The 288,358-nt window shown below is 49.0% G+C and overlaps 1 protein-coding gene and 1 long non-coding RNA gene across 2 annotated transcripts; both read left to right on the top strand.

The window, feature by feature from the left end:
- Positions 1 to 140,299: 140,299 nt before the first annotated feature.
- On the top strand, positions 140,300 to 279,138 carry zc2hc1a (zinc finger, C2HC-type containing 1A). The gene is made up of 9 exons (XM_072467505.1): positions 140,300 to 140,352; positions 145,144 to 145,211; positions 152,141 to 152,257; positions 196,728 to 196,869; positions 217,414 to 217,553; positions 225,867 to 225,966; positions 227,507 to 227,630; positions 276,603 to 276,716; positions 277,696 to 279,138. Exons 1-9 carry the CDS (start codon positions 140,328 to 140,330, stop codon positions 277,853 to 277,855), a joined length of 990 nt encoding a protein of 329 aa, XP_072323606.1. The 5' UTR covers positions 140,300 to 140,327; the 3' UTR covers positions 277,856 to 279,138.
- On the top strand, positions 238,313 to 241,779 carry LOC140385396 (uncharacterized). The gene is made up of 2 exons (XR_011933357.1): positions 238,313 to 238,362; positions 239,780 to 241,779. It is a non-coding gene; the product is annotated as an uncharacterized lncRNA (long non-coding RNA).
- Positions 279,139 to 288,358: the final 9,220 nt, after the last annotated feature.

The raw sequence follows: 288,358 nt of genomic DNA, 5'->3' as shown, positions 1-288,358 counted from the left end.
TATGAATGCACGCCATCGGTTGCGCGTGCATTGCAGAGGTTAAGGTTAGGGCTGGATTCACTTGGGGATATGGGGGATATGGGGGAGGGGGGATATGGGGGATATGGGGGAGGGAGGATATGGGGGAGGGGGATATGGGGGATATGGGGAGGGGGGGATATGGGGGAGGGGGGATATGGGGGATATGGGGGAGGGGGGATATGGGGAGGGGGGGATATGGGGGAGGGGGGATATGGGGGAGGGGGGGATATGGGGGAGGGGGGATATGGGGGAGGGGGGATATGGGGGAGGGGGGGATATGTGGGAGGGGGGATATGGGGGAGGGGGGATATGGGGGAGGGGGGATATGGGGGAGAGGGGGATATGGGGAGGGGGATATGGGGGGGGATATGGGGGATATGGGGGAGGGGGGATATGGGGGATATGGGGAGGGGACATATGGGGAGGGGGATATGGGGGAGGGGGGATATGGGGAGGGGGGATATGGGGAGGGGGGATATGGGGGAGGGGGGATATGGGGAGGGGGGATATGGGGGAGGGGGGATATGGGGGAGGGGGGATATGGGGGAGGGGGGATATGGGGGAGGGGGATATGGGGGAGGGGGGATATGGGGGAGGGGGGATATGGGGGAGGGGGGATATGGGGGAGGGGGGGATATGGGGGGGGGGGATATGGGGGAGGGGGATATGGGGAGGGGGATATGGGGGAGGGGGGATATGGGGAGGGGGGGATATGGGGGAGGGGGGATATGGGGAGGGGGGGATATGGGGGAGGCTCACCCTGCCTGCTCTGACGAGGTCGTTCGCCTTCTTGTGGCACTGGGTGCCTGTCCGTGGTGTCAGGGCCACAGCGGTGACGGCCTCTGCCACTTCCCTCCACAGACGCCGGCTGTGGCGTGGGGCAACTCTGCGGCCGTGCCCGGGATACAGGGCGTCCCTCCTCTGCTCCACCGCCTCCAGGAGCGCCTCCACATCGCGTGACTCGAACCTCGGGGCTGAGCGACGGCCAGCCATCCAGTCGGGTGTTGCGGTCGGGTGTTGCGGTCGGGTGGGGGGGGAGCAGCGCGGTCTTATGAGCCGTCACGCCGTGCAGCGCGTATGACGCAGCACGGCGTGAACCACTGCGCAAGCGCGGATCCCGTTACGTCGCTGCTAGCCCATTTCGGGCCGGAGACTATCGACCCATTTTTCCGACGTGACGCAAGTCGGATTTGCGCCGTTTTTTGCGCCGATCGGCGGACTTTCCGCCGATAACGGAGAATTTCGCCCAATATTTGTAACCTTTGTACTCCAGCACCTATTGGGATAAAGCCAACATGCTATTCGCCTTGTTGATTACTTTTTATATCTGTGTGCTAACCTTTAGTGATTCGTGTATGTGGACAACTAAATCTCTTTGCTCCTCCATGGCTTCTAGTTTCCCACCCGTATGAATATTGTAAGACAATTTGGAGCCTGGGGTATGCAGGCCAAAGAGGAGTTAGCTCAAGGAGTCAACTTATATACACAACTTTAAGCAACAAAAGCAGAACTGGTACAATGGGCTGGAAAACAGGAAGGTCCAGGAGTGGAACTGAAGGCATAATGTTTTAATTTCAGCCATAGGCCTATGAAAGCAGACTGAATATTTTAATCATGGCTAGGGAGATGTGACTTGCAGGGGAGCAGATCTGGGTGTCAAGGAAACAGTAGAACAGGAAAGAGAATAACGTACATGCAGCAAAGCCACAGGCCACATGTTTATCTTGCTGAAATGGAAAATAGGCAGGGCCCAACCAGCAACAGGGAGCATTTAATGCAAAAAACAAAGCAGCTTGAAAAGTTTTAAAATGCAAGTATTTTTCATTTGCTTTTTTACATGCCCCTGTTGAAGTTTTAAAATATCTGGGGATCTTGCAGAACATACAGCCTCATCTAATTGGAAGAAATCCTGCACCTAAAGTATGACAAATGTTCATATGTTGTCTCAATTATAAAATGTTGGCAAATTCAATGGGGTTTTTCCCAACCTTAATGTTGACATTAGTAGCACACTCTCATCTCTGAGTAACAGGACTTTGAAATCAAGTCAAACTCCAGGGATTGATCATAAGAAGGCGTACGGTGTGTTAGCTCTTATTGGTAGAGGGATTGAGTTTCGGGGCCATGAGGCCATGTTGCAGCTGTACAAAACTCTGGTGCAGCCGCATTTGGTGTATTGCGTGCAATTCTGGTCGCCGCATTATAGGGAGGATGTGGAAGCATTGGAAAGGGTGCAGAGGAGATTTACCAGAATGTTGCCTGGAATGGAGGGAAGATCTTATGAGGAAAGGCTGAGGGACTTGAGGCTGTTTTCGTTAGAGAGAAGAAGGTTAAGAGGTGACTTAATTGAGGCATACAAGATGATCAGAGGATTGGATAGGGTGGACAGTGAGAGCCTTTTCCTCGGATGGTGATGTCTAGCACGAGGGGACATAGCTTTAAATTGAGGGGAGATAGATATAAGACATATGTCAGAGGTAGGTTCTTTACTCAGAGAGTAGTAAGGGTGTGGAATGCCCTGCCTGCCACACTAGTGGACTTGACAACACTAAGGGCATTCAAATGGTCATTGGATAGACATATGGAAGATAAGGGGAATAGTGTGGATGGGCTTTAAAGTGGTTTCACAGGTCGGCGCAACATCGAGGGCCGAAGGGCCTGTACTGCGCTGTAATGTTCTATGTTCTATGTTCTAAAACTCTAGGTTGAAACTCCATTGCATACTGAGGGAGCATTGTTCTGTCAGAGGTGCCAGCTTTTAGGTGAGACATTAAACCCTGGCTCACATCTACCTGCACGGGGACGTAAAAGTTTTCATCACACTAATTCAAAGAAGAGCAGGGGATTATGCCTGGTGACCTGTGTTTTGTTATGCTCTTGACGTAGCATAAGCTGCTTCCTTGATGTGCACTCTGACAAAGGAAGGCTCAGACTTGGAGATAGCTTTAACATGTTTATTAAACTATCAACAATTCTCCTACTTGGATTCGACTCTTCTGTTAATCCTTCTATAGCTACTCAGACTGATGAACCAGTCTGCTACAATCCACATGGTGGGTGTGATGTTTCAAATCAACCCTGTGTACCCACTGAGAGTCTCCACTGGAAAGAGACTGAGCATGTGTGATGTGTCCTTTTATATGGGTTGGTGTAATGCCCTCCTGTGGCAGTGTCACCTCTATGTGTATCGTGAATGCCCATTGGTCGTGTCCTATCTTACTGACCTATTGGTTGAATGTCTGTGTGTCATGTCTCTGGTGCTCCGTCTAGTGTCTATCTAGTCTACGTGTATTTACATTATCCCCTTGTGTATTTACAGTGATGCATATCACCACAACCTGGTCAATATTTATCCCTCAATCAATATCGCAAAAGAAAAGATTAGCTGGTCATTATCACATGTTTGTGGGAGGTTGCTGCGTGGAAATTGGGTGCCAGGTTTCCAAGGTTACTGTAGGACCTATACTTACACATCAAAAGTACTTTGTTGAGTGTAAAGTACTTTGAGATATCCAGTTGTGTGAGAAGCATGAGATCCATGCAAGCCTTTTTCTCTTTTCTTATTAATGTTGACGCTAATTTGTGCTTACAGGAAGTGCACTTATTTGGCCCATAAACCTATTTCCATTTTAGCGTGTGAAATGGTTCCAGCGCAATTCAGTTTCTGGGTTAGGGAACCAAGTGTAATCTCTGCAGGCAGGAGGATATTTAGACTAAAGCACAGTCTCCATTTTAAAATCATACATTTTGTCCTTACTCTTAGGTTTCTGTTATAAATTCCAATGTCCTAATTTTTCATGGAAACTGCTTGTCTAAACTTGTCATTTTGCTTCCACTGCTAGAAGAGTATAAAAAGAGCGCATTGATTTACATAGCTAACTTCCATCAACATTATCGACATGAGAATTTATTGGAGCTGAACGGAATTTTGTGCGGATATAGGGGGCGGGGTTCTCCGTCGGCCGACGCCAAAATCAGGAAAGGCGATTCGCCGGAGGATCGGTCTTGACGCCAAAATCATGGCGAGCGCTAGGTTCACGCCAAATCGCAATTCTCCGGTGCCTTGACAGCAACGTCAATGCGTTTCACACTGCACGTTCAGTAAACACCGTTTGCATATCATTAACGGGCCTGACCTGGCATTCTCCAGTGTCTCCGCAATGCCCCGCCCATGAGGGGGGAAATTCATTTGTTCTTATAATAAATCGGGAATCAGGCGCCGAGGCTGATGAGGGAGAGAGAGGAGACAGGACATACAGAAGCGTGGCCGTGGGGGACCAGTCCTGACACTGGCCAGGCTGGCTGGGGGGCAGGGGTGTCCCGGCACGGGCCACCATTGCTGTGGCCTGCTAGGCAGCCATCTTACTGTGCACCCCACTGACCACCCTCCGTGGCGCGTGATTCTGCAGAATGACACCGGCTGTATGGGTGCCACCACCTCCTCAGCCGTGCCAACCCCCCCCCCCACATACACAAGGCTGCCACCCTCCAGCGGGCAGCATGCGGCCCATCCAAGGACAACACCCACAGTAACCCCCACAAGGGGGTGCTGGACAGGGGCTGCGGTGCGTACCATTCACATGGGCAACGGCAGATGACAGGTACCCCAGGCAGCAGTGATGTGTGCTAGGGCCAGAGGCCCCATGGTGCCAGGCATTGATGGGGCCAGTGATACGGAGATGGGGGGGGGGGTGGGGGGACATGCGGGGGCCAGGTCCACAGTGCCAACTGGAGTCACCATGTAGCCCTTCAGATCTGGTTGGGCACGGAGGTGCTAACATATCGGCCTTTCACCCCGGGCACGTACGGGAGGCCACATAACGTGTGCTAGGGCCGACGTGCACAGGACGCTCTGATTGCCTCCAGGTTCATCGTCTAAGGGGACTGGCCAGTGGCACAGGCAGCCCATCCCCCTAACCCCCCACCCAGCCCCCCCCCCCCCCGGTGCCACCACTCCACCCCCCCCCCTTTGCAAATCCCTCCGTGATTCTTACCTGCCCCTCTATGCGGTGCAGGCCCTGGGTTGGCAGCAACAGTGCATCTGGCCCATTGGATGGATGATGACAACCTGCTCGGGGACTCTCAGATGAGCCCTGGCTCGCCGCATCGTTCGACAACATCTGACTCCTGCCCACAGTGGCACTTTTCACTGTCCACCTGGGTGATTGCTGCATGCAAGCTGACCATTCCATCACACAGTCCCATTGAATCCCTGGGGTGGGTGGGGTGGGGATAGTGGGAGAGTGGGGAGCCCACATATCCCCCCCCCCTGTGACCAGACCAGACCAGACCTAACGATCCCTCACACCCTTCTAACAAAACACTGTGCCATGTTGTTTAATGTGAACAAATATGTGCAGGTTTGTGCAGTAGCCCCCAATGTTATACTGTACTATAACTGGTGTCTACTTTTCTGGACTTACGAGCCCTAACACTACGCCTAGGTGGATCTCCAGGCAGTACATCAGGAGTGGAGGCGGCCTGCTGTGATTCCCGCTCTGTGACCTGGGTCCCCTTTGGCGGCCGTCTTCTGGGCCAACTGGGCCTGGATGGGCCCGGCTGCTCCTCGGGTGTCCCGTGTGGCGAGGTGCTGCCCTGTTCTGCCCGCTGCCCATGTGATGTGCCAAGAACAGGGGGGGCACCCGCGGGGGAGTTTGAGGCGCTGTGGTGTAATGGTACCCCCCACTGCGGGAGTCACCAGCATGGGCCCCATCACCTCCTCCTCCCTTACAGTGCCCAATGGCTCCCAGGCTACTCCATGAGATGGGGATGCGAGCGGGGCTAACCCGTGAGGCTGCCCCACCACATGGCGCTGCCAGTCCTGGAAGCCCGCTCGTGGCCATGGAGCACAGGGAGTGGATCACCTCCATCTGGGATTGTGCCACGTCGCTGCCACTGTGCCACCACCTTCTAGGTCTGTGAGACACCAGCCAGTGCCATCCTCCGACCATCCGCCCCTTTGGGGTTCCTACCTCTATCTCATGTACTGCAGCATGTGGGTTGTTGCACCAGATAGTGTTCCACGAGCCTTTACACTAAAGTGCCCAACCCAGTTGTGCATCTCTAAGATGGTCGAAGCTGTGGGGACAGCTGTGACGGGAATATCGGTGTCATTCCCGTACTCAAGTTCTGGGGTGTCACAGGATGCGGGTCGAGGGCTCCCATCCATGTCCGTCTTCACTGCTCGGCACCTGGGGTTGTCGTTGGGGTCAGGGGCAGGGGACACCATCCCACCTCATCGCCAACAGCTCCTGCGAGATACATGATAAGTCGCATACTTGAATCGTAGCCCGGAGGGAATGAAGGTGGCTGGTGGTGGAGAGGAGGTGTGGGGTGGTGGTGGTGGGGCGGAGGTTTGGGGGTGATGATGGATGTGGGGGGGGGGTGTGGCTGGTGGTGGGGGGGGGGGTGACACGCATGCCATGTGGAACCGCAACTCAGCGGGGTCTCACTTCCTTGCCCGATGCAGAACTCCGCCCTGGTGACTGCCCTTTCTTCGGGCCAGCCGACCACATCCAGTTTCCTCTGTTCTGCTGCGGTAAGGGACCACAGGTACGGCGGTTCCCCTCCATTCTTCTCCCACTCTCGCCGATTGTGTGCGGTCCTGGGGGCGGGGGGAACAGAAAATGTACAGTGTTAGACAGTCCAACGCATGCAGTCCAGAGGGTGGGTTGCTGGTGGCTTCAGTGGTCAAAGTGCCCGGCCATGGCGGGCGGTATGAGTGCCGGCATGTGTTGAAGGATGGGGTTTCGGCCACCCTCCTGTTGGGGGAGGGGAGGTGGGGATACGTGTGTAAGTGTCAGGGGTTGGTGCCAGGGGCACAATGCTGACTGCTCACCCTGGCTGCCCTGAGGAGGTTGTGCTGTTTTATTCGACACTGCTGGGCGATCCTCATGGTATTGCCCATGTCGTTGACGACTTCTGCCACCTGCATCCAGGCCCGGTGAACGGCGGTAGCTGGCAGCCTCCTTCACACCTCAGGGATACCGGGTGGCCCGCATCTAGCAGGGTCGTCTGTGAATCATGGTGCCACTCGTCTTGTTGGTTGGGATGGTGTGTGTGGGGAGTGGAGCCTTATATGCGGCTGCAGCTTGTCAGCCTCCTGAGTGCCAATCCCGAATCCGGCAAATCAGACAGCATTTTTCATTGGAATCGGTCGTGTTCCACGTGGAGCCGGTGCTAGCCCCTTAGCGGTCGGTGACTTGGTCCAGGTGCCAGTTTTGTTGTCCTAGATGTCCACTAATTCTGCCTCGGCGTCAACCCGTCTCATTAACGGAGAATCCGGCCCAGGATTTTTTTATTTAACAATTTACTCGTTGAGTAAATATTTTGGGGCAGCACGGTAGCCTTGTGGATAGCACAATTGCTTCACAGCTCCAGGGTCCCAGGTTTGATTCTGGCTTGGGTCACTGTCTGTGCGGAGTCTGCACATCCTCCCCGTGTGTGCGTGGGTTTCCTCCGGGTGCTCCGGTTTCCTCCCACAGTCCAAAGATGTGCAGGTTAGGTGGATTGGCCATGATAAATTGCCCTTACTGTCCGAAATTGCCCTTAGTGTTGGGTGGGGTTACTGGGTTATGGGGATAGGGTGGCGGTGTTGACCTTGGGTAGGGTGCTCTTTCCAAGAGCCGGTGCAGACTCGATGGGCCGAATGGCCTCCTTCTGCTCTGTAAATTCTATGAAAAGTCTATGAACTCTTGTGGTGTTCCACACAGGAAATAAGATAACATGGCATTTGAGAAGGACAGGGTGATCAAATGGTATAAAGGAGATTGTGTCCTAACAGAGGAAGATGGAAATTATATAATAAAAGCAAACAATTGAAAATTGGTGAAACTGCACATTTGCAGGTTTTCGTATTGGTGTAACGTTTTCCAAAAAAGTGAAGGACATTAATCTGAAATGCATGACTTGTGAAGTAAAATGTCCAGTGCATACATTACAGTGCATACATTACAGTGCATACATTACAGTGCATACATTACAACTAAATGGGTGCAAAAATATGTGGATTTTTGTGTATAAGTGATTCAATATGTAAATACTATTTTGCATTCAAGTGATAGTTAAGTATTAATATTTATATTTGTATAAATATATTGAGTATTTCCCTTCTTGTTTCAATGGAAGTACAGGTTGCAGAGATACTGGGCGGGATTCCCCGATGGCGAGTCAGAGTGTCCGCGCCGTCGTGAACACCATCGTGTTTCACAACGGCGCAAACAGGCCGCCGGCAACAACGATTAAGGCCCCGAAAAGGGGCCAGCAGTGGGACCGCGAGAAACACGGTGGGCGTGGCGCCAGAGCAGCGCCGTCATCGCGCGACGCCCGGATGACGCCGCGCCGCGTCATTTAATGTGCGCGATCCGCGCACAGACCCCGACAGAGAGAGATGGCTGAGCCCTGCCGTGCAGCTCCCAGGTTCCGGCACAATGACCTGGGGGCATTGCTGGACACAGTTGAAGAGCGCAGGGCGATCCTGTGCCCAAGCCGTGGCCACCGGTACCTGGCCAGCACAGTCAAGCGCGGCTGGCGTGAAGTGGGCATCGCCGTCAGCGCTGTGGGGCACACTCCCCGCTCTGGAGACCAGTGCCGCATGAAGCTCCATGACCTCACGAGGACTGCCAGGGTAAGTACCCCGAGACTTCCCCTGGGCCACGCCCCACCACGTGTCGCATGTCCCCCCCCTGCCCATGCAGGAGTAGGGGCACCACGTTTCACCCGATCCACATGGGCACCACCCCCCCCCTTGCGAACTGCCATGGCATGGTTCCCAGTGCCCCCCCCCAGTCATAATGTTGCCAACATCTGCGTGTCTTGCTGCTAACCGCCTAACTCTGATGCCCCCCCCCTCCCCCCGCAGGACAAGACAGCCCACAACCATCGTGAGCATGCAAGAACTGGAGGGGGATCACTGTGCTGCACTCCCTCACCATCCATGAGCAGAACGCTCTGGACCTTGCTGGGGGAGCCGCCACCCGGGAGGTAGCGCCATGCCAGATCGGAGGCGCAGTACCAAGTGAGACTCCCCTGCCTGACTACACGCCCTTAGCCCCTCACCTCCCCCACCCCTCACACTGCCCCCTCCACCCCCTAACTCCCCCCTCACTTTCCCAACCCCCTCCACTCCCTCACGTCTAACGATGCATGCTTTATTGTGTATTCCAGGGGCCTGCAGCCGATCATCCCGGACTCCCCCCATTCCTTCGAAGTTCGGTACAACGGTGAGGCCGGGTGTGTGTTCGCCCCCCCCCCCAAAAGTGGCCAAAGCACCCCTCCACAACACCCCTGGTTGCTCCATGGGCCTTATTGTAGCGGGTCTCCGCTGTGGTGTTGGGTGTTCTGACACACAGATGAGCCAACACGGTTGTATATGGTACAACGCTATTTTATTCAAACTTACTATGTACAGTTTTGTCTTTGCACTCTGCACGTGGGGGTTCCCTGCTTGTGATGTTGTAACAGCTCTTCCCTGTTTCTTTGTCCCCAGACCTACTGACCACCAGGTGTCGTGCTCGTGCTTTTTATGTGGTTGGTGTTCTTGCCTGTGATTGGTTGTGGTGTTGTGTGCTCTGATTTGCCTGTTGGTGTGTCCATCATGATGTGTGTGTTTGAATATCATGACATCCCCCCTTTTTACAAAGATATGTGCCTACGTGGTAATAAATATGATCGTGTCGTGAGTGCATCTAAGAGTGTGTGTGTGTCGTGTGCAGCATGTGCATATGACGGAACTATGTACATGGGGCGATGTCGGGTGCGTCACATGAACCAAGTTGTACCATAACTTAACATAAATGCGAAAGAGAGAAGAAGGAAAAAAAAAACTTGAACAGTTGTCCAGTCAGACGACATCTGGAACGATAAACAACAACAGGTTATCATGTAAAATTGTGCAACTTGTTAAACATATGAACGGTATTATAAGTCCAGTCTAATGGGCTTGCGACGAGTTCGGGTTGATCGCCTCAAGGGTGGATCAAGAACCACCGGCTGCTGTGCAGGCATGGCCATGGGTGGCGATGGAAAGGGCGTGATGTGCGGCAGCTCCACAAAGTCATCCTCGGAAGCCTGTTGAGGATCTGGCGTGTGCGTACTGTGTGGCTGTGAGCGTGGAAGTCGGCGAAGGGCGCGCCGATTGCGGCGACGCACTGAACCATCCGGTATGCGAACCAGGAACGAGCGGGGAGCCACTTGTCGGAGGACTTCGGCCGGTGCTGACCAGCCACCATACGGTTGATGGACGCGTACTTTGTCTCCGGAGGACAGGGGGGGCAGGTCCGTCGCTCGTGTGTCGTACCGACTTTTCTGGCGATCACGCTGCATTTGCATGTTCCGAAGAACCGCCTCATGGTCTGTTGTTGGTGCCAGGATGGAAGGTACCGTCGTCCTGAGGGAGCGACCCATTAGTAGCTGCGCTGGCGAGAGACCCGTGGATAGCGGGGCCGATCGATAGGCCAGCAAGGCAAGGTTAAAGTCCGATCCGGCAGCAGCCGCCTTGCACAGGAGCCGCTTGGCGATGTGGACACCCTTTTCAGCCTTCCCGTTCGATTGTGGATGTAGAGGGCTGGATGTCACATGAGTGAAACCATATGCTGCGGCAAAGGACGACCATTCACGGCTGGCGAAGCAGGGTCCATTGTCTGACATGACAGTCCTTGGAATGCCATAGCGAGCAAATGTTTCCTTGCAGGCCCCAATGACTGCGGACGACGTCAGATCATGGAGAGGCATGACTTCCGGGTAGTTTGAGAAGTAGTCTATAATAACGATGTAATCTCTGCCGAGCGCGTGAAATAGGTCAACACCCACCTTCGCCCAGGGGGACGTCACCATCTCGTGTGGTAGAAGTGTTTCCGGAGGTTGCGCCGGCTGAAACCTCTGACAGGTTGTGCAGTTGAGCACCATGTTGGCTATGTCTTCATTAATACCCGGCCAATATACCGCCTCCCGGGCCCTTCGTCTGCATTTTTCGACGCCCAAGTGGCCTTCGTGTAGTTGATGAAGAATCATCTGGCGCACGCTGTGCGGAATAACGATCCTGTCTGATTTCATAAGGACCCCGTCTATGTTGGTAAGATCATCTCGCACATTATAAAACTGGGGGCACTGCCCTTTGAGCCACCCTTCCGTCATGTGGCGCATCACTCGCTGCAGAAGGGGGTCAGTCGCCGTCTCTGCGCGTATGTGGGCCAGACTAGGATCATCAGCTGGCAGATTTGCTGCTGTCAGAGTTACGTGTGCCTCAATTTGACGCACGAACCCCTCCGCATCTGGTGGTGTGCTCACTGCTCGGGAAAGAGTGTCCGCCACGATGAGATCCTTCCCCGGAGTGTAGATCAGTTCGAAATCGTACCTCCTGAGTTTAAGTAAGATGCGCTGGAGGCGAGGAGTCATGTCGTTCAGGTCTTTGTTAATGATGTTGACCAGGGGGCAGTGGTCAGTTTCGACCGTAAATCGTGGCAGGCCATACACATAGTCGTGGAACTTGTCCAGTCCAGTTAACAAGCCCAGGCATTCTTTTTCGATTTGCGCGTAGCGCTGTTCAGTAGGGGTCATGGCTCGTGAGGCATATGCAACCGGGGCCCATGACGACGTGCTGTCTTTTTGCAGGAGTACCGCTCCAATACCAGATTGGCTGGCGTCTGTTGAGATCTTTGTAGGGCGAGTCGTGTCAAAGAAGGCCAGCACTGGTGCCGTGACCAGTTTGTGCTTGAGCTCCTCCCATTCCCGCTGATGCGATTGGTGCCAGTTGAATTCTGTCCATTTTTTTACGAGATGGCGCATATTTGTTGTATGAGAAGCCAGGTTGGGAATGAACTTCCCAAGGAAGTTGACCATGCCCAGGAATCTTAGGACAGCCTTCTTGTCAGCCGGTCGTGGCATGGCTGTGATGGCGCTAACCTTGTCTGCATCGGGACGGACCCCTGACCTTGAGATGTGGTCCCCGAGGAATTTCAGCTCCGTCTGGCCGAAGGCACACTTCGCACGGTTGAGACGCAGGCCATTTAGTCGTATGCGGGTGAAGACACGTCGTAGACGATGCATGTGTTCCTGCGGAGTGGTGGACCAAATGATGATATCGTCCACATATACACGTACCCCTTCGATGCCTTCCATCATCTGCTCCATAATGCGGTGGAAAACTTCAGATGCTGAAATGATGCCGAATGGCATCCGGTTGTAGCAGAATCTGCCAAAAGGGGTGTTGAATGTGCATAGTCTTCGGCTGGCCGGGTCCAGTTGGATCTGCCAAAATCCTTTGGACGCATCCAATTTGGTGAATATTTTGGCTCGCGCCATCTCGCTGGTGAGGTCCTCTCGTTTCGGGATGGGATAGTGTTCCCGCATGATGTTGTTATTCAGATCTTTAGGATCTATACATATACGGAGCTCGCCAGAGGGCTTCTTTACACAGACCATGGAGCTGACCCATGGCGTGGGCTCCGTGACCCTGGATAGGACCCCTTGGTCCTGAAGAACCTGCAGTTGTACCTTGAGGCGGTCTTTGAGTGGCGCAGGAACCCTGCGAGGTGCGTGAACGACAGGGATGGCGTCCGGTCTGAGTCGAATCTTGTACGTGTATGGCAATGTCCCCATGCCTTCAAAAACCTCCTGGTTGTGAGCAAGGAGGGAATGGAGATTTGCGTGGAACTCAGCATCCGGGAAGTCGGATATCTCATCTGGAGAGAGAGACATAATGCGCTGTACCAGGTGAAGGACCTTACACGCCTGTGCGCCCAGTATCGAGTCCTTTGATGAGCATACAACTTCGAAGGGGAGTGTGGCCGTGTGCATCTTGTGAGTTACCTGTAGCTGGCAAGATCCTATGGACGGGATGACGTTCCCGTTATAGTCAACCATCTTGAGCCGGGATGGCGTGATGGGTGGTTTGACCTTCATGGCCTGGACTGCAGAATATGCAATCAGGTTGGCGGATGCGCCGGTGTCCAGACGGAAGGCGACGCGCGATCGGTTGACCGTCAGGGTGGCACACCACTCATCGGCTGGATTGATGGCATTGACCTTGTTGACATCGATGACGGAAACGCGGAAGGCATCCTGGTCATCTGCATCACTTAACTGGAAGTCTTGATGCGTGGGCTGGACGGTCCTGACTTGTCTGCGAGATTGTCGAGGATGCGCCGGATCCATGGGTTGAGCCGAACGACAGTGGGCTGCGTAGTGGCCCATCTTGCCACATCTGAGGCACTGTCGGTTTTTTGCAGGACATTGCCCTTTTAAATGTAGAGCTCCACAATTGCCGCACGTCATGACGTCACGGCGTTCGTTGCGCCACTGCGCATGCGCAGTGCGATCTTGCGGTGGGCGCGCCTGCGCAGTGCGTCCCTCGTTGTGGCCGTTATTTTTGGCGCGCACCTGCGCGGGAGACCGCGAAAAGCGCGGGAAGCGGCCGCTGTCGTCCGGGCCGTGGGTCGGGAAGTAATCGACAGCCTGGATGCGTTCGACGTCGTGGGCGGCCTGGCTTGCCGATTCGACGGCTGGGGACCCCCTCCGTGCCAACTCGGACGCCTGAAATCGGGCAAAACGGCAGGTAGCATTTTCGTGGAGGACACAGGCTTCCACAGCAGATGCTAAGGTGAGGCTTTTTATTTTAAGAAGCTGCTGGCGTAGGCCACTAGAGGCAACGCCAAAAACAATCTGGTCCCTGATCATGGACTCTGTGATGGTGCCGTAACCGCAGGACTGCGCTAGAATCCGGAGGTGCGTCAAGAAGGGTTGAAAAAGCTCCTCCTTACCTTGCAGGCGTTGCTGAAAGAGGTATCTTTCAAAACTTTCATTTACTTCAACTTGAAAGTGCTGGTCCAGCTTGAGGATGACCGTGTCATATTTGGACTGGTTTTCGCCCTCTTCGAACACCAGTGAGTTGAAGACGTGGGTGGCGTGCTGACCTGCGTAGAAGAGGAGCATTGAATTCTTCGTTTCATCCGAGGCACTCTGTTTTTCGGTGGCACGGATGTACAGGTCAAATCGCTGCCTGAAGAGCTTCCAATTGGTACCTAGGTTCCCCGCGACCTGCAACGGCTGCGGTCCGTCGGTGTGGTCCATGTCCAGAATGACAGCTTAGTAGGCAGGTATCGATCCACTCCTGTACCATGTGGTGTTGGGTGTTCTGACACACAGATGAGCCAACACGGTTGTATATGGTACAACGCTATTTTATTCAAACTTACTATGTACAGTTTTGTCTTTGCACTCTGCACGTGGGGGTTCCCTGCTTGTGATGTTGTAACAGCTCTTCTCTGTTTCTTTGTCCCCAGACCTACTGACCACCAGGTGTCGTGCTCGTGCTTTTTATGTGGTTGGTGTTCTTGCCTGTGATTGGTTGTGGTGTTGTGTGCTCTGATTTGCCTGTTGGTGTGTCCATCATGATGTGTGTGTTTGAATATCATGACATCCGCGTTGGTCTGTGACCTCCGTACAGGTGTCATCAGCCACGACCGCAACGGGTAACCCCTGTCACCCAGCAACCAGCCCCTCAGCCGGGGGGGGGGGGGTCCCTCGAACATTGCGGGGATGTACGATTGCGCCAGTATAAAGGCATCATGCACACTGCCGGGGTACTGGGCGTACACGTGCATCATCTGCATGCAGTGGTCGCAAACCACCTGAATGTTCATAGAGTAGGTCCCCTTTCTGTTCATAAACACGTCCCTGTTCTCCGATGGTGGACGCATGGCGACGTGCACCCCATCAAGCAGGGCCTGTAGCCTGAGCGGGTGGCACGGGGCCCTCTGCAGCCAGTCCGTCTGCTGCAGCCGCCGCAGCTGCTCTGAACCGCCTGCGTCGACGCTGCCGAAGGGCCACCTGCAGGGCAGCGCCTCCCGCCACGGCGACAAACATAGCTGGCTGGTGCGCAAGCATGACGATCTGCAGGGGGGGGGAAGAGGAAATTCAACATGTTTAACGATGGCGCTTTGACCCCTCGACGGCCAGGTGCCAAGGGATACGTGTGTTCCCCGGTTGCCTGGTCTCGCTACATACATGCAGGCACCCTGACCCCTGCCCACAGTCTCTGTCCACCGCCCAGTTCACCCTGTCCCTCCACATTGCGCCACCATGGGCTGGCCATGCCCTCACGGGGGCTGGGTGTTGCGGCTCCTGTGTGGGGGGGGGGTGCTGGGTGCACTCAAGATCAAGGCGTATGGCGCGCAGGATGGCGGCGCCAGTGGCCTTTGACCATCAGCAGGACCTCAACTTGCAAGCGTGTCTTCGCGGCGGGCATGTCGCTCCCGCGGAAACCCCCCCCCCGCCCTCCCTGGAACATAGAGGCCCCCCCCCATGACTGCACCCTTCCCCCTCCTCCTCCTCCCCCTCCTTCCTCCTCCCCCTCCTTCCTCCTCCCTCCTCCTCCCCCTCCTCCTTCCTCCTTCCCCTCCCTCCCTCCTCCTCCTCCTCCTCCTCCCCCTCCCCGTCCCCCTCCTTCCTCCTACCCCTCCCCCTCATCCTCCCCCTCCCCCCTCCCTCCTCCTCCCCCCTCCCTCCTCCTCTCCCCTCCTCCTCCTCCACCTCCTCCCCCTCCCCCGAGCATGGTGGTACCCTTCCCCCAAAACCCCTCCCCCCCCCAGCACCGGCCGTGGGTGCCACAACATGCTGCCTCCAAGAATGCCGGCCACTCCGCTCCTCACTCTGCATTTATCAGAGGTCACGCCGTCGGGACATCGGCCCATCCGGGCCGCTGAATAGAGGGGGGCCCGGAGAATCGCCATACTTAGCACCTCGGGCGATTCTCCGGCATGCGCGGCGTGACCTCGATGACGCCGTTCTCACCGGTTGGGAGAATGGCGGGACGGCGTCGCGTGAAAAATCGGCGCGAACGGCCATTCTCCCAAACGGCGCGGCATGGGAGAATCCCGCCCAGTAATGTTTAAGTGATAGGGAGACACAAAATATTGCAGGGAAATTAAGAGGAAATGCTTGGGCTCTGGAAGTGAAAAATGTCAAGTGGGCGATAAAAAAATAGTGACTCTTTCAGAAAGAAATGATATGAAGCTGCAGAGAGCATTGTACTGATTCGGCATTTGTGGCATAATACCTCCACACATTTTCATTTTGTATCACCGGCCATGAACTTCGAGAATGTCCATAAACAGGATGTGCAATTAACCAATATCTATTGGTTCTGATTCAGGTCAACTTGATGCAGCCCTCCGGTGGACTTTGGGGGCACCAACATTATATATGTACCCCCTTAGCCCACCATAACGTCCACTGCATCAGGGCCATTCTTTAAAACGCTATCACCAATCCACTACTGCATACCCTATTGCTCCCTTCCACTGGCACAGGGCCTGTAACTCGCTGCAGCTGCTGACGAGGGACCAGGCCATCGGAAGGGGGCGCCGACCCCGTGTTTAGCCTGAAACGCGGTTCTCCACTGCATTGAGAACTCTGCTACTGGCGTCGGGCGGCGGAGAATCCATCCCCTATCTCTCTCACCAGTGATTCCAGACTTCACCTTTGAAGATGTCACCTTGGAATTCTCCCCAGAATGTCACTCCAACTCTTATAGACTCAGTGATTGCACACCTCACAGGGTTTCAATCTCTTCACCCGCGGCTCCTTTCCTTGGATTCCTGAGTCTGCACACCAGCACCAATTTACAAGCACAACTTCAGCTCTTCAACTGCACTGAGCAGAACATTACTGCTGCAAAAGGGTCTTCCCCAATAGCCTGCAGCACAGATTCACCATACTTCTGCTTTCTTCAATCACCCGGGCTTCCTATCAGCCACTCCGAGTGTTTTTTTGTTCTTTTTGATTAATTCGTGGGTGTGGCATTATTGGCTAGGCCAGCATTTATTGTCCATCCCTAATTGCCCTTGAGAAGTGGTGGTGAACAGCCTTCTTGAACTGCTGTAGTCTGTGTGATGTAGATACACCCACTGTGCTGTTCGAGAGGGAGTTCCAGGAATTTGATCTGAATCTCTGTCCTTAATAGCACTTTGGCTGTACCTACACCACATGGACTGCTATAGTTCAAGAAGTCACCTTTTCTCCTTGGAACCTCTTTCTCTGTTCCTCTTTTCTTATCTGCGACTTCTTTCCTTGTCCCCTTACCCTTTTTCCTTCCTGGGACTCTCGACTATGGCACATTGCTCCGGGCTAGCTGATCAGTGCTTTTGTGTTTTATTTCTTCACCCAAAGAACAAAGAACAAAGAAAAGTACAGCACAGGAACAGGCCCTTCGGCCCTCCAAGCCCGTGATGACCATGCTGCCCTTCTAAACTAATATATTCTACACTTCCTGGGTCCGTATCCTTCTATTCCCATCCTATTCATGTATTTGTCAAGATGCCCCTTAAATGTCACTATCGTCCCTGCTTCCACCACCTCCTCCGGTAGCGAGTTCCAGGCACCCACTACCCTCTGCGTAAAAACCTTGCCTTGTACATCTTCTCTAAACCTTGCCCCTCGCACCTTAAACCTATGCCCCCTAGTAATTGACCCCTCTACCCTGGGGAAAAGCCTCTGACTATCCACTCTGTCTATGCCCCTCATAATTTTGTAGACCTCTATCAGGTCGCCCCTCAACCTCCGTCGTTCTCGTGAGAACAAACCGAGTTTATTCAACCGCTCCTCATAGCTAATGCCCTCCATACCAGGCAACATCCTGGTAAATCTCTTCTGCACCCTCTCTAAAGCCTCCACATCCTTCTGGTAGTGTGGCGACCAGAATTGAACACTATACTCCAAGTGTGGCCTAACTAAGGTTCTATACAGCTGCAACATGACTTGCCAATTCTTATACTCAATGCCCCGGCCAATGAAGGCAAGCATGCCGTATGCCTTCTTGACTACCTTCTCCACCAGTGTTGCCCCACTCAGTGACCTGTGGACCTGTACACCTAGACCTCTCTGACTTTCAATACTCTTGAGGGTTCTACCATTCACTGCATATTCTCTACCTGCATTAGACCTTCCAAAATGCATTACCTCACATTTGTCCGGATTAAACTCCATCTGTCATCTCTCCGCCCAAGTCTCCAAACGATCTAAATCCTGCTGTATCCTCTGACAGTCCTCATCGCTATCCGCAATTCCACCAACCTTTGTGTCGTCTGCAAATTTACTAATCAGACCAGTTACATTTTCCTCCAAATTTATATATACTACGAACAGCAAAGGTCCCAGCACTGATCCCTGCGGAACACCACTAGTCACAGCCGTCCAATTAGAATAGCATCCTCCCATTGCTACTCTCTGCCTTCTATGACCTAGCCAATTCTATATCCACCTTGCCAGCTCCCCCTGATCCCGTGTGACTTCACCTTTTGTACCAGTCTACCATGCGGGACCTTTTCAAAGGCCTTACTGAAGTCCATATAGACAACATCCACTACCCTTTCTGCATCAATCATCTTTCTGACCTCTTCAAAAAACTCTATCAAGTTAGTGAGACACAACCTCCCCTTCACAAAACCATACGTCCATTTGCTTCCGAATGGGAGTAGATCCTGTCTCGAAGAATTCTCTCCAGTAATTTCCCTACCACTGACGTAAGGGACTGTAGTTCCCTGGATTAGCCTTGCTACCCTTCTTAAACAAAGGAACAACATTGGCTATTCTGCAGTCCTCCGGGACATCGCCTGAAGGCAGTGAGGATCCAAAGATTTCTGTCAAGGCCTCAGCAATTTCCTCTCTAGCTCCTTCAGTATTCTGGGGTAGATCCCATCCAGCCCTGGGGACTTATCTACCTTAATATTTTTCAAGACGCCCAACACCTTGACTTTTTGGATCTCAATGTGACCCAGGCTATCTACACACCCCTCTCCAGACTCAACATCCACCAATTCCTTCTCTTTGGTGAATACTGATGCAAAGTATTCATTTAGTACCTCGCCCATTTCCTCTGGCTCCACACATAGATTCCCTTGCCTATCCTTCAGTGGGCCAACCCTTTCCATGGCTACCCTCTTGCTTTTCATGTATGTGTAAAAAGCCTTGGGATTTTCCTTAACCCTATTTGCCAATGCTTTTTTGTGACCTCTTCTAGCCCTCCTGACTCCTTGCTTAAGTTCCTTCCTACTTTCCTTATATTCCACACAGGCTTTGTCTGTTCCCAGCCTGCTAGCCCTGACAAATGCCTCCTTTTTATTTTTTGGCGAGGCCTACAATATCTCTCGTTATCCAAGGTTCCTGAAATTTGCCATATTTATCCTTCTTCCTCACAGAGGTGCAGGATGTAGTAGGGAGTCACTTACTGGACACAGGTGCCTCCAGCACCATAGTCCACACGGACAATCTCCAAGCATCCCCTCTCAAGGCAGCCCAAGGGTTAGATGAGAATTTTAAAGGGACAGTAGTGCAGGCTGCAAGCCTGAGTGAAGGGTTTAAGGAGACAGTGTTGAGGGCGGTAAGCCTGTGTAAGGACACTGACTCCAGCCTTCCACAGGTAGGTAAAGTAAACTGCCTCAGGGAGACAGGAATGGCAGGAGGAGAGGAAATGGAGGTGTCATCTCTGGTGTGGGAACCCCCAGTCAGGCGAAAGAGTAGCAGGGTCTCAAAACCCACAGTAAGGTGGTCCCCATCACTAATGACACCCGGGATCAGGGCCAGAAATAAGAGGGCCAGCAACAAAGGGGGATCAGCTTGGGCAGGGAGCCCAGGGGGACCCCGAGACCCAATAGCAGAGGAAGAAAGGGGCAGGCAGACCCCCCAGAGAGAAGAGTTCTGGCTAGTGCAGCCCGGCCAGCCAGATGAGTGGCCTCACCTAAGTGAAGGCAGGTTTTAAGCTGGCCACCTAGCTGTATTTTCTATGTTCTATGTTCTATGTACATAGTATTTGTTTTTGTTTTGTTTTTTTCCCCCCAGAGGGAGGTTTTGTAGTGTAAAATATGTTTATAATGTGTGGAAATTAGTTTAAACGGGATTTTATTCTTCACAGCGGTAGCTGCTGCTGCCGCCCGAATAGAATTCATGCACTTTAAGTCAGGGTGTGTTTTAGGAAGGGTAGGTAGTACTGTAGAGACAAGGATGTGTTTTGTCTGTTTTACAGATGTGGCACCCGACGATGTGGATCTTGATGGCGATGGGCATACAGGTGTTTGCCGGGCAACAAGGGGACACAGAGGAGTCCCTGGTCTACGGGTGCTCTGGGGGCAGGGCGCCCCTTGTAACAACCAGACACGCGAACCCGGTAGCGGACAGCCAGGCCAACTATTCCCATGAGGGAAGATGACCTCGATGGCTGGGGTCAAACTCGACCAGATTCTCCAGCCACAGGAGCTTTGAATATGGAGAAGTATCAGTCCCTTGTGCAGAAATTAAAGTGGTGACTGACCGGGTCGGGGTGACTGAGGGCAGGCGGGTGTGCTTAACCTGTGAGGGGAATGTTCCTTTTGGGAGATGGTGGTGGCTCAGGAAGCTGGGCTCTGACATGAGGGATCGATCCTCGGACTGGGAAAGACTGGACAATGACACCGACCGGACCATCACGGGTTCACCAGGAGGGGTCACTGTATGTTGGGAGAAATGGTGGGGATATGACCAGGGGTTATATTTGTGTTTATGGGGGTCTGCCAAGGTGTGTCCAGAAGGGGCAGCAATGCCTTTGTGAGGTGGTGGCAGGACCTCGGGAACGGGATAAATTGGGACCGCGGTGGGGAAGCATGTGTAGGTCCCAGGGCCGGGATGGCAGTGAAAGCCACCGAACTGCTGGTTCAGGTGAAGAAGCCCCTACCCACAGCCCAACCGATCAACCCTCACAACTGTCCAACCACCACCCAGGGGCCCAGGAATGGGTTAGTACTCATTCCCACAGCAAAGCTGCTGTATCGGGGGGTACATTACGCTGTGGCTTCAGTGTTTTTAAACCTGACAGAGGTACGGTGACCTGCATGGTGTCCTCGGGAAACAGAACTACTGTACCAAGCCCTTCTGAAAGACATGTTTCTAAAGTTTTATAATCTGGAAGCAACCAGCACCTAGCAGCGCTTCGCCCTTATAACAGCACATTGAGTCCCTGCCAACTTTGTGTAGCCTCAGAAGCCTACCCAGTACCTGTGGATTGTGGGAAGTCCAACCACACAATCATGGGGGTAGTTGTGAGAATCCCAGGGAACGTCTGCACAACCAGCCCCTCTATACCGAGTGGAAAATGTGGGAGTCATTCATGGGGGTGTACATGTTCGTTACAGGGAGGTCCCGCCCTATGTCATTGTGTGGGAGCACACTGTGACAGGCACTGACCTTTCGGGTTGTCGGAGCAGGTGAGCACAAGTGATCTTGAACAGCTCATGAACGCCTATGCTAGACCTCAGTGCGGGTTCAGTACTGCTGGGACAGAGCCTATAAACTACACCATGGAAGCAATAGCGGCTAGCCATGTCCCTCCACAGGCAGCATACATAGGGTGTGGGACATACTGCGATGCCACCAATGCCCAGCGGTATCAGCACGGACCACAGCAATGGTGCCCGATATCGCACAGCAGTTTCTGTTTTAAACCCAGGGCGGAAGTTCATGTGGCACACCAGTGAATCGTACCCATCCTAGAACCGTCCTCCATTCACATTACGGTACAGGAGAATTTTACTAACTTGCAGGACGATGTTGCCCATTTTGGGTATGATATTCCCCCTGTAAAGGAGGAGCTACAGCAACTGCTGGCGGCAGTTGAGCTGTCTCACACACATTTCTACATTTTAGAACAGCAAACAGTAGATATCGCGAAGGACATAGCAAATATTAAAACCCCAGACTGGTGGGATTTGGAGGTGTGGGTGGTAGTCCCAGCCTGGATCCGTATAACCTTGCATATCTTGATAACTTGCCAATTGTTAATTGTGGTGTATCTATTGGTGACAAACTGCAGACTTAAGCGACGGAGGAAGACAGCCAAACTCCAAAAGGTGATCAACCGGACAGCACAGAACAGGATCACTACTGGAGTGAATAAAATTGTAAATGTCTTGCAGGCGAACCATGTCAATATTAAAGCATCCACCTGCCAATGTGACTCGCGGGCATCACCCTGTAGTAAAAACTGTCCTGCATAAATGTATATACCATTATCTGGGGAATGTTGTTGAAGTGTTGGCTGCTCTGAGGTACAGACGAACCAACACGGTTGCGATTGGTACAACACAGTTTTATTCCATTTAACTATTTATACATCAGACTTGGTACTCAGCACGTTGTGACGGTGTGAGTGTCTTGCTATGAGGTCCTGGCCCTGTGTTGTCTCCAGGTGGACTGCCCAGGAAGTGTCCTATTTCTTGTCTTATACTGTGTCTGCTCTTGTCTGTGATTGGCTGTCGTGTTATGTGTGCTAATTGGTCCATTGGTCTGTCTATCATTATGTATGTGTTATGATGTATGTTTGAATATCATGACAGTTGTTTGATGCATTTGTTTGTTTTTTCGTTCCATTTTAATTTAGAAGTAAGGGGATATTGGGACTATGGTGTTCTGAGGCTGATGGAGTTTGCATACCGTCTCTGGGTGATACAGTCTGATCGGGATCTGATTGTATCAAAGGGACATCTGGAAGTTGTAGCAACTCATCAAAGGACCAAAATGAACTGGATATGTTGGAACAGGACATTCCATTTTAAATGGGCAGATCAGGCAGACAACTGAATCCAGACAAACAGGCCATGAGTCATGAAGCAGCCCAATCTCATTCAGAGACCAGGGGCAGTTGAAATGCAAATCACTTATTGTCCTGGCCAGACGGAAGCAAAATACCTTAATGAGATAATGATTAAAGTTGTCTCCAGCGACCATTGTCAAGAGACCAGCAACTTTTTGTAAGGACACTGATTAAAATCAAATAACATTATGACACCTTTTGATTGGGGAACTTGATCACTTCCATTCTGTCAAGAATCAGAACGGCTTCCTTTGTCCTGCAACTCACCTGTGGGGGGGTCAGTGTTTGACCCATTCAGGGTTTTGCCCTTAAAAAGTCAAGTCTGAGGAACTGTGGAGAAACTCTACTCTCTTGCCTGACACACGCTTCGCCTTGCTGAAAACAGACCACAGGAACTGGAGGAACAACAGCCGCAAGGACCGGCCAGCTTGGAAGAAGATCTAAAGAAATCTATGTCAACGTTTTTTTTTTAACTATCCTGTCCCTGGAGTGGTGAGTATATTCCTCCAACTCACAGAAAAGTCCCAATTAGTATAGCTTGTTGAGGTTTGGGGTGGGTGAGTGAATGTATCTGTGTTTGCGTCGCTAAAGTAATTCTGTGTAAGGTGTAAAAATTTTCGATGCGCCGTTTAGTCTCTTGTTTTACATATAGTATTGCATAATCGGTGTTTCTGTGTGTGGGTTAATCTGAGTTGCAGAAGACTTAATTTCTCTTGAATAAATCAATTATTTTAAAACTACCATTATTGTGGTCTCACCTTCCTTTCACTGTCCGCTCTGGTCAAGTCACAATAATTGCCAGGACATAATCCCGTAGTCAAGGCCCGGAAAAGGGAATCTGAGTGCTTCGAACATGCTCACTCAAGAGAGGCTACTGGTCAGGAATAAACAGTGGTCCCTCTTTTCCTCTCTCTTGTGAAGTTGCACTAGTGGGGCGCTTCCGAGTGACATTTCACCATCACAGGAGAGAGACTCACACAGGCGTAGGTGTCAGTCAAGGAAACTGGTGTGGCATAAGGACAACCTCACTGGTCAGGAATAAACAGTGAGACTTGTCCCCTCTCTCTTGCGAAGCTGTCCCAGTGCGACACTTCCGGGTTGTGGTTTTAATACCTGCAGGAGAGAGACACCCACAGTTATTTGTGACACCCAATATCAGCCTGCTGTAGAGTAAAGGAAACCCTTTTTGTTGCACTGCTCGTCGGGCACCTCATCGGGCCACCCATTGCCCGCAACCGCCGCCGACCAGCCCGGGGCCCACCAACACCAGCCGCAGCTCGCCTACATCACGCTCGACCAGTCCCGGCCACACAACCTCGCAACCGCGACAACGATGGTGAAAGTCGATGGCCACAAGACACCTTGCCTTCTCGACTCTGGGAGCACGGAGAGCTTCATCCATCCCGATATAGTAAGGCACTGCTCCCTCGCAGTACACCCTATTACCCAACAAATCTCTCTGACCTCCGGATCCCACTTTGTGGAAATCCGGGGGTACTGCACCGCCACCCTCACCGTCCAGGGCGTAGTGTTCAGCAACTTCCGGCTCTTCATCCTCCCCAACCTCTGCACGGCCTTACTACTTGGCCTGGACTTCCAGTGCAACATCCAAAGTCTAACTCTGAAATTCGGCGGGCCCCTATCACCCCTTACTGTGTGCGGCCTCACGACCCTTAAGGTCGACCCACCTTCCCTGTTTGTGACCCTCACCCCGGATTGCAAACCCGTCGCCACCAGGAGCAGACCGTACAGTGCCCAGGACAGGACCTTCATCAGGTCGGAGGTCCAGCGGCTACTGCGGGAAGGCATCATCGAGGCCAGCAACAGGCCCCTGGAGATCCAAGTGGTTGTTGTAAATACTGGGTACAAACACAGGATGGTCATTGACTACCGTCAGACCATCAATCGGGACACGCAGCTCGATGCGTACCCCCTCCCACGCATATCTGATATGGTCAATCAGATTGCACAATACCGGGTCTTCACTACAGTGGACCTGAAATCTGCCTACCACCAGCTCCCCATCCGCAAGGCGGACCACCAATATACACCGTTCAAAGCAGACTGCCGCCTTTACCACTTCCTTAGGGTTCCCTTCGGCATTACTAATGGGGTCTCGGTCTTCCAACGGACGATGGACCGAATGGTTGACCGGTACGGACTGCGGGCCATCTTCCCATACCTGGTAACATCACCATCTGCAGCCATGACCAGCAGGACCATGACGCTAACCTTTCCAAATTTCTCCACACCGCCAAACTCTTGAATTTATCGTATAACAAGGAGAAGTGTGTGCTCAGCACCAACCGCTTAGCCATCCTTGGCTATGTGGTGCAAAATGGAGTTCTATCGGATGCGCTCCCTCATGAAACTCCCCCTCCCCCACTGCCCCAAGGCCCTCAAACGATGCCTGGGATTCTTCTCATACTACGCCCAGTGGGTCCCTAACTATGCGGACAAGGCCCGCCCACTAATTCACTCCACAGTTTTCCCCCTGATGGCTGAGGCTCACCAGGCCTTCAACCGTATCAAGGCCGACATCGACAAGGCCGCGATGCACGCGGTCGACGAGACCCTCACCTTTCAGGTTCAGAGCGATGCATCAGACGTCGCTCTAGCCGCCATCCTCAACCAGGCAGGTAGAACTGTGGCATTCTTTTCCCGCACCCTCCACGCCTCCAAAATTCGGCACTCCTCCATCGAAAAGGAGGCCGAAGCCATCGTTGAAGCTGTGCGGCATTGGAGGCATTACCTGGCTGGCAGGAGATTCACTCTCCTCACTGACCAACGGTCGGTTGCCTTCATGTTCAATAACACACAGCGGGGCAAGATCAAAAATGATAAAATCTTGAGGTGGAGGATCGAGTTCTCCACCTACAATTACGAGATTTTGCATCACCCTGGTAAGCTCAACAAGCCCCCCTGATGCCCTATCCCGAGGTACATGTGCCAGCGCACAAGTGGACCGACTCCAGGCCCTACATGATGGTCTCTGTTACCCAGGGTCACCCGGTTCTTTCACTTCATAAAGGCCCGCAACCTACCCTACTCCATTGCGGAAGTCAGGGCGGTCACCAAAGACTGCCAGGTCTGCGCCAAGTGCAAACCGCACTTCTACCGGCCAGACCGGGCACATCTCCCGTCCCTTTGAACGCCTCTGCATGGACTTCAAAGGGCCCCTCCCCTCCTCCGACCGAAACACGTACTTCCTTAACGTGGTCGACGAATACTCCAGATTTCCCTTCGCCATTCCATGCCCCGACATTACGTTTGCCACAGTCATCAAAGCCCTCAATAGCATCTTCACTTTGTTCGGTTTCCCCGCTTACGTCCACAGCGACCGGGGATCCTCCTTTATGAGTGATGAGCTGCGTCAATTCCTGCTCAGCAAGGGCATTGCCTCGAGCAGGATGACCAGCTACAACCCCCAGGGAAACGGGCAGGTGGAGAGGGAGAACGGGACGATCTGGAAGGCCGTCCTGTTGGCCCTACGATCTAAAAATCGCCCGGTCTCCCACTGGCAGGAGGTCCTCCCCGACGCCCTCCACACCATCCGATCGCTACTTTGCACTGCGACTACTGCAACTGCCCTTGAACGTCTCCTTGCCTTCCCTCGGAAGTCCACCTCTGGGGTTTCACTCCCAACGCGGTTGGCAGCTCCAGACCAGTTATCCTCCGCAAACACATGTGGCTCCACAAGGCGGACCCGTTGGTCGAGAGGGTACAGCTACTCCATGCAAACCTGCAGTATGCCTACGTGGTGTACCCCGACGGCCGCCAGGACACAGTCTTCCTTAGGGACCTAGCACCTGCTGGGTCCCCCCCCATCTGCCCCGGCGCCACCCACCCTCCCGCCAGCGCACCTCACCACAACCCCCACTCCAGGTCGATCCGTCTTCCCAGTTGTTCCACCTGCAGATGAAGATGAGAACTACACGCTCCTGGAGTCACCGGCGACCAAGCCGGTGCCTGCACCGCCACCGGGCCTGCGGCGCTCACAACGGAGAATCAAGGCACCCGACCGGCTGCATTTGTGAACTTTTCCAGAACTGTCCACTTTAAAAATGCTCACTTACATGTCCCCGATGTGTGGCCTCCTTTTTAACAGGGGGTGAATGTGGTAGTCACCACTGTTTATATATAGTACACATATGAGATGTAATACGGTAAGGCTCCTGTCCTACAGGTACAGGGGTAAATTCCTGCCTGCTGGCTCCGCCCAGTAGGCAGAGTATAAATGTGTATGCTCTCCGAACTGCAGCCATTTCAGCAGCAGCTGTAGGAGGCCACACATCTCTGTGTAATAAAGCCTCGATTACTCTCTACTCTCGTCTCGTCGTAATTGATAGCGCATTACGCACTACAGATGTTATCTCACCAATGCCCTATACAGTTGCAACAGCACTTCTCTCTTTTTATACTCTGTTTCATTACCAATGAATGCTAAATTTCCATTTGCCTTCGTTATTACCTGCTGCACTTGCATACTAACTTTCTGCAATTCATGGACGAGCTCACCCAGGTTCCTCTGAACCAAAGCATTTTGAAATTTCTCTCTATTTAGATAATAAATTGTCTTTTTATTCCTCCAACCAAAATGGATAATATCACACTCCATGTTAAATTCCATCAGCCAAATTGGTACTTCGCGTTCTCAACCGTCGAACTACTGCCAGAGAGGAAAAAATTACAAATGGACTTCGATCTGCTCTCCTTGAGGAAAACAGTACACTAACTCTGCCGGACACGGAGACCGTCTGTGAACAAGGAGACAAAGCCAGCCCCTGCTGGTTCACCAGCTGAGGAACCAGGCAGCCACCGGGGAAATAGCGCAGGTCAGCGACAACAACGGCAGACTAGTAGCTGAGCCGGAATAAAGAAATCAACGGAGCCTTTGAGGCCTTCTACTGGGGGCTGCACACACCTTAGCCCCCTGAGTGGGACTCAGGGATGAAACAGTTCCTCAACAGACTGGACATATAGGTCATGGGAGAAGATAGGATATGTGTCCTGGAAACACCATTAGAACTGGGAGAGGTCATGGCGAGTATCATCTCCATACAAGCGGGGAAGACACCAGGGCCAGATGGTTTCCCGGTGGACCTTTACAAAATATTTGCGACAGGGCGGCATGGTAGCATAGTGGTTAGCACAGTTGCTTCACAGCTCCCAGGTTTGATTCCCAGTTTGGACCGTCGTCTGTGCGGGGTCTGCACGTTCTCCCCGTGTCTGCGTGGGTTTTCTTCGGGTGCTCCTGTTTCCTCCCACAGTCCAAGGATGTGCAGGTTAGGTGGATTGGCCATGCTAAAATGCCCTTAGGTTAGGTGGGGTTACTAGGTTACAGGGATAGAATGGAAGTGTGGGCTTAGGTGGGGTGCCCTTCAAAGAGCCGAAGCAGACTCGATGGGCCAAATGGCCTCCTTCTGCTCTGTAAATTCTATGATAGCATAAGCTCCGCACATGCGAGAGATGTTCACAGACTTGCTGGTTAGGGGCTCCCTGCCACCAACACTGGCACAAGCATCCATATTGCTGATACCCAAAATAGACAAAGGCCCAACTGAGTCCTGGGTCATACAGACCCATCTCACTGCTCAAATGTAGATGTGAAGACCCTCGTAAAAAACCCTGGCTAAGCGGCTGAAGAGCTGCATACCAGAGGTGGTCGCGGAGCACCAGACAGGCTTTGTCAAGGGCAGGCAGCTAACATCGAACATCAGACACCTGCTGAACATGATAATGACCCCATCCGAGAAGAGAACACCAGAAGCCATCATCTCCCTGGGCGCAGAAAAGGCCTTCGACAAAGTCAAATGGAAATACCTCAGAGGTACTGGAGCAGTTTGGGCTCAGGGCAGGGATCAGCCTCTGAGTAGAACTACTGTACAACACTCCAATGGCGAGCGTATGGACTAACACCACCAGCTCAAAATACTTCCAACTGCACAGAGGCACGAGACAGGGATGCCCATTTTCCCCACTGGTGTTCACCCTGACAATCGAGCCACTGGCGATCGTCCTCAGATCGGCGAAAGGCTGGAGAGATATCTGATGTGTTGGGTAAGCTGGGTCTGCGAGGACTGCGTTTACTGTAGCAGAGAGAGAGACAGGCTTCCAACACTTGAGGAAATGCAACTCTATTTTATTAAACTCTTAACTACTAAACATGCTTGAACTGCGGGTGGACACTATGCTGAGTTGACTGGAGACCTGAGGCTAACCTGACCAGACTATCTTACTATCACATGGTGGATGTTCTAGTTGTTGCTCACAGGCTCTGACTGTCTCAGAGGCTGCATCCCAAGAGAGCGGGAAAACTAGTGCCCTCTGGTTTTATAGTGGCCGTGTCCTGTCTGGTGATTGGCTGCAGTGTTCTGTATGTTCATTGGTCATCCTTTGTGTCACTCACTGTCTGTCTGTGCACCATCATATACTTGTGTGTGTATATTATGACAATATCCAGAGGGGGGACAGAAAGAATAGGGTCTCACTCTGTGCAGATGACCTGCTCCTCTACTTCTCAACCCACAAGCCAGCATGGAAGGAATCATGAAGCTCCTAAAGGAGTTTGGAGCTTTCTCGGGCTACAAACTCAACCTGAGCAAAAGCAAAATCTTCCTGGTAAAACCACAAGGAGGAGGGACAGAGCTGGTGGGGCTACCGTTCAGACGAGCCCAGAACAAATTCTGCTACCTGGGGATCCAACTAGCCCATGACTGGAAACGGGTCCACAAGTGGAACCTGACAAACCTGGTCAAGGACGTTTAAAAAGGACCTGCAGAGGTGGGGCACAGTCCCACTCTTGCTGGCAGGAAGCGTGCAGACGATCAAATTGAATGTGCTGCCCAGGTTCCTCTTCCTGTTCAGATCCATACCGATCTACATCCCCAAGTCCTTCTTTGATATGGTGGACAAACTAATCATGGCGTTTGTGTGGAGAGATAAGCATCTGAGGATCCAAAAAAGGACCCTGCAAAAGAAAAGAAGTGTGGGAGGCCTGGCCCTCCCACACCGACAGTTCATTTTGAAAAATAAATTTAGAGAGCCCAATTCATTTTATCCAATTAAGGGGCAACTTAGCCTGGCCAATCCACCTACCCAGCACATCTTTGGGTTGTGGGGGCGGAACCCACGCAAACACGGCGAGAATGTGCAACCTCCACACGGACAGTGACCCAGAGCCGGGATTGAACCTTGGACCTCAGTGCCGTGAGGGGCAGCAGTGCTAACCACTGTGTCACCATGCTGCCCTTAAACCGACAGGTCTACCGCTGAGCGGCCATAGCAGAAATAGTGAGGGGATGGATGAAAGAGCCAGAGACGGAATGGGAAAGGATGGAGGAGAGTTCCTGCATAGGAAGGTCCCTCCATGTATTAATCACTACTGCACTCCCACCCCCTCCAACCAAATACTCAAGAAGACCAGTAGTGGTGGCCACACTCCGAACGTGGTATCAAATAAGACACCACTTCGGCCTAACCGAAATGTCTGCTAAAAGCCCCATCGATAATAACCACAGATTCAAGCCCGAAACAATGGATGTCACCTTCAAAAGGCTGAGACAGGATGAGGGGACACTGACAGTTAGCGACATGTACACAGATGACAGGATAGCGACCCTGGAGGAGCTCACAGAAAAGTTCCAGCTACCCACAGGGAACAAGATGAGGCACATACAGGTCCGGAACTTCCTCCATAGGGAAACAACGACGTTCCTCCTGATACCGAGACACTCACTGGTTGAGGAACTGTTGGACACGGGTTACCTATGGAAGGGGAACTGTGAGGGCCTGTACGGGTGACTGTTGGAGGAGGTACGATCCCGCCTGGATGAGATGAGGGAGAAATGGGAGGTGGAATTGGGCATAGAAGTGGTAGGGACTCTGGATCGAAGCACTACATAGGGCGAAAACCCCACCTCCACAAGTGCAGGGCTGAGCCTGATGCAGCTAAAGGGTGGTACACAGAGTACACCTAGCCAAATCCCAAATGAACAGGATCTTCCGAGAGGTGGAGGACAAATGTGAACAGTGCCAATGAGACGCGGCCGATAATAACCGCATGTTCTGGGCTTGCCCCAGGCCTGTCGGGTTCTGGACAACCTTTTTCGATCCAGTGTTCAAAGTTGTGGGGTGAGGGTGGAGCCAAGCCCAAAAGGCAGTCTTCGGGGTATCTGACCAGCCAGAACTCTTGATGGGGACGGGAGTCGGTGCCCTAACATTTGCCTCCCTAATCACCCGTCGAAGAATCCCGCTCGTCTGGCAATCGGCACCACCCAAAGCCGGAGACTGGCTGGCCAACCTGTCGGAATTCCTCCAGCTGGAGACGGTAAAATTTGGCATCCATAGGTTGGAAGGGCTTCCACAAGGCGTAGTAACCGTTCACCAACTTGTTCCGGTCATAATATACACCAGTATATCATGGTGTAGACACATACTGGTGGACACACAGTGGGACCAATCAACACACACAACACCGCAGCCAATCACCAGTGAGAGCACACGCACTATAAAGAGTTCCCGCTGATTCGAGTAGCAGCTAGCTAGGAGGACAGAGCTCACAGCCTGCAACACAGACATTCACCATGTGCTGAGAGCATCGACTGGTTAGGACAAGGCAAAGGTCTTTATTTAAAGCTAGTATCGTATTAACCCACAGCCTAAGTAAGTTTAAACAGTTAATGATTCAATAAAATAGTGTTGCACTATTTCAACTGTTGGTGACCTGTATGTGATCCAGAACACTGAACACATCAGTTCCAAGACCTGTTCGTAGCTAGCAACTAATAAAGCAGAGAGGAAAGATCGACAAGGCAGAACAACCGTACGGGGCCCACTGCCACGGTAAGGGGAGAAATAAGTAGTTGTAAACATGTATAATGTTCTGTGTTTGTTTGTATGTTTTCTCATTGTACTTAAATCTTTATTTGTCATGTAATATTAGTCTTTTCTTGTTATTATCCCTTAGTTGCCTTCCCAAACACTATGGGCGGGATTCTCCAATAATGGGGCTATGTCCCCACGCTGGCATGAAAACCGGCGCCAACCGCTCCGGCATCAATGGCCCCCGAAAGTGAGGAATTCTCCACTTTCTAGGGGGCTAGGTTTACGCCGGAGTGGTTCTCGCAGCTCCTGCTGGTGCCGAAGGGCCGGCGCGAGTTCGCGCATGCGCGGAACGGGCGGCGTATTTCCGCGCAAGCATGTAACAGGTGCCATATTTCCGCGCATGCGCGGGGATTCCCTTCTCCGCGTTGGCCCCCGGGCAATATGCAGAGTCCTACTGGGGCCCGGCACAGAGGAAAGGAGGCCCCCACGGAACCAGCCCGCCCGCCGATCGGTAGGCTCCAATCGCAGGCCAGGCCACCGTGGGGGCCCCTCCCGGGGTCGAATCCCCTCTCCCCCTCACCCCCCCAGCCCCACACCCCCCCCCCCCACAGGATGGCCCCCGCACACTTATCTGCCAGGTCCCACCGTGTGTGAGGTGAATACTTCACGCCAGCGGGATTGGGCAAAACTTGTCGGCCACTTGGCCCATCGCGGCCAGGAGAATCGCCAGGGGAGCCGTTGTCAACGGCCCCTGACCGGTATGGCGGGAATCCCGCCGGCGCCCGAAAAACGCCGCCGGACAATAGGGAAGCCAATGGGGCGGGATTCGCGCCTCCCACCGGGGATTCTCCGACCCGGCGCAGGGTCGGAGAATCCCGGCCTGTGTGTGGCTGGGAAGCCAGTAAACTAATTGTACAGACTGAAATATGTAACATAAAAGTTGGTGAAAACCAATAAAATCATTTTTTTTTAACAACTGGTAATAACATGTTCCTTTAAAATAGTAAGTGTCGAGAAAGTGAGTAATGCAGAATCTTGGGCGACATTCTCCGACCCCCCGCCGGGTCGGAGAATCGCCGGGGGCTGGCGTGAATCCCACCCCCGCCGGTTGCCGAAGTCTCCGGCACCGGATATTCGGCGGGGGCGGGAATCGCGCCGCGCCGGTTGGCGGGCCCCCCCGCTCGATTCTCCGGCCCGGATTGGCCGAAGTCCCGCCGATAAATTGCCTGTCCCGCCGGCGTAAATTAAATCACCTACCTTACCGGTGGGACAAGGCGGTGCGGGCGGGCTCCGGGGTCCTGGGGGGGGGGGCGCGGGGTGATCTGACCCCGGGGGGTGCCCCCACGGTGGCCTGGCCCGCGATCGGGGCCCACCGATCCGCGGGCGGGCCTGTGCCGTGGGGGCACTCTTTCTCTTCCGCCTCCGCCACGGTCTCCACCATGGCGGAGGTGGAAGAGACTCCCTCCACTGCGCATGCATGGGAAACTGTCAGTGGCCGCTGACGCTCCCGCGCATGCGCCGCCCGGAGATGTCATTTCCGCGCCAGCTGGCGGGGCAACAAAGGCCATTTCCGCCAGCTGGCGGGGCGGAAATTCCTCCGGCGTCGGCCTAGCCCCTCAATGTTGGGGCTCGGCCCACAAAGATGCGGAGCATTCCGCACCTTTGGGGCGGCGCGATGCCCGTCTGATTGGCGCTGTTTTGGGCGCCAGTCGGCGGACATCCCGCCGTTTCTGGAGAAATCCGCCCCTTATTTACATTTTTAGTTTGTATGAGTCAGTTTATTTCTCATTAACTATTTGATGACAGATTAGAAATCTAGCCGGCACAGTGGTTAGCACTGCTGCCTCACAGATTCAGAGACCAGGGTTCAATTCCAACCTCGGCCAAATGCCTGTGTGGAGCTTGCACGTTTTCCCTGTGTCTGTGTGGGTTTCCTCTGTGTGCTCCGGTTTCCTCCCACAGTCGAAAGATGTGCAGGTTAGGTGGATTAGATATGTTAAGTTGCCCCCAGGTGGCATTACAAGGCTGGGGTGGGGGGATCGGGCCTAGGTAGGGTGTTCGTTCAGAGGGTCGGTGCAGAGGCCATGGGCCAAATAGCCTCCTTCAGCACTGTACAGATTCTAAGATTCTAAATCATGAATGTAAGCACAATTTCATCCTGGGGAAAATAATGAAAAGAATACCTTGCTTTTGTTGAAATAGAAACCAGAGCCTACAAAAGTCAGGTATGAACCCAGCAGCAGTTGTAAATGCTGATACTATCGATCAACAGCATCGCGAGAAAGTAAAGATGCAATTGGGATCTCCAGCATTTCAATTGCAGCCTAGGAGGCCATGCATTGATCATAGGGCAGCACGGTAGCACAGTGGTTAGCACTGTTGCTTCACAGTTCCAGGGACCCAGGTTTGATTCCCGGCTTGGGTCACTGTATGTGCGGAGTCTGCACGTTCTCCCCGTATCTGCGTGGATTTCCTCCGGGTGCTCCGGTTTCCTCCCTCAATTCCCAAAAGACGTGCTGTTAGGTAATTTGGATATTCTAAATTCTCCCTCAGTGTACCCGAACAGGTGTCAGAATGTGGCGACTATGGGCTTTTCACCGTTAATTCATTGGAAGTTATTGATTTAATTAAAAGAAGGGTAAATCCAGGAAGAACGGGTGTGAGAAGGAGATTAGAAGGGCTGGGTCATGCTGAGGGAGGATGTGGCATTGGTGGCAGGCTGCAAGTAATGGCTGACAGCAGCCCACAGATATCATATGGAACTAGAAGAGTCACTTCTCCTTCTAGTTCCAGATTCAGGAAGTTGAAGCTTGTCACTTGATGGTGGGCTCCAGCAGTGCTGATAAAGATCAGTTTCTGTGCATCCTGATAAATTCAATCACAGCATGCACACCATATGCTGCAGTGAGGTTTGAACCAATTTCTCGAGTGAGCCTGAAGTAGGCACTAGGCCACAAATCTACATGGCAACTGGCTTGATGCCTGCTTTAGACAGATGCTGTGGATCACGACAGCATTCTGCAACCAATCTAAAGTGTGCATGGGTGCACAGCCAGTGTGGAATGAGCATGCATATATGGTAATAAGGGGCAGCACGGTAGCATTGTGGATAGCACAATTGCTTCACAGCTCCAGGGTCCCAGGTTCGATTCCGGCTTGGGTCACTGTCTGTGCGGAGTCTGCACATCCTCCCCGTGTGTGCGTGGGTTTCCTCCGGGTGCTCCGGTTTCCTCCCACAGTCCAAAGATGTGCAGGTTAGGTGGTTTGGCCATGATAAATTGCCCTTAGTGTCCAAAATTGCCCTTAGTGGTGGGTGGGGTTACTGGGTTATGGGGATAGGGTGGAGGTGTTGACCTTGGGTAGGGTGCTCTTTCCAAGAGCCGGTGCAGACTCGATGGGCCGAATGGCCTCCTTCTGCACTGTAAATTCTATGATAATACCATATTAGACCCCTCAACACTCCGTTTTACCTAAAAAATGTTTTTTGCGTGATCCAATTTCAAGGCTCAGGATTTCTTTTAAAGGCATGAAATTTAATATCCTGCATTAGCTCACCTCAGACTGCATGCCATGAAACTGGATATGTACTACATACATTTTTATACTACTTCTGCTGGAACCAAATGATTTTGTCAGCTGCAATTGGAATTGTGTTTTAAATGAATATTCATAAATTTCTGTTACTTCTATATAAAGAAATTCAGTTATACATCAATCATAGGTATTGTTTAATCACAAATGCAAGTTTCTATGTTAAATATTTAGAAAAGAAAATCAGGTATTTATTGCCATCTTCAAGGAAACGTCATAACAGAGATTTCAGGTTGTACCTCCAGCTGAATGCAGGAGGAGGTCATTTGTAACAATATGGTTTTACAGGGGCACACACACAGCTCTTATACTACAGTGGTTAGCACTGTTGCTTCACAACACCAGTGACCCGGGTTCAATTCTAGCCTTGGGTGACTGTCTGTGTGGAGTTTGCACATTCTCCCCCCTTGTCTACGTGGGTTTCCTCTGGGTGCTCCAGTTTCCTCCCAAGTCCAAAGATGTTCAGGAGATGTTCAGATTGGCCAGGCTAAATTGCCCTTAGTGTCTAAAATGTGCAAGTTAACTGGGGTTACAGGGATAGGGTGGGGAGGTGCTCTTTTGGAGGGTTGGTGCAGATTTGATGGGCCGAATGGCCTCCTTATCACTGTAGGGGTTCTATTAATTCCATGGAAGTGCAGCGCCTGCGATATACAGATGGCTGGGCCAGTGCTGTTGCAGTGGGCCCTGTTCACCAGTATCCTGATCTTCTTGAGATCTCCCCGCTTCTTGCTGCTCAGGCTGTTGTTCCTTCTGGATCTATGCTAACCTGTGACAGGCTCTCCTTCTCATCTGGATGAGAGCCAGTCCCAAGGCAGGCCTTCATCTCAAATGTAGCAAGCTAGTGTAAGCCATTTGTCATCCAGACATGACATCCCCATACCAACCCCTTCAGGTGAAGGACATCCTTTCTAAAAATTATTTTCAGGGAATGTTGGCACCCCTGGGTGGGCATCCCAAATTGCCCTGAACTGACTGGTTTGCTCAGACATTTCAGAGGGCATTAAGAGTCAGTCGCATTGGTCTGGTGTGGAGTCACATATAGGCCATGGACATAATGGGCAGGATTCTCCGACTCCGGGTCGGAGAATCCCCAGGGGGCAGCGCGAATCTCGCCCCGACGCCGGCTACCGTATACTCCGGCGGTGTTTTTCGGGCATGGGCGGGCATTTTTGGCCAGTCCTGCCTGTGTGAAACATTCACCTCTGACACCGGCGGGACCTGGCAGGTAAGTCGGCTGAAATGAAATGAAATGAAAATCGCTTACTGTCACGAGTAGACTTCAATGAAGTTACTGTGAAAAGCCCCTAGTCGCCACATTCCGGCGCCTGTTCGGGGAGGCTGTTACGGGAATCGAACCGTGCTGCTGGCCTGCCTTGGTCTGCTTTAAAAGCCAGCGATTTAGCCCAGTGTGCTAAACCAGTGAGGTCCTCGGGCACCCATCTGCGGGCGGGCCAATTCCGTGGGGGCACCTCTTCCTTCCGCTCCGGCCATGGCGAACCCCCTATGCATGCGCCAAAATGCACCGGACAGCCTGCATGCGTGGGACCATGCCGCTGGTGCCGCGCATGCACAAAATCAAGCCGCCCCTTTGGAGCTGCGCCAACTACTCCGCCGTCCGCCTAGCCCCCGAGACAGGTGAGAATTCCTCACCTTGGGGACCCGTTGACGCCGGAGTCATTGGCGCCGGTTTTCCCACTGGCGTGGGGACTTGGTCCCCAGAAGGGAGAATCCCGGCCAATGTTCTTAGACCCAGGCTAATGAGAGCCATGTATGAGAATCCTCCCTCTGACACTATTAAGCTTCATAGAATCATAGAATTTACAGTGCAGAGGGAGGCCATTCGGCCCATCGAGTCTGCACTGGCCCTGGGAAAGAGCACCCCACCCAAGCCCACACCTCCACCCTATCTCTGTAACCCCTCCTAACCCTTTTGGACACGAAGGGCAATTTAGCATAGCCAATCCACCTAACCTGCACATTTTTGGACTGTGGGAGGAAACCGGAGCACCCGGAGGAAACCCATGCAGACACGGGGAGAACGTGCAGACTCCACACAGACAGTGACCCAAGCTAGGAATCGAACCTGGGACCCGGGGTAAATCCATGGCAGATGGTGAATTTTGAATTTGATAAAAATATGGAATGAAAAGTCTAATGATGACCATGAAACCATTGTCGATAGTCGTAAAAACCCATCTGAATCACCGATGTACATTAGGGATGGAAATCTGCCATCCTTACCTGGTCTGTCCTACATGTGACTCCAGACCCACAGCAATGTGGTTGACTCTTAAATGCAATCAGGGATGGGCAATAAATGTGGGTCCTGCCATCAACGCCCACATCCCGTGAATGAATTTTAAAAAACTTTAGTCATTCTGGTCAGAATAAAATGACGCAGATGGAAACCAGTGGAATCTGGCAATCCTGTGGGGACGTGTGGGCAATGGTCAACGATATATCTCGTGGGCCACACTCAGAACCCAGATGGGCCACATGTGGCCGCTGAGCCACTGGTTGCCCACTACTCGTGCCTGAGGCAGTGAAGGTGATAATTGCCAAAAACCTTTACGCATCTGGTTCTATCCAGGTTAGAGCTGCCATTATGTGCAACACTTCCCAGTTCACCATCCATTGTTACTCTCTTCTCAAGAGAGCTGATTGGAAGCAAGAACAGGGCAGCACGGTAGCACAGTGGTTAGCGCAATTGCTTCACAGCTCCAGGATCCCAGGTTCGATTCCCGGCTGGGTCACTGTCTGTGCGGAGTCTGCACGTTCTCCCCGTGTGTGCGTGGGTTTCCTCCGGGTGCTCCGGTTTCCTCCCACAGTCCAAAGATGTGCAGGTTAGGTGGATTGGCCATGCTAAATTGCCCTTAGTGTCCAAAATTGCCCTTAGTGTTGGTTGAGTGGGGTTACTGGGTTATGGGGATAGCGTGGTGTGGGCTTGGGTAGGGTGCTCTTTCCAAGAGCCGGTACAGACTCGATGGGCCAAATGGCCTCCTTCTGCACTGTAAATTCTGTGAAATTCTATGAAACAGTGAACGTGTAGGTTCAGAACGATTGTAAGTTTCCCCATGGTGCAGGGTGCCATTGACTACACACATGCTGTTTTGTGATTGTCGCATGTCGACCCGAGATGGAAATATTGTCACTTTCTCTCTCTTCCAGTTGTTATGCGAGCATACAGAATGTAGCATGCAGGTCAATGACCTGTATCCTGGCAGCAACAATAGCCTTCATTCTGCAGGGCCCACTGTACAATCTACATTTGAGCCTGCATGGCAAACCTGCAGCTGGCTTCTGGAAAATAAGGGCTAGCAGCTGTTCACATTGAGCTTGACTCCATTGCACAACCCCAACACACATGGGGTGGAATTTAAAGGGTTTGGCAGTGGCCCCGTCCACTAGCTGGACAGCTAGTAGCATCTCCAATATGGGCATTTCCAGGAGCCCCAATTTAATCCCAGTCAAGACGGTGCCTCCATCAGGCAGTAGACATGCCTGCCAGGGTTTACTTTGTAGCTTACCTACATGGGGTGGTCACTGCCCACCATTGGTTGAATACCAGCAGTGGCAGACTGAGGCCCTTAAGTGTCCACTTAACTATACAGCTGGTGGCTGGGGCTGTGCCCACATAATGGTGAGTTGCAGCATACAACAGACTACTTATTGAGGACTGTGGCCCAGGTGGCAGAAGTATTTCTTAAAGACTCCAATTGGCTGCTCTGTCACATTCTGTGTAGCAGCATGGCTCTGGTTTTATGTATATGCCCACCAAAGGAGGAATTTAATGCTAACTCTAGGAGCATTCTGGGAGGTAGGGGGTGCCATATAATGGGGCTGGAAGGCTCAGACGCAAAGCCCATTGTCTTTTTGATTCCCCCGATTAAATCTGGGTATGAATGCCTGTGACGGAGTTGCTACAGACCCTCCAGCCAGAGGACGGGTCCACAACCATAACCATTAAATTCCGCCCCATGTGTGTTTGGGTTGTGCAGTGGAGTCCAGATCAATGTGATCAGCTGACAGCTCTTAGTTACCAGTATTCATGGTCCTTAGCGAAGAGGTCTTGGAGACATGAAGGTTCCTTCTGCATCTGGTAGGATACCATCATCTGCCGAATAGAACACTTTTGCAACATTGCTGGTAAACATGGTATAGTTTACAACATGACTGAACTGCAAGGAGGTCTTTTCAGTGAAAGACTGAGCCAGGAGAGAAATGCATTCACCATTGGACCCTCTGAGGGGAACTCAAGACACGGGCAGCATGGTAGCACAGTGGTTTGCATGGTTGCTTCACAGCGCCAGGGTCCCAGATTCGATTCCCAGCTTGGGTTACTGTCTGCACTTTCTCCCTGTGTCTGCGTGGGTTTCCTCCGGATGCTCCGGTTTCCTCCCACAGTCCAAAGATGTGCAGGTTAGGTGGATTGGCCATGCTAAATTGCCCATGGTGTCCAAAAAGGTTAGGTGGGGTTACTGGGTTACGGGGATAGGGTGGAGGTGTGGGGGTTAAGTAAGGTCCTCTTTCCAAGGTCCGATGCAGGCCCGATAGGCCGAATGGCCTCCTTCTGCACTGTAAATTCTATGAACTATTCTATGAACACTCGGAGGAACTTGTTACTCCTTTGAAGGATTTGAGGTGTCTGCTGTACATTGTTCATGTTTCTGATGCATACAGGAGGGTGGAGACCACGACTACTCTGTGGACCATGAGCTTAGTGCTGGTTTTGAGGTCTCAGTCTTCAAATACTTTGTTCCTCAGGCGTCCAAAGACTGCACTGGTGCAATGGAGTCGATGTTGGACTTGTTAATGTCTGCTTGCACCAAGAAGAGGTTCCCAAGGTATGGGAAATGATCCACATTGTCCAAGGACTCACCACGGATCTTGATGGTTGGGGGCCTGTTTTGTGTGGCAGGAGCGGCTGGTAGAGAAATTTTGTTTTCCGGATGTTTAGTCTGAGGTGAATTCTCTCAGATGCCTCGGTGAATGCGTCAATGATGCTTTGTAGCTCGGCCTCTAAATGTGCGCACACACAAGAGGTTGGGGTGATCTTGGTTCTGGCCTGGAGGCGTCGGAGGTTGAACAGTTTCCCGCTTGTCCGGTTGGTTAGCTCCACTCCAACAGGGAGCTTCAGGGTGACGGGGTGGATGTTTCTGTAAGGAAGATGGAGAAGAGAGTTGGTGGGATGACACAACCCTGTTTGACTCCAGTTTGCACATGTATTGGGTCTGTGGTGGTCCTGTCGGTGAGGATCACAGCTTGCATGTCATCGTGGAGCAGGTGGAGAATGGTGACGAATTTCTGTGGGCAGCCGAATTTAAGGTTCCACAGTCCCTCACGGTTGACAGAATCAAAGGCCTTTCTGAGATTGAAGAAGGCCATGTACAGAGATGATGCTGTTCCTGGATTTATCACATGATGAAGGTCATGTTATTATTATTATTATGCCCATTAAGCCTCTTGATGGGCAGAAGCCGCACTGAGACTTGGGGAGGAGCTCTTCAGCCACTGGGAGGAGGCAGTTGAGGAGTATTCTTATGATGATCTTTCCTGTGACGAAGAGTAGGGAAATCTCTCTGTAATTTCTGCAGTCAGACCTGTCTCCTTTCCTGAAGGTGGTCACAATTAAAGCATCTCTGAGATCATCCGACATGCTCTCTTCCTTCCATACAAGGGTGATGAGGTTGTGGATTCTTGCCAAGAGTGCATCCCAGGTGCATTTTAGTACTACTGCGGGGATTCCACCTGCGCCTGAGGCCTTGGTGTTCTTCAGCTGTCAGGTGCCTTTTTCGACTTCACGGCGCTCCTGCGCTTTTTCCACCCACCATCTGTTCTTTAGGTTGTGGGTTCTTTGTTGAACCTCGGCCTTCTATCATTATGAAGTGCTTCGAGAGGTTGGTCATGAGACACATCAACTCCATGCTCCCAGAATGCCTTGATCCACTGCAATCGCATACCACCGCAACATGTCCTCAGCAGACGCCATCTCCCTGGTACTACACTCATCCCTGGAGCATCTTGACAACAAGGACTCCTACGTCAGACTCCTATTCATTGACGACAGCTCCGCCTTCAACACATAACTGCAGCCAAGATCATATCAAAACCCAGGACTTGGTTCCTCACTCTGCGACTGGATCCTCAACTTCCTGACCCATAGACCACAATCAGTAAGGATAAACAACAACACCTCCTCCATGATAGTCCTCAATACCCAGCCCCGTGAGGCTGCATACTTAGCCCCCTACTATACTCCCTATATACACACGATTGTGTGGTAAAATTTGACTCCAACTCCAGCTACATATTTTCTGATGACACTACCGTAGTGGGTTGGATCTCGAACAACGATGAGTCAGAGTACAGGAGGGAGATAGAGAACCCAGTGGAGTGGTGTAACAACAACAATCTTTCCCTTAACTTCAGCAAAACTAAGGTGCTGGTCATTGACTTCAGGAAGCAAAGTATCGTACACACCCGTCTGCTCAAAAGGTGCCAAGGTGAAGTTGAAAGCTTCAAATACCTTTTTATAAATAAATTTAGAGTGCCCAATTATTTGTTTCCTTTTTTTAAATAAATTTAGAGTTCTCAATTATTTTTTTTCCAATTAAGGGATAAGTTAGCTAGTGTGGCCAATTCACCTACCTGTCACATTATGGATTGTGGGAGTGAGACCCACGCAGACACGGGGAACATGTGCAAACTCCACAGGGTCAGTGACCCGCGTCCGGGATCGAACCTGGGTCCTCAGCGGCGTGAGGCAGCTGTGCTAACCACTGCACCACCGTGCCGCCCTTACGGCTTCAAATTCCTATGTGTGCACATCACCAACAATCTGCCCTGGTCCACCCACGTCAACATTACGATCAAGAAAGCACAACAGCGCCTATACTTCCTCAGGAAACTAAGGAAATTCGGCATGTCCACACTGACTCTTACCAATTTTTACAGATGCACCATAGAAAGCATTCTATCTGGCTGCGTCACAGCCTGGTATGGCAACTGCTTGGCTCAGATCATAAGACACTACAGAGAGCCGTGAGCACCGCCCAGTCCATCACACGAACCCGCCTCCCATCCATTGACTCTGTCTATATCTCCCGCTGCCTTGGGAAAATGGGCAGCATGATCAAAGACCCCTCACACCTGGGTTATTTTCTCTTCCAACTTCTTCCATTGGGCAGGAGATACAAAAGTCTGATATCATGCACTGACAGGTTCAAAAACAGCTTATTCCCTGCTGTTATCAGACTCCTGAATTATTCTCTTATGGACTGAACTGATCTCTTCACACATCTTCTCTACTGAGTTGCACTCAGTATGCTCCCTTGATGCCAATACCTCTGTATTTACATTGTGTATTTATGCATGTCCTATGTTTTGTCATGTATGTAATGATCTGTTTGGACTGTACGCAGAACAATACTTTTCACCGTACCTCAGTACTTGTGGCAATAAATTAAAGTCAATTCAATTCAATGGAATTCCACCCAGAGAAGTATGAGGTAATATACAATAAATTGGAGGATACTGAGAAGTGAGATGTGAGAGACCTAAGAGTTAATGTCTACAAATCCCTGATGGGAGGAGGACATGTTGATAAGACAGTTAATAAGGCATATGGAATCCTTATTTTCAATGCATTGCTTAACAAATGTCAGGGCAGGGATCTTAATAAAGCATTAGTTTGGCCACAACCTGAGGATTGTGTGCATTTCTCGTCGCCTCACCACAGAAAGGATGTATTTGCACGAGAAAGGTTACAGAGGAGGTTTACGAAGATGTTGCCAGGATGGGAAAATTGCAGATATGAAGACAGGTTGTATAGGCTGTGGTTGTTCTCCTTAGAACAGAGGTGGCTGAGGGGAGATTTGATTGAAATGTACAAAATTGTGAGGGGCCTGGATAGAGTGGATAGGACGGGCCTAGTTATTTTAGCAGAGTGATCAGTGACTAGGAGGCATAGATTTAAAGTGATTGGTAGAAATATTAGAAGGGAGATTAGGTCAAATGTTTTCACCCAAAGGGGTTTGAAGGTCTGGAACTCAGGGCCTAATAGGGTCATGGAGGTAGGAAATCTCAACTTGTGTAAAAGGTGTCCATGATATGCATCTCAAGTGCTGAATGCAACCTGCAGGGAGACAGATCAAATGCTGGAAAGTGGGGTTAGGCTGGGTGGCTCGTTTTCCAGCTGGCACAGACACAATAGGTCAAGTGACCTCTTTCTGTGCTATTAACTTTTTATGATTCCAGATAATTCCATCCTGAAATGTCATCCTGGATAGATTGATAATGTCAGAGGTTTGAGTTCTGAGTAAAGGCTGCAGTTTTTCAGCCGAAGTAGGTCACCTGAGAAATAATCTTATTTAGGTTCATAAGATGTTTAAGATATGAAAGAAGTAATTATTACTTTAAGATGTCATGGTGATACAGGGTCAAAGTAGTTAAAGGGGAGTTGGGGTTAGGGGGCTAATTTAAATGCTGGGCACTTGTAAAGTGTAATTGATGTGTATATATTTGCCTATGTTTATTTTCATTTTCGTTTTGTATAAAAAGAAAAAACTCTAATTTTAAAAAAATCCAAAAAAAGGGTAAAGTTAGGACTCATGTCAAAAAGAATACTCTTCAAGGAATGATTAATGCTTGAACTGGAGTATAAAATCTTGTCTGACACTCCTGTGCAGGAGTAAGAGAGTGCTGGACTATTGGAAGTGCCATATTTTATGTGAGACATTAACTGAGGCTTATTCTTCCCTTTCAGGTGGGTAGAACTGATATTGTGGCATTATTTTGAAGAGAAGGAGCATTCTCTGTGGTGTCTTGGCCTATTTATCCTCACCAACATGACTAAAGCTGATTATTTGTTCACAATTTTATAGCTGTTTGCAGGATTTTGCTGTGTACAAATAGCCTGTCATATTTCCTTTATTACAGCAATAACTGCACTTAAGAATTTTACAAGCTTTAAAGTGCTTTGGGATGTCTTGAGGCTGGGAAAAGCACTATATTTCTTTTATCTTTTGAGATTAATAGACAAGAGGAGTAGATGGCAACCTGGAACTAATTGAATGCTGCACAGAGGGGGCAGAGGGGACAGTAAGATCTTTCCAGGTAGCTGAATATAGAAAGGCCATATGGATTTCCTCACCAGTAACTTTCCAATGATCATGTTGATTATTGATCACCCTGGAGTAGCTGATTCCTTGACGGATATTTGAATTTCCCAGGAGAATCACAGCAGCATCATAATTGACAACAACTCTCCTGAAGTAATATATAGAATTTTCTGTCATTGCTGTCTCACTCATGCTGAATGCTATATTATTTTGTTTTGTTAAATGAATTTTGGTTCCCATTTTGGTTTGTAACACCCCAAACCATGCCATACTGTGGGCATCCCGGTAGCACAGTGGGTAGCATTGTTGCTTCACATCTGCAGGGTCCCAGGTTCGATTTCCAGCTTGGATCGCTGTCTGTGTGGAGTCTGCACGTTCTCCCCTGTGTCTGCGCGGGTTTCCTCCGGGCGCTCCGGTTTCCTCCCACATGTCCCGAAAGACATGCTTGTTGGGTAATTTGGACATTCTGAATTCTCCCTCAGTGTACCTGAACAGGTGCCGGAATGTGGTGACTAGAGGCTTTTCACAGTAACTTCATTGCAGTGTTAATGTAAGCCTACTTGTGACAATAAAGATTACAATTTGATATCTCAGATCTATGCAGAGATGACACTCTCTATGGTGTTGTTTACTTTCCTCTGAGACCGCACCCAGGCTTAACCAATCAAGCAGAGTGAGCATCAATAGTAAACAGACTCACATAATCAAAGACAGAACTATTGAATACTACATTCAACATCCTATCCATATAAAACAGAAAGATCTGCATTGCAAAGCACTAATATAAAATCAGGAATCAATTTAGAGTCCAGCAGCTTTTGCGAGGATTCATAAAACGATTATTTCTCTGTGGATGTTAATAACTTAATTTTTGTTTTATGCCAGTCACTATAATGTTGTTATTTCATTCCCTTTCCATCCATAACTAATCCCTGCCACTTGACAATTCTAAAGAGGTCACGGTGAATTCCTATTAGAAAATACACTTGCATTCTGCTTGTGTGGAAGAAGAAAATAAATAAAAACAGAAGAGGAATTTTGGTTGGTTCGCAAGTACAGAAGGTACATTTCAGGTACCCACTGGTACACAGACTCAAGATTATACAAACAAAAGTGTTCTGATCCTGATCCAAGAGCAATGGATGCAAGGGCCAAGCTTCACAAGGGAAGTCACTGATGACCTGCAAGCTGATGTTGTGCTACTATCCCAGTCTTTGATTCTATCGATTGTTCCAGCCTACCACTGGAGACATTAGTAACTTCAGCCTATCTGGCATATAACAGGCGAAGAAAGCAAACTTTAGGTGTACTTTGCTACAGCAAGACAGTCGCCAACCATGTCATGTGTAATCTTGGTACACTACCGCGACTATTTACCTTTCAGACACGTATTATTTTGAGTTTAAACGACCGGCACCCGATTGAATAACTCAGTCTGAAAAAAGGTCCTTTCTAAGGGGTTGGAGCACTACTTGATGCGGCTTTAAGACTTTTAATGGGTGAAAAAGATGATTCTTACCCCAGTCTAGCCGTTTTTCTTTGGGTCTTCCTTCCTTCTGGGCTTCTGTACTCACTTCGAAAAAGAATTCCAGAAGAGATATGAAATTCCTTTCTCGTGTTGAAGACGGCCATTTTGCGAGTTTCCGATTTCATGATTACAAACTGGACTCCTACGATGAAGGCCTGCCTCCTGGCTACAGGGATACGCCCCAAGTCATGTATCGCTAAAATGTTGCCAAGAACTGTTAGTTTTGTCATTATTTTGAATGTTGCTTTATTAATTTTAAGAAATTAACAAATCTTGTTAGCTGTGCTTCCTTTAACAGAGTTGACAAATTCATCTACAGAAAACCAAGTTCATTCAGCGCAAGATTGGTTCAGTCATATATTCAATAAGTTATTGTGTTTGATATTTTAAAATAAATGTTTAAAATTAGCTTGGAAATTAAAACTTCAGACAATGTGGAAGCTGTTTTTTTTAAAAACACAACTCTGATTGAAAGCAAATCTATGTTTCAAGAGCATGCCATTCTCAGACAATTGATAACGGGAATTTGGCAGCAATCCAACTTTTACTCCCAGAGCATTTGAGTGACATATATAAAAATAAACGTTGAGAAAGGTGCAAATGGCATCATTCCAAGCTATACGCCCCTTTTTCTTTCTGCAGGAAAATTAACCCTTTCAACAGGCTTTTGTGTATAATCCAGAAGATGTCAAAGACTTGGCAATTCAAATCCAATACAAAGTTAAAAAAAAAACTTGACCAACCCTTTGATTACACTCCACATTTTGGGGGTTGGCTTTCCAATTGGTTGGGTGGCACAGGAATTAACATCATTCAGGGACCTTTTGCTATTTTGCATGTTTGGACTTATCATTTACGTACTAATGTTGCTGATCAGATACTTTGGCTAATGCATGCCTACCCATATTGCCCCACCAATCCACATGGTTCATATTAATTCATCTGCACCACCAGCCAATATCATCAAAATGGAAAGTTTCTGTTAAACTATTATTTACTGCATAATTATTCATTTATTAGTGAATTATTATTAATAATATTACTAAATTACATAATCAATTTTGATAATCATTTTACCATTGATTACTAAATCATGTACTCAACTTCGGTTATTTTACTGTAAAATCATTTTATTTGTATACATGAAATTATTATTAATTGTTTGTTACTGAATTATGTAATCATATCAATTTTTAATCAGTGTATCAATGTTTTAAGCAATACTAAGGAAAGAAAAGTTGGATCCACACATCATGTGAAGCGCGCGTATAAGTATTAAGATTTGTAAAAATGTTTACCATAATATTCATTTTCAGTTATTTGATTGGCTTTTGGCTTTGTAAATGTTGTACCAGAATTGAATGAGAACACATTCCTTTCCACATCTAAGATATATGCTGAAAATTTCAACATTTCCAATTGTTGAGTATGCATTGCAACCCCTACTAACTCAGGAGAAAGTATTCCCTTCTTAACAATCCCCTTTAATGCTTCAGAAACAGCAGAATGGTACATCTATCAGAGTGTCCCTCGCTCTGTTCTGGTCCGTTCTGGAGCATATTCATGTGAAAAAGGAAGGTACAAGATTTATCTAAAGAAATTTATTAACTTATGGAAATCTGCAGGCTATCCACTAAACACCTTTTCAGGATGGCACTGACTTAAATATAACCCTAACAAAAATCCTAAATATATTAGCCTTCCAACTAATATTAAAGAAAAAGGATCAATATGCCTCACTAGTAATCACTCTAAAGGGATGAAAATGGGCAATAGTGTTTTACTAATTATTTGGATGTTAACACAGCTTATGAATGTCCGCAAAATCCATTACAAAGAACTGAACGGTCCTCAACAATAACAGGCACACACAACATATACATAATACCTGCCATCCGTCATCTTCCTCATCTCCCTTATGTTTCAGAACCAACCCACATATCACACATCCAAAAGGAAATCAAGAAACTTGATTCACCCCCAGATGCCTCTATCTGGGAGAAACTTTGCGGATGGTTGGGACACACTTGAATGTCCACAGCAAGAATAATCTTTTTCTCCTGTGTAACAGGATTCATCATTTACATAACATATCAGTGTATCGAGTGCATTAAACAACTATTCACTAAACGCAAGGGCCCAACAGTCAGAATGATTCACACTAACCCCACTGCATCACCATCAGATGAAAGAGAAATGCAATATTATTGTTGAAATGTTACTGATCAATTATTTGACTGTATTATTAACATATTGCTAATCGATTAATACTGAATCAGTAGAATCAAATTTGTTTCATTGATTACTTGTTATTTTATAATAATGATCCTTTAACAATTATAATAACTTTTGCCGTAATGCTTGTAATGCAATGCTTGCCCACTCTATTGTTTAAAACTGCAATGACTATATGAATGAGTTCTTCTTTGCGCTTTTACCTATCTTATCGCATTTATCTTATTGTGGTATTTCTCACTTGATCTTTCAATTTATCAAAGGGCAGATTGATAGAAGCAACTATTTCCTGATAGGTCTGATAGGTAAAAAGGCTATTTTAATGTAAATATTAAGACCCAGTTTTAATACCCATTTTAAAATAAGGATTTCAGCACTCATAACCTCAGGTCATGACAAAACACATAGCTTCAACAGAAGCACAAAAGCCTGACACATACATAAACTAATTGGAGATAAAAACAACATTTTCACTAAGTAAGATGAAAAAGCTATTGTTCTAATAAACATATTTTCAAAGACAGTTTGACATTAATAAATGAGCTGCACCAGTGATCAGATCAAGGACGAAGCAGGCACCATAGCAACATGAAGGCACCATTGTTCATAATGTGGATAAAGCAAAGTCAGCAGAAAACCAGTCTTGATAAAAGCACAGAATCGCATTCCATAACATACACAAATATTCAAACATGAAACATTCAGAACTTATGTTGCACATTAAGGATTGACACATTAAGGATTGGCAGTTAACCATCAAATCAAATGTATTTGATTGTAACCCAAACCAATTAGGACGACATAGAGGTGTAGATAGATGCCTAAAGTCTGATAAGATTCTCCTTAAACATGATGGTCCGTACGGCCATCTTTATCCAGGATTATCCTATACTTTGATCTAACTACTCACTATCTTTATTTTCATATTTTCACTTTTCCACTCTAATTCTTGAAGTAAATGCAAGCTGTTTTGCCATAAGCAAGAAACCATTTCTGTAATATTTTGAAAGTTAAATTGTTTATAAGTTACTTCTCTTCAAGTCCTTTTGCTAGCCGGACTTTATTGAGAATAGATTTAAGTTTCTCACAATTGTTATCAAATAGAGGCAATAAAGATTCTTGTTTACATCCGAGAAGTTTAACTCCAATTTCTACTGAGTTTTAGTCTCGCAAGACTTCACTAAATCTGCATGGTAGATCTCACCAGTGCCCCTGCGTCCGCGCTCGATAAGAAACGGGTTCTGTCTGGGAGAACACAACGCCCGGGATCCATGTAGCACCTTCACCAAAGTTGAGGATGTACACCAGTTTCCCACAGCAAAGGTGCACAAAGGCAAACACCAGCCTTCAGTCTCAGCTCTATCCTGGCTGCGTACTCAAACTGGAGGAGGTCGTATAACTTTTTCCGGCACTGCTGGCCGGTCCTGGCAGTGCGGCTCATGGCGCTCACAGCCTCTGTGATCTGTGTCCAGGCGCAGTGTACGGCAGCAAGTGGCAGCCTCCTTCAGCTTGGGAACAGGAGACCCCTCCCCAGAGTCAATCAGGGTCTTGAATTCACCATCGGTGAACTGGGGTGCCACCTTTTTGCCTGAAATGAGTGTGTGTGGGGAGTGGCGTGCTTATATGCGGTTGCAGCTTGTCAGCCACTCAAGTGGCAATCCCGACCCTGGCAAATCGGCTCCAGTTCCACTTAGCACTGGTGCTAGCCCATTAACGGATCCTGAATTACTCCTGAACTGGCGCCGCATCCATGGCCGTAGAACACCACCAATTCGGTCCTGGCGTCAGCACTTCGTCTCTGAAACAGAGAATCCAGCCCAAAATGTTTATTAATAAGTAAAAATTTACTATGTTACACTAGAGATTGGAACGATTTCAATGCAAACATCAGTAAACGAGTCAAATCACACTACTGCATCACCAAAAATATACCTTTGCCGATATATAGAAATACATAAAGGTAACACAATTTAGAATATCTATCTTGTACTCTAATATCCATGGTAAGTAAGCAGTGAACTGTGGTGAGACACACCACACTCCAAACTGTGACAGGTGCCACTAAAGCAGATTTCAAGGATTTATTGTCAACCTCCCCAATGCTTGCTGCACTGTGAGCAAAGAAGTCTCACTCAAACTCTGTCTTTCTCATGAGGGTTTCGCGGAGAGCAGCACGGTAGCATTGTGGATAGCACAATTGCTTCACAGCTCCAGGGTTCCAGGTTCGATTCCGGCTTGGGTCACTGTCTGTGCGGAGTCTGCACATCCTCCCCGTGTGTGCGTGGGTTTCCTCCAGGTGCTCCGGTTTCCTCCCACAGTCCGAAGATGTGCAGGTTAGGTGGATTGGCCATGATAAATTGCCCTTAGTGTCCAAAATTGCCCTTAGTGTTGGGTAGGGTTACTGGGTTATGGGGATAGGGTGGAGGTGTTGACCTTGGGTAGGGTGCTCTTTCCAAGAGCCGGTGCAGACTCGATGGGCCGAATGGCCTCCTTCTGCACTGTAAATTCTATGATTCCAAAATCAACACTCAAAGAACTAATCTTGGAATCTTCTCCCAAACATTTCCAGTTGGACAACTTCAACAAGGAACCACCTCCAGGGTTCTAAAGGTCCACAGTAAGAAATTTTTAAAAAATCATTATTAATTCTTGGAAAATGGCCATTGCTGGCTAGGCTAGCATTAAGTTCTCATTGCTGATTGTCCTTGGAAAGGTAATGGTGAGCTGCTTTCTTGAACTGCTGCATATCCATGAGGTGCCGGTACACCCACAGTGCTATTAGGGTGGGAATCCCAGGATTTTGACGCAATGACAGTGAAGGAACGGCAATATATTTCCAAGTCAGGATTATGTTGGAGGGGAAGTACCAGGTGGTTCCCATGCACCTGCTGGTCTTGTCCTTCTAGATGGTCGAGGTTGTGAGTTTAGAAGGTTCTATCTGAAGAGTCTTGGTTTGTCCCTGCAGTGCACCTTGTAGATGATACACACAGCTGCCACTATGTGTCAGTGGTGGAAGGAGTGACTTCCACTGAATACGAGCTTCCCCACTAATGGGGGCGGGGCTTCCCCTTAACAGGGGATTAGATCACAAGTATAAAAACTCCAACCTGGGTGCAGGTCGAGAGGAAGAGCCTTCAGGCAGTGGAGATTCTTATATACCATAAATAAACCTAACCTTTGTTTTCTACCTGCTTGGTCACTGCATGCTACTTTAGCAGATTCGACACTGGCAACGAGGATAGGATTGGTCAGATAGTCCTTGGATCCGCCTCCACATAGATTTTGCTGGATCATTCCAGGGAGCAATGTTCCTCATCGTCGTAGACGCCCACTCAAAGTGGATGGAGGTCGATAAAATGCAAGTTCCGACAGCTCGAGCCACCATCGACTGGCGCGGCAATCTTTTCGCACACATGGGATACTAGACATGCTGGCTTCGGAAAATGGGACAGCTTTCACGAGTGAGGAATTTGGGGCATTCATGACTGCAAACGGCATAGGACACATGCATGCCACCCTGTACCATGTGGCGTTGAATGGATTAGCGGACCGAGAAGTCCAGACGTTGAAAAGCAGAATGAGAAAGCAGACTTTGGGGTCCTGGGAGACTCATCTCGCATGATTCCTTTTTTGCTATAGGACAACGCCGCACGCCACGACAGTGGTCACCTGGCTGAATTGCTGATGGACCACCGCTTTCGTATGCATTTGAGATTGGTTCTCCCAGGCAACCGCCACACCACCCCCATCACATTCACACCACCCCTCCACCACCCCAACCTGAGATCCAACTGTGGGTCATGTCTTGCAGGATCACCTGGTGATGAGGTGAGCCGTCTTGGCCACAACCCCAGGACACATTGAGCGGCAAAGCAGCACCGGACTGCGCCACAAGCCCCAAAACGCTAGCCCGCGACATCCTGGAGCATCAGTCCGGGGACAACACGGACATTCCGGCGCAGCGGTCTCCAACACCCTCCACCATCCCAGGGACACTTACCTCGGTTGCGCATTATAGTGAAGAAGCTCCTGGGGCACTATCTGGTGCGCATCACACACATTCAGCGGTACATCAGGTGGAGGTAGGAACCCCCGAGGGGACGGACTGTCGGAGGGTGGTCCAACCCCAGGTTCTAGCTGCTGTCCAGGTGGGTCTCGGGTTTCTGGAAAGGGCAGTCCCATTGATGCTGAAGATGCAGACACCGAGCCAGGGACTATATGAGGGGTTGTCAGCAACCATCTAATGCCTGCAGGTGTAGTTGGAAGAGTTCAACCAGCTGCAGCGGCAGGAGTCGGTGATGACCACAGGTGGCATCCGCAGTGGAAGCCTTGGGGGCAAAGGTATCGGCTATGGGTCAGGATGTCCAAGGCCCTGTCACAGGCAGCTATATACCACAACCACCTGGACATTGCAGCAGCACTCCAAAGCTTGGTCCAATCACAACTGGTCATGGCTGTAGGCGTTGATGGCATTGCCCGGGCACTGGCTGACCTGAGTCAGTCAAGAGCCACGTGGCACAGTCCCAGAGGTAGGTGGCCCAGTCCCTGTGCTCCATGGTGTGAGCACGAGACTATGGTCAAGGTGGGAGCGGGCCTCCAGGACTGGCAGCGCCAGGTGGTGGGGGAGCCACCGGAGCTCGCTTCGGATGCACCCCCGTCCCAAGGAGTATCCCCGAGGCCATTGGGCACCCCAAGGGAGGAGATGATGGGGCCTGTGCCAGTGACCTCTGCAGGGGAGGTTCTGGAGCACAGCAGCACCTCAGATTCCCCCATCCTGTCTCTGGCACCTCCGATGGGCACCTGGCAGAACAGGGTGACACCACACCACCTGGCCCACCCAAGAGACCGCCGGGCCTATTCAGGCCCGGTCGCACCAGAGGATGTCCGCCAAAGAGGACCCAGTTCACAGGGTGGGAATTCGCAGAAGGCCGCCTCCACTCCTGATGTACCGCCTTGGAATGCACCTAGATGTAGCGCTACGGTCCGTAAGCTCAGAAAGTCAGACACCAGTTAAGTTGGCATGGATGCAGCTCACAAGATAATGTTAGGGGCTAGGGCACAAACCTTTAGAAACATGTTTACCGATTCACAATAAACACCTGTTCACAAATGTTCCAACGTACCTCGGTGCTCTGTCAGAAGGATTGGCTGTGCTCGGCTGGCTGCAGAGGGGATGTTGGGGATGGGCGGCCGTTGGAGGTGGTAACAGGCCAAGGCTCCCACGTCAGCCACCACTCACTGCCCCAGTACCCGGCCCCCTCTCATCCCTCTCCACCCCAACCCCCCACACTCGGAACCTCGCTTCCACCGCTGCCACCCCAAAGCTTTGGTGGGACAGTATGATGGAATGGCCAGCTTGCATGCAGGAATCACCCAGGTGGACACTGGGAAGTACTACTGTGCACAGGAGTCAGACATTGTCAAATGATGCATAGCACCAGAGCTCATCACAGAATGGGCCATCATCATCCTCAATCCCATGGACCAGACCCGCTGTTATTGCCAACCAGGGCCCCCACCCCATAGTGAGGCAGGTAGGAATCATGGGAGGAGGTTGCAGGTGCGGGCCATGGGGTGTAGGTGCAGGGAGGGCAGACATGGGAGGGGGTGGTCGGCTGGTGGGGGTGGGGGGGTAGGACGGGATGTTTGTGTCGCCATCAGCAAATCCCCTTAGTCGGCAAACCTGGAGGCGAGTAGCGCGTCCCGTGCGCACCAGCGCTGGCGCACACGTTGCGTGGCCTCCTGCACCTGCCCGGGCCCAATGCCCTTCCCAACTTGGGCCTACCCCACACCCTCCTCATCGGACAAGGCCTGGCATTCATCCCCTTCTCCAGCAAATCTCCCCTCTGCAACGCATGTTGTGGAGGGTGCAGCAGGCCACCACAATTTGGGGGACTCTTTTTGCGCTATTCTGGAAGACCCCTCCAGAGCGGTCCAGGCACCTTAACCGTACCTAGAGCACGCCGATGCACCACCCGTTTAAGGCCCTGGTCGTGGCAGGGGCATTGCTGCAGCTGGTCTCTGCATTGGGCTGTGGCCTCTGGAAAAGCGTCATCAGCCATGACCAATGCAGATAACCCCTGCTCCCAGGAGCCAACCCCTCAGCCGGGGGCGTACCTCGAAGGTGTCGGGAACCATCAAGTGTGCCAGGATGAGGGGTTGTGCACACTGGGTATCGGGCGCAGACATGCATCTTGTGGTCACACATCGGCTGCACATTCATCGAGTCAACCCCCTTTCGTTTTGTGAAGAGAACCCCCTCAGCGCCGGTGCTCATAGGGGACATGTGTCCCGCCGATCACCTCCTGGACCTGGCACATCTCGGCGATAGCGGCGAACCCTGCTGCCCGGGCATCCTGGTGGGGTCGGTCCACATTGAAATTGATATATTGTGCCGACCGGGCATATTGGGCCTCCGTTACTGTGTGAATGCACCTGTGCACCAAGGCCTGTCAGGTCCCTTACAGGTTCCCAATGGGCACCTGGATGGTCCCCATGGCAAAAAGGTTCAGAGCCTTGATGGGCACAAGCAGCTGGTGGCCTCCCCCATACCGCTGAGATTCCAGGTACAGCATGACGCGGTAGAAATGCCGTACGACGGCGCCGAGGTCCCAGGTTCGATCCCGGCTCTGGGTCACTGTCCGTGTGGAGTTTGCACATTCTCCCCGTGTTTGCATGGGTTTCGCCCCCAAAGATGTGCTGGATAGGTGGATTGGCCATGCTAAATTGCCCCTTAATTGGAAAAAATTAATTGGGCACTCTAAATTTATGGGGAAAAAAAGAAATGCAGTACGGTCCCCCTACTAGCCAGAGGTTTTGACAGCATGCCCGGTCCGGCAGGTCCCAGGTCCAGCAGGTCATCGAATGACAGGCGCTGTTGGTACCCGCGAGGTCTGATAAGGCACCTTCTTCTCAACACCTCCTCGGTCTGTTGGGCGGCTGTCTGTCCATCTTCACCGGCTGGCTCCTGTTCCTCTGGGACAGGCTCCGCTGCTGCAGGGTCCTCCTCGAGCAGCTCTTGCTCGTACAGCCTTGGTGTATCCACCAGGATTTTGGCGGCAAAGCAGATAGCAACCATTCCTGGTTGGATGTTGAAATCCATTGTCAGCAGGGGATGAGAGGCAGGCTTGTTAGCGGGCTCCACGTTGGTCCTGGCCTGCACTGCAGTCCCTACTGCTGCATCGCGCCCCTTCCTCAAACCCCATCTCCACACCTACCCCCGGCCGTTACCCCCGGCACTCTGGCGTCTTCACCACATCCCTGGCCCCATTGGTGCCCGGCACCACAGAGGCCTCTGGTACTGGCACCCATCTCTGCTGGCAGGCGTGGCTGGCTGGTGGAGAATCCCACGCTTTATTCTTTGTGTTAAAAGTACACCAGCAGATTCCTGAAAATGTTTTCAATGACTGTTGGAGTTTACTCAGTGTGTATTAGCTGCAATATTTCCTACATTACAAGTGATCACACTTCAAAAAGTACCTAATTTGCTGTAAAGCACTTTGAAATGTCTGGTGATCATTAAAAACACAATAAAAATGCAAATCTTTCTTTCTCACAAGGATGCATAATCCCTTGAAGGAGAAAAAATACCTAACTGGCCACTTTATAACTAACCACTTTACTTCTAGCCCTATTACACCGGAGATCCATATCCTAAGCATTTCCAGATGAAGGCAATGGTTCGTCTTGTCTTCCAGCTCAAATGCTCCTTCATAATCACTCTGTGCATTTCCCACAAGCAAATTCTAATATTGTAGAGGTGAGTGCTTCTGCACTGTTGTTCAGCAGGAAAATCCAGAAGAAGAGGTGTCAATTACACCTTCTGTTTCTTCTTGCTATTTCAGGAGGAGGACAGGTTAGCATGGGTTACTGAGGAGCAGAATTCAAATTTCAATACAATATTCGAAGATTTGTAAAGAAAAGCTGGGGAGGACCCTTTTGGTTCCAATGCAAATTTTACATTTCCCAACTCTGAATGACAATATCCTGAGTGAGGCAAATAAGGCTGTGATCAATTTAGGAATTGGAAACTTTCCTTCTAATTCCATGAATCTATTAAGCAAGGCTGTGTCCTTTGTGACTGTGACTCATTATCATTACCAGAAACCACAGAAGGTTACAACATGGCTTCCTGGAAACATCCTATTCATTCAGCAAGTGGTAAAGTCCCTTTTTTAAAAATACTACTGGGAGTTCATGCCAACTGCAGGTTTTAATTATGTGCTCTAGAGAACGAAGGAGAAACGGAAACAGTGCCCTATGTTTTTCTGGGCATACACTGCAACCCCAACATTCCTAACTTTCCTATTAATATTTCAAATAACCTGGATATAATTCACCCCTTCCTCAGTTTAAAAATTCCATCATTTCAAAACTACATTCCTCTAAAAAGTCTACTTTTATCCTGTCCTGAAAACTGAGAGCTAAGTTTTGTTATGACCCCCTGGACTAGTGCACGGTCAATTCCAGCCCCACTTGACCCGCAACACACTTGAAGTCAACAAATAATTCTAAGAAAAACACCTGAAATCTTTGGCCCTTGGCTTCCCAAAAACTATAGTCACCAGGTTTATAAATTTAAACACAATTAATTGTTATGAATAACAATAACTATAATTAAATATGCAACAAATGCAACTGGTTAACTATTATATAATTACTAACCCCCCTTCTTTAACGTGTCCGTCCCCACCCTCTATACATACACACACAAGACATACAAACAAACACAGAGGGAAAAAGAGGGGTGTAAAAACATGATGAAAGTATAGAATCATAGAAAAAAAAGGATAAGAGTCATTGATTCAGATGGTTGTCTTCTAGCACACCTTCCTTCAGTTTAAGCTTTCAGCTCGAGGTTTCTGCTTTCAGTTTGTAATGGTGTTTACTGTAGATTCTTCCAGGTTCTCTGTCGGATCAGAAATACAGCAGATATACAGCTCTTCGGGAGAGAAAGTCTCACAGCTTCTTCTCTGAGAATCCCACACCCGACTGTCCTTAGTTCTCTAAAAACCATCCCACTTGGGTAGGACCCAATCACTGCCTGTTGCCAGGCAGAATACGGCTTTTTGGCCAAATCATTGGCCACCAGCCAACCAATCGAACAGAGTCCCTCTGATCTCTCGGGTGCCAAAAAGTCTGAATTCTGCTGTTTGAAAGCTAGCACAGTATACTATTTTGTAACTTTTGAGTTCATCGCTTCCTCTGCTCGACTTAAAGGTATATGTCCATTAAACATCCATGGATCAAAAATGATAAGAGCAAAATAAAAGAAATGGGAAATAAGGAATCAACATGAATGGCCCTTAAAGTTTATGTATCAATGTAAATACTTCCTGTCTTTCTCCAAAGTCCTGACGCCCTCCACTATATGCTCAACAAAATTCTTCAACTACCGACGTATCAAAGTCTTGTATGGGTTAGCTGTCATGTTCTTTGTCTCATAGCGTAACAATAGATCCCAAACAATACTTGCTTGCTAAAATCCATTTCACACACATTGTGCACTTTTAGTATTTTGTCAGCTTTAGATTCCGGTATTTCTCTTCATCTTCATAATGGTATAAACCTGAACCTGTCTACCCCACCCTAAATATGTAACTTTGACCTTGTCCAAATTGAAAGGCATCAGTCACACATGGGATCAATCTGCAATTTGTTTAATCAACCTGCAGCCTATTAACTTGATTGACCGTGTTCTACTCCTCATAACCTTCACAAAAAAACAGAAATGAGCATTTAAGTTCAAGGTGCCTCATTCACTTCTATCAGCTGCTGACAGTCCAAGATGTAATTAATTCTGCTTAATCATGAAGATTGATTGCCATGTTTAATATGTGCTGTCTTACTCTCACAAGTTATTCTCATACCAGTGCATTCACAATGACCCTTCCCTTTTATAGTAAACTAAATTTCCTTAATCGATGTCTGTCTTAGTTTTCTATATGCTTCAGTGCTCTCTGAATTTTCTCTGAGAACATAAGAACTAGCAGCAAAAGTAGGCCAGCTGGCCCCACGAGTCTTCTCCGCCATTTAAAAAGATCATGGGTGATCTTTTTGTGGACAAAGCTCTACTTACCCACACGCTCACTGTAACCTTTTATTCCTTTACTGTTCAAAACTCTATCTGCCTTTGCCTTAAAAACATTTAACGAGGTAGCCTCAACTGCTTCACTGGGCAGGGAATTCCACAGACTCATGACCCTTTGGGTGAAGAAGTTCCTCCTCAACTCAGTCCTAAATCGGCTACTCCTTATATTGAGGCTATGCTCCCTGTTCTATTTCACCCGCCAGTGGAAACAACCTCCCTGCTTCTATCCTATCTATTCCCTTCATAATTTTATATGTTTCTATAAGATCCCCCTCATTCTTCTAAATTCCAATGTGTATAGTCCCAGTCTACTTAGTCTCACCTCATAAGCTAATCTTCTTAACTCAGGAATCAACCTAGTGAATCTCCTCTGCACCCCCTCCAGTGCCAGCACATCCTTTCTCATATAAGGAGACCAAAACTGTACACAGTACTCCAGGTGTGGTCCTGTGTAATGAGACGGGATTGATTAATGATCTCATAGCTAGGGATCCTCTCGGAAGGAGCGATCATAATATGGTGGAACTTAAAATACAGATGGAGGGTGAGAAGGTAAAATCAAACACTAGTGTTTTGTGCTTAAACAAAGGAGATTACAATGGGATGAGAGAAGAGCTAGCTAAGGTAGACTGGGAGCAAAGACTTTATGGTGAAACAGTTGATGAACAGTGGAGAACCTTCCAAGCGATTTTTCACAGTGCTCAGCAAAGGTTTATACCAACAAAAAGGAAGGACGGTAGAAAGAGGGAAAATCGACCGTGGATATCTAAGGAAATAAGGAAGAGTATCAAATTGAAGGAAAAAGCATACAAAATGGCAAAGACTAGTGGGAGATTAGAGGACTGGGAAATCTTTAGGGGGCAACAGAAAGCTACTAAAAAAGCTATAAAGAAGAGTAAGATAGATTATGAGAGTAAACTTGCTCAGAATATAAAAACAGACAGTAAAAGTTTCTACAAATATATAAAACAAAAAAGAGTGGCTAAGGTAAATATTGGTCCTTTAGAGGATGAGAAGGGAGATTTAATAATGGGAGATGAGGAAATGGCTGAGGAACTGAACAGGTTTTATGGGTCGGTCTTCACAGTGGAAGACATAAATAACATGCCAGTGACTGATGGGAATGAGGCTATGTCAGGTGAGGGCCTTGAGATGATTGTTATTACTAAGGAAATAGTGATGGGCAAGCTAATGGGGCTAAAGGTAGACAAGTCTCCTGGCCCTGATGGAATGCATCCCAGAGTGCTAAAAGAGATGGCTAGGGAAATCGCAAATGCACTAGTGATAATTTACCAAAATTCACTAGACTCTGGGGTGGTCCCGGCGGATTGGAAATTAGCAAACGTGACACCACTGTTTAAAAAAGGAGGTAGGCAGAAAGCGGGTAATTATAGGCCAGTTAGCTTAACTTCGGTTGTAGGGAAGATGCTGGAATCTATCATCAAAGAAGAAATAGCGAGGCATCTGGATGGAAATTGTCCCATTGGGCAGACACAGCATGGGTTCATAAAGGGCAGGTCTTGCCTAACTAATTTAGTGGAATTTTTTGAGGACGTTACCAGTGCGGTAGATAACGGGGAGCCAATGGATGTAGTATATCTGGATTTCCAGAAATCTTTTGACAAGGTGCCACACAAAAGGTTGATGCACAAGATAAAGATGCATGGCATTAAGGGTAAAGTAGTAGCATGGATAGAGGATTGGTTAATTAATAGAAAGCAAAGAGTGGGGATTAATGGGTGTTTCTCTGGTTGGCAATCAGTGGCGAATGGAACTTTGTCCTTCATTGCTAGAGGGATGGAGTTTAAGACTAGGGAGGTTATGCTGCAATTATATAAGGTGTTAGTGAGGCCACATCTGGAGTATTGTGTTCAGTTTTGGTCTCCTTACCTGAGAAAGGACGCACTTGCACTGGAGGGTGTGCAGAGGGGATTCACTAGGTTAATCCCAGAGCTGAAGGGGTTGGAATACGAGGAGAGGTTGAGTGGACTGGGACTGTACTCGTTGGAATTTAGAAGGATGCGGGGGATCTTATAGAAATGTATAAAATTATGAAGGGAATAGATAGGATAGGTGTTTCCACTGGCAGGTGAAAGCAGAACTAGGGGCCATAACCTCAAAATAACGGGAAGTACATTTAGGACTGAGTTTAGGAGGAACGTCTTCACCCAAAAGGTTCTAAATCTATGAAATTCCTTGCCCAGTGAAGCAGTTGAGGCTCCTTCATTAAATGTTTTTAAGATAAAGATAGATAGTTTTTTGATGAATAAAGGGATTAATGGTTATGGTGTTCATGCCGGAAAGTGGAGCTGAGTCCAAAAAAGATCAGCCATGATCTTTTTGAATGGCGGAGCAGGCTCGAGGGGCCAGATGGCCTACTCCTGCTCCTAGTTCTTATGTTCTTATGTGTGGCCTCACCAGTGCCCTTTACAGCTGCAACATAACCGCCCTGCTTTTAAACTCCATCCCTGGAGCAATGAAGGACAGAATTCCATTTGCCTTCTTAATTACCTGCTGCACCTGCAAACCAACATTTTGTGATTCATGCACAAGAACACCCAGGCCCTTTTGCACAGCGGAATGCTGTAATTTTTTACCATTCAAATAATAGTCCATTTTGCTGTTATTCATACCAAAATGGATGACCTCACATTTATCAACATTGCACTCCATCTGCCAAACCCTTACCCACTCACTTAAACAATCTATATCCCCCTGCAGACTTTCAGTATCCTCTGCACACTTGGCTCTCCCAATCATTCTTAGCGTCATCTGTAAACTTTGACACATTACACTTGATCCTCAACTCCAGATCATTTATGTAAATTGTGAACAATTGTGGACCCAACACTGATCACTGAGGCACGCCACTAGCCACTGATCGCCAACCAGAAAAACATCCATTTATCCCAAAACTTTGCTTTCTGTTAGTTAACCAATCCTCTAACCATGCTAATACATTACCTGTAATGCCATGTACCTTTATCTTATTGTTATAACCTGCCTACTGACGATTGGCTGGGGACTAATGATTATCCCACAATCCTATGGGAGTATGAACTTCCCCAATGAGGGGGGCGGAGAAACTCCTACTATAAATAAGCTGGCCAGTCCAGGAACCAGGAGGAAGGAGAAGGTAGCAAGGGAAGTTACTGCTGCTGCTATGTATATGTTGTTATAGTAAATAAACTTTATTATTTTGTATCCTTAAAACTCGTGCTGGATTCTTCGGGGCCCTTACAAAACTGGCGACGAAGGTAAAAGTGAATAGCTGTCTACACTGCTGAAGCCACCTCCCTGGATTTTTGTTGGATACAGGTTGGAAGTTGTTTTCTATTATACCATGCCTCTGTACGGACGTTTGGATGTTTTTGATGCTGCGCTGGAAAGCTGGAACCAGTACACGCAACGGATGCGTTACTATTTCCGGGCAAACAATATCACTGAAAACGAGCGCCAGGTGGTCATATTGCTCACCGCCTGCGGACCGCATACGTTTGGGGTGATTAGGAGCCTTACGTACCCAGCTGCGCCGGACACCAAAACGTTTGACGAACTTGTGAATATAGTGGGGCAACACTTTAACCCAACCCCGTCCACGATAGTCCAGCGTTACCGGTTTAATACCGCTGAGAGGACCCCTGGAGAATCCCTTGCCGATTTTTTATCCAGGCTACGCGGGATTGCGGAATACTGTGACTATGGTGAGACCTTGTCAGAAATGTTACGTGACCGTTTGGTTTGCGGTATTAACAATGCGGCCACCCAGAGAAAGTTGTTAGCGGAGCCAACATTGACTTTTCAACAGGCAATACAAATAGTCTTGTCCCGAGAGAGCGCAGAGCGAGGAGTACAGGAGCTACAGGGAATGTAAGTGCATGCCTTGGGGCGAAACCCTTTCCGCCCAAAAACGTCCCCCCGCACTCCTGTGGTACCTTGGGCGAGGCAACGACCAGACCGACGCCAGTGGCCATCGGACATTCCTCCCCGAAGGGAGCCTTCTCCAGAGCCAATGGATGAGAAGCCATGTCCGTGTCAGACTTGTAGGCGCCGACCCCGTCGCGGACGGCGGTCCTGGGGACACCAGAGGCGCCGTCGTTCCGACCGAAACTGGGACCAGCCCAGGGGCCGTAACTGGGACCAGCCCAGAGGCCGAACCTTCCATGTGGATGAACCTGCGGCGACCACTCCTGAGGACGTGGAGACGGAGGACGACTGCCTGCAGCTGCATTGTGTGGCAGCTCCCCGTGTGGCCCCCATTAAGGTGACAGTACGGGTCAATGGCCACCCGCTGGAGATGGAGTTGGATACTGGCGCAGCGGTCTCAGTGATCGCCCAGAGGACATTCGACCACATCAAGCAGGGTATACAGACCCTTACACTAACTGACTCACAGGCCAGGTTGGCCACCTACACGGGGGAACCACTGGACATTGCAGGAACTACAATGACCCCTGTTGTCTATGGACGCCAGGAGGGGCGTTTCCCACTTATCGTAGTGCGTGGCCATGGGCCCAGCCTGTTGGGTCGGGACTGGTTGCGCCATTTGCGGTTGCAATGGCAGCACATCCTCCAAACAGTTTCTGGACGGTTGACTGAGGTGCTAGGACGATACCCAGAGGTATTCCAGCCTGGTCTGGGGAAAATAAAAGGGGCCGTAGCCCGTATCCAAGTTGAACCAGGAGCCACACCGCGCTATTTCCGGGCGCGCCCAGTGCCTTACGCTTTGCTCGAGAAGGTAGAAGGGGAGCTCACTCGTTTGGAGAGTTTAGGTATTATCAGGCCTGTCCGTTTTGCTGACTGGGCAGCACCAATTGTGCCAGTAATGAAGCCAGATGCCACAGTTCGCTTGTGTGGCGACTATAAACTTACAGTGAATACAGTTTCCCGACTCGACCGATACCCAATGCCTCGCATAGAGGATCTCTACGCGAAACTTGCAGGCGGACTCTCATTCACAAAATTAGATATGAGTCACGCCTACCTGCAGTTGGAGCTGGACCCTGCCTCCCGACCATATGTAACAATTAACACACACCGGGGCCTGTATGAATATACACGGTTGCCCTTTGGAGTATCCTCTGCCTGCGCAATTTTTCAACGTGTTATGGAGGGCATTTTGAGAGGTTTATCACGTGTGGCTGTCTACCTAGATGACGTGTTGATTACAGGGACGTCGGAGCAAGAGCATTTGGAAAATCTGGAGGCTGTCCTTAAACGCCTTTCGGAGGCTGGAGTCCGTTTACGTCACACAAAGTGCGTATTTCAGGCAAAAGAAGTAGTCTACCTAGGTTATCTTCAGAGAGGATAAGCCGATACCGCCCATTGCTTCTGCACGGATCCAGCGCTGGGCTTTGTTGCTTGCTGCATATGAGTATTCTCTGGAGCACAAACCAGGTACGCAGATAGCAAATGCCGACGCACTGAGCCGATTGCCTTTATCGACCGGCCCCATGTCGACCCCCACGACCGGTGAGGTGGTCGCAACCCTAAATTTTATGGACACCTTGCCTGTCACGGCATCACAGATCCGTGAGTGGACCCAGACGGAGCCAGTCCTGTCAAAGGTTCGGCACATAGTCCTGTATGGTGGGCAGCATAGACAGCTCCCAGGCGAGTTACGGGCATTTTCCTCCAAGCTGTCAGAGTTCAGCGTGGAAGACGGCATCCTCTTGTGGGGGACGCGTGTGGTTGTCCCGGAAAAAGGCCAGGAGCTGATATTATCAGACTTGCACAATGGGCATCCGGGCGTGACCAAGATGAAAATGTTGGCCCGGAGTTATGTCTGGTGGCCAGGCCTCGACACCGACATTGAGAAGGTGGCCCAAAACTGCTCCATTTGCCAGGAGCATCAGAAGCTTCTGCCGGCCGCGCCCCTACATCACTGGGAATGGCCAGGGCGGCCTTGGGCACGCTTACATGCAGATTTCGCAGGCCCTTTTCAGGGATCCATGTTCCTTCTACTAATTGACGCCCAGTCCAAATGGCTGGAGGTGCATAAGATGCAGGGGACAACGTCCTGCGCAACAATTGAAAAAATGCGTTTATCATTTAGCACGCATGGCCTCCCCGAGGTGCTGGTCATGGATAATGGCACTCCATTCACGAGTGAGGAGTTTGCTAGGTTTACAAAGATGAACGGCATCCGCCATATCCGCACTGCCCCTTACCACCCGGCTTCAAATGGGTTGGCAGAGCGTGCAGTGCAAACATTCAAAAGAGGCCTAAAGAAGCAGTCTTCCGGATCAATGGACACGAGACTGGCTCGGTTTTTGTTTACGTACAGGACCACCCCCCATACAGTGACTGGGGTAGCTCCCGCAGAAATCCTAATGGGCCGGAGACTTCGCACCCGCCTTAGTATGGTCTTCCCGGACATTGGCACAAAAGTACGCCGCACACAAGAACGGCAGGGACCGGGATTGTCTCGGCATCGTCCGATTCGGCAGTTTGCGCCCGGTGACCCAGTATTCGTGTGGAATTTTGCTGGTGGTGCCCAATGGGTTCCTGGGGTAATCTTTCGCCAAACGGGCCCTATATCGTACCAAGTGCAAGCCCAGGGTCGTCTCCAGCGAAAACATGTAGACCACGTCCGGTCCAGAAGATCATCCCCGCAAAAGATTCCCCGCCCCCGGAGCTCAGTTCAACAGCGGCAAAGACCAGAAACAAGGGAAGGTAGTCCTCCAAATCTCCCACTGGTGCCTCACTCAAAACCTGCGCAGGTCATGACCGGACCGAATGGGGACAGAGACGCTGACATGACGGAGGCAGCAGACTCTGACTCCGAGATGGAGACACAGGATGAATCAGAGGGGGAATCCTCAGGTCCACAGGCCGTGGATGTACAACCGCGCCGTTCATCACGGAAACGCCGGTCTCCGTCTCGTTATACGCCGCCTGATCCAGCGCCGCGTGCAAATGGCGTCCGGCCTGCGGCCAAACGAGTTTGACGCCTCCCTTCGCCAGGGCCTACGGTGGATTCCTTGGACATTGGGGGGGTGGGATGTTATAACCTGCCTACTGACGATTGGCTGGGGACTAATGATTATCCCACAATCCTATGGGATTATGAACTTCCCCAATGAGGGGGGCGGAGAAACTCCTACTATAAATAACCTGGCCAGTCCAGGAACCAGGAGGAAGGAGAAGGTAGCAAGGGATGTTACTGCTACTGCTATGTATATGTTGTTATAGTAAATAAACTTTATTATTTTGTATCCTTAAAACTCGTGCTGGATTCTTCGGGGCCCTTACAAAACTTATGCAGCAGCCTTTTGTGCGGCACTTGTCAAATGCCTTCTGGAAATCCAGATATACCACATCCACCGGTTCCCCGTTGTCCACTGAACTCGTAATGTCCTCAAAGAATTCCACTAAATTAGTCAAACATGACCTGCCTTTCATGAACCCATGCTGCACCTGCCCAATGGGATAATTTCTATCCAAATGTCTCGCTATTTCTTCCTTCTTGACAGATTCAAGCATTTCCCCCACTACAGAAGTTAAGGTTATCGGCCTATAGTTACCCGCCTTTTTTCTACCTCCTTTTTTAAACAGTGGCATCACATTTGCTGTTTTTCCAATCTGCCGGACCTGCCCCAGAGTGCAGCGAATTTTGGTGAATTACCACAAGCACATTTGTTATTTCTCCTGGAGTGAATTATTTTAATGGATCATCCATGCCAGGACAGTTGTCAACAGATAGTCTGGTTGATCAATTAAAATCTTGTGCAACGTTTTATCATATGCTATAACTCCTTTCTCAAAGTCCATTGCTGAGAAGATTTTCACTGCAGTATTCATGAATGTGATCAGCATATTTTCACACATGTTTCTGAATTTATCATTGGCAAATTCCCCTCCATTATAAGTTCAGTGTCCCAAGCCTGGTCTGTAGCCATTTTCTCTATGAATTTGCTTATAATAGCACTTTTGACCTTACTATGTAAATGTTGCCACAGCCCAGATGACCAGAGGCTGCTCTCCCCTTTGAGAGATGACTGGTGGTGATTTAACCTGAGGGTCACTACACCTCTGGCGAGTGTCAAGTTTGAAAAGGCAGGGCCTTCATGAATAACCTCACCCGGGACAGGAATTAAACCCGCGCTGTTGGCATCGCTCCTCATCCCGAACCAACTGTCCAACCCTGCAATTACCACCTGCCATATCATAACACTATATATATTAGAATTCTTTTGAGGGAACAGAGATCTGTTCCAACATCTGATCCCTCTTTGAGAACTGAGCATTCAATAGAACCTGTAACCTGTCCATATGATATATCTTTTCACAATCCAGCATTTTGAACACTAGTACTGATCCTGAGATCCCCAGATTGAATTTTGTCAATCTTTTATACAATTTGTTAAAGTTCATGATGTATTCTTCCAAGGAACTGCCATCTGTTTTCTGATACTTATCAAGTTCTGACAATGCCTCAAAAGCCCTGAACAGCTCATCATTCTTGTGGATTTCATTCAAGAACTCCAACAGAAGTTTCAAACTTTCTTCCCAATCTAACTGATGGGCATTCATTTAAGAAAATATTTTGTGTCAAGATCTTTGAAGAAAATGAAGATTTACGAATTGAGTAAAATAAAGGTTAAAATAAAGTTTTAAGAATGGGATGAAAGAGGAATTGATAAGAGTGCACCTGTTTGAAAGGGCTTTTGATACACAGATTAGTTTAACAGCAGGAAAACAAGTATTTACCCAAGTGACTAGGGGTGAACAAGTGTAGAAGTAGGTGTTGGAAATGTAGAGATCAGGGGCGTCATTCTCCGACCCCCCAGCGGGTCGGAGAATGGCCGTTGGCCGCCGTGAATCCCACCCCCCGCCGGTTGCCGAAGTCTCCGAAGGGAGAAAAGTCGGCGGGGCGTTAATGGCGCCGCTGACGTCAGAGAATGGCACGGGTCTGCGCAAGGCAACCGATTTTCGGCCTGCCGATATTCTCCCTTCCGGATGGGCCGAAGTCCCGTCGACATGATGACCGTTCACTTCGACGTAAATCAAACCTCCTTTTCATCGGCGTGAACCTGTGCTCCAGGTTCACGCCGACCAGCGTGGAGGTGAGTGACGGCCTGGGGGGCTGGCCGCTGGGCAGGCGATGGCGTGGCCGCAAACTGAATGTGTGGGGAGAGGTGTGTCTCGGGTTGCGTGTGTGTGTGTGTGCGGCGGGGGGGGGGGGTGGTTAGAGTGGGCTGGGCTCCGGGGGAGTGCCGGGAGGGGGGTCCGTGCCGGGGAGGAGGATGGGGGCTCCGTGCCGGGGAGGAGGATGGGGGGGTCCGTGAGGGGGGAGGAGGATGGGAGGTCCGTGCCGGGGAGGGGGATGGGGGGTCCGTGCTGGGGAGGAGGATGGGGGGGTGGGCCCGTGCCGGGGAGGGGTATGGGGGGGGTCCATGCCGGGGAGGGGGATGGGGGGTCCGTGCCGGGGAGGAGGTTGGGGGGGTCCGTGCCGGGGAGGGGGATGAGGGGGGTCCGTGCCGGGGAGGGGGATGGGGGGTCCGTGCTGGGGAGGAGGATGGGGCGGGGGCCCGTGCCGGGGAGGGGGATGGGGGGTCCGTGCCGGGGAGGGGGATGGGGTGGGGGCCCGTGCCGGGGAGGGGGATGGGGCGTCCGTGCCGAGGAGAAGGATGGGGGGGCCCATGCCGGGGAGGGGGATGGGGGGGGTCTTTGCCGGGGAGGTGGATGGGGGGTCCGTGCCGGGGGGGAGTTTGGGGGGGTCCGTGCCGGAGAGGGGGATGGGGGGGGGTCCGTGCCGGGGAGGGGGATGGGGGGTCCATGCCGGGGAGGAGGAAGGGGGGGGCCCGTGCCGGGGAGGGGGATGGGGCGTCCGTGCCGGGGAGGGGGATGGGGGGTCCATGCCGGGGAGGAGGAAGGGGGGGGCCCGTGCCGGGGAGGGGGATGGGGCGTCCGTGCCGGGGAGGGGGATGGGGGGGGGGAGGGCCCGTGCCGGGGAGGGGGATGGGGGGTCCGTGCTGGTGAGGGGGATGGGGGGGGGCCCGTGCCGGGGAGGGGGATAGGGGGTCCGTGCCAAGGAGGAGGATGGGGGGGGGCCCGTGCCGGGGAGGGGGATGGGGGGGGGCCCGTGCCGGGGAGGGGAATGGGGGGTCCGTGCCGGGGAGGGGGATGGGGGGGGTCCGTGCCGGGGAGGGGGATGGGGGGGGGGGGTCCCTGCCGGGGAAGGGGATGGGGGGGGGGTCCCTGCCGGGGAGGGGGATGGGGGGTCCGTGCCGGGGAGGAGGATGGGGGGGTGCCCGTGCCGGGGAGGGGGATGGGGGGTCCATGCCGGGGAGGGGGATGGGGGGGGCCCGTGCCGGGGAGGGGGTTGGGGGGTCCGTGCCGGGGTGGAGGATGGGGGGGGGCCCGTGCCGGGGAGGGGGATGGGGGGGTGGGTCCGTGCCGGGGAGGGGGATGGTGGGTTCGTGCCGGGGAGGAGGTTGGGGGGGGTCCGTGCTGGGGAGGGGGATGGGGGGGGGGTCCGTGCCGGGGAGGGGGATGGGCGGTCCGTGCCGGCGAGGGGGATGGGGGGGTCCATGCCGGGGATGGGGATGGGGGGTCCGTGCCGGGGTGGAGGATGGGGGGGGGGCCCGTGCCGGGGAGGGGGATGGGGGGGTGGGTCCGTGCCGGGGAGGGGGATGGTGGGTTCGTGCCGGGGAGGAGGTTGGGGGGGGTTCGTGCTGGGGAGGGGGATGGGGGGGGGTCCGTGCCGGGGAGGGGGATGGGCGGTCCGTGCCGGCGAGGGGGATGGGGGGGTCCATGCCGGGGATGGGGATGGGGGGTCCGTGCCGGGGAGGAGGTTGGGGGGGGTCCGTGCCGGGGAGGGGGATGGAGGGGGGTCCCTGCCGGGGAGGGGGATGGGGGGACCGTGCCGGGGAGGAGGATGGGGGGGTGCCCGTGCCGGGGAGGAGGATGGGGGCTCCGTGCTGGGGAGGAGGATGGGGGGTCCGTGCCGGGGAGGGGGATGGGGGTGGGCCCGTGCCGGGGAGGGGGATGGGGGGTCCGTGCCGGGGAGGAGGATGGGGGGGTCCGTGCCGGGGAGGGGGATGGGGGGTCCGTGCTGGGGAGGAGGATGGGGCGGGGGCCCGTGCCGGGGAGGGGGATGGGGCGTCCGTGCCGAGGAGAAGGATGGGGGGGCCCGTGCCGGGGAGGGGGATGGGGGGTGTCTTTGCCGGGGAGGGGGATGGGGCGTCCGTGCCGGGGAGGGGGATGGGGGGGGGGGCCCGTGCCGCGGAGGGGGATGGGGGGTCCGTGCCGGGGAGGGGGATGGGGGGGCCGTGCCGGGGAGGGGGATAGGGGGTCCGTGCCAAGGAGGAGGATGGGGGGGGCCCGTGCCGGGGAGGGGGATGGGGGGGGGCCCGTGCCGGGGAGGGGCATGGGGGGGGGGCCCGTGCCGGGGAGGGGGATGGGGGGTCTGTGCCGGGGAGGAGGTTGGGGGGGTGTCCGTGCCGGGGAGGGGGATGGGGGGTGGTCCCTGCCGGGGAGGGGGATGGGGGGTCCGTGCCGGGGAGGAGGATGGGGGGGTGCCCGTGCCGGGGAGGGGGTGGGGGGTCCATGCCGGGGAGGGAGATGGGGGGGGGGGCCCGTGCCAGGGAGGGGGTTGGGGGGTCCGTGCCGGGGTGGAGGATGGGGGGGGGGCCCGTGCCGGGGAGGGGGATGGGGGGGTGGGTCCGTGCCGGGGAGGGGGATGGGGGGTCCGTGCCGGGGAGGAGGTTGGGGGGTTCCGTGCTGGGGAGGGGGATGGTGGGGGGTCCGTGCCGGGGAGGGGGATGGAGGGTCCGTGCCGGGGAGGAGGTTGGGGGGGGTCCGTGCTGGGGAGGGGGATGGGGGGTCCATGCCGGCGAGGGGGGTGGGGGGGTCCATGCCGGGGATGGGGATGGGGAGTCCGTGCTGGGGAGGATGTTGGGGGGGGGTCCGTGCTGGGGAGGGAGATGGGGGGGGGTCCGTGCCGGGGAGGGGGATGGGGGGTCCGTGCCGGGGAGGAGGTTGGGGGGGGTCCGTGCTGGGGAGGGGGATGGGGGGGGTCCGTGCCGGGGAGGGGGATGGGGGGTCCGTGCCGGCGAGGGAGGTGGGGGGGTCCATGCCGGGGATGGGGATGGGGGGTCCGTGCCGGGGAGGGGGTTGGGGGGGGGCCCATGCCGGGGAGGGGGTTGGTGGGTCCGTGCCGGGGTGGAGGATGGGGGGGGGCCCGTGCCGGGGAGGGGGATGGGGGGGTGGTCCGTGCAGGGGAGGGGGATGGGGGGTCCGTGCCGGGGAGGAGGTTGCGGGGGTCCGTGCTGGGGTGGGGGATGGGAGGGGGGGTCTGTGCCGGGGAGGGGGATGGTGGGTCCGTGCCGGGGAGGGGGATGGGGGGTGCCCGTGCTGGGGAGGGGGATGGGGGTCCGTGCCGGGGAGGGGGGTGGGGGGTGTCCGTGCCGGGGAGGGGGATCGGGGGGGCTCCGTGCCGGGGAGGGGGACGGGGGGGTCGTGCCGGGGAGGGGGATAGGGGGTCCGTGCCAAGGAGGAGGATGGGGGGGGCCCGTGCCGGGGAGGGGGATGGGGGGGGCCCGTGCCGGGGAGGGGGATGGGGGGTCCGTGCCGGGGAGGAGGTTGGGGGGGTGTCCGTGCCGGGGAGGGGGATGGGGGGTGGTCCCTGCCGGGGAGGGGGTTGGGGGGTCCGTGCTGGGGTGGAGGATGGGGGGGGGCCCGTGCCGGGGAGGGGGATGGGGGGGTGGGTCCGTGCCGGGGAGGGGGATGGGGGGTCCGTGCCGGGGAGGAGGTTGGGGGGGGGTCCGTGCTGGGGAGGGGGATGGGGGGGGTCCGTGCCGGGGAGGGGGATGGGGGGTCCGTGCCGGCGAGGGGGGTGGGGGGGTCCATGCCGGGAATGGGGATGGGGAGTCCGTGCCGGGGAGGAGGTTGGGGGGGGGGTCCGTGCCAGGGAGGGAGATGGGGGGGGGTCCGTGCCGGGGAGGGGGATGGGGGGTCCGTGCCGGGGAGGAGGTTGGGGGGGGTCCGTGCTGGGGAGGGGGATGGGGGGGGTCCGTGCCGGGGAGGGGGATGGGGGGTCCGTGCCAGCGAGGGAGGTGGGGGGGTCCATGCCGGGGATTGGGATGGGGAGTCCGTGCCGGGGAGGAGGTTGGGGGGGGGTCCGTGCCGGGGAGGGGGATGGGGGGGGGTCCCTGCCGGGGAGGGGGATGGGGGGTCCGTGCCGGGGAGGAGGATGGTTGGGTGCCCGTGCCGGGGAGGGGGATGGGGGGTCCGTGCCGGGGAGGGGGATGGGGGGGGGCCCGTGCCGGGGAGGGGGTTGGTGGGTCCGTGCCGGGGTGGAGGATGGGGGGGGGCCTGTGCCGGGGAGGGAGATGGGGGGGTGGGTCCGTGCCGGGGAGGGGGATGGGGGGTCCGTGCCGGGGAGGAGGTTGCGGGGGTCCGTGCTGGGGAGGTGGATGGGGGGGGGGGGGGTCTGTGCCGGGGAGGGGGATGGTGGGTCCGTGCCGGGGAGGGGGATGGGGGGTGCCCGTGCTGGGGAGGGGGATGGGGGGTCCGTGCCGGGGAGGGGGGTGGGGGGGGTCCGTGCCAGGGAGGGGGATGGGGGGGGCTCCGTGCCGGGGAGGGGGACGGGGGGGTCGTGCCGGGGAGGGGGATGGGGGGTCCGTGCCGGGGAGGGGGATGGGAGGGGGGTCTGTGCCGGGGAGGGGGAGGGGGATGGGGGGTCCGTGCCGGGGAGGGGGATGGGGCGGGGTCCGTGCCGGGGAGGGGGATGGGGGTCCGTGCCGGGGAGCGGGATGGGGGGGCCCGTGCCGGGGAGGGGGATGGGGGGGGGTCCGTACCGGGGAGGGGGATGGGGGGTCCGTGCCGGGGAGGGGGATGGGGGGGGGGGGTCCGTGCCGGGGAGGGGGATGGGGGGTCCGTGCCCGGGAGGGGGATGGGGGGGGTCCGTGCCGGGGAGGGGGATGGGGGGTCCGTGCCGGGGAGGAGGATGGGGGGGCCAATGAGTTGGTCCACCTGGCCAGGTGCCAGCCTCCAACAGTTGGACCCATGCGTTCCATGCCACCTGGCTGGGGGGTAGGAGGGGAAATGGGCAATGATGACATGTCGTCGTTCCCCCCCCCCACCAGGCCGTCATTTTTTCCGATCATCCAGCGATGTTGGCCGCCGTGGCGGCAGCCGCTAATGTCCATGTTGCCCTGGATGAGGAGGAGGAGGAGCGTGCCAGAGAGGCGGCGCAGTCTGCCGCAGAGGGGCAGGCGGCAGCCGCCCAGGCTGGAGGGACACCTGACCGACAGGACGAGGAGGGGGAGGAGGACGTCGCGGCCCCACGGCAACGGAGGCACCCGAGGGCGCCCCGTGTGACCGGCCCCGGCAGTCATACCAGGACCTCACGGACCGGGAATGCAGGAGGAGACTCCGGATGAGGCGGGAAACCGTGGCACACATCTGCCACCTGCTGGCACACTCTCACCGCGTGGCATTGGCGGGGGACACCCTCTCCCCGTGTCCGTCAAGGTTACGGTTGCCCTGAACTTTTATGCAATGGGGTCATTCCAGGCACCGAGTGGGGATCTGTCCGGCATATCGCAGACATCGGTGCATCGGTGCATCCGGGCAGTGACAGATGCCCTATATGCCATGGCGCACCGCTACATCCGCTTCCCTGTGGACCGGGCCAGCCAAGATGCCCGGGCCGTGGGCTTCTCTGCCGTGGCCGGGTTCCCCATGGTCCAGGGCGCGATCGATGGGATGCACGTCGCCGTGCGGCCACCTGCAGATAACAGGGCCGTGTTCACCAATAGGAAGGGGACCTATTCGGTGAACATACAGGTGGTCTGCGACCACCGCATGATGATCCTGCAAGTCTGTGCCCGTTACCCAGGCATTGTACACGACTCATACGTCTTGTCGCGGTCATCCATCCCCGGCATGTACGAGGGACGCCATCCCCGGCTGAGGGGCTGGTTGCTGGGCGACAGGGGCTACCCATTGCGATCGTGGCTGATGACGCCTATACGAAGGCCACGCAATGAGGCGGAGAACCGCTACAATGATGCCCATGTAGCGACAAGGGGAGTGATAGAGAGGTGCTTTGGCGTGCTGAAGATGTGTTTCAGGTGCCTGGACCTCTCTGGCGGCGCCCACCAGTATCGGTCAGATAGCGTCGGCCGCATCATTGTGGTGTGCTGCGTCCTGCACAGCATAGCCCAACAGAGGGGCGATGTGCTGCAGGCAGAGGAGGGCGGAGTGGACGAGCAGCAGGAAGAGGCGCAGTCCTCCCCAGATGAGGGGGATGGGGGCAATGGTCAGGGCAGACGGGCTAGACACAGGCGGGTGGCTGTCCACCGTTACCGGCTGGCCCAGCGGGCACGGGACAGACTGATAGCCGCCCGCTTCACTGACTAGATGGGCGTGGGAATCGGGTAGTATGGCCACAGGCCGCACACCATGGCAACAGCCGACTACCCACCCCCCCCCCCACCCATCCACCCACCCAGCACCCTCACACCCCTCCCCAACCCCACCCACCCCACCCGCATGCACACCACCCCCCCCACATTGCCGATCCACCTGCGGCACAACGGCCGGGCTCACACAGTTGCGGGTGGACGCGTGTCTATTGCAGGCCATGGAGGATGATGACAACCTGTCCTGCGGTGAGCTCCTGGCTCCACATCGTTGGACTATGTCTGACCCATGGCCACAGTACCACCATCCACCCGGACCATCCCTGCATGCGGCTGTGACACTGCAGCGCACGGTCCCGTCCTCTGCCCAGGGGGATGTTGATGGCGGCCCAGGGGGAAGGGGGCAGACTCACCTGGGGCTGAGGTAAGACCACCCCTCACACACACACTTGCGCTCAACGTACATGACACCCCCGCACGCTTTGGACAGAGCACAAAGGCAGCTTCTGTAGGTGTAACATTGACTTTAATAACCAAACGAGTTCATGCACGTGCCCTAGCCCCTAAAACTCATCTGTGCCCTGCACCCGTGCCAACTTACTCAGTGTCTAATTGTTTGGCCTTACGGGCCCTTTGACTACGTCTACGTGGTTCCCCAGACGGTACAGCAGAACTGGAGGTGGACTGCCCTCTGACACTGGATCCCTTTGGCGGCCGTTTCCTGGGGCGTCCTGGCCTAGATGGGCCAGGCTGCGACCCGGGCGACTGGGATGGCAAGCTGCCAGCCTGTCCTGCCCGTTGCCCTCCCGATGCACCTGGGACGGAAGGGGGGGGAGTCCGAGGTGTCGCGGTGTTCCGGGACCTCCCCTACAGGGGGAGCCGGGACGGACCACACCACCTCCTCCTCCCTCGGGGTGCCCGATGGCCCCCAGGCCTCTACATGTGTGGGGGATGCGAACGGACTGGCCATCTGACGCCCCCCCCCGACATCTGGCGCTGCCAGTCCTGGAGGCCCGTGCTGGTATCGACAGGGGTCTGCAGGTTTGCAGCCATGGAGCCCAGGGGGTTGGCAAACCCTGTCTGTGACAGGGCAACGCCGGCTCGCACATGGCCACTGGCGCCGATGCCCTCAGCGATGGCCTGCAGAGACTGGGCCATGGCCTGCAGAGACTAGGCCATGGCCTGCTGAGACTGGGCTATGGCCTGCTGAGACTGGGCTATGGTGTTGAGCGCCTCTGCCATCTGGCGCTGGCACTGGCTCATGGCCTCCTGTGAGAGGGCAGCCATGTCCTGGGCCACAGACGCCGCCTGCACGGAAAGCCCCAGGCCTCGCAAACCGTTCCCCATGTCTGACACCGTCGCACCCATTGCCTCCACCGCGGACGCCACACGTGCGGTGTCGGCCTGGGTGGCACGCATGACCGGCACCACTTCCAGCTCCTAGACGCGGGTGGACTCCTCCACCTACGACTGCAGCCGCCGCAAGCCGGCCGTCACCCTCTTCGCTCGTCTCCGGGTCGGTGATGGCATCGGATCTATGTGTGGGTGTGGAAACTCCAGGAACCCGGGATCGATCTGGGCGGCAGATGTTCGCTTGGCCTGGGCTGCCCTCCGATCGCCCGGTCCCTCTGCTGCTCCTACCTCCACCTGCTGTACCGGGACGGCTGTGTTGTGCGCACCAGTGAGTGTACCAGACGCCTCATCACTAAAGTGCCCAACCGAGGTGAGTGTTTCTGCGATGGTGGAGGGTGTTGGTGACAGCAGTGGCGTTGTGTCGTGCTCTTCGTCCCACTCTGAGTCCATGGCACTTTGGGGTGGGGGTTCGTCTCCACCCATCCACTCTGAGTCACTGTCCGGTATTTCGTCTTCCTGGGTAGTGCTGTCCCGGGTAGGGGTGTCCTGGGTAGTGCTGTCCCGGTTAGGGGTGTCCTGGGTAGTGGTGTCCTGGGTAGTGGTGTCCTGGGTAGTGGTGTCCTGGGTAGTGGTGTCCTGGCTCGGATGTGACGGGGCCTGTGGCTGCCCCCCTCGTCGCTGGGTAGCACACGCCTGCCTCGTCGCTCCCGCACGTGACGGGGGTGTCGTCTCCCTGTTGCTCCAGGTCTCTCTGTCTCCCGTGGTGTGCGAGGGGCATCCTGCGGGCATCGCATGCCGGAGGGTCCGGGTCTCTCTGTCTCCCGTGGTGTGCGAGGGGCATCCTGCGGGCGTCGCATGCCGGAGGGTCCGGGTCTCTCCGTCTCCCGTGGTGTGCGAGGGGCATCCTGCGGGCGTCGCATGCCGGAGGGTCCGGGTCTCTCCGTCTCCCGTGGCCTCCGAGGGGCATCCTGCGGGCGGTCTGCATCTGCGGGGATGGGTGCCTCGACGTTTGCTCCTGCGATACACAATGAAGCATGCATGGTTAGACACGCAGGCAGTGATCAGGTGATATGGGGGAGGGGGGATATGGGGGAGGGGGGATATGGGGACGGGCTGTCGGTGGCTCACTTGCTAGTACGCCCCCGACCTCTGCATCAGCAACCTCCCGGTCGTCAGGTCCGCCAGCCAGTTCCAGGCCCTTTCCTCGTATTCGGTCAGTGGCCTCTCATCAGCGGGGCCTCCTCCAGTCCTCACATGCTCCCTATTGTTGTGTGCGTGCTTCTCCTGTGGCGGGGGGGTGGGTGGGGGTGGTGGCAGGGGTAAAAGGCAACAGTGTTAGGCAGGTATATGAATGCACGCCATCGGTTGCGCGTGCATTGCAGAGGTTAAGGTTAGGGCTGGATTGACTTGGGGATATGGGGCATATGGGGGAGGGGGGATATGGGGGAGGGGGGATATGGGGAGGGGGATATGGGGGAGGGGGATATGGGGGAGGGGGGATATGGGGAGGGAGGATATGGGGGAGGGGGGATATGGGGGAGGGGGGATATGGGGGAGGGGGGATATGGGGGAGGGGGATATGGGGGAGGGGGGATATGGGGGAAGGGGGGATATGGGGGAGGGGGGATGTGGGGGAGGGGGGATATGGGGGAGGGGGGATATGGGGGAGGGGGGGATATGGGGAGGCTCACCCTGCCTGCTCTGACGAGGTTGTTCACCTTCTTGTGGCACTGGGTGTCTGTCCGTGGTGTCAGGGCCGCAGCGGTGACGGCCTCTGCCACCTCCCTCCACAGACGCCGGCTGTGGCGTGGGGCAACTCTGCGGCCGTGCCCGGGATACAGGGCGTCCCTCCTCTGCTCCACTGCGTCCAGGAGCGCCTCCACATCCCGTGACTGGAACCTCGGGGCTGAGCGGCGGCCAGCCATCAAGTCGGGTGTTCCGGTCGGGTGTTCCGGTCAGGTGGGGGGGAGCAGCGCGGCCTTATGAGCCGTCACGCCGTGCGGCCTGCATGACGCTGCACGGCGTGAACCACGTGCGCAAGCGCGGATCCCATCACGTCGCTGCTAGCCCATTTCGGGCCGGAGACTTTTGACCCATTTTTACGACGTGACGCAAGTCGGATTTGCGCCGTTTTTTGAGCCGATCGGCGGACTTTGAGCCGATAACGGAGAATTTCGCCCAAGATTTCAGTTGGCTTCCTCTCTGTTAAAAGAGGAACAGAGGTCCATGGGACTATTTAGAAATAATAACATCAAAGGAAAAATAGTACATCTTAACAGCGTTAACTGGGTACAGCAGGAGAGGTGGAAGAGAGGATAACATGCCCAGCTAGAAGTGGAATTCCCCAAAGGCACAGAATTCCAGTCTCAAAGCTACTGGTTTTGAATACCTCAGAGTAAAACTACGATGAATGGACAAATGATTCTCCAAACCTAAGGATAACTCGTGGGTGCTAACTATTTGCTGGTTTTAACTCACAGATTTATACTGCGGGGGATGTTGTTGGATGGGAACTGGGTTAACTTCATTTGATACTGTGTGTGTGTATAGCCATTATTGTAGTTAAGTGTACTGTTTGTTGCCTTTTATTGTAGTCCTTCTTGTCTGTTTCTTTAAAGTTAATACATAAAGTTAATAAATATTCTTTTATGATTGATAACAACAAGATTGGATCTTTTCTCAGTTGTTTGCATATCTTTCCTTACATTATAAATTGAAAATATACACCACTAAGAAACAGTGTTCCGAGTTACCTTTCTGGGTCTTGGGATACCCTCATATTTAACATCAGCAGGTTTCTTGACATATGCTTCTGATTTTAATTCTTGTAGGAAGCGAAAATGCCCCGGTCATATCTTGTTTTCTGTTTGTAGGGGTGTGACCTTTGACCCATTATCCACTTCATTGTTCCACAGGCGATATAATTCAGACTCCTAGATTATAGAGTAATCAAGACCCAACAATTCACAATTGCTTTCTGTCATTTCCCACAATGACAACCAGGATTTTACTGCTACCGCTTTGTATTCTAGTCCTCTAGATATAAAGGTCAGCGTGCTATTTGCCTTTCTAAATATTTTCTGTATCTGTTGGTGATATTTTAATGATCTTTATACCAATGTGTCTAGCTTTTCACGAAGCACCTGTTTTATTCTTTTTTCTTCTCGAATGAATGAACTCATATTTACCTACACTGAAATCCATTTACCACAGTCTTGCCTATTCGTTTAATATATCAATATTTGTTTGTAATTTTATGCTTTCATCTAAAGTGCTCACAATACTGCCTATCTTTGTGTCTTCAGCAAATTTGAATATGTGGCCTTCTATCCAATCATCATGCGTAAATTGTAAACATGGTAAATGGTTGAGGCTACAACACTGAATATTGCAGGACACCACTAGTCACATATTGCGAATTACAGTATCCAAAGAAAAATGCTGGAACATCTCAGCAGGTCTGGCAGCATCTGTAGGGAGAGAAAAGAGCTAACGTTTCGAGTCCAGATGACCCTTTGTCAAAGCTGGGAATTACAGTACCTGCCCACTATCTCCATCATCTGTCTCCCACCATCCTAACCCCATCAATAATTTTCCTTCAACTGCATGGGTTTCAACTTTAGCTAATAACTTCTTTTGAGACACTTTGTCAAATGTCTTCTGGAAGTTCATATATATAAAGCCTATAGACATTGCCTTAGCTTTCCTACTTTAATCACCTTTTCAAATAATGCAATCAGGTTCATTGTGCATCTACTATGATGAATCCATGTTATCTCTCTCTGGTCAGCTGCAAATCTCGAGGCAATTCAGACACCAGGGGCAGGATTCTCCGCAATCGGCGCGATGTCCGCCGATCGGCACCAAAAACGGCACGAGTCAGTCCGGCATCGCGCCGCCCCAAAGGTGCGGAATTCTTCGCATCTTGAGCGGCCCAGCCCTCACCTTGAGGGGCTAGGCCCACGCCGGACTGATTTCCGACCCGCGAGCTGGCAGGAAAGGCCTTTGGTGTCCCGCCAGCTGGCGCGGAAATGACATTGCCGTGTGGCGCATGCGCGGGAGCGCAGCGGCCGCTCACGGCATCCCCGCGCATGCGCAGTGGAGGGGGTCTCTTCCGCCTCCGCCATGGTAGAGACCGTGGCGAAGGCGGAAGGAAAAGAGTGCCCCCACGGCACAGGCTCGCCCGCGGATCGGTGGGCCCCGATCGCGGGCCAGGCCACCGTGGGGCACCCCCCAGGGCCAGATCGCCCCGCGCCCCCCGTAGGACCCCGGAGCCCGCCCGCGCCGCCTTGTCCTGCCGGTAAGAAAGGTGGTTTAATCCACGCCGGCGGGACAGGCATTCTAGCAGCGGGACCTCGACCCATCCGGGCCAGAGAATCGCCGGGGGGGGGGCCCGTCAACCGGCACGGCGCGATTCCCGCCCTCGCCGAATCTCCGGTGCCGGAGAGTTCGGCAACCGGCGGGGGCGGGATTCACGCCAGCCCCCGGCGATTCTCCGACCCGGCGGGGGGTCGGAGAATCTCGCCCCAGATTCTAGTAGTTTCCTGATGATAAATGTGAGGTTAACTGGTCTGGAATTCCAAAGTTTCCTCTCTTACCTTTACTGAATATTGAAGAGGCAGGCACAATTTTCCAATGGAAGAAACAGATCCTGAGTCAAGGGAACTTCAGAAAATTACCAGCTTTGGCAAAGAGTCATCCGGACTTGAAAGATGCTGTCGGACCTGCTGGGATTCTCCAGTATTTTCTGTTTTTGTTTCAGATTCCAGCATCCGCAGTAATTTGCTTTTACCTTCAGAAGATTATCGTCGACCTTCTCACCTATTTTCTTTAAACTCTGCGAACAAAGCCACCTGGTCATGTCGATTATTTTGCCTGCATTAATTTAGGTGAGTCCCTGTCACTGATTCAATGGGCGGGATTTTCCGATCGTCGACTCCGAAATCGCGTTCAGAGAGTGGCCGGAGAATCTCCCTTTACTCCGGAATGCTAAGCCCCCTCAAAAACGGGTACTCGGGGACGGCCTCAGAACATCACCTGAGGCCCTCTCCCAATGCTCTGCCTCCGACGGGCCGAGTCCCCAACGGCGTGGGGTGCGTGTGCTCACACCGTTCGGGAACCTCGCGTGGCAGCTGCGGACTGAGTCCAGCACCACCACAGTCGGGAAGAGGGGGGGGAGAGCCGTTCCGCGGGCACGGGGGGAGTTTTGGCAGGGCTAGGGCACTGGTGGGGAGTGATCCGGGGGTGTGGAGGCTGGCTACAGGAAGGCAGATTTTGGCAGGCCGGGTCCATGCAGCCGGTGCCATGTTGCACGGCGCGCCCACCACAGGCCACCACCGTGCGCAAGCACGGCCGCGGACCCAGCCATTCTCCGGCCGTATCCACAGGTAAAGCCAGGGCTTTACGCTGTGCGGTTGCTAGCCTCCACCAGACGGAGGATCGGTGCGGGGGCAGCGGTCGTAAGATCAGACCGATCCTGTGGACATAGCCGCGGGATCAGAGAATCCAGCCCAATATTCTTACCCCGTGCATAATTTTCTAACATCTATGTATTTATAAATGGTCCATTAATATGAACATACAGACATTAAAAAATGAAGGACAAAAACAGACCAGCTGTCTATCCAACATGTTCAATGCAGTTATGATGCCTCATGTGTCATGCCAGGAGACTCACCCTTGTTCCATTACCATATTCTCTCCTGAGAAGGGCAAAATAAAGTTCTAAAACCCTTGGTCAATTAGAGTATCAGGAATCTGGAAAATGTCTGTCTGATCTGTTAATAAGTGTGCTTGGTATTAGATGCAGGCCTTCTGAGGATAGAGACTATCAGAATCTGAATAAAACACCTACCCGTTTCAAGACAAGCTGACATTTTGAGCGGCAGCAGTTTAATTATAATGATCCTCTAAAATAAAAATAAGGACCTGGATTCTCCCTTCTGGTGGACTAAGTCCCCTCGCCGGCGGGAGAACCAGCAGCAGCCACTTCAGCGTCAACAGTCCCCGAAAGTGCATAATTCTCTGCACTTCCAAGGGTGAGGTGGACGCTGGAGGGGTTGGCGCCGCTCTGGCCAGCGCCAAAGGGACTGCGTGAGTTCGCGCATGTGCCAAAGGGCCGGCGTGATCTCGCGCATGCGCAGAACCGTGGGCGTGTCCCTGCGCATGCGCGGGGGGGGTTTTCTTCTCCATGCCAGCCATGGTGGAGCCCTACAGGGGCCGGCGCAGAAGGAAGGAGAGCCCACACGGCATAGGCCTGCCCGCAGATCGATGGGCCCCGATCGCGGGCCAGGCCACTGTGGGGACCCCGCCCCGGGGTCGGATCCCCCCGCACCCCACCGAGGACCGCCCCAGCCGACTTACCTGCCAAGTCCTGCTGGTACGTGAGCTGAGTGATTCACGCCGGCGGGACTGGCCAAAAACGGACGGCTGCTCGGCCCATCAGGGCCCAGAGAATTGCCGGAGAGACCGCTGTCAACGGCCACCGACCGGCATGGCGTAAACCCCGCCCTCGCCCAAAAGACGGCGCCGGAGAATAAGGTAGCCGGCGGCGGGGCGGTGAGGCGGGATTTGCGCCGCCCCCCGGGATTATCTGACCCGGCGGGGGGGTCGGAGAATCCCACCTACGGAATTTGGAAACATCTAGGTCCGAAAAGTTGTGAGACTGTGTGGCTGCTTCCAATCATGCCGTATGTCCCAGCTTCACAGGGATACATAGTTGTCTACATTGAGGGCTGGTTTAGCTCAGTTGGCTGGACAGCTGGCTCGTGATGCAGAGCGAGGCCAACAGCTATGGGTTCAATTCTCAACCTTTCCCCCTGCCTGAAGTGTGGTGATCCTCAGGTTAAACCACCACCAGTCAGCTCTCCTCCTCAACAATAGAAAGCAGCCTATGGCCATCTGGGACTATGGTGACTTTACATTGAGAGCACCCTCATGTCAAGGTGCAGTGACAGATTGGTACTCCTTTCACAGGCAGAATGCCTTGTGTAAACCATGTGGTTTAATTGTTAGGTTTAGGAGTTTATAAGTTCCTGAATTCCCAGCATTTATTTGTCAGAAGAGGAGAGAATTGTTAGCTGCAAAAAACAAATCTATTAGGTCACATCTGCGACAGGATTGCATTTATTGATAAGAGGGCCACACTCCTTCAGACACATGAAATATATTTATCATCCATTAACTTTAGCCTGTGAGCTTGTGCAATGTTCTGTTACAACGATTTGACTGGCAGGTGTGGCAAGTGTCACGTAGGCTGCAATTTCAAGCCTTCAATAGGGGGACAGTTCACAGTCTAGTTCAGTGTGAGCCACCAAGATAAGGAAGCTAACAGTTACAGACAGGGCGGAACAACTTCTAGTCTCTCCCAACTTTGGCAACAATTGATCTGTTCAGTTTCTTAGATGAAGAATTTTATTCTGCGTGTTGTTTCATATGAATTACATGCCAAGTGATTAATTTTTTTGTAGAACTCTTACATAGTAAATCAGTTGTATTAATTCCAGTACAGAAATTCTATTACTGTAGAATGTACATTTTGAAAATAAAAACTGATCTCAAGAGGACTAATGAGTGTGAGGTGGTTCCATTGCTCACTTCTAATTTCTGGTTTAATACATTCAGACGGTGCTCCAGATCCCTCTGTGCTGTGGAAATGAGCCCAGGAGAACAAATGATCATGACTTGTACTATTTAGTGCAAACGTCTTGCATGGTAGGATCCTGCCCCAGCCAGGAACTGGTCCAAGTCTCTTGAGGGTATACAGTGAATTGACACTCACACAATAAGACTGCAACTTATCCTGTGGATCCGCTACTATTGGGAAAAGGACTTCCTAGTATCTAATCTAGTTATAAAATTGTGCAAACGATATATAAGCAACCTCCCCCATGGTCGATCCTCACCATCCTATTCTAGTTGTCACAGAGGAGTCTGGAAAGGAGAGTCAAATGAATGATTTGTTACCAAAAGTAAAGTATTTATAAGTTCCAATCCCAGCTGGGACTGCTTTGCAGCTCGGTTCCTACCTGGGCTGACTTTCAAGGTCCTGAGTTAACTATCCTGCTGATGGGCCTTCGCCTCTCAACGGGGAAGCTTGTACTCCACGAAGCTCCCGGAGAGATTAATCGGGTCATCCCAGTGATTCCCATGAGCTATAATATCCCATCTCCCCCGAGGTCCGTAAGTCCCTTTGAAAAATATGGAACTGGAGGATGTCTTCTCCTCTTTGCCAGCGGCTGTGGCGCTGGGTCAGGGGCGTATAGCTGGTGTTCCCCGTGTCCTTGATGACCGTCTGTGGGGTACCACCATGGGCAGCTGATCCCTGGCCAGGTTGCCATTGGAAACCTCGGATTCCTGGGTCTCCATTTCCGAGTCGGAGTTGACCTCCTCTTGCTTCTTGGTGTCGGGCTCCCAGGGGGTGGTGTGCAGGCCTCCATGTATCAGGGCTATGTGGCTGGAAGATGGTTCTTCTGCTGGGGTGCAGCCTAATGCTAGGCCCCTGTTCCTGAGGTGGTCAAGGTGTTTCCGCACTGTCCGTCCTGCATCTTTACCTGGTATGAAACCAGTCCAATCTGCTGTACCACTGTCCCTGGGATCCATTGAGCACCGTCCCCAAAGTTTCAGACCTATGCTGTGTCCCCTGGTTAGAAACTCCAGATCCTTTCTGTCTGTCTTGGCTTCACCTCTGCAGGTTCTGGCCATGTCATTCTTTCGCACCAATATCGAGGTACGTGAGGTTGAGGCAGGTCCTGAGCCTCTTGACCATCAACAATTCTGCTGGCACAATGCCAGTTGAGGTATGTGGCGTGGTCCGATAGCTGAACAGAAATCTTGCCAGCCATGTCTCAACGCACCCTGTGGTCTGCTTCTTCATTCCTCTCTTAAAGGCCCGCACCGCTCGCTCGACCAGCCCACTCGTGGAAGGGTAATACGGGGCCGTGCGGATGTCAGGAACAGCAGAAGCTCCCGTCAGCTGCACCCTGTTTGTTTTCATAAGGCGCTCAACCTCGTCGCTGGTGAAGGAGGTGCCATTGTCACTGGCCAACAACTCCAGAATGCCATGGGTGCAGAAGCAGAGTCAGAGCTCCTCAAACATAGCCTTCAACATGGTGGACGACATCCGAAGGACCTCCAGCCACTTGGAATGGGCATCAACCATGAGTAGAAACATTGACCTTTGGAAAAGCCCGGCGAAATTGGCGTGTCGGCGCACCCAAGGATGGCCTGGAAATTCCCATGGATGCATTGGGCAGCTAGCAGGAGCTTCTGCTGTTCCTGGCATGTGGCGCATTGTTGAGCCAGTCGCTCAATCACGCCACCCAGGCCTGGCCATCACATATAATTGCGGGCAGCATCTTCATTTTCAACACCCCTGGGTGGCTGTTGTACAGATCCAGGAGGATGATGTCTCTACCCTGGTGTGGGGCCACGATGCGAGCTGCCCACAGAAGGATGGCATCTTCCATGCTGAGCTCCTGCATTTTGGCAGTTCTTTGGGCAGCTTCCCTTGTTGTCCTCTGTGCAACACTGTGGTGAACCACTGTAATAGGAGATGTAAGGTGGGACCTGCACTACAGGTTCGCCGGTCGCTCCTGCCGGCTGGCTCCGCCCACGGAGAACTGTATAAATATGCATGACCTCCAGTGCCCTGCCATTTCGCCAGCTGCAACAGGAGGCCACGCATCTGACTGTAATAAAGCCACAGTTGTACCCAACTTTAGTCTTTGTGCAATTGATCGTGCATCAATTTATTACAGTCAGATTTTCTACAGAATGGATATCAGAATTAAGCCCGATCACCTGCAGCTGGATCCGCACTCGCCCAACGCCAGGAAAGACTTTGCTCACTGTTTTGAGGCCTGCATCAACGCGGCGGACCCCGCGCCAACGGAGGCTCAGAAGATAAACGTCCTGTACTCCAGACTGAGCTCCAGCGTGTTCTCGTTGATCCAAGATGCCACGAACTATACAAAAGCGATGGAACTCCTGAAGGAACACTACGCCCAGAAGGCGAACACGCTCTTCGCCAGGCATATACTCGCCACCCATTCACAACTACCTGGTGAGTCCATCGAAGACTTCTGGCGGGCCCTATTTCCACTCGTCCGGGACTGTGACTGTCAGGCCGCCACGGCCACCAAACACTCGAATCTCCTCATGCGCGATGCCTTCGTGATGGGGTTTGCGTCGGTCCGCATCCGAGAACGATTAGTGGAAGGGGCCACGCTCGAACTGGCGGAGACGTAAACCTTGACGCTCTCCATGACGGTCGCATCCTGTAACTTACAATCGTACCCCTCCCGCCGCGCTGCCCACCCTCCTATTCCTTCCTACCCCTCCTGGACCCCGCCGACGACCTCCTCAGCCGGGGCCCTGCCTTCGCAATACGCCTGTGCCGCACGCCGATTTGCGCACCCCGGGGGTCCCCGCTGCTACTTCTGCGGTCAGCAGAAGCACCCCCGCCAAAACTGACCGGCCCGCACTGCAGTTTGTAAAGCCTGCAGTAAAAAGGGCCACTTTGCGGCTGTGTGCCAGGCCCGCGCAGTCACTGCGATCGCTCCCGCTATCGCCCCCTCCCCCACGCCATCTTCTCCTCCCAGGTCCATGTGCGACCAATGGGCGCCGCCATCTTGTCCCCCTTCGGCCACGTGCGCCCCATGGGCACCGCCATCTTGTCCTGACCCCGCAATGTGCGCACCATGGGCGCCGCCATCTTGTCCCCCCACAGGGTCTCCGGACAGCCCGACATCGGAACCGCACACGCTCACCACCCAAAGCATCCGATGGCTACCCGCAGCTCGCTTCGATGACGCTGGACCAATCTCGCCCGCACAACCTGGCCACCACGTCGACGACGGTTAAAACCAATGGCCATTCGACCGCGTGCCTGCTAGACTCCGGGAGCCCATTCCGTCCCGATCCGAGGCTTTTGTATAGTCACCCTCACGATCCAGGGCGTAGAATTTAGTAACTTCCACCTCTATGTCCTTCCCAATCTCTGCGCTTCACTCCTGTTGGGCCTGGACTTCCAGTGCAATCTCCAAAGCCTCAGCCATAAATTCGGCAGGCCCTTACCCTCCCTTACCGTTTGCGGCCTCACGACCCTCAAGGTCGATCTCCCCTCCCTTTTCGCCAATCTGACTGCGGATTGCAAGCCCGTTGCCACTAGGAGCAGACGGTACAGTACCCAGGACAAGACCTTCATCAGGTCCGAAGTCCAGCGGCTGCTTAAGGAGGGTATTATCGAGGCCAGCAACAGCCCCTGGAGAGCCCAGGTGGTAGTGGTTAAAACTGGGGAGAAACACAGGATGGTCATGGACTACAGCCAGACCATTAATCGGTACACGCAGCTCGACGCGTACCCCCTCCCACGCATATCTGATATGGTCAATTAAATTTCGCAGTACCGGGTCTTCTCAACAATTGACCTGAAATCCGCCTACCACCAGCTCCCTATCTGGAAGTCGGACCAGCCATACATAGCCTTCGAGGCGGACGGTCGCCTCTACCACTTCCTTCGGGTCCCTTTCGGTGTCACAAATGGGGTCTCGGTCTTCCAAAGAGAGATGGACCGAATGGTCGACCAGTACGGTTTGCGGGCCACCTTTCCGTACTTAGATAATGTCACCATCTGCGGCCATGACCAGCAGGACCACGATGCCAACCTGACCTACAACAAAGAGAAGTGTGTGTTCAGCACGACCCGGTTAGCCATTCTCGGCTATAGAGTCCAAAACGGACTTCTCGGGCCCGGCCCCGACCGCATGCGCCCCCTCATGGAACTTCCCCTCCCCCACTGCCCCAAGGCCCTCAAACGCTGCCTGGGGTTCTTTTCCTACTACGCTCAGTGGGTCCCAAACTATGCGGACAAGGCCCGCCCACTCATTCAGTCCACCCAATTCCTCCTCGCGGCCGGGGCACAACACGCTTTCACCCACATCAGAGCAGACATTGCCAAGGCCGGGATGCGCGCAGTGGACAAGTTACTGCCTTTCCAAGTAGAAAGCGACGCTTCAGACGTCGCCCTTGCCGCCACTCTAAACCAGGCAGGCAGACCCGTGGCATTCTTTTCCCGCACCCTTCATGCCTCTGAAATACGACACTCATCCGTCGAAAAGGAGGCCCAGGCTATTGTTGAAGCTGTGCGGCTTTGGAGGCATTACCTGGCCGATAAGAGATTCACTCTCCTTACGGACCAACAGTCGGTTGCCTCCATGTTCAATAACACACAGCGGGGCAAGATCAAAAATGATAAAATCTTGCGGTGGAGAATCGAGCTCTCCACCTATAATTACGAGATTTTGTATCGCCCCGGTAAACCCAACGAGACCCCAGACGCCCCCTCATGGGGTACATGTGCCAGCGCACAAGTGGACCAACTCTGGGCCCTACACGACAGCCTTTGTCACCCGGGGGTCACTCGATTGTTCCATTTGGTCAAAGCTCGCAATCTGCCCTACTCCCAAGGTTTTCATTATATCCCTTGCCATACATTCAGTTCTGTCCATGATTAAACCATGAGGAATATATACTCTCTGCAGATCTTTTGAATAATGCTTAGGGATGCAGGTCATAGCCTTGTTCAACATCGGTGATCACCACGCAGTCAGCCACCAGCATGCCGCCATCGCACTTTGACCCCGGCTTCAGGGCGCAACACCCCCGGGCCGCATGCGCACTGATGAGCGGGCAGCATGCGCAGTGCGCCCGCATTTCTTTCGCTGGTCGCGGTCGCCACTTGTAAAGCCAGCTCGTAGCTGGCATTGTTAAAAGCCGACTGCTGCAGCTGTTGCGTGTGAATTCCAGCGGTCGGGAACGCCATGTTGTATGGCTCCACGACCCTCCCAACACCCGCCCATGATCTACCCGCGGGTCACGACCCCCACTTTGAAAATGCCTACTCTATGCGGATGACCTGCTTCTTTACATCTCGGACCCCCAAGCCAGCATGGAAGGGATCATGAAGATCTTAAAGTAGTTGGAGTCTTTTGGGGATACAAACTCAACCTGAGCAAGAATGAAGTCTTCCCAGTGAACCCGCAAGGGAAAGGGACAGAGATGGAGGGACTACCGTTCTAACAAGCCCAAAACAAATTCTGCTACCTGGGGATCCAAATAGCCATGACTGGAAACGGATCTATAAATGAAACCTGATGAGTCAAAAGGGTGGAGGAAGTCAAATGCGACCTGCAGAGGTGGAGCATACTCCCACTCTCACTGGCGGGGAGAGTGCAGACGATCAAAATGAACGTGCTGCCCAGGTTCCTCTTCCTGTTCAGATCTCTCCTGATCTACATTCCCAAGGCCTTTTCCAACACAGTAGAAAAATCAATCATACCATTTGTGTGTGTGAGGTTGTGAAGAACCAAAAGATCCAAAAAAGGGTCCTACAAAGGAAAGTAGTATGGTAGACTTGGCTCTCCCAATCCCACATTCCTACCACTGGGCAGCCACAGCAGAAAGAGTGAGGGGATGGGTGAAGGAACTGGGAGTAGAATGGGTGACGATGGAGGAGAGTTCCTGCATAGGGACATCCCTCCGAGCCCTAGTCACGATCACACTCCCATCCCCCCAACCAAGCAGTCAAGAAGTCCGGTGGTGGTAGCCACGTTCCAATAGTGGTGTCAAATAAGACAGCATTTTGGCCTAACCAAAATGTCCAATATGGCTCCCATGTGTAACAGCCACAGGTCTACGCTTACAACAATGGCGGCCACCTTCAAAAGGTGGAGACAGGGCAAGAGGACACTGGCAGTTAGCGGCATGTACACAGATGACAGATTAGCGACCCTGGAAAAACTCATGGAGAGGTTCCAACTACCTAAAGGGAATGAAATGAGGTATATACAGGTCAAAAACTTCCTCCCTACAGAAACAACAACATACCTCCAGACACCAGGGCACTCACCAGGTGAGGAACTGTTGGACGTGGGTGACCTAGGGAAGGGGAACTGTGGGAACCTGTACAGGCGACTGGAAGAGGTACGCTCCCGCCTGGATGAGACAAGGGAAAAATGGGAGTAAGAACTGTACACAGAACTAGGAGGGGACTCTGGATCAAGGCACTACACAGGGTGAACTCCACCTCCACATGCGCAGAGCTGAGCAGCTAAAGGTACTGCTACATTATCATACTGATGGTCGCTGGTATCAATGCTGTCTGGGCTTTGCAGAGTTAAATACACAGTAAACCTGCACCTGCTGGTTTCTGCCTGTGTTGGCTGAATTTCCCTTCAGCCTTTGCCGTTCGCCATTTTAAATCGGGAGTTAGCCAATTTAGGTGACTACACCCCCTCCTTGTGATCCTAATGCGAAGCGTGAAGGATCACATAACTGCGTTGTTTTCATTCCCTGACCCAGTGAGCACTTCTTTCATGGCCTCTACACTGACCATAGCTATGCAAACAAATTTTAGCTGACAATTCTAAGGGGCGCTATGTGAAACAGGGACATGCATTACAAAACAAAAAAAAATGGGAACCTCTAACAATCCTTAATACACTACACTCACTTAAACATTTCATCACTCTAACTTCCTCAACCATATAAACAAAATCATAGCAGTGTATACACATTTTTCCTGGCTTGGCAGTCAAGGTCAGGATCGTACAATTGCTCATGAACATTTCTTTATTTACAACAAAAACGCAAACGAATGCTCTTTATTATAGACCGCGGGGGTTGGGGGTCTGGTCGTATACGGGCCTTAACTGTTCGTGCCGTTCCTGGAAGAGCACGGCCGAAAGGTTGCTGTCTGTGGTTGCTACCTCTATGGCGTAAGGGGAAAGCAGGTCTGGTACTTGTAGTGTGGGGGCTGCTATGAGTGCCTGTTTTAAAGAGTCCACAGCATCCGTATGCTGCGGAAGCCATTCCCAGGGGGCTCCTTTCTTTATGAGGTCTGAGAGGGGTGCTGCCTTGCTGGCGAAACCGTCAATGTGGTTTCGGCAGTAGCCAACCAGTCCTAAAAATGACCGGAGGGCTGAAACGTTCTGGGGAAGGGGCAATTTATCAATCGAGTCAATCCTTTTATGCTCGATCTCGCGTTTACCGTGCGTGATGATTGTACCCAAATATATCACCTTATCTTCCAAAATCTGGGCCTTTTTGGGGTTAACTTTACAACCAATTGAGTGTAAGAGTTCCAGGAGTTCGGACAGGAGCACAATGTGCTCTATCTTGGTGTCTGTCTGCAGTAGTAGGTCGTCTACGTACTGGACGAGGCATTCGGGGCAAGAGAATTGGGCTAAACCATTTGCCAGCTGTCGGTGGAAAATAGAGGGGGAGTTGTGGAATCCTTGTGGAAGGCATGTCCACGTGTACTGCTGATTTTTAAAAGTGAAAGCAAATTTGTACTGGCACGCCTTTGCCAATGGAATGGACCAGAATCCATTACTGATGTCCAAAACCGTAAAGAATCGGGAATTGAGTCCCTGCTTGAGCATGGTCTCAGGACTTGTGGCTACTGTGGGGGCTGCTGCAAAGGTGATTTTGTTGAGTTCCCGGTAATCGATGGTCAGTCGCCATGATCCATCTTGCTTTCTCACTGGCCAAATCGAGGCATTATTAGTGGAGGCTACTGATCTAAGTACGCCCTGCTTTAATAAGCTTTCAATTACTTTTGCAATTTCTCCCTCTGGGTCAGGTCCTGTGATTTGTACGGAACCAATCATCCGTCCACAGTCATGGTTGTGGGTCGTGAATGCTGTCCTGTTCTTTTGCAGAACTGCCTTAACCTGCTTGTCCGTGCTAAGCGTGGTCGGGTTGAACCAAAATTTGCCTACTGCGCTAATTTTGTTCACGTATTCTCCTATGTTGAGCGTTGCGGGGGCTCTTGCAGACTTTGCCATTTTCCAGACACACTGGTTGACTGGATCAAATGATAGATTGTGGGAATTCATGAAGTCTATTCCTAGAATGTGTTCTGCTGTGTGGGGCAGGTCAACTAAAACCACAGGGTGCTTGGTGGTGATGTTGCCGATTTGAATGGGTACAGGGGCTGAGATGTGTCCCTGCTGTGAGTGGCCTGTAAAGCCGTTGAGGGTGATGGTGGCTGTAGTGGGCCGCATGTCCTTTTGGAACAGGGTGGAGGAATTTATTGTGGTGCGGGACCCTCATGTGTCCCATAGAAATTCGATGGGTTGTCCCCGAATTTTCGCTGCAACTACCGGTCGTCCGGACCTATCCCAAAGGGTGTCGCAGACCTAACTGGGGGAGCCCATACACCGTCAGTCCGTTCCGGTAAGGTCCGTCTGATCTGAACGGGCGCTAACACTATGAATCGGCTCTGTCTTCTTCTTACTCAGAGTGCCCGTCTGCTGGGCTCTCTGTGGCTTTTTAGGGGCATTGCACTCTCTTGCAAAGTGTCCCAACTGTCCACAGTTGTAACACTCCTGTGGCTTGGGTGGGGGGCTGTTCTTTCCTTCATTCACCCATGCGGGGTTCTGGTGTGTTGTAACTGCCTGTATATTTGCGGCAGCCTGCTTTTCTTCGGGATTTTTAACTGCGGGTTTGCTTTGTACAGACTGCTCCCAGGCGCGGGACAATCTTTTTCCTACCCACTTCTCGTTATGAGCCTCCTCTGTGGGATCATAATTGGCGCAAGCTTTTGATCCTGTTTCTGTGGCATGGGAGATAAGGGTGCGGGTCCATTTGGCCATGTTGTCTGGGGACAAATGGGCGCGGTCTAAGTCTCCAAAGACTGCTGCAAAGTGGATCCACAGGTGTCCAGCGAACGCTGTGGGGTGCTCGGTTTTTTTTTGCCTGCATTTGTTGTGGCCATCTACGGGGTCACCCCGGTTATACCCGATCGCATCCAGGATCGCGGTATGCATTTCTGCAAGGGTGCCTCCTCCTACATTCTGTGGGTCGGGAAGGGCTGCTATGACTGAAGGGTCTAAACTTAAAACTGTGAGCTTTACATGCTCTCGCTCATCCAGGCCGTACATGGTTGCCTGCTGCTTTACTCTGGCAAAGAAATGGTGAGGGTCTGAGGTGGGGAGGAACGGTGTGATTTTCTCGCACACGTCCCGTAAATGGGTCACTGTTAAGGGGGTGGTGCATAGAAATTCAGCTTCGTCCGATATGGCTGTGTGGTGGGTGGTTACTGGGTTCATTGGAGCCTGAACTATCTGCTCTGTGGGGGGGTTGGGGCGCTTTTCTCATCTGTGGCTTTCCCTGCGCACATGTTCCCTGAACATATCTCTGCGCTGTTTCATTTAATTCTTCCCAATCAGGGCCGGCTTCCATCTCTAATTTTGCTCCAAAGTTTTCCTGAATCCTTTTTGGACTGAAAGCAGCGATTGCAGCTCTGCAATCTGCTTCCGGCACTTTGCGTGGTCTAGTGAGCTTTGTCTTTGCTCCGTGGTGGCAGCATGGAGTGCTCTTAACGCTGCCTTCAGGTCACTACACTGCCTCTGCAATGCTTCTACCTGCTTCTCTATTTCTTCACGTACCAGGACTGCACGTTGCGTGTCCTGATACGCCTTTTCATATTGGGACTGGAAGCTGCTTAAGTGCACCAGACAAGACTGGTGTGCTCTCTTGGCATCCTCCACCTCTCCGTCTTTTGCTGCCAACTTCCTCCTTAACTCTAAGTTCTCTCTTTCTGCCTCGCTTACATCGACCTTACTCATTCGATGTATGCCTTCTACCTCTTTCCGGAGCGTCCTAACGACCTCCTCTGTGCCTCGCAACTGTGCCAAGCAGGACACGATTGCCATCGGCTTACAAGCTTTTCCTAAGATCTTCTTGTGGATCTCGCTCAGGGTCTCCCACCAAGTATGTCCAATACTCACGGGGCCTGATTCCTCGTTGTCACAGAATTCACTCTAAAGGGGCCATCCCTTCCCTTTGAGATATTTCCTGATCTCCTCTTCCCAAATGGGACATTGTCCCACTCTACTGCTGCTGGTCGCTGCGACCGCAAATTCCTCGGGGTTCATGAGACGTTGCATTGCCTGCATTGCCATCTTTCCTATCTGAATGCTGCTCTTCAAATTTGGGACAGGGGTATTAAGGCGGTGCTGTAAATACAGGTACGGCTTTCGCTACTTTCCGAAATACAAACTCCCGACAGTTTTGTCGCAACAAAAAATCTATCAGTTTTACCTTATCGCCCTGTTAGTTATGCATGCATACACACACTTCCAAATTATGAGGATTGATCAGAACTGCTTGAACGCTTGTGGTTTTCTGTTCCCAATTGGATCACTAATTCAAATTCTGGGTTCTGCCGGAGTGGTTATGCCACTTCTCGATCGGGTCCCGGCGGAGTCGCCAAATAATGTTGCTAATTATCCGGTTGGTTCAATTGCTCTGTTTTATTACCTTTGCTCTCGAGTCGCCAGGTATCTTTATGATACCGCCATGAGGTTCAAGTCCAAGTAATGATCAATAACTCAATACACCGATTCGTAAGATTCAAATCAAAGCACATTTATTATACACAGTAATCGCTACTCATGCACAAATTCTACGTCTAAGCTACTTCTGTAACTAACAGGCCTGTACTTAACTTTGGACTGGCCCACCAGGTCACGGGACCAAATGGCCTTTCGTTCGGGTTCTGAGTCTGCGGGATTCGAAGTTGGTACGGATTGGTAGCTAGGAGCGCCTAGCTCGTAGCGAGCATTGAATTAAGACTTACTTCTTTTGGTGGACACTGCACCGGCCACGGTCAAGGTTAGTTTGCGTTGCTGGGTGACCCGGGCAGGACAAAGAGAGCGAGTTGAACTTGGGGGCTTAACTTTATAGTCCCCAGGGGCTTCCCGCCTTTCGGGGCGGACCCTGTACCTGGTTCTAGGTGATTGGATTTTGTTCCAATCGCTTGGTTCGATTTCTCCAATACTGGAGCGGTTCCCTGATCGATGGGTGCTCTTGAGGTGTTCGTTAACCTCTTTTGTGTTGGCTCCTGCTGGCGCTGGGGAGTTTGGCTTAGTTTTGTGTGTCCCAAATGTTGCTATTGTTCCCGGGGATTGCTCATTAGTATGTAGATGGCTGCTACATTATCATGCTGATGGTCGCTGGTATCGATGCTGTCTGGGCTTTGCAGAGTTAAATACACAGTAAACCTGCACCTGTTGGTTTCTGCCTGTGATGGCTGAATTTCCCTTCAGCCTTTGCCGTTCGCCATTTTAAATCGGAAGTTGGCCAATTTAGGTGGCGACAATGCCAAGGCCTAACAGAACAAAGAACAATACAGCACAGGAACAGGCCCTTCGACCCTCCAAGCCTGTACCGGTCATGATACCACCCTTTGGGGCGGCACGTGGCGCAGCGGTTAGTACTGAGGCTATGAAACTATGGCGCTGAGGACTCAGGTTCAAATCCCAGCCCTAGGTCACTGTCCATGTGGAGTTTACACATTCACCCTATGTCTGCGTGGGTTTCACCTCCACAACCCAAAGATGTGCTGGTTAGGTGGATTGGCCACGCTAAATTGCCCCTTAATTGGGGAAAAATAATAATTTGGTACTCTAAATATATATTTTTTAAATGATACCACCCTTTGCCAAAACCCTCAACACTTCCTAAAAGAAAAGATGTCCTGCAAAAACGTTTGATGGAGTCAGCACTGTGACTGCAATGTGAGTGCAGATCTTGTCCAGCCACACAATCCAGGCGCTAATACTATGAGGCAAAGGAGCACAAAGAGCCTCTCTTTAAATGTTATTTCTTACTGCTGTCTAACATAAGAAATAGTACTCCCAAAGCGTCAGTTAGGACAGTTTGTATGTCACAATCATTTGTTGCTTTATAAAGCACTATTGATGTGAAGGTCCTTGACAGGTTGTGGAGGTGATTTACCAGATGGTTCCAGGGAAGAGAGATTTTAGCCAAGAGGTTAAGCTGGAGAAGCTGGGGATGTTCTCCTTCGAGCAGAAGAGATTGAAAGGAGATTTAATAGAGGTGTACAAGGTTGTGATAGGTTTTGACATAGAAAAATCCGTTCCCATTAGCTAATAGAAGAGGGACCACTGATTTAAGAGGGGGTGGTGTGTGGGAGAATTTGTTTATGCAATGAATGGTAATTATCTAGAACTTGCTGCTTATATTGGTGGCAGAGTGGAAAAGATCAATGATTTTCAAAGGAAATTGGATGGACATTCAAGGGAAATAAAATGACATGGATACAGGACAGAGAAGTGACTGGGCTGACTGGATTGCTCTACACAGATCAAGCATAGATCTGGTGGGCCGAATGGCCTCCTTTCATGCCCCGTAATGACTCTGACCATTAAAAATGAGTGCTCATGCAATATTCAAGTGTTGTTAACCTGTATACAGAATTCAGGCAATTTCATTACTGGCAATTTTTATTTTTAATATGAGGGATTACAATTTATATGGTTTCTATTCTTGTGCCCAATTGTTCCAATTTCACAGTAGAGTGTTTAACTAATCTTGAAATAAACAAGAGTGCCTGGCAGGATCCAGGAAAAGGCAGATAAGGAATTATGGCAGCACAAATTTCACATCAAAAAATAACCTAGATAGTTCATGAGCAACGATGGGACAATGGGCAGGATTCTCTAGTGACCCAGCCATGTGCTTCTTGGCAGCGTGCTGTTCACTGGTGGCAGGACTATTTCCAAAAATGCCCAATATCCAAAGAAGTCCAAAGGTTAGGTGGATTGCCCATTCCAAATTGACCCTAAGTATCCAAATGTGAGGTGGAATTATGGGGTTACGGAAATAGGGCGGAGGATTGGGCCTAGGTAGGATGCTATTTCAGAGGGCCGGTGCAGACCCAATGGGCCGAATGGCCTCCTTTTGCACTGTAGGGATTCTATCTTCTGACCTCTTGACAATGGGATTTCCCATTGTAACCACCCCACGTTGCCTGGCTGCAGGTTGTGCTCCAGCGGGAAAAGTGAATCGCAATGACCGAAGAATTCAGGCCAATATCACAATTCTAAATGTGGGTAGTCTAAATGCGTGTGACTTGAACAAAACAATTGCAGGTGAGGGCCATAGTCATTTACTGGGCCTCAACAGCTCCAGGCAGATCCTTTGAAGAATGACAAATTCTCTTGGCTTATTAAGTTCTGCTTTTGGGACGTTTATTTAACTTGTTAAAATAATTTTATATTTTATTGCGTGGATTAATTTTTTGCACTTTCAGCATTTATTTTGTCAACCACTAACATCACAAAATAGCACCCATGACCTTGGCAATACAGGTTCTATTTTGGTGCCAAAATGGCATCATACTGAGCATGCTCATTGTCATGAGAATGTCGCTTTAAGAAATGTTTGGCTGCTCATGTTACTGCAGTGATGTCAGGGTGTGGGTGGAGCTGAGCTCTGGTTCTGCTTTTTAGTTTCACTTTGACAAAAGCTTGGGTGTGTCTCTGTCTTTTTGGTTTCGTTTTTCAGTGTGTTGTAGCTGAAGTCAGCCAAAGCAGCTGTATTGTTGAGCTCTCTGCCATGAAGGACTATCTCGTGATCATTTGGTGAATTCAGAAATTTAAATGTTTTCAGTATTGAATGTAAACCCTGATGTGCTTCTGTTTAAAGGTTGTTAAGTCTTTTGGATGTTAAAAGGACAGCTTAAAGGTTTACTTAGTGTTGTATTGTTTGGGGGTTATCTTTGATTAATGGTTGCTAAGATATTCACTGTTTGTTTTAAAAAGGTTAACTTGAGTTCATAGAATAAACATTGTTTTGTTTTAAAAAATACTTTTCCATTTCTGCTGTACCACACCTCTAGAGTGAGCCGTGTGCTCCCCATACCACAATCTATTAAAAGTTGTGCGTCAGGTGAACTCCATGATACACTTTGGGGTTCTCTAAACCCTGACTCATTTCCAGCAGCTGTCTTAGTGGGGGTTTAGTAGAGGTATTAGGATTGTCCACTGAAAAGCATGCAGAATAGGCAGATTGTAATGTTAGCCTGCATGCAGCATTGATTTGCTACCAATGCTGCCATTTTCATCCTAACCACTCGATCTGATGCGTATAGCTGAACGTGAATTTAGCAGCATGACGGACTTTTTAACTACAGTATTTAAAGTGACCCTCAACTGCTTTCAGGTTATTTGACTAATTTGTAATGGCTCCACCTGCATTTGTAGCGGTGCTGTGAGGTTAAAGTGGGTAAAGCTGGCAAGGAATGGTGTCACACCTGGTGAAGGCCTTGATTCAAACTTCAAGGGTTCGGACCAGACCACTTACTCCCAGTTCTGGGTGCTGTAGTTACAAGCACCCATGGTCTGAGCATGAAAGGCGAAAAATAGAAGGTGCAATAGAAAAGAGGACAAGCTACTCCCAGAGGTAGAAGGGGGGCTCTCACCAGGAAATCTAACCCACCTTAGGTCTTTGTTTCTCCTACTTCAACCTAAGCTGGGAATATTGTGTGTTTTGACTCAGTTTTTATGAAGGAGGTATATAAGGAAAGTAGGAAGGAACTTAAGCAGGGAGTCAGGAGGGCTAGAAGGGGTCATGAAAAGTCATTGGCAAATAGGGTTAAGGAAAATCCCAAGGCTTTTTACACTTACATAAAAAGCAAGAGGGTAGCCAGGGAAAGGGTTGGCCCACTGAAGGATAGGCAAGGGAATCTATGTGTGGAGCCAGAGGAAATGGGCGAGGTACTAAATGAATACTTTGCATCAGTATTCACCAAAGAGAAGGAATTGGTAGATGTTGAGTCTGGAGAAGGGGGTGTAGATAGCCTGGGTCACATTGTGATCCAAAAAGACGAGGTGTTGGGTGTCTTAAAAAATATTAAGGTAGATAAGTCCCCAGGGCCGGATGGGATCTACCCCAGAATACTGAAGGAGGCTGGAGAGGAAATTGCTGAGGCCTTGACAGAAATCTTTGGATCCTCGCTGTCTTCAGGGGATGTCCCGGAGGACTGGAGAATAGCCAATGTTGTTCCTCTGTTTAAGAAGGGTGGCAGGGATAATCCCGGGAACTACAGGCCGGTGAGCCTTACTTCAGTGGTAGGGAAATTACTGGAGAGAATTCTTCGAGACAGGATCTACTCCCATTTGGAAGCAAATGGACGTATTAGTGAGAGGCAGCACGGTTTTGTGAAGGGGAGGTCGTGTCTCACTAACTTGATAGAGTTTTTCGAGGAGGTCACTAAGATGATTGATGCAGGTAGGGCAGTAGATGTTGTCTATATGGACTTCAGTAAGGCCTTTGACAAGGTCCCTCATGGTAGACTAGTACAAAAGGTGAAGTCACACGGGATCAGGGGTGAACTGGCAAGGTGGATACAGAACTGGCTAGGCCATAGAAGGCAGAGAGTAGCAATGGAGGGATGCTTTTCTAATTGGAGGGCTGTGACCAGTGGTGTTCCACAGGGATCAGTGCTGGGACCTTTGCTCTTTGTAGTATATATAAATGATTTGGAGGAAAATGTAACTGGTCTGATTAGTAAGTTTGCAGACGACACAAAGGTTGGTGGAATTGCGGATAGCGATGAGGACTGTCTGAGGATACAGCAGGATTTAGATTGTCTGGAGACTTGGGCGGAGAGATGGCAGATGGAGTTTAACCTGGACAAATGTGAGGTAATGCATTTTGGAAGGGCTAATGCAGGTAGGGAATATACAGTGAATGGTAGAACCCTCAAGAGTATTGAAAGTCAAAGAGATCTAGGAGTACAGGTCCACAGATCACTGAAAGGGGCTACACAGGTGGAGAAGGTAGTCAAGAAGGCATACGGCATGCTTGCCTTCATTGGCCGGGGCATTGAGTATAAGAATTGGCAAGTCATGTTGCAGCTGTATAGAACCTTAGTTAGGCCACACTTGGAGTATAGTGTTCAATTCTGGTCGCCACACTACCAGAAGGATGTGGAGGCTTTAGAGAGGGTGCAGAAGAGATTTACCAGAATGTTGCCTGGTATGGAGGGCATAAGCTATGAGGAGCGATTGAATAAACTCGGTTTGTTCTCACTGGAACGAAGGAGGTTGAGGGGCGACCTGATAGAGGTATACAAAATTATGAGGGGCATAGACAGAGTGGATAGTCAGAGGCTTTTCCCCAGGGTAGAGGGGTCAATTACTAGGGGGCATAGGTTTAAGGTGAGAGGGGCAAAGTTTAGAGTAGATGTACGAGGCAAGTTTTTTACGCAGAGGGTAGTGGGTGCCTGGAACTCACTACCGGAGGAGGTAGTGGAGGCAGGGACGATAGGGACATTTAAGGGGCATCTTGACAAATATATGAATAGGATGGGAATAGAAGGATACGGACCCAGGAAGTGTAGAAGATTGTAGTTTAGTCGGGCAGTATGGTCGGCACGGGCTTGGAGGGCCGAAGGGCCTGTTCCTGTGCTGTACATTTCTTTGTTCTTTGTTCTTTGTTTGAGGTGTTCCTGAAATCTGCCACTTCTTGGAAGAGAACTGCAACTTCAGAGCCAGGCAAGGATGGTACTGTCATAGGGTGGTGAATCTGTGGAACACTTTGCCGCAGAAGACTGTGGAGGCCAAATCACGGAGTGTCTTTAAGACAGGGATAGATAGGTTTCTGATTAATAAGGCGATCAGGGAGGTTATGGGGAGAAGGCAGGAGAATGGGGATGAGAAAAATATCAGCCATGATTGAATGGCGAAGCAAACTCGATGGGCCGAGTGGCCTAATTCTGCTCCTATGTCTTTTGGTCTTATGGTCAGTAGATGGAAGCTAACCATTACCATGAATGACTTCATATTGGCCCTTTCCAGGCTGGAGCAGTTGAGATCTCGAACATTTCCCAATTCACTGTCAAAATGTTCAATATAGGAGGTGACTGACACATTTTATGATAGGGGAAGGGAGAAGATGATGTTCTTTCTGTCCATTGAAATATAGGCAGAACACACACATGACTTTACCAAAATAGCAGGCATGAATGCCATCATAACTTGACTTTGCACTCTTCGGGCGTCATTCTCCCGAATCGCCGGGGGCTGGCGTGAATCCCTGCCCCGCTGGTTGCCGAAGCCTCCAGCACCGGAGATTCAGCGGGGGTGGGAATCGCGCCGCGCCAGTTGGCGGGCCACCCCCCGCGATTCTCCAGCCCGGATGGGCTGAAGTCCCGCCGATAAATTGCCTGTCCCGCCGGCGTGGATTAAACCACCTTTTGAACGGCGGGACAAGGCGGCGTGGGCGGGCTCCGGGGTCCTGGGGGGGGCGCGGGACGATCTGGCCCCGGGGGGGGCCCCCATGGTGGCCTGGCCCGCGATCGGGGCCCACCAATCCGCGGGCGGGCCTGTGCCGTGGGGGCACTCTTTCCCTTCCGCCTCCGCCACGGTCTCCACCATGGCGGAGGCGGAAGAGATTCCCTCCACTGCGCATGCATGGGAAACTGTCAGCGGCCGCTGACGCTCCCGCGCATGCGCCGCCCGGGGATGTCATTTCCGCGCCAGCTGGCGGGGCAACAAAGGCCATTTCCGCCAGCTGGCGGGGCGGAAATTCCTCCGGCATCGGCCTAGCCCCTCAATGTTGGGGCTTGGCCCCCAAAGATGCGGAGCATTCCGCACCTTTGGGGCGGCGCGATACCCGTCTGATTGGCACCGTTTTGGGCGCCAGTCGGCGGACATCGCGCCGTTTCGGGAGAATTTCGCCCTTCATATCCAATTTTAAAAGATGTACCTCTACTACAAAGGGTTTCAGTCCCTGAATTCCGACTGGGTGTGCACTCATGCTCAGCACATCATGCAGGGGAATGTTCAGTATGGCAGCTGTCTTGATGCCTTTATCATATTCAGTCCATTGTCCCATGAGCCTTTGTTAAACCAGAGAATGTTGGCTCTTGTCCAACTACATGTGGACAGCTTGCATACAGTGAGAGTAATGTTGCCACATGAAACATCATCAGTGATGCTTCTGCTGCGTGGACTGCCCTGTTTAAGCCCTGAAGCACTCGGCAAAGCATATGTCATGATTCATTGTAGAATGCATCCTGCACAATCTCACCATCATGAGGAGGCAACATTTGTCACCTGGTATAAACAGACAGCTGAGGAGGAGGAAGAACAGGAGACAAAAAGCTCATCCCCTCTCTAGCCAGGCTGCCCATGATTGGTTTATCTCATGATGGTGCCAGTGACTAGAACCCCAAATCTCCAATCTACAACAGTGAGATTACCTATAATAATAATTATCTTTATTATTGTCACAAGTTACTGTGAAAAGCCCCGAGTGGAGCCGCACGTGTTTGCGGAGGAGAACGGGTCCTGGAGCTGCCAGCCACGTTGGGAGCAAAACCCCGGAGGTGGACTTCCTAGGGAAGGCAAGGAGACGTTCATGGGGGGTTGCATTAGTCGTAGTGCAAAATAGCGATCGTGGAGGGCGCCGGGGAGGACCTCCTGCCAGCGGGAGACCGGGAGATCTTTAGACCGTATGGTCAACAGGACGGCCTTCCAGACCGTCCCATTCTCCCTCTCCACCTGCCCGTTTCCCTGGGGGTTGTAGCTGGTCGTCCTGCTCGAGGCAATGCCCTTGCTGAGCAGGAATTGACACAGCTCATCACTCATGAAGGAGGATCCCCGGTCGCTGTGGACGTAAGCGGGGAAACCGAATAGAGTGAAGATGCTATTGAGGTCTTTGATGACTGTGGCAGACGTCATATCGGGGCATGGAATGGCGAAGGGGAATCTGGAGTATTCGTCGACCACGTTAAGGAAGCAGGTGTTTCGGTTGGAGAAGGGGAGCGGCCCTTTGAAGTCCACCCTGAGGCGTTCAAAGAGCCGGGAGGCCTTCACCAGGTGCGCTCAGTCTGGCCGGTAGAAGTGCGGTTTGTACTCCGCGCAGACCTGGCAATCTTTGGTGAATGTCCTGACTTCCGCAATGGAGTAGGGTAGGTTGCAGGCCTTTATGAAGTGAAAGAACCGGGTGTCCCCTGGGTAACAGAGACCATCATATAGGGCCCGGAGGCGGTCCACTTGTGCGCTGGCACATGTACCTCGGGATAGGGCATCGGAGGACACGTTGAGCTTAGCGGGGCGATACAAAATCTCGTAATTGTAGGTGGAGAGCTTGATCCTCCACCTCAAGATTTTAGTGTTTTTGATCTTGCCCCGCTGTGTTTTATTGAACATGAAGGCAACCAACTGCTGGTCAGTGAGGAGAGTGAATCTCCTGCCAGCCAGGCTGTAGCGCACAAAGACTCCATGAGACGAAAAGAGTGAAGTCGATGAGGCTTTATTAAGCGTGTCTGTTCCCCAGCAGCCCGATAGTAAACTGGCATGCGGGGGAAGGCACCGGCTTCTTATACTTCGCCTTCAGGGCGGAGTATGAGGTCAACGGCCAACCAGGACCCGGGATCTGTCAGCCAATGACATTAGGGCTTCCAGTCCCACATGACCCCCAATACATACTACCACATTCACCCCTTGTCAAAAATGAACCCGGCGGGGTGATGCTTCGTATGGTGGTAAGGGTTTACAGGGCTGGTCCTGGGAGGATAGAACAGTTACATGGTAGTACAGTATTGGACAGTATCGTCCTGTTACAACTATTTACAGAGGGTATAGGAAAAACAAAATGTTCATTGAACAGTCCATCTTTGTTTTACATCGACGCCACGAGTCGGTCGGGCGGTCTGGTCGTCCATGTCGATCGCCTCGGCCCCGGCGGTGGTGGTGGTGCTTGTACCAGCGTTGTCGCCTCCGGGAGCCGCACGGTTTCAGCTGTCGGTGCAAAGGGGAGGGGGACTGATCCTCCTGGGAAGGGGGCGGTCGCGGGGTGCGGCGGCAGCAGGAAGGGGGGCGGTTGGGTTGATGGCGTCGGGGGGGTGTGCGTGGTGCCGGCGGGCGCCAGATCCCGCAGGGAGACCGTGTCCTGTCGGCCGTCGGGGTACTCCACGTAGGCGTACTGGGGGTTTGCGTGGAGGAGGTGAACCCTTTCGACCAACGGGTCCGCCTTATGTGCCCGCACATGCTTTCGGAGCAGGATGGGTCCTGGGGCCGCCAGCCAGGTTGGCAGCGACGTTCCAGAGGAGGACCTCCTAGGGAAGACAAAGAGACGCTCGTGCGGCGTTTGATTAGTGCTTGTACATAATAACGACCGGATGGAATGGAGAGCGTCCGGGAGGACCTCCTGCCACCGTGAAACTGGGAGATCCCTGGACCGTAGGGCCAGTAGGACGGCCTTCCAGACCGTGCCGTTCTCCCTTTCTACTTGCCCGTTCCCCCGGGGGTTGTAGCTGGTCGTCCTGCTTGAGGCTATGCCCTTGCTGAGCAGGAACTGGCGCAGCTCGTCACTCATGAAAGAGGACCCCCTGTCGCTGTGGACGTATGCGGGGTAACCGAACAGCGTGAAGATGCTGTTCAGGGCTTTAATGACTGTGGCCGCGGTCATGTCGGAGCAGGGAATGGCAAAAGGGAAGCGGGAGTATTCGTCCACTACATTAAGGAAATATGTGTTGCGGTCGGTGGAGGGGAGGGGCCCTTTGAAATCGAGACTGAGGCGTTCAAAGGGGCGGGAAGCCTTAATCAGGTGCGCTCCATCTGGCCTGAAAAAATGCGGCTTGCATTCCGCGCAGATGTGGCAGTCCCTTGTGACTGTACGGACCTCTTATAAAGAGTACGGGAGATTGCGGGACTTGATGAAGTGGTAAAACCGAGTGACCCCCGGGTGGCAGAGGTCCTCGTGGAGGGTTTGGAGGCGGTTAATTTGTGCGTTGGCACATGTGCCGCGGGATAGGGCATCGGACGGCTCGTTCAGCTTTCCGGGCCGGTACAAGATCTCATAGTTAAAGGTGGAGAGCTCGATCCTCCACCTTAAGATCTTGTCATTTTTAATCTTGCCCCGCTGTGCATTATCGAACATGAAGGCTACCGACCGTTGGTCAGTGAGGAGAGTGAATCTCCTGCCGGCCAGGTAATGCCTCCAATGTCGCACAGCTTCCACTATGGCTTGGGCTTCCTTTTCCACTGAGGAGTGGCGGATTTCTGAGGCGTGGAGGGTTCGGGAGAAAAAGGCCACGGGTCTGCCCGCTTGGTTGAGGGTGGCCGCTAGAGCTACGTCGGAGGCGTCGCTCTCGACCTGGAAGGGGAGGGACTCGTCGATGGTGCGCATCGTGGCCTTTGCGATGTCCGCTTTGATGCGGCTGAAGGCCTGGCAAGCCTCTGTCGACAGAGGGAAGGTCGTGGTCTGTATTAGGGGGCGGGCCTTATCTGCGTACTGGGGGACCCACTGGGCGTAGTACGAAAAGAACCCCAGGCAGCGTTTCAGGGCTTTTGGGCAGTGCGGGAGGGGAAATTCCATGAGTGCGCGCATACGTTCGGGGTCGGGGCCTATTATCCCATTGCGCACTATGTAGCCCAGAATGGCTAGCCGATCGGTGCTAAAAACGCACTTGTCCTCGTTGTACGTGAGGTTCAAGGCTTTGGCGGTCTGGAGGAATTTTTGGAGGTTGGCGTCATGGTCCTGCTGATCGTGGCCGCAGATGGTTACATTGTCGAGGTAAGGGAACGTGGCCCGTAACCCATGTTGATCAACCATTCAATCCATCTCCCGTTGGAAGACCGAGACCCCGTTTGTGACGCCAAAAGGGACCCGTAGGAAATGGTATAATCGCCCGTCTGCCTCGAAGGCTGTGTACTTGCGGTCACTTGGGCGGATGGGGAGCTGATGGTAGGCGGACTTGAGGTCCACGGTGGAGAAGACTTTATACTGGGCAATCCGATTGACCATGTCGGATATGCGGGGGAGAGGGTACGCGTCTAGTTGTGTGTACCTGTTGATGGTCTGGCTATAGTCAATGACCATCCTTTGTTTGTCCCCTGTCTTCACTACTACCACCTGCGCTCTCCAGGGACTATTGCTGGCCTGGATTATGCCCTCCTTTAGTAACCGCTGGACTTTGGACCGAATGAAGGTCCGGTCCTGGGCGCTGTACCGTCTGCTCCTAGTGGCGACGGGTTTGCAATCCGGGGTGAGGTTCGCAAACAAGGACGGGGGTTGCACCTTGAGGGTAGCGAGGCCGCAGATAGTGAGTGGGGGTATGGGGCCGCCGAATTTAAACGTAAGGCTCTGTAGGTTACATTGGAAGTCTAAGCCCAGCAAGGTGGGGGCACAGAGTTGGGGAAGGACGTTAAGTTTGTAGTTTTTGAATTCCCTCCCCTGTACCGTTAGGGTGACTATGCAGAATCCCTGGATCTGTACGGAGTGGGATCCTGCAGCTAGGCAAATCTTTTGTGCGCTGGGGTAGGTAGTTAAGGAACAGCGTCTTACCGTGTCGGGGTGTATAAAACTTTCCGAGCTCCCGGAGTCGACTAGGCATGGCGTCTCGTGGCCGTTAATTAGTACCGTTGTCGTCGTCGTCTGGAGAGTCCGGGGCTGAGCCTGATCGAGCGTAACCGAAGCGAGCCGTGGTTGTAGTAGTGGGGTGTGGTCCGTTGTTGCCGTCCAAGATGGCGTCGGGGATGGACAAAATGGCTGCCCTCATACATCGCACGTGGCTGGGGGGTCACAAGATGGCGTCGGGGGTGGACAAAATGGCCGCCCCCATGCATCGTACAGGTCGGGGGCGGTCCAAGATGGCGGCGCCCCTCCTCCCCTCGTGGTGGTCGGGACCCAAAATGGCGGCGTCTGCGGGTGGCACATGGTGTGCTGGGGGGTCTGGGGAGCGCTAGGACCGCGCGGAGTTCCTTCACTGCTAGCGCCAGGGCCGCAGGCGCTAGGACCGCGCGGAGCTCCCTCTCTGCGAGCGCCAGGGCCGCGGGCGCTAGGACCGCGCGGAGCTCCCTCTCTGCGAGCGCCAGGGCCGCGGGCGCTAGGACCGCGCGGAGCTCCCTCTCTGCGAGCGCCAGGGCCGCGGGCGCTAGGACCGCGCGGAGCTCCCTCGCCGGGGACAGCGGTGGTCGGGGCCCAGGTAAGTTGCGCCGGCGGGTCAGGCGTGGGGCGCGGGACGGGGGTGAAGGCCCAGGTCGGCGACGCCGGCGGGTCAGTCGTGGGGCCGCGAGCGCAAGGAGCGCGAGGAGCTCCCTCACCGGGGACACCGGCGGTCGGGGCCCAGGTAAGTTGCGCCGGCGGGTCAGGCGTGGGGCGCGGGACGGGGGTGAGGGCCCAGGTCGGCGGCGCCGGCGGGACAGGCGTGGGGCGCGGGGTGAGGGCCCAGGTCGGCGGCGCCGGCGGGACAGGCGTGGGGCGCGGGACGGGGTTGAGGGCCCAGGTCGGCGGGTCAGGCGTGGGGCGCGGGACGGGGGTGAGGGCCCAGGTCGGCGGCACCGGCAGGACAGGCGTGGGGCGGCGAGCGCTAGGACCGCGCGGAGCTCCCTCACCGGGGACAGCGGTGGTCGGGCCCAAGTCGGCGGAGCCGGCGGGTCAGGCGTGGGGCGCGGGAGGGGGGTGAGGGTGGCGTTCGGGACGCGAAAGACCCATTCCTCTCCGTGGAGAGTGTTGGCCGGCACCCAAATCGGGAGCGCCGGCGGCGGGTCGTACATGGACTGCGGGGAGGGGGGTTGGGGAGCGTGGGCGGCGTGCAGGGCTCCCAGTTCTCCCGGGGCCGCAGTGGTCGGGACCCAGAGCGGCTGCACCTGCGGGTCGTACAAGGCGTGCTGGGGGGGTTGGGAGGCATAGACTGCCTGTAGGGCTCCCTGTGGCCCCGGGACGGCGGCGACCTCGCGGGATCGACACACCACCGCATAGTGGCCCTTTTTCCCGCAGCTTTTGCAGATGGCTGCGCGGGCCGGACAGCGTTGTCGGGGGTGGTTCGCCTGGCCGCAGAAATAACAGCGGGCGCCCCCGGTGCGACTCGGCGTTTGGGCCGCGCAAGCCTGTGGGGTGTCGGGGGGGGGGGGGGGTTGCCGCGACGGGTACGTACGGGGCCCAATGGCCTGCCGCGCGGTCGGGGCCGTAGGCGCGGGTAGCGCGGCGTAGAACTCGTCCATCGATTCTTCGGGAGCTTGCCGTCTCGTCGCGAGCTGGTAGCGAGCGTAGATTTGGTTAACTGGGCGGACATAGAGACTTTTCAGTGCTGCGAACGCCGTCTGGAAATCGTCAGTGTCTTCAATGAGGGTGAAAATCTCCGTGCTCACCCTCGAGTGCAGGGCCTGCAGTTTTTGTTCGTCTGAGACCCGGCCAGTGGTCGGTCTGAGGTAGGCCTCGAAGCAAGTCTGCCAGTGTTTGAAGGCTGCTGCCGCATTCACTGCGTGGGGGCTGATCCTCAGGCATTCTGGAATGATCCTGAGCTCCATAGTCCTTTTTAGGCACGCTTAATAAATTGTAGCACACAAAGACTCCATGAGACGAAAAGAGTGAAGTCGATGAGGCTTTATTAAGCGTGTCTGTTCCCCAGCAGCCCGATAGTAAACTGGCCTGCGGGGGAAGGCACCGGCTTCTTATACTTCGCCTTCAGGGCGGAGTATGAGGTCAACGGCCAACCAGGACACGGGATCTGTCAGCCAATGACATTAGGGCTTCCAGTCCCACATGACCCCCAATACATACTACCACACAGGCAATGCCTCCAATGGCACACAGCTTCAACGATGGCTTGGGCCTTCCTTTCGACGGAGGAGTGCCGAATTTCGGAGGCATGGAGGGTGCGGGAAAAGAATGGCACGGGTCTGCCTGCCTGGTTGAGGGTGGCAGCTAGAGCGATGTCTGATGCATCGCTCCCAACTTGAAAGGGGAGGGTCTTGTTGACCGCGTGCATTGCGGCCTTGGCGATGTCGGCCTTGATACGGTTGAAGGCCTGGTGAGCCTCGGCCATCAGGGGGAAAACTGTGGAGTGAATGAGTGGGCGGGCCTTGTCCGCATAGTTAGGGACCCACTGGGCATAGTGTGAGAAGAAATCCAGGCATCGTTTGAGGGCCTTGGGGCAGTAGGGGAGGGGGAGTTCCATGAGGGGGCGCATGCGATCGGGTCGGGCCCTAGAACTCCATTTTGCACCACATAGCCAAGGATGGCTAAGCGGTTGGTGCTGAACACGCGCTTCTCCTTGTTACATGTTGTGTTCAGGAGTTTGGCGGTGTGGAGAAATTTGGAAAGGTTAGCGTCGTGGTCCTGCTGGACATGGCCACAGATGGTAATGTTACCAGGTATGGGAAGATGGCCCGCAGTCCGTACCGGTCAATCATTCGGTCCATCGTCCGTTGGAAGACCGAGACCCCATTTGTGACGCCGAAGGGAACCCTAAGGAAGTGGTAAAGGCGGCCGTCTGCTTCGAACGCAGTGTATTGGCTGTCCGTCTTTCGGATGGGGAGCTGGTGGTAGGCAGATTTCAGGTTCACTGTAGAGAAGACCCGGTACTGTGCAATCTGATTGACCATATCAGATATGCGTGGGAGGGGGTACGCGTCGAGCTGCGTGTACCGATTGATGGTCTGATTGTAGTCAATGACCATCCTGTGTTTCTCCCCAGTCTTTACAACTGCCACTTGGGCTCTCCAGGGCCTGTTGCTGGCCTCAATGATGCCTTCCCGCAGTAGCCGCTGGACCTCCGACCTGATGAAGGCCCTGTCCTGCGCACTGTACCGTCTGCTCCTGGTGGCGACAGGTTTGCAATCCGCGGTGAGGTTCGCAAACATGGAAGGTGGGTCGACTTTAAGGGTCATGAAGCCGCATACAGTAAGGGGTGGTAGGGGCCCGCCGAATTTCAGAGTTAGACTTTGGAGGTGCACTGGAAGTCCAGGCCAAGTAGCAAGGCTGCGCAGAGGTTGGGGAGGACGTAGAGCAGGAAGTTGCTGAACTCGATGCCCTGGACATTGAGGGTGGCGGTGCAGTACCCCCAGATCTCCACGGACTGGGATCTGGAGGCCAGGGAGATTCGTTGGCTAATGGGGTGTACCGCGAGGGAGCAGCGCCTTACCGTATCAGGCTGGATGAAGCTCTCCGTGCTCCCGGAGTCGAGAAGGCAAGATGTCTTGTGGCCATCGACATTCACCGTCGTTGTCGCGGTTGCGAGGTTATGTGGCCGGGACTGGTCGAGCGTGATGGAACCGAGCAGCCTGAAACCAAGAGACAGAGAGCGGTACAAGCCCACAGAGAGCGGCTTGCTGCCACACAGAGCGTGGTCCACACACCGCTCAGGGTTCCTGACTCTACGAAAGAAGACACGCTCGACTCCACACCCCAGTCCTTGCATGAACAAGACGTGACTCCAGTGTCACAAGCCTCCGCAGTGAGCTCGTGGACAACCTCCACGATAGAAGCAACGCAAGACTCCGGCGCGCAGTCCTTGCAGGCACAAGACCATGAGGGGCTAGCAACCTCCTCTGACCAACTAGCGGCAGACGATGCAAATCTGCCATGCTCAAGTAAACAGCAAGAAGACTATGACAGTCTACCACGCTCCAGTGCACAGCAGGACGACCATGACGGTCTATCATGCTACAGTGAAGAACAAAGCGACGATGACAGTCCAAGCCCAAATGAAGGACAACAGCAAGACAATGACAGTCCATCCACATTGTTTGCACCACCCGATGAAGACTCTGACAATTTACCCAACCCAAATGAACAACAAGCAGCTACTGAGGCTCTACCCACTGTAAGTGAGATGAGTGACGACAGCATCCCACTTCCCAGGCAAGATGTGCAAAGTGACAGACCTCAGCTAGTGTGTACAGAGGCACTCGACGATCACTGTGAGACCACTGGTGACTCCGGTGACCCCATGATACTTCCACCCTCATTCGCTCGAACCTCTCCACAAGTCAATGCATTCCTGCATGTTCCGACTCCAGATGTGCAGCTTCACGAAATCTCAGCTGACTCCAGTGAACCTGCTAACACTCCGGAGGGGGAGCATCAACAAACCAACGCTGACTCAGTTAAAACAGACCAGACTCCAGATGGGGAGCAACCAAACGCCGACTCTGATTCACGTAAGCCGGACTTTACTGCAGACAGTGAGTGGGGGCGAAGGGAAAGTCAGGGAACCAAGAGGTGAAGTAATTAGTGGGAAGCGTAGCTGCTTAGGAATACACAAAAGCACAAAAAGACAGAACTCAGGAGAGGTTACGATAGTCCCCATCTCACAAAATACGACACAGTGTATGGAAGGCTCGGTAAACCAAGTAAACCAAGGTCCACCACACTTAGACAACAAAAAGGGACGGTCAATAGAGAATTAAAGGTGCTATATTTAAATGTGCGCAGTGTACGGAACAAGGTAGATGAGCTTGTGGCCCAGATTGTGACTGGCAGGTATGATGTGGTAGGCATCACAGAGACGTGGTTGCAGGGGGTTCAGGACTGGCATTTAAACATCCAGGGATTCACAACCTATCGAAAAGACAGAGAGGTGGGCAGAGGGGGCGGGGTTGCCTCATTAATTAGGAATGAAATTAAATCAATAGCACTAAACAACATAGGGTCAGATGATGTGGAGTCTGTGTGGGTAGAGTTGAGGAACCACAAAGACAAAAAAACCCTAATGGGAGTTATGTACAGGCCTCCTAACAGTGGTCAGGACCAGGGGCACAAAATGCACCACGAAATAGAAAGGGCATGTCAGAAAGGCAAGGTCACAGTGATCATGGGGGACTTCAATATGCAGGTGGACTGGGTAAATAATGTTGCCAGTGGACCCAAAGAAAGGGAATTCATTGAATGTTTACAGGAGGGCTTTTTGGAACAGCTTGTGATGGAGTCCACGAGGGAACAGGCCATTCTGGACCTTATGTAATGTGTTATGTAATGAGCCAGACTTGATTAAAGATCTTAAAGTAAGGGAACACTTAGGAGGCAGTGATCATAATATGGTAGAATTTAGTCTGCAATTTGAAAGAAAGAAGGTAGAATCAGATGTAAAGGTGTTACAATTAAATAACGGTAACTAGAGGGGCATGAGGGAGGAACTGACGAAAATCGACTGGGAGCAGAGCCTAGTGAGAAAGACAGTAGAACAGCAATGGCAGGAGTTTCTGGGAGTAATTGAGGACACAGTACAGAGGTTCAATCCAAAGAAAAGAAAGGTTATCAGAGGGGGGATTAGGCAGCCATGGCTGACAAAGGAAGTTAGGGAATGCATCAAAGCAAAAGAGAAAGCCTATAATGTGGCAAAGAGTAGTGGGAAGTCAGAAGATTGGGAAGGCTACAAAAACAAACAGAGGATAACAAAGAGAGAAATAAGGAAGGAGAGGATCAAATATGAAGGTAGGCCACCCAGTAACATTAGGAATGATAGTAAAAGTTTCTTTAAATACATTAAAAACAAACGGAAGGCAAAAGTTGACATTGGGCAGCTCCAAAATGACGCTGGTAATCTAGTGATGGGAGACAAGGAAATAGCTGAGGAACTAAATAAGTACTTTGCGTCAGTCTTCACAGTAGAAGACATGAGTAATATCCCAACAATTCAGGAGAGTCAGGGGGCAGAGTTGAATATGGTAGCCATCACAAAGGAGAAAGTGCTAGAGAAACTAAGAGGTCTAAAAATTGATAAATCTCCGGGCCCAGATGGGCTACATCCTGGAGTTCTAAAGGAGATAGCTGAAGAAATAGTGGAGGCGTTAGTTATGATCTTTCAAAAGTCACTGGAGTCAGGGAAGGTCCCAGAGGATTGGAAAATCGCTGTTGTAACCCCCCCCTGTTCAAGAAGGGAACAAGAAAAAAGATGGAAAATTATAGGCCAATTAGCCTAACCTCGGTTGTTGGCAAGATTCTAGAATCCATCGTTAAGGATGAGATTTCTAAATTCCTGGAAGTGCAGGGTCGGATTAGGACAAGTCAGCATGGATTTAGTAAGGGGAGGTCATGCCTGACAAACCTGTTACAGTTCTTTGAAGAGATAACAATTAGGTTAGACCAAGGAGAGCCAATGGATGTTATCTATCTTGACTTCCAAAAGGCCTTTGATAAGGTGCCTCACGGGAGACTGCTGAGTAAAATAAGAGCCCATGGTATTCGAGGCAAGGTACTAACATGGATTGACGATTGGCTGTCAGGCAGAAGGCAGAGAGTTGGGATAAAAGGTTCTTTTTCGGAATGGCAACCGGTGACGAGTGGTGTCCCGCAGGGTTCAGTGTTGGGGCCACAGCTGTTCTCTTTATATATTAACGATCTAGATGACAGGACTGGGGGCATTCTGGCTAAGTTTGCCGATGATACAAAGATAGGTGGAGGGGCAGGTAGAATGGAGGAGGTGGGGAGGCTGCAGAAAGATTTAGACAGTTTAGGAGAGTGGTCCAAGAAATGACTGATGAAATTCAACGTGGGCAAGTGCGAGGTCTTGCACTTTGGAAAAAAGAATAGAGGTATGGACTACTTTCTAAACGGTGACAAAATTCATAACGCTGATGTGCAAAGAGACTTGGGAGTCCTAGTCCAGGATTCTCTAAGCAAATGCAATGTTGTCATTTATCTCAAGAGGCTTGGAATATAAAAGCAGGGATGTACTTCTGAAGCTTTATAAAGCACTAGTTAGGTCCCATTTAGAATACTGTGAGAAATTCTGGGCCCCACACCTCAGGAAGGACATACTGGCACTGGAGCGGGTCCAGCGGAGATTCACACAGATGATCCCAGGAATGGTAGGCCTAACATACGATGAACGTCTGAGGATCCTGGGATTATATTCATTGGAATTTAGGAGGTTGAGGGGAGATCGAATAGAAACTTACAAGATAATGAATGGCTTAGATAGGGTGGATGTAGGGAAGTTGTTTCCATTAGCAGGGGAGACTAGGACCCGGGGGCACAACCTTAGAATAAAAGGGAGTCACTTTAGAACAGAGATGAGGAGACATTTCTTCAGCCAGAGAGTGGTGGGTCTGTAGAATTCATTGCCACAGAGGGCGGTGGAGGCTGGGACGTTGAATGTCTTTAAGACAGAAGTTGATAAATTCTTGATTTCTCGAGGAATTAAGGGCTATGGAGAGAGAGCGGGTAAATGAAGTTGAAATCAGCCATGATTGAATGGTGGAGTGGACTCGATGGGCCGAATGGCCTTACTTCCACTCCAATGTCTTATGGTCTTCTGGTGCCGCAACCTCAGCGATGGCACGCTCAGGGTGACAGCAGATGCCACAACGACAGGAGATGGATCACTTAACAATTACACTGGGTCAGTAATAACAAGCAGCGGCTACAGCCCAAGAGGAATTCACCAATATTCACCACAGCTATATCCACACATTTTTGCCACACCAGCAGTGCAGCCAATGACAGCTCATGCTGGACAAACCCAGTATTCAGGCATGCAGCAGCCTATGCAGCAGTCTATGCAGCATATTCTCAAACAGGCCAGCACTACGGATTGTTCACTAATGGAATCAAGACCGAAGGAGGACTACCGCAAGCGCAATCTGCACTACAGACTGGATGCCTTAGTTACAGCCCAGGATTTGCTGCACCCCAGCCTGGCCAGACGGTATATTCCTATCAATTGCAAGGTTCTAGTTTCACGCCATCACCAGGTATTTATGCGAACAGCAATTCTGTTTCCAATTCGACAAGCTTCAACGGTTCTCAGCAGGGTCACCCTTCAAGCACAGCATGTGGCCAGAACCAATATGTACAGTCTTATCCAACTTCAACATATGGCACATCCATGACCTCGAATGATACTGTTGATGGTACCTCTTCAACATCAACATCTTATCAGCTACAAGATGCCATCCGACAGCACCATCACAAACATCGAAAAAGAAAGGGACTCCAAATCAGACAGCAAAGTGATTTGACCACTTTTTAGTTCCTGTGACACAGGGACTTTGATGGCGTTCATAACCAAGAGAGACATTTGACCATGATGATTGATGGTTTTTGGACTCACACGAATGATTGGGACTTTTGTTTAATCACTGTTCCCATGACTTGTATATACCTTCACGTATCTACTTGTTTTTTGTTCAATTTTCTTAAAGTGTACAGAAAATATGTAACATATAAAAAAGGGGAGGATGTGGTGATGTGCATCAATGTAAATACATGCAGGCTAGCTAGACACTAGAGGGAGCACCAGAGACATCACACACACACACACTCAACCAATAGATCAGTTAGATAGGACATGCCCAATGGACATTCACGATACACAGAGGTGACACGACCACAAGAGGGCATTACACCAACCCATAAATAAAGGACACCACACACATGATCTGCCCCTTTCCAGTGGAGACAGTCAGTGAGCACAGACACAGGGTTGATTCAATATCACTCCCACCACGTGGATTGCAGCAGACTGGTTAGTCAGTCTGAGTAGCTATAGTAGGATTAGCAGTAGTGTGAAAAATGAGTAATAAAAGTGTAAATAGTTTAATAAATGTGTTGAAGTTATCTCCACGTCTGAACATTCCTTTGTCAAGTGCACCACAAGGAAGCCGCTTAGGCTACACCTAGAGCATAACAAATCAGGGACTTGTCCACCTTAATGTCTTTTAGAATACCCAAAACTTCCCCCTTCCTTTTGCCGACTTGACCTAGAGTATTTAAACATCCATGCCTAACCTCAACATCCGTCATGTCCCTCTCCTTGGTGAATACCGATGCAAAGTACCCATTAAGAATCTCACCCATTTCCTCTGACTCCACGCATAAATTCCCTCCTTTGTCTTTGAGTGGGCCAATCCTTTCTCTAGTTACCCTCTTGCTCCTTATATACGAATAAAAGGCTTTGGGATTTTCCTTAACCATGTTAGCCAAAGATATTTCATGATCCCTTTTAGCCCTCTTTATTGCGCGTTTGAGATTTGTCCTACTTTCCCGATATTCCTCCAAAGCTTCATCAGTTTTAAGTCGCCTAGATCTGATGTATGCTTCCTTTTTCACCTTAGCTAGTCTCACAATTCCACCCGTCATCCATGGTTCCCTAATCTTGCCATTTCCATCCCTCATTTTCACAGGGACATGTCTGTCCTGCACTCTAATCAACCTTCCCTTAAAAGACTCCTCCATTTCATATGTGGATTACCCTTAAACAGCTGCTCCCAATCCACATTCCCTAGGTCCTGCCGAATTTTGTTATACTTGGCCTTTCCCCAATTTAGCACTCTTCCTTTAGGACCACTCTCGTCTTTGTCCATGAGTAGACTAAAACTTACGGAATTGTGGTCGCTTTTCCCAAAGTAATCACCGACTGAAACTTCAACCACCTGGCCGGGATCATTCCCCAATACCAGGTCCATTATGGCCCCTTCCCGAGTTGGAATATTTGCTTTTGGCATGGTCCACCGAACTCTGCCTTTGTTCCGTCGTGGAACTGTGGAGTGCTTGTGGCTGCTTTTAAATCCTGGCATTGTTTCTTTAATTGCTCAACTTGAAGTTCTGTCTCTTCTCGTACCAACACCGCGCATTGCGTGTCTTGGTAGGCCTTATCATATTGTGACTGAAAGCTGCTTAGGTGAGCGAGACAAGATTGGTGTGCCCGTTTGACATCAGCCATCTCCTTGTCCTTCGCCGCTAACTGCTCTCTAAGTTGCCTGTTAACTTCTTCGCACTCGCTAACGTCTCCCTCACTATTCCTCTCTCTGTCTCAAATCTCTCTGCGGAGCGTCTTCACGACCTCCTCTGTGCCTCGCAATTGTGCCAAGCAGGACACGATTGCCATCAGCTTACGAGCTTTTCCTAAGCTTTTCTGATGAATCTCGGTCATGTTCTCCCACCAAGTATGTCCTATACTTCCGGGACCTGTTTCGTCATTTGCACAAAAATCGCTCCAAAGGGGCCATCCTTTTCCTTTTAGATATTTCCGAATTTCCTCTTCCCATATGGGACACTGCTCGGCTCTATTGGTTACTGCGACCTCGAATTCCTGGGGGTTCATAAGGCGTTCCATTGCCATCATTGCCATTTCAACTGCTATCTATGGGTTTCTACCGTAAATTTGGAACAAAGGGGAATAAAGCGGTGGTGCAAACATGGGTACGGCTTAAGCTAATTTCCGGTCTACAAAACTCCCGACAGTTTTACGCAATAAAATCTATCAAGTTTACCTTATATGCTTTGTTAGTACGCATACAAATAACACACTTCCGAATCTTGGAGGCTTGATCGATATTGGTCTTACGCTTGTGGTTTTTTACTTTTTCCAATTGGACTTCTAATTCAAAGGTTGTGGGTTCGAATCCCATCAGAGTCGCCATAATATTGCTATATTTACTTGCTATAAATATGGCAGTTAATAAGGTCGCCTTTCTTAATCCTAATTATGAGTATGCCTTCAGAGTCGCCAGGTATCTCTCGATACTGCCACAAGGTTTTAACCGAATACCGATCAAAGAGACAATATGCCAGTTAGTTAGTTCAAAGTCAACACTACTTTATTTACTCATGCACAATAATACTACAGGCTAAACTATGTCTATCATTAACACCTATAATTAACTTCGGGTGCCCACTTAGGTCAGAGGAACAATGGCCGTTGTTCGGATCTGAGGCTGTTGGGTTCGAAGAGGTAACAGGAGTACAGCTAAGGTCGTACGTCTGGTAGCGAGCGTTGAACTTACTTGCTTCTGGTGGTGCTGGTGGAAGGGTCTCTCCGCTTGAGAGCCAAATCCAAGAGACTGAACCTTTTACGGGGGTTCCTTCTTATACTTGGAGGGGCTTTGCGCACTTTTAGGCGGGCCTTAAACTTGGTCCCAATTAATTGGGCCGCTTAGAACATAAGAACATAAGAACTAGGAACAGGAGTAGGCCATCTGGCCCCTCGAGCCTGCTCCGCCATTCAATGAGATCATGGCTGATCTTTGTGGACTCAGCTCCACTCTCCGCCCGTACACCATATCCCCGAATCCCTTTATTCTTTAGAAAGGTATCTTCTTTAAAGAAGGAGCCTCAACTGCTTCACTAGGCAAGGAATTCCAGAGATTCACAACCCTTTGGGTGAAGAAGTTCCTCCTAAACTCGGTCCTAAATCTACTTCCCCTTATTTTGAGGCTATGCCCCCTAGTTCTGCTTTCCCCGACCAGTGGAAACAACCTGCCCGCATCTATCCTATCTATTCCCTTCATAATTTTATATGTTTCAATAAGATCCCCCCGCATCCTTCTAAACTCCAATGAGTACAGTCCCAGTCTACTCAATCTCTCGTCATAATCTAATCCCCTCAACTCTGGGATCAACCTAGCGAATCTCCTCTGCACTCCCTCCAGTGCCAATATGTCCTTTCTCAGGTAAGGAGACCAAAACTGAACACAATACTCCAGATGTGGCCTCACCAACACCTTATACAATTGCAGCATAACCTCCCTAGTCTTGAACTCCATCCCTCTAGCAATGAAAGACAAAACTCGATTAGCCTTCTTAATCACCTGTTGCACCTGCACACCAACTTTTGCGACTCGTGCACCAGCACACCCAGGTCCCTCTGCACAGCAGCAGGTTTTAACATCTTACTGTTTAAATAATAATCCATTCTGCTGTTATTCCTCCCAAAATGGATAGCCTCACACTTGGCAACATTGAATTCCATCTGCCAGACCCTAGCCCATTCACCTAACCTATCCAAATCCTTCTGCAGACTTCCGGTATCCTCTGCACTTTCTGCTTTACCACTCAACTTAGTGTCGTCTGCAAACTTTGCCACATTGCACTTGGTCCCCAACTCCAAATCATCTATGTAAATTGTGAACAACTGCGGGCCCAACACTGACCCTTGAGGGACCCCACTAGTTACAGGTTGCCAACCAGAGAAACACCCATTTATCCCCACTCTCTGCTTTCTGTTAGTTAACCAATCCTCTACCCATGCTACCACTTTACCCTCAATGCCATGCATCTTTAGTTTATGCAGCAACCTTTTGTGTGGCACCTTGTCAAAAGCTTTCTGGAAATCCAGGTATATCACATCCATTGGCTCCCCGTTATCTACTGCACTGGTAACGTCCTCAGAAAATTCTACCAAATTAGTCAGACACGACTTACCCTTTATGAACCCATGCTGCGTCTGCCCAATGGGACAATTTCCCTCCAGGTGCCCCGCTATTTCCTCCTTAATGATAGATTCCAGCATTTTCCCTACAACCAAAGTTAAGCTTACCGGCCTATAATTACCCGCTTTCTGCCGACCTCCTTTTTTAAACAGTGGTGTCACGTTTGCTACTTTCCAATCCTCTGGGACCACCCCAGAGTCTAGTGAATTTTGATAAATTATCACTTGTGCGTTTACAATTTCCCTAGCCATCTCTTTTAACACTCTGGGATGCATCCCATCAGGGCCAGGAGACTTGTCTACCTTTAGCCCCATTAGCTTGCCCAATACTGCCTCCTTAGTGATTACAATCATCTCAAGGTCCTCACCTATCATATCTTTATTTCCATCAGTCACTGGCATGTTATTTGTGTCTTCCACTGTGAAGACTGACCCAAAAAAACCTGCTCAGCTCCTCAGCCATTTCCCCGTCTCCTATTATTAAATCTCCCTTCTCATCTTCCAAAGGACCAATATTTACCTTAGCCACTCTTTTTTGTCTTATATATTTGTAGAAGCTTTTACTATCTGCTTTTATGTTCTGATCATTGTCATCTATCTAAGCCAATAAAGGGGCGGGTGCCTTGATGGCTGGGCGTGTCCTAGGTGGCCGTTGGCCTTGCTTTGTTTGTGTCTTCTGATTGGGGTGGTGGCGCCGGATTGTATCGGCTACCTGAGCACTCGTTCTTTGTTCCTCGGTGATGGGCCATCAATATGTAAATCGTCCCAGAGTTTCTGTTCCGTCTGCAGACTGCCTGCCAAATATACATTCAGGCTCTGTGCCTGCTTGTTGCTTTGTATTGTCCATTTTTCCCTGTAGACTCTGCGACTGTCCATTTTGTATACTGAAAGTGGCCATCCCAGATGGCTACACACCACACCACCTGGGACATCAGGACTTCCAGGCCCAGTCACCCCAGAAGATTCCTGCCAACGGTGACCCAGGTCACAGGGTGGGAATCACAGCAACTGCTTCTACTCCTGCTGTACCATCTGGGAAACCACCTAGGCATAGTGTTAGGATCCATAAGTCCAGGAAGTTAGATACCTGTTAAGTTGGCATGGGTGCAGGGCTAGGACACAAATCTGTAAATATTTGTTCAAGTTAAACACCTGTTACCACTGTTACAACCTGCCTCGCAGTTCATTCGGATGGATGTGAGGGGTCGGCTAGTCTGGGCTGGCCAGGGGGGAGTGGGGGGAATGGGCAGACATTGTGGGTGGCCTGGGCTCCCCACCCTCCACCCAGACCCCTCCCACCTGGCTTATTCACTCTTCCAACTTCTTCCATTGGGCAGGATATACAAAAGCCTGAGAGCACGCACGAACAAATTTTAAAAAACAGCTTCTTCCCCGCTGTTACCAGACTCCGAAACGACCCTGTTATGGACTGATCTGATCTCTTCACACATCCTCTCTACTCAGTAGTACTACACTCCTGTATGCTTCACCCAATGCCTGTGTCTATGTATTTACATTGTGTAGTTTATGTTTGCCCTATGTATTTTCTTTTCATGTATGGAGTGACCTGTCTGAACTGTACGCAGAACAATACTTTTTACTGTACCTCGGCACACGTGACAATAAAAAAATCCAACAATCCTGACCGTCCCCACCACTGTCACCCCAGTGATCGATTGAACCGTGTGAAGGAATGGCCAGTTTGCATGCAGGGATCGATGGGTATTGGGCGCAGACGTGTATGATGCGCAGCTGATGGTCACATGTCAGCTGCATGTTCATCGAATGGAATCCCTTTTGGTTTGTGTAGAACAGATTGTCATCTGCAGGTGCTCGTCGGGGCACATGCATCCCGTTGATCACCCCTTGGACCTGGGGCATGTCGGCGATGGCAGCGAACCATGCCCCCTGGTCAGCCTGGTGGGCTTGGTCCACATTGAAATGGATGTATTTAGCCGACTGGGCATGTAGGGCCTCCCTGACGGCACGGATGCACTTGTGCACCGAGGTCTGTGAGATAGCTGAAACTCCCAACTCGGTAGCTGAAAGGAGCCCATCACGTAGAGGTTCAGGGAGACAATCACCTCGATGGGCACTGGGAGCAGGGGCCCTCTCCCATACCCTCGCGGTTCCAGGTGTGCCATCATCCGTCGCACTGTCTTCCTGCTCAGCCAGAGTCTCCGGCATGTCCAGTCCGGCAGGTCCTCGAATGACAGGCGGTGCCGGTACACATGAGGTCTCTTGCGGCGCCTCCTTGGCACCACTTCCTCCTCAGCCTGTTGGGCGGCTCGCTGTCCATCCTGAGCAGCTGCCACCTGTCCAGTTGCGGCACGCTCCGCTGCTGCATCCTCCGCTGATGCACGCTCTTCTGCTGCAGCTTTGTCCTCCTCCTCAAGCATCTCCCTCTCGTACAACCGCAGGGCATCCCCCAGGGCTGTGGCGACGAGCAGGAAGTCCATTATTGCTGGTTGAATTCCAATATCCATTGCCTTCAGGGGGTGAGAGGCCAACATGTCTAGCATGGTGTGTACCCCTCGGTCCAACCAAGCCCAACGGGTTACATGGTGGCCCCAGTTGGCACTGCGGACTAGCCTCAAATGTTCCCCCTCCCCCATTCCTGCACCCCTGGTCCTTTCGGTGGCTGGCACCATGGGGGTTTCTGACCCTGGCGCCTGTCCCTGATACCAGGGGTACTGCCAGCTGGCAATGCCCTCACAATGGGTATGCACCCCGTAGGGCTACTGTGGGTGTTACCGTGGGTGGGCTGCCGGCATATGGGTGGGTGGGGGAGGGGGTGTGGCAGAGGTGTTGGGATGGGTGTGGCCGGCCGGTGTCACTCTACAGAACCAGAGGCCAAGGTGCGTGGTCAGTGAGGTGCGCAGCAAGATGGCCGTGGCAATGGCGGTCTGTGCCTGGGCCCCGCCCCAGTCCTGTGGCGGGTCACCCCGACCACGCAACCTGTTCCCCTGTCAACCTCCATCCTCCCCTCTTTCTTCTTTCCCCCCCCCGCCCAAGCCAGCCTCCCAGTGTCCAGCCGGCAGCCCACAGTCACTCCTCTGTGTCCTACCTCCTCGTTCTCCTTCATCAGCCAATTTTGAGATTTTTTAAAGCACAGGTGAACCCCACCGACAGTAACTTGGTCCACTGGGGAGGAGAATAGCGGAGCCCCGGAGAACACTGGATCGGGCCCGCCTATGATATGCAAACCATACGTGCGTTCTTGTACATATTGACACCACTTTAGAGGTGACGGAGAATGGCGATCTGGTGTCAAATTGGCGCCCACCACATTTTGGTGTCGGAACCAATTTTCCACCCAATTGCATTTTGCAATTTCGGCGTCGGCCAACAGAGAATCCAGCCCACCAGCTTTAATACTATACTAGTCGATCTTCCTTGCAATATGTGGTAACCAAGAAACCTGAGGTTGGATGGTAGGGAATAATACAACCAGGGCATTCTAACATAAATTCAATGATTATTTTTATGTCATATATTTGGTCCAGTTTTTATATTCCTTTATAAATTGTCGATGGAGTTGTGTGATGTGAGCATTGGAGTGGTTGTGTTTTCATGGGTTCCGGCTCTGCTCGTAATTCAATCCTTCATTTCATCCTCATGCCCATTTCATACTTGTTTTGTCTTGAGCTGCACAGCTTTCCCAATGTCCTTTGAAATTCCTGATTGTTTTTTTTGTGAGGAAGAGCCTAGATAAAAAGCTAAAATCATTGTTTGTTCTTGGCTGTAAGAATGGGATGGGGTGGGGCCTAGCTGGGAGTAGTGCAGTTGCTGTTGAACGAGCTTGTGCTTCGGTGATGCTGCTGTGTGGATCGGATGATGACCACTATTGAAGATGTTGAGTTGACTAAGAATTGTGGCTCTGCAGTGCAGGTCATCAGAGCTCATTTCTAAGGATTGCAGGCTACCTTTAGAAGAGTGGTGGAAGTGCATGAGTGTTCTTGCACTCAAAAGAGCACTGTCCCTGGTTAGGGCTGTCTTTTATGTCATCAAAATCCTGCTGCATGGTGTGACATCTATCCTGACAGTGGGGAGGTTCCTAACGAGAGATGGGAGATGAGTTCTTGATTGAATTTGAGGATTGGCTGCTGGGATTTGGCTGTCATCTTGATTTGGAGGCTGGGTGCATCAGATTCGATGGAGCATAATATATCCTGTCTGCGAGGCCAGGGTCGGTAGTGCCCACCGATCACTGGTCCTATTTCATCCTATTCTCGATGCTTTTCAAGAGGAACTGAAGGTGGCTGAGTGGGTCGGGTCACTCCACCCCAGCTGGGTCCTAGGCTGTAGACAGTCTGGGCAGCGGAGACATGGCATAATAGAAGTGATGACGTCTCATGCATCGATCGTTGGAATCCATGAACGATCCTGAAGTGGGCTTGTTGACCCTGCTTTATCCTTTGCCTTCTCGTGCGATATGGAAGATGTCTTTATCCTGCCATTTACTCTGCAGTACTTCTATAATCCTGAATCCTTGCTGATTGTGTTGTTGAATTTTGTTGCTGTCCTTTATTCCCTGCAGGGAGTGTGAAATGTTAGTCTGATGGCCTGTGTTGGTGATCATTCTGTTGCAGCAAAATCATTTTGAACCAATTATGGGAAGTGCAATTTATGCAGTTTTACTCTTTGGGGCTATTGTGGGAGGAGAACAGGTGGAGCTGAGCACCCCCCGCCGCCGCCCGCCGCCCACCCCCCCCCCTCCCCCCGCCCCCGCCACACACACACACACACAGTTAGAGTTAATACGTTTTGGATTTTTCTTCAGGATTTATATGTTTTTAAACATTCTTTGAACTAAGAATTTGTGTCTTTATCCTTCTTTGGCCTGCACAGAGTTTGTATCTTGGGGAGGACTGGGCTCCTTCCGACTCCTCGTTGAGGTTGAGTTTTTCCTTTCCTCTGCCTGGGGTTTTCTTCTTGCTCCCCTCCTGAGCTATTATATGGTTGGGTTTGTTTGAGGAGAGAAGCTGTCTAGCCTGGGTATCCCATTCTGGGGGATTTTTAGGTTTTTTCTGCCCTTTTCTTCTCTTCATCCAGGTAAGCATTATGTTGATTTTTATCCTGATCTGGTCCGATGGTTTTGAGGGGGTAGTTTCCTTTGTCATGCTGGAAAGGAGGGAATTTATCCTCCCTCCCAGAGTGCCCGATTGTTGGGTGTCTTGACAGTTCTTCTTCTTCTCAGACTGGGGCCCCACCCCTGTCTGGGGCTGGAGTAATAATCCTCTTACAGTGCGTTACCCTGGATGGGTTTGGAAAGATTCAGGCTCAGCAGGGGTGCAGGTTTCTGCAATATGCTGGAGGCTCTGAGGTATAGTTACTTGTATATCGGTTAGTGCTGGGCCAAGCCAGGCCTGGTGCTGTGGCCATTATCCTGTTTCCCCCTCGGGGCTCAGGATGTCCCTCTTCAAGGGTGGGGGGAGGGGGGGAGGCTCCCTGAGAGGCTGGGTTTTGCCTCCTTGTCTCTCTGGTTCACGGGGGCCTGGTGATGGATCGCGTTCTGTATCTAGTTGATATCTTGTTGGCCACCTGAGGGGTGGACCACTTTCTTGTTGATTGTTTGGCCTGTTCCCCTCTTCACTGGTGGGTGTTGTCATCTGGTGCGATAGTTTTGGGAGTTTTTTTCTCTCTCCTTTTGTTTCTTTGCTACCTTGGGAAGCCCTGAAGGCTTGACCATGGTCTGAACATGATGTTGTTGTTGTTGCTGTTGGTCCTCTCGTCACAATTGTATGGAATGGTTTTGGTGCTGCCCTGGACCTATTTTGGGGGTTTAGATACATTGTGTAGAATGTATGGAACTGCCCTTAGATCTGGGGTCTACACGTATTTTCTTTTGTTTTTGTAGTGGGTATGATAAATCCGCTCTTGGCTGCAGATGACCCCGGAAAGCGGAGGCGGTGATGGGTTGTTGATGCCATTGACGCTGTTGGAGCTGAGGGGGAAGAACGCTGGTGCACACCCGATCATGATGCAGGAAATCTATCCTGATTTCTCCTGTTGATTGCCGGTTTATGTGGCATGGGAGTGATGCACTATCAATTACGAAGAGACGAGAGTAGAGAGTAATCGAGGCTTTATTACACAGAGATGTGTGGCCTCCTACAGCTGCTGCCGAAATGGCTGCAGTTCGGAGAGAACACACATTTATACTCTGCCTACTGGGCGGAGCCAGCAGGCAGGGATCTACCCCCGTACCTGTAGTACAGTGACCTTACCGTAATACCCTCGTATGCAGTGCAGTATATACAACATAATACAACAGTGGTGACTACCACATTCACCCCCTGTTAAAAATGAGTCCAGCGGGGGTGGTGGAAAACTATTTACATACAGGTTGTCATTAAGATTTCAGAGAAGGTTACAAATTTAGACGGTCGGGCGCCTTGATCCGTCGTTGAGAGCGCCGCAGTGCTGGTGGCAAGTCAGGCTTCGGCTCGGTCGTCGGTGACTCTGGGAGCGTGTCGACATCCTCTTCATCCCCGGGTGGGACCAAGGGGAGGACGGATTGTCCTGGAGCGGGGGCTCGGTGGGGTGCGCTGGGGGAAGGGAGGGTGGTGCCGGGGCAGGGGGGGGGGGGGACCCAGCTGATGCCAGGTCCCTAAGGGAGACTGTGTCTTGGCGGCCATCGGGGTACGCTACGTAGGCGTACTGCGGGTTTTCGTGGAGTAGCTGTACCCTCTCAACCAACGGGTCCGCCTTGTGGATGTGCATGTGCTTGCGGAGGAGAACGGGTCCTGGAGCTGCCAACCACATTGGGAGCGAAACCCCAGAGGTGGACTTCTGTATCGGGGTGGATGAAGCTCTCAGTGCTCCAGGAGTCGAGAAGGCAGGATCTCGCATGCCCGTCGACCTTCACCTTTGTCGACGCTGTCGCGAGGTTGTGTGGTCGGGACTGGTCGATCGTGACGGAGGCGAGGTCCACGATGCCCAGGAGGCGTGGGCCGTGTGGTCAGGGGCATATGCCTGTACGTTGCGTGAGGCGACTGTGAGCGAGAGCACTCGTTTCTTGGTCGCCACGAGGTCAAGCGTAGCCCCTTCTAAGAGGTGCTGGCGGATGTAGGCTGACCCTCTGCCTGTAATGAACGTGTCTCTCATTAGCAGGTTAGAATGTTCAGCGGCCGAAATGGCCTGGTAGTCACAGTCTCTCACCAGGGCAAGCAGGGCACGCCAGAAATCTTCCACAGACTCACCGGGAAGTTGGTGCCATGTGGACAGGAGGTGCTTGGCGTAGATCTTGTTGGTCTGCTGAGCGTAGGTTGGTAGCACCGTGGCCTCTGCATAGGTCGGCGCGTCCTGGATGAGGGGAAAGTCATCGGAGCTCAGCCGCATGTACAGAATCTGGAGCTTCTGTGCTTCTGGGATTGGGTCTGTCGCAGATCCGATGTATGCTTCAAAGCAAGCTAGCCAATGTGCAAAGTCCTTTTTGGCATTGTCTGCTTGAGGATGCAGCTGCAGGTGATCAGGCTTGATGCGGAGATCCATCTTTGTAAAATCTCTGTGTAATAAATTGATGCACTATCAATTACGACGAGACGAGACGAGAGTAATCGAGGCTTTATTACACAGAGATGTGTGGCCTCCTACAGCTGCCGCCGAAATGGCTGCAGCTCAGTGAGCACACACATTTATACTCCGCCTACTGAGCAGAGCCAGCAGGCAGGGATCCATCCCCGTACCTGTAGTACAGGAGCCTTACCGTAATACCCTCGTATGCAGTGCAGGTATATACAATATAATACAACAGTGGTGACTACCACAGGGAGGGTGTACACCATTTCGCTATTTTGTCATGTTTTCATGATCCGACCTTGTTTCTCTCTCGGTCTCTGGTGGGGCTGTATAAGTATCCAATTTTTAATGATTGTATTGAGTCAGTTATGATGTTATTCTCCTATTCCATTCTGTACCCATGCAGGTTAAGCCATTTGTTTTCTCTCCTTGCTTATGTGATGTATTCTTTTGTAACTTTGTGGCATTATTCCATAAAATGTAAAACCTTAATAAATATTCTTTAAAAACAAATCCTATGTCGACAGTTAAAATGGAAATGGGGTAAACACTTGTCTGTCACATTGCAGTTACAACAGCAGTGATGCTGTGGTGACAAGTTTACAAGGGTAGTTTCCATACAGCATGAAGTGAGCACCGGCAGAATGGCAGGAATTTTCTGGTCCTGCCTGTCAGCAGAAATTTCCAAACTCATCAAAGTCAATGGACTTTTGGCTGGCTTGCCACATCCACCACGGGAACCTGCAACTAGGGGCGGGGGGTGGTGGAAACTTCCGCCCAGTCTTTTAGCTGGGATATGCCTGAAACAGGATTTGTGCTGGATGCAAAAACATTTGCGATGTTCCTGGGCCCTCACAGCAGACGTAATCAGGTTCAGCCCAATGCTGAATCTTCCGGGAACATGTTATGTTCCCTCCCGCCGTGGCGCCGGCAGGAATCACTACTGGTGTCCACAAACGGAGACCAGAGATGATGAACATGCTTGCAGCCCCCCGGGTGGTTGCGGACATGGAAGGGCAAAGCCAGGTTGGCACTGTTAGGGTTGGCCCTGAAGGGGAAGAACGCATATAGGGTGACGCATTGGGAGGGCCTTGATGCAATCTATGTTTGGGGGAGGGGGGTTTAATCTTGACTATCTATGTATGAGGGGGGTCGCATTCATGCTGGCAATCGATGTTTGGGCGGAGGGTTTGATGCTGACGATCTATGTTTGGGGGGTGGCGGGACATGTCGTCAATGGAGGGGGTCCCGATGTCCGTGTGGGGGGGGGGGGGGAGGGAAGGCGGTTTAATTTCACTTTAAAATGGGGACCCTGATCTCTGTTAAGCCAGGTTCGCCGATGTCTTTAAGCCCCACCTAAACTGACTGAACCTGACACTTTGCCATTTTGGGGGGAAATTCCACTTGGTAAACCAGGGCATATGGCTACACTTACCTGTATCTGTTGTCTTTTTGTTGCTCTTTCATTCTGTCTTACCACTTCAGCTTCTGTCTCTTTTCGCTTCTACTTTTCCTCCCTGAGCTCTTATTTTTGTCTTTCCTTTCAGATGGAGGGATGTCTATGCTAAGAAATGTAGCAGGGAAAGGAGGTTCAAATAACTGTAGACCACTTTTGGAATGTGATTGTTGGAAAAATATGATTCTTAGTGCTTTCAATTCCATCCCCTCCCTAATCACTTTACCTAGCCAAAGTTCAGGCCGTAATTTCCGACCTCACCAGCGTCGGATTTGGGGGGGTACCCTCTTGGAAATTCAATAGTAAGGGTTTGCACAGTAATTGCCCAGAAATGCACACTTCCTCTGGGAAATTGCCCTGTGCTGAGAACCATCCGAAAATGAAATTGAAATTGCAAACTTCGGGGTTTTCCAGCTGTGTTAAACAAAGTTACCCAGAGATTGCTAAAGGAATTAAAACCTCATCTAATGCCCAATGGACTATTGAGTAACTATTGTACAGACCCAGACTGCCACCCCTCCCCCAGAAGACTCTCCCCCGAACCCCCAGGGGACTGCCCCCATCCCTAACTATCCACTGCTCAGCTTCTCCAGGTCATTTCATGGCAATTCCTCTCTTTGTGTTAATGCCATGTTGTGCAATGCACAGTAGTGTGCGACAGCCCAGGCTATTCTCTGTGGATCCTCCTGACTGGTGAGTGCAGTGGAAATGGATTTTCAGCAAGTCAGTGGTCTGCTCTATGATTGCCCTGATTGAGACAGAGATCTCCCTGGGAAAAGGAACACACTCCCCAATTTTGTTTTCAAATTGCAGTTTCTTCCTTGTCTCCCTGCTTTACATGACATTACTCTTTTATAAGTATTCTACAGTGAGGTCATTGTAGTCTAGTTTCAGGCAGATCAGAATTCACCTCTTCTCTCTCCTAAAGCTTCTCCAAAACTCACTGCCTCTCTGCATTCCTTGATTTGATTTGATTTATTGTCACATGTACCGAAGTACAGTGAAAAGTATTTTCTGCGGCCGAGGGAATGTACACAGTATGTACATAGTAGACAAAAAGAATAATCAACAGAAAACATTGACAAATGGTACATCGACAAACAGTGATTGGTTACAATGCGGAACAAGGGGCCAAACAAAACAAATACATGAGCAAGAGAAGCATAGGGCATCTTGAATAGTGTTCTTACAGGGAACAGATCAGTCCGAGGGGGAGTCGTTGAGGAGTCTTGTAGCTGTGGAGAAGAAGCTGTTCCTATGTCTGGATGTGCAGGTCTTCAGACTTCTGTACCTTCTGCCTGATGGAAAGGTCTGGAAGAAGGTAATGCCTGGGTGGGAGGGGTCTCTGATAATGCTGTCTGCCTTCCTGGGGCAGCGGGAGGTGTAGACAGAATCAATGTGGGGATGGCAAGCTTGTGTGATGCGTTGGGCTGAGTTCACCACACTCTGCAGTTTCTTGCGATCTTGGACCGAGCAGTTGCCATACCAGGCTGTGATCCAGCTGGATAGGCTGCTCTCTGTCGCACATCCGTAGAAGTTTGTGAGAGTCGATGCAGACATACCAAATATCTTTAGCTCCTGTGGGAAGTAGAGATGTTGTTGGGCTTTCTTGATTGTTGCATCAATGTGAGTGGACCAGGACAGACTGTTGGTGATGGTGACCCACAGGAACTTAAAGCTATCGACCATCTCAACTTCGGAGCCATTGATGCAGACGGGAGTGTGTGTCGTGCTACGCTTCCTGAAGTCGATGATCAGTTCCTTGGTCTTTCCGACATTTAGAGAAGTTGTTTTCGGTACACCATGCAACCAAGTGATTTACCTCCCTCCTGTAGTCTGATTGGGCGTCGTTTGAGATACGGCCCACCACAGTCGTATCATCCGCAAACCTATAGATTGAGTTGGAGTTAAATCTTGCCACACAGTCGTGTGTGTATAGGGAGTACAGTAGAGGATTGAGCACACATCCTTGCGGGGACCCGGTGTTGAGGAATATTGTGGAGGAGGTGCTGTTGCCTATCGTGACAGATTGCAGTCTGTTGGTGAGGAAGTCAAGGGTCCAGGGAGGGGTCAAGTCCAAGATTGCAGAGTTTGGTTATAAGTCTTGTCGGGATAATGGTGTTGAAGGCGGAGCCTGGGCTCCATCCAGCAATGATCTCTGCGGGCAGCAAAAGCACGTTACACCCCAGGGACTTCCCCTGACACACCACATTCCTCTGGTCAATTTTACCTGCTGTTTCCTGGAAACAAAACAAAACCCTTTTTTAAAAGCATGACCACTGCAGTCAAAAAAACACTTTAACCCCAGGCTTTCAAACTTAAATTGTCACAATATTTAGAATCCAATATTCCTAAAATCCTCCAATCGTCACAACAGGTTAGCTTGTCAATCAATGAGTGAACTCCAGATAGTAAAGAAGGACAATGGTTATATGAATGCAGTTAAGGGTTCAAACAATGAGACCCCGTAACAGCCTCCCCGAACAGGCGCCGGAATGTGGCGACTAGGGGCTTTTCACAGTAACTTCATTTGAAGCCTACTTGTGACAATAAGCGATTTTCATTCATTTCATTCACAAAGATTGACGCTTCTCAAACCCAACCTCCAGAAATATAGTTCGGCAATAGGGAGGTAATGGTGTAATTTGGATAGAATATTCCACCAACGTCCAAAGAAGTCTCAAGGTGATTCAGCCAAGTTGCTAATAAAGATGAGTCAGTGTATAGATATAGAACAAAGTAAATGTCTTTAGCATCTATGATGCAGTATGGAAATGCTACACCCATCAAGCAAAATTGTTACTGATTCAATGTGGAAAATTGCCTCAAGACAGAGATGAAATTAAATTTATGTTGGACATGGAGATAATTGAACCATGTCAAAGTAACTGGTGTTTTCTAGCCATACTGGTCCAAAACCTGATGGATCACAAAGATACTGCATTGCTTAAGGAAAGTTAATCTTGTGACAAATAACGATTCTTACCCAATTCCCTGATTTAAGGATTGCACTGATAGAGTTGGAAATTCAGACTATGAGCAAGATCAATTAGCTGAATGGTTATTAGCAAGTTCCACTAGCAGATTAAGACAAAGAAACCTCTGCTTTTGTAATCCCAGACAATTGTATCAATGTAAGGTTGTGCCATTTGGAATGAATAATGCACCAGCTCCTTTTAAAGATTAATGAACTAAGTAATTGCCAGATTATTCAAAAATGTTGAGTATACCAATGGTCTACAGTACACAAAAAAATTGGGAAAAACATGTGGAACACCAAATGCACTATTTGATGGACTACGAAAAGATAATTTTGTGATAAAGTTGACCAAAAGTGATTTTGCCAAGGCCAAAGTCACCTATTTGTTGTAGGACAAGGTTGAGTGTTGCCCAGAGGAATTAAGGAAGATGTGGACTTTCCTGCCCCTAAAGCAAAACAGGCTTTTTGGCTCCTCAGAATGAGTGTATTCGACAGGATTTCCCCCCCCAAGTTTCAGCATGCTAGTCACTCCATTAGCAAATTTATTGAAGAAAAATATAAAAGTTAACTGAACGGTCTTGTCAGACCACCTTTGGGAATTTAAAGGCCATATTAATAAATTAATCTGCTTTGGCTGCTCAATAAACCATTCAAAATAGCTTTTGATGTTTGTGATACAGGTGTAGGAGTCGTGTTGCTACAAGGTGATGAAACTGGTATCGAGATTCCAGTCAGTTGTTTCTCGAGAAAATATATGTCAACAAAAATACTCCACACATGAGAAAGAAACATTGGGCGCACCTAATGGGTGAAGCACCATGTGCCATAGCGGCCGCAATTTCCTGGGTGCTTCTTGACGGCTGACTCGGCGAGACCACGGCCGGTAACTAATGGCAATTAGTGACAGAAATTATCCCCTATGGGCTTCATGGAGGAAATGGCCATCCCGCCAGTTCATTTGTCTGGATCGCACCTGGCAACTCCTTGTGAACAAGGGGAAGCAGCTCATAAACCGATCCCCTCATAGCACACTCCAGTCAGCATGCAGCCATGCCACTCCGGGGACCCGGTCCACGCTTCGGGGATGCTGACCTGACCAGGCTGCTGGACATTGTGGAGGTGATATGGGACACTTTGTTCCCCCGAGGGGGTCGGAGGATCAGCCACAGGGCCGCCAATGCTGCAGAGGAGAGCTCTGAGGATGCCATCATCGATGCATTACAGTTATCACCCCCACCTTCCAACAGCGCAGTGACACACATCTCGGTGGGTGACATTAGTGGGCAGGTGTCTGGGGCACAAACTGGTGAGCACCACACAGTTGCTGATGCTCATCAGGTGGAGGCAGGAGCATCCGAGGGAGACAGCACTCACAGGTTTGCTGGATCCCAAGAATCAGCTGGGTACTGGTCAGATGCCAAGCCTCTGGACCAGGTTATTCCGGAGCTGATGCAGATGCTAGGACATGGCGGTGAGATACAAGAGGGGATGTCAGCGACACTCCGGCGGCTGCATAGTTGATTTTTTAAAAAATTAATTTACGGGATGTGGGCGTCGCTGGCTTGTCCAGCATTTATTGCCCATCTCTATTTGCCCTTCAGAAAGTGGTGGTGAATTGCCTTCTTAAACCGCTGCAGTCCTTCAGGTGTAGGTGCATCCACTGTGCTATTAGGGAGGGTGTTCCGGATTTTGTCCCAGCTACAGCGAAAATTCCTCATTCCTGGAGTTCTAGTAAATCTCCTCTGCACTCCCTCTAGGGCTTTAACATCCTTCCCTAAATAAGGTGCCCAGAACTGAACCCAGCACACCTTTACGCCAGCTCTGCTCCAATGTCCTGATCTATTCACACCTTGTTTCCCTCCCATTCACAGTTCCACTTCTCCCTGGCCCACTTGTGGAGCTTCACAATCATCGCCCCTGGCAACTCCCCCATTCTTGACTTCTGCCTTAAGCATCTGTGAACGCTACCACTTCTGGGAGCATGCACAACACCCCCTCCGCCACCAGCCACGCCAGCATCCTCGAGACGCACCTCGTGTCTTGTAGCATTCGTGCCCTCCACGCCTTGAGGCGGGCCAACGATATGCAGGTTCTGCCTTATAGATCTGTTCTCCTGCTCCTGTAAATTTCCTCTTCAGAGGCCAGCACGGTGGTGAAGTGGTTAGCACTGCTGCTTCACGGCGCTGAGGACCCGGGTTCGATCCCCGTCCCGGGTTACTGTCCGTGTGGAGTTTGCACATTCTCCCCGTGTTTGTGTCGGTCTCACCCCCACAACCCAAAGATGTGCAGGGTGGGTGGATTGGCCTCGCTAAATTGCCCCTTGATTGGAAAGAAATAATTAGGTACCCTAAACTCCGCTCCAATGCCACCCTAGGCTGGGTTGGTTTAGCACAGTGGGCTAAATAGCTGGCTTGTAATGCAGAATAATGCCAGCAGCGCGGGTTCAATTCCCGTACCGGCCTCCCCGAACAGGGGCCGGAATGTGGTGACTAGGGGCTTTTCACTGTAACTTCATTGCAGCCTGCTTGTGACAATAAGCGATTATTATTTGGGAAATAAAGCTGAGTGGGAACAAAGTGTGTTGAAGACTGCAATCACTGCACAGAAACACGCAGCTGGAAGACTTGAGAATCCAGCCCTAGGATTTTAGGGCAGCACGGTAGCATAGTGGTTAGCACAATTGCTTCACAGCTCCAGGGTCCCAAGTTCGATTCCCGGCTTGAGTCACTGTCTGTGCGGAGTCTGCACGTTCTCCCCGTGTGTGCGTGGGTTTCCTCCGGGTGCTCCGGTTTACTCCCACAGTCCAAAGATGTGCAGGTTAGGTGGATTGGCCATGCTAAATTGCCCTTAGTGTCCAAAATTGCCCATAGTGTTGGTTGGGGTTACTGGGTTATGGGGACAGGGTGGAGGTGTGGGCTTGGGTTGGGTGCTCTTTCCAAGAGCCAGTGCAGACCCGATGGGCCGAATGGCCTCCTTCTGCACTGTAAATTCTGTAAGAATATTGGAGATGGAGAGGGTGGTCAGACATCACCCTCTCCATCTGCCGGACCTGCGACCCCTGTGCCTCCAAGCATTTCTTGGCTCTTTCCATCCAGTCTTTCAAGGCTGCTACCACTATTTGATAGCCTTCGATCAATCTTCTGCCATCTCCTTTCGTAGCTGGCGGAACTCCTCTCTCATGAACGCCATTAACTGCTCCATTTGGGGTTTTCCATCATGCAAGGAAGAAACTGCAACACACCAGGGGAACCAACGTTTTGAAAATATTCAGCCAGAGTCTGAAGGGGTATAATAGGAGCTAAATCTGTTTTATAAAGCAGGAATTACTCTATGCCCTGCTAAATTAAGAAAAAATGACAACTGTATGTTTATTTTATTGTTAATTAATGCAAAATTGGGTGGTAGTGTTCAGGGGTAATTGTGAGCGATTCTTTTTGGATGTGAAGTTAAAAAGTTTAATATTGCATTCATAATAAAGTTTTGTTTTACAAATACCAAAGTCCCATTTCTTCAAGTAAACACTTCTGGAACAAATCATTCTTTTCGCAGTCTTACAAATAAACTAAAATATTGGATTTTCGGTCCAGTATCCTAGCCACTGTTGGGGTCTGATCTGAGACCATAATATTGATATGAATATGCTGTTATAATGACACCTTAATTAAGGGAGGATGTGAATGCATTGGAAGCAGTTCAGAGAATCTTTATCAGACTAATAACTGGAATGGGTGGGTTGTCTAGTAAGAGGCGACTTTATTGAAAGATATAAGATCCTGAGAGGTCTTGACAGGGAGGAAGTGGAGAGGATGTTTCCTCTTGTGGGAACATCTATAACCAGTGGTCATTGTTTAAAAATAAGGGGTTGCCCATTGAAAACAGAGATGAGGTGAATTTTTTTCACTTGAAGGTTTGTGAGTCTTTGGATCTCTCTTCCTGAAAGGTTGTGGAAACAGGGTTTCTGAATATTTTTAACGGCAACATGGATAGCTCCTTGTTAAGCAAGAGGATGATACGTTATCGGGGGTAGGCAGGCTGCAGATTTGAAGTTACTATCTGATCAGCCATGATCTTATTAAATGGTGGAGCAGGATCAAGGGACTCATGGTCTACTGCTGCGCCTTGTTTGTATGTGATCAAACAGTTTCTGCATATGTATATGATGCTTCTTTCTGTCTGGGATACTAATTGTACAATTTACCGAGTCTCTATTTAACATAATAAACCTAGACTTTGAGCCAAATGTGAGTGGCTAGGGCTGTTGGAAATATATTGCTTGATGACTACTGGACACCAGGGGATGTAAATGTGTTAATGGACTATTGATGGCACAGATGCTGAGTGAGGTGCCTGCATGAAAAGTGTCCACTCCAGGATCTGCGAGCCTCAGAAGAAGTGTCCATGAATAAGAATGTGATGGGATTCCCTGCCATCCTGGTCAGTTCCTCTGTGTGAGTTCCGAGGGCCATGCAGCACAGTCTGCTGACCCTCATCATTCTCTTCCTTCTGTGATAAGCCAGAGTTGCTCCTTCACATGGTCCTCCTCCAGTGTTACCGCTCTCTGCAGAGCAGATGCACGGTACCATTGTGGGGGCACCGGAATTGCATTTCCAGGTTTGTGGCCCTTGTGGTGAGATGGCAAAGGTTGTATTTCTCCTGTACCTCTCTTGTTCACTTGTGTGCAGATGTTAGCAGCCATACAGAATCATGAAATGGTTTAAAACACAGAAAAAGGTTATTTGGCTTGATGTCTCCATGTCAGCTCTTGGCAAAAACAAATCAGTAAGTCCCACTTCCCAGCCCTTTCCAGTAGCTCTACAATTTTCTTTTTCAGGAGCTTGACAATTTCTTTTTGAAAGCTACGATTGAACCTGTCTTCTCCACACTCTCAGGCAGTGCATTCCAGATCCCAACTACTTAACACATATAAAAGCTTTTCCTCCTGTCACCTTAGGTACCTTTGCCATGCACCTTATATCAATGTCCTCTGGTTCTCACCCTTTTGCCTGATGAAGAATGAATATGATAGTTTCCAGGAAACCTGGTGCACTTGCAAGAAACACTTGCAACAGTCACACACCTGCTGCATGCAGAACGAACGGAACACCTTCCTGTTGCTAAAAGCATTGGGTTACACCACGGAGACCCAAATGGCCACATGGGTCCAGTCAGTCTGAATCTGGGGGATCCCTGCCATTGAGGGCAATCCGCATAGTTGTCTGCATCAGACTGGTCATATCTGTGGTGAATGCGATGAAGTCTATGCCCTCTCATACAGCACATTCATCACTTGACTGACAGATGTGTTAGGAAGTAGATATAATTTAATCATTTTCATATTTGTATTTACGTTTGTTCGGCATAATCTATAGCTTTATGTTTTAGTTTCATCTTTAAAAGTTGCCTCCCAGTCCGTGGGTTTGTTTAGATGTTTGCATTGTAATGAGGTTTTATGACCTGAAAGCAAGCACAGGGTATAAAGAAAGGGGCTATTGCCAGCAAAAGGGAGGCCACAGGAGAACAAAAAGCAGTTTGTGCAGTTGGAACAAAGTAACCCAGATGCAAGGAGTTTTTCACAGAACCTACTGGAACAGGGGCATGAAGAACGACTGCAGAAAGCAGATTCCAGTCTGAAGAACAGAAAGTCCCAGAAAACGGGGAATAGGACATATGAAAGTTCCAGAAAGACTGTGAAGTCAAGGAATGAGGATCGGGTTCAAAAACAGGGCCTACTAAGTAATGTTGAGAGTGAGGTACAGAGAAAGTAAAGACAGGACTACAAGGTGCAGAGCTGGAGATGGTGGCTTGCGAGAAGTCAGAGATCTAAGGTTGGTAACATTTTAATGTGGCCTGTGAAGCAATAGTGTTCTTTTGGCATGACTAGTTATCTGGAAGAGCGCGTGGAAGCTTGAAGATGCAGATCCAAGGCAGAGGAATACTGGAAAGAGAGGTCAAAATCCTGGAGGTGGATATTTGGTGATGACATCGAGAGAAAGGGTTGTTTGGGGTAATATTCCAAGGCTTGTCCTTGAGAGCAGAGATTGGAAACCCTTGTGTGGGAGACAGAGTTCCAGTGAGACTAGGTAGCTCACAGTGTGACAAGGGTCTGGAGAGAATTAATGGGAAATCTGTGGAAGTTCTCTCGGGTGGCATCTGTCACTTGGTTTCAGAATGTGGCGTGTTCGGCCACAGTTTGCCTATTGTTTTACATGGACTGTGGACTTCCTGTGAACATTAGAATGTAAGTTAGATTTTAGCCTTCCAAATCTGTATATCTGTAAAGATATTGTTGAGGTACCAATCATTCCTTGCGGCCTAAGGTTCTCCTTTAGGTGGGCGTACAATTCAGCCACCATCTGCATCGATAAACACAACTGTTGACAGCATTGCTGCTCAGATATGTGAAGGCAGCTGTACCTTTGCTGGTACACTCTCTGCTGTGCATAGTGCCTTCTTGTACCCCCTATCCATTATTCAGTACCTCTGTGTCCCTGTGCAACATTGGGCTGGCTTTCTTGCTATTCTTCCCCACTATTCCAACCTACCTGAATAGGTAGCTCCATGTCCAGAGACAATCTCAATTATTATGATCTCGGCTGTCAAACTTTCCTGCCACGGTAAAGTGACCCAGAATGAACTCTGCTCACAATCCCACCTGTCTTTCAGTATTCCCTGGAAGCTCTGCTTCCACTATAGGGCGTCAGTGGCAATTAATGAGTTCCCTATGGTGATTCTTCCCTTTTGTACAATGGTTTGAATGCCTGCTGTTTAATCAATGGCTTTCTACCTTTCAGCCAGCTTTGGGTGAGGTGCTGACACAACATGAGGAGCATTTGCCGTGGACAAAATTGAATTTGTGCAACAAACATCTCTCAATTGTCTACTCAATCACTCTAATTGACTGCTCGCCATTTCCAGATGGACGACCCGCATCCTTGAGAAGCCTCAAGAAAAATTGGGGCGGGGCTGCAACATGTTGGCAACTAACATACTGAATCTTGTGTAAAGTTGCCATCACACCTGTCACCCAGGGAGAACAACTCTTAATAAAATAAGGTATACTTCAACCACAGGGCTCAGGGAGGAGTGAGGTTTGCTAGTGACCATGAGAGCAGGATGGTCTTGAGACCATACTGGTGAAGCAGAGGGGGGTGGTTCACTGTTGCTTCACAATGCCAGGGTCCCAAGTTCGATTCCCAGCTTGGGTCACTGTTTGTGCGAAGTCTGCACGTTCTCCTTGTGTCTGTATGGGTTTCTTCCGGGTGCTCCAGTTTCCTCCCACAGTCCCGAAAAATGTGCTGTTAGGTCATTTGGATTCTCTCTCCGTGTACCCGAACAAGCGGCGGAGTGTGGCAACTAGGGGATTTTTCAGAGTAACTTCATTGCAGTATAAGCCAACTTGTGACACATGCTCTCCCAGAAATAAGGGCAGAATAAGGGTTAATCCCTTAAAATACGGACAGTTGGCCATCGTGCCACCTCTGTAAAATGTGGCCCATTAACTCTTGTTTCTTTCTTCACAGATGCTGTCTGGAACTTTGAATACTTTCAGAATGTTCTGTTGCTGTTCTTAATTTTAATTTGTGTTGCCTGATGTTTGAATCCTTCATCATAATCAATCATTTCCTTTGATCAATTTTGCCAAATCCTTCCAGAATCATCTCAGAAATTAATAATCCTGCAAGTGCTTTCCCTGGATTAATGCCAGGGGTGGGGCGGAGCTGGGGTTGGTGTGGAGCGGGCAGGGAGAGAGGAGCAGAATGCTGCCAATCTGACATCACAATCAGAGGGGCGTAGTGACAAATAAAACTGAAGTTCTACTTAAAAAAAGACTAAACTGCAACAGGTAAACCCAACTAATATATAAATTATGTATAATTTATATAACAAAATATTGGGTCAGTCTAACAAAAGAGAGGATCTAACCATCACCCCTTGACATTCAATGGCATTAGCATAACCAAATCCCCCACAATCAACATCCTGGGGGGTTACCATTGATCAGAAACTGAACTGGACTGGCCACATTAATACTATGGCTAGCAAAGCAGGTTAAAGGCTAGGAATCCTACGGCAAGTAACTCACCTCCTGACCCACCACAGCCTGTCCACCATCTGCAAGGCACAAGTCAGTAGTGTAATGGAATACTCTCTATTTGCCTGGATGAGTACAGCTCCAACAACACTCAAGAAGCTGAACAGCATCCTGCTTGACTGCTACCATTTCCACATGCATTCAATCCCTCTGCCACCGACGAACAGTGGCAACCATGTGCACCATCTCCAAGACTCACTGCAGGAACTCGTCAATGTTCCTTAGCCAGCACCTTCCAAACCTACAACAACTATCATCTAGAGCAGCAGATACCTGGGAATCGCAATACCTGGAGATTCCTCTCTAAGTCACTCACCATCCTGGCTTAGAAATATATTGCTGCAGTGATTCAAGAAGGAAACTTACCACCACCTTCTGAAGGGGAACTAGGGGTGGCCAATAAATGCTGGCCAACCAACGATGTCCAAATCTCGTAAATGATTTTTTAAAAAAATGTACAGCATGTATATCTATAACATTTAATTATATAACAAATATAATGTATTTGTTATTATTATATATGTGTGTTATATGTGTTATCTGTGTTATATATTTATTATATATTTTTATATATTTGTTATATAAGTATTATAATAATGGAAACAAATATATAACAAATATATAACACAGCACATATATGTAACATATAATTGTAAATACATTATTGTAACAATAATATAACAAATATATAATTATATAAATATAATGTATTTGTTATAATCATTGTATATGTAATATATATATTAGCACATACATAATAAACATAACACATACATCATCAATAAATAACACATATATAATAAACATGTGACCTGGAATGAAGATTTTGAGCAGAGGGCTGCCTGAAATCAAGAGCGACCTTAAGGTTTCCCAGGGGTAGAAGGGGCAGCCCAGCCATGAGACCCCCATCCCGAGGTCAACCACTTGCCCCCAGCCTGAGCTCACCCAACCCCCAGGACTCAAGATGGGCCCTCCCTCTGTAGCCTTGCAGTAACAGACAGGCACATGGGCACTGGACTAACCTCCTTAACACTGCAATGTGCCAGGCCAGAGGTCACTGCCAGAGTGTCAGGCCCAGGGAACCGGTGGGGGGGGGGGGGGGGGCAGTTTACCATTGGCACTGCCAAGTTGCAGGGCCAGAAGGGGGGGCTGGGGTGTTTGCTGAGGATGGGTCAGATCACCCTCATGCCAGTGTGGTGTTGGGGGTGTGGGGGGGGGGAGTGGTTATCTGTTATTTTAATGGTGGGGAGGATGCCCCTCCTTGTTGAAGGGTTGGGGTGCTCCCTTTGTTAGCGTGTTCAGTTTACCCGAACACGCGCTGGAGTGTGGCGACTAGGGGATTTTCACAGTAAGCCTACTTGTGACAGGAATAAAGATTGTTAATTATAGTCATTACATATTTGTCATACATTGTGGAGGTGGGGGAGGGCTGTCTGTGAATGCTGCGTTCAGGGTGCCCATTTTTTGGAGATGGCTGGCCAGCATATTTTTAAATACTAAAAGTGGTCACAATTACTTAATTGCAGTGTTAATGTAAACCGACTTGTGACACTAATAAAGATTATTATTATGGGTGAATCCCACCTAGTCAGCTCCAGTTTTCCCACTGGCAGGAGAACTTAGTCTGCAAACGGGAGAATCAGTGCCCATATATAAGAATAATTATACAATGAATATGATAATGTATTTGTTATAGTTATTTCAAATGTCATATATGTCTTATTTATTATATATTGCTATATATGCTATGTAATTATTATTGCATAACATATAATGTAGCACATATATAAATATAATTATTGTGTTACATGTAATTTTATAACATATAAATATAATGTATAATTTTATAACAATATATATTATGTAGTTTTTGTTATATAATATATTATAATTATATAATAATTATATGTTATGTAATTAATATTGCATAATGTATAAATATACAGCATATATACAATAATTATATATCTAAATTACATTATAATTATATATAGCACATAAATAAATATAACGTACAAATAGAATAAAAATAATAAATATAACGAATAATTTATATGTTATACAATTATTATGGGATGGCATGGTAGCACAGTGGGTAGCACTGTTGCTTCACAGCGCCAGGGACCCGGGTTCAACTCCCGCTTGGGTCGCTGTCTGTGCGAAGTCTGCACTTTCTCCCTTGTCTGCGTGGGTTTCCTCCGGGTGCTCCGGTTTACTCCCACAAGTCCCGAAAGACGTGCTTGTTAGGTGAATTGGACGTTCTGAATTCTCCCTCAGTTTACCCGAACACGCGCTGGAGTGTGGCGACTAGGGGATTTTCACAGTAAGCCTACTTGTGACAGGAATAAAGATTGTTAATTATAGTCATTACATATTTGTCATGCTTTGTAATATTATAATTAAATATATAATTATTATAATTGTATTTATTATATTTGTTATATCGCTATTATGTTATGTAATTATTCTAAAATCTAGTTAAACATATAAATATATGTCATGTAATGATGATAATTATTATAATTGAATATATGATTTTAACATTTACATAAATATATAACAATTATCTAACTTGTATGATAAATATATAAAATATTTATTTGTAAAGCTATATATCAGAAACAGGTAATTCTTTGAAATGAATAAAAAGGCTAGTGTGTGCCCCCTGGCTGATGTGACCACGGGGCGGGGTTGAGCTATCAGCCAATCAGACTGCGCGATGTTTCTGTGTGCGGACCAGTTTGCGTTGCTAATGAGACGAAGATGGAGGCGGTGCCGGTGGTGGAAGGTGAGTGAGTAGCTCCCGAACCGGGGGGTCTTATGGCAGCGGGACCGGTTGCTAATCAGGTGCAGGATGTCGGGAACTTTTCTGCTTCACCCGCCTCAATGCGGCCGTAAAGAGAGAGACCGCAACTGCTAACTGTGGCGATGCAAAGGCCGGGAGTCCAGCCTCATCATCTGTTTCTGTCATGTTTGACAATGGTTGCCCTGTGTTCGTTATCGATATTCCGAACGCTGCTGGAGTTTTATTTTTCTACAATATAAATGCGTTAAACATTTAAAAAAAAAACTTAGGTCCGCAAGCGTGAATTCAATTTTTGGAAAAAGTGCTTGCAGCTCTTACCTGCGATGACGCCCTCCCTCTGTCTCTGCACTCACTCCCTCTGTCTCTGCACTCACTCTTCCCCGCCCTTGCTGCACCGATTCATTCGATGAGGTTTACATGGACCATTTAATTTGGTACTGGCTTTATAAAAACACTATAAATGGTTCGAACAACTAAGTAAAGCTCTGACAGAGAGTCATCCAGATTCGAAACGTTAGCTCTGTTCTCTCTCCGCAGATGCTGTCAGAGCTCCTGGGTGGGATTCTCCCAGCCCGCGCCGGGCCTGAGAATCCCTGCAACGGTGCCATGCTGCCCCGATGCTGGCATGGAGAATTGGTGCTGCTGTGTTTGGTGCGCCGCTGGTCACTGGCCGCTCTATGTGGCCAGGCTGCCGATTCTCTGGCCCGGATGGACCGAGCAGCTGCTCTAAAGAGGCAGAGTCCTGCCAGCGCCGTCCACACCTGGTCGCAGCCGGTGGGAACACTGGGCGGGATTCTCCACTCCCGTGCCGAAGTGCCCACGCCATCGTGAACGGCGTTGAGGTTCATGATGGCGTGAAACGGCCCCTATCCCGACCGATTCAGGGCCCGATAATGGGCTAGGAGTGGGGCCGTGTCATTTACATGTGCCAGGCCTTGTCGCCATGTAAAGGTGGCGGTGCTGCATACATGACGTGGCTGGCGCCGCATAACTGGTGTCACCCGTGCATGCGGGGTTGGCGTCCTCTCCGAGTCTGCCCCGCAAGAAGATGTCAGACGGATCTTGCGGGGCTGCGGAAGAAAGGAGGTCCTCCTTCAGAGAGGACGGCCCGAAGATCGGTGGGCACCGATCACGGGCCACACCCCATTTCAGGCCCCCCCCCCCCCCCCTCCCAGCGTTCCCGTGCTGTTCCTGCCGGCAGCGACCAGGTGTGAATGGCGCCGGGGGGAACCAGCCGTTTTGGCCTGGCCGCTTGGCCCATCCGGGCCTGAGAATAGCAGGGGTGCCGGAGAATCGCCATTTTGGGTGTCTCGGGCGATTCTCCGGCCTGCACCGTGGGGAACTCGGCAGGGCAGTTCTCGCTGCTTCGGAGAATTGTGCGAGGGTGTTGGACCGGCGTCGCGGGAAAATTCGGCGACCCAGGCGATTCTCCCAACCGGTGCGGGAATGGAGAATCCCGCCCTCTGTGCGCAGGGTCGGGGGGTGGCCTGTGTGGGGTGGGGGTGGGGGTGGGTGGTATGGGGTGGGGGTGGGTGGTATGGGGGAGGGGGGGTGGCCTCTGACCCTGGGGGGTGGCCTCTGACCCTGGGGGGTGGCCTCTGAACCTGGGGGGTGCTTCTGTCCCTGGGGGGTGCCTCTGATGGGGCCTGGCCCGGGATCGGGGCCCACCGATCGGCGCCCACCGATCGGCGGGCCGGCCTGGGCCTATTGTCTTCTGCGCCTGCCCCTGAACTCCTGTGCCATGTTGCGTTGGGGCTGGCACATTGAAGGAGGCCACCGTGCATGCGCGCGTTGGCGTGGCGCACAGTTTGCACCGGAATGGGAGACTGGAGCAGCATGGACCGCTCCAGCGCCGTGATGGCCCCCTGTAGGGGCCAGAATTAGTACTCCCCGCGCCCCGTTCATGCTGTCGTGAAACGCGACAGTGCTTCCGACGGAGTGGACACTCTTCCGCCAAATGGGAGAATCCTGCCCCCTGAGTTTTTTTCCGGCATTTTCTGTTCGTGTTTAAAACTTTAAAAAAAATTAGAGTGCCCAATTTTTTTCCCCAATTCTAGGGGCAATTTAGTGTGGCCGATCCACCTAACCTACACGTCTTTGGGTTGTGGGGGTGAAACCTACGCAGACACGTGGAGAATGTGGACACTTCACACGGACAGTGACCCAGGGCTGGGATTCGAATTTGGGTCCTCAGTGCTGCAGTCCCAGTGCTAACCACTGTGCCACATGCTGCCCCTGTGTTTAAAACTTAAGCACGGGGCCGAAGGGCCTGTACTGCGCTGTATCGTTCTATGTTCATACCTAATTCTATTACAATCTGAGTCCAATTCTACTAAATAGATTTCTACGTTGTCATGGTTTTAAAAGCTTTCCTTCCCACTTGTTTTCCACCAATGATGAATGTAATGTTAGAATTAATACTGTTAGAGTGTATTTGTGTTTGTCCTAATCTGATAAAATCTTAACATGTGCCATGTTTTTAGCCTATTTTTGTAGTAGTTTGTGTGTTAGATGTTGATGGGTTGGAGCCTTTGTGATTGAAAAGGCTTCTAGTTTGGTCGATGTCCTGATGGCTACATTTGTACTGAATCATAGCTGACAATGAAATGAAGAAGTACCTAATGAATGTTGCAGCTTTAATCACATCCAGGTCTCATTGCATTCATTATACTGATGAGTCAGGGCAAAGTCCTGCCAGGTGCCACTATTGATTTGTCAGTGTGTGTGTGTGTGTGTGAAACCTATGCAGCACTGGTTAAAAATTGCATTGTGTCCTAATTGCATCATAGAACACTGATTTACATATATTAATGAGCCTTTCTCCTTTTGCATCAAGAGACTTGTCAACCCCAATGCTGTCATTAATATTTTGGCAGTTGGAAGGAGAATCACCATTTCCAATTGTTTAATCCTTCACCTAAATGCTTTCCTAGCAGTTGAATAGAGGGGTTAAAATTTAGTCCATAAATGTCTATACATAAATTAACAATTATTTAGCCTTTAGCCCTTTTATTTTCTCTGTCTTGTATGGGATGTTTCCTGTTTTTTATTAAGGGGCAATTTAACATTGCCAATCCACCTATCTTGCACATCTTTTGGGTTGTGTGGGTGAGACCCACACAGACACGGGGAAAATGTGCAAACTCCACACGGACACTGACCCGGGGCCCAGATCGAACCCGGGTCCTTGGCACCATGAAGCAGCTGTGTCACTGCTGCCCACCCATGTTTGCTGTTATTTTTAAGTAGTTGTTGTTTATCTATAATTCTGACAGTACTACTGCTCCTGTCAGTTTAACATTATTTTTGGGTGATATGAGCGAGCAATAAACTGCCATAATTGCGTTTGTTGCACAGCTCTCGATTCGGGAAACCAATCTGTGCCTGCACACCTAAATTCATGCACACGTACTACCTAGTTTGTCTGAATTGTCCCCATGCTTTTTTATTTTAAAAGACCGTTTAGTTGACTTTGTGGATATTTTAGATTTGCACTGGTTGCAATTATGCTTTGGTTATATTATAGCTACTGAAAGTCAAATCCCAAACAGGCGGTGGCTTGCCGTTGTCAGAGTGCGCATTTTGTATTGCTCCATAACTAAACCCCATTTTGCAGTAATATTAAATGTGCCAGTTGGCCTATTGGATTTTACATTCTACAGAAATTAAATCGAAGGAGAAAGGTACCAACTATAATCAATGTATTTCAAAAAATCTTGGAGAAACCTCAGATTAGAGTTGGAGTCCGTGAGAGTCCCACATTCTCCCCGTGTCTGCGTGGGTCTCTTTCCCCCCCACAACCCAAAAGATGTGCAGGGTAGGTGGATTGGTGAGATTTTCTGGCTGTTTTGTATGAAAGGTTAAGAAACCATACCAAAATGAATATTCCTCAACTGTCATCTGTGAACACACCTCTTTACAAAAGCATTTTGGTATGTCTCAAAATCGGTGGTTTGGATTTTGCAGTCAGTAAAAAAAAAAAAAAAAAAACAGCTGACCCCCTGAGAAAGCTGACCAAGGAATAGTGGGATTAGAACATCGATTACCCATATTCCGATGTGGCTTTCAATCTGCTGCCAATTATTGCTGTTCTGGTTGGCATAAAGGAACAGTGATGTTATCAAGCAGGTTGAGTAGCCAATCACACTTCAGAATTGCCACAGACAGCAAAGCAGGAAACAAAATGTATGGATTACAATTTGCTTTTTTAATAATTTTTACAGAAAGCAAAGTAAACATTGGTTCATGTACAAGGAATTAAGATTAAAATATGAAAAATAAACATAGCATTGTTGCATGATAAAAATTCCATCGTTGCTTCAAAGATTCAGTAGCAATTTTTAAAATGCCCGATGAAGACTGGGAATCTATGATAAGTACGTACTCCTAAAACACAAGTAGGACTTTGCTGTACTGTAGTAAAATGTAATAACCTCGGTTCAGCATGTGTATTTTTGGGCTTGTAAGAGAGTTGGAAATTACTTGTCCAGTTCAACATGAACTGCATGGGAAATCCCACAAAAAGTAGATCGGGTCAAAAATACAAGTAATGTACAAAGGGCTGGAAAATTCCAGCCATTCTTCCCGTCCCGCTGCCATGAAACAAAGCGTGGGTGGGATCATAAACTTTAAAGTTGGTGTTTGATATCTTGGAAAATACCGCCATCCATGAATATGTTTTTTGGAGGACAACAGCTATCAAATGCATTGTGGGTATGTCTGTAAATGAATAAACATTAAATATATTTTTATTTTGATATTCTGTTCTTGAAGGTGTGGCAACTGAAGGTAATCTGGCACCTTGCAGAACTTGTGGAAGAACTTTTTTGCCAGCAGTGCGGGTAAGTGAATGGTATCAGATGAACTTTCTCTCTTTTCCATTCCCCAACTTCCGTTATATTTCCCAGAGATGTTGAGGTTTTTTTTTTATTCAGGACTAACAAATGGATGTCACGATTAATAGAAGGGACATTCATCAACAACTCGTCTTTAGTGCCTTTAATATTAATAAAACATCCCAAGGTGCTTCACAGGAGCATGATAAAACAAATGTTGAACTGGATCAGAACCACGTAATAGAACATAGAGCATAGAAAATACAGCACAGAACAGGCCCTTCGGCCCACGATGTTGTGCCGAACCTTTGTCCTAGATTAATCATAGATTATCATTGAATTTGCAGTGCAGAAGGAGGCCATTCGGCCCTTTGAGTCTGCACCAGCTCTTGGAAAGAGCACCCTACCCAAACTCAACACCTCTACCAAATACCAAGGGCAATTTTGGACATTAAGGGCAATTTATCATTGGCCAATTCACCTAACCTGCACATCTTTGGACTGTGGGCGGAAACCGGAGCACCCGGAGGAAACCCACAGACACGGGGAGGACATGCAGACTCCGCACAGAGTGACCCAAGCCGGAATCGAACCTGGGACCCTGGAGCTGTGAAGCAATTGTGCTATCCACAATGCTACCGTGCTGCCCTTCGAACAAATAAATCTACACTATATCATTTTACCGTAATCCATGTACCTATCCAATAGCTGCTTGAAGGTCCCTAATGTTTCCGACTCAACTACTTCCACAGGCAGTGCATTCCATGCCCCCACTACTCTCTGGGTAAAGAACCTACCTCTGATATCCCTCCTATATCTTCCACCTTTCACCTTAAATTTATGTCCCCTTGTAATGGTTTGTTCCACCCGGGGAAAAAGTCTCTGACTGTCTACTCTATCTATTCCCCTGATCATCTTATAAACCTCTATCAAGTCGCCCCTCATCCTTCTCCGTTCTAATGAGAAAAGGCCTAGCACCCTCAACCTTTGCTCGTAAGACCTACTCTCCATTCCAGGCAACATCCTGGTAAATCTTCTTTGCACCTTTTCCAGAGCTTCCACATCCTTCCTAAAATGAGGCGACCAGAACTGTACACCGTACTCCAAATGTGGCCTTACCAAAGTTTTGTATAGCTGCATCATCACCTCACGGCTCTTAAATTCAATCCCTCTGTTAATGAACGCGAGCACACCATAGGCCTTCTTCACAGCTCTATCCACTTGAGTGGCAACTTTCAAAGATGTATGAACATAGACCCCAAGATCTCTCTGCTCCTCCACATTGCCAAGAACTCTACCGTTAACCCTGTATCCCGCATTCATATTTGTCCTTCCAAAATGGACAACCTCACACTTTTCAGGGTTAAACTCCATCTGCCACTTAGCCCAGCTCTGCATCCTATCTATGTCCCTTTGCAGCCGACAACAGCCCTCCTTACTATCCACAACTCCACCAATCTTCGTATCGTCTGCAACTTTACTGACCCACCCTTCAACTCCCTCATCCAAGTCATTAATGAAAATCACAAACAGCAGAGGACCCAGAACTGATCCCTGCGGTACGCTACTGGTAACTGGGATCCAGGCTGAATATTTGCCATCCACCACCACTCTGACTTCTATCGGTTAGCCAGTTCGTTATCCAACTGGCCAAATTTCCCACTATCCCATGCCTCCTTACCATGCCTCTTTACTTTCTGCATAAGCCTACCATGGGGAACCTTATCAAATGCCTTACTAAAATCCATGTACACTACAGCCACTGCTTTACCTTCATCCACATGCTTGGTCACCTCAAAGAATTCAATAAGACTTGTAAGGCAAGACCTACCCCTCACAAATCCGTGCTGACTATCCCTAATCAAGAAGTGTCTTTCCAGATGCTCAGAAATCCTATCCTTCAGTACCCTTTCCATTACTTTGCCTACCACCGAAGTAAAACTAACTGGCCTGTAATTCCCAGGGTTATCCCTAGTCCCTTTTTTGAACAGGGGCACGACATTCGCCACTCTCCAATCCCCTGGTACCACCCCTGTTGACAGTGAGGACGAAAAGATCATTGCCAACGGCTCTGCAATTTCATCTCTTGCTTCCCATAGAATCCTTGGATATGTTCCGTCAGGCCCAGGGGACTTTTCTATCCTCAAGTTTTTCAAAATGCCCAACACATCTTCCTTCCTAACAAGTATTTCCTCGAGCTTACCAATCTGTTTCACACTGTCCTCTCCAACAATATCGCCCCTCTCATTTGTAAATACAGAAGAAAAGTACTCGTTCAAGACCTCTCCTATCTCTTCAGACTCAATACACAATCTCCCGCTACTGTCCTTGATCGGACCTACCCTCGCTCTAGTCATTCTCATATTTCATATGTGTAACAGGCCTTGGGGTTTTCCTTGATCCTACCCGCCAAAGATTGTTCTTGCCCTCTCTTCGCTCTCCTAATCCCTTTCTTCAGTTCCCTCCTGGCTATCTTGTATCCCTCCAATGCCCTGTCTGAACCTTGTTTCCTCAGCCTTACATAAGTCTCCTTTTTCCTCTTAACAAGACATTCAACCTCTCTTGTCAACCATGGTTCCCTCACTCGACCATCTCTTCCCTGCCTGACAGGGACATACATATCAAGGACACGTAGCACCTGTTCCTTGAACAAGTTCCACATTTCACTTGTGTCCTTCCCTGACAGCCTCCTTCCCTGACAGCCTATGTTCCCAACTTATGCACTTCAATTCTTTTCTGACAACATCGTATTTACCCTTCCCCCAATTGTAAACCTTGCCCTGTTGCACGTACCTATCCCTCTCCATTACTAAAGTGAAAGTCACAGAATTGTGGTCACTATCTCCAAAATGCTCCCTCACTAACAAATCTATCACTTGCCCTGGTTCATTACCAAGTACTAAATCCAATATTGCCCCTCCTCTGGTCGGACAATCTATATACTGTGTTAGAAAAGCTTCCTGGACACACTGCACAAACACCACCCCATCCAAACTATTTGATCTAAAGAGTTTCCACTCAATATTTGGGAAGTTAAAGTCGCCCATGGCTACTACCCTATGACTTCTGCACCTTTCCAAAATCTGTTCCTCCACATCTCTGCTACTATTGGGGGGCCTATAGAAAACTCCTAACAAGGTGACTGCTCCTTTCCTATTTCTGACTTCAACCCATACTACCTCAATAGGGTGATACTCCTCGAACTGCCTTTCTGCAGCTGTTATACTATCTCTAATTAATAATGCCACCCCCCCACCTCTTTTACCACCCTCCCTAATCTTACTGAAACATCTATAACCAGGGACCTCCAACAACCATTTCTGCCCCTCTTCTATCCAAGTTTCCGTGATGGCCACCACATCGTAGTCCCAAGTACCGATCCATGCCTTAAGTTCACCCACCTTATTCCTGATGATTCTTGCGTTGAAGTATGCACACTTCAACGCATCTCCGTGCCTGCAAGTACTCTCCTTTGTCAGTGTTCCCTTCCCCACTGCCTCATTACACGCTTTGGCGTCCTGAATATCGGCTTCCTTAGTTGCTGGACTACAAATCCGGTTCCCATTCCCCTGCCAAATTAGTTTAAACCCTCCCGAAGAGTACTAGAAAACCTCCCTCCCAGGATATTGGTGCCCCTCTGGTTCAGATGCTTGTACAGGTCCCACCTTCCCCAGAATGCGCTCCAATTATCCAAATACCTGAAGCCCTCCCTCCTACACCATTCCTGCAGCCACGTGTTCAACTGCACTCTCTCCCTATTCCTAGCCTCGCTATCACGTGGCACCGGCAACAAACCAGAGATGACAACTCTGTCTGTCCTGGCTTTTAACTTCCAGCCCAACTCCCTAAACTTGTTTATTACCTCCACACCCCTTTTCCTACCTATGTCGTTGGTACCAATGTGCACCACGACTTCTGGCTGCTCCCCCTCCCCCTTAAGGATCCTGAAGACACGATCCGAGACATCCCTGGCACCTGGGAGGCAACATACCTTCCGGGAGTCTCGCTCGCGACCACAGAATCTCCTATCTATTCCCCTAACCATTGAATCTCCTACAACTATTGCTTTTCTATTCTCCCCCCCCCTTCCCTTCTGAGCCCCAGAGCCAGACTCAGTGCCAGAGACCTGGCCGCTAGGGCCTTCCCCCGGTAGGTCATCCCCTCCAACAGTATCCAAAACGGTATACTTGTTTTGAAGGGGAACGGCCACGAGGGATCCCTGCACTGTCTGCCTGTTTGTTTTTTTTCCCCCTGACTGTAACCCAGCTATTCTTGTCCTGTACCTTGGGTGTGGTTACCTCCCTGTAACTCTTCTCAATCACCCCCTCTGCCTCCCAGATGATCCAAAGTTCATCCAGCTTCAGCTTCAGTTCCCTCACGCGGTCTTTGAGGAGCTGAAGTTGGGTGCACTTCCCGCAGGTATAGTCAGCGGGGACACCAGTCGTATCTCTCACCACCCACATCCTACAGGAGGAGCATGCAACTGGCCTAGCCTCCATCCCCTCTTACCTGACAGAATATAGCTGCCGTGTGGACTAACTAGATCTCCGCCCTCCGACTCTGCTCCCAGTCAGCTACACTTTCTGTAAACACCTGGCTCTCTTCGCACTCTTTGCGGAAATGTCGGAAACAAAATGAAAGGAGCACCTCACTCCCTCCTCACCTAACTCCCTCGGTCACCAAACTCTTACTATAGTACTCAAAAAGCACCAAATTCAGCACTCCCTCGGTCACCAAACTCTTACTATAGTACTCCAAAAGCACCAAATTCAGCACTCCCTCGGTCACCAAACTCTTACTATAGCACTCAAAGCACCAAATTCAGCACTCAGTGCAAACAAAGTCTGCACTGTAGGGGATCACTTTTATACTGTGAATCTAGCCTCTGAAAACTGGCCTAATCCAATTAACTAATTAACAAGCTCCAGCTGCAAGTGCCTAGAAGTAGATGCCTGTTTAAAGCTGATTGAAAATTCACCTTCTTCTAAACCAAACAGCAACTTTTAAGTTAATTAACTAAATAAAAGAAAGACTAAACTTTAGATAAAAATGAAGCCTTATACTCCCTCGGTCACCAAACTCTTACTATAGCACTCAAAAAGCACCAAAGCTGTAATGCACAATTTAAACCTATTCTGGGGAAAATACTTCCAACAGGTTAATGTTTTATATTTTAGTCAAGCTTGGAGAAACCTTCCAGTAACGGTGATGTGTTGAGTAGACGCACATCAGGTGGCTCTCCTCTAGACTATAACCAAATAGGCACTTTTAGGCAAATTTTGCCTGAAAATTCGACAGAAACTCTCCCTACATCGAGAAAGGAAAGGAATAGAGCCAGCATGCCAACGAACGGGAGGTTGAGAGGCCAAAGGGACTGCAGGAGCAGAGGAAAGGGACACAAGCAGCAGGCGGATGAGCCGGCAGACCCACAAGGGGGCTCTGGCCACCCAAGAGAGGAAGACCGATGACCCGAGCATCAGCGTATCTCCTCCCCCCCCCCCCCCCCCCCCCTGGAGATGGATGGAAGGCATTCCTGGCCACTATGACAGAAGCGATAAGGGTAGAAATTCAGGTGGTGGTTACAAAGGTGATGGTCCCCATGCAAAAGTGGTTGATGGATTGGGGAAGGAGGTAGAAGCGCAAGAAAAAAGATCCAGGAGCTGGTGAAGGTGTCAACAGACCAGAGTAACAAGTCAAAAGGTTGATGGCAGCCCAGGGGAGCTTGAAGGGGAAAGCCAAGAGAATAGGTTCCGATGGCAGAATATTCGAATTGTAGGCCTGCCAGAGGGGATCAAGGGCAGGAACCAGATGAACTACATCACCCAAATGCTGGGCGAAGCAGTCGGGAGAGATCGCTTCCCCAACCACCCGGAGATCGACACAGGTCGATTCGGCCGAAACCCAAGGCGGGGTAACAACCAAGGGCGATCATCACAAAACTACATCGATATCAGGATCGGAAGAGGATTCTGAGGTGGGCAGGACAGACCAAGGCGAGTAGCTGGGAAGGACATGGAATTCCGGTCTATCAGGACATTGGGGCGGACTTGGCAAAATGCAGGGTCAAATTTAACCGGGCAAAATTGGCCCTGTACAAAGGGGTAAGATTCGGAATGCTGTTCCCAGCCAGAGTCATGTTCCAGAATCAGGAACGTTATTTCAACACCCCGGCGGAGGATGATGAATTTGTCTGGTCAAATGGCCTGGACAAGGGGTAGGCGAGGCAGCAATGAAGGCGAAGCAGAGGTGGAAAGAGAAAAAATTAAATCTCTTGGACACATGAAAGGTTTGCGTGGCACTGCTGCCTCGCTTTGATCAGAAAGATAGGGAAGCTTGAGGGCAGCGGAATGCGGGTGAGGCATAGGCCGAGGGAGTGACTGACAGGGGGACCACCATACTGGCAGGGATAGCTAGCGGAGGCAGTAAGGGGGGCTGCGGCACCCCTCCCGGTAGGGAGGGAGCGTCTGGCCGGGGGGGAGGGAGATACAGAAACCGGGAGGGGAATGCTTTGGGGGGGTGACGAGGAGGGGGCGACATGGTGGGGTGGGAGGGAGGGAGTGAGGAAGACGGTAGGAGGGCCGGGAGGGGGGAAGGAACAAAGGGTTGCTTTTCGGATTGGCTTCAGGGAAGGTGCAGGTTGAGGGAACAAAATGGCCTCTTCAGAGACAAAATTGTGTTCTTTTACTATTACACGTAGCAGTTTGTTTTTCCGCAGTCGGAACTGTGTAATTCTGTACCTTCTCCCAGTATAATGGAATTAAAGTTTACTAAAGTTTTTAAACTGGCTTCAGTGTAATCCTTCATCTAATGAAGCCCAAATAGCCCTCTTCAGAACCAATGAAATGTAATTTATTTTTGTAGATTAACTGTAATTTCAAATCAGATACTGCTGCGTTCTAACACAAGTTGAGATTGGTTTAAAATTTTTTTTGCAGGTAAAGCATGAACCCATTTGCCAAAAAAGTGCTCACAAGAGAAGAAAAGCCTTTGACTCCAGTAGGCAGAGAGCTGAAGGAACTGATATTTCCATCATAAAACCTCTGAAGCCCAAGGTAGGTAAATACAATTTTACAGGATTTTTAGTGGCTTTATTTTCAAAAATGGTCAATGTACAGTAAATGGGATGAGTCCGATATCCCAGTCTCTGTTGTATCTTTGGAAGCAATCGCTTTTAAAAAAAAATTGCCCTTGCATGAAGATCCCCCTTATTCAAATGTCCATTTGTACAACTTCCATTGTATTTTTAATAGTCGCAAGAATATGGTTCAGTACATGCTGTGCAGCTAGAAGTGAGTTACCTTGTGATTGAAATTTGAGATTTTGTTTCAAACTTTAATTGGGAAGCTTCATTAACTTATTCTAGAATGCACCGATCTGCCCCAGTTCAATCCTCACTCCTGTCTACCCAGAGCCTCCAACATGTTACCCATAACTTCCGACTGTGTAATGTGTGGCATATATTTTAGCTTTCACCTATATGGAATAACTAGATTTTTAAAATAATTTTCAAGTATTTTTTTACAATGAGCAAAGCTGGAAAATAGGATTTGTGATTTGCCTTGTGCATGAAGTTTATATAAAACATTTTGGGCGCAATTCTCCAGAAAGATTTCTAAGTGTGGTAGCGAGCAGGAACTGCCGTGAACTCCCGGTGCTCAGCGAGGCCAGGAACGCTATTCAACGTTAATTGATCCACTTCACGTGGCCCCACAGGATTCTCAACGCAAATGGAAGGCTCACCAGCCGATTCGCTGGGATGGGGCTCGCCAGCTCCCCCCGCTAATAAGGTCGAGCAACACTTAAAACAACACCTGCACAGCCAACGCTACTCGGCTCGTCGGCTCGTAGCCATGGTGTCGAGATGGGGATGTGACCGAGTACCAGGATGACCTTGATGAGGTGCTGTGCGATATGTCCTGCTCTCACATGGAAATGGCTGAGCTTATCCCATTCGCAGTCACTGAGGAGCATCACCGAGGGCGTCGACACCATGGTGCAGACATCGGGGTACCGCCTGGGCTGGCAGAGCCAGATGACGCAGGGTGTCGTGACTCGAACCAGCTGTCTCTCCGTTCCAAAGTGAACCCCGGAGCCCTATGGGCACCGAGTGGAAGGAGAGGGTGCTGGATGCCAACATGTACCTGACCCATGGAGTGGGTATGGTGACCACCAGCTCCCCCAGTTTCTGCCCCTCTGATGAGGCTGCGTATGGAGGTTAGCAGATGGGACAGGGCAGCATGGCTGTGCATGTGCCGTCGACAACTAAGCCAGGGTCCCCGGACGCAGAGGATGTCCTTCGGCCATGGGCTGTGGTAAGCAGCTGGCTGCCTCCACCGCAGATGTGCATTGGGGGGTGGGTGGGGGCGGGGTACCATCGGAAGAGTGGGGAATTGTTGGACACCTGTGACAGATTAAGAAAACCCTTGACCACAAGCAGTATGGCACCTCTCTCTTTTTCTTCCACAATGCGACCCGACCACCGAACCTATTGCCCATCTCTCCAGGCATCTCTCTCTCCCTGGGCACACTGTGTGCAGGTGATGGGTGTGCCCAGGGAGGGGCACTGAACAGACAGGCAGGGGTCAGACTGACCTAGATTGAGGAGCACTGGCGCTCAGCTCTGTGGGTTATCATCATCCTCCTACCCTCTACATGACCTGCTGATGGTGCCGACACTGTCCCAGCATCCTGGAGTGATGTGACAGTTCTGGGAGGGTAGGAAATGGGGGCCTGGGGGGGTGGTGTAAGGTATCGATGACGTACTGGGCCACATCCTAAGTGAAGCAGACATTTATGAGGGCCTCCGGGCTTGCCGGACTCCCGTCGCTGCAGCCTCCGGCTGGTCCTCTGGTTCCTCCCCAGGTTCGTCCTCCAGTCCTTGCTGGTCCGAGGCCTCCTCATCATCCTCTACGTCGTCCTTTGAGAATGTCTGAATGCCCCAGGATGTAGCTGCCATGCACAAACATGCATGATCTTCATGTGGTGGTCAAACACGAGCTGAATGTTTAGGGATTGGAACCCCTTCCTGTTAATGTAGGGCACTCCCTGATGACCCAGTGAATGCAAGGTGACATGCGTGCAGTCTCTCAGCCCCTGTACCTGGTGCATCTTGGTGATGGCTGAGAATCCTGCTACCCGGGATTCCTTTTGCCCAGGCATCCTGTTGGGCTTGGTCCATGTCAAAGTTGATCTAGTTTTCAGCCCGGGCAAACCAGGCATCGGATGCACCTGTGGGCTGTGACCTGCGGGATGCCACACGGGTCGTGCTTGAGCCCTGGAATGATCCAGGGGCGTAAAAGCTCAGGGCTGCAATGACCTTGATGACCACCGGGAGCCAGGTGTCGTCCTCCCACCATGAGGACTGCGAGGACATGGCACAGAACTTGCACCGTCTCCTTTGTTGAGGTGGAGCCTTCTGCGACATGCGCTGTCCTTCATTTGTTCAAGCGACCATCGATGCCTGTTCACCCTGGGCCTCACGGGCCTCCCTCTCGGGTCCCTCCCTGGCCTGATGGGTGGCCGCGTCCTCTGGGTAAGTGGCGGCGGGATCCGGCGTTTTTAAAAAGGAGTACTAAATGGAGCGAGCGTGAGCACTTGCTGGGGAGGCAGTTGGAAATGGGTTGGCTCCTTTTTAATTATATGGAAGTGGTAAGTAGTAATAATTGGTTTCGCACTGCTGTGGTGGGATCCCGATTTCGTGAACGGGACGGTTGCATCGCAAACTGTTTGGTGCCAGGATTTACTGAGTCTCCGCTGCGTGTTTTTCTGTGTCGGAGGCAGCAAGTGTCCAGTCTCGCCGTTGTCAGCGGAATTTTCCCTTGACTGCATCCTTCATTGCTGGGAAACCGGTGTGGGATCTGAATTTCCTGCTGGCATGAACAGCTGGTAAATCCCGCCCTATATATCTATATTATTTATGTTGACTTTTGTTAACAGACTTGAATTACGCATAATTGTTTGTTTGCCTACATAACGATCACTGCATTTTAAAAGACTAATTTATTATATGAAGCATTTTGAACCCCTCATTATTAAAGTTGCACCAAAGCAAAAGTTATGCCTTTTTGGTGGAATTCCTGCTTATCGATTTAAGGAATAATTCCCTTTTTGAAATATTTTTCTGATCTCCTCTCTGATCTAGTTCCTTGCTTCACATGTGCATAATCCTCGGATACTGAAGCTATGTCCATAAACAGCAAGAACAGGAAAACATCCAGACTTGGGCTAAGTGGCAAATAACATTTGTGCTACACAATTGCCAGGGAATGACTATTTCCAACAAGAGAGAATATAACCATCTTCTCTTGACATTCAATGGCATTACCATCATTGTATCTCCCATCATCAACATCCTGTGAGTTACCATTGACCAGAAACTCAGCTGGACAAGCCATGTAAATATTGTGGCTACATGAGCAGGCCAAAGGCTGGGAGTTCTGTGGCAAGTAACTCACTTCCTGACTCTTCCAAAGCCTGTCCACCATTCCAAAGCCTGTCCACCATCTACATGATACTAGTCGGGAGTGTGGTGAAATACGCTCCATTTTTCTGGATGTGTGCCGCTCCAACAACACCCTTTAAGTTTGACATTGAGGACAAAGCTGCCCATTCACCATCATCTTAAATATTCATTTCCTCCATCACGGTTGCACAGTGGCAGCAGTGTGTACTATCTACAAGATGTACTGCAGCAACTCACCAAGGTTCCTTCAACAGTACTTTCCAAATCGATGGTCCTCAGTTTTTTTAGCTAAATTGGAACAGCTTGGCAAGGGGTGTGGGTAGTTCTGGAGCACAGGTCTTCAGTACTTTGCTGATGGTATCCAGGGCTTTTAGCTGTTTGTTGATATCAAGTGAATCAAATTGGCATCTGTGATGCCGGGGACCTCAGGAGAAGGCCAAGACAGATCATCCACTCAGCACTTCTAGCTGAAGATGGCAACAAATATTTCCGCGTTGTCCTTTGTGCTGGGCTCCCTGATAATGGACGATGGTGAACAAAAACAGAGAATGCTGGATGAACTCTGCATGTCTGGCAGCACCGCGGAGAGAGAAATAAAGTTAATATTTCAAATCCATATGACTCCTAAGATCTTCAGCGCGAAATGTTAACTGTTTTTCTCTTGACAAATGCTGCCAAACCTGATGAGTTCCAGCATTTTCTGTTTTCCTTTCTGATTTCCAGCATCCGTAGTATTTTGTTTTTCTATGATTTGAGGGTGGGGTACTTGTGGAGACTCCTTCTCCAGTTTAATTTGCAATCACCGTTCATGGCTGGATGTGGCAGGATTTCAGTGCTTGTGTGATCACTTTGCTCTGTCTTTTGCATGCTGCTTCCACTGTTTAGCATGCAAGTAGTCCTGTGTTGTAGCATCACCAGGTCGACATCTCATTTTAGCTATGTTCTGGAGCTTTTCCTGACATGCCCTCCTGCACTCTAAACCATGATTGACCCTCCAGCGTGCTGGTAGAGTGGGTTATATGTCGGGCCATGGAGTTACAGATTATGGTTGTATGCAGTTATGCTGATGGTTTACAGCATCTTGTGGTTGCTCAGCTTTGAGTTGCTAGATCTGTTCGCAATCTATTTCTTGGAACACTGTGGTAGTGCCACTTAGCACACTGAACGTGTTATAGCTGGTCAATATGTTATCACTGACTTCTTACAAGCTAATCACCGGAAACTCCGAGCAGGTTGTGATCATTTATTCAAGCATATGCAGGGAGACCTGACTCAACTCCACAATAGCTGATCTGAACTTCGTGTTTACAGAAAAATTGCACATTCCTATATCCTTCCTCGCACGTATACAGACATTGCTTAAATTTCGATGTTGCGCACATTTTTACCAAAACAGGTACACCTTGTACTAGCATGCACCTACTCCCTTTCCAGAGGCATCTTACTTATCCTGGTATGACTACTGCCCCCATCTCCAACTGGTACTAAAACAACTGTCCTTGCTGTCTGACTCCAAAGACTTCTTCATCGCTAATGAGGTCAGCTGGAGATTCTATTAACGTGTCTTTTAAGTTTTACAACAGTCAACTGCTGATAGAATGTGTTTGAATACTAACTTTTACAATAAAGAGAGAAGATGACTTTAGATCTGTAATCTGTATCTACTTTTTAAAAAATTAATGATTAAACCGCACTATAACTTCAACCTTTTATTATTTTCCCTCTAACAAAGGGTGCCCTCAATGTGAGGACGGGACTTCATTTCCACAAAGGGTGCCCTCAATGTGAGGACGGGACTTCATTTCCACATGGACTGTGTTATGGTCACTCCTACAGATACTGTGATGAACAGATGCTTCCCCACTCCACCTTAGCTGATGAATCCATACCCCTCCATGCTGTCCACCACTTGAAGGAAGCACTGAGGTTGGCAAAGGCACAGGTGGTTCGGTAGCACCAGACTGACCAAACTAAAAGGGCATTTATTAGTGTCACAAGTAGGCTTCTTACATTAACACTGCAATCAAGTTACTGTGAAAAGCCCCGAGTCACCACATTCCGGCGCCTGCTCGGGTACATGGAGAATTCAGAATGTCCAAATTACCTAGCAGCACGTCTTTCGGGACTGGTGGGAGGAAACCAGAGCACCCGGAGGAAACCCACGCAGACACGGAGAACGTGCAGACTCCGCACAGACAGTGACTCAAGACAGGCAATCTAACCTGGGACCCTGGCATTGTGAAGCGACAGTGCTAACCACTGTGCTATCATGCTGCCCAATTGCTCTTGACTGGGTGTTTGGCAAGTGGTGAGAACCAACGAGGGAAAAACCTATGTTACCTCATCCCCAATCCTTCAACCATTGCAGAGGCATTTGCATGGACATCTGGATTGCTAATCCAGCAAAGATGGAAGGGTGCAGAGGAAGGCATTGTGATCTTGGATTACAGGCTTTCCTGAAGTCTCTGAATATCACAAAACTGACTAGTCTGTCAGTGTCTGGGGGAGACGGAGTAGCCAGAGGCTGAGATGGTTCGCCATGCTGTTATGTAGGTGGCAGCTTGCATTTGAATTGAAATAAACAAATTTGTGAGGAGTTGAAATGAAGCTGGCAGATTAGCCTAGCTTGTACTAGAGGGAGGATCTCGAGTATGACACTTTCCACGATGGACAATCCTGGGGATAGTGGTTGCCAGGCTGACAAAGGAAAAGAACAGAGGTAAACTTTCAGGTGCTAAGAATTATTTTAGACCTATTCTAAGAGAATTGAAGGCCTACTTCAGGGACAGTGTAATGTATACAATGACGTGTTTTGTTTTCAGTTATTCCAAAATGGCCATATTCTGTTCCGAGGTATAACAGTATAAGTTTCCTAAAATATAATGGATACAGCAGTTACTGGACTAGCCATTCAGAGTTGAAATCCCACCATGGCAGTTTGAGAATTTGAATTCCGTTTAGAAAGAATGGTTATGAGGTCTCATGATTTATTGTCTTATTACTTCAGTGTTAACGTTATCTGAAACTTTTGTGATATTATTTTCACTTACTTAATTGAAACTATTTTTAGTACAATTTTATAAATACAGAAGAAATTTATTTCCGAGCAATTTTGAATCTGGACAAAAAGTTTGTGATGGCGATTTTAATGTGAACTTCGGATAAATAAAAATGGTGTTTGTATTCGAATGAAGATCATTGTTGTTGTTATTGTCCTATGAAATCTGGGGGCAAGTAACACCTGCATCACTTGTATTTAACAAATAATATAAAAGAATTTAGAAAATCTGATTTAGGATATGTGAAAGCCGCCATAGTCCAGGACCATAGGCTGCTCTCCCTTTTTGAGAGAGAGCTAACTGGTGGTGATTTAACCTGAGGGTAAGCACGCCTCTGGCAATGGGCGGGGTTGAGAAGCCAGGGCCATCATGGATAAGCACAGCCAGTATGGGAATTGAACCTGCGGTGTTGACATCGCCCTGCGTCATGAACCAGCCGTCTAGCCAGCTGAGCTAACCTCGATTAAGATATAATGCTATTTTAATTGTCTCGGCATGCTGTATCTTAAATGACACAATTTGCATTTGGAAAATGTTGCAAAAACTGTATTACCACTATAATGCATCTTGTAGTAATGCATTATTTTGTGAAATTGAAGAATAAAGTAGGTTATTTTAAAGTTACAATCTAGAACAAGTAGTAAATCTGTATGTGCTCAGCTCTGAGGAGGTCACAGCTGGAGTTTTTTGGAGACGTGATTGCAAATAAGCATGTGAAATCTTAACATTTTAGAAACTAGAAACAAAAATACTTAGGCTTTAACAGCAGAGTCTTGTGTTTCTGTCTTAATCGATAAAAACTTTGGCCTAGTTTGACCGCAGGAACTAATATCTACAAGTAGTAAAATTGCCATTCCCTGCTCCAATGGCCGGTAACAAAATGGAGATGGAAGCTCTGGATATGCCATTTTACATTCTTCTCTTCAACCCTCGCCCTGGATCGCTGTCCATATCTCAGCCTTTAGGCTTTTATCATGTTTGCTGTATGTTTTGACTATCCAGTTGGATGTGCAGAACGTTGATAAATCAGATTTAAATTTCACTATCAAACAGCTTGACCTTTTTATGTAAATTATTGGTGTGCTGTTACTAACATATACAGGTATTGCTAGGAATTACATTTTAATAGTGGTATTCTGCTCTTTCAGCTTCTGCATTATTCCAATCTGAAAAATGAGTGTTCTAATATTCATTTCAATCTTACTGTTTATTTTTGAATGAGAGGTTTCAATGATATGCTTAGGTAGGACTAAACCTAAAATACAACCATCTTTTTAATGCTTGTTATATATTGAAATCTGCATGAGCAAGCTTATTGAAGAGTTTGCATTTCATATTGTGTGTGTGTGTGCTGTCTTTTCCTTAAACAGTAAATCTTCATACAGGGTCTTGAACCTTGCAGTATATTGGATAGGAACTCATTAATATTGAAGAAGATGGGGAAGAAATCTTTGCTAATTTAACAAGTTAGTTAGTGAATGGAGTTGAAACCAAAGTGGAAGAATATCATTGGGCGTTGGAAGAATATCATTGGGCGTTGGCAGAAAACACAATGTTCAGTAAACAGAAACAATTAATCAGAAGAAGAGAAATTAATATAGTGACTTTTGGTTGGGATGAAGTGGCATGCAAATGGAAAATATTCAAATAGGCAACAGATAAATATACCCATTGGTGATGGAGAATATAATTTGTATTAGAATTTTATGCAATTTCAAAAAAAAAGAACTGGGTACAAGATGCCTAACAACAGAAGGCGGTTTAACAGTCTCATTTTCTAGACTACTGTAAAAGCAATCTGAAGGAGGAGGAAGCATTTAGCATCCATTCCAGAATGATGGTGCTACTATTACATTAATGGAAATTGGCTGAATTTTCAAGAAATTGCATGACGAATCCAAACAAAATGAGATTTTTGATCAATCTAACAAGGCAGAGAAATGAAATTTTAAAATACTAATATAAATGGAATATTCTTTGATCATATATGCACCAAAACATATCATAAATAGGACCCAAATAAATTTGAGAATGAAACCTGGGTTTGATAGACTTATCAATTTCAATGGGTGAGGGCAGCATGGTGGCGCAGTGGCTAGCACTGCAGTCTCACGGCACCGAGGTCCCTTGTTCGATCTCGGCCCTGGGTCACTGTCCATGTGGAGTTTGCACATTCTCCCCGTGTCTGCGTGGGTTTCACCCCCCACAACCCAAAGATGTGCAGGTCAGGTGGATTGGCAACGCTAAATTGCCCCTTAATTGGGGAAATAAATAATTGGATGCTATTGGCGAGTAGAGAAAATAGCAAGAGACAGTGAATAAGTGGTTGGACTGTATAACGGGAGATTATCATCCTTAAGAATGAAATGGTTGTATAAATACTGGTTCACTGGGTGTCCTGAGGTTTTGGGGTAAGGGAACATAGATGATGTAGGAGAAAGGGTACATGGATGTGAACAGATTATTGTAAACAGCTAGAGATGTCTAACAAATGTTTAGAAAAGTACAAAACAGAAGTGCAATTGAAGTGAAGAGTGAGCGCATTAGCATACTAGCGAATTCTTACTGTTGTAGTCAACTTTTCCTCTAGTACTTCTTTTCTTTCTTGCATGAGTAGTAATTTCATTAAAAAGACCAAAGCATCATCAAAATTCTTGGGCGAGATTTCCATCCCGCCATCTGTTTTCCAGCGCGCAGCGGGATTCTCCGTTCGTGCAGCCGGCCAATGGGGTTTTCCATTATGGACCATCTCATGCCGTCGGAAAACACTCCAGGCGTGGGTGTGCTGTTGGCAGAGAATTTCCGCATCTTACTGCTGCCATGTCAGGTTAGCTCAACTTGGTCCTAAAAACTGATACCCAAGTGTGTCAGAAAATGAAGGGATGTTGCACCCAGGCCGCATGTGGAACCCCCCACCCCACCCAGTGGGCAGGTGCCATGGCGTGGGTCATAGTGTCCCCACCTTGTGATAATGTGGCGAACATGTATGCGTCCTGCCAATGGCCGCCTAACCCTGAGGTTGATCTCCTTCACAGCCCGCCGCCTGACACTGCACCACCCCCACAGTCCACACCCCACCGCCTGACACTGCACCACCCCCACAGTCCAAACCCAGGGGATGACCACCTGCTCGTGCTCATCCCCTAGTGACCCATCAGGGTCGGTGTCGTCGCCCTCTTCCTGGCCAGCGACGTGGAGGTGATCCGCACCCTTTGCCTCCTCTTGGACTTGTCGGGCGTGATGGCCTGCAGCGGCTGGCACGGGGCCCTCCGCAGCCACTCCCTCTGCTGCACCCGCCTCTGAAGCACCCTCCCTGAGCTGCCGTGCTCGACCGCGACGGATGTCCATCTGCATGGCTGCCGCTGCCTCCACGGCGGCAAACATAGATGGCTGCTGCGAATACATAATGAACTTGAAGGGGGGGGTAGGATTGGGAGGGAAACAATTTGTTTGGAGGGCGCTTTGGCACGTAGGCAGTCAGGGCCCTTTAGATGAATGGGTGCCCAGGCTGCCTGGTCACTTCATTCAGGCACGCACCGTGCCATCTACCCACAGTATCCGTATCCCGCACAGTTCAACCCATCCCTCCTCATTGCAGCGCCAGCGGACACAGCCCTTCACCATGCCCTCTAAGGCACTCCAGCTGGGGGTCTCGGGCAACCGTGGAGGGCTCCCTCCCCCCAACCCGGCAGGATGGTGGCATAATTTGCCCCGCCCCCTCCTCCCCCCTTCTCAATCCCCCCCCCCCCCCCCCCCCTTCCCTGTACTCCTTTACACAACCCATCCTCCTTAGCCCTGTCGTCGCCCATCACCGGCCGTGGACGCTACTTCCTGGTTCCTGGGATGGGCCCGCCTACTCCCCTCCCTCATCCGCTTCGTCAGCTGGCACGACTGGCTCACAAATTTATTTAGCAGGGGTGAACGGCGACAGTGTAACCCCAGGTCACGCCGTCGGGACTTCGGCCCATCCGGGCCGGAGAATAGCCAGGGGGCTGGGAGAATCGGCTCTACTCCCTGCTTGGCAGATTCTCCGGCATGCGCAGCGCCGACCTATGTCACCGGTTGGGAGAATGTCGGACCGGCGTCGCGCGAAAAACTGGCGTGAGCAGCAATTCTACCAAATGGCGTGGCATGGGAGAATCGCCCCCAGGATGTCAGAAATATTAATTTTTAAGTTTACAGCAAAGAGGGAAGGGAGGCGGTGGCATAATGATGTTATTGGACTAGTGACCCAGAGTCATGTCCTGGAGACCTGGGTTCGAATCCCACCGTGACCGATGGTGTGATTTAAATACAATAAAAGTCTGTAATTTAAGTCTAATTATGACCATGAAACCATTGTCTACATGACCCTGCAGCTGACTCTTCATGCCCTCTGAAATGGCCTGACAAACCACTCAGTTCGAGGGCAATTGGGGATGGCTGGCCCAGCCAGCAATGCCCATGTCCTCTGAATGAATAAAAAAATATATAATTAAGGTAATTTTCCTTCACAATTAACTTTCAATTATGTATTAAATGTATTATTTCTTTCTATTTGATAGATATTATTTATTTTACATAACTAATGAAAGCATAGTATCTAAATATGCATGTCTATTGACTATCCTATTGTTTTATAGGGAAAATTTACAAGCTTGGTAAAACTTTCAACTTCAATGATTTCAATGGAAGGGAAATCCAAGTGGACTGTGTAGCAGGTGACTGATCTACTGCCTGTTTTGCACTCCTGTTAAAGTTGAAAGTTCTGTTCGACCCAATATGTTAAGTACAGATGTGTGTTATCCAATCTTTGTGCCTTGCCTCTTGTAGCTAAGCATTGTGGCTGAGAGATGTAACCTCTTCTCCTTGCACTTTATTTTTCTCTTTTGGTATCATTACAACTTACTTCATCTACCTTGTGTCTTAATTTCTAACAATTGTGTTTCGTAATTCTACCAGGCAGGCTGAATAGTATGGTGTGATTTGATGAAAACATCAAATTGTAATTGATTTAATACCTTATTTAACCACCAAAATGGGATCAAAGTGTATCAACTGGACACCATGGGCGGGATTCTCCCAGCCCTGTGCCGGGCCAGATCATCCCCGCGAACGAGCCTCGACGCCGGCACGCGGCAGCATGGTTGGTGCGGCGCCGGTCGCGGGCCGCTCTACGCGGTCGGCCTGCCAATTCTCTGGTCCGAGTGGTCACAGGAAAAGAGCAGAGTCTTGCCGGCGCCGATCTAACCTGCACTCTGCCGGCGGGACCTCGGCGTGTAAGGGTCGGGTGGCGGCCTGTGGGGTGGGAGGAGGGGTCCGACCCCGGCCGGGGGGGCCTCCGATGTGGCCTGGCTCGCGATCGGGACCCACCGATCGGCGAGCTGGCCTCGGTGGCTGGGGGCCTCCTTTCCTACACGCCGGCCCCTGTAGGTCTGCGCCAGATTGCATCGGGGCCGGCGCGTTGAAGGAGGCTACTGTGCATGCGCACGTTGGCGGCGGCGCCACTGCGCATGTCCTCGCTGGCGCAATTGCGCATGCACGGATCCCGCGGCACACAGTTTGTGCCGGGATCTGCAGCTGGAGCAGCACGAACTGCTCCAGCGCCGTGCTGGCCCCTTGTAGGGGCCAGAATTAGATGTGGGAGCAGCCCATTCGTGATGCCGTTTATGACGGCGTGGACACTCTGCCGCGGGATTGGAGAATCCCGCCCCATGTCTGTGACATGTTTGCTAGTTGACTAAATTCCAGAAGTTGACTGACTTTCAGGTGCCAGTGTTTGCCTGCATTATTGCTTTCCATGTCATTGCTATTTGTTATGCTGGTTATTTGTTTAAGAAATATAAAACATGGAATGAGAAACCTCCCATTAATTCATCAAGACAATTGCAGTATATGCAATTTATCCTGTTACTCTGAGCCATTTGTTCAACGAGCCAGCATTTCTTGGGTCTGTGATCTCTCTCTTCCCAGTGTTTGTGCTGCCTGCCCTGTTTTTCTCTTCACCTCCTCCCATCCTCTTCTCTCACCTGGTCCCTGAGCCCCATTACCGTATCTGTTAAAGTTGCACACATTGACCATGTAGCCTTCAGCTTATGACTCGTACTTCCTATCCCTCACTCCATGCCTCACAAGCGCAAATCACAGGTCAAAGAAAAACTTAGAAATACTAGAGGCTGAGGATTTCCAGTGGTGGCCATGGTGTGAGTGGTTGGAGAAGCTGATGGGGGAGGGGGACTTTGACTGGCCCCTGGAGGTCGACCGAGCACACGGGCCGCTGATGAGGAAGCTGCAGGCGAATGAGCCACCGAGGATGATGGTGATGGGTCTTCACCAGTTCCTGGAAAGGATGCGACAAGGAGGTGCACCTGGGACGGGAGCGAGCTTTGGATGTACCATGACTTGGGCGCTGACGTTTCGAAGAGGAGAGCCGGGTTTAACCGGGTGAAGGCTGCCCTATTTAACAAGGGGGTGAAGTTTGGGATGTTGTACCCGGCCTGTCTCTGGGTGACTTTTAATAGCCAAGAGCACTATTTTCATGGAATTGGAAGTGCAGAAGGAGGCCCATCGGGTCTGCAGCGGCCCTTGGAAAGTGCACCCGATTTAAGCTCATGCCTCCACCCTATCCCAGTAATCCCACCTAACCTTTTTGGACACTAAGGGCAATTTATCATAGCCAATCCACCTAACGTGCACATCTTTGGACTGGTGGGAGGAAACCGGAGCTCCCGGAGGAAATCCACGCAGACACTGGAAGAATGTGCAGACTCCGCACCGATCGTGATCCAAAACGGGAATAGAACCTGGGACCCTGGAGCTGTGAAGCAACTGTGCTAATCACCGTGCTACCTAATTTTGGAACACCAGAGGAGACGATGGAGTTTGTAAGGGACAATGGATTGATAGGGGAAGGAGGACACTGAACTGTGGAGATGTGAGGAGATGGGTGTTTTTTCAGTCTGCTTTTTCTTAGATTTACACTGGAATGCGCTTTTAGACCAGTGTTACCTAAAGGTATCACAAGTAAAGGGTTACATCGAATCATTCGATGTATTGCAGGATAACAGACCAAAGTTAACCACCATCTGATCTCATGATCTAATTGTAGTCATTAACATGGCTTGCCAGCCATTTTATATTTTCACCGCTCAAGATGTTCCCCCAACCAGAGGTTGAATTTTCCTTTTGTTCTTCTATGTGCTGGAGACATGAAAACTGGTCTGTAGTATGCTGGCTGCACATCAGGCTTTTCCCGCCACATTATCCAGCACTTAGAAGGCTATAGCTTGGTTTCTCAATCTTTCCTTCGGTTGCTTTATTTTGACCAAGTGTTGAGTTTTTTTTTAATGCATGTACTTCTTTCCAATAGTTCATATTGCACCATGCACTAGAACTATCAGTGTTCCTGCTTTTGAGCACAGTTATCTTCTTCCCCTGCTCCTTAACCTTGCAGGTTCCTAATTGGTGTTGCTCATTTTCAAATGGCATTGGTGTCCATTCACCTCCATCTGATTGTCACCTTTTGCTGCCCCCGCAGGCTAGATGCTTCGTTCTCTGCAAGCTCCTTTGTCTTGCTGCTAGTTCAGAGCCTATTATTTGGCCTGACCCCACCTTCAGCCACTTACCAATTGTGTGGGATGGAAGATTAAAGAGAAACTCTTGAGTTGCACGTCAGAGAATGAGTGGTGGGGCTGGAATAGTTGGCTAGTTTCAGTTTAGTAGAGGACGAGGAAGAGGCCCATTGAGTGGCAGAGGGAAAGGCAAGGGAGATCCAGAGTTTCAATTGCTGGGGAACTCAATGTTTTATCCTTTAATTTTCCTTCTCCCTTCAAATAATTATGTTAAAATGTGGATATGCTAATTGGCTTTTTACCATAAATAGTTACATAGGGTTCTTCCATTAAAAGGGTGATTTTTGTTTAAAACTTCACTCGAAGCTCATAACCAGAAATGAGGGTTGTGGGCAAGATGTATATGCAATTGATAATTTGACCTTTTTAAATTTGCTCAGTAAGACCGAGGATATACTGTTCATAATATAACTTGAGCTGTGGATGCTGCAAAAACACTGGATTTGGTCTAAGACCCATCATTAATCACTGTCTAGGAATAATGCCAATCTGTCTTGCGTTCAGGTTGAATATGAATTTATTTTGATATTGTCAATTTGGATACCTACAAGCTATCATGTAATCAACCCTTTCTTGCCAAATCATCAAAAAAAGTCACATTACAACATTTCTGAATATTTTGAAGGAAAAATGCTATAGGGCTTTGAAGAAAGAGCAAGGGAGTTGGATAAATTTGGTCGCACTACCCAAAAGCTGGTTCAGTAACAATCTGCAAAGTAGCCTCCTTTGATATTGCATCATTCTCTAATTCTACAGCAAATCAAACCAAATACTATTTACTGACTGTAAGCATCACAAAATTAAACATGGTGTCTATCCACTAATTGTTTGTATAATAAAAGTTATCTAGTAATTTGAGGAACATCATAATACTTCATGAAACGGCAACAGGTTGTGGTGACAATATGATCAGTATAAATTAGTTCGTTTAATGCACAAGTAAATTCCTTGGAAAGTTGACAAATTAACAGCATTAGATAGCCAATCTAATGGATCCATTGGAGCTTGTGTGCTGCTGGTTAGAAATCCCTCCAAGCTGATAGTAGTTTAATTCTTATGAGTGACATCTCATCTTCAGTCTCATCTTTTTCCTGTCCTGGAATGATATTGATTTGATAAGCAGCTTTGATGGCTATGTTGTCTGTCTAACTCTGATGCTCTATTTTGTCTCAATCCATCTTACACCTAAGTAACAGTATCTGCCCTGGCTAACTTAACGTTTTGTTTTACTTGTTCTCTGACGACGTGGAATGATTTGTAACACCATTATCTCTGCATATAACCTCACAATTTGATTTGTATAACCACTTTTACTTGTAAAAGTTTCTACTAGTAGTGGATTACAGACTGCCCTCAGACTTGGGCACAACTGATTCCTGAAAACCCCATTGAAAATTGGAAACATTGTAAGTCGGAACCGATTTTCCCAGAGGCACAATGTTATAAATGGAGATTGGTTCCTGAACCAAGGTGCCATACCTTATGTTCACTGAATAGTGCATTTGTCAATGATGGAATTGACTTGTTTCAGATGGCTGTTCCCTGTCCGTCAACTTGTGACTGTGACACCATGAACAGAGCCATAGAATCACCCCTTATTTGTAGTTTTGTTAATTCTCTTCTCTCTGGTCCCTCAAATGCACTGTACATGTATCAGTGAAAGGTCATGATAAGGGTTCTGGTAAAACGATTAGCATATTCTTTCTTGCATCCTGTAAATTGATCAGGGAAGTTGGATCACCCAACCATTAGATAACCTATCCATTAAATAACCCATCCAAAGGTTACTCAAATGAATCAGTTGGTAAGTAAACTCAAACGTTTTATAAAACGTGCATCTGATCCACCAGTTTCCACTGTCAGTCAGTTTTAAACTTTAGTTTTGTCATGTTTAAGTTTGTAAGATCTTGCTTCCGTAAAATTGCCTTATTTCCCATGGATATAATGCACTTTCAAAGGCACTTGTGTCTGAGAAGCAATTTTCCCGTCCTGAGGTTTTGAAGGGCGGAGCATATAGGAATGTGTTTACTGGTGTGGCATTATACAGTCATAGACAGCATTGTAAAGTTGAAACAGGGTGTCAATTTATAAATATTGTAAGTGCCATTCATCGTAACTCGCATGTTGTAAAGTTGAGGACTGCCTGTACGACAGAAGAGAATTAGAGAAGAAAAGAATTTCCAACTTGGAATTAACAAACACAATGGGAGACTGTGTATTCATGCCCCAGTATTCAAATTCCTCCCACCAAATGGTGACTTTAATCTCTTCGATTTCTCCTTTTATTTCTTTGATCTGCTGTGCTACCTTGGCGAGAATTTTATGGCCATTGGCGAACTGTCTGGATTTGCCGTAGCTTCTCTAGCCGGAGTTTAATACCAGTGATGTATTTCTCAAAATATTCTCCTGGGTTCTGCCAGAATTCGTTACTTGCATTAACAAGGGTCTTTTCCCGTCAATAAATTTGATTAGACCTATCCTGTCTGGCTGCAATGTGAGGCCTAATGTAGTGTTGGTGACATCGCTTGTTGACGCCTGTGCTGATATCCCCTGAGTGAGTTGTAATGCCGTACTATTCCTCTCCCGCCTATAGGCTACTCTCGTGATATCGGTGTTGCGGTTCCGAGGCTCAATTGTATAGTCCAAATTTGTGCTTGTCCAGAAACTATATCGGGCATGTTCGTTCAGATATACCGGGTATGGACATACTATTACTTTGTCCATTTGTCCAGAGTGGAACCTACAAGCCTCCATTTCTCAGCCGCATACGGTAGGGTGCCATCATAGCCCATCCACATGCCTCCTTGGATAATGCCTGTACTTTTGAGCTCAAAGTCCTTCAACTTGACTTTATTATTTGATATCATCGAGATCCCTAATATCATTCCTGGGGCTTTACCCAGGGTCCCTCTGCAGCTGTCATTAAACCAGACCGCAGTCAATTGTTGCAAATGACCGTTTGATATGTTTGGATGTTTCTTCCCATGGAACAGGTGTGCTATTTGCTCGTTGCTGATCCAGGAATGGACTTTTCCCTGATTAACTTGCTTGTGGTTCCCCCTCAATGGTTCTTCCTCGATTGCTCTATCATCCACTGTCCATGGATACTACATGGGGTTCAATTCTGTTGCCTGGTGTTGTCACCTATCTTTCCTTGGCTGACTTGATTTATTGTCCTGGCGTCCCCTCCTCGCACAGTAAACAAGTGGCATAGTTCCCAATTAATCCTCCTCTAACATCCTGCCGGTTATCCTCATTTATTTTGTCCAAGGTTCGTTTAACTTGTCGGGTTAAGATTCTGAACTTATTGTCCAAATTTGTCAAATCAGTGTATTCATTGTGGAAACCCCTGCCCCATATGTGGTTGCCAAATCATTAGCCAGTTCTCTCTTTCTGCGACCCTTCTGTCTGAATCCGGCTCTACCCTCATCACTCCCCGTTTCCCGGTCTAGTGATCTACAAGTTAAATGGAGTTATAGTTTCTTAAGTTGGGGCGGGATCCACTCTGGCAGCTGAATTCCAGTTATGTCTACCACCACAGGTACCAATTTGTGGTGGATATTGTCAAGGATTTTGCCTGTGTTTTAAAACGAACCCATTTTGTGGTCCCAGGGATGGCTTTCGGACAATTGGGGAGGGATACACTCATGGCTGGTTTCAGTCCCCTCCTTATTTTGTAAGCTACGTTTTCCTGGGGAACCTAGGCCTAATTGCAGTCCCTTTTCCCTACCAGTGGCCAAACACCCAATTTTGGTGCACCGGCTAGTGGAAAACCTCCACCTATCACCTTTAGGCTCCAAACTCTGAGAACGATGATGTGAGCTCGCGTTTACTTTTCTATACACTACCTGCTGATTATTACACCCAAACATCACACTTTTATTGGGGTGATCCCATAGGATTCCATCCTCATCATTCGCCTGCGTCCAGTGGGGCAAACCACCTGTATCCTAGGTAGCTTGGGTGAGTTCTTGTCTGGTTGATTCCTTTTGAAGACTACATTGGTCATCAGACTCGTAAGGATGACCGCCGCAATGCCCCTCATAGTTTGATTACTAAAAGAAAACGCTCAAGGTGGTACCTGTTTTTCAACAATGTTTTTATTAAATTTTTTGTGGTATACAAAACAAGGATAAGCATGGACAAACAATAGGAGACAGGACAAAGAACAAAGAAATGTACAGCACAGGAACAGGCCCTTCGGCCCTCCAAGCCAGTGCCGACCATGCTGCCCGACTAAACTACAATCTTCTACACTTCCTGGGTCCGTATCCTTCTATTCCCATCCTATTCATATATTTGTCAAGATGCCCCTTAAATGTCCCTATCGTCCCTGCTTCCACTACCTCCTCCGGTAGCGAGTTCCAGGCACCCACTACCCTCTGCGTAAAAAAACTTGCCTCATACATCTACTCTAAACCTTGCCCCTCTCACCTTAAACCTATGCCCCCTAGTAATTGACCCCTCTACCCTGGGGAAAAGCCTCTGACTATCCACTCTGTCTATGCCCCTCATAATTTTGTATACCTCTATCAGGTCTCCCCTCAACCTCCTTCGTTCCAGTGAGAACAAACCGAGTTTATTCAACCGCTCCTCATAACTAATGCCCTCCATACCAGGCAACATTCTGGTAAATCTCTTCTGCACCCTCTCTATACTATACTCCAAGTGTGGCCTAACTAAGGTTCTATACAGCTGCAACATGACTTGCCAATTCTTATACTCAATGCCCCGGCCAATGAAGGCAAGCATGCCGTATGCCTTCTTGACTACCTTCTCCACCTGTGTCGCCCCTTTCAATGACCTGTGGACCTGTACTCCTAGATCTCTTTGACTTTCAATACTCTTGAGGGTTCTACCATTCACTTTATATTCCCTACCTGCATTAGACCTTCCAAAATGCATTACCTCACATTTGTCCGGATTAAACTCCATCTGCCATCTCTCCGCCCAAGTCTCCAGACAATCTAAATCCTGCTGTATCCTCTGACAGTCCTCATCGCTATTCGCAATTCCACCAACCTTTGTGTCGTCTGCAAACTTACTAATCAGACCAGTTACATTTTCCTCCAAATCATTTATATATACTACAAAGAGCAAAGGTCCCAGCACTGATCCCTGTGGAACACCACTGGTCACAGCCCTCCAATTAGAAAAGCATCCCTCCATTGCTACTCTCTGCCTTCTATGGCCTAGCCAGTTCTGTATCCACCTTGCCAGCTCACCCCTGATCCCGTGTGACTTCACCTTTTGTACTAGTCTACCATGAGGGACCTTGTCAAAGGCCTTACTGAAGTCCATATAGACAACATCTACTGCCCTACCTGCATCAATCGTCTTAGTGACCTCCTCGAAAAACTCAGGATAAAGAAATATTTACACGTTGGTTGGTTCAATTATTTACATACATCTAAGCTCTTTTTCTTGCCTTATTTACAGTGGTGGTTGCGATTTCCTGTTTTTCAATTCCCATTTTTTTGGGGGGCTCGGGCTGTCCTCTTGCTTCTCCCCCCACCACCACCACCTGATCACTTATTTTGCCGCCTTCCTTCATCTGTACTTGTACTCTGCCTCTGTTGTGTTGGTGTGATACTGCTTCTCATGCTGCTTTTGTTGGGCATGGTTGGGCTCCCCCTACAAACTGGACGGTCTGCACCTGGTCAGGACCTGGACCCAATGTCCTAAGGGGAGTGTTTGCTAGTGCTGTTGGGGAGGGTTTAAACTAGTGTGGCAGGGGGATGGGAATCGAAGCAGGAAGTCCGATGGAATTAAAGTGAGGACAGAAACAAAAGGCAGTAAGGGGAAAGTGAAAGGCAGAGAAACCAAAAGCAAACAGAGTACAGAGACTGTGGAGAACTCAGTGAATGGGTCCAGTAAGGCTAAGAGAAATGAAACACTGTCAGAGTGTACAAAACATGACCGGACAGATGGTCTGAGAAAGCAGGGCAGAGAACAAGGGAAGTCTAGATTGAACTGCATTTATTTTAATGCAAGCGACCTGATCGGCAAGGCAGATGAACTCTGGGCAGGGATGGGTACATGGGACTGGAATATTATAGCTGTTACTGAAATATGGCTAAGGGAGGGGCAAGACTGGAAGCTCAATGTTCCAGGGTACAGATACTTGCTATTGGAAAGAAAGAACAGGAGGCAAGAGAGCGGGAGGAGTTGTGTTTATGATTAGGGAGAATATCACAGCAGTACTGAGAGGGGATATATCTGATGTTTCGTCCACTGAAAAATAAGAAGGGAGAGATCACTTGAGCAAATATGTGAGGAGATTACAAATAGCTGCAAGAAAAGTAGGGTGGTAATATTTGGGGACTTTAACTTTCCCAACATTGACAGCTATAGCATTACGGGCTTAGATGTGTTGGGCATTTTGAAAAACTTGAGGATAGACAAGTCCCCCGGGCCTGACGGGATATATCCAAGGATTCTATGGGAAGCAAGAGATGAAATTGCAGAGCCGTTGGCAATGATCTTTTCGTCCTCACTGTCAACAGGGGTGGTACCAGGGGATTGGAGAGTGGCAAATGTCGTGCCACTGTTCAAAAAAGGGACTAGGGATAACCCTGGGAATTACAGGCCAGTTAGTTTTACTTCGGTGGTAGGCAAAGTAATGGAAAGGGTACTGAAGGATAGGATTTCTGAGCATCTGGAAAGACACTGCTTGATTAGGGATAGTCAGCACGGATTTGTGAGGGGTAGGTCTTGCCTTACAAATCTTATTGAATTCTTTGAGGACGTGACCAAGCATGTGGATGAAGGTAAAGCAGTGGATGTAGTGTACATGGATTTTAGTAAGTCATTTGATAAGGTTCCCCATGGTAGGCTTATGCAGAAAGTAAGGAGGCATGGGATAGTGGGAAATTTGGCCAGTTGGATAACGAACTGGCGAACCGATAGAAGTCAGAGAGTGGTGGTGGATGGCAAATATTCAGCCTGGATCCCAGTTACCAGTGGCGTACCGCAGAGATCAGTTCTGGGTCCTCTGCTGTTTGTGATTTTCATTAATGACTTGGATGAGGGAGTTGAAGGGTGGGTCAGTAAATTTGCAGACGATACGAAGATTGGTGGAGTTGTGGATAGTAAGGAGGGCTGTTGTCGGCTGCAAAGAGACATAGATAGGATGCAGAGCTGGGCTGAGAAGTGGCAGATGGAGTTTAACCCTGAAAAGTGTGAGGTCCATTTTGGAAGGACAAATATGAATGCGGAATACAGGGTTAACGGTAGAGTTCTTGGCAATGTGGAGGAGCAGAGAGATCTTGGGGTCTATGTTCATACATCTTTGAAAGTTGCCACTCAAGTGGATAGAGCTGTGAAGAAGGCCTATGGTGTGCTCGCGTTCATTAACAGAGGGATTGAATTTAAGAGCCGTGAGGTGATGATGCAGCTGTACAAAACTTTGGTAAGGCCACATTTGGAGTACGGTGTACAGTTCTGGTCGCCTCATTTTAGGAAGGATGTGGAAGCTCTGGAAAAGGTGCAAAGAAGATTTACCAGGATGTTGCCTGGAATGGAGAGTAGGTCTTACGAGCAAAGGTTGAGGGTGCTAGGCCTTTTCTCATTAGAACGGAGAAGGATGAGGGGCGACTTGATAGAGGTTTATAAGATGATCAGGGGAATAGATAGAGTAGACAGTCAGAGACTTTTTCCCCGGGTGGAACAAACCATTACAAGGGGACATAAATTTAAGGTGGAAGATATAGGAGGGATATCAGAGGTAGGTTCTTTACCCAGAGAGTAGTGGGGGCATGGAATGCACTGCCTGTGGAAGTAGTTGAGTCGGAAACATTAGGGACCTTCAAGCAGCTATTGGATAGGTACATGGATTACGGTTAAATGATATAGTGTAGATTTATTTGTTCTCAAGGGCAGCACGGTAGCATTGTGGATAGCACAATTGCTTCACAGCTCCAGGGTCCCAGGTTCGATTCCGGCTTGGGTCACTGTCTGTGCGGAGTCTGCACGTCATAGATTATCATAGATTATCATAGATTATCATAGATTATCATAGATTATCATAGATTATCATAGATTATCATAGATTATCATAGATTATCATAGAATTTACAGTGCAGAAGGAGGCCATTCGGCCCATCGAGTCTGCACCGGCTCTTGGAAAGAGCACCCTACCCAAGGTCAACACCGCCACCCTATCCCCATAACCCCACCCAACACTAAGGGTAATTTTGGACACTAAGGGCAATTTATCATGGTCAATCCACCTAACCTAACGTCCTCCCCGTGTCTGCGTGGGTTTCCTCCGGGTGCTCCGGTTTCCGCCCACAGTCCAAAGATGTGCAGGTTAGGTGAATTGGCCAATGATAAATTGCCCTTAGTGTCCAAAATTGCCCTTGGTATTTGGTAGAGGTGTTGAGTTTGGGTAGGGTGCTCTTTCCAAGAGCCGGTGCAGACTCAAAGGGCTGAATGGCCTCCTTCTGCACTGTAAATTCAATGATAATCTATGATTAATCTAGGACAAAGATTCGGCACTACATCGTGGGCCGAAGGGCCTGTTCTGTGCTGTATTTTCTATGTTCTAGATGCCGAGAAATTTGTCAAGTGTATTCAGGAGGAATTGCTCATTCAGTAGATGGATGGCCCGACTAGAGAGAGGGCAAAACTTGACCTCCTTTTGGGAAACGAGGAAAGGCAGGTGACAGCAGTGTTAGTCAGGGATCACTTTGGGACCAGTGACCATAATTCCATTAGTTTTAAGATAGAATGATGGGTCTCCCCAAAAATTAAAATTCTAAATTGGGGCAAGGCCAATTTTCATGGTTTTAGGCAGGATCTTTCAAAAAGTTGATTGGGGAGTCTGACAGGCAAAGGGATGGCTAGTAAGTGGGAGGCTTTCAAAAGTGTGTTAACCAGGGTTCAGGATAAGCATGTTTTGAAGGGAATGACTGGTAGAAGTAGGAAATCCTGGATGATTCGGGTATTGAGCCCTGGTCAAAAAGAAGGAGGCATATGACATGCGTAGGCAGCTGGGATCAAGTGGATCTCTTGAAGAATATAGAGGTTGTCGAAGTAGAGGACAAAAAGGGGACATGAGATTGCTTTGGCAGATAAGGCAGAGGAGAATCCAAAGAGCTTCTACAAATACATAAACGGGAAAAGAGTAACGAGGGAGAGAGTAGGGCGTCTTCAGGATCTACAAGGTCATCTATATGCGAATCCACAAGACTTGGGTGAAATCCTGAATGAATATTTCTCATCGTATTTACTGTTGGGAAAGGCATGAATGTTAGGGAACTTGGGGAAATAAATAGTGATGTCTTGAGAAGTGTGCATATTACAGAGGAGGAGGTGCTGGAAGTCTTAAAGCGCATCAAGGTAGATAAATCACTGGGACCTGATGAAATGTATCCCAGGACGTTGTGGGAGGCTAGGGAGGAAATTGCAGGTCCCCTAACAGAGATATTTGAATGGTCGACAACCACAGGTCAGGTAATTGGAGAGTAGCAAACGTTGTGCCCTTGTTTCAGAAGGGCTGCAGGAAAAAGCGCCTAACGTCTGTGGTGGGTACGTTATTCGAAGGTATTCTAAGAGACAGGATCTATAGGCATTTAGAGAGGCAAGGACTGATTAGGGATAGTCAACGTGGCTTTGTGAGTGGAAAATCATGTCTCTCGAATTTTTGAGTTTTGTAATGGGGTACCCAAGAAGATAGATGAGGGCAGTGCAGTTGATGGTGTCTACATGGACTTTAGCAAGGCCTTTGACAAGGTACCACATAGTAGGTTGTTAAATCTCACGGGATCCAGGGTGTGGTAGCCGATTGGATACACATTGGCTTGATGACAGAAGACCAAGGGTGGTTGTAGAGGGTTGTTTTTCAAACTGGAGGCCTCTAACCAGCGGTGTACCTCAGGGATCAGTGCTGGGTCCACTGTTATTTGTTATTTATATTAATGATTTGGATGAGAATTTAGAAGGCATGGTTAGTATGTTTTCAGATGACACGAAGATTGGTTGCATTGTGGACAGTGAAGAAGGTTATCTAGGATTGCAACAAAATCTTGATCAATTGGGCCAGTGGGCTGATGGTAGGTGGAGTTGAATTTAGATAAATGTGAGGTGATGCATTTTGGTAAATCGAATCGGGACAGGACCTACTCAGTTAATGGTGGTGTGTTGGGGAAAGTTTGGAACAAAGATCTCGGAGTACAGGTTCATAGCTCCTTGAAAGTGGAGGCTCAGGTGGACAGGGTGGTGAAGAAGGCATTCGGCATGCTTGGTTTCATTGGTCAGAACATTGAATGCAGGAGTTGGGACGTCTTGCTGAAGTTGTACAAACCATCCCACCTCTCTTCCCCCCCCCCCCCCTTCCTAGTCAGCTGGAATTTTTCTGTCAGATCCTTTAGCGTTGTCAGTTTGTTGGTGTAAAAGTCCCTAACTGTCAGTGTCTCACCCCCATCCCCATGTCCTGTCTCCACTTTTTTGAAGGTGGCGTCCATAGTTACAGACAATCTGTGGTTGTTGCAGATGGGAGCCTTGTCGGACATTTCAGTTCACCCGAAATGCAGTCGCAGTTGGTTACACAACTGGAAATGAAATGAAATGAAAATCGCTTATTGTCACAAGTAGGCTTCAAATGAAGTTACTGTGAAAAGCCCAGAGTCGCCACATTCCGGCGCCTGTTCAGGGAGGCTGGTACGGGAATTGAACCCGCGCTGCTAGCCTGCCTCTGTCTGCTTTAAAAGCCAGCGATTTAGCCCTGTGCTAAACCAGCCCCAGGAGTGTTGCTACCGCCACTGGGCTCGTTGAATATTTGTTAGGTGGGGATGGGAGTGCTGCCATGGCTAAGGCCCTGAGGGAGGTCCCTTTGCAGTAGCCCTCCTCCATATGCACCCACTTGGCTTCTGGCTCCATTATCCATCCCTTTACCCTCTCTGCGGTTCATGCCAGTGATAATATTGCAGGTTTGGGATGGCTAGCCACCCCCAATGGATTTAGTTCTCTGCAGTACTCTTTTTGGGATCCTTGCTTTCTTTCTTCACACACAATTGAAAAAGGCCTTCGGGGATGTCGATCGGGATGGATCTAAACCGGAAGAGGAACCTGGGCAATATGTTCATCTTGATCGTCTGCATCCTTCCTGCCAGGGAGAGTGGGAGCGTGTTCCATCTCTGCGTGTCCTTTTTTACTTCCTCCACCAGGCTGGTCAGGTTCCACTTGTGGATCCCTGTACAGTCATGAGCGATTTGGATCCCCAGGTAGTGGAATTTGTGTTGGGCCTGTTTATTTAAAAAACAATGTTTTCATTTAAGGCATCTGTGTCTACATTAAACGCAATCAGCACAAGAGTGAGAACACACAGAAAACCTCATAGCAAATAAATAAGTACCCAAGCGCCACCACCTCCCTGCTGACACCTCAATTCTCCTTGAAGAAGTCAATGAACAGCTTCCATCTCCTGACCAACCCAGCAATTTACCCTCTTAAGGCAAACTTACTTTTCTCCAGTCTTCGGAACTCCGCCAGATTGCCCATCCACACCCCCGGCTTTGGTGGCTCCGAGTTCCTCCATTCCAGCAAAATCGTCACTGGGCTACCAGGGAGACAAAGGCCAGGTCGACCTGTCTCGCTCCCACATTTTCTGACACACCAAGTGTCCCCACCACTGGACTCCTGGACTCGGGACCACCTTCACATTCAGCACTTCGAACATTACGTCTGCGAACTCCTGCCAGAACCCCTTCAGCTTCGGACATGCCCAAAACATGTGAACATAGTTCGTGGGCCTCCTCGCGCACCATCCACATCCTCTAAGAACCTGCCCATCCATGCCACTGTCATATACGCCCTATGCACTACTTTAAACCGAATAAGGCTAAGCCTAACACATGACTAAGGTGCATTCACCCTCCTCAAAGCCGCCTCCCACAATCCAGCCTCCATTCTCTTTCTCTCCCCCCCCCCCCCCCCAAACTGCTCCTCTGCTCCTCCCACTTCCGTTTGTCCTCTCCTATCGGGGCTCCCTCCCAGTCCATTTCATTCCTTGTAAATCTCGGATACCTTACCTTCACACTCTCCTGCTTTCGTTACCACCTTATCCTGTAGCCCCGGGGACGGCAGTTTGGGAAAGGCTGGCACCTGCATCCAACTGCACCGGAACCCATTCCTGCTGGGCAATCGTACTCCTCCCCACAAACAGGTACCAAAACTGCTCAATCCCTGCCCCCCCCCCCCCCCCCCCCCCCCACTCTAGGCGCCACTGCCAGTGGCTCTATTGCCAATGCACAAAGCATGGGGGAGAGTGGGCACCCCTGCCTTGTCCCACGGTGTAGCCCGAAGTACCCCATACTCGCCTGAATTGTCTGTATGCTGGCTACTGGCTCCCTATACAACAAACAGACCCAGTCCACAAACCCCTGCCTGAACCGTCCCAACACTTTCACCCGATCGAATGCCTTCTCCGCCTCCATAGCAACCTCCACATCCTGTGTCACCAGGGGCATCATTATCACGTGTAGTAATTGCCTAATGTTTGCCGACAGATGCCTCCCCTTTACAAACACTGTCTGCATACATTCTTCAATCCGCGAAGTCAAGATCTTTTCCAGTAGTTTGGCATCCACATTTAGCAGCGATATTGGGGGATAGGACCCACACTGCTCCAGGTTCTTATCCTTCGTCAATATTAGTGACATGGAAGCCTGCGATAAAGTAGGGGGATGTTCCCCCTTATCCCTCGCCTTGTTATATGCCCATACCAGCAAGGGCGCCAGATCACCAGAAAACATCTTACCAAATTCTACAGGGAACCCATCTGGGCCCAGAGTCTTCCTTGCCCACTCCATAACCTCCATCACCACCAGTCCAATGGGGCCCCCAGCTCCACCACCAGGTTCTCCTCCACCTTGGGGAACTCCTACGCATCTAGGAATAGCTGGATTCCGCACACCACACCCCGGGCGGGGGCTCCGATTTGTAAAGTCTCTTATAAAAACTTCTCAAAAACTCCATTCACCCTCACCAGATCCAGCACTACTCTTTCCCCTCCCGTCCTTCACCTTTCCAATCTACCTCGCTGCTTCCTAAGTTGGTGAGTCAGCATCGTACTCGTCTTCTCCCCATACTCGTACACTGTCCCTCTAGCCCTCCGTAACTGCCCGACTGCCTTCCTCGTAGACACCAACCCAAACTCCTTCTGGAGCTCCTACAACAACCCTGCCTCCGAGTACCTCCTATCCAGCCGCAAAATCTCATCCACCAGCCAAGCAATTTCTGCCCGCTCCATCCTATCCCTATATACCCAAATCGATATAAATTACCCCATGACCACTGCCTTGAGCACCTCCGTGGCGGCCGAGTCATCACCCATATTGTTCAGCTCCAGATGGTGGCCCTCACACCACCTCATCCGCTAGCAACCTCACATCCAGTCTCCACTGCGGGAGCTGCCACCCCCTCCAGTCCACTTGCAAGTCCACACAATGCGGTGCGTGGTCCGAGACTACAGTCACCGAGTACCTTGAGACAACCACTCCTGAGCAGCGTCTTTTTCACCACAGAAGTAATCGATCCGCAAGTACACCCTGTGAACATGGGAGAAGTACGTAAATTCCAACGCATTCGGCCTCCCAACCGCCCCCCCCCCCCCCCCCCCCCCCCCCCCCCCCCCCCCCCTCCACCACCACCCCTCAGCTCCTTCACCATTGCTAACACCCAACCCGACTGCGGACTCAACCGGTCCAAAACTGGCTCAATGGCCGTATTAAAGTCCCCCTCCCCCACCATAAACAACTGGTGTGAGTCCAGGTCCGGGATCTTCCCCAGCATCCACCTCATGAATTCAAATCGTCCCAGTTTGGGGCATAAACATTCACCAAGACCACTGGCATCCCCTCCAGCTTCCCACTCCCCATCACAAACCTTCCTCTCGAATCTGCCACTCCATTCCCCACCTCAAATGTTACTCAATCAGCACTGCCATCCCTTCCTATCTAATCCTGAATGGAAGACTTGCCCTACCCACCCTTTCTTTAGCCTAGTCTGATCTCCAATTTTCAAGTGTGTTTCTTGCAAAAAGGGCCACGACCGCCTTCAAACTCCTCAGGTGCGCGAACACACACAACCATTTGACTGGTCCATTCAATCCCCTCGCGTTCCATGTGACCAGCCTGGTTGGGGGCACCCAACTGGGTACAGCATCCCGAAATTCACCATTCTGCTTCGTGGGTCCAAGATGTAGAGGATAAGGTCATCCGCATAGAGCGAAACTTTGCTCTCTGTCTCCTCTCCGGATCCCTTCCCAGTTCTTTGCTGCCCTTAACGCGATTGCCAGTGGTTCGATCGCCAGGGCGAACAGCAGCGGAGATGAAGGGCATCCCTGCCTTGTGCCTCTGTCCGAACGCTTGCTGTGGGAGCATTGTACAGGAATTTCATCCAGGCAGTGAACCCCGTTCCAAGCCCGAACCATTCCAGTACCTCCTTGAGGTACTTCCATTCGACTCTTTCGAAGGCCTTTTCTGTGTCCAAGGAGACAATCACCTCCGGTGTTCTCTCTCCAGGATGTGGTCATGATCACGTTCAGCAGGCGCCTGATGTTTGTTAGCTGTCCACCCTTGACAAAGCCCGCCTGGTTTCTGCTACCACCTCTGGTATGCAGCCCTCCAGCCTTTTGGCTACGTCCTTGGCCAGTATTTTGGCGTCTGCATTTGGCAGCGAGATGGGTCTGTAGGAACTCCATTCTGTTGGGTCTTTGTCTTTCTTGGTAACGGTGCGATTTAGGCTTGTGCTAGCATAGGCAGCAGGGTGCCCCTCGCCAGTGAATCCATAAACAACTCCCACAGGTGCAGGGCCAGTGCTGTCGCAAGTCTTTTGTTGAAGTCAGCTGGGAAACCATACGGTCCTGACGCCTGCATGGAGCTGATGCACTCCCATAATTTCTCCCAGTTCTAGCAGTGCTTCCAGGCCTGACTCCTGTCCTCCCCCACGACTGGCATGTCCAGCCCATTGAGGAATTGCTTCACCCACGAGTCATCTGGGGGCTTGGTGGTGTACAGCACTCGGTAGAAGGTCTCAAATGCCTCGTTGACCTTATCCTGTTCTGCTACTAAGATGTCTTTGCTGTCCCTGATCTGGGCTATTTCCCTCGTGGCTTCCTGCTTTTTCAGCTGGTGAGCCAGCAGGTGGCTGGCCTTGTCTCCATGTTCGTACAGGGTACCCCATGCCTGGTGGGGGTGGTGCACTGCTTTCCTCGTGTGGAGTTCAAAGTCCATCTGTAGATTTTTCATCTCTGCCAGGCGCTGTAGGTTGGGGCCAAACTTTTTTGCCGGTCTACCACCAGTATGGAGTCGACCATCTGTTGCCTAGCCACCCTCTCATCCCTATCTCTTTATGCTTTGTTCGCTATAATTTCACTCCTGATCACAGCCTTCAGCGCCTGCCAGAACATAGAGGGCAAGACCTCTCCATTCTGGTTGTTAGTAACATACTGTCTATGGCTTGTGATATTTTCTCACATAAGGCCTTGTCGGTCAGGAGGGCTGTGTCCAACCTCCATGGGGAGAGGCGGGGTGTTGGGCACAGCCCGTCTCCAACCTTACATTTATATAATGTGGAGCGTGGTCGGAGATTACAATCGTGGAATATTCCGCTCTTACTAGCCCTGGAAGAACTGATTTTTAAAATTTTTATTTTTTTAAGTTTCCCACTACAAAGAAGTTAATCTGTGAATAAACATTGTGAACTTGGGAGAAAAATCATAGAATTTACAGTTCAGAAGGAGGTCATATAGCCCATCAAGCGCACTGACCCACCACTGAAAGAGCACCCTACTTAATCCCATGCCTCCACCCTATCCCCGCAACCCAGTAACCCCACCTAATCTTTAGGACACTAATAATAATTATTTGTTGTCACATGTAGGCTTACATTAACACTGCATGGTTAAAGTTACTGTGAAAAGCCCCTAGTCGCCACATTCTAGTGCCTGTATGGGTACACGGGGAGAATTCAGAATTCTCAGCTGGTACGGGAATTGAACCCGCGCTGCTGGCCTTGTTCTGCATTACAAACCATTCATGACCAATCCAACTAATCCGCACATCTTTGGACTGGGAAGAAACCGGAGCTCCTGGAGGAAACCCACGGCGACATGGGGAGAAAGTGCAAAACTACACAGTCAGTCACCTGTGGCTGGAATTGAATCCGGGTCCCTGGAGCTGTGAGGCAGCAGTGCTAGCCATTGTGCCGCCCCTCCCATGGGTGGGTGAACAGCCATGGGTTCACTGCTCCTGTTAAAGGTTATGTTTTTTGTAAGTCTTCTGGATGTTAAAAGGACAGCGTAATCATTACTTAAGTGTTGTACTCTTTGGGGGATGTATTTGAATTAATGGTTGCTAAGATGTTCACTGTTTGTTTTAAAAAGGTTAACTTGAGTTCATAGAATAAACATTGTTTTGCTTTATAAAATACTTTTCCATTTCTGCTGTACCACACCTGTAGAGTGGGCCGTGTGCTCCCCATATCACAATCTATTAAAAGTTGTGGGTCAAGTGAATGCCATGATACACTTTGGGGTTCTCAAAACCCTGGACCATAACACCACACTGTTTCTGGGGTTTTGGGTCAGGGCCTTCTATCGCTACCTCCCCTATTATCTGACTACAGGCTTGCGAATGCTTCGCAAAGATTCCCTGTGTTCCTAGGTCAGCAGTCATTTCTGTGGGCTTTATCCACATTTCTCCCACAGCGTAAACCCTATCAGTATATTTCCCTGCGGAAACTTCAATCAGGGTCTCGTTTGCCAGATCAAAGGACAGGCTGCATTTGCGTATAAAGCTAGAGCCAGGATGTGCTCTGCTTCTGGGTGGAGGTCAATTAGTATGGCTGGGCGGTAGCATACTAGGTCGCCTAATCTGAATTTTAATGGATCGGTCTCTGATCCCTCCTGCAAGTGACCCATGAATCCACTAAAAATGATCTTTCTAGTGCACTATGTTGTGTTGATGTCTCTGGATGTGTTTAGGGTAGTCGGGGAGCACCCATGTCCCATAAGAACACAACAAGGTGGCCTCCTACTTCACCTTCCGCCAAGGGTCGTCCTACACTATCCCATTTTGGCGCAATACACCCATCTTTGTGAGGTCTGACACTATCACGCCCTGGGATCAGTGTCACCTGGGGGTATTGGGTGGAGGGATTCTCTGTCTCACCCACTGGGGCTTTTGCGGCTTGTTTCACCGGCCCCTCTAGTGGCATGGTCCAATGCCTCTGTTCTGGGGCGAAATTCTCCGTTATCGGCGGAAACTCCGCCGATCGGCGCAAAAAACGGCGCAAATCCCACTTGCGTCACGTCATAAAAATGGGCCGATAGTCTGCGGCCCGAAATGGGCTAGCAGCGACGTAACGGGATCCGCGCTTGCGCAGTGGTTCACGCCGTGCAGCGTCATACGCGCTGCACGGCGTGACGGCTCAAAAGGCCGTGCAGCTCCCCCCCCACCCGACCGGAACAGCCGACCGCAACACCCGACTTGATGGCTGGCCGTCGCTCAGCCCCGAGGTTCGAGTCACGCGATGTGGAGGCGCTCCTGGATGCGGTGGAGCAGAGGAGGGACGCCCTGTATCCCGGGCACGGCCGCAGAGTTGCCCCACGCCACAGCCGGCGTCTGTGGAGGGAGGTGGCAGAGGCCGTCACCGCTGTGGCCCTAACACCACGGACAGGCACCCAGTGCCACAAGAAGGTGAACGACCTCGTCAGAGCAGGCAGGGTGAGCGTCCCCCATACCCCCCATATCCCCCCTCCCCCATATCCCCCCCTCCCCCATATCCCCCCTCCCCCATATCCCCCCTCCCCCATATCCCCCCCTCCCCCATATCCCCCCCTCCCCCATATCCCCCCCTCCCCCATATCCCCCCCTCCCCCATATCCCCCCTCCCCCATATCCCCCCTCCCCATATCCCCCCTCCCCCATATCCCCCCCCTCCCCCATATTCCCCATATCCCCCCTCCCCATATCCCCCCCCTCCCCCATATCCCCCATATTCCCCACTCCCCCATATCCCCCATATCCCCCCTCCCCCATATCCCCCCTCCCCCATATCCCCCCTCCCCCATATCCCCCCTCCCCCATATCCCCCCTCCCCCATATCCCCCCTCCCCCATATCCCCCCTCCCCCATATTCCCCCCTCCCCCATATTCCCCCCTCCCCCATATTCCCCCCTCCCCCATATTCCCCCCTCCCCCATATTCCCCCCTCCCCCATATTCCCCCCTCCCCCATATTCCCCCCTCCCCCATATTCCCCCCTCCCCCATATTCCCCCCTCCCCCATATTCCCCCCTCCCCCATATTCCCCCCTCCCCCATATTCCCCCCTCCCCCATATTCCCCCCTCCCCCATATTCCCCCCTCCCCCATATTCCCCCCTCCCCCATATTCCCCCCTCCCCCATATTCCCCCCTCCCCCATATTCCCCCCTCCCCCATATTCCCCCCTCCCCCATATTCCCCCCTCCCCCATATTCCCCCCTCCCCCATATTCCCCCCTCCCCCATATTCCCCCCTCCCCCATATTCCCCCCTCCCCCATATTCCCCCCTCCCCCATATTCCCCCCTCCCCCATATTCCCCCCTCCCCCATATTCCCCCCTCCCCCATATTCCCCCCTCCCCCATATTCCCCCCTCCCCCATATTCCCCCCTCCCCCATATTCCCCCCTCCCCCATATTCCCCCCTCCCCCATATTCCCCCCTCCCCCATATTCCCCCCTCCCCCATATTCCCCCCTCCCCCATATTCCCCCCTCCCCCATATTCCCCCCTCCCCCATATTCCCCCCCTCCCCCATATTCCCCCCCTCCCCCATATTCCCCCCCTCCCCCATATTCCCCCCCTCCCCCATATTCCCCCCTCCCCCATATTCCCCCCTCCCCCATATTCCCCCCTCCCCCATATTCCCCCCTCCCCCATATTCCCCCCCTCCCCCATATTCCCCCCCTCCCCCATATTCCCCCCCTCCCCCATATTCCCCCCCTCCCCCATATTCCCCCCCTCCCCCATATTCCCCCCTCCCCCATATTCCCCCCTCCCCCATATTCCCCCCTCCCCCATATTCCCCCCCTCCCCCATATTCCCCCCCTCCCCCATATTCCCCCCCTCCCCCATATTCCCCCCCTCCCCCATATTCCCCCCCTCCCCCATATTCCCCCCCTCCCCCATATTCTCCCCCCCTCCCCCATATTCCCCCCCCTCTCCCATATTCCCCCCCTCCCCCATATCCCCCCTCCCCCATATCCCCTATTCCCCCATATCCCCTATTCCCCCATATCCCCTATTCCCCCATATCCCCTATTCCCCCATATCCCCTATTCCCCCATATCCCCTATTCCCCCCTCCCCCATATTCCCCCCTCCCCCATATCCCCCCTCCCCCATATTCCCCATATCCCCCCCTCCCCATATCCCCCCTCCCCATATCCCCCCTCCCCATATCCCCCCTCCCCATATCCCCCCTCCCCCATATTCCCCATATCCCCCCCTCCCCATATCCCCCCTCCCCATATCCCCCCTCCCCCATATCCCCCCTCCCCCATATCCCCCCTCCCCCATATCCCCTATTCCCCCCTCCCCCATATCCCCCCTCCCCATATCCCCCCTCCCCATATCCCCCCTCCCCATATCCCCCCTCCCCATATCCCCCCTCCCCATATCCCCCCTCCCCCATATCCCCCCTCCCCCATATCCCCCCTCCCCCATATCCCCCCTCCCCCATATCCCCTATTCCCCCCTCCCCCATATCCCCCCTCCCCCATATTCCCCATATCCCCCCTCCCCCATATCCCCCCCTCCCCATATCCCCCCTCCCCCATATCCCCCCTCCCCCATATCCCCCCTCCCCCATATCCCCCCTCCCACATATCCCCCCTCCCCCATATCCCCCCTCCCCCATATTCCCCCCTCCCCCCCTCCCCATATTCCCCCCTCCCCCATATCCCCCCTCCCCATATTCCCTATATCCCCCCTCCCCCATATCCCCCCCTCCCCCATATCCCCCATATCCCCAAGTGAATCCAACCCTAACCTTAACCTCTGCAATGCACGCGCAACCGATGGCGTGCATTCATATACCTGCCTAACACTGTTGCCTTTTACCCCTGCCACCCCCCCCCCCCCAGGAGAAGCGCGCACACAACAATAGGGAGCATGTGAGGACTGGAGGAGGGCCCGCTGATGAGAGGCCACTGACCGTACACTAGGAAAGGGCCCTGGAACTGGCTGGCGGACCTGAGGACCGGGAGGTTGCTGATGCAGAGGTCGGGGCCCCACGAGCAAGTGAGCCACCAACAGCCCGTCCCCATATCCCCCCTCCCCTATATCCCCCTCTCCCGTATCCCCTGATCACTGCCTGATGTCTAACCATGCATGCTTCATTGTGTATCGCAGGACCAAACGTCCAGGCACCCATCCCCGCAGATGCAGACCGCCCGCAGAATGCCCCTCGGAGACCACGGGAGACGGAGAGACCCGCACCCTCCAGCATGCGACGCCCGCAGGATGCCCCTCGGAGACCACGGGAGACGGAGAGACCCGAACCCTCCAGCATGCGACGCCCGCAGGATGCCCCTCGGAGACCACGGGAGACGGAGAGACCCGAACCCTCCAGCATGCGACGCCCGCAGGATGCCCCTCGGAGACCACGGGAGACGGAGAGACCCGAACCCTCCAGCATGCGACGCCCGCAGGATGCCCCTCGGAGACCACTGGAGACGGAGAGACCTGGAGCAACAGGGAGACGACACCCCCGTCACGTGCGGGAGCGACCACCCAGCGATGAGGGGGGCAGCCACAGGCCCCCGTCACATCCGAGCCAGGACACCACTACCCGGGACAGCACTACCCGGGACAGCACTACCCGGGACAGCACTACCCAGGACACCCCTACCCGGGAAGACGAAATACCGGACAGTGACTCAGAGTGGATGGGTGGAGACGAACCCCCACCCCAAAGTGCCATGGACTCAGAGTGGGACGAAGAGCACGACACAACGCCACTGCTGTCACCAACACCCTCCACCATCGCAGAAACACTCACCACGGTTGGGCACTTTAGTGATGAGGCGTCTGGTACACTCACTGGTGCGCACAACACAGCCGTCCCGGTACAGCAGGTGGAGGTAGGAGCAGCAGAGGGACCGGGCGGTCGGAGGGCAGCCCAGGCCAAGCGAACATCTGCCGCCCAGATGGATCCCGGGTTCCTGCAGTTACCACACCCACACATAGATCCGATGCAACCACCGACACGGAGACGAGCGAATAGGGTGACGGGTGGCTTGCGGCGGCTGCGGTCGCAGGTGGAGGAGTCCACCCGCGTCCAGGAGCTGGGAGTGGTCCCGGTCATGCGTGCCACCCAGGCTGACACCGCACGGGTGGCGTCCGCGGTGGAGGCAATGGGTGCGACGGTGTCAGACATGGGGAACGGTTTGCGAGGCCTGGGGCCTTCCGTGCAGGCGGCGTCTGTGGCCCAGGAAATGGCTGCCCTCTCACAGGAGGCCATGAGCCAGTGCCAGCGCCAGATGGCAGAGGCGCTCAACGCCATAGCCCAGTCTCAGCAGGCCATGGCCCAGTCTCAGCAGGCCATAGCCCAGTCTCAGCAGGCCATGGCCCAGTCTCAGCAGGCCATGGCCCAGTCTCTGCAGGCCATGGCCCAGTCTCTGCAGGCCATGGCCCAGTCTCTGCAGGCCATGGCCCAGTCTCTGCAGGCCATGGCCCAGTCTCTGCAGGCCATGGCCCAGTCTCTGCAGGCCATGGCCCAGTCTCTGCAGGCCATGGCCCAGTCTCTGCAGGCCATGGCCCAGTCTCTGCAGGCCATGGCCCAGTCTCTGCAGGCCATGGCCCAGTCTCTGCAGGCCATGGCCCAGTCTCTGCAGGCCATGGCCCAGTCTCTGCAGGCCATGGCCCAGTCTCAGCAGGCCATCGCTGAGGGCATCGGCGCCAGTGGCCATGTGCGAGCTGGCGTCGCACTGTCGCAGACAGGGTTCGACAACCCCCTGGGCTCCATGGCTGCAAACCTGCAGACCCCTGTCGATACCAGCACGGGCCTCCAGGACTGGCAGCGCCAGATGTCGGGGGCGCGTCGGATGGCCAGTCCGTTCGCATCCCCCACCCATGTAGAGGCCTGGGGGCCATCGGGCACCCCGAGGGAGGAGGAGGTGGTGTGGTCCGTCCCGGCTCCCTCTGTAGGGGAGGTCCCGGTACACCGCGACACCTCGGACTCCCCCCCCCCCCCCCCCCCCCCCCCCCCCCCCCCCCTCCGTCCCAGGTGCATCGGGTGGGCAACGGGCAGGACAGGCTGGCAGCTCGCCATCCCAGTCGCCCGGGCCGCAGCCTGGCCCATCTAGGCCAGGACGCCCCAGGAAACGGCCGCCAAAGGGATCCAGTGTCAGAGGACAGGAATCACAGGAGTCCACCTCCAGTTCTGCTGTACCGTCTGGGGAACCACGCAGACGTAGTCAAAGGGCCCGTAAGGCCAAACAATTAGACACTGAGTAAGTTGGCACGGGTGCAGGGCACAGATGAGTTTTAGGCGCTAGGGCACGTGCATGAACTCCTTTGGTTATTAAAGTCAATGTTACACCTACCGAAGCTGCCTTTGTGCTCTGTCCAAAGTGTGCGGGGGTGTCATGTACGTTGAGCGCAAGTGTGTGTGTGAGGGGTGGTCTTACCTGAGCCCCAGGTGAGTCTGCCCCCTTCCCCCTGGGCCGCCATCAACATCCCCCGGGCAGAGGACGGGACCGTGCGCTGCAGTGTCACAGCCGCATGCAGGGATGGTCCGGGTGGATGGTGGTACTGTGGCCATGGGTCAGACATAGTCCAACGATGTAGAGCCAGGAGCTCATCGGAGGCGGGTTGTCATCATTCTCCATGGCCTGCGATAGACACGCGTCCACCCGCAACTGGGTGAGCCCGGCCCGTTGTGCCGCCGGTGGATCGGCAATTGGGAGTGGGGGGGTGGTGTGCATGCGGGTGGGGTGTGTGGGGTTGGGGCGGGGGGTGAGGGTGCTGGGTGGGTGGATGGGTGGGGGGTGTGGGTGGTCGGCTGTTGTCATGGTGTGCGGTCTGTGGCCATACTACCCGATTCCCACGCCCATCTAGTCAGTGAAGCGGGCGTCTATCAGTCTGTCCCGTGCCCGCTGGGCCAGCCGGTAACGGTGGACAGCCACCCGTCTGTGTCTACCCCGACTGCCCTGACCATTGCCCCCATCCCCCTCATCTGGGGAGGACTGGGCCTCTTCCTGCTGCTCCTCCACTCCGCCCTCCCTTGCCTGCGGCACATCGCCCCTCTGCTGGGCTATGTTGTGCAGGACGCAGCACACCACAATGATGCGGCCGACCCTATCTGACCGATACTGGAGGGCGCCCCCAGAGAGGTCCAGGCACCTGAAACGCATCTTCAGCACGCCAAAGCACCTCTCGATCACTCCCCTTGTCGCTACATGGGCATCATTGTAGCGGTTCTCCGCCTCATTGCGTGGCCTCCGTATAGGCGTCATCAGCCACGATCGCAATGGGTAGCCCCTGTCGCCCAGCAACCAGCCCGTCAGCCGGGGATGGCGTCCCTCGTACATGCCGGGGATGGATGACCGCGACAACACGAATGAGTCGTGTACACTGCCTGGGTGACGGGCGCAGACGTGCAGGATCATCATGCGGTGGTCGCAGACCACCTGTACGTTCATCGAATAGGTCCCCTTCCTATTAGTGAACACGGCCCTGTTATCTGCAGGTGGCCGCACGGCAACGTGCATCCCATCGATCGCGCCCTGGACCATGGGGAACCCGGCAACGGCAGAGAAGCCCACGGCCCGGGCATCTTGGCTGGCCCGGTCCACGGGGAAGCGGATGTAGCGGTGCGCTACGGCATAAAGGGCATCTGTCACTGCCCGGATGCACCGATGTCTGCGATATGCCGGACAGGTCCCCACTCGGTGCCTGGAATGACCCCGTTGCATAAAAGTTCAGGGCCACCGTAACCTTGACGGACACGGGGAGAGGGTGTCCCCCGCCAGTGCCACGCGGTGACAGGTGTGCCAGCAGGTGGCAGATGTGTGCCACGGTTTCCCGGCTCATCCGGAGTCTCCTCCTGCATTCCCGGTCCGTGAGGTCCTGGTATGACTGCCGGGGCCGGTACACACGGGGCGCCCTCGGGTGCCTCCGTTGCCGTGGGGCCGCGACGTCCTCCTCCCCCTCCTCGTCCTGTCGGTCAGGTGTCCCTCCAGCCTGGGCGGCTGCCGCCTGCCCCTCTGCGGCAGCCTGCGCCGCCTCTCTGGCACGCTCCTCCTCCTCCTCCTCCTCCTCCTCATCCAGGGCAACATAGACATGAGCGGCTGCCACCACGGCGGCCAACATCGCTGGATGGTCTGAAAACATGACGGCCTGGTGGGGGGGGAGGGGAACGACGACATGTCATCATTGCCCATATCCCCTCCTCCCCCCAGCCAGGTGGCATGGACCGCATGGGTCCAACTGTTGGAGGCTGGCACCTGGCCAGGTGGACCAACTCATTTGCCCTCCCATCACCCACCCCGGCACGGACCCCCCCCCAACCTCCACCCCAGCACGGACCCCCCCCAACCTCCACCCCGGCACGGACCCCCTCCCCAACCTCCACCCCAGCACGGACCCCCCCCAACCTCCACCCCGGCACGGACCCCCTCCCCAACCCCCAACCTCCACCCCGGCACGGACCCCCTCCACAACCCCCAACCTCCAACCCGGCACGGACCCCCTCCCCAACCTCCACCCCGGCACGGACCCCCTCCCCAACCTCCACCCCGGCACGGACGCCCTCCCCAACCCCCAACCTCCACCCCAGCACGGACCCCCCCCCCCCCCAACCTCCACCCCGGCACGGACCCCCTCCACAACCCCCAACCTCCACCCCGGCACGGACCCCCTCCCGGCACTCCCCCGGAGCCCAGCCTACTCTAACCACCCCCCCCCCCGCCGCACACACACACAAGCCGAGACACACCTCTCCTCAGGCAATCAGTCTGCGGCCACGCCATTTCCTGCCCAGAGCCAACCCCCCAGGCCGTCACTCACCTCCTCGCTGGTCGGCGTGAGCCTGGAGCACCGGGTCACGCCGATGAAAAGGAGGTTTGATTCACGTCGACGTGAACGGTCATCACGTCGACGGGACTTCGGCCCATCCGGAAGGGAGAATATCGGCAGGCCGAAAATCGGCTGCCTTGCGCAGACCCGTGACATTCTCCGCGGCAGCAGCGCCATTAACGCCCCGCCGACTTTTCTCCCTTCGGAGACTTCGGCGGGGGCGGGGGCGGGATTCACGGCGGCCAACGGCCATTCTCCGACCCGGCGGGGGGGTCGGAGAATGACGCCCCTGGTCTCTGTCCCTGCTTTCTATCATTCACAGAATTTCAAAAAAATTTACAGTGCAGAAGGAAGCCATTTGGCTTATTGAGTCTGTACTGGTCCTTGGAAAGAGCACCCTGCCTATCCCCACACTTCCATCCTATCCCCACACTTCCATCCTATCCCCACACCTCCACCCTATCTCCGTAATCTCACCGTATCTTTTTTGGACACGAAGAGCAATTTAGCATAGCCAATCTACCTAACCCTCCACATCTTTGGACTGTGGGAGGAAACCGGCGCACCCAGAGGAAACCCACGCAGACACTGGGAGAATGTGCAGACTCCACACAGACAGTGACCCAAGCCGGGAATCAAACCTGGGACCCTGGTACTGTGAAGCCATTGCGCTAACCACTATGCTGCTGTCCTACCAATCCTGTTTCTCTTTATTTTCTCCATCTCCTCCCTTGCGCTATTTAATTCCTCCTTGAGTTTTAAATTCTCTACTTCTCTATCTCTTAATTGTTCCGTGCAACTTACTATCACTACAGCCTTTCTTAATTTGGAAGCGCGCTTACCTAATCCTTTGCACACCTGTTCCTGACATTTCTGTCCTCCCAATCGCAGACCCGATACTGGCTTAGCACAGTCTACGACCCACTTCAACCACTACTTATTTAAATATTTCTTCAGGGTTTCCTCCTACTCTGGGCAGCTTGCCATTTTTCTTTCTCTGGGTTCGTCCAAGGGTTACGGAAAGTAACTGGGGTAGGGGTCTGGTTTGCACTAAATTCCCACTTAGTCCCACCCAGCCTAAACAATAGATATGCCTAGCACCCTTCAGAGCTGACTTGCAGAGTTTATCCTTATTCCTTGACATGGCGAGCTTCAAATCCTGCTGTTTGTTCATCTTACTTTGTAGATAACTGGTTCATGGCCCAATTATTTGTCGGCCACCTCTATCTTCATTCATCCAGTAGAATCCTGGCCGTCTCGTGGGGTGACTGCCGTCTTGCCTCAGGCTCAGGCTGAATGTCTGAGCTTCAGCTTTGGAGCAACTTATCACAGCCAATTTGTTGTCTGAAACGTTAGACACTTCGACCAGTTTATATTAAAACTCATGTACCCAGGTGCCCTTACTCATCAGACAAACAAAAGGGCAAGAGTTGATTAGTGATTCAACCCCATTTTATCACAGAATCTTGTGGTCCAAACTCTATTCACAAAACAACTGCAAATCCTTAAACTAACTTATCAATCTTGTCTATCTGAGATTCTGATACTACCCGTGCAATTGAGTTTGATCAGGCTGCTTCCCTGGTTATTTCTCTTTGCTGAGCTCTGCCGATTCCGATCCTAGGTCTTCGTGAAGGTTGGTCTCGCACGCCCTCCTCTGTCTTGGCTCGGGGTGGAGTCTCTGCTTGGGGTGGCTTCCAGCTAAGTTTGGAAGGTAGTGTCTAAGGAACCTTTACTGCAGTGCATCTTGTAAATGGTGTACACGGCTGCCACTGTTTGTTGGTGGTGGAAGATTTGAATGTTTGTGGCAGGAGGAGCAATCAAACGGGCTGTCCTGGATGGTATTTAGCTTCTTGAGTGTTGTTGGAGCTGCATATATCCAGGCAAGTGGAGAGTATTCCATAACACTCCTGACTTGTACCTTGTAGATGGTGAACAGGCTTTGGGGAATCAGAAGGTGAGCTACTTGCCATGGGATGCCTAGCCTTTGACCTACCTTAGTAGCCACAGTATTCATCTGGCTAGTCCAGTTCAGATCAATGGTAACCCCAGGATGTTGATTGTAGAGGATTCAGCGATGGTAAGGCCATTGAATATTATGGGGCGATGGTTAGATCCTCTCTTGTAGGAAGTGGTCATTGCCTGGCACTCATGGCGCGAATGTAACTTGCCACTTGTCAACCCAAGCCTGGATATTGCCCAGGTCTTGCTGCATTTGGACATGGCCTTCTTCATTATCTGAGGAGTCGCGAATGGTGCTGAACATTGTGCAGTCATCCACAAACACCCCCACTTCTGACCTGATGGAAGGAAGGTCATTGATGAAGCAGCTAAAGATGGGCTTAGGACACTACCCTGAGGAACTCCTGCAGTGATGTCCTGTAGCTGAGATGATTGTCCTCCAACCATCACAGCAATCTTCCTTTGTGCCAAGCATGACTCCAACCAGTGAAGACTTTTCCTCCTGATTCCCATTGACTCCAGTTTAGCTAGGGCTCCTTGATGCTATCCTCGGTCAAATGCTGCCTTTATGTCAAGGGCAGTCACACTCGCCTCACCTCTGACATACAGCTCTTTTGTCCATGTTTGAACCAAGGCTGTAATGAGGTCAGAAGCTGAGTGTCCCTGGCGGAACCCAAACTGAGCGTCTGTGAGCAGGTTATTGCTGAGTAAGTGCCCCATGATAGCACTGTTGATGACTCCTTCCATCACTTTTTGCTGATGGTGGAGTAGGCTGATTTGGTGGTAATTGGCTGGGTTGGATTTATCTTGTTTCTTTGTGTACAGGACACACCTGAGCAATTTTCCACATTGCCGGGTGTCATGTTCTGTAGACTGGCCTTTCTGAATGATTCACTGCAGAACATCTAGTTTAAATAATTTATTATGAAACAACTGCATGGTAAAGATAACTAGAATAAATAAAATAACAAACACTAACTATTATAAGAGCTACTGCAAAATATATCTATCCACCAACAATACTTAATCCCAACTCTCCAGTCCCAAGGTCACGTGGTGAGTTTACACTGCCACCTGGTAGTCCGAGGTCATGTATAATATTATGTACAGAACTGCTTTATCACACCGAGTAGATGCCAGTGTGGTAGCTGTACCAGAACAGCTTGGCTAGGGGTGCGGCAAGTTCTGAAGCACAAGTCTTCAGTACTATTGCTGGAATATTGTCAGGGCCCATAACCTTTGAAGTATCTCGTGCCTTCAGCCAAATTTTGATTTCACTGTCACGCGTCACGTATTGGCTGAAGACTGACATCTGTGATGCTGGGACCTGCAGAGGAGGCCGAAATGGATCATCCACTCAGCAATTCTGGCTGAAGATTGTTGCGAATGCTTCAGCATTGTCTTTTGCACAGATGTGCTGGGCTCGTCCATCATTGAGGATGGGTATATTTGTGGAGCCGCTTCCTCCAGTGAGTTGTTTAATTGTCCCAACACCATTCACGGCTGGATGTGGTATTACTGCAGAGTGTAGATCTGATGCTTTTGTTGTGGAATCACTTAGCTCTGTCTACTACTTGCTGCTTATGTTGTTTGGCACGCAGGTGGTCCTGTGTTGGAGATTCACCAGGTTGACACCTCATTTTGTGGTATGCCTGATGTTGCTCCTAGCATGCTCTCTTGCACTCTTCATTGAACCAGGGTTGATCCCCTGGCTTGGTGGTAATGGTAGAATGGGATATATGCTGGGCCATGAGGGTGCAGGTTGTGGTTCAATACAATTCTGCTGATGGCCCACAGCACCTCATGGATGTCCAGTCTTGAGTTGCTAGATCTGTTTGAAGTCTATCCCATTTAGCACGGTGGTAGTGCCGCACAACATGATGGAGGGTATCCTCAATGTGAAGACGGGACTTTGTTTTCACAAGGTTTATGCGATGGTCACTTCTACCAATATTGCCATGGACAGATGCATCTGCAGCAGGTAGATTGGTGAGGATGAAGTCAAATATATTTTTCCCTCTTGTTGGTTGCCTCACCACCTGCTGCAGTCGAGGTCTAACAGTTATGTCCTTTTGGACCCAGCCAACTCGGTCTGTGGTGGTACTACCGAGCCACTCTTGGTAATGGACTTTGAAGTCCCCCAACCAGAGCATATTCTGCATCCTTGCCACTCTCCGTGTTTCCTCTAAGTGGTGTTCAACATGGAGGAGTACATCGGTACGTGGTAATCAACAGGAGGTTTCCTTGCCCGTGTTTTGAAACCATGAGACTTCATGAGCGCCAGAGTCAATATTGAGGATTCCCAGGGCAACTCCCTCTTGACTGTATACCCACTGTCCTGCCGGTGTGACAAGAGATACCCAGAATGGTGATAGTGGTGTCTGGGACATTATCTGTAGGTATGATTCTGTAAGTACGGCTGTGTCAACTGTTGCTTAACTATTATGTGAGACAGCTCTCCCAACTTTCAGTCAAGCCCCCAGATGTTAATAAGGAGGACTTTGCAGCGTCGACAGGACTGGGTTTGCCATTGTCGTTTCCGGTGCCTGGTTCAATGCCGGATGGTCTGCCCTGTTTAATTGCTTTTTTGGCTTTTCCCTGCAGTTGAATGCTGAACTTGATTTTAAAAATAATACATTTTAAATTTGTATACGAGTTAAATTGTGATCACACATTTCCATTTTTTTTTAAAAAAATTTAAGATTTGTCTACTGAGCACTCGTCTGCCCTTTTCTGCAATGCACCTGCTGTTCTCCACTTATTTCAACTCGTTTTCTTTCCACACTGTTCCTGTCATTCTCCATTCTTTCAAAACAACTGCTCTGCTGGATTAACTTGCAAACAAAATTTGTTCATTTTTTTAAATAGCAAGAGACTCGAGTACAAAGCATTTTGTTATCTAGCTAACTTAAATAATGCTGTAGCATTTTTAAAAAAATGTTTGCACGATGCTCAGTCTGAAGGATTTATCTTCACTTCAGAGTCTACATTTCTGAGCAAAACTGTATGCTTTTGGGAGAAGCTGGTAGCTTTAAGTGAAACTTTAAATGAAGGTGCTAAAATACATGCAAGAAATTGTAGATGAGCTTAATTGTGATTTGTCAGATTGGAATTTTGGTTCTTTTTAAATTTTCTTTAAAACTTTGAGGACATAAAATGTCAGTTACTGAGAGGGAAAATAGCAGGAAAGAATTCCGATTACCTACAATCGATGTCAGTTGAAATGGTTTCCCTTTATGAAATATTGATACTTCATTGCATTTATGCAGATTTCTATTAATAAGCATGACAGGAAATATGGATGATGCATATAGTGTGTATATGCTGTAATAATTAATTACTATGATATTTTAATTTTTTTAGCTTGAGCCTCCAAAAAAGCCCTCAAACTGGAGGATGAAACATGAAAATTTCATTGCTACCATCAGAGCAGCCAAAAAGATTAATCAAACAATGAAGGTTGGGGGTGCTCTTCCACCACCACCTCCACCGTTATATGATCCAGGTATGGCATGAACAAAGTAGAATTATCATTTCTTTAGTTTAAAGAAGGCTTGAAAAGTTATATTTTAAAAACAAAAATTCATGATCTTTAATTATTTGGTCTGCAATGTTAACACTATTGCCTGTTTATAATAATAAGTTGATGAATCCAAATGGTGGAACGTTGGTGGTACAAAAAATATCTCCATAGATGCTGCTGAGTGATTCCAGCAATTTCTACTTTCATTTCATATATCCAACATGTGCAATATTTTGTTTCTGTTCCACCATTTAAATGACTGCAGTGGTGTTCAATACCTGTAGAATATTTCAAGTGCCAAAATTCTGCTGTTTCGAACAGAATAGGCCATTCTTTATTCAGAGAATGGTGAGAAATGTGGTTTATAACTGAGTGGTAGAGACAAATAATAAATGCAGTATAGGGAAGGCTAGATGAGCATTTGGGCGAGAAGGGTTATATGGATGAATAAATGAGGATGGGTTGGAGAAAATTGAGCACAAATTCCACCATGGACTATTTCCCATTCTGGAGAGAGAGGTTCTTGAAACATCACAAATGGTTGGCTTGTCATAACTCTCTCCAACTGCCCAGTGTTCCAAAGAAGGTCATGTCTAGCGTATTCCTATTGTAATTTGATTAGACCATGGCTGGGAATTCCCTTCTTGGTCAGGGTCCCACTGTCCAAGTCATCATGTCTACTGGTTTGCCTCCATCCAGTTGAGTGCCTAGGTGATTGTCTGGTCTCTTTGCTAGTAGAATAGGAGAGGACCCCCTTTCATTCTCTTTCATGGCCATTGTTCCTGATGGGCTTTTCAGACAGATTGTTTAAATTCCAATTGTTTTTGAAATGTAGAAGGTATAGTGAATGTGTAGCAATATTTGATTATGATACCAAGTGATTAGTCCTTTTATAATGAATTTGGGGTTTCCAGTTAATAAATTCAAAATCAGTTGTTTAATATAAAACCTGGTACAATTTAGATACCTTCATATTATGTATGAAGCATTGCATTGTCCCTTTAAAACAACTAATGATTTATGTGTGCATGTATTTCCTTTTGTCAGACAGGCAGTTGATGACTTGCATCCATCTGTTTTAATTTTAAAGATTATCTTTCTCTAGCATCAGTTTCAAGCCAGCAAGATCAGTCTAATCTTTTTCTTACATTCAATTTTTGTAGAGTGTACATTATCCCACAAGACTGGGTATCTAAATTATTTAATGGCTATACTATCTTCAGTGCACGCAGAATCTCATTTCAAATATTTGACAAAAAAATCTCTTGTCCACCACCTCTGTAGCAGCTAGAATACTTTTTCAGAGCCCTGTTTTTATTTCTTAGCTTTTCAAACTAAAGGTAAACTTTTCCTGTTCTTGCCCATCAGAAGCCACAGTTTGTCTGTTCTATCCAGCTGCACTAGAATATTCATCAGGAAGATTAGCATGTGAAGCATTGCTTAAAAATAACTAACTTCATATTATTTGGATCACATAAGGATGGAAACCCAAGGACAGATAAAATAAATTTAGCTTATGTTTTAAAGGCAAATAAAACATTATTTTCTTTAGGATGCTTTATTGTAGTACTTAACTCCAACTTTTCACAAGCACCCAGTTTAGATGTAAATTTGCCCCTCTGTGCAATGGTCAACAATCCCAAGTTAATATTTTCAGTGTACATTTATTCTCGTATGTAGGTGACCAACCCTAATTTAACTATTAACTGTAACAGTGTTCCTCTGTGTTGCCGTTGGAGACAAAATTAATAATAACTAACTTTATTTCCGTGTCTTTGTTACCAAGCCCAATTTAACACTTAAGTATAATTTGCTTCCTGTTTAGTTACCAACCTTGATCCCCTCAAAATTGGTTATCGAGACCAATTTAGCAATTAAATATATCCTGGGGTACTGTTTAATAAACCCAATTTAACAACTGACTAAACTTTATACCTTTGCTGTCAAACACCATTTCAAAATCAACTGAATTCCCCTGTGTAATGATTAACTGTAACTTTGCATTAGTTATCGAGACCAATTTAATAATTAGTTAATTAGCCAGCATATTTGCTGAATTTCATAGAATTTACAGTGCAGAAGGAGGCCATTCAGCCATCGATTCTGCACCGGCTCTTGGAAAGAGCACCTGACCCAAGCCCACACTTCCACCCTATCCCCATAACCCAGTAACCCCACCCAACACTAAGGGCAATTTTGGACACTAAGGGCAATTTATCATGGCCAATCCACCTAACCTGTACATCTTTGGACTGTGGGAGGAAACTGGAGCACCCGGAGGAAACCCACTCACATGGGGAGAACGTGCATACTCCGCACAGACAGTGACCTAAGCCGGGAATCAAACTTGGGACCCTGGAGCTGTGAAGCAATTGTGCTAACCACTATGCTACCGTGCTGCCCTCCATAATCAGGTCCAAATTGGCAAATAACTAACATTCTCCTGTGTATTATCAAGCCCAATACTTTTCAAAATTGTAATGTTCTACTTGTGTATTAGTCACTAAACTCAATTTAACAATTAAGTGTGTAATTTTTCTTTTAAACGTATTTTATTACAAACCTGTATCAAAGCACGTTACAGCAAATAAATATTTCCCAACAATCAACTCTCCAGTCTGTACAGATTTTCCCCCTTTTTCACCCCCCCCCCCCCCTCCCCCCTCACAAACAGCTCCTCAAACATCCCCCAAACTCCCCTGCTGAGCCCCTTAACTCCTACTTTATCTTCTCTAACCGCAGGAAGTCGTACAGGTCACCCAACCATGCCACTACCCCCGGTGGCGATGCTGACCGCCACTCCAGGAAAATTTGCCGCCATGCAATCAGAGAGGCGATGGCCACGACATCGGCCTTCCTCCTCTCCATGAGCTCTGGCTTCTATGAAACCCCAAATATCGCCACCAAAGGGTCCGGGCCCACTTCCTCCTCCACGACCCTGGCTACGACCGCGAACACTCCCGCCCAAAATCTTCCCAATTTTTCTCAACCCCAAAACATGTGTGTGTGATTCGCTGGCCCCCGCCCACACCTCTCACACTCATCTGCTACCCCCGAAAGAACCCACTCATTCTCGCCCGAGTCATGTGCACCACCATGTACTGTATCATGCTCATCCTTGCACAAGAGGAGGTCCCGTTTAACCTTTGCAGTGCTTCACTCCATACTCCCCAATTGATCTCCCCTCCCAACTCCGCTTCCCATTTCTCCTTGATCTTCACCACCCGCTCACCTCCCTGCTCCCCAGTCACTTATATATAACCCCAATTGTTCCCTCCTCTTCGACATCCGGAAGCAGCAGTCACCCCAGGGTGTATCCCATCAACCGAGGGAACCCCCTGCAGACCTTTCGTGCAAAGTCTCTAACCTGCAGATACCTGAACTCACTACCCCTCGGCAGCTCTACCCTCCCCCTTAGCTCCTCCAGACTGGCGAACCCTTCCTTCAAATACCTTGACCAGTCCCACTTCCCTCCACCTCCTATATGCACTATCCATCCCCCCCCCCCGGCTCAAACCCATGATTCTCGCACAGCGGCGTTAGCACCAACATCCCTTCCATCCTAAAATGCCTCCTCAGCTGATTCCATATCTTCACCATGGACTGCACCACTGGGCTCCCTGAATACGTACTCTGAGCCATTGGCAATGCTGCCGTCACCGTAGCCCTCATACTATCACTATTGAACACCCGGATGTGAAAAAATTGGTTGTTTGCAGGGAGGATGGAGGACTGTGTCCCGGGGGTGGTTGCAGAAGATCAAACCGGCTTCATGAAGGCCAAGCAGCTCGCGAGTAATATAAGACTGCTGTGAATGTGATGATGAATCCATCGGGGGCTCTGGTACCGGAGGTGGTGGTGTCCGTGGACGCGGAGAAGGCATTTGATCAGGTGGAGTGGCAGTACTTGTTGGAAGGTTTGGATTTGGGCCGAGATTTGTGGCATGGGTACGGTTGCTGTATGTGGCGCCAAGGGAGAGGGTGAGGATAAATGATATGAGCTCACGAAGCTTTGATTTACACAATGGTACGAGGCATACTGGTACGAGGCAGTGGTGGCCAATTGCAGCTTGCGATGGCTCTCACGGGATCATAGAACTTAGAATTTACAGTGCAGAAGGAGGCCATTCGGCCCATCGAGTCGGCACCGGCTCTTAGCCCACACCTCCACCCTATCCCCAATACCCAGTAACCCCACCCGACACTAAGGGCAACTTTAGCATGGCCAATCCATCTAACCTGTACATCTTTGGACTGTGGGAGGAAACCAGAGCACCCGGAGGAAACCCACGCATACACTGGGAGAACGTGCAGACTCCGCCCAGACGGTGACCCAAGCTGGGAATCTAACCTGGGAACCTGGAGCTGTGAAGCAATTGTGCTAATCACTATACTACCATGTTGGGTCGGCAGAGTGGCGGGGGATTATGAGGAGACAGAGGGAGCATCGGGTATCGCTCTATACCGATGACCTCTTGGTATATGTTTCGGATCCTTTGGAGGATATGGGAAGGATTATGGGCCTGTTGGGGACGTTTGGCGGGTTCTTGGGATACAAGCTGAATGTAGGGAAAACGAGGTATTCCCGGTGAATGAGCTGGCACAGCGGGCGAATTTAGGGGAGATGTCATTTACGGTTGCGACGGATAGGTTTAGGTAGTTGGGGATTCAGGTAGCGAGGGAACAGACGGGGCTCAATAAGTGGAACTTAACAAAGCTGGTGGAGGAGGCCAGTGAGGAACTTAGGAGGTGGGATACTCTGCACTTAACGGGCGCAATTCTCCCATCGGGAGACTGTCCCGACGCCGCAGTGAAAACCGGAGTGTTTCACTCCGGTGTCGGAGGCCGTTTCCAGCCCCCTATTCTCCCACCCCCAGGGGGCTAGGAGCAGCGCGCATCATTTACGCGCGCCGGGCCTTGGCGCCGTGTAAAAGCATAAATGACGCGACTGGCGCCGCGTAAATGACGTCACCCGCGCATGCGCAGTTGCCGTCCTCCCCGTGGCCGCCCCGCAAGGAGATGGCGGATTGATCTTGCGGGGCAGCGGAGGAAAGGAGGTCCTCCTTCAGAGAGGCTGGCCCACCGATCGCGGGCCAGACCCCTTTTGAGCCCGCTGCACCCCCCTCCCGGTGCAGGAACCCCCCTTGCCGCCCCCTCAGCGTTCCCGCGCTGTTCCCACCAGCAGCGACCAGGTGTGGATGGCACCGGCGGGAACCTGTCGTGTTGGGCAGGCCGCTTGGGCCGGAGAACCGCCGCTCGCCCATTGCCAACGGCAAACGGCGATTCTTCCAGCGGCCAGCCGTGATTCGCGCCACGCCGGTTTGGGGGGGGGGGGGGGGGGGAGAATCTCGTGCAGGCGTCGGGACAGCGTGGCGGGACTCGAGCGGTGCCCGGGCATTTCTCCCACCCGGTTGGGGGGGGGGGGGGGGGGGGGGAGAATTCAGCCCAACATTTGGGGTTCATGTGGTGAAAATGAACATTCTGCCGAGGTTCTTGTTTATCTTTCAGGCTCTCCCGATCTTTATACCAAAGGCCTTTTTTCGGAAAGTGGACATGATCATCTCTGACTTTGTATGGGCGGGGAAGGCGCCAAGGGTGAGGAGGACCCTGCTACTGAGGGGGGGTTGGCGTTGCCAAATTTGCTTCATTATTATTGGGCAGCGAATGTGGACAAGGTGCGGTGGGAAGGAGAAGGGGTAGAGGGGCTAGGATGGAGGAGGAATCTTGTAAGGGGTCTAGTTTGAGGGCTATAGTGACGGCAGCATTGCCAATTAAGTGTAATCATATTATCCAGTGAATTGCTCAGTCCAATTTGGCAATTCAATGTAGTAATTTTGTGTATTGGTTACCAAACCCAGTTTGACAATTAACTTTAAATTTATGCACTTCAATTTGATGTAAATTTGTTTCCATGTGCTGGTTAGTATTCCAAACGTTGTCCCCGTGTGAATTGGTTTGATTTTTACATGTGGCCTATTCCGCTGTGTGTTGCCTGCCGAGCACAATATAAATATTAACTATAACCTTGTTCACTTGTGTGTTGGTGACTAAGTCCAATGTCACATGTAACTAACTTTATTCCTCTGATTATTGGTTTAAAAAGTAAAATTTAACATTTAGCTCTATCTCTATATATTGTGAGTTAGTTAGCAATTTAATGTACCAAATTTAAAGTACCAATGCCACTTCAAATCACACCTGAAGGACCTATTAATTATTCCTTGGAGAGTCTTGGGAAGTTATTGGCTTTTTATTTTTATTCCAATTTTGTCTTCTGCTCAAAGGTGCTTTCATCCTCATTTTGCCTGTTGCTTATTCCTTCCATTGTATTGACACCTGGATCTGGTATCTGGATTATTTCAAAATCTGGTAATCATTGAATCTTCTGTTTGCGTCACTACGGAATATCTAAATTTCTTCTTGAAGGCTGTTCAAGTTGTTGATCAATCGAATTTCTGAAATCTGTCAAATTCTGACCATGTCTTATCGATTTAACATCTTTCTTGTTGATTTAATCCAAGAACTCTAGTAGCACTCGCACTCACCAATCTCTCCTCTGTCTCCCACCACCAAAGCATGCGATAAAAATGCAGAGCATCAGATATTTAAAAACTTGCCCAAGTAACCAGTAATATCTGAAAAAGAAATGATTAATGGAATGTCAAATGCTTGTCACAGCTGAAGAGTTCCAGCCTAAACTATCTGTAGGCTCTTGGGGTTTCTCACTGGAGACAGTGGTGGTAATTCTGAATTCTCTTTTAGGAACGTTGTTTGCAGCAATGAGGTCTTCTGGGTTTTTCAGAACCCAAAGGCTTTGCTTTGACGAGAAAGGTTTCAGAAGAAAGAGGGATGGTATAATGCCTCTGGCAATCTCTCTAAATATTGGAAATTCCACTATCTTTGTTGCATTCAAGAGCTGGTTCACATGATCTCTCTCTCCAAGCTGCATTGACTCTGGGCTGGATTCTCCACTGGCAGGATTCTCTGTTGCGCGGCAATGCACTCATGCCCAAAGATTTCCAGACAGGGTGAGCCTGCTCACAATGGGAAAGACCATTGGCCGGCTGGTGGGATGGAGAAGCTCGCTGCTGGTGGGGGCGCGCCGCACCAGAAAACTAGTGTGGCGGGACGGAGAATCCTGCCCTTTTTTTTTTCATAAAAGCAGCTTGTGTCTTCCGCACATGCAACATAGCAGCTGCTGTATGCTAGTGTACTTTGCTTAGGAGAAGTGTTCTTTTCAAAAAAGTTCAATGTATGTCCAGCTAAATTCATATTTGATATAACACATCTTCATAACACTATCCTCTTGTTATCGATCCTTCTACAAATGGGAACATTTTTTCTCTATCCACTCTGTTCAGACCCCTCATGGTTTTGAATACCTCCGACAAATTTCATCTCAATCTTCTCCCCCAAGGGAAACAGTCATAGCTTCTCCAAGCTATCTATGTAACTCGGTTCCTCATCCCTAAGACGATTTTCATGAATCTTTTCTGCAAGCACTCTTGGCCATTTTCTACAGTGGGCTCTGGGATTTTAGTTTTCTGCATGAAAGATTCCTCTTGGTTGCCGAAGGAACCATTCTCTGCTATCATATTCCACTCTAGAAATCCAGATGTTGAATAAGACTGGAGCCATCTTTACACAAACATTTATTCACAGAGATGCACATAATAAACATTTCCCCCCCCAACCCCACAACCTAACAGCTACATTCAGTCTGTTATTTATGAGAGCGCAAGTGAATCTCCAGGTAATGCCCACCACCTGCTGTTATGATGTGGCAGGTGGTGATTGCCAGGCTGCTCATATCACAATGGGAACCTTGATTCACAATGATTTGCAATTTATATTTTATTATGAGAAGATATGTGCACTGAAGTCAGAAGTCAAGATCCTAATACCACTTATGGATTTTTAAAATTTAAATTACAACATTTATTAACAAAAGAAAACTTAAACACACAAGATCACCGTTAAACTTCATCTTGCAGCATTTCCCAAAGGATTTCTACTTGGCTGGACTGCAAATAACCACCCTTTTCCAGATAATAGATCCTATAAATAATATATAAAAATTCCAGTAACATTTCTGCAAGGCACCTACGTTGCTACAGGGGAAGCATTTCATCGGGCTTCTCTCTCTCTCTCTCTCTCTCACTCAACAATCAAAATTCAAAGTTTATAACAAAACCTTGCTTTCTTAAACTAACATTTCTCTGGGATGGCAAGAGGCTGCTTACTTCAAAGGTATGTTCTCAGCACTCTCAAAATATCAGACAGCGCCACTCCTAACATTGTTTTCAATCTTTCCTTAAATGTGTTCTTTCTCTTTCATGTTTATACCCATTGTCGTTAACTATTCTTTGTCAGTTACCTTTCCCAGAACATAGAAACCATTCGTGCTATCTTTATGGCCACTACTTTAGGGAAAAACAAACTTAATAACATTGTTTTAGTCGTTTGTGACCATTGTGCCAGTTTTCAACCTTTTCATTTAACAAGTAAATACAAAAAACTCCTTTATTTCTCTGAAAATTTTCACCCATGTTGTTTACTTATCCCGTCTTCGCTTTGCTCATCTCCACTTCAAAATGCTTGAATCCAATAATAATTTAAACCCTGAAGTCTGCCTACCTTCAGTTGAACTACATTAATTGCACACACAAACATATACAGAGCGTCCACCCTCCAACAAGCCTGTTTCACAGTATACCACAGTAGTATTGGAATAATTATATTTCTGTATACTGCATATAAATAATACACCGTTATCATCTGTGCTTACTCTGTCAAATGTTTCATAATCTTAAGGTCTTGCCAGTTATCCTTTAGCCTTCTCTTTCAAAAGAAAAGTGAACTAACCTGTTTATCTTTTCCTGATGGGTATAACCTTTCTGGTATTGTCCTTGTAAATAGTTTTATATGATTCCCAGTACTGCCCTACCGTATCCTTGTAATACGGTGACCAGAACTGTATGGAGTACTCCCAAGCATGGTCTAACCAAGTTTTGATACAGGTTTACATAACTTTACATTCTCCCTTCAGAAATAAACCTTCATCCTTGCTTTAATTTTTTTAATGACCATATTGACCTGCATTGCTACTTTGTGATTTGTATTCTCAGATCCCATTGCTCCTTTACCCTATTTATATATTTACTTTGCATGTAATATGTGGTTTGATTTTGCGTACCAAAATGTAATATATCGCAATTATCTATGTTGAAATTCATTTGTTAAAATCTATTTTTTTTTTTTTATTGAGCTTTTCACATTTTATAACAACAGTCACAGATCAAGACAAAAATCAAAATGTATCAAAAATTACAACAGCGGGCAGCATGGTGGCGCAGTGGTTAGCATTGCTGTCTCACAGCGCCGAGGTCCCAGGTTCAATCCCGGCTCTGGGTCACTCACGTGGAGTTTGCACATTCTGCGCGTGGGTTTCGCCCCCACAACCCAAAGATGTGCAGCGTAGGTGGATTGGCCACGCTACATTGTCCCTTAATTGGGTACTCTAAATTTTATTTTAAAATTATAACAGTGGCTTCAGATATTTTACACAATTATACAAACTCTACATGTAAATTATATTACATGCTTGTTTGGCCTAAATAAAAGTAGAAAAGGATACCCCCCCCCCCCCACCCCGGCCCCCCTGGGCTTATTGGTTGCTGGTTACGAACAGGTCCTGGAACATGCGAGTGAACAGCCTCTTTGTGCTGTGGAAGCCTCACTCTGATCCTCTAATGGTATATTTTATTTTCTCTACTTTGAAAACTTCCGCCAGGTCAGACAGCCAGTATGCAGCTTTGGGTGGTGCTTCGGCGGGTGATCAGGAGGCAAAGGCTAAGGCATCTGCCCCTCTCCCCATGAAGAGCTCTGGCTGTTCAAATACCTGAAAACCACCACCAATGAGCAGGGCTCCACTCTCGCACCCACAACACTGGCCCGAAGACTGGGGTAAGACCAGAACATGTGGGCGTGGATAGCTAGGCCACCCTGACTCCATTTACACCCTTTTTTTTTTTTTACATTTCCTTGCGGAGGAAGTTTTTGATTTGTTTGTACCTTAGCTCATTTCCATTTCAGGAGCTGGAGCTTGTCCGTTAGTTCCCCTAAGGCTACTCCTCTGCCTTCCATGTTGATGGATCGCTGTGCCTTTTCGGAACCCTGGATATGCGTTATCCCTTCTTAGTTCCCAAATAACAGAGATTCCAGGCTGAGCTTTTTGGCAAAGTTTGTTGAACTTTATTGTCAGCTTTAGTGTCCACTGGTAAACTTTTGGTTACAATACAAACTTAGGTCAGATTGATTGTCTTTAGCGAATACAGTGGTTGAGTTTAAAATACAAATCGTGGTAATTCTTCAAATCATGATGCGCAGTAAAAATTACGGATTGATTTAAACAAAAGTAAAATGGCGATTTAGCAAAGGCAAGCAACAAAGACATAGGTTTCAGAAAGAAGTTAGATTGATTCCGGAATGGATTTTTCCATCCCGACAATTAATTTTTAAGGAGATCATTATCTTAAAGTGTTGCGTTCTTTACAGCTGTGATTGGCTTTGACTAATTTATAATTCACTCATTTCAACCAAACTGTCTCAATTTAAGAGAGAAATGTTTTGGATTAATTTTCCATACCCTGGCTTGCCAATTCTGCCTCTAACATTAATTAGATTAACACCATTTTCGAAAAGTCATTTTGACCATGGAAACGGACCTGTCCATACCTGGGAAGGCCAGTCTTTTGTCACTGGCCTTGGATTCTCTGGCAAGTCTCAAGCAACTTGCAAAATGTGAAAATTTAGAATTTTATCTGATTAGTTCCCAGCTAGTTGGCGTTCCTCACTCTCATGGTTAATACGATTTAGTCAATTACTTTTAATGATTTCTTAATTAAACCTTTTATCTATCTCATCTATAGCTAACCAGAAAAGCTGATTTCTAACACGTGCATGTCTCTGACAGTCAGTGTCCCTTCGTCCTGTCTCCACCTTTTGAAGGAGGCGTCCATTATTGTGGAGATGAATTGTGATTTTTTTTTTTGCAGATGGGGGTCATGATGGACATCCTGGTCAGACTAAGTGATGTCGCAGTTGGTTCCATGTTCTCCGCGTGGCTACTACCACTGGGGTTTTTGAGTATCTGGCTAAGGGGGATGGGAGTGCGGTTGTGGCCAGTGCTCGAGGGATGTCCCCGTGCAGAGACTCTCTTCCATTCTGACCTATTCTGCTCCCGGTTCCTTGACCCATCCCCGCACCCTTTCTGCGGTAGATGCCCAATAGTAGAATTGGTGGTTTGGGAGGGCCAGGCCTCCCATGTTCCTCTTTCTTTGTAGGATCTGAACAGGAAAAGGAACATGGGCAGTATGTTCCCTTAATCGCCTGCTCTCTGCTAGGGAGAGCGGGAGCGAGTCTCTTCTCTAAAGGTCCCCCTTATCCACCCCTGTCCCCACCCCTCCCTCCTACATTCGGGGGCTCAGAGTCCCACCTACACAACCAGATCTGTCGGGTAGGCAAAGGCCAACAAAATGGCCTGTCTCCCGACCTGGACTCCCGGATCTTCCAACACCCCAAATATCACCCCCCCCCCCCCCATTCCCAGAACACCCTCCGCTTTGGACATGCCCAAAACATGTGGATGTGATTTGCGGGTCCCCCATGCACACCGCCCACATCTATCCTCCATCCCTGCAAAGAACCGACTCATACTCGCAACCGTCATGTAGGCTTTCTGCAACACCTTAAATTGGATGAGGCTTAACCTCTCTTGCGCCGAGGACGAATTCAGCCTCTGCAGGGCCTCCTTCCACACCCCAGCCCGTACCTCCCCGCCCAACACCTTGTCCCATTTGCGCTTCATGTCTTCTACTGGAGGGCCTGTCTCTCCATCAACTCATTGTAGATATCCAATATCCTTCCATCCCCAATATCATCCTCTGACAACAACTTGTCCCACAACACTGGAGATGGCAGCCACAGGAAGGACGTCACCTCTCGCCTCACAAATCCCTCACCTGCAGGTATCTGAAACCATTTCCTTTGGAAAACTCATTTGTTTCCTCTAACTCCTTCAATCCTGCCCCCTATAAACAAGTCCCTAAAGTACTCTATCCCCATCTGCCACCAACAGCGAATCTCTCATCCAATCCCACTGGCACAAATCTATGATTGTCACGTATTGGCCCAGACCACCATTCCCTCCAACCCCAAATGCTGCCTACACTGGCTTCACACCTGTAACGCTGACACGACCAGTGGATTCAGAGTACCTGTCCGACCAGAACGGAAGGTGTGCCAACAGCAGTGCCCTCAAACCCGTTCCCTTACATGACGGCGTTTCCATCGACCCCCAAACTGGCCCCTCCACAGCCCATTTCCTCATCATTGCGATGTTCGCCCATGGGGTTTTCCCCACCCACACAAACCCCAAAATTATCCCATCCACCTTCCTGAAATTAGACTTGGGGACAAAGATGGGGAGGTTCTAGAACACAAACAAGAACCTGGACAGCACGGTCATTTTAACTCTGCACGTGCCCAGCCCGTGACAGCTGCAACACATTTTGAAATTTGCCTTTATTCCCTTCACCAGCCGTGCCAAATTCGATTTCTGAAACTTCCCCCGAACTCTGCGGTACCTGGATGCCTAGATGTTGTAAACTCGCCCCGCCATCAGGAATGGCATCTCCCCATACCTCCTCTCCTGCCCTCAAGCATTAATCTGGAACACCTCCCATGTCCAATTTGTATCCAGAAAACCGGCCAAATTCCCTCAAGATCCCATGATCCTTTCAAAGCTGCCCTCCGGGTCTGAAATGTATAGCAACAGATCGTCTGCATACAGCAAAACTCTGCTCTGCACCCACCTGCTTAATCCCTTTCCAACTGTTCAACACCCTAAGTGCCAATGCCATTAGCTGTATCGCCAAGGCAAAACGCAACAAGAGAGCGGGCACCTCTGCCTCGTCCCCCGATGTAGCCGAAGTATCTGGACCTCGTCTAGTTCATCCGAACGCTTGCCATCGTTTACCTGTACAGCAGCCGAACCCAGTCCACGAATCCCTGACCAGACCAAAACCAACCCAACACCTCCAAAGGTACCCCCACTTCACCCGATCAAATGCCTTCTCTGCATCCGTTGCTACTACTACTACTACCTCCTGCCCCTCTGAGGGCATCATAATAACATGAAGCAATCTGTGCATATTCGCCGACAACTGCCTTACCGTCTCGTCCTCTCCCATTACCCCTGGCACAAACTCCTCTATCCGTGACGCCTATACCCTCCTCAACAACTTTGCATCAACATTAAGCAGCGATATTGGGCAGTACGACTCTCACTGCTCCGGTCTTGGAGATAGATGCCTGTGACAATGTTGGGGGTAGCTGCCCCTGAGAGCTCACTTCATTGTACGTCCTCACTAGCAATGGCCCCAGCTCTGCACCAAACCTCTTATAAAACTCCACTGGAAACCCATCCGACCCCGGGCCTTCCCTGCAAGCATGGCACCCACACCATCTATCCTCTCCCTCAACCTAAGCAGGCCCCCAGTCCATGCACCCTCTTCGACTCCACCCTGGGGAATCCCAACCTATCCAGGAACCGTCTCATCCCCTCCACCCCAGGTGGGGGCTCCGACTCGTACTGCCTCCTACAGAAAACCTCATATACCCTGTTCACTTCCTCTGGGTCTGCCACCACCGTACCCTTCTCATCCCTCACCCTACCAATCTCCCTCGCCGCTGTCTGCTTCCTCAGCTGGTGGGCCAGCATCCTACTCTCCTTTTCCCCATACTCTTGCGCAGCCCCTCTGGCCCTCCAAGTGCCTTACCACCTTCCCTGTGGACGCTAACCCAAACTCCATCTTGAGCCTCTGTCTCTCCTTTAACAACCCCTCCTCAGGTGCTGCAGCATACCTCCGATCCACCCTCAGAATCTCATCTACCAGCCTCGCCCTCTCCTCTCGTTCCACCTTCTCTCTATGTGCCCGGATTAAAATAAATTCACCCCTAACTGCTGCCTTAAGTGCCTCCTACAGAGTGGGCTCCACATGGCCCTGAATGGAGGCCCTGAGCTGCTCACACACACCCGTACATCTAACCTCCACGGCGGCCATTGGGTCTCCCTATGAACCACCCAGTGCGGCACGTGATCGGGAACCACAATCAGCGAGTAGTCAAGAGTCGGCCACCTCTGCCAACAGCGCCTTATCCTTCCCAAAGACATCGATCCAGGAGTACACCCGGTGCACAAGTGAGCAGTACGAGAAATCCCATTGTCCCCTGCCTCCTAAACCTCCACAGGTCTGTCCGTCACCCGTACGACCCACAAACTCCCTAGCTACTGCCGACACCCTCGACGACTTGGGACACGACCAATCCAACCTCCGATCCAGGACTGTATTGAAATCGCCATCGCCACCCCCCCCCCCCCCCCCCCCCCCCCCCCCCCCCCACCCCATTGTCAGCCTATTCACGTCCAGGTCCGAGATCCTCCCTAACGCCCGCCTCATAAAGTCCACGTTGTCCCAATTCGGGACATAAACATTCACTAAGACTTTACCGGCATCCGTTCCAGTTTCCCGCAATAATTCCCACCCTCAAGCGGCACTCTCTTCTTGGCCAACACCACCGCGCTCGTCGTCTCCATGTATAACCCAGGGTGGAACACCTGCCCCACCCATCCCTTTCTCTGCTTCGTCTGGTCCCCCAACTTCTTGTGCATCTCCTACAAGAACACAATATCCACTTTCAAACTCCAAGTGAGCAAAAACATGTGACCAGTTAACCAGTCCATTCAACCCTCACACGTTCCACGTAACCAGCCTGGTTGGGGGACTCCCCGTCCCCTCCCCTGCTGAGCAGCCATAGCCCGTCTGTCCATTCATCTCATCCCCTCCTTGTAGAGGGTGGCCTTTATCCGATTATACCCGGCCTTCTTGGCCAGTGCTGCATCCAGGTTGTGGTAAATCTGCAGCTCACTCCCCTAATTTCTTGATCTGCCGTACCCATCTCAAGATATCTTTATCCAAGAACTGGTGCCACATCACCACCATCGTCCTCGGCAGCTCCCCCACCTGCGGCCGCCTCCTTGGTGCCCTGTGCGCCGCTTCACCTCGAGGGGCCGGTCAAAGGCCCTTTTCCCCCATAGGTTTCTCCCACATGCTCGCCACAGACTTTGTCTCCCCACCTTTGATGCATTTGGGCAGCCCCAATGATGCACAGATTCTGTCTCCTGGAGCGGTTCTCAAGGTCCTCCACCTTCTCGGCCTTTTCTGGCTGCTCAACACCATCCCCATCTCTGCCACCAAAGAGGCCAGCCGATTCTCGAGCTCCACCACTGACTTCTCCACCTTCTGGATCGCCAGGTCATGAGCCTCCTGCCTCTGCTCCACCTGTTCGATCGCCGCCTTAAGTGGCTCTACCACCTTGGCCAAATCCTCTTAAGGCCTCCTTCCTCTGCTGATGGAATTTGCTATTTAGGAACTGGACCAACTGCTCCGATGACCACTGGGAGAGCAGCACTGCCCCCTTGCCCTTCGCCATCTTCATCTGTGTCGCACGACAAAAACTTTCCTGTTCCATTTGCTTTCTCTTCCTTATGGCACTCCTCATCCGATTAGCCCTGATACACTTACCCCACCAGAGGAGTATTACATTCCCTGGATACTCGTGCACCTTTTGCCCTCAAAACACCATACAATCCGAGTGGGGAAGGACCGAAAAAATCCATTTAATGCGGGAGCCACCAAATGTGCGACCGCTCTCACTCCATGGCCGCCACCAGAGCTCCACCTGGGGATCGGCTGGCCTCTTTGGTGTTTGTTCATAAGCGTGCCATGGGAGCATTGTACAGTAGTTTCACCCGCAAATTGAACTGTCTCGAACCGTTCCAGTTCCTCCATGCAACTCTATCGAAGGCCTTCTCTGCATCCAGGGAGATGATCACCTCTGGTGTCTTCTCTCTGGGTGGGGTTGGCCGTATGCCCTTGACAAAGCCCGTCTGATCTTGCGCGGCTACCTTTGGTACGCAGCTGTCTCGCCAGGGCCTTCAGCAGGATTTTGGCGTCTGTGTTTAGGTGTGAGATGCACCTGTATGACCCACACACTCTGTTGGGTCTTTTTTCTTTTAAGGGATCAGCGATTATTGAGGCCTCAGCCAGCAGTGGTGGCAGTGTACACTTGTTAATGAAGCAATGAACATCACCAGCAAGTGCTGGGTCAGTGCTGGCGCCAGTTTTTTTGTAGCCGTCTTCCGGGAATCCATCCGGCACCGATGCCTTCCCCGCCTGCATGGAGTTAGAAATCTCCATGGCTTCCCGCTTTAGTTCTAGTGGTGCTTACAGGCCGCATCTCTCTTACTCCCCGACAACTGGCATGTCTACTTCATCGACGAACTCCCTTCAAGGGCTCGGAGGTGTACAGCTCCTGGTAGACTGTTGCAAAGGTTCCATTAATCTCTCAGTTGGTGAGCTAGAGGCACTGGCCTTGTCTCCCTGTTCTTGAAAGGTCCTCTGTGTCTGGCAGAGCTGGTGTACTGCTCTCCTAGTAGGGAGCAGGTCAAATCCATTTGTAGTTTTTTCCTGTCCGCCAGTAGTTCTACGGTCAGGACTGTGGAGTACCGCAGGGTCCATCTCCAGTATGGAGTTAACCAACTGTTGCTTAGCCATCCTCTCCTTCCTGTCTCTGAGAGCCCATGCTATAATTTTCTCCTTTCGGCCAACAATGCAGAGGGTGAGACCTCCCCATTCTGGTTGCATGATACATATCTGTCGTTGGCTTTTGATATCTTCTCACAGCCCTCGCCCAGCCTCCAAGTGGGGTTTGGGACAGGCTTCTCTCCAACCTCACATCTACGTAGTGTGAAGCGAGGTCGGAGATTGTTATTGCGGAGTATTCCACCCCTACTACCCCTGGAAGCACTGATTTTCCCATTACAAAGAAGTCAATCCACCTGCAGACTTGGGAGAAGACTTGGCCCACTGCTCCCACCTGTTTCATGAATGCGTTCTGTTCTTTTAGCCATGTTCGATTTGTTTCCCTGATTTGAGGCTGGATTTGTCTGTCCATGGGTTCTGTACACCGTTTCTATGTCAGGGAATTGTTGGGGATTTCTGCCATGGTTTTCTTTGAGGTTTGCGTCATCCCAGCTGGGCGTATACATAGTTACAAGCACCATTAGTGCCCGTTCCAGGACACTGCTAGCCATAACATACCGTCCCCCTGGGTCCGTAGCCGTCTTTGTCGCTGTGAATGTCGTCTCTTATGGAACAGTATGGTCTCACCCCCGCCCCCCTAAGCCCTTGTCCCATAACACGCTTGCAATGTCTGTCCCACCCAACTCTTCCTTGCTCCCAGTCAGTCCTTCTCCCTCAGGTGCCTCTCTTGGAAGAAGATTATGTCGGACCTCAGGCATTTCAGGTGGGCGACTGGGATCTGGATCTTTTCATTGGGCCGTTGCGTCCCCTGTCGTTCCAGGTGACTATTCCTTCCCCCCCCCCCCCAAAATCACTCCTGTGGGATAAGCCTTGTGGATGTGCACCTGTACTTCGGATTTCCTTTTGCTTGGGGGTCATCCAAGATGGCAATCTATGATTGTCACCAATGTGCAACCTGTTGCAACCAGTGTTCTCTTCTCTCTCCTCCCCCCCCCCCCCCCCCCCCCCCCGAAATAGTGTTGTACTCCTCTTCTGCAGTCCCCCTCTCCACATACATCCCTGTACTCTTATGCTTGCTAGTGTGGTGGCTCCCTCTGGGAGCGATCTCTTCATTCCATGCCCACTGTGATTTACTCTCTTTCCTCCCTTCTCCTGGGACTTGCATTTGTGTGAAAGCGAGGCAACTTCATCTTGGTGGAGCTTGGCGATGACCCATGGTAGTTCTCATGTTTTCTGGCCTTTGTGGGCCCTGTCTTTATCTGGGTTGTTGGGAAAGCTTTTGTCCGCGGCCAGTTTACCCAGCATTCGAGGCAAGTATTCTGTGGGGTTTCTCCCCTCAGTGCCCTCCGGTAGACCCACAATTTGGAGTTTCTGACCGGTCCTCCACGTTATCTGTGCCACCACCAACCTTGCCACCTCTGCTTCCAATGAGGTGATCCAGTCGCCTTGGGTGGTAACTGCTTTCTCGAGTTCCCCTACCATCGCCTCCTGTGCCTCCAATTGCCGCTCTGCCTTCTCCATCACCTCCTTGAAGGGGGCCAAGGCATCTGCGACTGCCAATTTCACTGTCACCATTATCTCCTTTACAGCATCTCTATGTTTAAGGGGCTCTTGTGTTCGGAGCTCCATTGGCGAGTAGGCCAGCGTTGGTGTCGGCAATCTGGCTCGCTCCGCCATGTCCTATTCCACTCATTCAGTGTGTCCGCCGCCTCACCATTCCTCACCTGGTTCTTGCTGATCTTATTTTCCTTTCGGCCGCTTGGTGGATTTGATGGCATATCTCTATGACTGTGATGGTTTCAGGAAAGCGTGGGGGAGGTTTGGTTGGCTTAGCGGTCGATTTTCGGGCTAAAAGTGCCTATTTCAAGGTTTCCCAGAGGAAACCCACCTGTGACCGCTCAGCACATCCCTACCACCGGAAGTCCTTGTTAAAATCTAATTTTAGCCACAGAAGCAGACTTCAAGCTGGAGAAACTAAATCCTAAATTTTGCAATGTGATATATTTTATAGAAATTCTCTTTCCGCATATTCTAATTCCAGAAATCATTTTGTAAAGTTTGATTTTTCTTCCAAGTACATTAATGTTCTGCCAAAGTGTCATTGGCCGGAAGCATTAATTATTCCTCTCGTAACAAATGTTCCCAGACATGCTAAGTATTCCCAACATTTTTTGTTTTTATCACTCATATTGGCACAGTGGTTACAGCAAGGGTCCCGGGTTCAATTCCAGCCTCGGGTGACTCTGTGTGGAGTTTGCACTTTCTCCCCGTGTCTGTGTGGGTGTTCCGGTTTCCTCCCACAGTCCAAAGATGTACAGGTTAGGTGGATTGGCCATGGTAAATTGCCCCTTAAAATTCAAAAAGGTTACGGGGATGGTGGAGGTATGGGCATGAGTAGGGTGTTCTTTCCAAGGGCCTGTGCAGACTTGATGGGCCGAATGGCTTCCTTCTATTCTATTTTAAGTGAACTTGTGGTTCTACACTACTCTGTGCAAATATGTCAGCATTTCTTTCAGAGCATTGGAGAATGAGTGTATGATGGGGTTGAAAGGGTAGGATCAGGAACATACAAAAGCATTTCTAATGTGAAGGATATTACGGAGGCTTTTGAAAGCAGGTAGGGAGCTAACAAAGGTGAAGTATTGAGGCATAGAGTTCCAGACAGTGGCTTAAGGAATGTCACCAATGGTTGTGAAGGACCTTGATCCCAGGAAGCCTGCTGTGCTTGGTCAAGTTGGGATAAGGGCTTGTCTGTTAGAGCATTGGATTCTTCTGTGGTTTCTAGATGATCTGTAGTTCATAGACGTTAGAAGCAGGGAAAAAGGCTGACTATGTTTCGGAAGTGAAAATGAATGGCATTTGCAAATGCCAGTCGGAGATGGGGAAGGGAACTGAACTGAACTTGTAGGTTAAGCAATATACTCCGCTTTACCCTAATGATGTTGAATCTGAATTGAAAGTTGAAGAGGAAGTAGAGACTGCAGAGTTCAGAAGATTTTTGCAAGAACCATAAAAGATGGCTTCCATTTTACTGACGGGAAGCTTTGTGAAATTTTGGCTTATCCAAATTTAATGTCAAATTAGTAGCTGGAGATAAAAACAGAAAATGCTGGATAAACTCTGTAGATCTGGCAACATATGTGGAGAGAGAGAAACAGAGTGAACGTTTTGGAGGCCATATGATTAATTGTTAACGTTTCAAGTATTTGGGTAGTTGGAAATCCTATTTTTTGGGGAAGATGGTGAGGTAAGTTTTGGTTTTGTAGCAAAAGCTTGTAAATTCTCAATTCTAGATAATGTTGTTTACTGCCTTTTATGTAGTCTACTTTTTTCATTTAATCTATACTCTCAGTTTCTTAAATGTACCTTGCCGTGGATACTTCTGAAAATGCTTTCTTATGGCCATTCTAATGATTTGCCAGATGTACTGCAGCTGTATCCTCTTGCATTGTTTTCTTCCACTATTTAGAAAAAAGTAAATGCAGTTCAGAGCATCTGTTATATTTGTTGTCATTCAGATGGTTCTGATCTGACATCTTGTCTAGAATTCCATTTTAAATTATTGTAAATCAATTAAGTTTAAACCTGAATTATTCTTGGTAGTAATAAGTTAATACATTTATACACGCAATTTGATATGTTATCACATTCAGTCTTTTTTTTATCATCATATATGTAAACATTTTGGTAGATGAACATGTTAACATTTATCATAAAACAATCATTTCATGCCCAACATCATTAGCCTTGATTTCATACCTGGAAAGTTTTTATAGGAATATAATTCCTGTATTAACAAATAAGAATCGGAATCTTTAATGTATTTATCAAATGTCATTTTTTTTTTTTTTTTTAAAAAGATTATGTCCAGTGCCCATATTGCCAGAGGCGTTTCAATGAGAATGCTGCAGACAGACACGTTTCTTTCTGCAAAGAGCAGGCTGCACGTATTGCCAAGTCTAAACCTGGTATCAAAGGGAAACTAACCACTACAACACAGGTAAAACGCACCAATGAAGTCTTGTTTACTGGTGATACAATTTCTTGTGGTATATTTTGGGAATACTGAAAATGCTTATTTGAGGGGGTGGGGGGAGCATTACTTTGTGTTATTTGGTTAGTTTACTATATTATTTAAAGAATGTTATATAGCTGGTATCATGCTACCATTTTGGTTGATTTGTAAGGGAAAAAGTTGTGTTTGAAAACTTTAATAAAATATATTTATATAAAAAAAAATTTTAAAAAATGCCTATTTGGGTAGTGCAGACAGAGTTGCCAATGGTTTGAATTTAACGGTCACTGCTCACTGTTCATTTCACTTCTACATGCCAGCAAAGTAGTTTCTATACTAAAATTTGCTGTTATCAGATCGTCAAGCATCATGGTGTTGTCTGCAGGATATTTCAGATTTGTATTATCAACATGTCTCTTTAACCAACCACATTGAAGAATCCTTATTGAGACATGGGGCATCATTCTCCGACCCCCTGCCGGGTCGGAGAATGGCCGTTGGCCGCCGTGAATCCCGCCCCCCGCCGAAGTCTCCGCTCCCGGAGATTGGGCGGGGGCGGGAATCTGGCCGTGCCGGTTGGCGGGACCCCCCGCTGGATTCTCCGGCCTGCATGGGCCGAAGTCCCGCCCAGGAATTGCCTGTCCCGCCGACATAAATCAAACCTGGTATTTACCGGCGGGACCAGGCGGCGTGGGCGGGGTCCTGGGGGGGGGGGGCGCGGGGCGATCTGACCCCGGGGGTGCCCCCACGGTGGCCTGGCCCGCGATCGGGGCCCACCGATCCGCGGGCGGGCCTGTGCCGTGGGGGCACTCTTTCCCTTCCGCCTCCGCCACGGCCTCCACCATGGCGGAGGCGGAAGAGACTCTCCCCACTGCGCATGCGCGGGAAACTGACAGCGGCCGCTGACGCTCCCGCGCATGCGCTGGGAAACTGACAGCGGCCGCGGACGCTCCCGCGCATGCGCCGCATTTCCGCGCCAGCTGGCGGGGCGGAAATCCCTCCGGCGTCGGCCTAGCCCCTCAATGTTGGGGCTAGGCCGCCAAAGATGCGGAGCCTTCCGCACCTTTGGGCTGGCGCGATGCCCGTCTGATTGGCGCCGGCTTTGGCGCCAGTCGGCGGGCATCCCGCCATTGGGGGAGAATTTCGCCCATGGAGTCTAAACCATGATATGTTATATTTGACTTGTTGTAAAATCACGTGCTGAAAGCAATATAGAAGGATAGAAAGATTGAGAGGCAAGTGATCTCCAACAAGCATTAGTAGTTGTGGGAAAACTTGTGGTTCAATGAAGAATGCAGGAGAGCATTTCAGGAGGAGCATCGGATGTAGCTAAAAATGAGGTGTCAAACTGGTGAAGTTAGAATGCAGGACTACTTACAGTCCACAGAGAAAGCAACATGTGATAGATCGAGCTAAGTAATTCCACAATCAATGAAGCAGATTAATGCGTTGAATTTCTGCCACATCCAGTCATGAATGGCTATGGGCAATTAAACAACTAACTGGAGGAAGAGGCTCCACAAATATCCCCATTTTCAATTAGAGTGGAACCCAGCATATCCGTGCAAAAGACAAACATTTGCAAACCTCTTCAGCCAAAAGTGCCAAGTGGGTGATCCATCTCGGCCTCCTCCTGAGGTCCCCAGCATCACAGATGTCAGCCTTGAGCCATTTCGATTTGCTCCACATCATGCCAAGATAACTGGATATTATGGGCACTGGATATTATAGGCACTAATGACACTCTGGCAGTAGCACTGAAGACATGTGCTCCAGAGTTAGCTGTGCCTCCAGCCAAGCTATTCCAGTACTGGCATCTACCCTACAATTTAGGATACACTTCACTGGCTGGGGTCATACCTAGCACAAATGAAAATGGTTGTGGCTGTTGGAGGTCAATCATTTCATTCCCAGGACATAGCTGAAGAAGTTTCTCAGGGTCGTCTCCCTGACCTGACCATCTTCAGTTGCTTCATCAATGACCTTCCCTCCATCATAAATTCAGAAGTGAGGATGTTAACTGCTCAGAAAAGAAGAACTCTATATCCATATGCAACAAGACCTGGTGAATATTCAGGCTTGGGCTGATGTAATTGCCTCGCACTTGTGTGGTATAGCTATGACCATCTCCAACCGGAGAAAATTAAACCACCTCCCCATCACATTCAATGCATTACCATTGCTGAATATCCTGGGGTGACGGTTGACTAGAAACGTAACTAGACCAGCCCTAAAAATACAATAGCTACAAGTGCAGGTCCGAGGCTGGGCATTCTTTTCTTTTTTTTTTTTCTTTTACAATACAGCGCAGTACAGGCCCTTCGGCCCACTATGTTGCACCGAAACAAAAAGCCATCTAACCTACACTATACCATTATCATCCATATGTTTATCCAATAAACTTTTAAATGCCCTCAATGTTGGCGAGTTCACTACTGTAGCAGGTAGGGCATTCCACGGCCTCACTACTCTTTGCGTAAAGAACCTACCTCTGACCTCTGTCCTATATCTATTACCCCTCAGTTTAAGGCTATGTCCCCTCGTGCCAGCCATTTCCATCCGCGGGAGAAGGCTCTCACTGTCCACCCTATCCAACCCCCTGATCATTTTGTATGCCTCTATTAAGTCTCCTCTTAACCTTCTTCTCTCCAACGAAAACAACCTCAAGTCCATCAGCCTTTCCTCATAAGATTTTCCCTCCATACCAGGCAACATCCTGGTAAATCTCCTCTGCACCCGCTCCAAAGCCTCCACGTCCTTCCTATAATGCGGTGACCAGAACTGTACGCAATACTGCAAATGCGGCCGTACCAGAGTTCTGTACAGCTGCAACATGACCTCCTGACTCCGGAACTCAATCCCTCTACCAATAAAGGCCAACACTCCATAGGCCTCCTTCACCACCCTATCAACCTGGGTGGCAACTTTCAGGGATCTATGTACATGGACACCTAGATCCCTCTGCTCATCCACACTTCCAAGAACTTTACCATTAGCCAAATATTCCGTATATATTTGTTCACAATAAACAGCTATTACCACTGTTACAACCTGCCTCAGTGCTCTGTCTGCTGGGTGTGAGGGGTGGGCTGGGCTGGGTTTGGCAGCGGGGGGGGGGGGGGGGGGGGGTGGGGGGGGCGTTGAGGGCGAAGCTGGGGGGGGGGGTGGAATAGTGCAGACCCTGTGGGTGGCCCATGCTCCACCGCTGACTGTCGTACGTCCCCCCTCCCCTGCCGACAGTCCCCACGACCGTCGCCCCAGGGATCCGATGGGACTGTGATGGGAATGGCCAGCTTGCATGCAGGGATCACCCAGGTGATGGTGGAAAGTGCTACCGTGGGCAGGAGTCAGTCGTTGGTATGAGCACCAGAGCTCATCGCAGGTATGAGCACCAGAGCTCATCGCAGAGCGGGTTGTCATCATCCTCCATCCCATGGGCCAGACCCGCTGTTACTGCCAATCCAGGTCCCCCATCCCGCTGTGCGGCAGGTATGTATCACAGAAGGTGTGGGTGTGACCGGGGTCAGACGTAATGGGGGGGGGGGGGGGGGGGGGGGGGGTTGGGATGCTGTGTCCGTGCCCCTGCCGATCAGACTGCCCTGGCGAGCAGCCTCACGTGCCTGCCTGTACTCCATGTCCTGCCCACCCTTGCCCTCCCCTGCATCCTCCTCTTCGGACGAGGCCTGTTCATCCTCCAGCACATCGACCCTCTGCTGTGCGATGTGTCGGACGCAGCAGGCCGCCACGATGCGGGTGACCCTCTCAGCATCATACTGGAGAGCCCCTCCAGAGTGTTCCAGGCACCTGAACCGCATCTTCAGGAGGTTGAAGCACACCTCGATCACGCCCCTGGTCGCTGTATGGGCGTCATTGTACCGGATCTCCCTGTCGGTCTGTGGCCTTCAGATAGGTGCCATCAGCCATGACTGCAGTGGATAACCCCTGTCACCCAGGGACCAACCCCCTCAGCTGGGGGTGCGTCTCAGAAATGTCAAAGACCGTCTAGTGTGCCAGGATGCCCCGGTATCGTGCCGACGTATATGATGCGCAGCTGATGGTCACATATCAGCTGCACGTTCATCGAGTGGAACCTTATGTAGAGCGGCCTGTTATCCGCTCGTGCCCATAGGCGGTATGCATCCCATCGACCACCCCCTGGCCCTGGGGCATTCCAGCGATGGCGGCGAGCCCCGCTGCCCGGACATCGTGGTGGGCTTGGTCCACATCGAAGTAGATGTATTGATCCACCTGGGCATATAGGGCCTCCTTGACAGCATGGATGCACCTGTGCACCGAGGTCTGTAAAGGTTCAGGGCGACCATCACCTTGATGGCCACTGGGAGCGGGTGTCCTTCCCCCATACCCCCGCGGTGCCAAGTGTGCCATCATCTGGCAGATATGTTGCACTGTCTCCCTGTGTCATGTGACTGTTCCTTTAAGAAAAGTGTGTTTTATCAAATGGCTGGAGTGATGTCATTGTGTGGGTGGAGCTGGAATGTGATTCTGCTTTTTATTTTCGTTTTGAGCTGGAAGCTCTTTTTGGCTCTCTGTTTTAGTTTCTATTTCAGTTGGAGAGCTGCATTCAAACAAGGTGTATATATCTCTCTTGTTCTGCGAGGGCTATTCGAAGGTGTAGATCTCCTTTTGTTGTTTTGTTAGGGCTTTTCTTTCTTTTTCCCTCATTTCGTATTCAAGCTGCTTTAATTCTTTGTCATGTTCCAGTTGTTTAATCTGTAACTGAATTTTTGCCATTTCTAATGAGTCAAAGACTGTATCTCAGGCAATTGCAAATGCTCAGCTACTGTCGTAAGTGCTGTTCTTTGTGTGCTGTCAGGTAACACTAACTGCAATGTTTTTGCCAAATCTAAAAGCCTTTTATTAGTCTCTGTTCGTAAGGTGCCGCGTGTGACCTTCTCCACCCCCAAAAAACTTCCGAGCTTCTGAAAGAGCCATTGCCCACAACACACTCCCTACTTAAACTGGAATACCACACCTGAAAAGTAAACACACACATGCTCATCCCTCACTGTCTTTAAGTTCACTGAGCCAACCCAATCACGAAAGATAAACCTTTACCCCACGAGCCCCCAATTTATTATGGGCGAGGGTTTAGAGAACACCAAAGTATATCATGGAGTTCACCTGACCCACAATGTTTAATAGATTTTGGTTATGGGGAGCACAAGGGCCCACTTTACAGGTGTGATGCAACAACAATGTTTAAAACAAAACGATGTTTAGTCTATGAATCCAGTTAATATTTTATAAACTCAGCACTGCGGGATCTGCCCCTGCATCCCCTCCCCACCCTTCGCCCAATCCCACTGCCCGTCTGTGCCCGGCACCATGGGGGCCTCTGGCCATTCCGCCCGTCCCTGATGCCAGACGTACTGTTGGCTGGCACTGTCCTCGCCGGTTGCCCTGTGTGGACCAGTAAGATGGCTGTCATAATGGCGGTCCGACCCTGGCAGGGCCTCCCCAACGCAAGCCATCACAGCCAGCATCCGGGCCAGCAGCTTGCAGTCGCTCCTCTCTGGATCCTACCTCCTCTCGCTTTCCCTCAGCAGCCACCATACCGGTTTCACAATTTTTAAAAGCAAAAGTGAACCACACCGTCGGGAACTCTGCCCAACGGAGGCGGAGAATCGGACAGGCCCCGGAGAATACGGTGTCGGGCCTGCTAATATGCAAACGGTGTTTGCTGTGCGGTGTGAAACGCATGCAGCCGTTTTTGAGGTGACCCTCCCCCAAGGCATCACGATTTGACATCCTATCATCACCTGTCGCGATTTTGACGTCGGAAGGTATTCTCCGCCCAATCGCATTTCCCGATTTCGGCATCGGCTACAGATAATCCCACCCATGACCGTTACCGCCCAGTAGATGTATGCAAATTCTCCTCCAAGCCACTCCGCATCCTGACTTGGAACTGGATTGCTGTTAAGTTACTTTTGCTCAGTCAGAATCGTGGAACTCCTTACCAAACAGCACTGTTGGTGTACTATATTATGTGGGCTGCAGGCGTTCAAGGAGGCGAATCACCACCACCTTTATGAAGAGCAATTGGGGATGGCAATAAATGCTGGTCTAGCTTACAATTTGTCCACATCCTATGAAAGAATAAATAAAACATCAGGAAGATCTAGACAGCTGTTCAATGTGAAGTCATTCTTAAATTTCCTGTAGCAAGCCATCACAAGCATCGCTTGCAGTCAGCAACGGGTTGGTACTACTCTTCCTGCTGCTGCTGCTCACCTGCCTGTGTCCCACTATTAAGATTTGACGCTTTTCTCCTCTTATGGCCTCTATGTTAAGACGTTTCTTTGTAAGGCAGATATTTTCTACAACAGACAACTTCTCACCTCTAATCTTGAACCCAAGGCAGACTATATTGAATTTTGGCCTGGACACCTGCCGCGGGATTCTCTGGTCCGCCAGCTGCGTTTTCCTGACTGTTGCGTCCTCTCCGGCAGCGGGATTTTCTGTTCCTGGCAATGGGATTCCCATTGTGGCCACCCACGCCCCTGGGAAACCCACTGACATGGTACGCTGCCAGCGCAATGGAGAATACCACTGCTGATGTTTTCCAGGAGTGACCTCTTCAATTTACCGTAGTGACAGTATGTGATGCTAGTTAGTGGTCTCCAAAAATGGTCAGTGGTCATATGTAATTATTCTAACAAACTCATTTGACTTTTTGCGTTTCCTTCTCTTGCCTTATAAAATATAAATCCAATGCAATTTCCAATGGAAAACCAGTGTAAATAATTAGAAAAGAGATGGATCATGTATAAACATTTTGTGTACCTGATGTAGCCCTTTATATTTACTCATTATCATATTTTTAACTTGGGCTATCATAATGGAAAATGTAACATATCACTATCTTTATCTGCTTATCTGCAGTGGTCTTCAGTTTTGGTCACTGAGATACAAAGGAAATATTCAGACCCTATAGGTGGTGAAGGAAAGTGCTTTGTGACTGACCTCTTGGTGTCAAGCCATCAAGTATATGGAGAAAGACAGAATATACTAAGCCTTTTTAGCTGTGAAAGAAGTTGATTCAGATGGGGCGTTTATCAAAATATACAAACCATTAAATAGCCTAGATGAAATGAATCAAGAACCCTCATTCTGGAATTCCAGATGTTTGATTATTGGTGCACAGATTAAGTTTCTCGAAAGAGAAATTTTGGAACCAGTGTTAGGAAGCACTTTATGCACCTTCATTTCATTCGGTGTTTGCTTTGGCTCAGTTGGTAGTGCTCAAACACTTTTGTTTGACCAGCTTGATTAACATCTTTAAAGTAACAAATGAGGGTAGGGCAGTTGATATGTATATGGACTTTCAAAAGGCTTTTTACAAAGTACTACGGACGAGGATTGTTAGAAAGATTGATGCCAATGGGAGTAAAGGGGAAGTGGCTGCGTGGATAGAAAATTGCTTTCTGGGAGTTTAATTGTAGAGGGTTATTTTATTTTACAGATTGTAGGGAAGTGTGCAGTGATATCCCCCGATGGTTGGTGTTGGGGTCAGGAGGATATATTCTGGTAAAATGGGAAAACGTATGGTGGATGAACTTTAATACAGAGAAGTGTGAGGGGATCACTTTAGTAAGCAGAATGAGGAAAGGCAATATAAATTAATAGAATTAAAGGAGATGCCAAAATAGTGACCTGTGGGTGTGGGCATAAAAATATTTGAAAGTGGCAGGACAAGTTGATAAGAACATTAAAAAGGCATATGGAATCCATCTCTATATAGTTAAAGAACATAAGATACAGTATTGAGGAAGGTTTACCTTTTATAAAACACTGATTAGGTCTCACCAGGTATATTGGAGGCTGTTCTGGGCACTACACTTTACACTTTATGAAGATGGCAAGCCATGGGGAGAATATGGAGTAGATTTGCAAGAATGATACCAGGGATAAAAATCTACGTGCAGAGACTGGAGAAATCAGTGATTTTCCTTTAAAGTCGAGTATAAGAGGAGATCTGATGAAAGGTATTCAAAATCTTGAAGCCTTTTGATCGAGTTAAAGAAAAGGTGGTTCCAGTAGTAGAAGGGTTGGTAACCAGAGGTCATTAGTAAAGAATCTCTGAAGCTGACGTGAGATGAAACATTTTTATGCAGTAAGTAAGTGAATTGGACAAATGTATGAAAAGTTAATATTTGCAGGGATGAGTAACAAATTGAGAGCTGATACAAACATGATGGGCCAAATGGCTACTTTCTGTACGATATTCTGTCCTTTGTGAATAACTTGTTATTTTCTGTCTTTATCAATATATAGTACAAGTCTCCAGTGCATAAGAAGACTAATTCACCAGTGTCAACACCTGGTGTAACAACACGGATTCCACAGCCTTCTGTGGGTGGGAAAAATGTAGCTGGTATGTGGATTTTCGTTTCATTTTGTGTCAGTAGTATTATTCAAACTCCCGCTTCTGCTTTATTTTAGAAGATCCAGTGCTTCGAATGATGCTGAGCCAGGTGGCCGTATGGAATACTGGTGGTCCACAAACCGTAGCTGTTTCCAATTAATATCTAAAGTCTCTAGACTTGAGTAATTAGGGTACTTTGACATTGGACATAAACTCTTCCTGTGTGAATAACAAAATTGAAATAAAGTAACTTAATACAGGCTGAGATTCAATATGGAACATTTCTTGGCTTAACCAGATAGGCTAACTGTGGGGGGAAAAACAAGTCCTGAAAATTCTGGTTGAAAGTATGCTTTTGCTTTCACCGAATATGCATTTTTTTTTTAGGTTGAGAATGGTGCCAGTGCACTGTGAAAATCATAATTAGTTTGTTTCATAGCATAATTTTCAAATGAATTTTATTTTTTCTGCACCTCAAATCTTCCAGTGTTTGTGTCTAATTTATAAATTATTTTGAAGTCTGTAATTTGAGCATCCATTTTGCTTCTGAGGCCCGTGTGCTATCGAATTTGAATTGACACTGAATAATCCATTGTGTGTATACCTTATATAATGTTTAGTAATCATGCATAATTATGTTTATTCTAATAGCTGTCCTCTTCATCCAAATTGCTTGAGCGGACATTCTAGCCCATGTACTAAAATAGAGATATCCACTTAGACATTTTAAATACTTTTTTTTGGATTCAGTTTACAAATGGTAATGCATAAATCATAAGCATTTGTAGAAAATGCTGAAAGTGTACTTGGGCTAAGTATGTTATGTGACCCTCATTGTATGTACTAAACACAAATATATTGCTGTGATTTTAGTTGTATGTCTTTTAATCTATGAACATTCAAGCATTTCATTTTGTACATAAAATTCCTACAGTGCAAAAGGAGGCCAAGCGGCTCATTGAGTCAGCACCGACCCTCTGAAAGAGCATCCTGCCTAGGCCCACTTACCTGCCCTATCCCCATAACCACACCCAACCTGCACCTCTTTGGACACTAAGGGACAATTTAGCATGGCCAATCCACTTAACCTGCACTTCTTTGGGCTGTGGGAGGAAACCAGAGCACCCAGAGGAAACCGACACTGATACTGAGAAAAAGTGCAAACTCCACACAGTCACCCAAGGCCTGAATTGAACCTGGTTCACTGGCGCTGTGAGGCAGCAGTGCTAACCACTGTGCCACCCAATATATTCTGAAAACCAATTTTACTTATGTGGCCAGTTCCTATTAATGGTTCTGCAGTTCTGTAAATGGCAATCTTTTTGGCTAAACTATCGTCAAAGTTTGTCTCAAAGGTTGACAGTTATTAGTCTCCTAATGGACATCAAAATGTTCTAAATGGATTATGGAAATGCCATTTTAGTCTGAATCTTGTACGAAAGTATAGAAAAAATTCTGGTACTTCAGTGTAAGCCATTCACCATAAGCACTTGACTTACCCAAACTGTATTGGCTTAATGGAAGCCCATGTTCAATGTGTTGTTGACAGGATTTTCTACCACCAAAAGTAACTTGCCAACAACCTATGAAAATAAACTTCGAGATGGGTCACCGGCAAAACGAAGTTCATCCAGTGTTGGTAATGTGCCTGGAGCATTAATTCAACCAACTGGGTAAGGATAATATGAAACAGTCTCTTATTTGAGTTGTGGTGATTTATTTCAAATTAATAGAACTGGACATTCAAAGATGCCACAAATTAAAATCAAATGGGTCTCTCTCTCTCGATTCTAAAGTGCTTTTGAGTAAGTACAGTCCAATTTTCAGGGGTCAGCACAATTTGTTTATAAAAATGCGAATGCCACATTGGTGCAGCAAATTAAGCTGGAACCTAACACAAGATTGTGGGGGGCATGGATGGAATGGATGAGCAGGCACTCTTTCCCAGGGTGGTGGGGTTAGTCACTAGGAGGCATAAGTTTAAGGTCCATGGGGCAAAGTTTAGAGCAGATGTGTGAGTCAGGTTTTTGACACAGGGTGGTGAGTGCCTGGAACGCGCTACAAGTGGAGGTTGTGGAAACAGATACATTAATAGTGTTCAAAAAGCCATTGACAAACACATGGATAGGATGGGTAAAGAGGGATACGGCACAGGAAGTGATGAGGATTTTGGACAAGGGTGGTATCATGACCGCCCTCTGCTGTTTAGTTCTTTGTTCGAGCAGGGCAGTTTATTGCTCTCTATCTAATCTTTGCCCTCTCTTACCTTGGAACGGTTGATGTTGAATGAAATAAATCATGCATTTTCCCCTTGATTTTTAAAGAAAAATATTTTTATTGAAGTATTTGCAAAATTTTTATAACAATAACAAACAAAATAATAATAACAAACATCAACATGGTAAGCTAGACATTTCCCACCCAACCCCTTCTGTACATCCCATAACCATATTGCACCTACCCGCCTGCCCCCCCTTCACAATGCTGCTTCTGCTGACATTTTAATTTTCCCCGAGAAAGTGGCCGAATGGCTGCCACCTCCGAGAGAACCCCAGCAATTGACATCTTCAAGACAAACTTTATTTCCTCCAGCTTGAGAAACCCAGCCATGTCACTGACCCAAGTCTCCACACTCGGGGGCTTTGGGTCCCTCCACATTAAAATGATCCGTCTCCGGGCTACCAGGGAGGCAAAGGCCAAAGCGTCAGCCTCTTTCACTCCCTGAACTCCCGGGTCTTCTGACACTCCAAAGATCGCCATCTCTGGACTCGGCACCACCCGCGTACCTAGCACCTTGGACATTGCCCTGGCAAACCCCTGCCAGAATCCTCCAAGCTTCGGGCATGCCCAAAACATGTGGACATGGTTTACTGGGCTTCCCGCACACCTCGCACATCTATCTTCTACCCTGAAAAACTTGCTCATCCTCGCCACCGTCATGTGTGCCCGGTGTACCACTTTAAACTGTATTAGACTGAGCCTGGCACATGATGAGGAGGAATTAACCCTGCTTAGGGCATCCGCCCACAGACCCACCTCTAACTCCCCACCTAGCTCCTCCTCCCACGTGCCCTTCAGTTCCTCCACCAGGGTCTCCTCCACCTCCAACAACTCCTGATAGATATGCGACTCTTTCCCCTCCCCTACCCAGGTACCGGACACTACTCTGTTCTGTATCCCCGTGGCCATTTTCCTCTTGATGAGCATAAAATGATATTTTCTGACTTGGGTCCCTTTTGATAATTTACTCAATGCCTTGCTTTGGTAAGTTTCTTCAGTTTTTCTCCCCCCAGAGCTCTGTCTTGGGCTTGTTACTAATGTACAATGACTAATTTATGCAATTTCTCAGCATTTGTTTATCTATGTTGAAATACAGTTCCTGCATCTTTGAGAAGTGAAAGGAAATTTCTTTGATCTATTTAAATATTTTAATTAGATAATTGATATTTAAAGACTTGAACATAGAACAGCACAGAACAGGCCCTTCGGCCCTCGATGTTGTGCCGAGCATTGTCCGAAACCAAGATCAAGCTATCCCACTCCCTGTCATTCTGGTGTGCTCCATGTGCCTATCCAATAACGCTTGAAAGTTCCTAAAGTGTCCGACTCCACTATCTCAGCAGGCAGTCCATTCCACACCCTAACCACTCCCTGAGTAAAGAACATACCTCTGATATCCCTCCTATATCTCCCACCCTGAATCTTACATCCACCCTAGGAAATAGTCTCTGAACTTCCGCTCTATCTATCCCCTCATTATCTTATAAACTTCTATTAAGTCACCTCTCATCCTCCTCTGCTCCAAAGAGTAAAACCCTAGCTCCCTCAACCTTTCCTCATAAGACCTATCCTGCAAACCAGGCAGCTTCCTGGTAAATCTCCTTTACACTCTTTCCAATGCTTCCACATCCTTCCTCTAATGAGGTGACCAGAACTGCACACAATACTCCAAATGTAGTCTCACCAGGGTCATGTATAGTTGAAGCATAACCCCGCGTCTCTTAAACTCAAGCCCCCTGTTAATAAACGCTAAAACACTAAGACTTCTTCACGACTCTATCCATTTGAGTGGCAACTTTCAGAGATCTGTGGACATGAACCCCAAGATCTCTCTGTTCCTCCACATTCCTCAGAACCCTGCCGTTGACCCTGTAATCCGCATTCAAATTTTTTTCTCCCAAAATGAATCACCTCGCACTTATCGGGGTTAAACTCCATCTGCCATTTTTCGGCCTAGCTCTGCATCCTATCAATGTCTCTTTGCAGCCTACAACAGCCCTCCACCTCATCCATTACTCCACCAATCTTGATGTCATCAGCAAATTTACTGACCCACCCTTCAGCCCCCTCCTCCAAGTCATTGATAAAAATCACAAATAGCAGAGGACCCAGCATTGATCCCTGTGGTACACTGCTGGTAAATGGTCTCCAGTCTGAAAACTTTCCATTCGCCACCACCCTCTGTCTTCTCTGTGATAGCCAGTTGCATATCCAATTGGCCAAATTTCCCTCTATCCCACACCTCCTTACTTTCTTCATGAGCCAACCATGGGGAACCTTATCAAACATCTTACTAAAATCCATGTATACGACATCAACTGCTCTACCTTCATCTACACACTTAGTTACCTCCTCAAAGAATTCAATCAAATTTGTGAAGCAAGACTTGTCCTTTACGAATCCATGTTGACTATCCTGGATTAAGCTGCATCTTTCCAAATGGTCATAAATCCTATCCTTCAGGACCTTTTCCATTAACTTACCGACCACAGAAGTAAGACTAACTGGCCTATAATTACCAGGGTCATTCCTATTCCCTTTCTTGAACAGAGGAACAACATTCGCCACTCTCCAGTCCTCTGGCACTATCCCCGTGGACAGTGAGGACCCAAAGATTAAAGCCAAAGGCTCTGCAATCTCATCCCTTGCCTCCCAAAGAATCCTTGGATATATCCCATCTGGCCCAGGGGACTTGTTGACCCACAGGTTTTTCAAAATTGCTAATACACCCTTCCTCAGAACATCTACCTCCTCCAGCCTACCTGCCTGTATCACACTCTCGTCCTCAAAAACATGGCCCCTCTCCTTGGTGAACACTGAAGAAAAGTATTTTTTCAACGCCTCTCCTATTTCTTCCGACTCCATGCACAAGTTCCCACTACTGTCCTTGACCGGCCCTACCCTCACCCTGGTCATTCTTTTATTTCTCACATAAGAGTAAAAAGTCTTGGGGTTTTCCTTGATCCCGCCAAGTACTTCTCATGCCCCCTCCTAGCTCTCCTAAGCCCTTTTTTTTTTTTTTTTTTTTTTTTTAAGCTCATTCCTTGCTACCTTATAACCCTCAAGCGACCCAACTGAACCTTGTTTTCTCATCCTTATATACTCTTCCTTTTTCTCTTGACAAGACATTCAACCTCTTTTGTGAACCATGGTTCCCTCACACGGCCATTTCCTCCCTGCCTGACAGGGACATACCTATCAAGGACACGCAGTATTTGTTTCTTGAACAAGCTCCACTTTTCATTTGTGCCTTTCCCTATGCTCTCTACTTCTTGCCTAATCTCATCATAATTACCCCTCCCCCAATTATAAACCTTGCCCTGCCGTATGGCCCTATCCCCCTCCATTGCAATAGTGAAAGACACCGAATTGTGGTCACTATCTTCAAAGTGCTCTCCCACAAACAAATCTAACACTTGGCCCGGTTCATCACCCAGTACCACATCCAATGTGCCCCCCCCCCCTTGTCGACCTATCCACATATTGTGTCAGGAAACTCTCCTGCACACACTGTACAAAAACTCTCCCATCCGAACTGTTCGACCTATAGAGGTTCCAATCAATATTTGGTAAGTTAAAGTCACCCATGACAACTATTCTGAGACGTCCACACCTATCCATAATCTGTTTTGCAATTTCTTCCTCCACATCTCTATTACTATTTGGGGGCCTATAGAAAACTCCTAACAATGTGACCGCTCCTTTCCTATTTCTAACTTCGGCCCATATTACCTCAGTAGGCAGATCCCCTTCGAACTGCCTTTCTGCAGCCGTTAGACTATCCTTGATTAACAATGGCACTCCTCCACCTCTTTTACCACCTTCCCTACTCTTACTGAAACATCTATACCCTGGTACTTCCAACAACCATTCCTGTCCCTGTTCTAACCATGTCTCCGTAATGGCCACAACATCGTAGTCCCGAGTACCAATCCACGCTCCAAGTTCACCTACCTTATTCCGGATGCTCCTTGCATTGATGTAGGCACACTTCAACCCACCCTTCTGTCTGCTGGTACACTCCTGCGACCTTAATACCCTCCTCAGTACCTCACTACCCTCAACACTGGCTTCTGGACTACAGCTCTTTTTCCCAGCCCCCTGGCAAATTAGTTTAAACCCCCCCCGAAGAGCCGTAGCAAATTTACCTCCCAGGATATTGGTGCCCCTCTGGTTCAGGTGCAAACCATCCTGACTGTACAGGTCCCACCTTCCCCAGAATGTGCTCTAATTATCCACATACCTGAAACCCTCCCTCCTGCACCATCCCTGCAGCCACGTGTTTATCTGCACTCTCTCCCTGTTCCTCACCTCACTAGCACGTGGCACCGGCAACAAACCAGAGATGAGAACATGGTTTGTCCTGGCTCTCAGCTTCCACCCTAGCTCCCTAAATTCCTGTTTTAAATCCCCGTCCCTTCTCTTACTGATGTCGTTGGTACCGATGTGTACCACGACTTGTGACTGTTCCCCCTCCCCCTTAAGGATTGTGAAAACAGAATCGTTGCTGATTATAATTGTCTGATTTGAAAACCAACATTCTTCTGAGTCTTAAAATCAAAATATTAATTTTAACTATCCCAGTTCTTGCATTTATCGGATTACGTTTACCATGAATGTAAGTCCCTTATGCAGAACTTTATCAAAAGCTATTTTTTAAAGTCCATGTTGGACACATCCACTGCATTTCCTTTATCATCTGTCTGGTTTCTTCTAAGAAAATTGGTTGAACACAGCCTTTTGTCATGGGTCTTCAATTTTACAAAGTGCAGCAGCCCATTCTTCATTGATGCTGCTCATGACTGATGTATATGTTGTCTGCTGGTGTTTTCCTGCACAAGTCATGTACTTTGATCACTTTTATCGTTCTCAAGGTATCATTTAATAGTCTTTTTTTTTTTTTTTTTGGCAACTATATAGTTCCCGTTTAAATATACTTTTGATTCTGTTTTAACAGTTAATGTGGCGGAGACTTTCACCATCTTTTGTTTTTCTTAATCTGTTTATTTTTCTTTTCAGATTATCTTAAATATGGTGCCCATTCTATTTAGCTTCCCAACTACTGTGTTTCTGCTTAAATGCGCAGATTGGCTTGGAGGTTAAATTATGCCTCCTTTACTGTGTTTTTGTAGATATATATATATATATATATATAAATATATATATATTATATATATTACAAATTACTTTGGTGTACATAAATACAGAAAAAGACAGATCACCAATACAGTTAGTTCAGCCTAATCATTAATCTTGGTGTCTCTGTCTATACCAGAAAAAACAGATAAACTATGGAGCATAAGGAAGAAAAGGATAACATGGTAAAGTGGCGCACAACTTCACGTGTAGCAATTGTTCATACAGCCAATAAGAATATAGAATGAAATTTCTGCGCCACGCTCAGGCATATACCAAAGCATACCACTGTCAACTCCAATTATACCAGAGGCACCAATGACACATTGCAATGTCTTTTCCTCAGATATGAGACCTGCCTGTACCTTTACCTGTACAGGAGCCAGTTAAGGATTCTTTAAGCATAAAATAAAGAAAAGAAATACGGAGCAAATTTGCAAAAAGATTAGTTCAGGGAGGATATTTTACATACTTTACAAGACGTAAGAAAACCTCCAAATCCTGTACAGTACAGAGTGATCATTATTCCACATATACAAAGAAGACCAGCAAATATTATGGCTTGGCGGTGTACACTCGTGTATACAGGAGCCTGTAAATCAAGGAGACTTGCACCATGCCAAAACCCTCGCTCCCCTCCAGCCAAATCAAAGGCACCACTCCTGTCCCAACGACACTGGAAGACTTGAACCATCCTCCACCGAGGAAACCCAATTACAATAAGAAGAATCCTCATCAAGATGCCCAATGGTGCCTCGGGAGGGCATGGTAAGGGGAACTCTCCTAAATATACCAAATCTGAGCCTATGTCTGTGCTCACCTACCCAGATAAAGAAAGGAAGTCCCACAGAAAGAGGAACACTGGGATTAGCCATTAAACATCAAACAAGGTCTAGCAACACACCTTAACAAAAAGGATACCAAAGACAAAACAGCACAATTTATAAGAAATAGGACACTACCTCAAGAAGGACGACAGTGACTTCCGTTGGCGGCCATGGAGTGAAAGGTCACACATTTGGCAGCTCCTGCTCATGGTGGTTTTTCTGTGGCTTTTACGGCGGATTGTTGTAGGAATTTTGTGAAGTAAGGGTGTAGAAGCAGGGGACCTCCAGTTTATGGAGCTGTGGCCCAGCATCAGAAAAGGAGGAATCAGAAGTTGGTGGCGAGGAGGACCAGATATCGAGTGTGAAAATGGCGGATGCGCAGGGTCTGGCCCCGACAGCTCAGTGGTTGATGAGCTTCCGAAATGAGAAGTTCACTTAACAACGCAAGGAGTGTGCGGAGGACCTGGTCCGAGCGATGGACTCTATCAGGGCAGTGGTTGACCGCGAGGAGGTGAGACTGACGACCCAGGGACGGGCGATCCAGAGGCTGGAGGAGCTGGCAGGGGAGCTGGAGGAGCAGTCCACCTCGATAGCAGCAGAGATTGGGATGCTGCAAGACCAGCAGAAGCAGCTGCTGGAGAAAGTGGAGGACCTGGAGAACCGTTCTCGGAGGCAGAACATTCGGATCATGGGTCTGCCAGAGGGAAAAGAAAGATCAGATGCTGGTGTGTATGTGGGGAAGGTGTGGGAGAAGGTGCGTTCGACAAGCGGCTGGAGGTGGATCGGGCTCACAGGGTTCTTGTGCGTAAGCCCCAGGGGGTGAGCCTCCGAGGGCGATTTTGGTACGATTGCATTATGAGGTGGGCCAGCAGACAAGGCAATGTATGTGGGAAGATGCTGCGATCCGGGTGTACCAGGACCTGGGAGCAGAACTCGCAAAGAGGGCGAGTTTTAACAAGGTCAAGTCGGCCCTGTATGAAAAGGGAATAAAGTTTGGACCTGGTCTGCCTGTGGGTGACCTATGAGGGTCAGGAACTGTACTTTGGCTTGACGGAGAGCGCGGTGGACTTTATGAAATATAATAAACTGTGAGAGAAGGAAGACCTTGAACCTTGACTGTGGGGAGCTGAGCCATGTTTTGTAAAACTAACTTTTGACTTGCGATGTCCGGACTGACTTTGGAGGTTCTGTATATATTTGTTCCATTTTTCTTTCGGTTCTGTTTGGGATTAAGTTAACAGATAGTAAGTACTTTGTTAAGGAAGGCGGGGTGGGGGCGGTATGTGGTGCAGTGGTTAGCACTGGGACTGCGGCGCTGAGGACCCGGGTTTGAATCCCGGCCCTGGGTCACTGTCTGTGTGGAGTTTGCATATTCTCTCCATGTTTTCGTGGGCTTCACCCCCATAACACAAAGATGTGCTGGTTAGGTGGATTGGCCACGCTAAATTGCCCCTTAATTGGAAAATAAAAAAATAATTGGCTACTCTAAAATTATTTTTTTTAAAAGGAAGGAGGGGTGGGCCTTTGTGCTCGGACCTTGGGAGGAACTGTTTGTTTGTTTTTGCTTCCAGCCATCGCTTTGACTGTTTGTTTGCACTAAGAGCCGGGGGGCTCCCAGGCTAGCTGGGAGGACTATGTTCCCGGAAGCAGAGTGGGCGGTGAGCTGAAGACCAATGTTTGGGGGGGTTTAAGACTGCTGACTGGGGAGGGGACAGTTGGTGGAGGAGGAGAGTTGATAGCGGTAGCTGCCTGGGGACAGGCCAGGTGAGGTGCGGGACATGGGCCAAGGACTGGCTTAGGAGCGGTTATGGCTGGGATGGGTCGGACAGGTGTTCCATTCGGGATTGTGCTCGGACCTTGGGAGGAACTGTTTGTTTGTTTTTGCTTCTCGCCCGATATATTTGAGGGGGGGTGGCAATCCTGGTCAATAAAAGGGTGGCATTCGAGGTGGGTAGAATAGAGGCGGACCCTTGGTGTAGATTCATCATGGTTAGTGAGAAGCTGGAGGGAATGGCCGTGATATTGGTGAATATATATGCCCCGAACTGGGATGATGTCGAGTTCGTTAGTATGGTGCTAGGGAAGATTCCGGACCTGGATTCACATCGACTGATTATGGGGGAAGACTTTAACACAGTCCTGAATCCAAGACTGGACCGGTCGAGTCCCAGGTCCGGAAAGGTGTCAGTTATGGCAAAAGAGCTACGGGGGTTTATGGAGCAAATGGAAGGGGCGGACCTGTGGAGATTTGGGAGGCCAAGGAGTAAGGAGTTTTCATTCTACTCCCATGTGGATAAGGTGTACTCCTGGATAGATTTCTCTGTGCTGGACAAAAGGTTGCTGGCTGAGATGGTGGATACTGAATATTCAACAATTGTGTAGTCAGATCACGCCCCACACTGGGAAGACCTGCAAGTGAGCAAAGGAAAGGCCCAGCGGCCGCGGTGGGGTTAGATGTAGGGCTGCTAGCGGAGGACGAGGTGTATGAGCAGGTGAGGGAGGCCATTCGGGGATACATAAGGATCAATGATGCGGGTGAGATCTCGGCTTGGATGGTGTGGGAGGCACTGAAAGCGGTTATCAGGGGGTAACTCATTTTGATTTGGTCCCATAAGGAGACGGCTGAATGGGCAGAGTTGGGCAGGCTGGTAGGCGAACTTTTACAGGTGGACAGGATGTATGCGGATTCTCCGGATGAGGGGAAATGGAATTTGGGCTCCTGTCCACAGGTAAGGCGGAGGGGCAGCTGAGGAGGGTGAAGGGGGGCGGTGTATGAATATGGGGAAAAAGCCAGCAGGATGTTGGCGTATCAGCTGAGGAAGCAGGCGATGGCGAGAAAAAAATTGGGAAAGTAAAGGATACAGGGGGGAAGGTGGTTGTGGATCCGTAGTAGACTATACAAATCCGAACCCCCAGCTGGGGAGGAGAGCATGAAGTGATTCTTGGGGGGGGCTGGAGTTCCCGAGGGTAGATGAGTTGGTGGAAGGCTTGGGGGGCCCAGTTGGGTTTGGGGAGATTATAGACGGATTGGCGGTGATGCAATCGGGCAAGGCTCTGGGACCTGATGGATACCTGATCGAGTTTTTTTTTAAAAAAAATTCCGGGCTGCTGGGGTCGCTCCTGGTAAAGGGTTTTAATGAGTCCAAGGAGCTGGGAGTGATTCCCCCCAACTTTATCGCAGGCATCAATTTCCCTTATTCTGAAGCGGGATAAGGATCCAGAGAACTGTGGATCGTATCGGCCAATCTCTCTTTTAAATGTGGATGAAAAATTGTTGGCAAAGATCTTGGCCATGCGCATAGAGGATTGTGTCCCGAAGGTGATAGGGGAGGACCAGACGGGGTTTGTGCAGGAACGTCACCTGACGTCCAACATTAGATGGCTCTTAAATGTGATAATGATGCCAGCAGAGGGGCGCAAGGTCAAGGTGGTGGTTGCCATGGATGAAGATGAGGCCTTTGATCGGGTAGAGTGGAAGTACCTGTGGGATATACCGGTGAGATTTGGGTTCGGGCAGGGATTCGTTGACTGTGTCAGGCACTGGTGGCGAATGTAAGGACCAAACGGGTCTGGTCAGAACATTTTTGTTTGTGTAGGGGGACAAGACAGGGGTGTCAATTCTCCCCACTACTGTTTGCCCTGGCATAGAGCCCTTGTCAATGGCGCTTAGGTCATCGAACATCTGGCAGGGGATAGTGAGAGGGGGTGCGGAGCACAGGGTTTCACTCTTCGCGGACAACTTGCTCCTTTACATAACAGACCCGTTGGGGGGGAATGGCTGGGATCTTGGAGATATTGGAGGAATTTGGTTGGTTCTCGGGCTCCAAATTAAACATGGGTAAGAGTGAGGTGTTCGTGATTCAGGCACGGGGGGAGGAGGAGAGACTGAGGGAGTTACCGTTTAAAGTGGTGGGAAGGAGTTTTAGGTACTTTGGGATTCAGGTGGCAAGGGACTGGTGGAGTGGAGGTCGCGCGGTGGAGCAAATGAAAGAGGACTTCCGCAGGTGGGACATGCTCCCGCTGTCATTGTTGGGGAGGGTACAGACTGATAAGATGACAGTCCTCCCGAGATTGCTATTTGTGTTTCAATATCTTCCAATTTTTATCTCTAAGGCATTTTTCAGGAAGATGAACGCGGTGATCTCGGGGTTTGTATGGGATGGTAAGTCCCAGAGGATAAGGAAGGACCTTTTGAAACAGGGGCGCGGGATGGGGGGGCTTGGCCCTTCTGAATTTTATTAATTATTACTGGGCGGCGAATATATCGGTGGTTAGGAAGTGGGTAGTGGGGGAGGGGTCGGTGTGGGAGCAAGTGAAGGCGGCATCCTGTAAGGGTACGAGTTTAGAGGCTTTGTTAACGGCACCTCTGCCGTTCTCGCCGGATCGGTACTCCAGAAGCCCAGTGATAGTGACAGCCCTGAGGATGTGGGAGCAATGGAGGCAGCACATGAGACTGGAGGGGACGTCCGTGTAATCACCGATCTGTGACTACCACTGTTTTGTTCCGGGAGGGCTGGACGGGGGCTTTAGGAGGTGGCAGCGGGCAGGGATTGAGAGATTTGGTGATCTCTTCGAGGGTTTTCCGAGCCTGAAGAGATTAGAAAAGGAGTTTGAGTCGAGTTACCGGGTGGGAACGGATTTCGCTAGCTGCAGGTGCGGGACTTTGTCCGGAGGCAGGTTCCAAGCTTCCCTTGCCTCCCTCTAAGGGGACTGCAGGATAAAGTGATGTCAAAAACCGGGTTTGGGAGGGTGTCGGAAATATTTAAGGAATTGATGGAGCAGGAAGGGGTCCCAATCGTGGAGGTGAAGTGGAAGTGTTGGGAGGGGAGTTGGAAGTCGGACTATGGGAAAAGACCTTGAGGAGAGTCAATTCATCCTCGTAGTGTGCCAGGCTTAGCCTGATCCAGTTCAAGGTGGTCCATCGGGCTCATATGACGCTGGCCCGGATGAGTAGACTTTGAGGAGGTGGATGACGGGTGTGTTAGGTGTGGGGGAAGCCCGGCGAACCACCTACACCTGTTTTGGGCGTGTCCGAAGCTGAGGGGATTCTGGCAGGGATTTGCTGACGTCATGTCAGAGATCCTGGAAGGGAGGGTTACTCCGAGTCCTGAGTAGGCAATATTTGGGTTGTCGGAGGATCCAGGGGCCCATAAGAGGAGAGAGGCTGACGTTTTGGCCTTTGCCTCCTTGGTGGCCCGGAGACGGCTTTTGCTGGGATGGAAGGACTCGTGGCCTCCAAAGTCAGGGGTGTGGGTCAGTCACATGACAGAGTTTCTCAGGCTGGAGAAGATTAAGTTTGCCTTAAGAGGTTCAATTCAGGGGTTCGCTTGGAGGTGGCAGCCATTCAAGAAAAACTGACCGTCAGCAGGAAGGTGGGGGGGAAAGGAAAACATGGCATTGTAGAATATGAATAGGGAATCTATATACGGGCAGTCAGGAGGTAGGTCGGGGGGTGGGGGGGGGAGAAGCTGGGTATGTTAATCTGATGTTGTTGCGCGTGTCGGTCCGCTCTGCTGTTTAGAATGTTTAAATGTTAAAATTATAAATGCTTCAATAAAATGTTTTCTTAAAAAAAAAAGGATAACCGTCTGGAAGTCCCTATACAAGACCACTTGGTGGAGGGTGCATTACTCCTCCATCCAATCTGACACCCAACCGAAGAGAAATCCAACCCAAGAAAGGCTCGATATCTGATGATTGACTGATCACGCTCGGGCATGCACCAATACATGTTTTTCCCCCTACTCCCAACAACACCAGAGCAAAAACCACAAGAAAAAAAGGAACCCTGTCATCTCTAGGTACATAGTCTGACCATATCTTTGAAGGAGACGAGCAAGGATTACCTAATCCATAAATAACGCAGGTACAGAAGAAAAACGCAATACATCACAGTGCACAAAACTTGGAAAGGCCACAGGCATGACAGAATCGTCAAGCAGCAACCAGGATCCATCCACTGTTTCATCGAAGTTCCTTTTCCGAAGTCCCGGTGAAAAGACACCTAGGATGGCAAAGACCCATCGTGTCCAGCTGTCTCCAACCCTTCTCAATGAACACTGAGCACTAAACAAAGTAAGACCAGTGGTCGGAGTCTCGAAGACTGGATACAGTGTGCTACATCAAATTCGAAATGCCCAACCTTCAAATTGAGATTGTGGAAGCATGGCAGCCAGTTCTCTCAAATTCTGCTGGGAATTCATCCTCAGTTCCCCTCGAGAGACCGGGTGCACGAACATTCCCTCTCCAGCCCCATCTCCCAGAATCAACCAGGATGTTTGACATACCATGCAGCAGGATTTCTAAGGCCTGAAGACGTACCCCCACCAAGGAAACTGCCCTATTGGCTAACAGGACTCTCTTCTCTGCTTCATCCATTCTTTTGGGGATATCTCCCAATTCATCAAAGTGAGCACCAATAATCTGTGCTGGGGAGCCAAGACCATCGTCCACAACATCACTCACAATAGCAGCCGTCATCTCTATGCCAATGGCAGCAAAACCTATGAACTTAGTCCCACCCAGGCCATCTCTGACTGCCTCAGTCAACCAAGGATTTTCTACCATAGAATCATGACAGTGCAGAAGCAGGCCATTCAACCCATTAAGTCTGCACCAACCCTCTGAAAGAGCACCCTACCTAGGCCCACTAACCACCATATCCCCATAACACCACCCAATCTTTGGACTGTGGGAGGAAACCAGGGCACCCGGATGAAACCCACGAGGAGAACATACAAACTCACATAGACAAGACTGGAAATGAATCCGGGTCCCTGACACTGAGGCGACAGTGCTAACTACAGTGCCACCATGCTGCCCATCATGATTTGACTCTGCTCCCCATCGCCACATTTTACCCAGGATCTTCTAGGAACATAGTACAGATCATACACTTCAGGATTAAATAATGATGGGCTGTGCATCAGGATGAAAAAAAGGTTAAACGATGAGCAGCATCAGAGCAAGTTTAAAAAAAAAAAAAAAACAGCCACTCCTGCACTTGCATCATGTGACCTCCATAACAGTTTTTTTTTACATATATGCACAAATGCTAAAAGAGCTAGAAAGAGGCACTTCATTGACCAGTTGGGCTCCCGACTGCCTATTTTCCCTCCACTGGTAAAATGAGCCAGTGTCCAGATGCCTTCCCGTACTCCCAACCTGTCGCCAAGGGCTTGTAAAATTCCCTCTGTTGTTTTAGTTAGTTCGTGAGTGATATAGTCTCTTTGGGGAGAATTTAATTTCATTGGCAGAGTGAAGCATCTTGTAAATGTGTTTCCTATAAATTGAAACTGAATCAAAAAATGCAGTGGCAACAGCTGGATCAGAATCCTGAACTCCCTTGCTATAAGCACTGTGGGTGGACCTATATCAGATGGACTGCAACGATTCAAGACTCGGCATGACCATTTCTGGGTAATTAGGCATGGGCAGAAAATGCTGACCTTGCCAATGATGTTCACATCGCATCAATTTGTTCAAACGTTTGTTGTTTTATCATGTGGCACACAGCTTGGTCGACGGTGATTTAAATGGACTTTGTTCTTTCCCTGAAATAAAAACAGCGCTTATTAAACTCCATTGGTCTGGCAGCATCTGTAAAGCTGGTCTGGCAGAGTTAATGGGTGAGATTTTCCAATTTTTCAGTTGACTGGCACAGCGGGCAGGAAAAAGTGGAAAACGTCGGCCCCAACGGCAGTTTTCCCCACCGTATCATTTGGTTGATAGCCCAAAGAACAATGAGGAAGTGGATCCCACAAGAACAACTTGGGCTTTAAAAGATCAGGGGTCATTTTTAAAGGGAGTCCCAACACAAAAAAAATTAAAATAGAGCACACACTGTTTCTTCAGAACACAGCTCTTTTTGGAGCTCCTTTTTGCAGAGCAGTTTGCAGAACATTTATTGTTGTGTGTCCTGTAGTTATTATTTTCTCTCTCGTTATGTGCTGCTTTATTTTTGTGTGTTGGAAATGCTTCAACAGAGCCATTGAATCCCTGAGCACTGCAATTCACTTGAAATAACATTATACAATGCTTTGGTTTTCTCAGAGAATTTGACTAAATTTGGGAGTAACTCAAGTGGTTTGCGATGTGCAATACTTTGTTTCTTACTGCAGTAATGGCATGCATGGCAAATATTCAAATACTACATTTTCAGAATATTTAAAATTGGTGGGAAACGGCAAAGTGGCTAATATGGTCTGCCAGGCCACTTGGCATAAGATATTATATTATATTATCTGAAAATTTTAAGTTAGTGACAGTGGGCGGGGTTTACTGGCCACCCTACCGCATGTTTTTTTGGCAGGGGAGGTGGCCCGGCAACAGGACCTCCTGGTCCCGCCGTTGTCAGCGGTATTTCCTGTTGACAGCACCCCTCGCCACCAGGGACCCCATGCAGCGTGGGACCGGAATTTCCTGTTGGCGTGAACAGCCCGTATATCCCGCCCAATGTCTTTGGTTGATTAGATTAGACAAGTTGCATTGCTTCATGCCAGGCAGTTTTTGCCATTCTCTACATGACTGCTCTGAAGTTCCACAAAGCACCCCTCCTCTCTGCCACCTTTTGCAGAAAAACCTCAAATACTGCATCTGTAAACATGGGTGCTCTTCCTTGGTACTTTTCTGTAATAGTAATAAATGTTTTGGAAAATAATTCTAATTTTTGCAAGAAAACCGGTTCTTTTAAATAACTTGTTCCGTGCTCTGTATTAGCACCCGAATGTAGAAACCAATGCAGCTGGAACATGCACATTGGGAACTCACTGCAAACATCTAATTAGGGCTGACCTGCTTAGTCAGGTTCTGGTGTGCGCAGTTAGGGGGAGCCTATTTTGTAATGTTCTGGCCCCATGCATGGCCATCATGGAAAATCTACCTCACTAAGTGGTACGTTGAGCAAGAATAGGAAGCAATCACAAAACTAAACATAACGGGCGGGATTCTCTCAGCCCGGGGCCGGGCTGGAGAATCCCAGCGACTGGTACGAACCGCGACGCGGCGCGCGATTCTCTGCAGAGCCGAGAACTGGCTCCGGCGTGGTTGGCGAGGCACTGGTTAGCAGCGCTCTACGCGGCCGGCCGGCCGATTCTCGGCCCGGGATGGGCCGTAGAAAAAATGCCGAGTCCCGCCGGTGCCGTCCACACATCTCAGCCAGCGGGAACTCGGCGTGGAAGGGTCGGGGGACGGCCTGTGGGGGGTGTCCTCGTCCTCCAATGTGGCCTGGCCCGTGATCGGGGCCCACCAATCGGCGGGCCGGCCTCTCTGGCTGGGAGCCTCCTTCCGCGCTGGCCCCTGTAGTCCTACGCCATGTTGCGTCAGGGCCGGCGCGTGAAGCCACAGCGCGTGTTGGCGATGGTGCCACTGCGCATGCGCGGATTCTGCGGCGCCCAGTTCATGCCGGGATCAGCAGCTGGAGCAGCGTGAAGCGCCCCAGTGCCCTGCTGGCCCCCTATAGGGGCCAGAATTGCTGACCCTGACGCCGTTGAGAAACGCGACGCCGTTTCCGACGGCATCAACACTTAGCCTCAGGATCACAGAATCCCGCCCAACTTGGCTCAGGCAGTGCGCTTGTTGGGTGGATTGTGATAATGTAGATGTCGGAATGCTGTTGTCGCTTGCGGGAGAACCCAGGGCAAGGGAGCACAATCTTAAGGACATTTGGGAGTGAAATCTGGAAAATCTTTTTCATTCCAATGGTAGTGTAAATGTGGAATTCTCTTGCTAAAGGACTGTGGATGCCGTGTTAGTTTTCAAGATCAGGTGGCAGGTTCTTTTTCTTTCAGCAAATCCCAAGATATGGATCAAAGTTGGGTAATTGGTGTTGAGGGTGCTGATCAGCCATGATCTAATTCCATTGAAGCAGAAAAGGCTCTAGAAGCTGAATGGCTTACTCATGACCCTTTACCTGTAGTACAGGTATCTGAAAATGAACAAGACTTTCAGTACATGTTGGCCATAAATGGATAAAAAACAATTATATAGAAGGTACAAAAATAAAAGAACCTTCCGAGTGCAGGACTTGGGGAAAGGTCTATTCACTGATTAAACGGATTCTATCCAAATGATTTTGCAATCGGAAAACAATTTATAAATTATGTCAGCAACCTGTCCAATATGAATGTTTCCTAACTAAACTTTATATCACCTGTTGTGTGATAAAACCCCCAAATCTTACAAAAAATTAAAACCTTAAAAAAATGCAATTGGAGGTAGGAAATGGAACAGAAAGAAAATTATTCTAAAGAGCACCTGGGTGGCCACAGTATGCAATTTCATTGTGACAGCAAGAGAAAAATTGCACAGGAAATATGGACATGGGAACTTGTAATGGCAAAAGATTGATCAACTGTGCATCTGAAAAAGTGATAAACTAACAAGAATTTGAGGTGCACTTTTATCACAATCCCAGGTCACTCTTAATCTTGGTCGAATTAGTTATCTTTGCAGTTATTCCAATCTCCAAATTTCTTTAACTTGTCTCTTGATGAGCTGATTCTAACATACAATTGTCTTGCAGCTTTGATTTTCATTTTCCCTAGAGTTGTAACAGACCAAGTAAGATGAAAATCGCTTATTGTCACAAGTCGGCTTCAATGAAGTTACTGTGAAAAGCCCCTCGTCGCCACATTCCGGCGCCTGACCGGGGAGGCTGGTGCTGCTGGCCTGCCTTGGTCTGCTTCAAAAGCCAGCTATTTAGCCCAGTGTGCTAAACCAGCCCCAATAATTAAACCAAACAATTAAATACTTGCAGAAGCTAGATGTAAAAGTAGGAAGATTTAAACGTTATAAACATTGATTTTCTTTATAATAGAATTATCCCTTCTACCTGTATTTAAAAAAAATTTTTTTTTTACTATCTTACAAAAAGCAATTTTAACACGTGGTTCAGCGCTCGAAGAAAATCTTAGTTCTGTTGTTTCCAATTTTTCAATTTACCTGGAAATTCAAACCTGGTTCTGATCTACAACCTGGTTTGTAATTGGCTCCAGCATTCATTTCAAGAACATAAAGCCTTGCAACAACAAACACCAAATTCAACTTTTATTTATGTAAGTAACTTTAGATGATCACATCTGAATTATGGAAAATTCAGTGAAAGGAAATGGGGGTTTTAGGCCGGATTGTTTATTAGATGATAGCATAAATAATTAAACAAGCTAAAAAGAGAGGAGTGCGGAGAGGAGTGCAGAAAATGTATCAGTTAAATCTGCAATTAAAACCAAGATTATCCATTTAATCTTAAATGCTTGAATGACTTCAAACAGTAATTGTCACTTTAAATTGTTGCCCATTTGGCATGAACTTGATTAGCTAATTGTTTACCAGGGCCCTGTTAGAGATGAGTATAGATGTGTTGTTCCTTATAATTTAGACCTCCAATCAATTGGCTGTCAGATGTCACAAATATATTAAGTATGCAGAAATTAAACTTCTGTTTGCACTATTTTTGCCACCAGTACTATTGTTGAGTCAATCAGAAGACTCAAATTTGATATAGTTCAGAGATCATTATATAGGCTGCAGACCTCAAATCCCAGTTATCTGTTCCTACACCTGATTTTTGGTACCCCTTGTACATGGCATAGGACATTTCTTCACGTTCTAATACAATTCCATACAATGAGAATTTTAATAAGCTGGCAATAAGGATTTTTCGTTCAACTTGCCTTTTTAAAATTATTATCTAATAAATCTATAACTAATTTCTTTATCAAAGGGATGAAGTATTTTCAGATATATCCTGCTGCAAAACTTCACAAGTGATTAAAGTTCTCTGAATGATTTATCTATTTGGGTTTATTGTGTAAACTGACCATTGGTTTTAAGGTCCGTCTTAATTCAGCAATTCAGTGCATCCAAATTTGATTTCTCCTTTTAATGGCAAAGCTAAAGATTACTATTAATGCAATATAAAGTGAATATATAGCAACATAACATCATTAGAATTCAGGACAATCCGTTTAATCCTTTTTTTTTTTACAAGCCGGTGGTGCAACAAACTTGAAAAAGCTTCCTTTCTATCCATTTAGTGACAAGCATAGCACTGTTCTGTCTGGGCAAATGTGTAGCTCTAAATATCAGTTAAAGGCCCCTTTTCTTTCATTAAACCTTTTGTAACTATTGGCTGCACTATTCCATAGTATGCTTACTTTGCATTGGAATTTCTGCACTTTTAATTGCAGTGGCAGTATGTTTTGGATTTTTAGATGTTCCCTGGCAGTTTCAATGTAAAGATTATTTTTCTCAACCCAATTTTTTTGCAGCAAAGAATCTAGCTATGTGCTTTCACGGTCTATTTCTGACATAAAAAGACCACACTATATTCTTTCTTTTTGGGGGAGTAGCTGGGAAATTCCAGTACCGTCGAGGGGCTAGCACCGGCGCCTATTGAAACTCCCGCCTCCCGCGCCGAAAAGGCCGGGTCCCGGGCCGCGCATGCGCACGGATGACTACCTGCAGCAGTCACCCCCTACAACATGGCACTGGCCGTGCTGGGACCCAGCCTGCCCTTGCAACCCCACAGCCCAGCCCTGGCTACCCCCACCAGTCCCCCAGCCTTCTCCTCTCAGAAACCCGTCAGCGGCATGGATCCTGGCCAAGTATGGCGGCACTGGACACAGTCTGTAGCCGCCACGCTGGGTTCACCATGTGTGTGACCACACGTGCCCCGTTCCGTCGGGAACTCGACCCATCGGGGGCGGAGCGTCGCGGATGAGCCAGCCGATGAAGTACCAACAACGCAGTGCGTCATGATGATATCATTTTGGAGGGGCGGCCGTAATTGTGGCGTCGGAATCGATTCTCCACCAGATCGGCAATTACGATTTTGCCGTCGGGCAACGGAGAATCCCGCCCAGTATATTTCATGATCTAAAGCTGATTATTCTGTAGTGCCTAATTATAAGGGTTCCTATCACTCTATTCCTTTCAACTTTCCTCAACTTAATCCTCTGATACCAGGCATAAAGAACTTTTCTATGGCCCTTCCAGGGTAATTTGCTTAGGTGATTATATCTACATGTTGTAATCAATGTGTGGTCAGATTAGAGCACTATATGGCATTGGCCTAATAACCTCACACTTGTGTTTCCTCATTTGGCAATGTAGTTTTAGTTTCTTGTTTGGTCAGTTGTAATTTTTTCTCACTTTCATCAATTTTATCGGAGTTGAATCAAATATGTAATATTCAAATATCAAATCATCTTTACTTCAAGCAGTAGGGATTTATCTTTGGATCACTCTACCTTCTCTTCATTGACTTTAGATATTAAAAGATTAGTTTTTCTTGCCATTCGCCAGAAAAGATTGATTTTATTGACTGCCTCCCATCTTCCATAAGGAAGATAACGTAAGTTACTGGTACTTTCATTTTGATAGTATGGAACTCTGCAGCAGACAGGCAAAGGTGGCTAAAAGTGTGGTGGATATAGAAATTTTGACTTTTTTGTCACTGTCAGCAGTTAATATCTCTCCACTTGTGCAATATGATAGCTCTATTGAACAGACTAGAGTGTGATTATCTCTTATTACCCAAGTCTGTTCACTGCGACATCACAGATGCAACAAGGCTGTCAGTTGTCTATAAAATACTGACCAAAGAATTCCTGTTAAGTTTTGCACTTAATTCAGTATTATTGTCCCCCAATACAAGTGCTTGTGTCAGTTGGAACTCTGTAGCTTGTATACAGAATAGTGCTTTAAACTATTTGCTCTGATGTTGCCTCTTTAGCATAAGCATTTGAACTCTTTGTGCTGCAACTAACTGTCGGGAGTTTATTTTGTAATGTATCCTTGTTACAGTCTATAGCTGTATCTTCTGAAGAAGCAAAACCTGATGTAGATTCCCTTCTGAAGTTAGTGCTCCACTTTAAAACATGCATTGAGAGTTTTTTGCAACATAATACATTTTTTCACAATTTATTAATTAATATTTAACGTAAAGCAATTGGTCACATAGTGTAATGTTGTATAATACTGTGTTCAGATGTTTTAATGATATGGAAATGTTGGGGCCACCACTGCGAACAGGAGGAGATTCACAAGAAAAACATCAAATTGATGGTAAAACAGGTCATAGCATCAAAAGACCAAATGGGCTAATGCCTGTAAATAAGTGAGTATTAGCTCAGTTTGTTGGATTGTTCATTACCTCAGCATCTTAGTTAACTCCTGCCTGAGCTTCAGATTCCATGTCCATTGTGTAACCGTATTTCCAACTCGATAACATTGACTGCCCCAGTCTGCCAGCTGCTGAAACGCTTGCCTTTGCCAAACATCCCTGAATACTTTAATTAACCAAAAATCTATTGATCTCAGATTTAATATTAACATTTGACCTAGCATCAACTGCTGTCTGCCATGAGGATTTTCAAACTTGTACCATATTTTCGAACATGACTTCCAATTCCTAGGCGATGCCCCCAGTCCTGAATTCCCCTAACAGTGGAAATATTTTCTCTCTGGCCACCTGTTCCCATTAATACCTTGGAAACCTGTATCTAATTACCCTATAATCTTTTAAATCTCAGGGAATACATTTTGCCCATAACAGAACACAGTACTTGAGGTGTAGTGTCATCAAGGTTTTTCATCTCCCACTATTGCTGACCATACATTCATCAACATGCTCCTTTTAAATTTCAGGAGTTTAAATCAATTTAAATTAAGCTAGGATTGTGCAGTGTAGGTTAACAAGGGCTGCCCCACCCACTCACATAACTGGTTGGCAGTTAAGTGTCAGTCACTTAAATCTACCTTGATCTAAAAGCAGGTGGGGGAGGGGAGTCCATTCAGGACAATTTAAAAAGAGCAACTTGTAAACTCACTCCCAGTGAGCTCTCCCAGTGAGCCAGAGAAGACACAGTCTGAGTGAGACAGAACCAAGAGTGAGTTTGGGAATTTGAATCTAGGTGGGAATTCAAAGCTGGGTGAGGAGGGGGTGCTTTTTATCCCTGGTAAGTGACTGGTAAGTAGTTTTCTGTTTTCTTTTTCTTTTCATTGGTATATTTATTTATTTTTTTCTTCATTGTTTATTTATTTATTTATTGGGAAATTGTAATTGTTGAAGTTAACCAAAGGTTTAAGACATGACAGAAGATCTCAGACCCGTGCCATGCTCCTCGTGTGCGATGTGGGAGCTCAGGGACACGTCCACTGTCCCTGGCTCCTTCACGTGCAAAAAGTGTGTCTAGTTGCAGCTCCTGTTAGACCGCTTGACGGCTCTGGAGCTGCGGATGGACTTACTTAGGAGCATCCGCGATGCTGAGGACGTCGTGGATAGCACGTTTAGCGAGTTGGTCACACCCCAGGTGAAAGGTACTGAGGGAGATAGAAAATGGGTGACCAAAAGACAGCAAGAGTAGGAAGGCAGTGCAGGTGTCCTCTGCGGTCATCTCCCTGCAAAACAGATATACCGCTTTGGATACTGTTGAGGGAGAGGGCTCACCAGGGGAAGGCAGCAGCAGCCAGGTTCATGGCACCGTGGCTGGCTCTGCTGCGCAGCAGGGCAGGAAGAAGAATGTCAGGGCTATAGTGATAGGGGACTCAATTGTAAGGGGTAAAGACACAGGCGGTTCTGCGGACGCAATCGAGACTCCAGGATGGTATGTTGCCTCCCTGGTGCAAGGGTCAAGGATGTATCTGAGCGGCTGCAGGACATTCTGGGGGGGGGGGGGGGTGGTGAACAGCCAGCTGTCACATAGGCACCAACGATATAGGTTAAAAAACGGGACGAGGTCCTACAAGCTGAATTCTGGGAGTTAGGAGTTAAACTAAAAAGTAGAACCTCAAAGGTAGTAATCTCAGGATTGCTACCAGTGCCACGAGCTAGTCAGAGTAGGAATGTCAGGATAGATGGGATGAATGCGTGGCTCGAGAGATGGTGCAAGAGGGAGGGATTCAAATTCCTGGGGCATTGGAACCGGTTCTGGGGGAGGTGGGACCAGTACAAACCGGACGGTCTGTACCTGGGCAGGACTGGAACCAATGTCCGAGGGGGGGGGGGGGGGTGTTTGCTAGAGCTGTTGGGGTGAGTTTAAACTAATGTGGCAGGGGGATGGGAACCGATGCAGGAAGTTGGAAGGTAGTAAAACAGGGACAAAAGGCAGTAAGGGGGGAAAGTGTAAGGCAGAGAAGCCATAGTCAAAAAGGGTGACAGTACAAGGTACAGTGACTGAGGGGAGCTCAGTGAATAGGACCAGGAATACTAAAAGGAATAAAACGGGAAGTGAAAACATTAATGGTAAGCAACGCGGCAGGTTGTTACATGAAGATATGGGTTCAACGACAAGGAAAATTAGGAGAAAGGTTAAGAGGAAATATAACTTAGGAGAGGTTACTGATCGAGGTGTTAAGATTCAGAACAGAGGTTAAAAAAAAGCCAACATAAGTGTACTTTACCTGAATGCTCGTAGTATTCGGAATAAGGTAAATTAGTTGATGCCGCAAATCATCGTGAATGACTATGATTTAGTGGCCATTATTGAAACATGGTTAAAGGATGGTCACGACTGGGAGTTAAATATCCAAGGGTATCAAACTATTCGGAAGGATAGAGTGGATGATAAGGGAGGTGGTGTAGCTCTGTTATTTACGGATGACATCCGGGCAACAGTAAGGGAGGATAAGGTTGAATCCATTTGGGTGGAAATCAGGAATAGTAAGACGAAAAAGTCACCGATAGGAGTAGTCGATAGGCCACCAAATAGTAACATTATGGTGGGGCAGGCAATAAACAAAGAAATAACTGATGCATGTAGAAATGGTACAGCAGGTATCATGGGGGATTTTAATCTACATGTCGATTGGTTTAACCAGGTCGGTCAAGGCAGCCTTGAGGAGGAGTTTATCGAATGTATCCGCGATAGTTTCCTAGAACAGTATGTAATGGAACCTACGAGGGAACAAGCGGTCCTAGATCTGGTCCTATGTAATGAGACAGGATTGATTCAGGATCTCATAGATGGGGATCCCCGCGGAAGGAGCGATCACAATATGGTGGAATTTAAAATACATGTGGAGGGTGAGAAGGTAAAATCAAACACTAGTGTTTTGTGCTTAAACAAAGGAGATTACAATGGGATGAGAGAAGAACTAGCTAAGGTAGACTGGGAGCAAAGACGTTATGGTGAAACAGTTGAGGAACAGTGGAGAACCTTCCAAGCGATTTTTCACTGCTCAGCAAAGGTTTATACCAACAAAAAGGAAGGACGGTAGAAAGAGGGAAAATCGACCGTGGATAGCTAAGGAAATAAGGGAGAGTATCAAATTGAAGGAAAAAGCATACAAAGTAGCAAAGATTAGTGGGAGACTAGAGGACTGGGAAATCTTTAGGGGCAACAGAACACTACTAAAAAAGCTATAAAGAAGGGTAAGATAGATTATGAGAGTGAACTTGCTCAGAATATAGAAACAGATAGTAAAAGTTTCTACAAATATATAAAACAAAAAAGAGTGGCTAAGGTAAATATTGGTCCTTTAGAGGATGAGAAGGGAGATTTAATAATGGGAGATGAGGAAATGGCTGAGGAACTGAAAAGGTTTTATGGGTCGGTCTTCACAGTGGAAGACACAAATAACATGCCAGTGACTGATGGAAATGAGGCTATGACAGGTGAGGACCTTGAGAGGATTGTTATCACCAAAGAGGTAGTGATGGGCAAGCTAATGGGGCTAAAGGTAGACTGGTCTCCTGGCCCTGATGGAATGCATCCCAGAGTGCTAAAAGAGATGGCATGGGAAATTGCAATTGCACGAGTGATATTTTACCAAAATTCACTGGACTCTGGGGTGGTCCCGGCGGATTGGAAATTAGCAAACGTGACACCACTGTTTAAAAAAGGAGGTAGGCAGGAAGCGGGTAATTATAGGTCAGTGAGCTTAACTTTGGTAGTAGGGAAGATGCTGGAATCTATCATCAAGGAAGAAATAGCGAGGCATCTGGATGCAAATTGTTCCATTGGGCAGACGCAGCATGGGCTCATTAAGGGCAGGTCGTGCCTAACTAATTCAGTGGAATTTTTTGAGGACATTACCAGTGCAGTAGATAACGGGGAGCCAATGGATGTGGTATATCTGGATTTCCAGAAAGCCTTTGACAAGGTGCCACACAAAAGGTTGTTGCACAAGATAAAGATGCATGGCATTAAGGGGAAAGTAGTAGCATGGATAGAGGATTGATTAATTAATAGAAAGCAAAGAGTGGGGATTAATGGGTGTTTCTCTGGTTGGCAATCAGTAGCTAGTGGTGTCCCTCGGGGATCAGTGTTGGGCCCACAACTGTTCACAATTTACATAGATGATTTGGAGTTGGGGACCAAGGGCAATGTGTGCAGACGACACTAAGATAAGTGGTAAAGCAAAAAGTGCAGAGTATACTGGAAGTCTGCAGAGGGATTTGGATAGGCTAAATGAATGGGCTAGGGTCTGGCAGATGGAATACAATGTTGACAAATATGAGGTTATCCATTTTGGTAGGAATAACAGCAAAAGGGATTATTATTTAAATGATAAAATATTAAAACATGCTGCTGTGCAGAGAGACCTGGGTGTGCTGGTGCATGAGTCGCAAAAAGTTGGTTTACAGGTGCAACAGGTGATTAAGCAGGCAAATGGAATTTTGTCCTTCATTGCTAGAGGGATGGAGTTTAAGACTAGGGAGGTTATGCTGCAATTGTATAAGGTGTTAGTGAGGCCACACCTGGAGTATTGTGTTCAGTTTTGGTCTCCTTACTTGAGAAACGACGTACTGACACTGGAGGGTGTGCCGAGGCGATTCACTAGGTTAATCCCAGAGCTGAAAGGGTTGGATTACGAGGAGAGGTTGAGTAGACTGGGACTGTACTCGTTGGAATTTAGAAGGATGAGGGGGGATCTTATAGAAACATATAAAATTATGAAGGGAATAGATAGGATAGATGCGGGCAGGTTGTTTCCACTGGCGGGTGAAAGCAGAACTAGGGGGCATAGCCTCAAAATAAGGGGAAGTAGATTTAGGACTGAGTTTAGGAGGAACTTCTTCACCCAAAGGGTTGTGAATCTATGGAATTCCTTGCCCAGTGAAGCAGTAGAGGCTCCTTCATGAAATGTTTTTAAGATAAAGATAGATAGTTTTTTGAAGAATAAAGGGATTAAGGGTTATGGTGTTCGGGCCGGAAAGTGGAGCTGAGTCCACAAAAGATCAGCCATGATCTCATTGAATGGTGGAGCAGGCTCGAGGGGCCAGATGGCCTACTCCTGCTTCTAGTTCTTCTGTTCTTATGCTGTTAGATTACATTCCTCATCTGCTCTGCCTATCCACCTGTTAAGATAATCCTTAAAATCTACAGGCAGGATTCTCCGTCCCGCCTCACCCGTTTTCTGGTAGGGCGTGCCCCCGCCGGCAGCAGGATTCTCTGTCCCGGCAGAGAACCAATGGGGTTTCTCATTGTGGGCACCCCTACGCCGTCAGGAAATCCGCGGGCGTGAGTGAGGTGCTGACGAAACAGAGGATCCCCCCGACAGACTCCAGCTGTGCGCATCTTATTGCTTACCTCTCCTAATATCTCTTTTGGGTTAGCATCCATTTTTTGTCCAATTCTCTGAAGTGCTACATAGTTGCAAGTAGTCATTGTTTATATATTTAACCTCAACTGATTAATGTAGTGAGAACATCTGTGGAAATTATCCACGCTGTTGTTTCAGTTTTTCTTGGATAATAATGAACATTTGTTTTAGGATTTGAATTTTATGTTTAAAAACGAGGCCTTTATCCTGGACATATGGAACCTACTACTCATTGAGACATGCCTGAATGTTCATAATGGATAGCGAAGAAAAAGTATTCAAAAGGTCCTAGTGAAATATAAACGAAATGGGCAGATAAAAATGTTTGTAGAGGTTGCACTAAGCAACCTACCGATTTAGTTATATCTTGTGCCACCTTTTTTGCTTTATGCAAGTAACAAATTCGCTTCCAGATACAACACTGCAATGAGCAAACTCGGGGCAAAATGTTCATTGTTTAGGAGTTTGAAAGTGTTTTGAGTCTAGTAAAAATGTCCTTTTAATTGCCCAGTAGTGTTAAACTGATCCAATTTAGATTATCAGGCTGAAGTCAAACTTTCCAACAAAATAGAAAGCAGGGCAAGTTAATGAAAATTTGGCATAAAACAAAATAAGTGAAGGATGAAGTATCTGTTAAGATTTGTATAATATGAAATGCCACCATTCAAGCGTGTTACATTGGTTCCCGTGCCAAATGTATTTAATTTTCTGGTGTTGCTGTTGAGACAAAATCTGAGTGGAGGTTGGGCACAAAAGTATCATAGATCACAAAATTTACAGTGCAGAAGGAGGCCATTCGGCCCATCGAGTCCACACCGGCTCTTGGAAAGAGCACCCTACTTAAGCCCATGCCTCCACCTCATCCCCGGTAACCCGACCTAACCTTTTGGACACTAAGGGGCAATTTAGCATGGCCAATCCATCTAACGTGCACATCTTTGAACTGTGGGAGGAAACCAGAGCACCCAGAGAAAACCCACACACCCTGGGAGAAAATGCAAACTCCACACAGTCACCCTAGGCTGGAATTGAACCCGGGTCCCTGGAGCTGTGAGGCAGCAGTGCTAACCACTGTGCCACCCTGCCACCCTTATGTTGGCATTCTAAAGTGTTGACAAGTTTGAAATGCTGTCATACTGATATGACCGACTTTGGCAGAAGGATAATTGTGTCCATAGGACCATGAGACCCACCTGCCCTCATGGCCGCCTTCACATTAAGCTGCCGACTGCCCAACGTTCCCTTCCTGGCTCCCTTGTTGGTTGATATTGTTAATAGATTTCCTCATTCTATCCCTTCCTCCTGCAAATCTGCTATAATTGCCCCTCAAATAAAAAACCTTGATTTCCTTCATCCTCGCAAACTAGTGCCCCCTTTCCTCGTCAGAGTCTTTGAATGTGTTGTCACCTCCTAATTAGTGCCCTCTTCTTAGAACTCCATGTTTGAATCCCTCCAGTCAAGTTTCTGCCCCTGTTGCAGTCGAGAAACGGCTTTAGTAAAGTCGCAAATGACGACCTAAATGACTGAAAATAATAAACAATCCTTCCTAGTCCTTCTAGACTTGTCTGCACCCTTTGACACAGCTGATCTTGCCATTCTCCTGTACACTTATACACTTCTTATAGTCCCCCTAGAAACCAATAACCTTTAAAGAAAGACATCTCAAGTACTCTAAAGGATGCAGCTATACATTGGGAGCTAACCTTGCTAACATGAGTTCCATACTTTACCTTTTATTCTTTGCCCAAAGGCAGTTCTAACCCACAGCACCACAACCGCAGATAGGGCAAGGAGGCAGGTCCAGAATGCTCCAGTCTTGGCCATCAAGTCCTGATGTGGGACATGAACCTCCAACTTATGGCTCAGAGTCAGGGGCGCTATGTATAGCACCATAATACCTCCAATGTCCATTCAATATACAGACGGCTAATTGGATTGTGCGTAAAATGTCAAAGTACTTTGTGCATCAGAGTTCCGCTTATATGCATGTGATAAACTGGACTCCATAAAGCTGCACTTAAGTAATTTGTGCAGCGTCTATGCTTTGGTAGACAAACAAGATTACTTAATTGCCTTTGAGAAACAATGCCAAATTTTGAGGGAAGAATTTTGGCTCGTTGATTGTAATCAACCCCTTGGCTGTTTCTCTCAATTTTTTCTGGACAAAATATTATGTGTATATATTGTGGGCTGCTATTAGTTTTGATGACGGTGTTAAAGGGTAGGATTAGGATTAGTAATGTTGGTAACAAAGCATTCTATTTTACATTCAAGGACAGCAGAAAGTAATCCTTAAACGAGGTCAATGCAGAACTTAACGGTTTACCTCAACATGATTTGTAAAATAAATTAAGAGGTGGGTGAATTACAGGCTGGAGTTTTATCTGGCCTTCATATTGAATCTTTTCAGTGGGTCAGAGTATCGTGTCCGAGGAACCCTGTGGGTGCAGAATCTTGAGAGAGGAAGGGACTCCGATTTCCTGTTTATAACTGTATGCAGCCATGACCTTGAATGATGTGGTCCAAGGTAAACCAATGAGTGGACCTTTTGTGAGGTAGGACCAAAGTTGCGCTTTTCTTGAGGTAGAAACAGAGTGCAGCTGAGGTGTATGATGGGGTAGCACTGAAAGCGGCACAAAAGTTTGCAATGAAAATAATCCTGTCTTCTGTTTTGAGCATTGGGACAGACTTGACTGAAGTGGTTCAAAGTTCCAGTGAGCATAACAGGTCATTAATTTTAAAAAAAAATTTGTTTATGGGGTTTAGGTATCGCTGGCTAGGCTAGCATTTATTGCCCATCCCTAGTTGCCCTTCAGAAGATGGTGGTGAGCTACCTTCTTGAACCGCTGCAGTCCTTGAGGCGCAAGTACACTAACTGCTGTTAGGGAGGGAGTTCCAGGGTGTCCCCCCAGCGACAGTGAAGGAACGGTGATATATTTCCAAGTCAGGATGGTGAGTGACTTGGAGAGAAACCTCCAGGTGGAGTTCCCAGGTATCTGCTGATCTTGTCCTTCTAGATTGTAGTGGTCATGGGTTTGGAAGGTGCTGCCGAAGGAACCTTGTTGAGTTACTGCAGTGCATCATGTAGATGGTACACACAGCTGCCACTGTTCGCCGGTGGTGGAGGTTTGAATGTTTGTGGAAGGAGGAGCAATCAAGCGGACTGCTTTGTCCTGGATGGTAGCAAGTTTCATGAGCGTTGTTGGAGCTACACTCATCCTGGCAAGTGGAGAATATTCCATTACACTCCTGACCTGTGCCTTGTAGATGGTGGACAGGCTTTGAGGGGGTCAGTAGATGAGTTACTCATCATAGGATTCCTAGCCTTTGACATGCCCTGGTAGCCACAGTATTAATATGGCTAGTCCAGTTCAGTTTCAGATCAATGGTAACCCCCCCCCCCCCCCAGGATGTTGATCGTGGGGGATTCAGCGATGCTAATGCCATTGAATGTCATGGGGCAGTGGTTAGATCGTCTCTTGTAGGAAATGGTCATTTCCTGGCCCTTGTATGGCCCGAATGTAACCTGCTACTTGTCAGCCCAAGTCTGGATATTGTCCAAGTCTTTCTACATTAGGACATGGGCTGCTTCATATCTGAGGAGTCGTGAAGGTGTTGAACATTGTGCTGTCATCTGCAAACATCCCCACTTCTGACCTTCTGATGGAAGGGTGGTCATTGATGAAGCAGCTGAAAATGGCTAGCCCTAGGGCACTACCTGAGGAACTCCTGCAGTGATGTCCTGGAGCTGAGATGATTGACCTTCAAACACCACAACCATCTTCCTTTGTGCCAGGTATGACTCCAACCAATGGAGAGTTCCCCCCCCCCCCAATTCCCATTGACTCCAGTTTAGCTAGGGCTCCTTGAAGCCATACTCGGTCAAATACTGCCTTGTGCCAAGGGCAGTCACTCTCTCCTCGCCTTTGGCATTCAGCTCTTCTGCCCATCTTTGAACCAAGGCTGTAATGAGGTCAGGAGCTGAGTGTCCCTGGCGGAACCCAAACTGAGCGTCTGTGAGCAGGTTATTGCTGAGTAACTGCTGCTTGATAGGACTGTTGGTGACTCGTTCCATCACTTTGCCGATGATGGAGAGTGGACTGATAGGGCAGTAATTGACTGGGTTGGATTTGTCCTGTGTCTTGTGTACAGGACACCTCAGCAACTTTCCACATTGCTGGGTAGCTGCCAGTTTTGTAGCTGTACTGGAACAGCTTGGCTAGGGGTGCGGTATATGTTACTGTGCCTAACCAAGAATTTAATTGATCTAGCAACATGCATTTTGCAGTCCTGGTTTCAGTGATTTATTGCTCAGTTTTATTTCATCCCAGTCCATTACAATGTTGGGGGAAAATTTGTACACCTTGTTTCTGACATTTGTAAATGAATGCCGATTTTAATTGAGTAGTTTAATAATACTATATTTTAGTGCAAAATGTTCATATTATGAGTTTTGTATTATGCTGTTAGGTAATTTGGACATTCTGAATTCTCCCTCTGTTTACCCGAACAGGCGCTGGAATGTGGCGACTAGGGGCTTTTCACAGTAACTTCATTGCAGTGTTAATGTAAGCCTACTTGTGACAATAAAGATGTATTATTATTATTATATTGTAACTTAGATGGGATGCTGTTGGTTAGTAATCCAATTTAGCTCATTTGGAAAGGGTCTGTCAAAACAGTTACAGGCAGCTGTTAATGAAATTCACTTTATGCATGTAGCCCTGAACAATTACTAATCGCTCGTGGTTTAAAAAGAAAACTAAAGTTGCTCAATTAATGGTAGTTTGGTGTGAAATTCAAGCGAAGCCCTATGATGACTTCCAAAAGATATTTGGCAAGTGGGCATTCAGTGCCTAGCTAGAAAGAAAAACAAGGCCATTAGTAGAGTTATGTTGGAGTGAGGGGAAAGTACCAAATGGGGTGATTCAAGGGTAGTAGTTCAGATCATTACGGTTTCTAACTTGGATAAATGACTAGATTCAGAAAGGTCATCAAATTTATTAATGATGCCAAATTAGGAGGGACAGTGGCTTGGGAGCAGTAGCGTACATTGCAAGATGTTTTGAACAAATCTCTACAATAGCATGATGGGAGATAGGATATATTGGAACCTTTTTATAACTGCACATCGGAAAGAAAAATATAAACAAATGTGCTTCATTTTGTAATGAAAACAAAATGTTGGAAAAACTCAACAGATCTGATAGCATCTGTGCGGAAAGAAATAGTTAAAATTTCTAATCCTATTGGACTCTTCGGAACTGTACTACATGAAGTGTTGTGATAGTTTGTAGCTGATGCTTAAAGTTTACCAACAGCTTTAGTGGACTTGACAATGAATGTTTGTCTAATAAAAGCAGAGCAAAGCCAATATAATGATGCACTACTTACCTAGAAAAACAATACAGAAGTCGGAAGGAGGTCATGATCATGTTCTAGTTGGACTGCACATTGACAGCAATACCATTTTCTGGTACAGTGGCAAGGTATTCCAAATGTCATGAGCCTGAATTAATAGAATCATACAGCACAGAAGAGACCCTTCGGCTATCAAGCCTTCACCGACAGGAAAAAAAAGACTAATCTACACTAATCCCACTTGGCCCATTGCCTTGAATGTTACAACATTCCAAGTACTTTTTAAAGATTATGCGGTTTCCAGCCTAAACTGTTCCCAGGCGCTGCATTCCAGATTCCCACCACCCTCTTGAGTGAAAATCTTTTTCCTCAAATTCCGTCTAAACATCTTGAATTTCACTTTAAGGTTATGCCCCCTTGTTATTGATCCTTCAACTGAAGGGAACAGCTAATTTCTATCCACCATGCCCATGCCCCTCATTATATACCTTAATCATTTACCCTCGGCCTTCTCTGCTCCAAAGAAATCAGCCTGACCTTATCCAGCCTCTTCATAGCTAAGACGCTCCATCTCGGGCAACATCCTGGTGCATCCCTGATGAATTTCCTCTGCACCCTTGTTAGTGCAATCACATCCTTCCTATAGTGTGGTGACCAGAACTGAACACGGTACTCCGGCTGTGCCCTAATCAAAGTCCAACATGACCTCCTTGCTCTTACAATCTATGCCATGACTGATAAAGGCAAGTGCCCTGTATGCTACCTTAACTACCCTATTAACCTGTCCTGCTGCCTTCAGGGATCTGTGGACAAGCACTCTGAAGAGGTAGATTTAGGTAGAAGGCCTATATACCAGGTTGAAATAAAATCCAAGGCTTAACATGAGTTCCTGCTTGCCGAGGTTAGTAGCTGTCCATAGACAAATTGTTGCCATGGCAACAGATAAATCTCCCAAGGACTTGTAGTTTTGGCAAGGATATCTACACCCATAAAGTTAATGCTTACGTGATCATCATAGAACACAGGACAATGGAAGGGAGTCTCGGGGCTGAAGCTCAGATGTACACTTGATCTAACAACTGGCTGAAAGCTTGTAGCCAAGTAGAGACACTTGCGTGCCTGGCAATATTATAATATCATGTATGTGCTTTGATTATGATTGGTAACTATGCTCCTATATAATGCATACTCCTATGTAATGCATTATTTAATCCTAATTATTAGTTGTGAATGGGCACATGTTTTTGAACAAATGTATTCTTTTGGTGTATGTTAATTACCTGAGATAGCACACAAAGTATAATTGCTCAATCCTTGATGTGATCGGGGAGCAGGCAGACATTCTTGTCTTAGCTTTGCTCCCCTGTTCTAGCTTGCAATAAAAGTTTAAACTTAAACTCGACTCTTAAGCGTTGTCTGGTCAATTGGAGAGTGAAGTACACTATAGTTGAATAACTACCGGTGAAACTCCCACAACAACCCAAGATCCCTCTGTTCCTCTGAGCTTCCTTGCATCCAGTCATTCATTGAGTACTCGCTTGTCGTGTTACTCCTTTCAACGTGCATCACCTCGCACTTTTTAGGGTTAAATTCCATTGCCACTGATCTGGCCATCTGACCAATCGCCTATACCCTCCTACAATCCAAGACAACATCCTTCATTGTCAACCACCCGGTCAATCTTTGAGTCATCTGCAAACATAATTGTTAACCCCCCCCCCACATTTTCTTTTAAATCGTGCATATCACAAACAAAAAGGGACCCAACACTAATCCCTGTGATATGCCACTGACACTGATCTCCAGTCGCAGAAAACAGCCTTCTAACACCATCCTCTCTCCTATCATTAAGCCAATTTTGATCCAGCTTGCCACGTAATCCTGGATCCCATGTGCTTTTACCTTCTTTATAAGCCTCTCCTGTGGGACCTTTGCTGAAATCCATACAAATTACACCAACCGGTCACCTTCTCAAAAAATTCAATCAAATCTTTTAGACATGTCCTCCTCTGACAAAGCTATGCTGACTGCCCTTGTCTCTCCAAGTGGAAATTGATTCTGTCCTTCAGAATTTTTTCCAGTAGTATCCCTACCACCAATGTGAGACTCACTGGTCTGTAATTCCCTGGCTTATCTCTACCACCCTTCTTGAAAAGTGGAAGCACATTAGCTGTCCTCCAGTCCTCTGGTGGCCAGAATGGAATTAAAATTTGAGTTCGAGCCCCTGTAATTTCCTCCTTTGCCTCCCATAGCATCCTGGGATACAACTAATCTGGACCTGGAGATTTGTCCACTTTTAAGCCAGCCAAAACCTCCAGTACCTCCTGGCTCACTGTGCCAAACTGCTCAAGAACCTTACAGTCCCTCTAACTGAATTCTGCAACCACATCTTCCTTCAACGTGAAGACAGATGTGAAGAATTTGTTTAACACCCGACCAATGTCATGCAGCTCGATGCACAGATTACCCCCTTGGTCTCTAAAGGGTCCTCCTCTTTCCCTCGTAATTCTCTTCCACTTGATGTACTTACGGAATATTTTGGGATCTTCCCATATCTTTTTTTTTTTAAGATTTTTTTCATTTATTACAGGTGAGTCTTTGCTTCATATCGTTCCATCTTACAGTTTTGTCCCTCCTAACTGAGGTTATAAATAATTTACATCTCTTTGCTGTACAAGTTGCCAAAATTTACATTAGTGTTATCAAGCTTGTGTGGAGAACAATAGAAAAAACACATGGAATAAGTTAACAAGAGAAAAAAAATACTATTTTAAAAAGTGGTCTATTTACATTAACTGCTGTTTGTATAAATATAGGCAGAAAGCTTAATTTACTGAGCCCTATTTACTTCGATGTATTTCTTGAGATTATGCATAGTTACATTTAGCACATCCGTGTGTGGGCACCTGTGCCCCTCGGTGTGTAGGGCAGATTTCCCCTTTTCCTCCCTGTGGTATAGGTCCTTCCTGCCTTGTTCCCCTCCCCCCTGGTTGCCGATCATGAACAGGTCTTCGAAAAGGCTGGTGAATATTTTCATGTATGCTGGAATCCTTCGCCTGACCCCCTAATTACAAATTTTATTTTTTTTCTAACTTTAGAAACTCCGCTTGGGCGGAGAGCCAGTCTGAGGTGGTGCTGCCGACCTGCATCCAAGGAAAAGTCTCCACTGGGCAATCAGGGAGGCGAAGGCCTGGGTGTCGGCCCCTCTCCTCATAAAGAGCTAGAGCTCTGGATGCTCCAATACCCCGAAGACCGCCACTGAGTGGCATGGCTCCATTTTCACCCCCACCACTCTCGATATGGCCTTGAAGAATGCGGTCCAGGACCCGATGAGTTTGGGGTAGGACCAGAACGAACATGTGGGTGTGGTTGGCCGGACCCCCCTGACACCGCTTGCACTTATCCTCCGCCTCATGCGTGTCCTGGTTAGGTGCGCACTGTGTACCACCTTTACCCACGTTAAGCTCAGCCTTGCGCATGAGGAGATGGAGTTGATCATGTGCAGAGCTTTGATCCAGAGTCCTCCCCATATCACCATGCCCAGCTCCTCCTCCCATTTTTCTCACATTTCATCCAGTGTGGCCCTTCCCTCTTCTAACATTCGTCCGTATATTTCGCCCACATTTACCTCCCCCTAGAAGTCTGGTGCTAGTAATCTGTCCAGTAGGGTGTGTCCGTGTATCTAGGGGAACGTTGTGGTCTCACAACTGCAAGTACCGAAGCTCGTTTCCTTTGGGAGTTCTTTTAGCTCCCTCAGGGTCACTTCTCTGCCGTCCTCAACGTCAGCACACCTCTGTCCCCTCTCCACATTCTGAAGGTGGAATGATTTTGCCAGAATAAATTCATGATTCCTGCAAATGGGGGCCGCAATAGACATGCCACTGAGTTTGAAATGGTGTCTGAGCTGGTTCCAAGTCTTTAATGTGGCTACTACCATCGGACTCCTGGAGTATTTGTTGTGGGGACTGGTCGTGAGGCAGTGGCCAGCTCCAGGAGGGACGTCCCTGTACAGGAGGCCTCCTCCATGGGCGGCGTGGTAGTACTGTGGTTAGCACCGTTGCTTCACAGCACCAGGGTCCCAGTTTCTATTCCCGGCTTGGGTGTCTGCACGTTCTCCTGTGTCTGTGTGGGTTTCCTCCGGGTGCTCCAGTTTCCGCTCAAGTCCTGAAAGACGTGCTGTTCGGTAATTTAGACATTCTGAATTCTTCCTCTGTGTACCCGAACAGGCGCCGGAAGTCATAGAATTTACAGGGCAGAAGGAGGCCATTCGGCCCATCGAGTCTGCACCGGCTCTTGGAAAGAGCACCCTTCCCAAAGTCAACACCTCCACCCTATCCCCATAACCCAGTAACCCCACCCACCACTAAGGGCAATTTTGGACACTAAGGGCAATTTATCATGGCCAATCCACCTAACCTGCACATCTTTGGACTGTGAGAGGAAACCGGAGCACCCGGAGGAAACCCACGCACACATGGGGAGGATGCGCAGACTCCGCACAGACAGTGACCCAAGCCGGACTCGAACCTGGGACCCTGGAGCTGTGAAGCAATTGTGCTATCCACAATGCTACCATGCTGCCCTGTGGGGACTAGGGGCTTTTCACAGTAACGTCATTGCAGTGTTTTAAAAAGCCAACTATTTAGCCCAGTGTGCTAAACCAGCCCCTTGGCTGGAAGAGAAACCTTGGCAGCATGTTCATTTTTATCGTCTGCTCCCTTCCACGCAGGTCCCTCTTCATGTCCTCCACCAGTCTGGGCAGGTTCCATTTATGGAGCAGTGTCCAGTCGTGGGCTATCTGGATCCCAGGTACCTGGGGCGGGATTCTCCGCTGGTGCCCTGGGGTTTCCCGACAGCGTAGGGCTGCCCCACAATGGGAAACCCCATTGACCGGCCGGCATAACGGAGAATCCCTCCGGTGGGTCGGGGCAGAAATGTGGCGCAGTGGGGCGGAGAATCCAGACTCCGATCTTGGTTTGGGCCATTTTGAATGGTAGCATCTCCAGCTCTGTTCTCCCTCTCGGGGGTTCACCTGGAAGATTTTGCTCTTGCTCATGTGAAGTTTGTAACCCAAGAAGGCTCCAAACTCCCTCAGGTGTTCTGCTATCTTACCCATGCAGGCCAGGGGGTTCGAGCAGCAGGTCATCCGCATAGAGTGAAACTCTGTGCTCCCTGCCTCCCCGCTGAATGCCTGTCCAAACTTCGCTGATCAAAGAATGATGGCCAGTGATCAATTGCCAGTGCGAACAGTAGCAGGGACAATGGGGCACCCCTACCTCATGCCTCTGTGCAACCGGGAATATTTAGTGGTGGTGTTGGTCCGTACGCTCACCATGGGAGTGCTGTATAAAAGTTCCACATAAATCCAAACCATCCCAGCACCTCCATGAGGTACCTCCATTCTACTCGATCGAAGGTTTTCTCAGCGTCCAGGGAGATGATCACTTCTTCTGGTGTCCTCTCCCCGGTGGGGTCATAATCGCTTTCAGCGGCACCTGATGTTTGGCATTAGCTGCCGGACCTTGACAAACCCGGTCTGAACTTTTGCGATTACTTGGCAAGCAAATTTCCAGTCGCCTCCCCAGAGCTTTTGCCAGGACTTTGGCATCAATGTTCAGGAGTGAGATGGGTCTGCATGACGTGCATTCCATCGGGTCTTTTGTCTTTTTTGGGGATCAGTGAGATCGAGGCCTGTGCCAGTGTGGGCAGCAGGAGCCCCCTCAACAGCGGGTCATTTAACATGTCCCGCGGGTGCGGGGCCAGTGCTGCCGCAAACATTTTGTAGAAGTCCACCGGGAGCCCTTTCCCGGTGCCTTTCCTGACTACATGGAATTAATAAATTCTCTTTTAGTCCTACTTCTAGTCCCTGTCTCGTTTCCTCCACCATGGCTGGTATGTCCAATCCGTCGAGGAACTGTTTCATCTTCGAGTCCCCCTCTGGGGGCTCAGGTGTACAGTCCCCAGGTTCCATTCCCGGCTTGGGTCACTGTCTGTGTGGAGTCTGCACGTTCTCCCTGTGTCTGCGTGGGTTTCCTCCGGGTGCTCTGGTTACACTCGAGTCCCAAAAGACGTGCTGTTAGGTAATTTGGACATTCTGAATTCTCCCTCCATGTACACGAACAGGCACCGGAATGTTGCGACTAGGGGCTTTCCACAGCAACTTCAATGCAGTGTTAATGTAAGCCTACTTGTCACAATAAAGATTATTATTGTTATTATTTTTATAAGTTTGCAACGCTCCCGTCCCTAACCTTTACTATCTCCCTTGAGGCAGCCTGATTCCTTAGCTGGTGTGCCAGCAGGTGGCTAACTTTGTCTCCATGCTCATAGAACGTCCCCCGTTTCTGGTGGAGCTGGTTCACTGCTTTCCCAGTGGAGAGCAGGTCAAATTCTATATGTAGCTTCTTCCTCTCTACAGCAGCTCCACGGTCAGTGCCGTAGAGTACCGCCGATCCACTTCCAATATGGAGCCAATCATCCGTTGCCCAGCCGCTCTTTCCTTCCTGTCTCTAAGTGCCCTATATGCTATTATTTCCTCCCTTCAGTGCCCCCCAGAACATGGTGGGTGAGATCTCACCGTTTTTGTTGCACGATACATACCCATCGATGGCTTGTGACAAAACTCTCCATCGGCCAGGAGGGCTGTGTCCAGCCTCCATGGGGGGCACAGGGCCCGGCCCATCTCCAACCTCCCTTCCTTGTGTGGATTACTATAACGGAGAATTTCGCTACTACTAACTCTGGAAGCACTGATTTCTCCACTATGAAGAAGTTTACGCGTGAATAGGCTTTGTGTGCATGGGTGGTTGAATCTACACCGATCTACCACCCCACCATCTGCTACGTAAAGGTGGTTGCCCCCATGATGAGTTGGTGGGAATCAAGGTCAGGAATTTTTTGCCAGTGTTTTCATTATGAATTCAGATTCGTCCCAGTTTGGGGTGTATATATTTACAAGTACATCGGGGCTCCTTCCAGGATCCCGCTAACCATGGCACATCGTTCCCCTGGGTCCGTCACAAGAGTTTGTCGCTACAAACTCTACTTTTTGTTAAATAGTATGGCCACCCTCCCCTCACCCGTGTGTCGAAGCACGCCTGATACGTCTGTCTCACACACCTTTTCCTTTCCCTCAATCGGCCCTTCTGGATGGATGGATTGGATTGTTTATTGGCACGTGTACCGAGGTTCAGTGAAAAGTATTTTTCTGCAAGCATCTCAAAACAGATAATTTAGTACATGAAAATAAAAGAAAATACATAAAAGGGCAACACAAGGTACACAATGTAAATACATAGACATCGGGTGAGGCATACAGGTGTGTAGTATTAATCATGTCAGTCCATAAGAGGGGCGTTTAGGGAGTCTGGTAACAGCAGGGATAAAGCTGCTTTTGAATCTGTTTGTATCTCCTGCCCGATGGAAGAATTTAGAAGAGTTAGCAAGCCGGGTGGGAGGAGTCTTTGATTATGCTGCCCGCTTTCCCCAGGCAGCGGGTGGTGTAGATAGAACCACCAAAACCCGGGCCAGTTGCTCCCTCCCTCCCTCCTGGGAAGTGTGTCCCTTTCTAACCCCCCCCCCCCCCCCCCCTTTTACTCCTGTGCACCAGCTTGCTCTCTAGTATAGCAGCTCCCCTCTAGAACCATTTCTACTGTAACCTTCTTTCTTAAATATGTCTCTTATAGGAAGACTATGTCAACCCTTGGGCGTTTAAGATGGGCGATGACTCTGGATCCTTTCACTGGATTGTTGAGTCCCCTCTCGTTCCAGGTGACTATTCTGATGGGGGGTTTCTGTTATCCCTGTCACCCCCCGCCCCCTTCCCATCTCCTGTAGGGTCAGCCATACTTGCCTCCATGGACGTGCCCCTGCAAGCCGGGGTTTCCCTTCATGGGCCATCTAAGATGCTACCATCACCTTCCAGTTTCCAACCGTCTCCATGTGTGACCTGTTGTAACCAGCAATATGCCCTTTTCCACCCGTGCGTTTTCTCCCTCGCTTCTCTCTCCTCCCCCGCCCCCCCCTCCCCCGGACCAGGTGCTCCGTCCCTCCTGGAAGGTGTGTCGTTTCCTCCCCCTCTTACTCCCATGCACCAGCTTGCTCGCTAGTATAGACGCTCCCCTCTAGAACCGGATTCTATTGTAACCTCCCTGTCTGATTCTCCTTTCCCTCACTCCCACGCTCCCAAGAACAATTACCCCTTTCCCTCCTGGGTCGTTGAAATCCACATTTAATTTGAACTCATTTGCGTCCTCCAGCGAGTGCTCTTTGCCCGATATGTGACCCATAATTTGCCCGGGGACAGCACACCAAACCACACCTTACTCTTAAACAGTGCGGTTTTGGAGGTAGAGCAGACACACCGGTTATTCCAACAGAGACCCAAGTCAGGGGAACCACTATGGGCAATGATGGGGAGGCTCCAGAGATTCCATGAGAGTGGATCCTGACGTGGACGAAGAACACTCGGTCGTGCAAGTGGGAAGGACACACCACCCGCTTGCGCCAGGGCATTGAAGCAGACCTGGCCAAGTGCCAGGCATCCTGGTTGTTTAAACGGTGGATGGGGGTTTAAGCTGGGGAACATTTTGCACTTTTGGTGCCCGTTTGGAAGGGTTAGATGGTCTAATCAGAAGATCGTAGAGAGGGGCACCTTTTGTGCGACTGTTCAGCTCGTGGCTGCCACCTGAAGTCGGGGACTTTCCCATGTCTTACCCACCAGTGCTATTTTTCATACCTCCTCTTTGCTCTCCTAATTGCTTTTTGAGATCCCCCTGTACTTTCAATACTCATTGAAGACATCTGCAGATTGCTCCCTTTGTTCCTATTCAAATCTTCTCCCTTCCTATCCAGTCCTGAATATTCCGAGACATCCTGGGTTCTCTGGGCCTGTTACTCCTACATTTCATCCTAAATGGAACATGTCGGACCTTTTCTCTCACCAATTCCATTTTGTACATGCCCCCCCCCCACACTTCCCCCCCCACCGAGTATATATGCCCAGAAGTTCCTGTTCCTGGTTTACTTTGGTCAGATCGTGCCTTATTTTAATAAAACAGGCCTTCCCCTAATCAAAAAATTCTAAGTTACAAGAATAACTGGAAAATATTCTACTTCACATTCTATAAAGAAGAGTTGATCATATTTGGGCATGCGATTGTTTAGGTGATAAAGTAATGAAGGCATTATTAAATTGCAAGAATCGAACAGAGGGCACAGGATCAAGCTATTAAAAGAAAGAAAGATCTTGTATTTGATGTTGTGCATGTAACAAAGGCAAAACAGTAATGGTTTCAATCTTCATTCCGATTGTACACACCAAATTTGTAGTAATTGTGGGGAGGGCAAGTTCTGGGACACTGCAACAGACAATTTTAAATCCAGCGACCTGCAGTAAAAAAAAGAGTTAGTAACATTGTAGCAAAGTGTCCTGCAGGAAGAGTAGCCATAATATAATTTTACATTGAGGTCAAAGTAATTTAGTAAAATCCAAAATTTGTGTTGTGAATCTAAACCTGGCAAACTAGGTCGATATGAGGGGCAAGTTTGCTGAGGTAGATTGCTGAGTTGCATGAAAAGCTATGATTGGAGGCGAGCAATGATCAGCATTTAAAGAATTCATGCATAATTTGCCGCAAATATCTAGTGCTTTAAGGCATAAAAACCCTCCAAAGAAGTACCTGGGACTTCGATGTTGTGGCCATTTCGGAGACATGGATAGAGCAGGGACAGGAATGGTTGTTGCTGGTGCCAGGGTTTAGATATTTCAGTAAGCTCAGGGAAGGTGGTAAAAGAGGGGGAGGGGTAGCATTGTTAGTCAAGGACAGTATTACGGTGGCAGAAAGGACGTTTGATGAGGACTCGTCTACTGAGGTAGTATGGGCTGAGGTTAGAAACCGGAAAGGAGAGGTAACCCTGTTAGGGGTTTTCGATAGGCCTCCGAAAAGTTCCAGAGACGTAGAGGAAAGGATTGCAAAGATAATTCTGGATGTGAGCGAAAGGAACAGGGTGGTTGTTGTGGGGGACTTTAACTTCCCAAATATTGACTGGAAACGCTATAGTTCGAATACTTTAGATGGGTCCGTTTTTGTCCAATGTGTGCAGGAGGGTTTCCTGACACAGTATGTAGATAGGCCAACGAGAGGTGAGGCCATATTGGATTTGGTACTGGGTAATGAACCAGGACAGGTGTTAGATTTGGAGGTAGGTGAGCACTTTGGTGATAGTGACCACAATTCGATTACGTTTACTTTAGTGATGGAAAGGAATAGGTATATACCGCAGGGCAAGAGTTATAGCTGGGGGAAAGGCAATTATGATGCGATGAGGCAAGACTTAGGATGCATCGGATGGAGAGGAAAACTGCAGGGGATGGACACAATGGAAATGTGGCGCGTGTTCAAGGAACAGCTACTGTGTGTCCTTGATAAGTATGTACCTGTCAGGCAGGGAGGAAGTGGTCGAGCAAGGGAACCGTGGTTTACTAAAGCAGTCACAACACTTGTCAAGAGGAAGAAGGAGGCTTATGTAAAGATGAGACATGAAGGTTCAGTTAGGGTGCTTGAGAGTTACAAGTTAGCTAGGAAGGACCTAAAGAGAGAGCTAAGAAGAGCCAGGAGGGGACATGAGAGGTCTTTGGCAGGTAGGATCAAGGATAACCCTAAAGCTTTCTATAGATATGTCAGGAATAAACAAATGACTAGGGTAAGAGTAGGGCCAGTCAAGGACAGTAGTGGGAAGTTGTGCTTGGAGTCCGAGGGGATAGGAGAGGTGCTAAATGAATATTTTTTGTCAGTATTCACACAGGAAAAAGACAATGTTGTCGAGGAGAATACTGAGATTCAGGCTACTAGACTAGAAGGGCTTGAGGTTCATAAGGAGGAGGTGTGAGCAGTTCTGGAAAGTGTGAAAATAGATAAGTCCCCTGGACCGGATGGGATTTATACTAGGATTCTCTGGGAAGCTAGGGAGGAGATTGCTGAGCCTTTGGCTTTGATCTTTAAGTCATCTTTGTCTACAGGAATAGTGCCAGAAGACTGGAGGATAGCAAATGTTGTCCCCTTGTTCAAGAAGGGGAATAGAGACAACCCCGGTAACTACAGACTAGTGAGCCTTACTTCTGTTGTGGGCAAAATCTTGGAAAGGTTTATAAGAGATGAGATGTATAATCATCTGGAAAGGAATAATTTGATTAGAGATAGTCAACACGGTTTTGTGAAGGGTAGGTCGTGCCTCACAAACCTTATTGAGTTCTTTGAGAAGGTGACCAAACAGGTGGATGAGGGTAAAGCAGTTGATGTGGTGTATATGGATTTCAGTAAAGCGTTTGATAACATTCCCCACGGTAGGCTACTGCAGAAAATATGGAGGCACGGGATTCAGGGTGATTTAGCAGTTTGGATCAGAAATTGGCTAGCTGGAAGATGTCAAAGGGTGGTGGTTGATGGAAAATGTTCAGACTGGAGTCCAGTTACTAGTGGTGTACCACAAGGATCTGTTTTGGGGCCTGTGCTGTTTGTCATTTTTATAAATGACCTGGAGGAGGGCGTAGAAGGATGGGTGAGTAAATTTGCAGATGACACTAAAGTCGGTGGAGTTGTGGACAGTGCTGAAGGATGTTACAGAGGGACATAGATAAGCTGCAGTGCTGGGCTGAGAGGTGGCAAATGGAGTTTAATGCAGAAAAGTGTGAGGTGATTCATTTTGGAAGGAATAACAGGAAGACAGAGTACTGGGCTAATGGTAAGATTCTTGGCGGTGTGGATGAGCAGAGAGATCTCGGTGTCCATGTGCATAGGTCCCTGAACGTTGCCACCCAGGTTGAGAGGGTTGTTAAGACAGCGTACGGTGTGTTAGCTTTTATTGGTAGAGGGATTGAGTTTCGGAGCCATGATGTCATGTTGCAGCTGTACAAAACTCTGTGCGGCCGCATTTGGAGTATTGCGTGCAATTCTGGTCGTCGCATTATAGGAAGGATGTGGAAGCATTGGAAAGGGTGCAGAGGAGATTTACCAGAATGTTGCCTGGTATGGAGGGAAGATCTTATGAGGAAAGGCTGAGGGACTGGAGGCTGTTTTCGTTAGAGAGAAGAAGGTTAAGAGGTGACTTAATTGAGGCATACAAGATGATCAGAGGATTGGATAGGGTGGACAGTGAGAGCCTTCTTCCTCGGATGGTGATGTCTAGCACGAGGGGACATAGCTTTAAGTTGAGGGGAGATAGATATAAGACAGATGTCAGAGGTAGGTTCTTTACTCAGAGTAGTAAGGGCGTGGAATGCCCTGCCTGCAACAGTAGTGGACTCACCAACACTAAGGGCATTCAAATGGTCATTGGATAGACACATGGACGATAAGGGAATAGTGTAGATGGGCTTTGGAGTGGTTTCACAGGTCGGCGCAACATTGAGGGCCGAAGGGACTATACTGCACTGTTATGTTCTATGAAGTGGTCAATAGTGATTTAAAGTTTTAAAGCGATAAAACGAAGAAGCATATAATGTTGCCAAACAGAGTCGTGCGCCTGGAAGGATTTTAGAATTCATCAAAGGAGGACCAAGAAATTGATGAAATGAGAATAGCCTTGCACTAACGTAAAACAATTTTAAGCATTTCTGAGGGTATGTAACGAGGAAAAGATTAGTGAAAGGAAACATGGTTCCATTTGAGGCAGAGACGGGTGAAATTTTAATGGGGAGCAAAAAAATGGCTGAGTATTAAACGGTTACTTTTTGTATCTGTCTTCACGGTGGTGACGCACAAAATGTTGCAAATAATGAGGAACCAAAGGTGTAGTGAGTTGAAAATTAATGGATCTAGTGAAAATATATTCCCTGGACCTGATGACCTGCACCCTCGGATTTTTTAAAAGGTGGCTGCAAAAATAGTGGATGCATTGGTTTTGATCTTCCAGAATTTCTTGAATTCTAGAACAGTTCATGAGCCGAGAGAGAATGGGAGGGAAGTTTGGAAATGGGAGAGGGTGTGGGAGGGAGAGGGCCTGGGATGGAGAATGGGTACGGAGAGGGAGGATGGCGAGTGTGTAAGGAGGAGCAAGCGAGAGACTGAGAGCGAGGGAAAGGAACGATAGTAAAAGCTGGAAGAGTGTGGGGTGGAAGGGATGGGAGAGGGGGAATGGGGAAGTGTTGGAGTGAAAGGGAAGGGAAGAGAATGTCGAAAGAAGGGGGATGGAGAGAATGCGGGACGAAGTGGGAGGGACAAGAGTGAGGGCGGAGGGGGTAGATTGTTGGAAGGGGGAGAATATGAAAGAGGGGGGAAGAGAATGTGGGGAGATGGGGAACATGGGATGGAGAATGTGGGACAGAGGGAAAGAGGAGAGTATTAGAGGGAGATGGAGGGCGTGGGAGGGAAAGCAAGTGGAGGCAGAGTGCGTGGGGGAGAGAGAGTGAGCCAGAGTGTTTGGAGGAGGGAGGGTGTTGTGTGTGGGAGGGGAAGAGAGTCTGGTAGAAAGGGAGTGGAAGAGAATTTGGGTAGAAGGTAGAGAGAGAACGGTAAAGAGAGGCAGGGACTGTGGTTAGCACTGCTGTCTCATAGCGCCAGAGAACCAGGTTCAATTTGGCCGTGAGTGACTCTGTGTGGTGTCATGATAGGAAGATATTGGGAACTTGGGTCTAGCAATGGGGTCCAAGATGTAGCAAGAGATTTAGGGGTTAAACAGGCTGAAGAAAAAGATTTCCAGCAGTAGACTCCGAGGGATACACTCTCAGCCTGAGTTACCTTGTCCCATTCAGACTTAATCTCGTTAGTGGGAATACACAAGAAGTCCCGGTTCAGCCAGGATGATCCACCCAAGATCCATTGCCCTTCAGGACAACCTAGTTTGATAAGCCCATCACGCAATCTGACGACTTATTTGTCCATCAATGAAAGCTTAGTTGCATATGAATGGTGTAACTGTTCTTTTCTAGAAACGGGTATGGGAAACCCAGCCCAGATAACGATAACGGATTCAAGTCTGGCCACCTCCAGGGAGAACCTTTATTTGAGGGGCTGGCGGAACTTAGAGAGAGACGCACACACAGAAAATGCTGTTTTGAACGGCTACAGAGCAGAGAAGTCATGCCACCAAGGCAGGCTTTGAAAAGGATTTTGACCAATGTCCCTAACAGAAGAAAAATTGCTGTGATCGAGGAACAAGGGAGCTGCATGTTCATGTCTACTGGGTACTTGTGTGTTAAGGTTGAGAAACTGCATATAATTTGTTAGTGTTAGGGCTAGAAGTTTAAATATTGTTTTCTTTTTGTTTTAAGAGGTTTGTCCTCTAATTTGCCATGCCTTCAAATGGCTTTGAAGTTTTAAGTGTTTTAATCTTTCATTTGCCAGTACTTTCCTGCATATAACACCCCTTGGCGTTGCATCCTGATTTGCATTGGCACAATTAATAAAGTCATACCTCAAGAAATCATCTTTATACTGCTTTATTCACGATTCCAGCTTCTTAATGGGTTGTTCACCACGGGCCCTGGAGCTCACACCAACACTACTTTGTCCTGCCGTGGACTCTCCTGAGAAGCTCTTTCCAGCAGATTCAGTTGTGAGATCCTAACCTGTTAATTACATGTCGATCAATATTCAGTTTTTCACAGTCCTGTTGCTTGCTCGCTGGCAGGTACAAAATGGAGGAATCTTTCCTCTGAATGTGCGGCCAGAGCACGTGACGTAAGTGGCTGGGCGCGTGACCTCTTTGCCGACACTTTTAACGGAAAAACTCCATCGATGTTTTTAAAAATCTGGTCCTGGGACAGCGCTCTGATGTCAGGAGGAGGCGGTCTGCCCCACTGGGCTTCGGATCTGTGCTTTGCTAGATCTAGCTGATGGGGCAGTAATGCGCAGGACGGATGGCATTTTGGCCCCTGGGCACTTCTTCCGATGATTGAGAACGCCACAACCCTCCCAACACCCACCCACGACCAACCCAGGCTGTGATCCTGACTTTGAAAATGACTGTTGTGGAGTCTAGGATAAGGGGGTCTCAGCCTCAGAATAATGGGTTGAACATTTGGGACTCTTGAGGTGGAGTCCCTTCACTCGATGGCTGTTAGAAACTGCGACAATTCAAGAAAGTTGTTCACCACCTTTGCAAAAGCAATTATGGGTGGACAGTAGTTGCTGGCCTTGACTGGGACATTTACACTCAAAGAATGAATCACAAAAAGTACTCTGGTACAGCTGGAAATTAGGTGCAATGAAATAGTTTTCAGAGTGTGTCACAAGAACCATTACAATGAAATAGTTTTCAGAGTGTGGCACAAGAACCTTTTTTTCATTTTTTTAAGTCGAGACAAATAGTCACCAAATTAGTAGTCTCGTGTCTGTCCTCGTGTTTGGAGCCTTCACAAACTATTTTGAGTGTACATTTAAATTTGCTCACCAAGCTGGGTCAGAAGAAGTTCATGTGGTACATAAAATCTGGCTCAGACCAATTGGGTCACATGGCTTGTAATGTGATGGCTATAGTCTGATGGTCTGGAGCAATCAAAGAGACATTATTGTAGATGGTTAGATAGAACTTGTTGTTAAACTCCCTGGCCCAGGAGCACTGCCAGTTGTAATACCCAAAGCTTTACCTATTGACATATGAAAACTTGGGACAGATGATGAATCAGACCTGAAATACTCTTGATCCGTGGGGCTGTTATGTGTACCACCTAACCAGTTGGAAAGTCCCAACAAAGAAATCGCTGTGAAAATAATTCTTAAAAAATAATTTTGTTTTCTAAATCAGAGACAGGTTAAAGGAGGATAGAGGGAAGATTAATCTATTTGTTTCCCATTGTCTTGACATTTTCTCCTCTCCTAAAGGAGCTTATTTTTACTGGAATACCATTCCATGCATGATGGGAGCTCTCTGCAATCTTTCCCATATAGCTCTACTTCATTCATTTCAGTCTGTTTGAATGTGAGTAACACCAGTGGCATGGTGGCACAATGGTTAGCACAACTGCATCACAGCGCGAGAGACTTGGGCTCGATTCCAACCTTTTTCTCCCCGTGTCTGTACGGGTTTCCTCTGGGTGCTCATGTTTCTTTCCACAGTCCAAAGATGTGCAGGTAAGGTGGATTGGCCATGCTAAATTGCCCATTCGTGTCCAGAAGGTTAGGTGTGGGATACAGGGATAGGGAGAGACGTGCTCCTTCAGAGGTTTGGTGCAGATTGGATGGGCTAAATGGCCTCTTGTAGGACTTCTATGTATTTGTTTTTGGCCCGAGTCCAAACATAATGGCCCAGTCTTCAAGTCTCTTCCCCCCCCCCCCCCCCCCCCCCCCCCCGAAATTGAAGAGCTGGCCAGAAGTGCGGAGTCGAGATGCAGTGCAGAAAAGTAGGAGAGGAACAGCAATCCAGCATTGATTGACGCTAGCAGAAGATTTGGGCCATACTTTCTTGCAGAGTCATTTTAAATCCAGCAGAGTCATTTAAATCCAATCTATAAAATGAGTTTTGCATCTGTTTCATCATCCCCACCCATATTAGCTCTGCTGAGGTATACTAAGTTGGTACAGACAGAAATCAGTTTTTTCTCTGACTCATTGTTCAACTAAATAAAGCATTTACTCATGACATTGTTTAATGGCTTATTGTTTTTATGAAATCAATCTGAATTTTGTCAATCTTTTTACTTTGTACGACATGCAGCAGCTTAACTATGGGAAATCTGTTACTGAATCATAGAGAATTCAAATTTAACAAAGTTTACTCTCTTCATTTACGGCTTGCTACTAAACATAAATTATCTATTTTTGAATTAATCAAAAATGTCAAATTATTTTCTGGCGTCTTTTTTGTGCTCTTTGGGGTAAAGGATGCTAATACAGGGAAATGAAATACTTTTCCATTCTAGGTGTTCAATGAAAGCATGAACAACTCCAAAAATAGCTCCTTAGACATTGTCTAGCAACATGTCAGTCCTATTTCCTCTCCGAGGAATATCTTTGGTCTTGGCAGTTCTATCTTTAATCCTAATTTCCTTCTCCGCCTTACTACTTTTAATATCCTTACTTTGCAACTAGATGCACATCTGCCTTATAAAATACTTCTTTAATTTTACAAATATGGTACTCCACATTATATTTTTCCCTCCACTTAATTTTAACTGGGTTAGTTTTGATTTTACATTTGTCACTTTCTTTGTGATTCCTGTCCTCAAAGGAAGAGTTATTCCTTATCTGCCTCTAACTATAGCCATGTTGTTGTAATGAATGCCATGCAACACCCATGAGTATTTGAGATAAAAGCACACATTATTTGGGACTCTGGTTGCCAAGCCATTAACACAGCCCATTTTATTTGTCAATCTCAATTCCAACATGTCCTTATTACATTGAAGCTAGAATGCTGGCTTACTGTGCATTGTAAAGGGATTTTTAACTGCCCTGTGAATTCTAGGATGCTGAGATTAACTCTTGTGTTTCAAACATTTTATTCATAAATAGTTGTGGGGAATTTACCTTTTTGGTTTGTACATTTCATTTTCAGAAGTTTGTCCAGTAACATCAGGCCTCGAACACACACACCTCCCAGTGGAATTAGGAACGTTGCTGCAACAATCTCCGTGAACAAAAAGACCTACAATGCTGAAAATTACATAAGGTGATATAGTGTTTGTAACTTGAAAGGAAGGAAACTGTTCAATTTCAACTGTTTTACTCAGTTATTTTTTATTCCAGAATGAAGTACAATGAGAATTCAGCTTTAGCTCATGATTTTTACTTGGGATTCAATTAGAAGTTGTAGTATTTCACTTTTTGCCTGAAGTGAAATTGTGAAATTTTGAATATATTAGCGAGGTAAAAAAAAAACATACATTTTATGGCTTTATAACAAATGCTATAATGTGTTACAGGTGAAAACCTCAAGGGTTTTTTTCCCCCATTTGTTGATTTGTGAGATATGGGCATCTCTGGTAAGGTTGGCATTTACTGCTAACCCCAAGTTATCCTGGGAAGGTAGTAGTTGAACTACTTCTGTCCTTTGCACTTGTGGTGCTACCACAATGTTTTTCAACATTGGTGTTGGATAGGGATAGAATTTGTACTTTTTTTTAAAAGCACTATGTTCAAGACAAGACAGTGTGTGATTTGGAGATGTCTTTTTGCCAAGTATAACATTTCAAGAATTGGTATGTATCTGTTTTGAAACTTGCACATAGAATTGGTGCAGTGTCCATCACAGTGTTAGCACTGTTGCTTCACAGCGCCAGGGTTCCAGGTTCAATTCCCGGCTTGGGTCACTGTCTGTGTGGAGTCTGCACGTTCTCCTTGTGTCTGCGTGGGTTTCCTCCGGGTGCTCCGGTTTCCTCCCACAAGTCCTGAAAGACGTCCTGTTAGGTGAATTGGACATTCTGAATTCTCCCTCTGTGTACCCAGACAGGCGCCGGAATATGGTGACTGGGGGCTTTTCACAGTAACTTCATTGCAGTGTTAATGTAAGCCTATTTGTGACAATCAACATTATTTATTATTTGCTTTTTTTAAATTCTGAATGATACTGGATATTTTGAAATATTACTATTTTCTGAAGCTTGAATTCCTGCCATTTCATTGTAATATGTTATACTTTTCTTTTCCAGGAATAGTGTGAAATCTGGTTTAGACACCAGTGATGGAATCACTGTTAGAAGTTCAGCTAGTCAACAATTGTCAAGGTTTTGTCATGAATGTGGAACCAAGTATCCTGTGGAATGCGCAAAGTTCTGTTGTGAATGTGGAGTGAGGAGGGTGACCCTTTGATCATGCAATATAAATATGTCAAGGAAAACATGCTGGCAATTTTCAAAGCTCATCACATTTGAGCATTGCACTGCTTAATATTATCAGGTTTAAGCAACTGTTAGTTAAAAATTTACACAACAGTAAATCCATCCTGTAAAGAAGAGTACTTTAATTTCTTGTTGTACAATGTAACAAACGTGAAATAGTGCGGAACATTCATTTTATTACAAATTATTCATTTCTGCATTGTTTACAAATGCCAGTCAGATTACAGCAGAGTTCTTAGATTTCTTTACAGTTGACTGCTCTAAAATTGCAGTCAGACTGGTGCCTTTATCATGAATCTTATAAGTTGAGAAAGGCAAAGCATCTGGTCTGAAAGCGTTCACTGTGTAATACTGAGAAAATTCCTCTACGCAGGTAAAAGGAAAATTCAGCCTCTTTGTGCCTGGTGATTTGAATAATAATAGTATAATGAAGAAATTAAACAGTTTACTTGGAGGGTAAAGCTTTCCCAGGCACTGAGCTTCCTTCCAAATATAGCAAACCTGCCATTCATTGGGTGCAAAATAAATTTGGCAAATCAATTGGAAATATGATGGTCATTAAAAACCGAACATATCATAAATGGAACAAGAAAAGTGAGTAAGAGTTAAATGAGCTTCCTCACAAATGATTTTCGGAATCAAAGAAGTTTAAACATTACCTCATGGATCTATTAATTAACTTAAATCTAGTGCAAAAACATGTAAATTGTTTGTATAGAATGATGACCAAAAACATCCTATCGAAAATTATGCATAAACAAAATGACTGGGATTTGAAATATATGTGGAAGTTACCAGTATAAAGCCAATTATGTTGGTAAATGTCCACAGCTGGCCTTTTTTTGTTTGGAGAAATATTTTGTCACTTTGTAGTGACTGTTTCTGTAATTATTTGAAATAATTAAGCATTTAGGTGATATACAGTTATTGAAAGTATTTAGTATTTTGCAGATTATGGAGACAAGCAGGACTGTAACTTTGTTTGGTCTCAAAAGATAACTGCATTTTACAGATACAGGTTATACACTGCTGGAAAACTGGCATTTACTCACTAATGCTGTTGAATCACAATTGTTTTGCATTGTAATCAAATCTGCGCTTTGGAGTTATTCTTCAATCATCTTGTTGGTACCTGTCCACGCCTGCGTTTATTTAATGTGAAAAAAGTGCTTCATGTGAATTATTTGTTTCTAATAAGCAAAGTAAATCCAAAAATCTGTGAATTTTCTTGAATAAAATAAAAGGTAAGACACATTTTTCTGAAACTCTTAAATTTTGTTGACTTTCCCCACATTGGCTTCCTTCTATGCAAATATTTACCATTAAGGATTGCATGCTTCTTCATTAATTTAGTATCCCAGAATCACAAGTAATGCTCAAAAGGAAGGGAGAATTTGATATTTTCACATTGGTGCAATTATTTAAGGTGGCTATGACTCCGTGGTAACACTCTCTCCTCTGAATCAAAAAGTTGTGAGTTCGCACATCACTCCCAAGATTTGAGCATGTAATCTAGGCTGACAAGTCCATGCTGTCCTTGAGAGTATGCTCCACTCTGATGTTTTGTGCCATCTCTTGCATAAGACATTAAATCTGCCTCGCGTTCACCCGGATTCAATTCTGACCTTGGGTGACTGGGAGTTTGCACGTCCTCCACGTGTCTGAATGGGTTTCTTCTGGGTGCTGTGGTTCCCTCTCACAGTCCAAAGATGTGATGTGCAGGTTATGTGGATTGGCCATGATCAATGCACAGGGTTACGGGGTTAGGGCAGGGAGTGGTCCTAAGTGGAGTGCTCTTTCAGAGGGTCGGTGCAAACCCGATGGGCCAGATGGCCTCCTTCTGCACTGTGTAGGTATTCTATGATTCTATTGCACTCTTCTATCTAAAACCTGTAAATTGTATGTTGGTAGCATTTTAAGTGGACCAAAATGACATTTTTGTTTTAAATCCCTAGGATATTGCTTTATCAATTATTATACACATGTATTGGAAAGTCACCTGGCCACAAAAAAGGTAAAGTAGAGGGTTTGTGTGATAAATTCCAGAATGTGTTTATGGGCTTGTTAGTAATACCCATAAAACAATTTGGTTGAGTTTGGGTTGGAGATTAATATTTCAAAAGTCTGAAATCAATCACCCCTCTCCCAGGAGGCAAGTTGAAACCTTCACAGGTTTGACAGTAATCAGCCAGGTTTACATGCTGAAGGGAGATCAGGAAAGTTTCAGGGAGAAATGCTTTTACTGGAGAAAGAATGCCAACCCTCCTCACTCCCTCCTCCCACTTGCAGGGTTTGGATATCCCTATCTATAATATACATAGACATCACATGCATGCATCAGTGCCACTGCTATCTCCCTAATTTCCTAGAGTGTATGTGGGTGAATGCCACCCAGGCCTTTGGGCTTCATGTTGTTAGAATTGTCAATTATTTTCTCTTTCTATTCAAACTACACTAGTGAATAAGTGAACAAATAAAGTGTGTTATCTTCTTTCGTAAAAAACAAAAAGTTCAATACTTTTACCATTCTCTTGTCATGTTATACAAGACCTTATGAAATAATTTGATTTAACCTCAATCAATTTGAGATTGCCACAAACTACAACCTGGTCCTATATGCACAGGCTTAGAAGATGGAATGTACTTGGACAGTTTAGATTCAAGTATTTTACATAGATGATAATGAGCAATTGAATGGACTGCAAAAGGAGCCAAAAGAAATAGACAATGCGGCATAGTTGAGGTAGAAAAACGAAGTGTGGTTGGAAAAATAATATTTGAGGGAGCTGCAAACAGACTGGTATTTAGTTTTTGGTACTATCAGAATAACTACGGCTGTATTATCCTGTATTTACCTATGTATTTACCTATGTAACCGTTAAAATTTCCGATGTAAATGCCCAAATGATCTTTGAATTTGAACAGTTGAATCATTTAACAGAGACGTGTCAAATTTCACTTCCCCTTTTACTTCACTCTCCCATCGAAAAAAGGCAAAAATATTTTGTTGATTGGTATTCTGATATTGGACTGTTTATTACCTATTTTTGGTACAGATGATTATCTTGCATTCATACAATAAAGACCATATTTTACTGTAAAATTGTTTTTTTTTGGTCACAATCCACACATATTGTCTGCTAGTCGTACTAAAATTCTTTCACTGAGAAGTTTAGCATTATTTCTGGATTTCAGTGAGAAGGCTTATCACTTCAGAAGGAAGATGGAGGCGCAGAGCTTTTGGCAAAACATTCTGTTGTGCTGCTGCTGCAATCATTTCTCATTTTCTTTAAATCAAATCTAAATGCAACTCCACATTAATAAGGCTGCAAGTGTATTAAAAAAAAAAAACTTTCTTTGTCCTTCCTTTTCCCTTCCCAGTCTCTGAAAAGTTCTATCAAAGCCCCAATTTGAGTAGAGAAAAGTACGGTGGAGCCAGAGGCAGGCAAGACACCAGCTCAAAATGTTGCCATTAAGTGACAATGCTGGAATGGGATGATTTACACCGTATGATTTAGTTAAAGTTGATAAAACACCAGAGGAAGTCTCCGTGCTGAAGTTTAGATTTTTGGCACCTGCTTGTCATAGAGTGCAATAATCAGATTTCTAGAGTTAAATATGGAATTTGACACCCAGTACTACACATATATTATTATATATATTTTTTTAATTTTATTTATTTATTAACCAGATCTTGGTTGGAGGTTAGAGGGATGGCAGGGAAGGGAGTGCAATGTTCCTCCTGCAGGATGTTTGAGGTGAGGGATGCCATTAGTGTTCCTGCTGATTTTACCTGCAGGAAGTGCAGCCATCTCCAGCTCCTCCAAGACCGAGTTAGGGAACTGGAGCTGGAGTTGGATGAACTTCGGATCATTCGGGAGGCAGAGGGGGTCATAGATAGCAGCTTCAGGGAACTAGTTACACCAAAGATTGGAAATAGATGGGTAACTGTAAGAGGGACTGGGAAGAAGCAGTCAGTGCAGGGATCCCCTGCGGTCGTTCCCCTGAGTAACAAGTATACCGCTTTGGATACTTGTGGGAGGGGGGACTTACTCTGGCACGGAGTCTGTCCCTGTTGCTCAGAAGGGAAGGGGGGAGAGGAGCAGAGCATTAGTAATTGGGGACTCCATAGTCAGGGGCACAGATAGGAGATTTTGTGGGAGCGAGAGAGACTCAACGTTTGGTATGTTGCCTCCCAGGTGCAAGGGTACGTGATGTCTCAGATCGTGTTTTCTGGGTCCTTAAGGGGGAGGGGGAGCAGCCCCAAGTCGTGGTCCACATTGGCACTAACGACATAGGTAGGAAAGGGGACAAGGATGTCAGGCAGGCTTTCAGGGAGCTAGGATGGAAGCTCAGAACGAGAACAAACAGAGTTGTTATCTCTGGGTTGTTGCCTGTGCCACGTGATAATGAGATGAGGAGTAGGGAGAGAGAGCAATTAAACACGTGGCTACAGGGATGGTGCAGGCGGGAGGGATTCAGATTTCTGGATAACTGGGGCTCTTTCTGGGGAAGATGGGACCTCTACAGACAGGATGGTCTACATCTGAACCTGAGGGGCACAAATATCCTGGGGGGGAGATTTGCTAGTGCTCTTTGGGGGGGGCGGGGGGTTTAAACTAATGCAGCAGGGGCATGGGAACCTGGATTGTAGTTTTAGGGTACAAGAGATTGAGAGTATAGAGGTCAGGAGCACAGATTCGACTTCGCAGGAGGGGGCCAGTGTTCAGGTAGGTGGTTTGAAGTGTGTCTACTTCAATGCCAGGAGTATACGAAATAAGGTAGGGGAACTGACAGCATGGGTTGGTACCTGGGACTTCGATGTTGTGGCCATTTCGGAGACATGGATAGAGCAGGGACAGGAATGGTTGTTGCAGGTTCCGGGGTTTAGGTGTTTTAGTAAGCTCAGAGAAGGAGGCAAAAGAGGGGGAGGTGTGGCACTGCTAGTCAAAAACAGTATTACGGTGGCGGAGAGGATGCTAGATGGGGACTCTTCTTCCGAGGTAGTATGGGCTGAGGTTAGAAACAGGAAAGGAGAGGTCACCCTATTGGGAGTTTTCTATAGGCCTCCAAATAGTTCTAGGGATGTAGAGGAAAGGATGGCGAAGATGATTCTGGATAAGAGCGAAAGTAACAGGGTAGTTATTATGGGAGACTTTAACTTTCCAAATATTGACTGGAAAAGATATAGTTCGAGTACATTAGATGGGTCGTATTTGTACAATGTGTGCAGGAGGGTTTCCTGACACAATATGCTGACAGGCCAAAAAGAGGAGAGGCCACATTGGATTTGGTTTTGGGTAATGAACCAGGCCAGGTGTTAGATTTGGAGGTAAGTGAGCACTTTGGGGACAGTGACCACAATTCGGTGACGTTTACGTGAGTGATGGAAAGGGATAAGTATACCCCGCAGGGCAAGAGTTATAGCTGGGGGAAGGGCAATTATGATGCCATTAGACATGACTTGGGGGGGGGGGGGGGGGGATAGGTTGGAGAAGTAGGCTGCAAGTGTTGGGCACACTGGATATGTGGAGCTTGTTCAAGGAACAGCTACTGCGTGTTCTTGATAAGTACGTACCGGTCAGGCAGGGAGGAAGGCGTAGAGCAAGGGAACCGTGGTTTACCAAAGAAGTGGAATCTCTTGTTAAGAGGAAGAAGGAGGCCTATGTGAAGATGAGGTGTGAAGTTTCAGTTGGGGCGCTTGATAGTTACAAGGTAGCGAGGAAGGATCTAAAGAGAGCACTAAGACGAGCAAGGAGTGGACATGAGAAGTATTTGGCAGGTAGGATCAAGGAAAACCCAAAAGCTTTCTATAGGCATGTCAGGAATAAAAGAATGACTAGGGTAAGAGTAGGGCCAGTCAAGGACAGGGATGGGAAGTTGTGTGTGGAGACTAAAGAGATAGGCGAGATACTAAATGAATATTTTTCGTCAGTATTCACTCAGGAAAAAGAGAATGTTGTGGAGGAGAATGCTGAGACCCAGGCTATTAGAATAGATGGCATTGAGGTATGTAGGGAAGAGGTGTTGGCAATTCTGGACAGGCTGAAAATAGATAAAGTCCCCGGGGCCTGATGGGATTTATCCTAGGATTCTCTGGGAAGCCAGGGAAGAGATTGCTGAGCCTTTGGCTTTGATTTTTATGTCATCATTGGCTACAGGAATAGTGCCAGAGGACTGGAGGATAGCAAATGTGGTTCCTTTGTTCAAGAAGGGGAGTAGAGACAACCCCGGCAACTATAGACCGGTGAGCCTCACGTCTGTTGTGGGTAAAGTCTTGGAGAGGATTATAAGAGACAAGATTTATAATCATCTAGATAGTAATAATATGATTAGGGATAGTCAGCATGGCTTTGTGAAGAGTAGGTCATGCCTCACAAACCTTATCGAGTTCTTTGAGAAGGTGACAGAACAGGTAGACGAGGGTAGAGCAGTTGATGTGGTGTATATGGATTCCAGTAAAGCGTTTGATAAGGTTCCCCACGGTAGACTATTTCAGAAAATATGGAGGCTGGGGATTGAGGGTGATTTAGAGATGTGGATCAGAAATTGGCTAGCTGAAAGAAGACAGAGGGTGGTGGTTGATGGGAAATGTTCAGAATGGAGTTCAGTTACAAGTGGCGTACCACAAGGATCTGTTCTGGGGCCGTTGCTGTTTGTCATTTTTATAAATGACCTAGAGGAGGGCACAGAAGGGTGGGTGAGTAAATTTGCAGACGACACTAAAGTCGGTGGTGTTGTCGACAGTGCGGAAGGATGTTGCAGGTTACAGAGGGACATAGATAAGCTGCAGAGCTGGGCTGAGAGGTGGCAAATGGAGTTTAATGTAGAGAAGTGTAAGGTGATTCACTTTGGAAGGAATGACAGGAATGCGGAATATTTGGCTAATGGTAAAGTTCTTGGAAGTGTGGATGAGCAGAGGGATCTCGGTGTCCATGTACATAGATCCCTGAAAGTTGCCACCCAGGTTGATAGGGTTGTGAAGAAGGCCTATGGAGTGTTGGCCTTTATTGGTAGAGGGATTGAGTTCCGGAGTCATGAGGTCATGTTGCAGCTGTACAAAACTCTGGTACGGCCGCATTTGGAGTATTGCGTACAGTTCTGGTCACCTCATTATAGGAAGGACGTGGAAGCTTTGGAGCGGGTGCAGAGGAGATTTACCAGGATGTTGCCTGGTATGGAGGGAAAATCTTATGAGGAAAGGCTGATGGACCTGAGGTTGTTTTCGTTAGAGAGAAGAAGGTTAAGAGGAGACTTAATAGAGGCATACAACATACAAAGTGATCAGGGGGTTAGATAGGGTGGACAGTGAGAGCCTTCTCCCGTGGATGGAAATGGCTAGCACGAGGGGACATAGCCTTAAACTGAGGGGTAATAGATATAGGTCAGAGGTAGGTTCTTTACGCAAAGAGTGGTGAGGCCGTGGAATGCCCTACCTGCTACAGTAGTGAACTCGCCAACATTGAGGGCATTTAAAAGTTTATTGGATAAGCATATGGATGATAATGGCATAGTGTAGGTTAGATGGCTTTTTTTTGACTTCCCAAGTCGGTGCAACATCGTGGGCCGAAGGGCCTGTACTGCGCTGTATCGTTCTATGTTCTATGTACTTGAGGCTAATGTGTTACCTTCCATGCTTACATTTGGGAGAAATTAATAAAAGTGGAATGTTTATGATGAATGTGAGGTGACTTATTATTCTGGTGTTTCCTTGTAGTAACTTGGGGTAGAAGAAACTTGGTTCCCCTTCCTTTCTTGAAACAGATTGCGACCATTATGTCCCTTTAGATTTGACACTTTTTCTCCAAGTGACTATTTGTGCCCGGTGCCCGGTTTTTTTTTTTTTTTTTTCTTTTTTTGGCTTTATAATTGGTATAAATCAACTGTTTGAAATTAGCAAATCTAAAATATAAGAGGACAAAAAAAATGAGTTCTAAAGTTTGGGTTTTCTGTAGCAGGAATGAGGATAGGCTTTAATGCTTCTCAAAATGGAAGAGGGAATGATTAATCCATGAATCGTTTGACCTCCTCATTGTGCTTTAGTTGTGTGTATGTCTCAAACCTACATTGTAAGAGTCATTTAGGAATATTTTTTTAATTATTCATGTGAAAAGCTGTGCACTTTATGCCCAATTTATTTTACTACTCGAAATGGTATGAATGTTACACTGCTTAGCTTCTGACTAAATAAACCATGTATTGTTTTAAAATCTTTAGAACCTCTTTTACTTATCAACCGTGTAGTCAAGCATTCCTCCAAAAAACAACAGTAATTACATTTGTAATGAAAACTCAAACATTTCAGTACTAGCTGTAAATTGGGAGGTGGAGGGGAGAGAGGAACTTGGTAAAATTAAAATCACTAGGGAAGCAGTGTTGAGCAAACTGGTGGAGTTGCGGGCTGACTAGTCTCCAGGTCCTGATGGACTTTATCCCTGGGCCTTAAAAGAGGTTGCAAATTAGATGGTCGATACATTGGTGTTAAGTTTCCAAAATTCATTAGATTCTGGAAAGGTTCCATCAGACTGGAAAGTAGCAAATATAACCTCTCTATTCAAGAAGGGAGGGAGGCAGAAAACAGGCCAGTTAGCTTGACATCTGTCATGGGCATTTAGAAAAGCTCAAGGTAATTGTGAAGAGTATGGTTTTATGAAAAGGAAATCCTGTTTAACCAATTTACTAGAATTCTTTGAAGGGGTAATATGTTCTATGGATACAGGGGAGCTTGAATATCCAGAAAACATTTGATAAAGTACCACATCAAAGGTTATTGCAAAAAGGTAAAAGCTCATGATGTAGAAAATAACATATTAGTCAGGACTGAAGATTGGCTGGTTGGAGAAAAGCATATGCATAAATGCGACTGTCTCTGATTGGCAGGATGTAACAGGTGAAGTCCCACGGGGCTGTGCTGGGGCCTCAAAATTTTACAATTTACATAACTGACTTGGATGAGGGGAGTGAAGGCATGGTAACTAAATTTTCAGATGACACAGAAAGGTAGGAAAATGTGTTGTGAAGAAGGCATATGGAGTATGTAGATGGATATAGATGGGGTGAGTGAGCAAAAATTGACAGATCATAGAATTGGCAGTGCCGAAGGAGGCAATTTGGCCCATCGGGTCTGCACCGGCTCTTGGAAAGAGCACCCCACTTAAGTCCTCACCTCCACCCTATCCCCGTAAACCAGTAACCCCACCTAACCTAAGGGCAATTTAACCTGCACATCTTTGGACTGTGGGAGGAAACCGGAGCACTCGGAGGAAACCCACGGGGAAGACGTGCAGACTCCGCTCAGACAGTGACCCAAGCTGGGAATCGAACCTGGGACCCTAGAGCTGTGAAGCAACTGTGCTAACCACTCTGCTACTGTGTTGCCCAGATGCGGTATAATGTGGGAAAATGTGAAGTTCATTTTGGCAGGAAGAATAACAAAACAGTGGATTACGTAAATGGAGAACTGCATAATGCTGAAGTGCAGTGTGATTTGTGTGTTCTTGGGCATAACTGCAGCATATAATCAAGAAGGTTAATGGAATGCTATCCTTTTATTACAAGAAGAATTGGACATAAAAGTAGGGATATTATGGTTCAGTTATACAGGGCATTGGTGAGACCGCATCTTGAATACGGTGTGCAGTTTGGTCTCCTTATCCAAGGAAGGATGTATGGATTGAAACCGGTTCAGAGAAGGCCTACTAGATACTGGAATGGGGATGGTCTTATGAGGGTAGGTTGGAAAGGTGACTTGAATGATGTATATAGGATCCTGAGCGGTATTGACAAGGTGGACACTAAGAATATGTTTCTTCTTATGGGTGAGTTCAGAACTAGGGAGGCACTGTTTTAAAATCCGGGGGCGCTGTTATAAAACAGATTAGGGGCACGATTTAATGGCTTGCCTGACTTGGTGACGCAACAAGGCCATTGAATCACTCGAGAGATTCACGACGCTCAACGCTTCGTGAGATTTAACGAGACTGAGATCTTGATCTCTCCCTCGCAGGGCAAGATCCAGATTAACATGTTTAAACGAGCCATTAGACTCATTTAAATATGTCTCTGCCGTATTCACCAGGCACTGGTTTACAAAAGAACATTACAGCACAGGAACAGGCCTTTGGACCCACCAAGCCTGCGCCGATCCAGATTCCTATTTAGACCTACTACTTATTGCCCAAATGATCTGTATCCCTCCATTACCCACCTGTTCTTGCGTCTAACAAGATGCACCTTAAAAGTTGCTATCGTGCTTGCCTTCACCACCTCTGCTGGCAATGTGCTCCAGGCACCCACCACCCCCTGTGTGAAAAACTTTCCTCGCACATCTCCCCTAAACTTCCCCCCTCTCATCTTGACCCTGTGCCCCCTTGTAATTGCATCTTTCACCTCAGAAAAAGCTTCTGACTATTCACACTGTCTATACTTCTCGTAATTTTGTAGACCTCAATCAGGTCTCCCCTAGGCTTCCATC

The sequence above is a fragment of the Scyliorhinus torazame genome, chromosome 11 (genome assembly GCF_047496885.1).
Source record: "Scyliorhinus torazame isolate Kashiwa2021f chromosome 11, sScyTor2.1, whole genome shotgun sequence".
NCBI classification, from domain to species: domain Eukaryota; kingdom Metazoa; phylum Chordata; class Chondrichthyes; order Carcharhiniformes; family Scyliorhinidae; genus Scyliorhinus; species Scyliorhinus torazame.
The sequence above is the reverse complement of the archived record's forward strand: the minus strand, read 5'-3'. Positions and strand labels throughout refer to the sequence as shown.

Excerpts from the sequence above, each read along its gene's own strand:
- zc2hc1a (XM_072467505.1), top strand. The coding sequence starts at position 140,328 with ATGGAGGCGGTGCCGGTGGTGGAAG. Across the intron at positions 145,212-152,140 it reads CTTTTTTGCCAGCAGTGCGG|GTAAAGCATGAACCCATTTG; the intron begins GTAAGTGAATGG and ends TTTTTTTTGCAG. Across the intron at positions 225,967-227,506 it reads GGGTGGGAAAAATGTAGCTG|GATTTTCTACCACCAAAAGT; the intron begins GTATGTGGATTT and ends TGTTGTTGACAG.